This window comes from Aythya marila (assembly GCF_965140915.1).
Source record: "Aythya marila genome assembly, chromosome: 2".
NCBI lineage: Eukaryota > Metazoa > Chordata > Aves > Anseriformes > Anatidae > Aythya > Aythya marila.
Genome location: NC_139043.1, coordinates 6,093,708 through 6,382,065, shown reverse-complemented (window position 1 = coordinate 6,382,065; position 288,358 = coordinate 6,093,708). Strand labels below are relative to the sequence as shown.

Genomic DNA, 288,358 nt, shown 5'->3' with positions numbered 1-288,358 from the left:
TGCTACTGAAGTTGATTTCCTTGCTCTGGGGCAGGCTGTGCTTGCAGTGTTTTCAGAAGCCCTTGGATTCCCATGGGGGAGGCTGAACTCAACACATTTTCCAGCCAAGGAATGTTCGAGCCAAATAATTTGGACAAAACTGGAAGCAAGTACTGAGATAGAACTGAAATCCCTGATAATCAGCCTCGGCTGGGGGAAGCATTAAGTACTGAGGGACAAGTTCTACTCTTCTAACATGTGTTCAACATCATCTCGCTCTGCAAATAGCACCAGTAACATTCCTGCAGGGAAGGCATGCTGAAGACAGCTAAGATTTTAAGCAGTTAATTTACTTATGCAGAGAAACGAGAAGAAAAAAAGTTTCTCAGCCTAAACAGACCTTCTCAGGCTGATTTAATCCTAGAGGGAAACAAACAAACAAAAGAAAACAAAACAAAAACAAACAAACAAACAAACAAACAAACAAAAACAACAGTCAAACAAACAGAACCTACAGAATAAAATATCAAAAATGAAGATGTAAAAATTTCCAGTCTCACCCAGTTTATCAGTGTCTGTTCAGTGACATATAACTCATTTGCCTAGTTGCCAAGTTTACTGTATGTCACAAATAAGTTGATGTGTGGCTTGGTGCTCCAAGGACCATGGATGAGTGAGTGCAGAGCTTGGCTTTCCTTACAAATCCCTGTGATGGAAGTGAAGGACAAGGATGCCCAGCTCTGCTGAAACCTAAAATCCCATCAGAGAGGAGACAAAAAACTACAAATGAATAATAAAAAATGAAACACTTGCAGTCTCGGCAATGAGATCTTGGTTGTTGAGGGTCCTCATCGATGAGATTTGGAGGGGAAGGGATGGGGAGAATGGAGATGGAGATGGGGTGGGAACATCATCAGGGTGGGGAACATGCACAGGTGCTATGTGGAAGCACAAAGCATCCGGCAACTGTGGCTGCTTGGGTGTGCATTATCAGCCCTGCTACTCTCTACCTTTTAACCTTTTTTTTCCCATTTTTTCCCTTTCATTTTGTTTAATTGGCTCTTGCTGAGCCTTTGTAAGAGAAGGGAAATGCACGTGGGAGGAGCGAGGGGGAGGTTATGGCACTGCTGTTGTTCAAGACGGGGCTAATGGCCCAGAGATTTGATAAATAATTCTGTTTAATTTAAGCCTCGGGAGCTTCTAATCGAATTGCATCACCTGTGGTTCTGCTGCTTTCTTCCAAGTCGGAGAGAAGGAAGAAAAAAGCCCAGCAGATAACCCCGACCTTTGCTACCAGCAGCGGTGAATGGAGGCTTTCCAAGCCTGCGTGAGCCTTGGTGAAGTTGAAGGGAAGTGTTATGGCCCTAACAGTGCTTGCCCAGAGAGCCCAGGGGGTGGATGCTGCAGCCAAAATGTTGGAAGGATCCTGGGCAGCTGGCAAGGTTATCACAGTATCAAGCCAGCCAAATACACCAGTGGGTTCCTAGTTTGTAGATTTACTGGCAAACCTGCCAGCACACGGTACCCCAAAACTCAGCCCAAAGTCAAGCCCCAGCTACTGCATTTCCTTCCATCAGCTCAGGAACAAAATAAACCTGTGGGTGAAAGGGGGAGATATGCCATGATGCTGCTGACATTGATGTATTGTAACATGGATGGGGAAATAACAGCCCATCTTAAAGTGATAAGGGCTACACAACATCTGATTTTAAGAGTTACAGCTCTATTAAAAGGAAAAGAGGAGGTTTAAACCAAAACACTGACTTTTTGAAGGTTTGTTTCTTTACAGAGGTTGAAACTGGGATCTGTGTCAAAGAAGTTGCCTTGTTGAAACACTTGGAAGACACCTGGGGCCTCAGGCTGGCGAAGAAAATCTTGGAGAAGGCTGGTAATGACCTGGGGAGGATGGACATTTATCCCCACTGGACTTGCAGTAAATCTGACAAGGACAACCCCATCTTGATTTTTGTGTAAATTCTTCAAATGTCCAGCATCATGTCATGGGGTTAGACTACTGGACACACACCTTTTTTGCTCTCTATCATCCATGCACAGCTCTGCTCAGATGAGAGGGGGCAGGAGAGCCATGGAGTAGTCCCAGAAGAAGCTGCTGCTGCACAGCAGCCAAATCTGCTCATGCCACCCATCACGTCTCTTTCTCTGCTACCACTGAGATGTAGCCGGGAGCAAAGCAAGCTGCACACAGTATGAGCTGAGCCAGAAAAAGGCATCCTTATTTTGCATTAAAAAAAAATTTAAATAAATGGAAAGAAAAAGAAAGATAAGTCATCACAGCTCTCACATCTAGCCCCATCCCACCACAGTCACTTCCAGGGATGCTCTTCCCCTGTTCTGACCAAAGAATGGGGAAGCCCTTAAAAACACGCTGACCCCATGCAGCTCCGCAGATGGCTGTCTCCTGCGATCAGATCAGGACAGGAAAAGCCTGCATCCAAACTGCGATGCATGGGCTTTTTAAGATGCCATGTGAGAGCAGGCTTCTGCCTTCGGGAGCCAGTTGCAGGGTGAGGAGCAAGGTGACTTTTATTTTAGCAAGGACAGGGACAAGAAGAGACCACAGGAATCATCTGATCTGCCTTGCTGCACAGGGGAGGGAGGTCATGAGCGTCACCCAGCCATCCCTGCAGCTGTCCTGGGGTTTCTGGGCAAGGTGATGGCACCAGAGACATTTATATTTGCACCCCCCTCCCCAAGTCTTCATCTGCCCGTAGGCCAAGGAAGCAAGAGCTGAATGAAGGTTTCAGAAGAAGACCATCACAAGGAGTTGTACTTGTCTGCATGGCTGTGCCTGAGAGGTGTCCCAGATTGAGGGGGGATGATACTCATGCAATATTGACCCCTTCATTTTCCTGACATCTATTTTTAAAAAGAAACATTTGGTTAAAATCACATTTAGTCCAGCATAATACAGCTGCCTGTATTATACAGCTGCTAAAGAGAAGAAAGAAAAGTTTCACAGGTACCACAGGACTAACTCTAAGTTTGTGCTAAGAAATAAAGGCTCCTGGAAACCTGATTTACTTGGTTCAGCATTGCAATATTTGGCTTACTTATCTCTTTTCCACCTCACGGACCCCACAGCAGTGAGCCAAGAGGAAGGAAGCTCCCTGAGCTGCCTGGGAGGGAGCAAAAATAAAAGCATCATGCCCTAAATTTCACCCTTTGCTCACAGGTCTTTCAGAGGGTGTTCCTGTGCACTCTACAAGCTTTGTATACTAATTAAGGACAGCGATTTTAAGTAACCACATTTTCAGTGTAGCTGTCTGAAGTAGGAATCAGTGGTAATTCTTTTGTGGATTTACGCATTTGTAAGAATTTCATGCCCTTTTACATAAGGAAGCCCTGGGTCAGATTTTTCACGTGCTTAGAGCTGTGTTAGCTCTGACCATTTATTTTCGTGCCCCTGAAGAATTTAAAAGATGCTGGCCCGGTTATACCTGCTGAAGTTCCCCAAGAACAATCTGCTCATAAATATCCCCTGAGGTCAAGTATGCCAACGATATGTAGCCTTCAATTTGGAGCTAAATTTACTTTCCTTTCTTGTATGTCAGACTATTTGAATTACTGAAGCTATCATGGAGCTGGAAGATTAGTGCAGCATATGCATCCATGTTTTAGTTGCAGTTAGCTAGTTTCATAAAGCCAATCACTCTTTCTGAAGCAAAACAAACCCCAATTTATTTAATGAAGCCAAACATTCTATTTCCAAAAATAAAAATACAGAAAAAAAAACAATGAGACTCCAAATGCTATCATTACAATCCAATTCTAGAAGAACTAAGACAAAGATCAATCCAGGAATTCATTAAATATGTGTCAAGATGACCTTTAAGGTTTGCTAGTAATCTACATTTTCAAATTTTTAAGCCTTGTTTTTACAGAATGTCAGAGTGAACAAAGAAGCACTGATCATACTTGTTGCTTAGCAGATGGGGAGTTTTCTGACCACACAAGCCTGCATAATTTATTGCGCATGAAGTTAATGCTTATGGGATAGAGATTACAGGAGAAATAAGGTGCAGTGGGAATGCAAGTATTATGAGCTCTTCTTCTTGCATAAAGGAGTAAGAGTTATGTCAAACAAAGCATCAGGAATTGCCTCTGCCATCCAAACCCCTCCAAAAACTATGTACCACATCTCCTCCCTCTTCTACCCTGAGACAGAAAAAATTTTAAATGGAGAACCAACTTGCTCCAAATCTGGCATCATCCTTGGAGTTGCTCCTGGGTGGAGTTTGGCCTCATACCCCCCAAACTCTAACCCATTTTGAAAAATAGTTTGGTTTTAGTGAGGACGACTGCGCTCAAGTCTCTATGGCAGTTTAGTGGTTTCCAGGAGTAAAACTGAGTACTTCAGATGTTTAGATTCTGGGCTGAATATAGAAGCCCAAGTCAGGGTAGTGAACCAAGGACAGAATGGGCAGAAACAAGGCTGTTGCACAGGGAAATCAGAAGAGAGACCGTCACTGTGCCCCTGACTACTTTGCTCAGGTAAAGGCTCCAAAACCTGCTGATACCAGTTGCCAAAGTGCTGTCACACAGCATGGTTGCTCCTGTGATGTGGGAGACCCAGTCCGAAGGAGGAGCTGCAGCTGGGTCTCAGGCCTGCTTGGGAGGGTGGGCCAAACTCTGCTGCACAGCAACCCCAGTCCTCTGATGCAAATTTTTGGGTAGAAAAATAGATTTTGCCCACAATACTGGGAAGTCCGAAGGTAATCACAGAATCAGTAGGGTTGGAAAAGCCCTCCAAGATCATCTGGTCCAACCATCCCCATACCACCAATATCACCACTAAGCCATGTCCCCAAGCACCACGTCCAACCTCTCCTTGAACACCCCCAGGGACGGTGACGCCACCACCTCCCTGGGCAACCCGTCCCAACGCCTGACTGCTCTTGCTGAGCAGAAATGTCTCCTCATTTCCAGCCTGAACCTCCCCTGGCACAACTTGAGGCCATTCCCTCTGATCCTATCACCAGTTACCTGTGAGAAGAACCAACCCCCAGCTCCCCACCTCTTCCTTTCGGGAAGTTGCAGAGAGCAATGAGGTCTCCCCTGAGCCTCCTCTTCTCCAGCCCAAACACCCCCAGCTCCCTCAGCTGTTCCTCACAGGACTTGTGCTCCAGGCCCTTGACCAGCTTTGTAGCCCTTCTCTGGGCACACTCCAGGGCCTCAATGTCCTTCTTGTACTGAGGGGTCAAAAGCTGAACACAGGTGCGACCTCACCAGAGCAAAATACAATTGAGCATGACCTGATCCTCCCAGGGTCCCTGATAATCACCCCTACTAACAATTCCCATGAACAGTGATTGATAAGAAGAAATAATTACATTTGTTTATCAGAGGTGAATACTGGGAAGGATTTGACAACGATCGCCTAAAGAGGCCAGAAACCCACCCAACCTTCCCCTCCTACCCACTCCCATTTTTCTTTTTCCTGCGATGGAGACTTCTGGCACCAGAGGCAAAGCGCCTGACTGACAGCACCAAGGGGTGAGCTCTTGTGTCCCCCACAGAACAGGTACGGCCCTCTTATGAAAGGGCCACCTGCTAAGCCCTCCGACTCCCCGCTACGGCTATTAATAATCACTTCCCGTGATTTTCATAGCTTTCTGAAGCGGACACTTGACCTCCTGTCATTGTGTACAGATTCCCTGCTCGTGTTACACAGGATATCCAGCAGCCCCGGTGCTGGGGACAGCCTGAATGTCCCCTCCTTGCCGCTCATCCCTGCAGACCGTGCACTCTCCTGTTGTTCCCGTTTTCATCTAAGCAGGCAGGCGCACACTCATCCATGGCTGTGCTGACAGCTTTCTGTTTTTCTTATTTAAATTTAAGCACCGGGTTGCACCTGTTAGCTCAGCTCTTCGTCGGGAGGAACCGAAGCAGAAAGTGACCCCGTGTGTCCGGCGAGACAATCCCTCACTGCTGATGGCAAGGAGCCGGCTGTGCTAAAGCCTTCAGCGTGTGCCTCCAGGCTATTTGTATCGCTGGTGTTTCTGTCTTATTGACTGCCTCCTTGGAAAATAATTCTGTTGCTTAATTGATTGTAACATTTCCTTTTTTTTTTTTTTTTTTTTTTTTTTCCCCTGCCTGTCCATCAGGACTTTATTTCTCACTTGTGGTTGGTTGCTATTTTGCTGCAGTAGATGCTGTCAGGGTGGTAGGAGCACACACTTCTCCTTCCCAACCATGTGCCAGGGAGACTGACGTTGTCCCAGCACAGTGTCTTTCCTCGATGAAGAACAAGAGGTTTTCATGCAGCTCAGGCTTTCCAGGCCAGCTTCATTCACTGTTATTGTTATCTTCTGCTTTACACAAAGACTTGTGTTTTCCAAAGTCTTTCCCGATCTCCTGTGTATCTACAGGTAGTCCCCAGAATGAGGGGCTCCAGAATGGAAGGACATGAAAGAAATGTTGGCTGGGGACCTTCACTCATTCAACACAAACAACAAGAGTCCCTCAAAATGCCGCACTGACACAGCAAGCAGGTCCTCCTTAGTGAGAACAGCTCCAAAACTGCTGGAGAAAGCTGTGTCCTTTCACACACCCTTGCAGCAGCCCAGGACACGCTTTCAGGGGAAACACGGACAATGCATTTGCCTTTCCTTCTACCACTAAAAACCACTCTGTGAGCTCTGAAAGACGTATATTAAGTGAGCCCCTGGATCATCCTCTTGCAGCCCATATCTGGATGCCTTGCAACAGGCAATAAGGAGCTTTCAGAGGTCCCTCAAGCAAGCCTCTGCCTATCTCCCATCAGCCAGCACCTTCTCAGGGTGGCTCAGCTCAGATAAGAGATGCTCTTCTTTTCTTCGGGTTGGCAGTGTGACATATGTATTCCTCACAGTCCTGCTGAGGAGGGATGCTATCAAGTGTGTTAGGCAATGAGGAGAGTGGAGAGGGAGGGCAAAACAGCTTGCCAGCTGCTGCTCAAGTAGACCGTCAACAACTATCTGCTAGCGAAATTAAAATAAATCAAGGGAGAGTTCTGATTTACAACATTACCCCATTTTTTTCTGTCAGCTAGCAGGTAGGCTTTTGCATCCAGCAAAATAACAAGCGTTTACATGAGCTGTTTATTTGACATGGCATTGGAGGAAGGTGAATGATTAAGTCTTCAGGGTGTTAATGGGGTCATTTCATGCTGTGGTTATTGGTGGACTGATAGAGTGGATTATGTGCCTATAATTATCATTTTTTGCTGCTGGGTGGTCACCATTTCCCATTGTAAATCTGCTTGTCAGGGCACCAAGACATTTTTCTGTGGGTGTTTCTTATTGTTATTTAAAGGTAAGGAAATAATTTCAAAAGTGCAAATTAAGCTTGCTTGCCAACAGGAAGGAGATGAAGTTGGCTGGGGAGAAAAAAAAACATGAAGCAAGCCCCTGGGAATCTGACAGTCCTTCCCACGTGCAGGCACGCTCCTGCGGGACGGGAGGATGCGTGGGCTGCCGCCAACCCCCGTTTTCGACTCTGATGTGGAGAGCCGGGAATCAATCACTTTGATGTCTTGTCTTATCCCCGCAGATAGATAAGGGGAGCGTGTGTGGTGGCTGCTGCAGCACCACTTCAGCAGGCCCTTTTGAAGTGCTGGAGCAGCTCTTTAGCAGCTGTTGTGAGAGCGGAAGGGCTGACACCGATGCGGCTTTGGGACACGGCCACCAGGCGCGGTGGGTGAGTGATGGGTTTGTGCCGAGTGGCTTCCTTCCTCATCACCCATGGGTGTCACAGCTGTGATGGTGGGTGGGTTTGGGAGCACATCTCTGACCCACGTGTGCATCTGCTCCAGGTAAGTTTGTGGCTCTGGCCACATTTTACCCTAGCAGAGGGAGAAGTGCTTTTGGAGCATGAAGATGGCAGCAAAAACAGGGCGGTGTGCAAGTGCTTTCCTTCATTTCTTGGGACTTAGACATCTCACTGGTATGTTGGGCATCCAAGCTGAGCTGCTGTCTCACAACACAAAGGGATTGCAGCCTGGTGAGTCTGGCAGTCCTTCAGGGTCCCTCAGGCCCAGCTCCTGCCCCTGCAGGGCCACCCAGAGCAGGGTGCCCAGGCCCATGGCCAGGCGGCTTTTGGAGCTCTCCAAGAAGGAGACCCCACAGCCTCTGGGCTGCCTGGGGGGTCAGTGCTTCCTCATGGATTCCCCCAGACAAGTCTCTGTGGACAACATGAACTGGGTTCCTATCAATGCCCTCAGTGAGACTCATCTTCTACCCCCTAACCTCTCCCCATACAGATTATTTCTAGCTATTTATGATTTATTCTTCCTACCACCCACAAAAGCCAAAAACCCAAAGTTTGTTCCAAGTGTACATTACCCAAATCTGCAGCAACCTTTTCCCTAGCCCTGGCAAGCACAGTCTTACTGGCCACACATCTGTTCACAGCATTTCCCCTTTGCCCTGGCTGGCACACCTCTGTGGTTTTATCTTTCCACACTTTGCCTTATCTATTGGATCAGACACCGCAGCCTGATTTTGTTTTCAAGGCCTCCGTGTCTTGTCCCTTGTCATCGCTAATTCCCTCCTCAAACCTGCCCAACACCAACCTCTTCTTCTCACTGGTATGATCTTCAAACAAATACTGTCATGTTTTCTGGTGGATACCTAGAGACTGTCTGCAAAGTGCCCTCAGTGCCCTCCTTTTACTTTATTTTTTGCTGTAAGAGAGCCCTTGGTAGTGGTTAAGCTGCTGATAGACAAGTATCACTGCCATCACGCTGATGGACACCACTCCATCATTCCCCAGTAATCTATTACACCTATTATTAAACTCTTAGGATAACTTTTTACTCTGTGTTTTTACATTGCCAAGTACAAAGATATCCTGATCCACAGCTGGGACTCTCTCAAGCGCTGTAGGAACACAAGTGATGAATAGAAGGATAGTAATTTAGAGCTCACTGCTTCTATGTTGTGCATTGTTGAGGATAAATGTCAGCTTAGTTTCTTTCAAAAATCTGTGCTTCGTGCATCAGATGAATGAAATCCACAGACCCCATTCTTCATCAGTGCAGCTAGCTTGTTTGCAGTGCCTCTGTGAAAGCTTTTCCATTAATGAGTTGTTGTTGTTTTCTTTTGGCAAAGATATGAAACCCTGAATTTTTAACTGAAAACATTTCCCTGCCCACACCCCACAACATCTCTGTGGTGCTTCACAACTTTCTTTCTCCATGGCTTTTCATGCAGAATAAAATATAGATATACTGGAGCCAGTACGCTGAGATGTGACAGAGTCCATTTCACGAGGTATGAACTCCTGCTATTTGCCACCAAATTTTTTTTAAATGACATTTTCTTCCTTACTTTAAAAAATAGAGCCGTGAGACACATTCATCCAGATCCCAGTTTGGGTCTGGCAATAGTATTTGCTAGTGAATCATTGCTGAAAATGTTTTTTCTCAGTTATTTTACGTTGCAGGTAAAAATGACTTTGTGGCAGGATCCCTTTGGATGCCTAGCCAGGACTGATTTTTTTTTTTTTTTTTCCCCTTTCTAAATTACTGTTTAGAAATCCAAAGATGTTCCCTGCTATTTGCTGGCATGTGAAAAGGCATGCTAAATGACACATGGGGGTTAATTTTCATGACCCTGACTCTACCTCTCAACAAGATAGATTACATTTTCAATTCTATTCCTCAGTGTATAAGAGTGAATCATTTTGTAGAAAATGAGAATTGATCCAAATCTTCACCCTAAAGTCAAACTGCAGCTTTATTGACCAGAAAAGAGGAAAAAAAAAGAAAAAAAAGAAAAAAAAAAAAAAAAAAAAGGAAGGAAAAAAAAAAAAGCATTTCTTAAGAATACAACATTCCCCATGGTAACCCTTGTGCTAAACCAGCACGGAAAGGGAGCAGGGTTGCCACCTCAAATGGGAACCCCACATGTAAGAAAGGGCAGACCGTGCCTGGGAGACCCAGCTGGCTGCAACCTTCACCCCTTTTCTTCTCTTCCTGTGACTCCTTGGCTTACTGCCTTCCTTCCTTGCTTGCCTCTTTGAGCAGCGACCAGGGACTGTGTATGGCCTGGTGCAGGCAAAACAACAAGGGGATCTTCCAAGGTGTGAAAGGGAGATGGAAGTCCCATTAAAGTCCCTGGGAGCTGGTGGCTACACTGTCCTTCAAGGGACATGTCCTGCAGGGACAAACTGATGCCATCATATCTCCCCATTCACTGGAGAAATTCAATGCAGATAAAAAAAATAATAATAAATAATAATAATAATAAAAAGTTCCTAATTTTACATTCATGAAGAACTCTTGAAAACGTGAACCTACAAGGTGAAAAAAGCCCCCCAAAATCCCTTGCTTAAAGCACAGAAGCGAAGCCCTGACTTTTACTATAGCTAAAGATTTTTGCTCACCCCATGGCTCTGGATATTTGTGCTGGCACTGCCAATGCCAAACTGAGCATCCCAGTGTTTTGCTCTCAACACCTTGTGTGCCAGCAGGCACCAGCATGAGGCCAGGCTTGGAGAATGTTATTTTATCACCCTGCTGCATAGGAAAGGAAAAAAAAAACTGACCAAGAAATCCCAAAGCAGAGAACAAAGCCCTTCTCCAAGAGGCAGAGGGCAGTGTTTGCACACACATAGTAATTACAAGCGCAAGCAGGTCAGGTTTGTCCCTGCTGTTCTCCCCTTTGGGGTGACGGTGGTGGCCCACCAGGTTTTGGTAAGGTGAGTGATGGATTGGGTATGTTTAGTAAGCTTGGCTGTGTTTGGAGAGCCCCACAGGGGGCTGAGGTGTTCACCTCAACCAAAAAACTACCACGATACTTCTCAAAACATGGGGAGTAATGATCTTCCCTGGGGTCAGAGCTGTGGCAAGGACTTGTGGATGGTGGGTTTTTTGTCCTCCTGGGGAAACTGCCTGCATGAAAAGCATCTTCAGAGGCCAAGCCACAAACCTGGCAGAGGTTATGGGCTTCACAGTAGGCAGCTGCTCACAGGTTTAGCTTTTTGGTCCTGTGCCATGGGCACCAAGGATCTGGAGAGGGGAAAAAACAAGAAGCTGTGGATGCCCCATCCCTGGAAGTGTTCAAGGCCAGGTTGGATGGGGCTTTGGGCAGCCTGGGCTATTACTAGTCATGTAGGTCTATGCCTACAGAGACCATAATAATTTGTATGCATCTTTACAAGGAGCACATAATATTTTCCTTAGCTGCTCTTTTAAGTCATCTTTTAAGCACTTCCATGGCAAGCAGCATCTTCACCTCTAAGGTGCAGCTGCACTGGTCATGGTAGAGATGTTATAGGAGAGATGACAGGAGAGGTTCTTCTGCCACTCTACACTGACCTTCCTCTTCAATTCATCCTTACTTTAGCTTCATTGTTCCTCTGGAGCTGCATGAAGGATTAATTTATCCTGCATACTTTATGAAGTCCCCATGTGTTTGTGGCAGAAGAGAGACACCACAAATGCCAGCTGTACACCCAAAGAGCTATTTGAAAGTCCAGAGTAGTTCTACCCTTGTTCCGACCTGAGCAGGCTGTAGAAAGATATTGTTGAAGAAATGGTATTTAAAAGTGGTATTTAAAAAGATGTGTAACACAGCCATGTCTAACTAGTTGTTAAATTGTATGCTTGAGAAATGCCTCATTGGCCTGAGATAGCATTTCATATTCATCAGAGATGTGGCACTACTATCACCGAAGTGGAGGAATTAACATTCCTCATTTTTGAGATATCAGATACTGAAGGATCCCCAGGTCATTTCCACTGGGGACAGAAACTGGTGATAATTAGGTATTTATATAATGAAGTGGCTGTTGCATACATAAGTGTGCTGGTACCCTCTGTGCTGTAGGAATCAAAGAACATGGATATCCCCTACTCCGGGTTCTGTCCTCCAGCCAGCCAGCCAGCCTCAGCTTTTCTCTATTATCCATAACAACGAGTTTCTCTAAGTGCTTCACTATGAGGCCCTGGCACAGTGACACATTTGCCCAGAGGAGCTGTGGCTGCCCCATCCCTGGCAGTGCCCAAGGCCAGGCTGGATGGGGCTGGGGGCAGCCTGGGCTGCTGGGAGGGGGCCCTGCCCATGGCAGGGGTGGGACTGGGTGGTCCTCAAGGTTCCTGCCAACCCAAACCATTCTGTGATTCTGGGGTTTGTTCTGAAGGACCCTCTCCATGGGTATTATAGGTCTGCCCTGCAGAGAAGGTGTAGAGAAGAGGACAAAAGCTGATGGTGGTGGAAGAGGCTTGCCCATCTTGCCTTACACCCCTTTCCTGTCCCTTAGTACCCGCAGAGGACAGTCCAGGCAAGAGAACTGGAGCACTCATTTAAGACTCCTCCAACCTGCCCCAAACAATCAGCTTTCTTCCCTATGTCAGTGCTTGTTTAAAGCAGATCAGTATTTCTGGTCATCATGATTTCTGTTTTAAGTGGTCTTTAGAGCTCTAACAAAGCTTCAGACAGGGTACTTCTGGGGGACTAAAGCCCTAAGTTGTGTAAGACAACATTCTTGCATCATATTTGTGGGGCTCGTGCTGCTGTGGTTTCTTACAGCATCGCACTGTGTTCACCACAACTGGATATACATGCTGGGAGGGGACCAGGAATGCTCAAATCGCTGAAGGGAAGCACTTCATGAAGCACATCAATTTAGGGGGTAAGATATTCCATGCTCTTGTCTGTTGGTGAAAAATAAAGGAAAGATCTTCACTAGAATGACTTCACTTATTTACTATTCAGAGCTGGACAGAACCCAAGTGAATAATGGGTCCTGCTCCACCACCAGGGCTCCCTTGTAAGCTCCTCGTGGCTCCTTCCTGGGATGCAGAGGTCTTTGTGGCACAGCAATGCAGCACACAGACCGCGTTGAACATTGCTGATGTGACAGCATTTTGGAGCTGCAATCACCTGGTGGCAGCGCCCCAGGGTAGGACCAGTCTAAACCTCCTACACGGCAGGAGACACCTTTGCCTACGTGCTCTGGGACTCGGGCAACATGCTGCCTGCAGGCACCTAACAGCACACGCAACAAGCTAGGAGCTCAGATTTACACTGCATTTCTTTTCTCTCTTCAGAAGACTCTTTAATGTGAATTCAGAGTGTGCAGACAATGAAGATCTGACTCTTAGGAAAGGCTCCTGGTAGGAACCCTGGTTTGTTCTAAAAACTCACTTCTGAGCACTGTACCTCTGTGGGAAGTCAGATCTGGGCAGACCATCATTCCCTACCTATTTTTGCACATCTGTAACATCTGGCTCAGTGCTCATACCAGGACACTTTGAACCATTCTGTCTCCATAGATGGTGTCTGCACACCATGCTGTGCCTGACCTCTGTGTCTCCAGGGACACTCCATGCCAATCTGTGCATGGTGTATACTGGGACCTGCTTGATAAAGACAACAGACTTCATCCTTGGTGATTTTGTATAAATAAAGCAGATTTTAACATCTGGTCTTCTGTCTTTAAAACACAATGGCATTTCATAAATAATACAGTATTATGACTCCCAGAAGGCATTTACAAGTACTTTATTAGGTGTCACGTCGCTCCATTTTGCAGCCACTGCCCAGAACTAGACGTCCTATAATTCAGTTACACTGTAAGTAGCCACTAATGAGGCATATTATTATAAAGAGCCAGTGCTGCACAGCCACACTGCAGTAAATCTGGAGTAATTCCAGTGAAATCAGTGCTAAGGCACGGATTTTCCCCTATGAAATGAAAAGCAAAGTCAATCTGAAAAAAAAAAAAAAAAAAATAGTTTTGAAAAACGATTGTGAGCTTTGGAGAGGGGAGGTGTGTGAAACCCCCAAATTCTTCTTTTCAGCCCTTCCCTATTCTCTTCTCCATTCTGTTTTCATCCATCACTCACATATTGAGCATCCTGACAGCTCTGCCTGACGATTAATGCTCCTATTCTGTGGGTTTGCATAGTGCCTCCTGAGTACTTAACAGGTCTTAGAGAGTTCAGTTCACTAAGCTCTCAGATTGTCTGGTAGTCCCCAATGGCTTAATAATGTAAAATCATAAACTGGACTGCAACTGATTCCTCTTCCCTGTCTATCCTTTTATCAGGGACTGCAACGTGGGATCTGGAGGACAGAAAAATAATTAGATGTGTGCTGAGTGGGATTTCCCTTCAGCAAGCACAGGTCTGACCTCTAGCTCAAGATATAACCAGGGATTTTGGGGAGATGGATTTTTGGGAGATAATAATGCTTCCTTTACTATAGGATGAAGTTCATAAAGCAGCTTCTTTTGTACACAGGAAGATTTCTAGCCTCTTTCCTAAGATAATGCTTACTCAAATACATTCTTGTGGGAAAGCTGAAATTGCTGTACGCTCTTGCAGTATATAAATGGGGATGCAACATGTCTGCATGATGTAACCTAAAAATGACCTCACCCTCCTTAAAATCTGTACTATTCAACCAGTTTCCAGCTGATAGATTTATTCTTAGCCCAGAATGACATTATCTCCCATAGTAGACTAAGAGGCTTGTTTCTGATCTCTGCTGATTAATAGAAAGTGGGTTTCCAGAGACAAAGCCTGGTGTGCATGTGAGGATAGGTCACTCCCTGGGCACTTATATGTGTGCATGTGCTTGCTGACAGCATACCAATCCTTCTAGCAAGGCACAATCAAATTTGCTATTTCCTTTCGATCCGATCAACGTCATTACCTCCTGCTAATGTTGTTAGGAGGGAGCAGGGGATGCTCTGGGATGTTGGGTGCTGGTAGCAAAGCCAGAACCAGGGGCATTGAGGGTGAGTGTGTCTTGCAAGGCAGAGGGATGCTGTACCCTGGCCATGAAATTGGAACACTGTGGGAGTTGGATCACTGAAGCTAAAACATCCCACATGAAGATGATATTTAAGCCAGAAGGGCTACTGCTTTAAGCTGTGGTAGTCAGCAGCAGGACAACCATCCAAACCTACCTTTGCATTATGGCTTCTGCAATTTAAATCAAACCAACATTGATTCAACAAAACGTGTGAAACTTCAGCTGGGCTTCCCTGGGGCTGCTCATGGGCTTGTGATGGGCAGATGCTTCCACACAGCAGCAGCAACGGGAGTGGCTGGCACTGTGCAAGTCTTTCACTCTCTTAGTCTCTTTTACTCTGGAACATCAAATCAACAGCAAAGCTGGACCAAAGGAACAAGATGGAAGGTCTGTGTGCTCTGGAGACACTTGGAGGATAACACAAAGCAAAGTCTTTTCTTTAATATCAAGCAGTAAAATATTGAGTGGACTGAAAGCCAGCTATCCTCCCTCCCAGAAGAGCACCCTAGTCATGAAGCTATAGAGTCACATTTCTTTCTTCTTCCTAGCCCAGTCCAATCATCATTTAATTATTTCAAGATACCGGAACAGCAGCAACATCAGGGAATGAAGCACAAATCACTGCTTCAGTATCCCCTATGCTTTTGTGGCCACGGTGCCCAGAAAATGGGTTTAAATCTTTAGGGGAGGATGAGAAAACCATAGTAAAGTCTCACATAAATGAATCAGCTTCCTCAGCTGTGGCCCTAGAGGAACCATTGATTTTGGAGAGGACAAAGCCTTTCAAGTCTTGCAAGTGTGCTCTGAGCATGCTTGAAGCCCAAGCCTCACCAGGGAGCTCCTGCTTTGTGCACCATGAGAAGCCTGAAGATCCAGATGGGCACTGGGATATTTGGCCCTCCAAAGGCTGTGGAGTGCTATCGGCAGACCTTGAAGTACCTGGGAACATTAATTTAAAAAGACATTTCCAGCTCTGAACATCAGAGACCCCCTAAACCTTGCAGAACAAGAGTGTTTCACTTTGGAGCCCCCAAGCAGTGTTCAGGCAACCAGCAGCCTGGTGTGGAGGTAGGGCTGGGCATTTCCATCTGCAAAACAGATGTGAGGAGGTGAAAAATGCTATGAGAGTGAAGTCCTTGGCTATCGTGGCAGTAGGAGCAACCAAATAAAACAGACAAGAAGAAATATAGAAGAAAAAGCCTTTGTGCTGTGTTTTAGCAACAAAAAGAATAAGAAAGCAAATATCTGGGATCCCAATTCCCTACAAAGGATGCAAAATCAGACTTTGTTCCCTCTAATGCATGCATGTATACTCAATTTCCACCTTTCCTACAGAAGAGTTTGCCTCCCTCGCATTTTAAAAGCACCACCATGTTTTCACGCAGGCCTTTGTTTTGCAGCTGGTCTTTACTATTTGCATAAAAAATCTTCTTTTTCAGATACCTTGTGCAAAGTCTATTTGTTACCCATCTCCCTTTGCCTGGCATAGTGAATCACTGCTCACACAATGCTGAATGAAGCCACTAATTAAGTGTGTGATTTTTATTAGGCTCTAGGCAGGCTATACTTACCAGCCTGTGCAGCAAATGACTTGTTTGTACTACTCTTTAACATATCTCCTGCCCCTTTCCAACTGCTCTGAGTACAAACAAGTCTACGCTTGCAAGGCATGACGGCCAATTCTCTCTGGATTCGTGGTTTTGTACACAGATCCAAATCCTCGAGTAAAGAAGCCTGGAAAAGTAATTACTTGGCTGCTTGTGACTCATTTGGTTACCCTGAAGTAGCTTGGAGGTTTGAGAGGGCTCTCTGTGCTCCTGCTGAGCTGTTTGCTGACTTTGCAAGGAGTTCATTTAAGCCAACGATGCACACCTGCTCCTGTGGTCACATCTATCAGCAGAAAAAAAAGTTGGGGTTAGAGCACGGCTAAGAGCACTGCCTTCTGAAGATCCTCATCATACAGATGAGGTGCTCAGATCCCCTCGGCTCACTCAAACTTTTGTTTCCCTGTAAAACAGATTGGATATAATGAGATGTCATAGGGAGTTTTGCAGTGGGGGAAAAAAAGGTTGGGAATGGGAAAAGAAAAACATCACTTCATAGTCACTTGTGATTGAACAGGTTAAAGGTAAATATGCAAGAAGACATAGCATCACAAATCACAGCATATTATAAAAACAAACAAAAAAAAGCAAAAAGCAAAACAAACAAAAAAAAAAACACATGCACAATGCACACACACAAAAAAACCCCACCACCACCACCAAAAAAACACAAAGCCATAAAATGATGAGAGAGAAAGAGTTCTGGGGAAAAAAAAAAAACACCTCCCCACCTTCTGTTTCTCAGACAAATGCTCTTCTATAGTGCGGATGTGTGCTATTTTCTTATGGCTTTTAAATTGGTTCCTTGATTTGTTTCTTTATCTGCTCCCTGAGACTTTCCTGATTAGTTGAGATTTTTGCACTCACTAGTTGATTAAATAATGAATACATTTGTTTGATTTGCAGTTCCTTACTTAATTAAAATTTCTTTTCAGTGCCCCAATTTTCATTATGATTTCAATTTTGCATTTAATCACTGTGTTGTTCTTTGCTGCCACCTCTCTTAATAGAGGTCTAGTCTCCTGTCAGCCTTATTGCAAAACTTGGCTCCAGGCTGCACATGGGCACACGGCAGAAAGAAACCTCCATTTGTGCACTTGATTTATATAGGAACTAGCAACGTGGGGGGGAACCTGGGGAGAGGCTGACTTGGCAGGAATAATCAAAGAGTGTAGAAGTGTTTTAGGCTAGAAAATAAAGGCAAACCATTCCTAACATTGTCTGGTTCAGGAGCATCACATTAGCCTGTGGAGGGAGTCAAATTTCATATTTAGCAGCCTGCAGGCAAGTAAAAAGGCAGGTCTCTTCATCCCATAGTCCGGTCAGAAGGATCTCTAGTGTTGGTGGGCAGCTTGCGGTGCTGGCAGAGCACCCTTGGCAGAAGACATGTGCTGAGGTATGTGTTCAGTGCTTTACTGCTGCTTTATTTTAGGATGCTGAAAATTCTCTTCCTTCTCTTTCTTCTCATGTTTTTCCCTTCTTTGATCCCACTCTGTCCTGTTTGTTTATTTATTTATTATTATTTTTATATTGTCCTGTACTTCTTTCTCAGCCTGAGTCTTCTGCTCACCAGGGGGATCAGCCATGACACAGTCAATGTTGTCCTACCACCAGATTTTAATGCCAATCCCCCAATCAGATTAATAAGAGTGAGGGAAATCCCACTTCTGATCCTGGTGAAGGCTGCAGACTTGGGCACATGCCCCCGTGTTGGTTCACAGTCAGAGGGCACCCTGAGCCACAAGTTTAGTCTTGGCATTTCAAAAGGAAAAGGCATCTGTCATCCCATGTACAGCAAGCTTGGCGGATATTTTTTTTTAGTGTCAGGCAAGGCAGAAATGCCACGTGGTGAGTCCATTCCCAGGCACGTGACAACACTCTTGTAATGGGGTTCTTGGAGAATAAATTATTTGCCACGTATTTTGTCTTCTGCACAAGTGTTACAGTAACTGTCATCAAAATATCTAACTAGAAAAACTGATCACCACAGTCACAGCTGAAGAGGATGTAACACAGAGGGGTTCAAGGAGACAGGTTCTGAGGACAACAGATACTTTGGGAAGGAATGACCCTGGTTAGTGGCTTAAATCCTTATCCATCCAGGAAATCTCTTTAACTCCACTGAAGTGAATATATGTCAGCTTAGAAATCACAAGAACATCTGGTTTATGTATTAGAAGAAGTAAGTTTTTTTAAAGATTCAAATTTTACTGCCTGCAGTTCTTAATTCAGGAAGAAATACAAAAGCATCCTTTAAAGCTGTTCACAAATAACAATGACTCCTCCGGATTTACGAATTATTTGTGCTAACACCAAAAGCAGTAGGAACAGTTCTTGTAATCTTGACAACTGTGCACGATAAGTCTATGACAAATGTGCCTTTTCATAGGAATGAGAAATCAGCCTTTCATAAAAAAACAGAGCTGGAAAAAACTTGCAAACTTGTCTTCCCCAAATGTAGAGCTTCAGGGAGCCAGAGTGCAAGCAAAAGCCTTCCCCTAGGAGAACACTTCAGCCATTATGGCTGCACACTCCTTCCCCTCAATTCTGTCTTGTTTTTAGAGTAAGAGATATAGAATAAATGAGCAAAAGAAAACATCATCCATCACCTAGTCAAGAAGGGACTAAAGTGTACTGACTCTGAAGCAACGTCACGAGGATGTTTTCAGAAGGTACATACTGTAACGTGGACTTCTAAAACAAACATGTGACATCAGGTACATTAGTCTAGTGCAAACAGTCATGTTTCCTCATTCTGGATATTTCAATAGCTGTGAGAGCCAAAATCAAACAACAGCTCTATTGCTCAAGGAGTAGCAGCCCAAAGCTTTCCTGATCTGGTCTGTGATGTGGATCATCTGTATTGATGGACAAAGAAGTATACATAAAAGTCTTATCACTAGGAGAAAGATGTACATGTGCAGCACACAAGACAGGAGCAATGACCAGCCACACAAACTGAACAAGACATTATCTCTTGTCTCAGTCAGTCTTTCCTAGTGGGATTTCCTTTAATACTACTTCCAATAAAGTTAGACGCTAAAGGATCCATTTGCAGTGTATGGTAAGATTCAGGTGCCTCAGAAGGACAACTCATCCCCTCCTAAATTACTTATCTCAGATAAGTGGGATGAATCAGATGCTAGAGGAATTTATCTCTTTCCACTGCCTATTTATTAAGTGCAATTGATAAAGTAGTTCGAACGTTTAGCCTTTTCGGAGCAATAACAATGGCAGCAAACTTGCTATGCAAGAGCATTTTGCATGTAAGGCTTTGAGTTAAGATGCTGGTAGACACTTTGTTATAACTGCTTCCATAAATCTGAAAGCTAAAATATGAGGGAAGAAAATCAATTTGATTTATAATTTGATTGTCTTACAATTCTCTCACCATTCAGCAACATTCCCATTGCCACATGCAGCAGCACTCACTGGTTTAACTTCTGGAATAACTATCCCTAAATCATAAAGTCTTTTTCATCAAGAACAGACTTGTTCCCCTATAAAGGATATATGTCTGTGGAGTAGTTGAACATCTCTTGAAGCTACTGTCCCCAGGGAAGACTTTTTTGACTTTGTATTTATCACGATCAAAAGCACTGGCAGCCTTAACCTCTCAAATTTAATTACCTCTTCTTCACAGTTCATAATTCAGATGGTTTTGTTGTAAATCAACCACAACATAATAACCTAAGTCACTTTTAAGTACTGACTGGACAAGTGTATGTTCTGTACTTCAATAAGTATTGATAGCAGTTTCAAGTTATTGAACAAGATTCAATTACATCTAGGACTAGCAGGGCCTCAGGCATTCCTGATCAGTGCATTCGTTATGGAACAAGAAGTTCATAAATCAATTGTTTAAATGAAAGGGGATGCAGTCATCATCTAGTCTGAGCTCTGGAAACAAAATGAAAAACCATAATCCCCGTTGGAGATGTCTCATTTGGAAGGCAGCTGGAGATTTTGGTACAGCAGATCCCTCTTCCTTATGGCAGGAGCAATGTCCTAACCCCACTGAGTATCTGGATGCACAGCCCATCACTCACATGTTTGACTCAACCCAGAGCAGTGGAAATATTCGTGGAATAAGGTGATCTCTAACAAAAGCACGGTTGACGTAATTTAGGTCTTCTGTAATACTGACAGCCCCTGAAACTGCTTGGTTTGGGCTGGGTTGTCCTTTGCTGCATCACGGCACAGATTGCCTCAGAGAGGAAGCTTTTGGTGATGTTTTTTGAGGAGATGGACTGAAGAACTGAGGTATGACAGATGGACATGATGTTCCAGAGTCCCACAGGCCAAGAAGTGGTGAAATATGGAGGGAAAGCCCAAATGCTGTGAAGGAAAAGAAGAACAGCTTTTGGCGAGAGCAGATGTCTATAAAGTGCTTGAAAATCATGTGTGACTGAGCACTGCAATCCTCTAAATAGACATTTTGGCTTATGTTTACACATGATGGTTAACAATAAAGAAACAGAGACTAGCACTCTAATAAGCTTTTGTTCCCTGAGGCACATGCTGCCTTTTTTTCAGGTAACAGCACCCTTTCCAGTGCTAATGATTTTCTTCTGTATACCAAGGCAGATTTTTTTTCCCCCCGTTTTCCTCTACCTATGCATGACAGATGGTGTGATGTGCAGTTTTGGGAGCTAGTCCAGGGTGCATGAACTGATATGCATTAGGCTCACAAATTCAATTGTGTCTTACCTGTCTGCCTGAGGAATCCGTCTACTAGAAGAAGTGAAGAGCTGAGGAAAGGCAGCAGCTTGTTTGTTTATTGTGTTTTTCTTTGGGAAAAAAAAAAAAAAAAAAAAAAAGTTTTGCCTTTCTGCCAGAACTTTAAATCACTTTTCAACAGAATATGTCAAGGGCTTAAGGTCGTCCTCTTATGAAAACATAGACAGAGGGTCTGGGAAGCTTCAAGCTGAAATGAGGGTTTCTGGTCTAGATAAATTCAGGGAATGCAGCAAGATGCTTTGCTCTTATGGATTTAGGCCCAAAGCCTGAAGGCTCTGAAGTACTTAACTTTACTCAGTAGTGGTAAAGTAGATCAGCTGAAGCCTGTGCATTCATTTCTGAGAGACAGGCAAGACATATGTATAAATGAGCATAAATCAGGTAAAAATCAATGCTTTCCATCCTCTTCCAAGGGTTGTGCCTGCTCATTCAGTCACAGTAATGACAATTCCAGTTGGTGCCCATCTTCCCCTGATTTCACCTCTGATGGAGGATGTGTGGCTGAGGCTTGGGGCGCTCTGTGCTGACCCACACATAACCTGCACACCCTTGGCTTTCTGGGTCCAAAAATCATTTTTGCCCCAGAACATACAGGGCTGCATTGATGCAATCACATTATGTGCCCAGAGGAGGTGAATAGCCCTAGACAAACCTCTGTTTCTGGGGGGTTACTGCTGTCTTCTTGCGTAGTTAGAAGATGAGGGTAGAGGGGGTGTCAAGACATGGTGGGTCTCCAAAAAGCAGACCAATCTTGAACTAATCACACATACTTGGTACAGCGTGACCCAAACTATTTTGCCAAAGTCTGAAGCCAGACAACAACCCTCTGACCTCCTCTTGTGCCAGCACAATTTTGCACTATTGCACTGGGAGGAGCTGTATTATTGCAGTGTAGCCCTGCGATACTGCTGCAGGAGAACAGATTATAGGAGAACAGACCCAAAGCATCTGGTGACCAGCTCACAGTTTGCAGAACTAATTTCACCTGTAAGCAAAACTTTTAGAAACATCTCTGGTTGAAAAAGGCTCATAAATTGACATAGATATTGTAAAAATATAACATCACTGATGGTTTTCAATGAGCAATGAGACCTGGCAAGGGAAAATAGGTCAGCAGTGTTGTTTTATTTATTTGCCCATTTAGGCTATAATTCTCACTTCTTTTTTTGGCCATGCTCACCCCTTTCTAGCTGTCCAATCTTATGGTCCATGACAAGCGTTGAGACAGCTCTAACTCAGATACTTGCAAGCTGCCAACCAGCTGGATCCTTGTACAGAACATCTAGACCAGCACCAGCAGCTCCTGTTTTCTAAATGTTTAGCACCAGCAAATACTGCCTTGAAAGTATACAAGACAGAAGTTCACCTGCAGAAAGAAGTGTTAAATGGGAGTGTAATGGAAAGAATAAAAGTCAAAATTCCTGAACCAAGCTCTTGCGATCTTGAGTTGGACTATTTCTAAGGTCACTTTTCTGCTTTGACCCAGTGTGGAGGTAACAATCCAAGTCTGTGATATTCTTTGCTGCAATGTAAAATAAATAGCCAAAAAGTAAAATTGTTCCTCCTTCTGCCTCTCCCCTGTACCTCGCAACAGTTTCTGAACATTTCCTACCACAGACTCATTTCTCTGTGGGGTGCAGGGATGTACACAAAATGGGCAGTGACGGAAAAATCCTGGTAAGCATTTTAAAAGAAAAAATAACAAAAAAGATTAAAACATCATTGCTTTAGATGGAATTTGCAATGCAACTGCCTGGTTAACTTTCACTGACAGATAAACAAAAAACTAGATTTCTCCTTCTCCCAGTCTTCCCCATCCCCAGAGAGGCACAGAGCATTCCAAAGCCCCCACGGTTTTCCAGTTTTCGCATGCCATGTTTTCCAGCTTATTGTTAAAAAAGAGTTGTCAGGTAAATTAAAATTTTACTAGGGAGAGTTTTGGTTAAAAGCCAGATGGGAATTGCTAGTTCATCTATCCAAATGGCTCTGTGCTAAAGCAACTGTGGACTGAGCCCTGGTTTTTGAGGACATTGAACAGCCCTGAAGATGCAGAAGTGTGACCTCTTGTAAAGCAGGGTGCCACAGTGTTTGTTGTGCCGATGATTAACGGGATTCCTGGTGACGCAGACCCACAGTGAGGTCAAGTTCCACTCACGTCCAACTGAGCTATCATCAGGAATGTGATTCAAGTGCAGAGTTTAGCCCAGGATTTCCTGGGTATGGGTTGAGTATGAGGTTTAAGGCATTAGTCATTACAGTGTAAAGAACTGAAACAGTGTACAACAAAAATTTATCACAAGGTTGAAAAGCACAACAGAGATGTCAAAATGATATCTTTCTGGATAATCTGAGGGAGTTTCATGTCTTATCATAAATACCAGACCACTGTGTTAATTTTGTTTTGATCAACTCCCTCGTCCAGGGCATTCTGCATGCAGCATTTCTTAAATCTTCTCCATTCTGTTCCAAAAAGCATAGAAAGACTTGGTGTACCCTGACACTTTGAACAGGAGTGAATTTGAATTTGAATCATGCTAGCATAAGAGATAGTGCCCGCCCATCCCGATCCATGTGTCTAACCACAGTGAGGAAGGTGACACAACCAAAAGTTCACCAGAGGAAAAGCACTACTAAAATAATAAAGAGTCTGACCTTTTCCGCCTACCTGATCTGATGTGACAGCAGAGGTCTAAGGGAAAACCTTTTTCATCTTTCCTCATCCTTTGCTGCTTCAATGCTCCTGCTCTTCCCCATTTTTTTTTGCAAGCATGAAGCTTCTTACTTGCTCTCTGCCACCGGCATCCACAGAGAAGACACAATGGGTTTATCTGCTGAAATTTGGGCTGGGGAAGCAAAACCTTACCTTGGAGCTCCATAGGACAAGACAGCTGGGGTCAGGACTGGACATAGGCTGAGTACATTGCACTCACTTTACACCAAATGGTGCAGCAAGGCCGGGGAGACCCTTGCTCAAGGGAAGGGGGTAAGCATAAGGGAGCCAGGACCAATGCCAGTTTTGAGAAGCTGGCCTCTCCACAGCATCTACTTTGCCTTATTGCACATCTTAACCCATCTTCTTATCACATGGTCTTGTGGGAACAGGTCTGTAATTCAAGCCATATTTGTTTTAATTGCCTCTGGCTTTCATCGCCTTTTGGCATATGTACAAAAGGAGGATATAAGAGCTTTTATGGGAGTAAAATTCTATAATGAATCACTTCTATACAAAACAGATCACATACTAATGGGGGGGATGAGAAAGTAGCTTTGCCCATGGATTGTTCTGTGCCATTAACTTATTAGCAAGCATCCCAGAAATGAGGATGCTTCCCAAAGTCTATCCTTTACTGAGGTACAGCATTCTTACCTAGAGTTATTGAGCTGTAGTCAGTACAAAAGAGATCAGACAATGAATTTTCCATAAGTGAAATTTCATTGTTGTATTTGCATGACAGCAAACCTGACCATACCACTTTTTTGAATATTGAGGCCAGGTTTGAGTGGTGACTTCTTCTCCCAGCAATAACATAATCCAGAGCTGATTTCAGATCCAGGGTCAAACCTTTTGGCACTACCTATGTGCCACAAAAGACCATCATCTGACCCCAGCTGCCCATTTCCCAGGGAATATTCACGGGCAAGGAGTGGAGGGTGGCAAACCACAGGGAGAAGGGGCTCCCATGCCAAGTGCTGCAGCCATCTCGGGATGGGGAGGTTTTGGGGCTGGAGCCAACTCCTCGCAGGCACACGGTCCTTTCACCACTCCACAGTGAACAGATTGAGAAGCACAGCCCTTTCCCAGCCCCTTATATGGAACAGATTTCAGTATAAGAGATAATCCAGCCCGAAGGGGTTATACAGATAATACCCAACAGGCACCATGGAGGCATGCTCTGCTGAAATCCCCTTATATGGCGTAGCTGAATAGGCTCGGATCTCCCAAATATCTGATGTATAAGGCAACTCTGCGTGAGGTCACACAGCAGATGGAAAGCCCAGTGCAGTGACAGAGTGCATCCTCCAGCCATGCTCTGTGAAGACATACCCAAAGCACTGGGCTGAGACAGGCACATAATACAATGACCCAAGTTGGAAGGGACCTTGAAATAATGCCAGGTCCAGCCTTCAACTTCTAGGGCCCTGCTTCTGCCCTAGTTCAGGCATTGGGATGGTGCCAGGCCATGGACATCATAAAGTCCTTGCAAGACATTTGCTCTTGGTCAAAGAAATGAGTAGTTCACATGTGAAACCCAGCAGGTCTTTGTGTAATTTTTCCCACCCCCACTTAAAAAAATTACTCAAATGTGTATATGTTTAACAGTCTTCTTTCGTCTTTGAATAAATTGAGAAAAAGCACTTAGTGTAGGTACTATCAAAACAAAATGACAGGTTGTTAAGGCATTTACAGAACGTTTTTTATTTCTACAAAAAATATTTCTCTAAAGATTTTTTTTTTTTAGAAAATCAATACATCTTGTCGGAATAAATATGAGGCATTCCTTCCAAATCCAGAGATTGTAAATCTGTGTCAAAATTCTAATCCTGTAAGACTCAGCTCAAAATAGCCATTTTATATTTCAAATACAAATACATGTATATATGTATATATATATGGAAAAGAATGGTTGCTACATTTTCTGACACACATCCCTTTTTGAACTCTATTACAATCCCAGTGCAGCAGAACACTTCTAAATAAATCCAGCTTCGTAAACCCCATGGGGCTCCAGCCAGGGATGTCGTCCACATGCCAGTCCCAAAGGGCCCAGCACCAAGTCACCTCCCACAGGGAAATCCTCCTCCTCTCCAGAGAGCAGTGCACAGAGTCCCATGGTCCCCATTCCTTCATCAGTATAGCCTCTACTTCTTTTCTCATGCACTGACATAAAGTATTCCAGAGAATGGTATGGTATTTTAACAACTAGTAATTTTTGATTGGGATCATGTCTTGCATAGTCAGCCATGTTTGGGAAAAATAAATAAATAAATAAGAAATAAAGATATCAGAAATAATGTCAGTGAAGTATCAGAAATAAGCCTCCTCTAGCAATTCTTTGCAAAACTTATTCCAGTAGTAAGGATCTTGCAATTTATTCCATTTAATTGATAATTACCAATGTGGTGCATTTTGCGAGATGAAGGATCTGAGCTGTTCTGAAACTTCTAAAATTCCCAGGCTGAAATTTTCCTTCTGGAGAGTGCCACACAATAGATAAGGAGCTGCTCCTTGGGGGAGAGTGGGAGGGAACCGGTAGCAACGTGTCTCCATCTGAGATTTCCAAAAGGGAAAAACATGCTGAAACATTTTGGTACAGCATCACAACTGCCATATCTTATTGCTTGCTAATTGTATAATTTGCTGCTCAGAAACTCTGTGGTTTGCACACTCTTCAGGAGCAGGGTCTCCTCTGTAGCTCCCGTTGCTCAAGCTGTTTATTTGTTATTACATTAAGCAGCCAGTGGACAAAACCTGTAATAATCTGAGGAGCACAGCAGCCCATTTTGCACAGAAGGGGTGGACGGTTCTCCAGACAGCTCCCTTCTGGTGGTTCCAGTGCCTAAATCACATTTAGATGCTAAATCCTTTACTGGGACTAGTCCTAAATAATGTCCCAGGCTTGTCAGGGTGGTACTGCATTCCTTCGAGCACTACTCTGCATTAACTTTTAAAAGCTTAAGGATTACTTGTGCTTGCAGCTGAATAAATACACAAGGACACCAGAGATGCAGACAACATTTTCTTGTCCATGAAATGGGTGTATAGGTACCCTGTGTGAACAATTACATGTTTGAAGTGGATGTTATTGTCTATTTGCAGGGGTGCAACAGCATGAGTACTGAGCAGGTGCCTGACTTCAACATGTACCTGCTCAGTTTTGTTCTTTTTGTTTATATTTCCTTCAATAATTTCACCCACTAACCAACACATCAGAAATGCTCTATGAAGGCTGCCTAGCAACTCAGAGGGATGAACAAACTCAATTTCATTTCGGTGTTAAATAATCTGAAGTGCAGGGAATTTATCTTGCACAAACATCGGAGGGCTTAATAACAGCTGCAGCAAAACACAGCACCAGCGTAAGGTGGTGATGTCCTAATGTATAGGAACAAGCTGAAAATTGGTATTTTTAAAAAACTATAGTTTGAGAGGGTTCATGAAAGCAACTATCTACTAAAAGAAGGGAATTGTTTTATGAGTTTTTCCTTGGTGGAGATGTGCAGAGATAGCAGGGACCAGATCACTGCATACACTCACTGTGCCTGTCTGGGGCTTGTGATGTACATCTGCCCATGTATCTGCAAATTTTTAAGTTTGGTAGTTGCTGTTCACCAAATATTTGGCTTCATCTTGCTAAACAGTTGATTTCAGATAGTTATCTTTGCCTTGTTAGCAGAATAAAAAAAAAAGGGGGGGGGGGGGGGGAGGGAAGAGGGAGGAATGTAAAAACAAAACCAAAGAAAAAACAAAACAAAACCAAAATCAAAAACAAAAGCTTTTTTTTTTTTTTTTTTTTCTGCAAAAGAGGTGTTTGTGTGGCCATGTCCTACCTGGGATGGAGAAATGAAAGGCAGGAATATATGGAAAAAAGTATAGAGAAACTAAACTCTTGCTGTCTGTGAGCCTTTCATACGGCTCATGGATGGTTCAGCAGTATTTAATAAAATGAATAAAATGAGAGTTCAGAAAAAGACAGAGCAATAAAGGAGTCAGGACTGAAATTTCTCCAATATAAAAAGATATATGAAGAAGACAGCAGACTCACAGCTTGTGAGGCTTGTTTCTGCTCCCACTCAGAGAGCAGCAATTTGTGTGGAGGTCACTGCTGTGCCAGGCTGTGGGGAACGCAAACTTAGGTGGCTGCTATCTTGGGACATAATCAGCTCAGTTCAGCCTGAACTTAATGAAGTTGCTACAGCAACCTGGGGTGGCTAGTGCATGCTGCTGTGGTGGCCAAGTTTTGCAGAGAGGTGGAGAACCAGGTGTGCTGCCAGGGAAATGCCATCTCCAGGCACCAGCCACGCTCTTTGGATGTAAACTAGATGTAATGCATCAACATGACTCCCCCCAAAGCATCTCACAGTTACTAACACAGATGTTCACATCTCCAGTGAGCTTACTGTGAACTTACAGTGGTGGGAAAAGCAAAGAAAAAGAAAACAAGACAGAGTCTGGTTTTGAGTTAGGAAAAAAAAAAAAAAAAAAAAAAAAAAAAAAAAAAAGAAAAGAAAAGAAAAGAAAAGAAAAGAAAAGAAAAGTTAATTCTTATTAAATATTCCAATCCCACTTCTAAGTTTTCTCCTTTGTTAATAAAGAAGCAAAGTCAATTATTCACATGGATCTACTGGAAATCAACACTAGAGCCTAGCACTTCTGTATCATTTCATAATAACAGCACTTAAACTGCCCTTACAGAGGCAGCATCTATTTCAGACCGGAGGGACAGATCTCTGCTCAAAGTGGAAAGCAAAAAAAGTAAATATTCACCAAGTCGGCATGTGTGTGTGAGGCAGCTAGATTCTCAATAATAATTTTCAACTTAGCCAAATACATACAAAGAACAGGTCCTCCTAATTGTAGAACAGCTGCTCCATAGGTTGGGGTGACTCCATGCCAAACTGCTCGCTAATCCTCTTCCCCTGCAAATGTACTGGCAGACTGTACACGCCCATTGAGACCCACAATTACTATCTGCAAATCTATGATTATCTATACATACCTTCCCATCTCTTTCTACATCACTTTATAATTGCCTACCTATGTGTCTCTCTGCATCATATGCCATGGTGGGATCTGGTTTGGTTTGGGAGAAACTGCTGCTTTGGCTTTTTGCAAAGCCTCTACAACAGCTTCTATTACTTTCAAAGTGTGGCAAAACACCGTATCCTTTCAGTGAAGCTTTTGCTTTTCCAAAGGAAATTCAATTAGGTTCAATGTATTTCCAACCAAATGGAAGCCTGTGCCATGTAACCTGTATAGGTTTCCTCTGAGAATAATCCTCACCTTTCTTTTCTAGCTGCTACTGAAATGACAGCAAAAGAAGGGTGCTGCTGGCCAGACCTCCCCTTTTATCAGAGGAAAATTAACTTGTACCTCATGGGTTTTGGATTCCAGTCTAAATCTGGACACTGGTAGCTTTTCTGGTTGATTTTGACCTTTAATTGGTACATATAGGTGCTGCTGAGGACACCTGGTTGTAGGGTCTGACTAGCTGAAAGTGTTAACCAAGTCCAGCCCTTTTTACTTCCATTTATCTCACTTAACAGTTCCCTGATGCTTTCCTTTAGGTGATCTTTCTTCTGAAATCAAAGAATCTTCATTCTGATTTGTACCCTAACAAAAAACAGCTCAGAAAGAAAAAAAAAAAAAAACACATTACTTTTTTTGTTAGTTTTTCTGTGTTATACATGTAATTTATTTATTTATTTATTTATTTATTTATTTATTTATTTTATTTTTGAGGTGTATTCAGGGTAATGACAAGATGCCCACATTTTGATTTTGACTTCACCCCCTAACTTGGAATCCAGTCCTGAGTACAAACATTCAGTTGAACATTATGTGGGCTTCATTTAAGAGGTTTATTGCAGTGCACCTTGCCATCAGGCATGCAGGATAGGGGCTGCTACCCCATGTTTTCTAAAAAAACACCTTGTTCAGAAATGGGGAATTGGGCAGCAAAGACTGTGGAGGGTGCAAGTAAGACACAGGGCACGTTTCTGCATGCAGCCACAAGATCTGGTTAGCGATGCCCATGCTGTGTGAAGCTGCAACTCGATGCTCTCATCTCCTTTCTTTTACCCTCATTTTCCATGCTCTCCAACGGCCTGTAATTTATCGGAAAAAAAAAAAAAAAAGAAAAAAAAAAAGATGCTTTTGTCCTGGAGCCTTTTGTCTCCTCCTCCTCAAATTCCTGCTGCAGTTTGGGACTCCAACCATTTTCACAGTGAGAGCTGGTGATATCAGAGGCAGAGGACCGTGACCTTTAAGTGTGAACAAGTCAGAGGAGGAGATAAGTTATAAGAAAGTTCCCGCATGGAATAATTCAGTGACAAGGTGTTTTGAGGGACAAAATAGACACAAATGTATGGGCTGTAATTTCAAAGTTGAAAGGGAGCCCTAAATGATCTCCAAATAAGAAAGTGATTAACTAAAAAGTGACTTCAAAACCCAAGGATTTCTTTTGTTATCCAAGCACTGTGCTATTTCAGCATATATGGGGATATTATAGGGCTGAAGCATAGCAGATAAGAAGCAATACTGGCACTGCAGTGTTTGAAAGGCCTATGCTATGAAAGAGTGAAAATATAGTCAGTTAAGAAGAGAGAACAGAATTAATATAATCAAAATAAGAAGCACTAAACAGAATGAGTTTGTTTTGTCGCTGCACTTTGCCTACACTAAAAGCAGAACATCAGATTCCTCCAAATTTCTCTAACACTGAAGATACTTGAGCAGGGTCAGGTCTCTGTCTGGTGAATCAGAAGACCAAGACTGTTTGTGGATAGCTTTGGATTTGGATCTCTATCAGCTTTTTGTATTTTGGCTATATTCCTTGTTCCATACTTCGGAGCCAGTTTCTTCACTTTGGTGATCTGGAGCAAAGCCAGAGGTGATGTTTCCAATTTATTTAGATTTAACTGAGAGTGAGATCGGAGTCATCTTGCGACTACATTGCAGAAGTCCAGCAAAACTGAAACAACAACAACAACAACAAAAGTCCTTCCCGAGAGAAGGAAATGGCAGCAGATTTCCATTAAAGGGGCTGGTGACCTCAACTTTTTGAAATGATTTCAGAAGGAAAAGAGTCAGGCAGTAGATCCATAAGGGATTGTTATGCCATCATATCAAGGATTAAGGAAGAATGAGCCTTGACTTAAGCACAAAATGAAAGGCAGAATTTAGGTAATGAAACAAAGATGCAGAAAATCAGTGTTCAGCTACTGCCCTTTGCCCAGTCTCCATGGGTGCTCTTGAACAAAACACACAGGCTTTGCATTGTAAATGTATGTTAAGACTCGTTGGTTAAATAGCCCAGTCATCCACATAGTTTCCCCTTAAAAATGCCAAGCCTTACATTTACAGTCAACCATCAAGTCTATATGGAGAAAAACAGAATGACAGAATGCTTTGGGTTGGCAGGGGGCTCAAAGCCCACCCTGTGCCACCCCCTGCCATGGACAGGGCCCCCTCCCACCAGCCCAGGCTGCCCCCAGCCCCATCCAGCCTGGCCTTGGGCACTGCCAGGGATGAGGCAGCCACAGCTCCTCTGGGCAGCCTGGGACAGGGCCTCACCTCCGAGTGAGGATTTCCTCCTAATGTCTAATCTAAACTTACCCTGTTTTAGTTTAAAGCCATTACCCCATGTCCCACCCCTACACCCCTGCCCAAGAGTCCCTCCCCAGCTCTCCTGTAGCCCCCTTTAGGCCCTGGCAGGCCACTGTGAGGTCTCCCTGGAGCCTTCTCCTCTCCAGGCTGAACAACCCCAACTCCCTCAGCCTGGCTCCACAGCAGAGGTGCTCCAGCCTCTGAGCATCTTCGTGGCTTCCTCTGGACCCACTCCTACAGCTCCCTGTCCTTCTGGTCCTGGGGCCCAGAGCTGAGAGTAAGTTCCAGGTGGGGTCTCATGAGAGCAGAGCAGAGTGGGACAGTCCCCTCCCTCACCCTGCTGCCAACGGTTGGCTTTCTGGGCTGCAGGCACACATTGCTGGCTCATGTTGAGCTTCTCATCCTCCAACACCCCCAGGCCCTTCTCCTAGGGGCTGTGAAATCAGAGACAGAAACCTTAACATGTGCTGGCTCTGAACTCGGGTATCTCCCTGCAGTGGTCTTGTTTCAGCACTTGTGCCCAATAACACAGAGGGAACAGCATCTCCCAGAGCTGCAGAACCAAATCAATACCATCTGAAAAAAAATGCTTTAATATTTTGTAGATGAATCCCAAAGCATGAAGGGTACAAAATATCTCATTTTAGGTCTTTCTTTTCCACCCATCTCTTGCTTCTTTGTTTGACACCTCCCTAGTCCTTGGGTCAGAGCAGTCAAGAGTCTCCTTCCCTATTCATTTTTTCCAGGCTACTCATGAATTTATACAACTCTATCACATCCTCCTTCAGTTTATCTGCCCTGCAGACAGAAGATTCCCAGTCTATGCAATCTGGGAGCTGTTTCTTACCTTTGATCCTGCCTGTCACCCCTCTCCACATCAACTTGGCAGCATCCTTTGGGCAAGGGGAAGGCAGGAACCAGGTCTCGTTTTATGGAGGAACACAGTGACAGGCCCTAGACTCTCCCAATGTTGTCTAAGAGCTTTCATTTCCACCTGTAACCACCTTTCAAGCTGACGTTTTCTTAGAATACACATTTCAGTTCCAGGATTTCCTCCCTGAGGAGCTATTTGTCCAAAATACAGGCTTTTTGCCCACCTCTGTCTGAAATTGTGTGGCAGTGGCATGGGCCATATTCCCAGCTCAGCTGGAGGCATGGAGGCTTCAGCATCATTGCAGAACACATGGAACAACACTACATGCGTGTGGGGAAATTGATGTCTCTGTGTTTGCTCTGGATCCGAAAATCTCTGATTAAAACTGCTGCTACTAAAGGATGTCAAATACACAAGTGGAAAGAAAGCAGATAACTCCATGCAGACTCCAGAGCTGGGCCTGCAGAGGTGGGAACCAGATCTGATGGGGTCCTAGTTGCCACCTTGCTCACAAAGGACCTGGGGCATTTATTGCTATTTTTAGCCTGTTCGATGAGAGGGACTTCCAGAAATAGTGTCCAAGTCCAGATTCTCCACGCGGTTTCTCTAGTGCTACCAGTGTCTGGAATTCAAACTGCGGGGCTGCGCGGGCGGCTCTGGTGCCAAGCATGTTTCACCACCCTGCAGGACTGAAAAACACTGGTTTCTTGTAAAAAGTGCTGGTCCTTCCCGTAAGGCACGGGTTACCAGAAAATTCCAGGGCTGTTGGTGGATGGTAGCTGGAGCAGCAGGCAGTTTGATTTCTTCTTTGGGTTTTCCCAAGCTGTGTAGAGAAGTATCTTTCCTATAGGTTGCTTGATGTTAACTGGGTGGAAAAATATCATAAGTTTGTGCTTATACAGCATCTTTCACCCAAGGATATCAGAAGTGCTTTATTAACATTCACTAATTAAGCCATTAAACAGCACAACAGCTGGCTGAACTTATAAAGATTTATAGGGATGTATACAGTAAGAAGATTAAGTTTTATTCCTACTATTTTATTTTATTGTTGAAAAATGGAAAAATAAATCCACATATTATTTCCCTCCATAAATGGCTTAAATATCTAATAATCAGGATACTGGCAGCAAATCAGAGGTAGATGGGTGGTCTTGGGAGCACACCAGTGAGCATCCTGCAAGGAGGTCACTCAGTGGCACAGCTCAGTGTCAACCCCCCTGCTTTAAAATAATCACTACCCACCAAGACATGGAAATGCCCTCTCTTTGAAGAACACAGATGCCCACCACAAAGGCCTCTAGCATCTTTCCATGTCCTTCTCATTAAGCACATCTGTGCTGGAGCAATATGTATGCTCACAAGCTGCGTATATTCACGCCCAAGTTGCATCTGTCAGACTGGAAGAGAGGAGAAGGGAGGATGAGATTTTTGGCCAGGACCAGAAGCCTCCTCCTGACCACTGGCTGTGGGAGGATGAACTGTGCCCTGGGCCTCAGGAGGGGACAAATCCCACGCTTGTCACAGGATGCCACCAGGGCAGGGGTGGCAGGTTTCAGCAGCCACCACCGTGTCAGCAGACCCAACTCAACAGCTCGCAGGAAGCTTTCGGGTTCTCAGCCAATTTGGTATCGCCCCGAGGTACGAAAGCTGTTCGGTATCACGTCTGCCTGTCATCTGGTCTGAATCTGGGTGTCAGGGCTGATGGCCGGGAAACTTGGGAAAGTTTTTCAGCTGGCAGATAATCAGCAGCAAGCATTCTCAGGACGACACATTCTGGAGCCCCAATCTTATCAGGGCACTTAGGACGCAGTCTGTATACACGCTTCAGGCCAGACAGCCAGAAAACACACAGCAGCTATGAAGGCCATGTTGATGATCACAGCTTTTGCTTGCTTCTTTCTTTATTATTTTATTTTTGCCATCCTGATATAACAGGGAATGGTCCATGAGGCTGGCAGGAGAGTGATGATTAAAGCCAGCTTTTCAGAGATTGATGCACAACCTAATGGGGCTGAGTGTCTTTACAGCTAACCGGGCTGTCTTGTGGAGATGATGGTAGAGAAAACCATCCCGAGTTGTCTGTGCAGATGCAAGGAGGGAATGGGAGATAGTTTTGGGTGCTGCACAGAGCTAACAGGGAGTACTACCCAGCATCTGGGGACAGAAGCTCGCTGCATTGCTGGTGTGCCCTACATTGCCCAGCACAGGGCAACGTGCCCATACCAGCACAAATGTGTCCGTGGGGCTTCTTTTATTGTTTGGCTCAGCACTGGCAAAGCAAGCTCAAATCTGCCTGCAACATACATGTATATTGTGAACTCAGCCTCAGTCCCCTCTCAACAGGCAGAAGCAGTAGTTTGTATGATCTGTAAAAACCCATCTCACTGCTGTGACTCTGAGCTCAAAAGCACAAGAAGCAGAATCCAGCTTGTATTTTAAAAATATTTCAACAAGAACAAGTCTCTTTTCATGGCTTTTGTTTGGTTAAGGTCAGGAAGTTATAATTAAAATATGTGCACTGCAATTTGGGGCTGGAAAATCAATGTGTTTCACACCTACATGCACGGTGTTACCTAAAACACCTCCTCCTCCTTTCTGTCTCTGTCTGGAGACTTCCCCGCTGCTCAGTTCCTGCTAACATATCTCTGTGATCTTCCTCCAGCAAAATGAGCTCCCCCACTAAATTCATTACAGGCAGAGGGATGTGATGGATGTGCGCCCACACGGCAGCTCAGACCTCCTCCACGTTGAAGTCAGAGGTGGACTTCAGGTGAACTCCCACATACAGTGGGAGAGAGGGAAGATGGTGCCTGATCCCTGACTCCTCTTTTCTACCCTCTCCTCTGCAATTTGGGCAGGGCACTGACATGGCCAGACCTCTGTAACCATGCCCGCACCTCCTCTTCCCTGCTGTTTTAGGATGGAGATGTGGCCAAGGTGAGGCTGAGCAAGGAACATGATGGGCTCTGACAGCTCACGAGCAAGCAGCCTTAGACATTCAAAAGGGGAACAACGCAGTCAAAACCCACTTTTTTCTTGCAGGTGTTAAGGACAGATTGCAAGGCTAAAGGCTGCGTCATCCCATTGCTCCTCACACCTTATGCCTGCATTTTTCCCTCTAAAGGCAAATATAATTTTTACTGCATGTTTGTAACTTCTGTGGCAAAAGCTTCCCCTGATCCCGTTTCATTACTGTGGGTAATCAGTATTTGCCAAGTTCTTTTTGTGGCATCTGTGTGATGTGGGAATGGGCCAGCTGCTGGATGGAATCACAAGTCATCACAGCTAAAACATTGCATTTTAAGGTGATGTTTGTGCTATTCTATTTTGAATTGGCTGTAGTCATGATAGCACAGTCCCTCCAGCAGTGCTGCATTGTTTCTGGGTATTAAAATTGCTGCTGGGGATGCATCTTTGTAAATGGGAGACTGAGCATAAAACCCTACTGACTCTTATTGGCAGCTATTGATTTAGAGGTGATTTTCTTACATCTTTCCTCTATTAGATATATTAAGGCATTCTATTTTTTTTTCTGGATCCTTTTATCACAACCAAAGCAATCCCCTTTCCCTTCAGTCTTTTCAAGCTGAGAGACAGATTCTGCCAAAATCTGTCCCCCAGTGCATAACAGAAAGACAGATACAGGTAGGAAAGGACATGACATAACTTCTTCCTGCACTTGCCTGTTCTCTTCATGGCATACCCATATAAGCTGAGCCCGTAAGCCTGTATTTTCATCTTACATAAATCAATCTAATCCTGGTTTATTTTTTAACCCTTCCCTCTTTTGCTTTTTCATACTTCTCTCTCCATCACCTATGTTGTCTTCTTCCAACCCTATAAACTGTTTGCAAAAATCAATACAAGGCAAGATGTGTCCAATGTGACAAGGACTTGCTCTTGCTATGGCCAAGGCCACCTCTGGGGGTCTTGCAGTCTGCAGCCCCCTCTGCCCAACAGTAGGGGACTATGGGATGTTGTTTTATGGTCTTGGATGGTTTGAGGGTTCATTGTCCCCTGTCATTGTTATCAGAGGTTATACTTCAGTGGTGTGCCCTTCACAGTAATTTTATTGCTTAATTTTGATCTTTATCATACCAAGCACCTTGCACCAGGAGCAGAGGGCTGAGCGCTGACACTGAGGCTCTTTTATAAGGTCCCTTGACATCTTCATTCCAACTTTCCAACACTATCTGGTGTGAGAATGAGCTTAAGATAAACATTTGTCTGAGGCTTATCTAGGGGAAGATTACATTCAGAGAGAACAAGAGAAGAATACGGGGATTTAAAACTTTTCCTTCCCTTCAAAATTAGTTTAAACTTTACATAATCTGAAAAAAAAAATAATAAAAAATCAGCACAACAAACTTAATGCAACATTCAATGAAGTTGTTTAAGAATTTTCTTCCTGGGGAATGAGCTGACCTTTTCCTAAATAGCCAAATGCCAGTGGCTTCTGTCAGAGGCACTCTTGAAAATGGCAGTTAGGTGTTTTAATGCCATCTCTCCCCACAGCTCCTATAGGAACTGGTTTTCTCAAGGCCTGGCTGTATTCGTCCTTACAAAAACCCTGAAGGAAACAGAGATGCAATCATTCCTGCTTTATCAGCTGGGAACCGAGACTTAGAAGGACAAATCTTGATTTTTGAAGCTGTTCTGGAGCAGTTTAGCTGCTTTGGTGGGTAACAAACTGCAGGCATGAGTCCAGGCATGGAGTACCCAGGTGCAGACCCCCAAGTCTTTGGACTTGAACATAGGAATTTTTGAGCGCACGTATGTGTGGAAACATATGGACATATGTATGAACTTCTGCTGTGGAGCCAGGCTGAGGGAGTTGAGGTTGTTCAGCCTGGAGAGGAGAAGGCTCCGGGGAGACTTCACAGCGGCCTGCCAGGGCCTAAAGGGGGCTGCAGGAGAGCTGGGGAGGGACTCTTGGGCAGGGGATGTAGTGGTAGGACATGGGGTAATGGCTTTAAACTAAAACAGGGTAGGTTAGATTACACATTAGGAGGAAATTCTTCACTCAGAGGGCAGTGAGGTCCTGTCCCAGGCTGCCCAGAGGAGCTGTGGCTGCCCCCTCCCTGGCAGTGCCCAAGGCCAGGCTGGATGGGGCTGGGGGCAGCCTGGGCTGGTGGGAGGGGGCCCTGTCCATGGCAGGGGGTGGCACTGGGTGGTCCTTAAGGTCCCTTCCAGCCCAAACCATTCTGTCATTCTATGAACACATGGACATTCTGTCCAGAGGGTGGCCATTGTGAAATATCTCATGTCAAAGATGCAGTATGTATGTCTAGTCTGTCATGACTGTACCTGTGACTGCTCCAGGAGCATAAAAGCATGGACAGAGCCAGGATGAGACTCTTCAGCCAAGGGACCTCAGCTGAACTATCGCTCCAAGCTGTCTTTAAGATAATGGAGAGAAATAGTTGCTTCTACAGGGTCATTTGTCTTCTCCTGATATGGCTGTCATGAAGAATTGCTCTCTGAAATTGCCTGTTTCTATAGACTTTCATTGGAGTCAAGGGTTGCTATCCTGGACTGAGAAACACAGTTTATGTTGAGTCTCTCAGAGACAGGAACTGAACCTTAATCCACCCAATGCCCCCTAACCCCTGAAGCAACCTTCTAAAGGCTTTGTATTAGTCAGGGCACATTGTCCCTATGTCTCAAAGAAGCTGATAAACTTCTCTAGTTCTCTAAAAGTTCTCTAAAACCTCATCGCTATGGTTAAACTAAATTATACTCCACACCTGGCTTCCAGAGGATATTCTCTAACAATTAGACCACATCACCAGGCAAGGTGGCAGAGTTAGAAGGAAAACTGCCCCACATAAAATATTATGGAATTACATTTACAGTCTTCACAGTCATGGATAAATCATGGAAGGAGAACTGTCCACGTTGCAGTGACATAATCCATGGCCAGAATATAGGTGAGCATCCCCAAAGGGAATAGCACTTAGCTATTCAGCCTTAAACACAGCAGTAAAGAGAAACATGACCCATATCTGAACTCTTTAATTCTCTTAAAGTCTGGTTTCTCCATAATTTTGTTTGCCCTGTCATGAAAAGAGAGGTGAGTTTTCTGGAAGAGGCTGTGGTGAGGGGTCAAAAATTGCCAGATTACAAACACTGGTGCAAGCTTGCACTGTAGAATTAAATGAATTTTAAAAATAAATTATAAATAAGTAATAATAATAAAAAGTTCTAGACCTCATCTGCACATTTTGACACCCTGACCTGCTCCCAGGAGTCAGCACTACCCACTGCATTTTCTGCACCCTCCCTCCTCATTTGTTACTCTTGTCCGTGACAAATCCAGTCAAAGAAAGACATGGCCTCACTAAGCATGGTTTTTCTTGCATAATTGACAGATCCCTCAATAAATAACACCTGGTGTTATTTCTGGGGCAGACAGCTGTGTGCAGCCGTTGTGAGGAGCACCAGTGCTGTGCTGCACCATGGTGTGGTAGCAGTACATGGCAGGGACGTGTAGCCAAGGCTGGAGGGGAGGATTAAAATATCTGCCAGCCCATGCTGGGAAACCTGCAGTGCCAGGTAATGCTCCCTTGGCAGTCATTTTCTAGCAAGACTTCATCAGACAAAATGGCACCAAGAAGTGCTGTGCCTGCACCACCTTGGTAGCCAACAGGAGCTTGTAATGCTTGTTTGCATTAATTAAGCTCTAAACCACTATTCCCATAATCAAGGACTCTGCAGGAGGCAGGGTTCATCTCTTGTGAAACCTCCAAATTCAAATTTCATCTCCAAATTCTGGATGCCCTGTCTTATACAAAAACATTTAAACAATGCTCTAGAGACAGGAGATGGAGAGAGGGGCCCAAGAGGTTACTGCACGAACCTACTTTTCTATTATCAAACTGAAAAAGGCTGCTATAATATTCCCAGCCTGCATGAACACATATTACTGCTCCAGTAATCTTATTCTACAGTAATTCCTTCCTGCACTATCACCTCTGATCTCAGGAAAGTTTTTTAAATTTTTTTAGCAGGAAAATGCTCATACAATTCACATGAGCCTGCCAGAATGGCCTCTCTGGGATGATAGTCCAAATACTAGAAGAAGCATCCTTTTGCCCTGAGAGGTGTGATGTGAACGAGATGAGAAGTCCTTTGTCTTTTTTATATGGCATAGATGGTAAGTGTCTAGATGAAGAGAGACTGAATTCAGTCTTGCATGCATGCAAGAAAGTTTTACACACCGAGTGGCTAACAACTTCTTAGTGTCTGCTAGGCAGGATGCCTCTCCTAACCCCATGACCTTTAATTCTGCTAAATACAACGTATATGGGTCAACAGCTTTCGGAGAGGTAAGACTGCGGAGCAATCCTGCACTGACGCTGAAATAATTCTGGTGTATGAAAAGTCAGAGCAGCTGTGGCTGCTTCCACATCCACAAGCAATGCGGCTTGCTTGTTGCCAGTGATCCTTAATCCTCTTTGAACTCCTGACTTTACATATCGGATGGTTGCTCCATGGAGTAATTTCTGTGTATTATTGTCCATTCACTGTAAGTATTTTACAAGGTGATACAAAGTCAGGAAATGTATTCTCAGGAGACACAGGCACAAAGGTTACTGAATGCAAATCAGATATTTGTGTTAGCACTGATATCTGGCTTGTTTGTAAAACCAGGAGCATGGTATCAAGTGTTAAAATGGGAAAAATTCCCTCCACATACTGTGAAAATGCTGGCAACCCAAGGGTAGCAAGTGCCTGCGGGTCTGGTAATTCGGTATGGTCACTGCTTACTAAACACAGTAATCCTTGTAGCCGCCAAATAAAGGGATAAAACTACTTCAGCGGGCAAAATGGAGTCTCTCTTAATCTGGGGAGAAGAAATAGAAGCCTTGAGGTCTGTATCAGAGCATGGACGAGGGAGCTCAGTGCTTGCTCCCCAAGTTACCTATTCTGCAGTGGTCTGGACTTTCCTTAATGCCCTGGCTTCAGGAGCCTAGTGATTACAATTTTTAAGCAACTTTTAAAGAATATTTTAATTTAATTTTTTTTTTTTTTTTTTATGTTGTACAGTAGAGAAAATATTTTACACAATATATTATTGCAGTCTGAAAATATGATCATAGATGCTGGAAAGTTAGAAGCAAAATGAAAAAAAGAGGGAGGATGAACTTTTTCATGATTTTTTAAATGCTGTTTTATTTTTCTACCCTGCTGTTGGGGTCAGAAAGGGAGAAAACAAGGTAGGCAGCCACATTTGGGAGTATTTATGTTAGTGATTCTAGCAGCATGGGGATTGTGCTACCACAGAGGAGGATGCTCCCACAGACTGCAGTCACTCAGTGCTGGGTGAAAGGGCATTCCTGCATGTATACATTGCACCGGCTAGGAATTTCTTTCCATACTTGTTTATTTTCCCTTTAAAAAGATTTATTTTTTAATATAGACATTTGGTTTCCTTACAATATGGAGATTTGTTAATCATAAGCAAACACTTCTCACAACAGATGGCTTCACCACAGAGTTGATTTCTTGGTGAAAAGAGATTTTGAGAGGGGAACAACATTTGGCTCTCCTTTCCCCCAGTCCCAGGGGGTGGAACTGGTGCTAAAGCTCCGTGGTCAGAAATGCATCAGCCATGTGAATCACACCCCAGGGTGAACCTGTCTTGGAGGGGATGCTGGCCTTGTGTGCAAGCTGGTTTCAGTCCAGTGAAAGTAGGCATGGTAAAATTAATCCCTATGCTTTAGGATGCCAGTGCTGTGCTGTAGGGCAAGTCCTTGCCTTACAATGTCTCCATGCACCTTCCTTGCAGCCTGCTGCCTGCTTGCAGTGGTCTATGTCTTCAGTTGTGGGAGGTCATCAGCCAGCTGCTTTCTCATGTAGACTTTTGCCTTGTTTGCTTGCATTTGTGTTAGCCTGATGGGCAGTATTGAGGCTATCTTCCACAGAGAGACTGAGGGCTCCAATCCCCCTTCTGTCAAGCTTGTCCTAGGGAAAAGAGCAGAAAGAAAGGAGAAACTTTCTGGACTGAGCTCATATATGTGAGGCCTGGCTATGGATCACATCAAGGAGCAGTTCTGCACCCACATCCCACAGGAAGCATCTGCTTTAATAGGGCTGGTGCAGCATGTGGGGCCGTATCTGGGACTGAAATGGAGAAGGATCATGGAGTAAGAGACAGAATAAGCTCTGCCCTCTGTTGCATGTGTCAAAATCCAATGTCAGGACATTTCCCAGAGTCTCTACCCATGCATCTGGACCCTTTGTAGGAAAATGTGGTAGGGTCTTGGGAGAAACAACCTGAAGGACTTTGTCAAATTTTATTGAGGAAGGAGAAGTGAGGAAGATTTCACTAACTAGGTACCAAGTATATGCTAGAAGAACATACTGCCAGTACTTCAGCACAAATTTAGAAATACTGTTGTGTACTTCATACTTTTCTGTTTTTCCTTAATAACAGAAAAGTATGAAGTACACAAAAGAATATTTCCTGGAATACGTCTTCTTTTGCTCCTTCTTTTACTTAATGGAACAGATCCTGAAAAATGAAGACACTGGGAGTGCCAGGGCCAAGATAACTTGAGGCTGCCTTGTGTCGTGGCACAGCCTAGGGATACTCACATTTGCGAAACAGTCAGGATGGCTTCTACCCTCATAGGAGCAAGTGTCCGTCACAGGCTGCTGTCTTAACAGATAAACAACAAAAAAATGCTTTTACTGATAACATACATAAAGAAGGGAGAATGGACTCACTGGACTCGCTGGAAGCCATAGGCATGGGCTTCTTGACAGGGGACAAGTGAAAAAGATGCACTGTGAGCTGCTCTAGCTACGATTTACATCAGTGCCAGCATGTAAATCAACACTACACAGTGTCTTCCCTGAAACAGCTTTCCCCAAATTGTTAGATTTTTTCCAAATAGGAAAAACAGATATTTCAGTCCCTTTTTAAATTGCATACTGTCCATAAGCTTTGCCAACCCCCCTTACCTCCCCACTTTGGAGGACAGACCCCAAAGAGGTCTCACACATAGTGTGAGGCTCCCACTGGCCACCCCTCTCCTCCAGCAAGGGCTGTCCCTCTGGTATCAGCTCTAGAAACCCTTGCTTGAAGACATGGACTCCATCTATAGTCTTGTCCTCTTCTCCAGAACACCACCAAATGCACCAGTAGTGTACTGGGCACATGGTGCGGCCTAAAATGGTAGCCTAAATTGACATGGCTTTGTTATGGACTCAACCTCATGTATCATCGCCGTAGCCCACCATTCAGCAAGAGGGGTGTTTTGTCCAGTGGCTGGAAGCCAAAGGAAGGATCTGCAGATGCATTGCTTCAGCTGGTTGAATGCCATAACCTGCTCCTGCTGCAACTAATAGGCGTTGGCATAAAAGGACTAAAATCTGGCCTTGCTCATTCTGGAGTGGATTTCAACAAGGTCACACCAGGCAGCAGAAGGTTTTGTGAAACAAGAAACTTTATCTGATAACATGTCTCCCAGACCCCTTGTGCTCCTGCATGGGGAACAATCCCTCTTCCCCAGGATCCTCAGGGAGCACCGAATCACACCATGCTCTCAGGCCTTATCTCCAAGCTGCCATCAGGTCCCTCCTCCCCTCAGAGGTCCAAGGGTTGAATGGTGACAGATGTGCTCTCAAGGCACATCAAAGCTGTCTGTGATAACTTCACATGAACGTGAGGAAGAGCTGCAATGAAGGCCAAGCCCAGGTTCAGGAAGGGCCTAACCCAGGAACCCCCTCAAACCTCATTGCTTTCTGCTCAGGACAGGGCATGCATCTTCACCTTGCCTTTTCCATCACAACAAGAGTCCAACATTGTTTAGTATCCTCAGAAGACACTTGATAAAACCCGATGGTGGTGTTGCTGGGGCAGCGCTGTGTGGGTGAGAGCTACCATGCTGATAACAGCTAACGAGCTTAAAGAGCACCCGCAGTGTGATAGCAGCAGCTGCAGCCGATCCCAGGGACATTCCCCAGCCACCCAGTGAGTTGGCAAAATTGTTAATCCTGGGGCATTAGTGATCTGAGAAGGAAACGGTGGAAGAAGCAGGCTGCTGCTTGGTCAGAATTGCAGGGGGGTGTCTCCCATTCCCACCCTCAATGTGAAACTCAAATGCAGGAGCCACGGGAACTCAGTGTGTAGCAAGCTCAAGAGGAACATCTGCAAATGCTGCACTTGCTAATTTGTCTTGTTTTCTCAAGCTACCATCAGATTTAAGAGAGGGTTTTGCTAGGGCCTGCTCCAGGGAGGTGGGATGTCCAAGGAGCCAGAGAAGTGCCCAGAACCAAAGTCTAGGGTATTGATTATTGCTGGGGTCTCGGCCATAGGTCTTGTGGTACCTCCTGCTGTTCCCAGACATCCTCTGCAGTTTCAAAAGCAATGAAAATACCAACCTTGCAATTCCCAGCCTCTCCTCTAACACCCAGGGCTCCATTTCTGCGTGTTGGTGACTGCCTCAGATGCTATCATATGTCTTGAATTCTTCTTTTTAAACACATTTTCCCTTCAGGAAGATGAGACGCGTCGAAATGTCAGAACAGGCACTCCTTTCCCACAGGTCATGCTAATGAGCATCACTGAAACATTCTCATCCCTGAGCCACTACAGCAGGTGACTTACCCTGTTAACTAGTATCATGTTCCTCAGCAGCGACAGATAAGGACCAGGCCAGGACATATCAGTCCAGTTAATAGATCTGATCTTCAGCACACCCCTGGTAGTCCATGAAGCAATGATCTGTGATGTACATTTCAAAGATGCTATAGGCCCTGCTGTAATCCAAAATACTCTCTAGGGACCCCTTAGGTAAAGCTTACCACCTTAGGCGATGCCTGCATGGTGTGGCTCTAGCACAACTTACACCAGGTGTGACATATTTTCTGAAAAGACAATCATTTAAAATCCTTGGATGCTGCAGAAAATAACTAGCATTTTTTTTCCCTATGGATAATTAAACTTTGCTTTATTCAAAGCCTTTCAAAGAGCAGCTGGCAGAAAATAAACCCTCAAACTCCAAGAAATGAAGGAAGGGTTGCTTTTACAGAGATGGCTAAATTACACACACGCTTCAAAAAGAGAGCACTGGAAGTAGCAAAGAGGCGGCATTTAGATGCAGTCCCTTGTTCTGTGGTTGCCAACAAAGGCTTCATTGTCACTGGACAGTGCTGCAAACTCCTTTTTTAGTTCAATATAAACAGCCTTTTAAAATCCAAGGAAGTCTTTAAAAGGCTGACAAATTGGGGGAAGAGAAAAATTGTAGTTTTGTTACATTGGAAACTGCTCTGCAAGCAAGGGGAACGTCTCATATTTCTGGCTGTATTTGCTTCTGCCAGCCTTAGTCCTCATTTCTGGCTTACAGACAGACATGCTGAGATGCTGCCACACGCATCTGCTGAGAAGAAACAAATGGAAAGGGCTTCCCTCCCCTAAGGACACCTCATCATTTTACTGTGTGATGGGCAACATCACCATTTTTCACTAATTCCTGAATGTCTCAAAGTGTGGCAGTGTTCTTATTAGGTTGGGGGTGGAGGAGGTGGGTTGGACACAGCCTTTTTTTCTTCTGCAGAAAGGATCCTCCACCCTCACGAGCCTCTGATTTCCATAGTTATGTCCCACACCTGACTCATTACTGCAGGTGAGGAGCATGGAATTGTTGTTCAGGCACACAGCCCAGCTTGATTTAATTAGTAGCTTTTTTTTTTTTTTTAATTAAGTTTTACCTCTAAGTTGTAACAGGAACATGCTTATATAATAAATAAATAAATAAATAAATAAATAAATAAATAAATAAATAAATAAATAAATAAATAAATAAAAATTAATACAGATTTCATTGGCATCAAGAAGAAAGGTGTGATTCCAGCTTAATTACTTAAACCGACCGAGGTAGAACTCTGATGTATCTGAGAATGGGTTGCAAGCAGTGTTCATAATTCAACCACCACATTAACCCTGCAAACAAAGGCATTTACCATACGCCCTGAGGCTGTCCTGCAGTGTTTACTGACATGGTGGCTGTACAATTTGATGACAGCTGATGTACAGCTCTAGGAACATTTTTACTCTTTCCATTAAATAATTTATTAGACCCATAATTATGCTGTGATAATTGCTAGTCATGAAGAGAGACTTCTGGTGTAGGCTGCGGGTACTGGGATGTACCATAACACTAGGTTCCCCTAATTTTCTCAGCTCAAGAGCCCAATTTATGAGTTGTCCAAACATTGCTCACATGTTGCTAAGAAATCTGAGTCTCACGGACCCTATCATGACCAGGGCCCCTGTTGGAGGGCCCTGTTGCAGGAAAGGAGGAGTTGGTGACCTTCTGGTCCTCCTTTCAGAAAGGGGACACTTGTTTGGTCTGTGAGTCACTGCACACTTGGAAGAAATGTCTAGGTTGCCTCCTCATTGCCAGACATATCCCCAAGCTCATCATTTTCTACCAGGAGGCAGAGAGAACAGCCATTAAACCCAGCAGTGAAAGAAGAAAATCACATGCACAATTTGCTGCCTGTGCCTCTCCCCTGGGACTCCAGTTTAATGCAATTTGGTGTATCCCAGCCGGTGGTGCTTGGCTGCTTTTAATTAAAAAAAAATTAAAGGATTTATGTTGGGATTAAATGGGATAATTATTGATTGATCTCTGCCTTCTAAATTGAAAAGCATTTGGATTAATCAGCTTTTAAGTAGGAAATCACTCAGCTCTGGACAGGAAACCATCCTCAAGCTCTGCACTTTGCATCTAACAGGGCTTTATTTTGTCCTGTCCCCCAAAACCCAATGGGAAGGATTTTCCTTTCTTCTTGGTTCATCTTCAGAGCTCAGAAGAAAACATGCTTTCACTGAGACAGGCTTTAGGTCACAAGTGATATGATGAAATACCTCGCCACGTTAGCTTGCACTGCTCACAGAGAGCAAGATGTATTGAGCATCCCAATACATCTGGCCAGGAGGTCTAGCATCCTCCAGGATGCTAGGGACTGGGCAACCTGCCTCCCCAGTTGGTCAAGTGGTCAAGTCAGCACTGGAATACTCCATGGATGGAACAGGTTTGTATCAACAATGATGCTTGTAGATCTGCCTTGTATGTCAGATAAAAAGCTGGTGGCCAAATGGACAAGTCAATGATCAGAAGGTACTTGTAAATAAAATGGTGTAAAACTTGCACTTGTTCTAGTTCTGGGACTGCATACCACTCCATCCACGCAAGCAGTTGAAAATTGGGTTAAACAGGTAATGATGATGGTAGGACAGTATGCACTAAAAATAATAATGGCACACTCAAAATACTAATATCTATATCCCCAGCTGCACAAGTAGGCTGCTGACCTAAGCACTGTGTGCTGCAGTTTCTGTTTTTAGAGCAAAAATACCACAGCCGTGTGACCCCCAGCTCTGCTTGGATTATTCCACAAGTCATGTTAACCCCCAGAAAACCCCAAATCTGGAGGAAAAAAATTACAATTTCAGGAGAAATGTTATTTTTAAAAACAGGGAGTTCCAATGCGATTTTTCAGCTTCTGTATGAAATTCCCAGTTCCAGTGAGTTATATTTCCAATGCCAGGATTTAGAAGCAAGTTTTGGCTTTCCCATTTGTGAGTGAGGAAAGTAACATCCACTTCACAATCTTTGTCTTCTAATCTACCTCATGCTGGGAATATTTCTTATTTTATTTTAAAAAGCTCCTTCTTCCTCTAAAAATGAGTATCTTTAAGAAACTGTATTATTATTATTATCAATTTATCAATTTTGATTCTCCAGTAGAAGAAAGGAATGCTTCCGCAGGAGGATATACACCCAGGGAGACCTTTTTCTAGGAAGAAGCATTTCTGCTGAAGTCCTTTAATCCACTAAGCTGCCAATCCATTGTTGACTCACATGCAAACCTCCCCCACATCTAATCTACCGGAGGTAGGTGACCTGGCAGCGTAGTGGCAGATTACATCCCTCTGCAGATGTAAGGTAATTCATACTTGGAAAGATGATTTGAGTTCCCCACACAGTAGTCAGCTCTATATTAATCGCAACAAAGACTTTGCTTCACTGTGGGCAGCCTTCCTTCCATGGGCAGCTGAGCTTGGAGAGAAAGCTCCCACATTGTTTCGGTCACCCTCTGAGCATCCTGAAGTTATAATCACACCGCCCATAACCCTGAACAATCCCTTCTGTACTGCTTGATAGGAAGAGTGTGCTCAGAGCTGACCAGCCAGGCTCATGAGCATGTCGAGAGCAATGGATGAGACCAGGTAATGATGATATAAATGTGGGTGAACTGTTATTTGAACTCTGAAATTATTTGTCTCATCTCAGCCAGAGGGAATAGCTAGAGCATTTTTCTGAAGTGCCCACTCTTCAGATGGTGCATGTCTTGGGTACAGGGCTCCCATAAGATGCTTGCTAAGGGACATCAAGAAATGAATGAGCTCCAGCACACACTGCCAGCTCCCATGGGGCCGGTTAAGCCTCTCTAGGTGCACGTACAGGTCTGCATTTGGAGATGAGCACAAGGGAAAGCAGGCTTGTCAAGGCCAGGCTGGATGGGGCTTTGGGCAGCCTGGGCTGGTGGGAGGTGTCCCTGCTCATGGTGGGGAGTTGGGACTGGATGGTATTTCCAGAGCTGATTTGATCAAGTGCAGCACTTACATGCAAACTCTATACCAACAAGGCTTTTCTCCTTTGGGCCTGGTGCTGCAGAGCATGGGTCATGGGATGCAGACAGACCCAAGGGATCCTGCAGACATCAATACAGACTCAGGAGGGTTCACTGGGCCCTGTCATACTCCATCTCCTTCTGAGCAAAGTAGCTTGTTTTGATTTATCCCAGGCCTAAACAATAGTAGAAAAAGAAAAAAAGAGAGGTTTGGGTGTATTTTTTAAGAATAGACTTAAGTAAAACAGTGAGACACAAAAAAAGAATTGGTTAGAGAATATAACTGCATATACTTTTCTGTATTGGCCATTGCATTAAAAATACATAAGAGCCAGTTACATAAAAATTCATAGGCTAGACATGAATACAGGCAAGAACGTGTACAATTGGCAACTTTTCCCAAAGTAAGCAAGTCAATTTTGACATTAGGAGAGTGCAAAACCAACATGACAATGTGCTTGGGGGGAATAATTTTGCTCAGAATCTCTTTAAACTACTGCATTGTGCCATACACCATGGTGAAATTTAACCTGCTCTCAGATCTCAGAAGTAACTGCTGCTTATTTAACATCTGATAGCCTCTTGGCCTCCTGGTCTGGCCAGGGGGAAGCAGCACATCAAAGCCTTAGTTCTAGATCAGCTCCTGAACCTAAAAATAACTCCGTTTCTCCATTAGAGGAGATTAAAATCACCTGGGCCAGCAATACAGCTCCATCTCCCAGACCACAAATGGAAGGAGAAGCTGAAGTGTTCCATAAAAAACTCGGTTGGACCAGTCCTGAAACATAAAAGACTTGGACTGGACTTCACTTTTCCAGAAAATATGTAGCGGGGCATTCTCCCTAACAGTGTCTTAAGGTTTTGTTTTTTTTTTTTTTTTCATCCTTCAGCTAATGTGCTCACTGTGAGTCTGGTGTTGTCACCTCAAAAAGAAGAGGCACAGTTCTACCAGTCAATCAATGACCTTTTTGAGTTTCCTGCTTTCCGATCTCAGAAGCCATACATACCAGACATCAAGTGCCATTTAAAAGCCGACTCATGTGCCAGCTATCACTTTCCCTGGAAACAAGGGGGCAGACAACACACTGGAGGTCAAGGCTGCAATCCAGCCAGAGAAATGGGCAAACGGGAACTTCATGGAGTGCCCCCAGAACAAATGTGGAGTCCTACACCTTCCCAGTTCAAGAGAGATGTAACAAACTGGAGTTTTTCCAGCAGAGGGACAGACACCATGATGGCCAGGGTATTGGGGGATACAGAGTGAGAGAAGAGCAGGAGAAAGCTTGTTGTCCTCAGCCTGGAGAGCAAGAAAGACTGAGTGGGGACTACACTGCTGCTTTCACCTACTTGATATGGGATCATTGAGAAAATGGAGACATAATCTTTTTCTTAGAAGCATAAGGAAAAAAAAATAAATTGGTTTAGATAAAAAGGAAAAAAAAATCCCAGTGAGAGAGAAGCAGCCTGGAACAGGGGCCCAAGGAAGCTGTGCCACCTCTGTCCATGCAGATATTCAAAACCTCATTAGATGGAGGCCTTGGCAACCTTATTTGTCTTGGATGCTTGAAGCGAATCCTGCTTTGAGCAGGGTGTTGGACCTCCAGGGATGTCTTCCAAGCCAAATTATTCTACAATTATTCAGTAGATTACTGAAATTGACATTACAAAGCATGGATTTTAATCTGAGAGCTCCAGGCAATCTTTCGGATGCCTTCAGTCCATGCTTTTAAATGCTTGCAGGGTAGACACTAGAGCCTGTGAGCTGATCTGCCATTCCCTGGGCAGAGCTGGAAGCAGAGGAGAACTGATGTGTGTGCAGGAGCCCATTATTATGGGCAGGAAATGACAGAAAAGCTAAATTTTGGGGTGATGCTGTTGCAGGTGTTCGTGGTATAGGAGGACACCATGCCCAAGGATCAACTGAGTGAATACCCTGCAAGGTGCTGAGGTATCAATAAACCCTTACTACTTCCTTTCAGGCAGAAATAGGGGCATCTCTCTTGCTCACACCACCATAATCTGCTCAAGCTACTGGCCCTATGCATGGAGCCCTGGTACAGGATGACTGCACAGAGGTCACCTTCACCAATGCATCTCTTTCTTCTCCTCCATCGCTTATCTGAGACCTCAAACTCCCCCACTGGGGACTGTCAGACTTTTAAATGATTTATTCCTGTAATGGCAAAAGCCCTGCAGAGCCCAGCCCCGGCTCCTCAGCAGCTGCTGGCTGTCTGGGAGACCTCAGGTCACCAGAGGGTGCTGCTGGGGCCCTCGGAGAGCCAGCCTGGCAGACCGAAAGCAAAAATAAATAAAGGTGCTCTTCTGCATCCCCTCCATTCCCTTCTCTGTGCAGTGACCTGTGTATTTTTAAAGAGGATGGCTTGTTCTCCTCCTCATCCCCACTCCTGGGAAGGCAGATCGTGCAAAATGGGCTTTGGGGACAAACTCAGGGAGAGGCTGCAAGGCTGAGTGGTTTGCAGAGGTGTGCATGGACAGGGCCTTCTGCCTCTCTGCAGGGGAGATGTGTCTTATGTGTGCCCATGCGTGTGTGCACAAGCACACGTGTGCATGCATGCACGGATTCTGCCCGCACAAAATCTGTGCACACAAGCACACCCATGTGCTTGTGCAAACAGCCTCTTAAAGCAAGTAAAAAACACTGCATTAATGTCACGGGGGGTGGCACAGGCACCTGACTGCACCTCTTGGTTTCCAGTGCCTAAGGCTGCTGTAGTGGCAGATTATCCTAGCAGGTTTCTGTGGCACCCTCGATTTTAGATTTTAGCGTTGCATGTTTCTTCGCTGGTTTCAGCCAAGTTAATCCTGGCTGTCACTTGAGTGCAGTTAATGATGTTCTCCTCAGAGATTTGCAATTGTGCATAAGTGGGCTAAAGTCCTTCCCTGCTGTCTTTGCACTGCTTTCGGAGACCTTCTGCTGGGCACGCGGGAGTCACTGAGTATTTTGCAAAGGAGTGACTGAAAATGAATTCTGCGGTCCTAAATGAGCTGCTTTATAATCCTTCTATCTGCCTCAGACTATTTCAGATTAATACTACTTGCCAGTCACTCCCCCCCCCCCCCCCAAAGAGGGAACGTATTTTTAGCCTCTCAACAGATCTGACACAGTGGAGTTTCCTCTGCGTGTAATCCTACTGTCACCATTTCTAAGTATTAAAACAAACAAACAAACAAACAAACAAAAAATAATAGAAAACAACACCAAAAAAAGGAAAAAAAAAAAAAGGAAAAAAAAATAAGCTAAACAAAAAAGCAACCCCTCTTACTTCTCATTGTAGTCCAGGGCTTTGTATTTAAGATCGGTAGCTCGAACAGATAGTGCCTGTGCGTGGATGCTTGTTTTGAATATTTGCAAGAGACAGCCCCAGATTGAAAAAAAAAAAAAAAAAAAAAAAAAAGAGACAGAAGAAGGAGGAGGAGGATGAGAAGGATGAGGAGGAGAGGAGAGGAGAGGAGAGGAGAGGAGAGGAGAGGAGAGGAGAGGAGAGGAGAGGAGAGGAGAGGAGAGGAGAGGAGAGGAGAGGAGAGGAGAGGAGAGGAGAGGAGAGGAAATGGGAAGGGAAGGGAAGGGAAGGGAAGGGAAGGGAAGGGAAGGGAAGGGAAGGGAAGGGAAGGGAAGGGAAGGGAAGGGAAGGGAAGGGAAGGGAAGGGAAGGGAAGGGAAGGGAAGGGAAGGGAAGGGAAGGGAAGGGAAGGGAAGGGAAGGGAAGGGAAGGGAAGGGAAGGGAAGGGAAGGGAAGGGAAGGGAAGGGAGGTATAGTCACAGAAAGGCTCTTATTAAAGAACAGCTCCGCTCTGCCTCTCGTGCAGTGGAATCAATGGCTCTCTCCTGCCCAGGGTTTTAACGGGCTCTGTGCAGGCCAATTGTGGTTATATAATACCGGCTCTGAAGCAGATGCTGCCGTGTTCGGGCCGGGAGATTATAGCTGGAATGCACAACTAATGGAAGCTTTCTGACAAATGCAGCCTGCCCTGCCAGGCGGGGGATGGCAGCGGCTCAGCAGCCCCTGCCCTGCACCGCCGCATCCCGGGGCACCCGCACCCGGAGCTGGCTCGGGATCTTGGGACCGTTGCTCTTGGGCAGCCTTCACCCCTCCAAAAAAAATAAATAAAAAGCAGATGAAGAAAAATATCAGCAAAAAATACTCTCCTGGAGGTGTGCTGGAGGTTTATAACTGATGGACTGTAACAGTTGTCAGGCACGGGGCTGTTGTTCGGAGGAAGATGATATACTGCGTCTGGGCTGGTTAGTGTGTTCATGTGGTTGAATATCTGATCGAATATTTCTTCCTGCTCCTTTGTGATTCACCACATGTTTGGCGTATCAAGTGTCTCATTACCTTTTTCAGCGCCGTGACTTGGCCTTGTGGCATGTGCCGCACAGTGCCACCACGAAAATGGAACGGGCCTTTATCGCGGGGAGCTGGGTACAGCCCCGAGACAGGGTTTAGCACTTCAGTATCAAAAGGCTATCTTAACAATCCCAAATCTGCTTTGACTCTGCTTCAGGCAGTCTCACGTGTTGGTCCTGCCCAGGCATGGCATGGCAGCCTGGCTGCGGGGCTGTGCTGTGACACTTCGGTGGCACCAGCTTCTGCGAGGCAGGTAGGAGATGGGAGGAAAAGAGAAGCAAAATCCTGAGCTGCCACTCACTACAGTCTTGCTCCAGTCCCAATCCTTGACTTTCTATGTTGTTGATACCAATCCTCAATGTCCCCAGATGTCCTGTGGTTTGACAGACACAGCGCTGCAGCCAGCTGCCTCCCAGCACATCCTTCCAAAACCCTGGATGGCTGCTTTGTATTAAGTGATGGATGGAAAAGAGCTGCTTCCGCGGACTCAACCCACTCCTTGCTGGTGCTTAAAGGTTGTTTTGCATCTGGATCCCATTGCAAAACTTATCCGGCTTGGTTACCAAATAAAACTCATCCAACATTGTCTGTTTTGACATCTGTGACCACCTCTGGTGGCCTTTTACTACCTTTACAGAAGAAAAAGCCATACTGGAGATAGGATCCAGCTGGATCCTTTCCTTCCTGGAACCAAAAAATTATATGAAATAAAAAAATATATATAGTAAATAAATATATAATTTATATATAATTTACTATATATATATTTATGCAAACATAAACTATATCATTATATATATTATACATTATATATGATTGTATTATATTATTATATATCATATGTTATATATTATATATGATATATATAACATATATATCTATAAACTATATATAAACTATATATATATTTATATAATTATATATGTATATATATATAGTAAAGAAAAGAAATCAGCTGGACACCTTGTGCTCATCTTCATTTTGACATTTTCCAGCTTTACCTCTTCTGTTTTCTACTGTCTAGCAAAACATTTCTTTTTTGCTATGTCTGCCTGCATCTGAGGCTTACACCATGAAACATCCCGCCTGTCAATACAGAGCATTTGGGGAAACTCCCAACTCACTTCCTAAATCCCCACGGAAAAGGGATATTTCTGATGAAAAATAAACAACAAAGGGGGTTTGTGTGTGTCTGAAAATCTTGTGGGTGCCTTAACAGGTATTAGCTTCTAATTAAGCAACTTTAGTTAATTGTTTTCCTTCTGTTACGCCCCTCTGTGCACAAACCCTCCATCCATCCATTTGGCAGAAGGCAGGTAAAGCAGACAGGTACCTCAAGGGGTTAACCCACAACATAACCCTTTGGTTGCACTTCAGGATCTTCTCAGGCTACAGCCCAGTGATACCTGAGCTTGCTTTAAGCCTGCTGGCTGGCAGCAGTCTAGCTAAAACAGCACAGAGGTCAGCATAGGCTGCATCATTTACTCAAGAAAGATGATAAATCAGTTTATCGAGGGCTCTGTGCTCATGTCTGTGGTTACATTGCCACCAGCACCTGAGCTGTGCAAAGTCCATCCTGCCAAGGCATGTCTACATGATGCTGCGGCTCCCAGCGGTGGTGTTACCAGAAAAACATCCCGAGCTCCCACCACTGCCCAAACCACAAAGCCTCCCTTCCCTCAGTGAACAGCAGCTGCTTCTCTTCCCAGAAGTGACCACATTTCAGCGATGGCTGTTGCAATGGGAATGTTTTCTAGCCCATCAGAAACACATGGGCAGAGCGAGGGTTTATGTTTTTAAAGAAAGAGGGAGCCCTTTATCCCTGGGTTGGTTTGTTTACAGGGAGCACAAGACTGAAAAGTCATGGATTTACTGTTTCAGAGCAATGCTGGTAGCTGAATTCAGCTACAAAATGTTCAGTCGGTTACTTATGGAAGAAGTGTTGAACTGCAGGGGGAAGAGCAGATATCCTTTTCATGAACCTAACCGTAGCAGAATTGTACTTGGTCCTCCACGGGTTTGGGTACACATGGTGATGCTGGCACCAGGCACCCCACGGCAGCTCTCCTGCTTTGTTGAGAAAGCAACAAGTAAAGGGACAGCAAGTCCTTATCGCACAGGCTCTGACAGTCCCACAGCCACAACAATATGCAGAGAGGCAATATGTCACTGTATATTTGGAAGGAAACTGTGGAGGAGATTATAACTGTGGCCACTTCCACCTAAATCCTCTAGGACTGTGGTCATTTGCTTGGGCTACTCTGGGGAAAGCAAAGATGATAGAGAGGACAACAAATGTTGAGCAAAAAATGCTGAGCAAAGTAGACTCCAGATAACAAATTTACATTGATGCTTCTCAACAGGGTACTTCTTATCCCTTTTTTCATTTTTGCTTGTGTTTGGACATAGCTAAGTTGTTAACAGCACATAGAAATATTTTCAGTCATTTGAAGAGCTACTGAATGATCTTGATTCTTTACAGCATCAGCCACCTAGGGCAAAAAAAGGTTTTTTTGTTTTTTTTTTGTTTTTTTTTTTTTTCATGGCCAGGGCTGGGTTTGACGTACGGAGCCTAGCAGAGGAGTGGGCTGGCTCTGCACAGAGCTGGGGCAGCCACACAAGCACAGTGCAATGCTGCAGCAGCTCACAGCCACAGTCAGCCACGTAGGGATGCTCTCAGGTGCTACAAACACTCTGATGGGTAAGGGAGATTTCACCTCCAGGATATGGCACATCTTCAGGCTGGAGTGGTGCTAGAGAAAAATGAAATTTTTTGATCTGTAACACTGAGGGTGGGTCCAGGGGCATCTTACACCAACTGGATGTCCAAGTCTGACCAAGGATGGAGAGGCTCTTAGGCTGAAACTTAATGAAACAGAAAGCAGATAAGGAAACAGTGTATTCAGAGAGAAAACTGGCAGAGTTAATATTTAAGCATGATATTTCTGTGTGATGTTTGCAGCCAAACCTACCCCTAATAAATATACATATAGTTTTGATTCAGTCAAAATGTTTAATGTTATGTGGATCAAAATGTTTGAATTTGGGACTTTGCTTGGCTAGTGAAATAAAAACATCTTCTGGCTGCATTTCCCCCACTGAAAGTCAGGGAAAGTCCTGGCAGAGCTCACGACTAAGCAGCGATGAGCTGATTACCTCCTTGCAGAGACCTGGGGGAGGGAAAGAGGAGAGGAGCAGCAGCGTTTCCAGAGAGCACATCAGCATGGCTGCTAACATCCATGAGTGACATGGGACAGACTCCATCCACCCCGTGGCTAGGGGGCATCAGTTGTCTGCTCCTCAGAAGGCATCTGTCAAAGAAAGGGGGAATCCTTGACTTATTTTCCCCTCCCAGAGACCTGGGTCTTGCCGAGCGTGCAATCTGTACAAAGTCCAAGCGTCAGCAGAAAGCTAGCTCCTGGAGCTTGCCCACACTTTCTCACGGTGATTTGTGGCAAAAGATTACATTTGCTCTACATAAAAGCCTTTGCCTGTGCACGGCTGAATGATTACCCATTTTTAATGTGCTATGACAAGGACGGCTGGGTCTTGAACCTTTTGGCCCTGCTGCAAGATCACTTTTAGCCTGCAGTGTGGTTTGAGTTTTCCTGCTGAGTGTGGCAGGAGACATACCAAGATTTCTTAGATGCCTCTGTGCTCTGAAGAGAGGGACAGCTGCTGTTACGAGAGACGCCCAGAGCATCCTTTATGGATCAGCAGTAGTCATGCTGCGTGTGGGGGGAGGAGGAAAGCGAATTTACTGCTGAGTCAGATGCATTTGTCTCACTCCGGCCTTGGGTCCTGTGACAACATTGCCATCGCTGGTGAGATGAGTTGTCTCCACCACAGGGAGCCTCCTGTCTCCCTCTGTGACCCCCTGCAAACAAACAGGAAGAGATTTAGCAAGCAGGAAGCAAAGAAGACTGCAAACCACACTCATATCATAGACTGCCAGCTGCCTGGGGCAGTCTCCAGCCCAGCAGGTTGTCTCCCCAGGAGTGGGGACAGCAGTGCCCAGACCATGTTTTGCATTCCTTGTGGTCATCTTTTTGCGAGCCAGCAGACATTCGAACTCCACCAACATTAGATTTTGTGGCGAGCTTGTAATGTAAGTGTAACTGAGCCCTTTTGTGGTTTTGGCTTCATTAATGTTGCACTCATTTTCAGAGGATAAAATAGCCTTCCTTCTCCATCCTCTGAAAACGAAGAGCTTGCTTTGGTTCTGACAAATGTTTTCAGGAGCTCAGAATGGAGAAGTAGAGTCCTCTCTGGGTGAATCTCTCTCAGAAAATCCTTTTGCAGCTGTGTATTTCCACATACACATACTCAGACTTGCTTTTGGGTTTTTATTTTTTACAAGGTGATGAGATTGGTCAGCCTTGTGAAAAAAAAACATCAGACATCTATTCTTCAAAGCCCCCAGTTCCTAGGAGCTTGCAGGGAAAACTCTCAAACTAGAATATATCACACTTCTTGGTGACTCGGCAGATCAGAGAGGTGTTTCATCGGGACTGAACAGAGGAGCAGCCTGGCTGGGGATCTCCCTGGGTTACTCCCCTGGCAGGTAAGCCTTTTGTTGATGTGATTATTCCCATACCACTAAACAAGACATGGGCAGGCATAGACCTCAGTGGGGACACACCATCATCTGGACCCCAAAGCTGTCATTTTGCTCCTTGGGCACTTTTTGGTAGTGGAAGCAGCTCTGCTTGGGGGTTTCCCCAGATTATCCCTTGCCACTCACATTTAATCCCCCTATCTCCTCATATCTCTTCCCTTTTCTCATTGATTCTTTCCCATTATCAGCTGTTTGTCTTCTTTATTTTTCTCTTCCAGAAGCTGTTTTCCTTTTTGGGATGTCTTGAAGCTTTGCTAGAGGCTGGTCTAGCAGCCAGCCCTGAAGTTTGAACTGTGAAAGACCTCCAAGACACTTCTGATCTGGTAAATTAGCAACTCCCAAACATGTTATTCAGGACTCAGTCTGGCCAAGGACTGTTCCAGTTAAGCAGGTTGGAAGGTGAGACCCTGTTCAGAGGGATCAGAGTTTAGTCCTGCCATGCTATGTAGCCTCTAAGCTATAGAACCTCCTGAGGTCTAAGGTTAACACCACATTTTTATTGTGCTCACCTAATTTCTACACCCAAAGTAAAATATAATAATCAGAAATTAATGAGGTTTTTCAGGAGTAATTTATATCCCTACAAATGGGGAAATAAGCAGAAAACTGGCATTTGGAGACAGTGTAGAGAGTCTCAAGCATTTTGGAGGGGTAGGGGAGCAAAGCCTTTTTCATGCTGGGTGTGAGGCATTGCCTTGGGCAGAGTGCTTTAGCAAGTGCTGTAAGTGAAGGAACGTTGGAGTCATATTAAAGAGTCCACCTTCTCACAGCTCTTCTCAGTGACACAACACCCTTAAGAAAATCTGTGTCCTGCAGGCAGACCTGTCTGACCCCATTAGCTTGGGAGGGAGACGAGTGTTTGCAGTGGGAGCTCTCCTCCTCACTCTTTCAAAGACCAATACAATGGAGCAGCAAGGTGCAAACATCAGAGTGACTCACAGCAGGCTGAGCTGAAATAGAGATGATATTGAAGCATCAGTAACTGCATCTTTGCACCATGGCATTTAGAAAGTCAACTTTAATTATGGCAAAGCACAGCGGAAAGCAGACTTAGAGGATAAAGAAGCTGGTTGTGAGTGGACATCACTGGAAGTCTTCCTTCTTCGATAAAGGGAATTATTTGCTGAGTAGGCGATAACATCAAACTGACACCCCTGGAAAGAGAGCATCCCAATTTAGGATAACATCACGAGTATGTTTTGCTAGTCGCTATGAAGGTATTTACATGCATCTAATCCATGCAGTCAGCTGGTGTGAGAGTCAAAGCTCTCAAATTAGAGCTGGGTAAGGACCTTAAGCTTCAGGCTTCAGGGGTTTGGACACAACTCTGAGACCAGAACTGTCATACTTGCAACCATCAGCTACCTACACCAGGAAGGGAGAGGATTACAAAAACTCAGATCACTAATTATAAACATCACCAGATAAAAAGATTCCTACAAGATCAAGTTCTAATCTCTCTCTCTCTCTCTCTTTTTTTTTTTTTTTTTTTTTTTTTCCCTCTGGAGAGCCCTCACTAATTTTATTTGGAGTTTCCTCCAAGACAAAGCCCTAAGGAGGATGCACCCAGGTTGCTTTCAGGGAGGTGATAATATGGTTTTGCTGCAAGTACCCTTTTGCTGCAAATTCCCAATCTGCATTGTGACACTGAACTGACTTCAGAGGTGTAAACCAGAGTCATCCCCACACCCCGTGTCACATATAACTTTATAAAGCTCTACTACCCCTGTTAGATTTGGACAGGGGCCACATTTACTGCCTTCTGGAGACTGGGTAGCCCTTCACCTTCCCCTTGTCAATGCCCAGGAGTGTTTCTATGCCAAACACTCCAAGAATGTGAAGGCTGACTAATCTTCAGGCCGATCTTCCCACAGAGGCTGAGGTGTGAGGAGATCACAGCTGCTGGGTAGCAGGTTCATGCTCTGGCCCCTGAAGCTGTTAAGTCCTTGAGACCCTACCCAAAAATAAGCTCTGCAAGCGTTGTGGCTTATGGTTCCCAGCACATGCACACCACATGTGAAATTCAGGACCTCCTCCTGGTGGTGGGCAAGAACACGGGTGAACGGTGGGTGACAGATTGGGGCTTTATCCTTGATGGTCACACCTGACTCCTGAACACCCGTTTGGCTTCTTCTTGCACCATGTGTGCCTGTTTTTTCAAGGGACAATTTATCTTCAGATGTGCTAAGGCTCGCAACAGGGTCAGAAGCCCAGTTTCAACCTTCTGGTCAACCACTAAAAGCTTGCAGCAAAATGAAGAAGACCTTCCTCAAGTCTAGTAAGCCTCAGTCTGAGAGGAGTTAGGTGATTTCTCTGCTGGCCTTCGTTCACTTCTCAGTAGAGTTGAATCATTCATTTAGCCCTGCTCTGTTGCCAATACTATTGCAAGGAGCTGCATTTTTGGCAGGCACACACTCCTGGATAAAGAAATTTCACCATGGTTTCAACAGCAACAAATTTAAGCTTTAAAAAAAAATATAAAAATCACGTTTTTTCTTTCTTATCCTATACCAACATCCATCTTTTCATTGTGCCGTGTTCTTTGGAAAGGAGAGAAACCACGTGGCTTAAAATTGTGGATAAGGGCAGCAGCACTTTGGCTGAATATTACAGGGTTTCAGAGGGGTTTTCCTCTGATAATGAGCAGGAAGAGGAGTTGAATCCAAGTCCCAGACTCAACCTCGACTTTTAGAATTAAAATAATTAAAGTGGATCTTATCTTCTTTGCCCATATTTTCGTCTGCCTCACCTTTCTCTTTTGACCTACTGTATCTCAGGGCTGTGCTACGCTTTCTGGGAGGTGAATCCAACTGCAGGAGCACATCCAGACCACTACCCTCTGTGCCTCCCTGCTGCCTGGACACAGGGGTGCCAGGTGAAGACAGTCAGGGCAGCCTTCTGGGCAGTGAAGCCCTGGGGCTGGAGAGCCAGCCCAGCTAAAGCCTGCAACATTTCTTAGGGAATGAATGAATACGGGAGCACCAGTTGTGCAGATAAGCAGTTATCTGTGCTGCACACACAGGGAGGTGTTCATTGTGGCATTGTGCACAACCCTGAGCTACATCACTGCTGAGTATTGAGTTGAGCATCTCCTATTTGAAGGGATTTGTCCCAGTGTCATCACTGCTGGGATACCTCTTGGCTTACAGTCACCTATCCACTGCTCAATAGCTGCTCATACCAAAGCAAATCAAATCATCTGTGTACTCCCACCCTTAAACCTTTCTCATGCATTCTCAATTCCTCAAGTATTTGATGAGAAAATTCCCTTCACAGAAATCCAGCAAGGGAGAGAGGCACACAGGCTGATCTTATCCCTAAGATGCATCCTGCCATCTCCTCATCAAAATGTACAGTAGGTTCTGTCCTGAACATCTTCCCACTCCACAGTAAAGGCAATCTAAAAAAATTTTGAGGCACCAGAACTGACAATGTCTGATTTCCCATGCTTCTCACCATGGAGTTGATGGTTCCTGGTGGTTAAGCAAATGCAAATTAATTATTCCCCCTTCAGTTAAGGCAATTGTAAGATTTGTCATCTCTATTAAAATGTTTTGTCTTGCCTTGAGACCTGAACTCCTCACAACTTTCCCTAACCCCACAGTGGATATCTCCCCAGCTGCTTATTTTCACAAAACTTGCAGGAATTCACTTATCTTTGAGACTCCTCTCCTCCTCGGACATTGCCAAGACAAGCCATGCCCGCAGTTTCCTTCTAGTAGGACCTAGGCGGTCCTAAAATAAATAAATAAATACATAAAAATTCCTTTGGATACAATAAAGATGCAATCCACGATGTGACCAAGTCTACCAAGGGCTGGATTGCTCTACGTCACATTGGCATCCAAGACTCCAGGTTTATGTCCTCTGTGTGAATCCTCCTCACTTGCACAGCTTGTCCCTGAGCTAAAAATGAAAATTATTTGCTTTATGCTTGGTCTGCAGGTTTGAGGAGATAAAAAATTAAGACTAATGTGAACAACTGGGACAGTTTGTTTGAAAAAAAAAAAAAAAAAAAAAGGTTGGAAACCTGGCTGCCCTAAGGGCAAGTGCTAAATTCCCCTAGGCTTTAGGATGACCGGGATTTCACAGAAAACACAGACTTTTTAAAACACAGGTATGCACTTCAAGTCACCTTTTGGCAGGGGAAAGGATTTTAACTCTTTGCAGGGCCACATTGCATGATTTTATCATAATTTCCTCAGTCTTTGCTGCTTTTGTCTTAAAGCCTCTTTGTGTGGGTGTGGGTGTTTTTGTTTGTTTCTAATATAGTTATTAAAGAAAATAAAATCTTGAAAATATGAGCACAGAATCGCAGCCTGGTGAGACTGGCAGCACCTCAGGGTCCCTCAGGCCTAGCCCCTGCCCCAGCAGGGCCACCCAGAGCAGGGTGCCCAGGCCCATGGCCAGGCGGCTTTTGGAACTCTCCAAGGAGGAGACCCCACAGCCTCTGGGCTGCCTGGGGGTCAGGGGAAACCTCCTGGGCTCCAGGCTGGGCCCATGGACTCCTGTCCTGGCACTGGGCACCACTGAAAGGAGACGGGCTCTGGCCTTGTTACACCCTCCCTTCAGGTGTTTACAGATGTCAATAAAGCCTCACTGAGCCTCCTCCTCTCCAGGCTGCACTGTGCCAGCACTCAGTACAGCTAATTTCTAGGGCACAAAGCCCCCCTAAGGCCACAGGCTTGCACTGTCTGACAGCCCACCAACAAACAGGGTGACTGCAGGGATCTAACCCTGGAAGCTGTCTCCAAAACTTTGCCGTGGCACGAGCACACAGCCCAGGAGCCGCTCAGAGGCTTGTCAGCTTGCTAAAATAGCTTGTGTGGAGGTGCTGACAAAACCAGGCCCACGCTGCGGTCCAACACCTCCAGCCCTCACGGGGTTATCGGTGACGTTTGACTCTGAAGCATTTTTTTGCTTGCTGCCAATAGCTATTCCCCTTGGCCTATTTGCTTTCACATGCTTTCCCTTTGACACGGGTGCTATTTCTTTGCAATATGTAAACACTCAGAAGGATTTCCATGTTTGTTCTTCACCCAGTGAGGCCCATCTTTCACAGCTAGCTGGCAGAACTGACATGCAGAAGCAGCCTATTCATTTACAGTTTTGTGGGCATTTCTTCTTTTTCTTTCTTTCTTTCTTTCTTTCTTTCTTTCTTTCTTTCTTTCTTTCTTTCTTTCTTTCTTTCTTTCTTTCTTTCTTTCTTTCTTTCTTCTCTCTCTTTCTCCCTCTCTCTCTCTCTCTCTCTCTCTCTCTCTTTCTTTTCTTTGTTTCTCTCTTTTTCTTCCTCTTCACTTTTTTTTTTTTTTTTGACCATGCTGCTGTCTTTTTTTCTCTTGTGTTAAACCCAGTTCTGTTCTTGTCTCAGCACCCCAGCAAATAGGAGAAAGATTCATCTCTGTTGTCAGAAACAAACACTTGCTGTCATCCCACATGGGTGTCCTTTAATACCAGAACCCAGCTCAAGCTTCTCAGTGCACCACATTTCTTTTTACTTCTGCTCTTCATACAGCAGCTTTTGGTTACTACAAAAACTATGTTTAAACCTAAAGCAAGATGCTAATATGTGTGTGTATATATATTATATATATATATATATATAATTGCCTGAGTTTGCTTGCACTGCTCTTATTGTCTGTGCAAACATAGACTTATATCCAAAACGATCCTGGTACTTACGAGCTGATTTGCATCAGAAGTAGAAAGGAACTGAAACCACTGCAAAATCACAAGGTGAATCTGGGGATTGAAGGGCCTGACTCTAACCTCAGAGGCTGCAGACAGGTTTGATTGACTAGGTTTGAAGATTTGTAAATTCAACACAATTTGATTTCAAAAAGCAAGCAAGCAAACAAAAAATCTCTGTAAAAACTGGCATTAACTGAGGAGCCAGTCCTCTTGGTTCCCTGCTTGGGCTGGAGAAAAACAAATCCTTTTGAAAAAAATAGTCAATATTTTTATGAAATTTCATCCTGAAATGGGAAATATCTAAATCTTTTAGAAATTTCTTCAAGTTCTGCATGAAAAGGAGGAGAGGCCCATAACCCAAAACAGCCCCAGCACGGTGATGGTAACACACACATAGGAGTTAGGCAATTCTGGTAAAAATGTAGGCACTGAAATCTTCACAGTAGGGATTATGACTAAATTTCCTTCCCATGGGAATTTTGCTGACAAATTCTAACAAAGAACATCCTTATTTAACCTGACACATCTCTGTAGAGAATTTTTTATTTCAATAAATGGTTCTTTCAAATCAAAAATACATTGCTGAAAAATTTTCAGCCAGATTTATTCCGTATACACGATTACTCAGAAGTCATATGATTACATGACACATTTTAGTAAATGCTAATTAAATATTAAAAAAAAGTCAGACTGCCCCAGGTTAATGTAAAAGTGATAATAATAAACTGTTTTTTTTTTTTTTTTTTTTTTTTTTTTTTTTAACTAATTCAAAAGACTGATTGGAATTGTTCACTGTAGTTTAAACTGGCTCAGTTTTCTTCTGTTTTAATGTGATTAGAAACCTTTCCCTGTTTAAATAGAAATCAGAGCACTGAAAAAGAGTAACTAAATTGGTGGAAGCCTATGTGGAGATAAGGCTGATTCAATCAATGCCGAGAAGAGTTAAGGGAAGAGCTCCAAGTGTGGTCATCCGTCTCTTTCCAGGATTATGGCATGAATGATTGTTTAGTGAGAATTTTAGCATACAACTAAAAAAAATAATAAAAACCAAAAGGCAAATCTGTATAATTACACTGGAAAGAGTAAGAAAATATATTATTTTTTCAGTTCTCTTAGTGGGATCTCATATTTTCGGTAAAACTCCTACTCCTCCAACTACCAGGAAAGAGGGGTTGAAATAACAATGCAAGGCTCATCCTATAAATTACTCTCTTTGAAGAAAAGCTTTTGAGTCTGCTTCAAATCCAGCTGAAGTACCCAGAAATTCTCCATCAATTTCAACAAGCTTTGACTCAAGACTTTAATGCCCAGTAGTTAGCCTTACAATGCAAGATGAACTGGAGGGGATTTCATTGACTGGCCTTCTAACAAAAGTCACCAAAAAATGGTGCTGAACAAAGCCAGAGAAATCACATAAATGTTGGTAAAATAACAAAAAAAAAATAATTGGCACAGGAAATATTTGTTATCTTTATTTATTTAATAAAGAAACATAATAAACTTGATTTTTTTTTTCTAGGTACAAACAGCTTAATATGTCCTACGATATTGGCTGATATTTTCCTTGCTTTTTTTTTTTTTTTTTTTTTTTTTTTTTTGGTAGCTTGAATGATTCACATAGTAGACTTTATTGAACAAATCAACAATAAAAATGGTAGCACTCACCATGCTTATAGACAGTGTGGGCCAACTATTGAGTCAGTATCTTTAACTAAATCACTACTGCACTGGGAGGTCAAATCATTGCTGGATTTGGATCAGCATCTCCATTAATAAAGATCTGCAGCTGAGGATAGCTGAAGTTTTTGAGGGGAGTTCTGCATACCATACAAAGATACCATACTTTCTTTGGATGTTCAACAAAATTGAAAACCCGATGGAAAACCAACCTTCCAATTACAAAGCCTTTGAAAGTAATTTACAATTATTTTTTTAGATAGTTGCACTGTAAACATCTATAGTTAAGATCCTCTTTTAGATTTTTTTTTTGAAATAACACTTTTTTTAACAGGTTTTGGGTAGAAAACACAATCAGTTGTATTGCATTAGTACTACAGGATCTCACAGCAAGGACAATAAAATCTTTAATGCAAGGGTGAAATGACCACAGAAAGAGCTCTTCTCTAATATAATCATTGACCAGCTAATCTTCCCCTTACATCCTATTCATCATTGGCCTCACACTTATTAAGAATATCAGTTGAATATATTAAGAAGGCAAGTTCTAATGTAAGTGGCAAATAATTAAAATATTTGTAAAACAGAGTGATCAACACAGCACAGCTGTGTGAAGGTTGTTTTATATATATATATTTATTTTTGTTTTGTTTTGTTTTGAACACTTTATATTGTATGATAAAAATCAGATAAGAAATGCTCCTTTTTCTAAGTATTTTTCCTTTTTTTTTTTTTTTTTTTTTTTTTATTCCGAAGCTTTAAAAGGAAAATAATTTTACCAGTCATCAGCCAATAAATGCTTGTTCAGCAAGTAATTCACTATTTCCTAATTAAACAGTTTCATTATAGGCAGCAGCTCGTTTCTAATGGTCAATAAATCCCATTGAGAACAAAACATTTTAATCAGTAAGTTGTGTCCTCTGAGTGTCAGCCACTCTACAAACTCACAAGATACTTATATATGTATAGGTATAGGTATGTGTGTATATATATATATGCATATAAATATAAAAATCGCATACTCTTTCTGGGTGATATGTACAGTCAGAATAAGATTACAGCATAAATACACAGGGAATCTGTATAAAGTTTCTCTAATTTGAGAAGCCTTGAGCAATTTTCTTTTTTGGGAAATGGGGGTGGGGACTGGGGGGAGGGTAGTGAGGAGGGAGGAAAGAATAAAGAGTGTTTTCACTTTAAGGAACAAAGAGTAGTTCCCTTAAGTTAGAATCTAATTACATACAAGATTTAAAGGCAACAAAATCTCCAGAGGAACAGCCCTATGTTATACACCATAGACATGGGGTTAAAAGGGCAAGAGAGCATGATTATAATAATACTTATATAGTACATTTCACTCCCTTATAGCACTTTGCAACCAGAAAGTCTTACAACACCCCTGTGAGGTAGGTAAGTATTATTATCCCCATTTTACAGATGGGTAAACTGAGGCACAGATAGGTTCAATTATTTGCCTAAAAATCATGTAGTAAGAATCAGGAATAGACCCCAGGAATCCTGATGGCAAATCCTCTGAATTAACCAATAGACCACTCTCAAGTGAATGCCTGAGACACCTCTCAATGAATGGAGAGAATATATTAGCCCATATTTACACAGATACATAGTCATCCTTTTGACATGTTGTCTTTACATTTTTTTGACTTGTTTAGAGGACAGATAACAATGGCCATAGACAGACTTCACTGTAACATGTTGCTTTAATTCTTGTTGCCAACCAACCCCATGTGGATTTTGACACCTTTACAACCTGGGATGTAACTAAATGTCAATCACAATACACCTTAAATACATTCTTGGTATCTTTGCTTCTCCAAGGCGAAAAGCACAGTTACTCTTCCTTAAAGTGCAATGGCTCATTACAGAAATTTCAAGATTTTTCATGAAGTCCAACCAAACCCAAGTACAATCAGTCTGAAGGTGAAAAAGAAAGAACTCGTCTGCAATGACAGATTTCTCTCTACGTTCCATAAATACTTTCTCACATTCTATCAAGGCTGAAAGTTTAATAATAAATAATAATCTATGTACGCATGTAAAACCTCTAATACTTTCTACAGCCACACATCCACCTTCCACTCTGTTGTCATTTCTTTGGCCTGAAGCTGATTGATACATCAGCTGTAAATATTCCTTTGCGTGCAGGAATGAGGATATTTTTATTTTTTAGCAGATTGTTATTATTGGTTCTGCTATTTCTTGTCCTTCCCCAGTGCCCTAACTGTACTGTCTGATAAAATGAAGGATGGACACTGAGAAGACAGGTTTCTAAACATCAGAAGTTACATACAGATCCAGGGGCAATTCCCCTCCCACCTTCTTGATCACACCATTGCAGCTGTTCCTCATGACCCAATTGATGTTGTTATTATTAATAGTACTATTTTTTGGAGTAATATCGATGCTCAGAGTTTCCAATAAGGCTGCTTAGCTCAGTGTTCTTGGGAAAATGTAACCTATCCCATGCCCTTAACAGAAATTTTGCCGGCATAGATGGTGCCTTGGAGCACTACACACAATGTGATGCACTACTTCTATGGTGAGTTTGATTGCAGTATTCAAAGCAGATTCTTGAAACATACTAAAAAATTAGTGCTTTTATTAACAGTTTTACAAACAGAATCCATTACTGTCTAGTTTCCTGAAGGATAGAACAAGCCATTTCTCCTATTATTTTGACATCAATTCCTTCTCTGTTGTTGTTTTTGTTTGTTTGTTTTTGTTTGTTTTCTATTCTTGCTGATGAGCAGTTGCAAGTCCCAAAGGGAAGGGCTTAGTGTAATAAACAGTTAAAATGTCACTAATTTGATAGTTTTGCAACAACTTTCCTCTTCAAACGATGGGGATCCCACAAGTTCCTATTACCTTGACTCAGAGTTCATCATGAAGAGTGTAAGGATCATTAATCTCCATGGAAAAAGAGACTTTTTTTTTAAGTAAAAAAATATCAAATATAATAAATTTATGAAAGACCATTCACAACATATACAGTAAGTGTTACATTTTGCTACAGCAGCTGTGATATATTTTTTTTTTTATCTTTTTAGAATGCAAGGTCATACATTGCCATAAGTAAACACACTATTATGAGTAAGACCTTAAATGAATGTATACAGCCAGGCTTTATCTGTGGATAGATATACATTGTGTTTACTGTTTTACAGTTTAGCATATTTGTATTCACACCATTGATATAACAGCTATGACCCTGCCAAGATTCTTCCTGTGCATATATAAATATAAATATTGAGCCAAGTCAAAAAGAGCAGGGTCAAAGGTTATATGACTTATTAGACTCCTGTAGTTAAGGGTAAAAACTCCATTCTTTCTTTTGCAACTAATGTTTAATAAGAAGGCTGCTTCAATCGTGGTGTAGTTACAGCATTACATTCTGTAAACAATATTTTAAAGCATTCTAAACAAACATTTAAACAATTGATTCTTTATCCCTGTCCGGCGAGAGCAGACAATCTATAGCCTCGTCGCTTTTGCTCGAGTCTGTCAGCTTCAGCTGAAGATTATCACTTGTCCCTCTGGTGACGCTGTCGTAGGATGGAGGGAAGGACGTGGAGGACAGCGTTTCTGATTTGTCTATTGGCCTGCCGTAGTTTTCATTCATCATGAATGCAATGAGACCCTCCTTCTCAGGTGCATCGTCCTCAAGGATGCTGCCGTCAAAAGTTCTGTGCCGGTACAAGTAAGACGCCTGCTTCATGGAGCGCCGAAACAAATGTCTCCTGTAGGCCCGCTGGATGACAATGGCGGAGACCTCTTCTTGTTTCCGTCTGAGAGTTGTTGTTATTGGTTCGTAAGAGATCTTAGACGGATTCGCCGCCATGAACTTTTCTTCCATTTGTATTTTAAGGGCATCCATTTCTCCAGATTCTCCTAGCACCCTTTTTGTAAAAGCAAACAAAATATCCAAGCAATGGATCCTGTCTCCACTGACCATGGGCAGGTCCATTGCTATGAGTTTGATTTTGTTTGGTTTCGCTATGCGCAAAGGTTCTGACAGTGCATCTGCAAAGTCTGAAAGTGCAGAATACTCAATAAACTGAGTGGCTTCAGGGTCAAACTTCTCCCAGATTTCATAGAACATATCAAAATCATCCTCACTTAGAGGCTCTGTACTTTCCTCAGTGGCTACACTGAAGTTCTCTAAAATAATGGCTATATACATGTTTACAACAATGAGAAATGATATAATGATATAAGTAACAAAGAATAAAATCCCTACGGCAGGACTTCCGCAGTCTCCCTTTGAACCATTTGCATTTGGAAGGTTTGGGTCACAATATGGTGGTCCGGTGTTCAAAATAGGATTGAGAAGACCATCCCAACCAGCAGATGTTGTGATTTGGAAGAGACAGAGCATGCTGTTAGCAAAGGTTTGGAAGTTGAACATGTCATCAATCCCATATTCCTTCTTAACATAGGCAAAATTAGCCATGCCAAAAATGGCATAAATGAACATGACCAGAAACAGCAAGAGGCCAATGTTGAACAGAGCAGGTAAGGACATCATTAAGGCAAAAAGGAGAGTTCGAATTCCTTTGGCTCCCCGGATGAGTCTCAGGATCCGGCCAATCCGAGCCAAGCGAATGACTCTGAAGAGTGTAGGAGAGAAAAAATATTTCTGAATGATGTCAGAAAGTACGGTGCCTTAAAAAGAAAAGACAAACAGCGAGTTAGTACCTTGGAAATAATCCCTGATTCCCTTTAGAGAAATCAGTGAGGATTATGGACAAAATCAATGAAAAGTTCCACAAACGGGAAGACCCAAGATAAAGAGAATGGCATTGTCATTAGCATTTTAGTGCCCATTTAATCCATGCAAATTTTGTTGAGACTATGAGCAAAGGTGTTGATGGTAGGCACAGTTTATTAAGGGAAAACTCATTTATTGGGACTGAAAAACCAGGATCAGTTCAGACAGGACACAGATATATACAGCTTTTGATCATGACCCACCTGAGCCATTTGTCTGGAGTGCAGCTGGTCAGAATTTTTCTGATTTGAAAATATTTCTCTTTGTGAAGTGTTAGCAAGTCAGCATTGTGTGCTGAGTCTATTTTTATGAACTATCAACAAAATGGTGCAAGTTCCTACTGGAAATCAGCTTGGTTGCTTGCTTATTATTTTTTCCACTTTTCTAAATGACTGGTAAGCTTGCATCCCTGTGGCTAAACTCTCTTCCCTGCAGAAATAGAGCAGCTTTGTCCAGATTGTCCAATGCCAACAGTCTCCAGACACGGGGAGCCATGCCCAGCCCATGTCTCCTCACTTTCATGCTGGCAGGGGCTCTGTCGGATAGCCCAAGTCCCCTCTGTATCTGAAACCACATATTTGATTGTGGGACAGTGCTATGGCCAATCTGACAGCTCTGGTTAACTGGCTGCTATGGACAGGTCCACAGCATCAAGGCTCTGATGACAGCTGTATGCCCGTGATGTTCCCTGGTGACCCAAATCTCTGAAATCTGAGCGGGCTTCACTGATAAAATGCCCCCAAAATGCAGGCTGATCTCTGGGCACTGGGGATCTCTTACATTGAGACTTTGCAGGCTTCTTGGTCCACCAGAGGGTTTAGAGCAACAGGAGCATCAGTCAATGAGGAGATGGTTCTCTTTTCTTAACACGACACCCTACATTCACCTACACAGGGCTAACTGCCAGACTCACTGCACCTGCCCACAGCTGACCTGAAGAACTTTTTCATGCTGGTGTACTAAAAAGTAAATAACAAAAAAATAGCAATTCACATGTGCGCTTTTCATGTGGCTTTTTCACTTCTCTGTCTTAGGCTGTTATCCAGAACACAGGTTAAGTGTATGGAGCCAAACCATCTTTTATGGTCATGTACACTGGAATCAGTACTAGGGTGTGATAGGATATTTGTTATCATCATCACTACCGTCAGAGTTTTGGCACCCAACAGATTTGGTTGTCTAATACATCCCATCATTTCCACAATCACACAAATTTTACAGTGTTACATTGCATTATTTAAATATTAAAAATTGCTTTGGATCCAGTTCTCTGAATGCACTTTATTACACGAAGCCTTCCACTCTGTCTAATTAAGTTTATGTCGGTCTTTTTAACTTTGGAGTTTGGGTGAAAATGCTTCCCTGCCACCCAGAATCACCTACCTACAATAGACAGAATCACGACAACAAAGTCAAAGATGTTCCAGCCATTGGTGAAGTAGTAGTGCCGCAGAGCCAGCATTTTGATGATGCACTCCCCGGTGAAAATGGCAACAAAAAGCATGTTGATTTTGTGGAGGATGTTCACTTTTTCTTGACTTTGATCATCCGTTTCCACCATCATGGTAACCATGTTAAGGCAGATGAGAATCATGATGGAGACATCAAAGGCTTGTTTTGAGACGACATCAAAAATAAAACCTTGGTATTTGTTCTGGAGGAAAGGAGAGGATTGTTAGGAAATCCGAACTGTGTCAGAATGATGACATGATTGTCTCCTGATTCATCAGGAAGTAGAGGAAAATAAACTACATACTGTTTCTGATTAAAATTTCAGAAACAAGAAGATGATGATGGATAGTTGGATGATAGGGTTTTCAAACTCATTTACTCATTACAAACTACTGGAAAAAGACATTGGACTGGGGCCATGAATTCATTCATTGCAGACACATGGCCACTGGCATGGCTGCGTATGTAAATTGGACTGTTAATCAATATGGCAGAACAGTGGGAATTTTATACTACACCGTTCCCTGGCTTGCAAATACTGGCCAAAATCAAAATATGTAAATACAGAGTGGTTTTCGTCTGGGAACTATCACCTTTTCTGTGATGGGAAATTGAATTACATTTATTCTATTAAATAAATCTCCATCTATTACACATCGTTCAACTGAATTATGTCATTCTTACCAGTGGCCTTGGGATTGGCTTTTGAGGTTTCTTAGATCCCAGCTTTTTCATTGCGTTGTAATACTTTTTCTGTTCTTCTGTCATAAAGATGTCTTGGCCACCTAAGTATAGGGTGAAAACAAAGTTGTTACTTTTGATGAAAAGAACTGTCTCCACTCAAAGTCCAGGGCTCCTGGACTTCTCTTTTCTTATTTATCTTTTCATGCAGCTTTCATCAAATATCTAACAAGGGTCTGAGAAGACGTAGTGCTGGGAGCTGCTTATTGCATGGAAGTGAAGGGCAGGAGACAGAGCAGTGCAGACCATCAGGGGGAAGCAAGACTCAGTGTTAGATCCTGTTTGCACTGGAAATAAGTGTAGGGACAGAGGGAAAAATATAAGAACTTTATCCCTTTGTTTAAAGCCTACAAAGCAGTCAGAAACACAGCTCTTGGGCCAGCCTGCTGCACGCCTGAGCATGCAGTATTTGCACCAGACCTCCTAACTGCCTGGAGATGCTTCACTGCTTTCTGCAGGGAGCAGAATTCCTGTCAGTATTTTCAGAACACTCGTCCTATAAGGAGATTAAGGACTGCTACAACTGTGCTTTTGTAAAAGTCCTGCAGGGTGGTTGTGTTAATGTTAATCTCAAGGCTAAAGTGGCAAAGCTGCTGCTTGTAAATCTATCCCTTGCCCTGGTCTCTGCAGTGCCTGCAAGGTGATGTGCAGCATATGCAACTACTTATCTTTTTCTTCTGCTGGTTAAAATTGTCTATGATGACACCAATGAAGAGGTTCAGTGTGAAGAAAGACCCAAAGATGATGAAAATCACAAAGTACAGGTACATGTACAAATTACATTCCCATTCAGGCTGCTCCTCACACTGCAAAAGGAAAAGGGAAAACACAAAAATGACACGAGATCTGTACAGATCAAAATATTAATGCAGTTCAAAGAAAGCTGTCCATCAGCAGCAAAGATTATGAAAGAAGAAAAACAGTGTAACTGCCACTAGCAGAGTCAGCACTCCACGGTCTCTGCTGAAGTTTACTACTGGTATCTGAAATGCCACGATCAATTCAGCTACATTTCATAATACTGTCACAGCGATCACACTGCTTCAAAAAGTGCAACTTCAGCATAAATCCTATTAAACGTTCTCAGTCTGAACCCAGAAGGGGAAAAGAATCAGTCTTCTGCTTATCCCTAATTTTGTACAAAGTAATAGTACTTTGAAAAAAAATCACAAAAGTATGATCGCAGTATGATTAAATGTTACTGAAAAATCACTGCACTGAGAATAAAGGTATTTAGAAGTACAATCCTTCTTTTATGATGAGTAGAAATGACCCATCAGATGGCTGCTGTAGAATGGTTAGTGCCTTCTTAATAGAGACCTCAGTATGCAAAGCATTTTGATAGCAATATCCACATCAGAAAGAACTTTTCTAAGGAGGAAATGGTATCCAAAAAACCTATGGCACAAACCTGGAGTCACAAATCTCTGGAGTTCTGGGCTTTCAACAGCTTATCTAGCTCAGGTGGAACAGAGAAAGGAACAAACCAGCCTCTTTCAAAAAAGCCTGCTGGCACCAGGGGTGGTGCTGGCTTTCCAGATTCTCATCTGCTGCTTGTGTGGGTATATGCTTTTTTGGTGGGGGGTGCAAGAGCTGCAATGCCAGGGTTTGACTCTTACTGCTATCAGTTTTTGCTCCCTTAGTGTCAGTATCTTTGAAAACTTGCAGTAGGTAATGCCTTCAACCAGCAGCAAAGGTACCAGAGATCTTGCTGAAGGACCGAGTGATGTGTTCTGATAGCCTCAAACCACATGTAGTGCATTTATAGCAAAAATGCTTGGCGTTGCCCTACCAGCTTCAGGTATCTGACTGAAATATTTGTATTAGAAGCTCACTTTTCCCTAAGTGCCATATTTTCCCATGTGTAACCCTCATGTTTCATTCAGCAGCAAGGAGGATGCACATGTACATGTGGAAGAAGAATAAATCAACACCACAAGCTGTGCTATCACAGAATCATAGAATCACAGAGTGGTTTGGGTTGGAAGGGATCATAAAGGTCTTCTAGTTCCAGACCCCCTGCCATGGGCACCTCCCTCCAAACCAGGTACTTCTCTGTCTCACTGATGGCACGAGGATTTTCCACCATTTGTCCTTGCATTCAGGGCTCAACTCCCTGTTACTCAATTTAGCCTATCAAAATCTCATTCATACCCAGTAGCTACCTCAAAAATTAACAGTAAGAGTAATCTTGTGTCTTTAAAATTACTTAAAAAAAAAAGGAAAGAGACATCTCCTTCTATTCAAGAAAACCACAAACAAACAAACAAACAAACAAAAAAAACCAACAACACGCACACACACACACAAAACAAAAACTAAAACAAACTTTTAAATAAGTTCCAGTAATCAAAAATTAGATCCATGAAAAATATGGCTATCAGTGGTAAGAGCAGCAAAAACACAGAAGACAATTTAGGTTTTTGGTAGACTCAGTCTCACTCTGGAGGTGTCACTCTGTGCTGGGAGTTTTGCAGTACAAATAGATAAATTGGTTATATAGAATTGAGGGCTGCACTTGATTTAATCTCAGGGTCATGCACAAGCTGCAAAAAAATGAAGGTCTGTAATGGTCTCAAGCAAAGTAAGACAGGGACTGGCAACCTGCATGTATTTTTGTTGTTGTTGCTAAACATCATGAATGCTGCAACTGTCAATGGAAAAGGAAATAATTCCTTTCCTTGCAGTGACCTACCTCTCGTGAATCCACAGCTGCATACATAATATCCATCCAGCCTTTAAATGTGGCCTGAAAAGAAACCACAAAATACATAATTAAGCATATTAAATAAGCCTATCTTGAAATGATATCATCACTGTGATGACTTTCCAAAATACAGTGTAGAGCATGTTCTTCACAACTAATCAATTGTTTCTCCTTTAAAGCAACGTGTACCCATGGGTTTATGTTCATTTAGTCATTTAAAATCATTCCATAATGGTTTTATCCTGGAGACTTTCATGTTGTTTTCTGATTTTCTGCAATTGCAGGGATATAACAGAAGCTTTTAATAGAAATTGAAAACATGGCAATTAAATCTTGTGAAGTTTGAATAGGAACTTCTTTTGACCAGGGGAGATGGAGCCCATCTGTAATGCTCGCTCAGGCTGACAGCACTGAATATGCTTCAGGGTCCCATAGAAGCTTGGATCCTGACCTCCTCTAAAACAGGAGAAATCAAGGCAATGTCAAAGCTGGGGAGCTGCACAGATCGCAGCTGACTTGAAAGGAGCAAAGGCAGGCAGCACCTGCTGTGAGACTGGCCAAGGAAACTCAGCCTGCTTTACTATTCGGATTTGCCTCTTTATTTTTTTCTCTTTTATATCAGTGTTTCTAATTATTTTTTAAAGTGTTTTAAAAAAGGAGAGACTCCAAAGGAATTGGTGTCTATTACTAGAGCCTGCAGAGAAAATGAAGAAAGGACAGTGCTATCAGCTCCTAGAAGAAACACAAAGAAGTGATTTTTGCTGTTCTGTAGCAAAAGCCTGAAGCCTGACTCTGCTCTCACTATATGCCTCTCATTAGACATGGTCTGGTACCAAACATGCATGGCATTAGGTCCTGCTCTGGCCTAAGCCACATTACCTTCATAATAGTCTGCTGGGGATGTTTCTCATTTGACTTCTGACCCACTTAGTCTTACCCTGGATTTAAAATCAGTGAGTAGATAATGAGGCATTTTTAGATGCATTGATTTAATCGGATTTACACTAGCATGCATGAAAGACCCATGCCCAATATATTTTTTTAATCCTACTGACAACTAGGTTGAATTTTCTCTGTGTTGTGTAGGCATGCAAGTCCAGATAATGCTAATGGGAATTTGGCCAGGGATTCCCAGGAGAAAACCAGGCATTTATGTTGAGCTGGGTACATCCAGTGGTTTTAGAAATGCTCCATTATATACTTTCTGTTATTAAATTAGCCCTGAAGGTAATGCTGCCATTCGGTTTTCCTCTGAACACTACTAAGCCAAAGGAAAATGTTGTACCAGAGGTCAACCATATTTATTTCTCATGGATGTGTATACAAAATAATGTTTGAAAAAGTGTATTTTTTTTTTCCATCTACTGAGCAAAAGAAAGTAACCCACCATATCAGAACCCTTTGGAAAATCTATGCCATGGTATAGTGTATTAGAAAACAATTCAGACATAAAGTGTGTACAAGAATGATCAGTAGTTTTATCGAAACAACTAATTATTTAAACCGGTCACACCAAACCTCCTTAGCTCTTCTAATATTTTCCTTTTTTTGCTGTTCTCTTTCTAATCTGCTGAAAGATTTACTGGTGTCATCACAGCCACTTGCAGCTCCCAGCTCAAAGTGCTGTTCAGGAAGGTTGGACAGGATGAAACAAGAAACCCTTCTGCCTGTGTCACACAATGATATGATCTTAGCCTGTACTTTTCTCCCACTTGGGAGGAAATCTTTCCTCTGGAGTAGCTATTTTACCTCTCAATGTGTACCACAGAAGCAAGAGACTCTACTGCAAGACAGTGGTTTGTAGTGATAACAGATGATGAAGTGTTCTGATGAAAATAAATACTAAGAGAATGAAGAACTGTGATTTTCTGCTTTTCCCAGTTGTCCAGAAGGAGGGGAATTAAAAATCCACCAGGCTTCTGGAAAGCTTCCCTAGACACTTCATCTGCAGAGAGTAAGAGATACTGAGAATGAAAGAAATATAACACTGGGGAAAGAAATTATTTATCTGGAATTAGTAACCACTTACACTCTGGATAAGGAAGTGACAAAATCTTCATGGGAGTGTTTGTGATATTATCCTGCCTGGAAGCTATCCAGAGAAACACCATTTTCTACTGAAACTGTCATGTGACGAGATTATCTACTGATAAAATCCTGGGATGGGATTACGTCCTGTTATTTGACTGGTGGTTAGAGCTGCAGTGCAGCAAATTAGTGGGGAGGATCGGTGGGCCGGCACTAGATGTTCTCAAGCCATTTATTGTATAACCAAATGGTACCTTAAAATAAAACAAGCCTTTACATCTGCCCGAGGGAACTTTTTTTTTCTAGAAAAGGATTGCGATACTGACATAAAAATGACTGCTGTTGAAGACAGTAGCATTGGTCCCCACGTTTCTGAAATGCTTCTTCAAGCATTACTGCTGTTGACAGAAACTTCTGAAAGCTAAGACAGAGCTGCCAACAGTACAGCCAAATTACACATATTTAAGGTGTCTGTGCTAACACCACTCTGCTGGCTTTTCTGTTGATTTTTCCAGATTTTTCAGTTTCATTGTAGCAGCAATTTTTTATTTTATTGAATGATTATTTTGCTGGGCAGGGCACCACCAAGCACTGGGCATACCAGAGCACCCCAGGTGTCTGCATGGCCACTGGGCTAGACGGGCACCAAGGGCACTGCCTCCTGAACCACTGCTTGTTCCTGATCTTTGCACATACAGAAAAATAGGCTCTGGAATACCAAAATATGGTTTGTTCAGAAGCACACTGATTTTCTGCACATTTTGTATCCACAGCAAAAGTAAAATGCAGCATATTGTTTAGAGGAGTGCAAGAGATCATGTAACTCAGTAACTTTAGACACACGCCACTGTCTCATGACCATTTTGTAGCTGATTTATGAGCTCAGTCGTGACTTCGCATCTGGCCTGAGGGGCTGATTTAACTCTACAGCTCCTGGTTGCTGCACTGGTCTAGGAGGGTTCCTACTGTCTTTCCATTCCCTGTCTGGAGATCCATAGTGACAAAGAATTATAGGACCAAATTGCTGTAAGTCTTTTCCCTGCTAAGGAGCTCTTTTCCAAGCAAACCAGATGCTGGGTGAGAAACAACTTGTTCTCTTCGTATTCTTCAATAGATTGCTGAAATTACAAGCAAAAAAAAAAAAGTGGAGGTGTTCCTAATATGAAGGCAAAGATCCTGCAATGGAAATGAAGAATTCCTACTGGAAATTTAAGATATGTCTGTTGAGATCTGCAAAGCAATTCTGGGAATACAGAACAAGCATTACTGAAGCACTGCGTTGTAGTAATAATTTTTCCTAATAGATTAGGATGTAAAGGGATTAAATCCCCAGCAGAGTGAATCATCCTTCTTGTAAATTAGAAAGTCATGATAATAAAGAACTTCTCCTCTCCATGAATAAGGTATTTCCCTTGCTTGTAGAATGAGCAGAGTCTGCACCCTATTTTAGTAACCTGTTGTGAGACAGTCTCGTGAGCTCAAGAAGCTTAAATCTGGAATCACTACTTCACAGGAACATTTTCACAGACTCATTAATCCGAAGTGGTAGTAGTTAAGGCATCTCCAGAACAACATCACTGATCCTAAATGATTTAGAAAAAGAGCAAAGGCTATTTAGGAAAAGTTTCATGAGGTTTTCAGCTACGTTGTCAGAAAGTCTGCCTCTGGATAGCTGTAAGCCCTAAAGGTGCTGTAGTAGCAACTTTTCATTTCTTTCAAAGACGCTGTAGAAGTGAAGACAGAACATTAGGCAGACGGATTTGCTTTACACATTTCCATTTGGATTTTCAGATATATATCCCAGCATCTAAAGGTAATTCAGAGTCATTTAAAGAAGCTGAAAATGTCAACACTCAAAAGACAAGTCCCACTTAAAAGCTCATATTTTGCATCCCTGAGGGTTGTAACCAAAATGCTTATCTCATCACTGCTACATGCTGTCTCGGCATGCAAAAAGATGCAGCAACGTGTCTGTCCTCTTAGGAGAGCTGAGCTGTTAACTGATCCTCTGCAATTCCTAAAGCAGCTTGCTCATGAAATGCGAGCCCATATGGAGCATATTTGGCAAGAAGTACCTGTAACCGACACTCCTCGGCTGGAGTCTGGCAAAAGAGATCCAGATGTTTGGGCTCCTTTTCTGTGGGTGTCATCTTTACATTTTATTGCCTAAGCCTGTTGTTAGCAGCAGACAGAAGAGCTCCAGGTGCAGGATGAAAGTCGAAATCAATCCCCTAATGGCATCTGGCTCCTGCTCTTCCTCCTGGAGGAAGGAGCCGGCACCTGCCCTAGAAGCTGAGCAAGGTTTTAGGACTCCTTCATTTCCTGCCATAATCAGTTTGTTTGGCCCGCACAGACTCCATCTTTATGGCATTTCTTTTGCACTTCTGCAACTGGAAACTCTGCTTCCCTGCTGCTCAATACAGGATCATAGGTTTGAAAGAAACCAGCAGGGTCATCAAGTCCATTTTCTGCTGGAAAACTGGTTCCTTCAGTAGAGTGCCAAGATCCAACTTGTGACCAGTTATGTTTTTGCTGCCATCACTGATCCCAACATGGGGTCCCACATGCTGAATGCAACCAGTATCACAAGTGCCAAGTGCCCAGCAACTGGTACTGCAGAACAGCAAAAGAAACCACTTCAGGTTACTCCTTTGGAAGTGACAGTTTAGGGAAAGTTGCAGAATTTCTGAAAGCTGGAGTTTGGGTCTTGTAAAAGAAATGGTGATGGAATAACTCTACTCTTTCCATCAGTAGGACCCACAAACTCAGGCCTGTCTCCTTCCCTTTTAGGTGATAAACAGATCTCAGAAATGAAAACAACATAGGAATTCATGGCCATCTGGCAGAAGGCTGCTCAGGTCTGGGTTCATTATATTTACTTAACTCAGAGGCAGGTCTCCATAACTTGACTAGAAGAGAAATTCTGATGCCTCCCTAATTCCTGTGTTCTTTAGAAAGGCTTTGCTTGGTATACCCTCATGCATTTTTTGACCAAACAAATGAGCCATCTGGCATGCAGTCATGGAGGAGATAAGAAGCTTCAGGTGAGGAGCAGTACTTTAAACCTGGAAAATTTTGCTCAGCTAGATTGGATGTTTAAATAAAAGACAAAGAAAGCACTATATAGAATGGAAAATCTAATTAAAACTGTTCAAAGTGAGTTAATCTACCCTTCATGGGTGAGCTGAATATCATAATTACATGCAAAAGATGAAAGCTCCTACTCTCAGTTCAGCTTTTTGACATGAAAAGAACCAAAAGGGGTTTTGCACATTCCAACCCTTCTGCTTTCCAGAGGTCATGAAAGCAAAGACTCCATGGACAGTGTGAAAAAAAACCTCAAACACCAATGTATATGTACCAAGACCAGAGTATAGAAGGCTAAAGGAGAGCTACTTCACAAAGATAGTTCATATGTCTGTGAAAGATTAAAAATACATCTGGTGAAAAACAAATTTGCATCAGGGGAAGCAATAGGGGTAGAAGAGAGGATGGGGGACCTATGAAAGGCCCATGTCCTCTTGGAAGGACAGGAGGGGGCAAGAGGCACTACAAAGGGTACTGGATGCCTATGTATGACAACTGAACCAAGAACCCAGCATGCAAGATTTTATCTAAATGGTGGGTGCCATCACAGGCACTTCAAGACAGCAACCTCCTTGTCCAAGGATGTAGCAAAGGATTTGTTTCACTCTGTATACATAAAATCCAGCACAACAAACATTCCTAGCATGTGTCCATCCCTTGCCATCACTAGGCTTCAGAGAAAATTAGGAACAAAAGAAAGAAGTATAATTGCTACCATTTTACATGAGAGCCCTATGGAACTGAAACACAAAGGAATTTGCCTAAAACCACCCCGCAGGCCAATGGCAGAATCTGGACAGAGGATGGAGTCTCCTGTTACATATCCATTAGGTGTCTTCCAACACCTTCAATCTCTGTGTATACAATCCATTTATCTGTGTTTTACATTTCCTACTGAAAAAAGGTCATAAAAGTGTCTCACTTCTGTCTTTATAGATCAAACACAGCAAAGGACTGTAAATCAAGATTCCTTCACAACTCCAGCTTTATGCAATAACAGCTGAGCAGTTGAAGGTACTGTAACGTCATTTTTTTTTATTTTTTTTTTTTTTGTGGCAGGGAATAATGATGTCCCAGTTGATTCAGGCAGGCCAGTGTACTCTGCACAAAAAGTCCTCCCTCTGCACCAGGACTTTTTGTTTCTGGATCTGAACTTTGCTGCGGATTACAACATTGAAAAAATAGTCTTTAATTCACCTTAATAGTTCAATCATCTCCGAGAAGACTACATTAGTGATGCATCAGAAGCTCAGAATAAAACCAGAGGCTTCCATAAATATCTCTAGGCCAAATGAATATGCCGTATATGAGTCATTTTCACTTGAGGAAAGGCATTCCCCTAATGAGTATGGCTCAAAACAAAAGAAAACAAACCAGAAAACTATAGAGGTTAATCCGATCCTATGATTCAGATCCTTTTCAGTGGGAATAAGCAACACTTGCCCATTAGAGATTACTCTCAGGTGGTCACACTTACCACTTGTAGCAGAGCCAGGTACCCAGCACCAACATTATCAAAGTTAACTTTAACTTTTGTCCAGTAAAATGTGCCAGAAACATTATAGAGTATGCAGTCACTCATGTTGTTAATTATTTTAGAGTCCAAAGGCATATCTCCTTCTGTCTTATTAATGCACTTCCCAAACTTCCCAGCAAAGAGGTTCACTCCCATGATGCTAAAGATGAGCCAGAAGATGAGGCAGACAAGCAGAACGTTCATGATGGAAGGGATGGCTCCCACGAGGGCATTGACCACCACCTTAGGTGAAAAGGGAGAGAAAACAACAAAACAAAACAAAACAAAACAGAATTATTAATGTTTTTTCCAGAGGGAAGATTATTATATATTTTTTTTCCAGAGGAATCTTTTAATTCAGGAGTGATCTGCAAAGTCACCATGACCTCCCAGCTCCTACTGGATAATACACTTCAGTCAGACAATCTCAAACAATCATGCAATTAATTGGAAATTACTGGGGTGCACCACTATCTCAAAATAGGCCAGAAAAGGTTTCTGAAATCTTTTGCTGAACTCAAGCCTCCTTAGGATGTGAACTCTAGCTGTGATTAATTTGGTTTACTTAAATACTAACTTATTGAGATATACTATACTAAACCAAGTTCCCCTCCATGGTCAGTACACATGGTTAAATCAGTGAAACCATTCTAATTTAACAACAAAAAACAAACAAACAAATAACAACAATAACAAAAAACCTTTACATTTTCCCATGACATGCTGTGAAGTTCCACCACACCAACCCAGGCAGTGCTGTTAAAATCTGTGTAAAATCTGAAGCCATATGAAAGGTTTTAAGGTCAGAACGTCTACCGATGCTGTACAGCTGCCAGTTTTGAACACAGCTTTATAATACTAGGGGATCAACCATTCAACATGCACTTTATTTAATGTTTTAAGATGTTATGTGTGCCAGACATCATGCTAAAGAAGATTTCTGAGAGAAGAACCCTATCTCAAAATGTAGTTTTCCCCCTTCCTCTGACCATAGTTTATAAGTTTTCTCAATACTCATAGCTTTTGGAGATCCTGCTATTGCATGGTCCAGGCAAAGCTGCCTGAAAACACTGCTGAAGACACCAGCCCCTCTGCATGGATTTGTCTCCATCTCTGTCTCATGCTTTAGAGATTAAAATCTGGTAGGCAGACACTGAGCGCTTCCCCTTCTATGCTTCTGAAACTGAGACAAGGTGATATTGATCCATAAAAATTAAATTTTATTCGGTTGTGAATCTGATTATGGGAAATGTCAGCTCTTGTTTTCTCTTGTGTTACTGTCCAATTTTCTGACAAGCCAATAATATAAAATTTGTTTCCCTGTCATTTTTTTTTTCAGTGTTGAGGAAGAAGAAAAACCGGAAGAGTAAAATGTGCATGTATAGCGGCAGCTTCATCTACAATATACAATACAAAATTATGTAAATCTTTCCAAACCCAGATTTCTATTTTGTGCATTTATGAATGAAGATAATTTTCACATGAGAAAAGCTGCTTGACCTTTTTTTTTTGTTGTTGTTGTTGTTGTACAAGCTCATTCCTAATGACTTTTCATTTTTTCTCCCTAATTTTTTCTTTCAGTTTTGGATGTTTTTCAATTCCTAATTTCATTGTTTTAAGACCGTTTACTGTGATAATAAAAATGTGAAATAATCTCAAAATCAAGGGCTTTTTTGAAGACACTCTCAGCCCTTGTCAAAATAGCTTTAATTTGCTTCTATGTGTGACAATATTTTCGTTGGATTTTCATCTGTGCCAGCACAAAGCCACTGCACTTATGTCACATCTGCACCCACCTCCCATCTGTAACCCTGCCACAGGACACAGACATCCAGGTTTCAGCAGGGTGAGCCACGGCTGTGCCTGCATCCTGCTTTTTTCTGTCTGCCAAATTATGCTCAATAGCTCGTAGATAATGAAACATGACATGAAACTGGAGCAAATCCTGCAACACCTCTCCAAATGAATTATTAACAGAGGATTTGATTCTTCTCCCCCTGCTGCTGCTCTTACACCAGCTTGATGCCATCTGGCCTCCTGGAAGCGCTCCTGAATTGCACTGGGACATGAAAGAGGTCTTAAAGACCTGGATATGTGAGGGCAAGTTGTTATCATAAATTCACATTGAAAGTTTAGCTACTAAACTTGCCATGGAAAGGGCTGAATTTCTGCTGCATCTTGAAACAGCATCATATACAGGTACTTTTAAGAAAGGGTTTCGTACCTCTGGGTTTCCATCAGTGCTTTTATAGGTGGAACCACCTTCCCAGTGACTTCTTGAAGGATAGCCTAGAAACTGAGCCACCCCATGCCCTAATTTGCAGTGGTGCAAATCTCTATCTTGTATACTGATGGACTGTAACAGTCACCTCATTTGTCAGACCTGCCCAAAGGCCTGTGTCCTGCTGACCAGCAGTCCCAATCCCTAAGTCCCTCTTAGCTGCTGTTTTCCAAGAAATGTCCCCAGAGTGACCTACTTTCCTGCTCCTGTGATGTATGATGTGTGCAGTTTTATTAAAATGCATGTTGCACAACTGATCTGGTTTTTGCTGTGATCCAGATCAGTCAGTATAATTCCCTTATCTGTAATATCATTTTACTACCCAAATCACTTTGTGTCCTGTCAGCAAAGATTTTACATTTCCTTCCAGATGCTAAAGTCCAGATTAAGGAGAGCTCTTCCTGTGAAGAATCCCTCACCCTGGGACACTCATCACTGAATTTACAATGTCATCACTATTTACAATTACAATTTTGAGATCCACCATCCATTTTAAGTTAATTTAAAGTATGTTTACTTGGCTTGGCACAAAGCTCATGCTTTTTATCACAATGTCCCATGGTATCAGATTCCTCTCTGAAATCTAAGGATATTATATCAGCACAGTTACCATCATCAGCATAATTTGTAATCAAATCAAAGGACCATATCAGTTTCACAAGAACTATTCCCATGAAATCATGCTAACTAGCATTAATTATGCTATTTCTTTCCTGCATGTATCTTGTAGCAGCCTCACCATGACTTTGCCTAGGATCAGTTTCACATTAAACAGTCTATCATCCACCCATTTATCCTTTTGAAATACTGCAATAACCTTCCTTGCTGGGAAGAGCCTTGCGGAGAAGTGGAACCTCTGGAAATAATTCCCTGATGGGCAAGAGACGGGGAGACATGGAGACTGCATGACCTGGGGCAGGCAGAGCTAAGCTAATTTACCATGGGCATGGTTTGGAAAAAAAGTGGTGGCTGATGGGCAGTGGCGGCACAGGCACGACATGACTGGTCCTAAAGTATCTTTACTGAGTGTCTTCATTAAAGTGTTGTTTCTGGGGACAGAGGGGCAGGATGGCCTTCTGCCTTATTCTGCAGACCTCTCTGATGGGATGAGAGGTGCCAACACACACTTACTTCCAACACACAGGGCAGAGGCCATCCATCAAAGTGCTACTCTGTGCCTTAGCCTCAGAACCAGTTGTTTCCAAAATTTTGGTACAGCAAACTAAGTCTTTTACTGCAGTGAGAACTTTCTTGCTTCTGCTCTTGCCATGCAGAAATCCTTGAGTTATTCAAGAAAAAGACTTTATACTACAGCAAACTATTATCATTTCCTCACTGTCGGTGTTTGCTTCTCACATTATCATGATTTAATCCATCACTGCGCTGGCAATTTTCCTGTGCATTCTGGAGCATATGAACTCCTAATAATAAAAGGTCTAACTGTCCCTAGTTGTGTTAAGTGTGGTTAGACACACCAGAAATAAAGTGATTTGATTTTCCAATAGCACGTATTCTCAATTACACTTTATCATAGTTTACAAGCTAATTCACTACCTCTGGTAGCTCAGAAAGACTGAATACATTTCAGCTGCAGCAACGGTACAGGGAGGAAAAGTGATGTTAAGTCAGGCACCGGAGGGAGCGACAACTATGGATGTATTTTTAAGGAAACTTGCTGGGCTGATGCAGCACCATGTGTCTACGCCATGTAGGATCTCCACCAAGCCAACCTATCACTGTTCTCAGAATGCCTCTCAGAGCATTTTCACATTAGTTCTTTCCTATTTCAGTTTCTCGCTCTTCCAATGCTTTGCTCTAGTCTGCCCACTGCTTTTAAGTTTGAATCCAATTTAATTAAGCTGACACAAAGTCACGAGGGAGCATTCTTATGTCAGCTTAGAGTATCTTAAAGGGGTTTCACTTGAGCTTGCAAATCCACCAGTAGAAGCTAAGCCTTCATAAGCCAGATTTAAATTGATTTGAGAGAGTCCATGAGAGTCCAAATCACTCTGGTAGTTAAACTACTGCAGTTTTTGCAGAAACCAACTTTTGTTCAATCCGTGTATGTTTCATAAAGATGGAGTGAGGTCATCAGATGGCCTAAGACTGAGACCTTTATTAACGTCAGAGGTGCAACATCTCACTTTATACCAGCTGAGGATCTGAAGTTTGCTTTTGTTCTCTTTTATGAAAAACCTTTACAATATTCCCCGTGCTTGTTGGAAGGAGTGTGGTGAACAAACAATGCAGGTCTGAGTGCCCAGACGAATAGAGCCTTTTGAATCTTTTTGTTTTAATACTAACATAGATGAGAATGGTCTGCAGTTAGATTTTTCCCATCTTCATCCACACAAATTATGTGATTTAGAGAATCGCAAGTTCTGTGGAACAAAACCATAGATCCTTAATATTGGAGCATTGAATTGCAAGGACTGCATGCATGTACTACATGAACTACATCTAGTCACTTATGATTCAGACCAAAATTTTTGCCTATGCAAAATTTTACCCTGAATATACCTCAGTATAAAAGCTGAGGCTTCTTTGGCCTAGTAGTGAGATGTGGGCTCTCCAGAGAGAATGTGTGTTGTCTTATGTGGAATTTTGTCACAGATTGGCTTTATCTTGCTATGCTATCTGCATGTAGCAATTAGTAGTAACCCTCAGCTCGTACAGAATATAGTTCTCATCTTTTGCAGGTTATGCATGGTACAAAGAATTAAATAAACAAAGCACCCATTTAGACTGTGATTGATTAGTGCAGCAGGTAGGCTTACAAACAGAGAAGTATGCTAGGCTGATACAGCCATGCCAGCAAATGAGTGAGAAAGGGAGAGAGATGGATCCCTAAGACAGAAAAACAAACACAAGATACACGGTTTTAATGCTAGTCCTGATATCACACATTAAAACTCTTATCTGTTCAAATGAAAGACTTTGTGTATTTATTAATTTGCTTTCCATAACTTTGGCATTTCTAATTTTTGCTCTAATTATCAGTGAAAAAGTCCTTAAGAACTTTCCCAGTCAGTCTTATTTTTTACATGTCGAAAGCAGGGAGCAAACTTGTAGCTTGGTTATTCCCCTGGTATGCCTTATAATTGAGAGGTAATTGTTAGCCAGATGCTTCCTCAGCCAAAAAGCTGGTTTTTGAAGTGAAATATGACAAGTTAGGCAGCAGGATTAGTTTATCATGAAATCCACCAGAGGATAAAGCTGTAACGATACAATTGTAATCAAGACAAAGGAGGGATTTCTGATTTTGTTGTTTTGATGCAGCATTATCAGTCATTTCCTTTGGCAGACAAAACGAAGACAAAACCAAGTGCAACAGGGCCCTGTTACATGCTTGTTGTCATGCCTTTCAGCTTTGATCAGTGCTTCATATACTCTTACCCTCATCCCTTCAAATCGTGACAGTGCTCTTAGTGGTCTCAGAGCTCGGAGGGTCCTGAGGGATTTAATGGGGCCCATCTCGGAGTATCCAAGCGTGTTGGCTATGAGGCTTATTAAGGAAACCTGAATGGAGACACAAAGCAAAAATCAAATCTATTAGTACGCTTCTGCCATTTTCCTTTTCTTCTGCCTTTCCATCCTGAAAAGAAACAGATGGTTAGTGAACAGTGGAAAAAAACACCTTAAGTGGAAGCCATTAAATTAGACCAATATGCAAAAAAAGGATGTTTTTACATCCATGCATATGCAGAATTCTTACCAACCCATAAACCCTTTGTCTCCAGTTTAACACAAACTTTCTAGAAAGACATTTTCAAAGATGTCAGTCTTCTTTTAACTAAGCACACAGAAATCCTCTTAACATCAGCTTGCATGAAAGGGATGAGAAACGAGATCACCGTTACAAAACCAGCACTCTGTGACACGCACGCTGTAGTTTCCGGTATGCTTCCCAAGGTGTGTGTGCATCTCCCACTATTAAAGATATGATGAGTCATGTAAGTGCTATAATTTAGGGCTTTCCAGATGAAAGCACCTGTAAGATCTAACCATTTCCAGCAGTGATAAAAGATTTTAGCTTTACCATTCAATTATCCATCTTACACTTACTGATTAGAAAACAAGCCTGCTAGATTGCTGATAGATTTGATTTAATACCACGGGCTCTAAAAGAATTCTGTTCATGACTTTGATTCTGCACTTTTTCACTTTACTCTGGTTCCTGTGCAGCCTCTAAAGGAGAAGGAAACTCAACAGGTGCTCAGCATTAAGGTTCATTCCTCTCAAATGCTATTTCTTTGAAATAAACTTTGAAATATTTCCAAATCTGGAGGAAGCACAGAGGGGTTTCAATGTTTTTCAAGTTCTCAGAATGTTCTTTCATAGTGTCCAGCTGGTCAGAAATGTGGGTGGTATCAGGCAGGGGACTGGAGCCTGGGTGAACCAAACGGTAGTTGAGATTGTGGGTCAGATGAGCAGACACACGGAGGAGCTGGGGTTTGTGTGCTCAAATCAGTGTTCACTGCCTGAATCCTTACTGAGAAACAGCTTTCCAACACCATCAGTGTCTTGCCAAATTGTACATATTAGGAAAGGAACCAAAATGAATCCCCACATGTTATAGTAAGTTATTTTCTTAGAAGAACGAGACCTATGCACACTGCTCATCACAGTTCCCTTACTCCCATCTTATTTCAGCTATTTGCTCAACCCTATCATGGTATCTGAGTATCTCATGTTCACTAATGTGAGTGTGCAAACCTCACCTGGAAGAAATGTGTTTTATTGCCATTTTAAAGATAGAAGCTAAGTCTAAGTCTGGGATACTTCTACCCTATAGGAAAAATGATGCTTAATGTAACCAAAAACTCTAGGATCCTTCATGAAGATGGCCAGTACTGGTGGGAAATCATCCTGTCTCTTAGGATGGGGTGAATTTTTCTCTGAACCACATGAGGTTTGTGCTGAGGCAGGATATGATGAACCTGGTCCCCTACATCCCAAACTAGCATCCTGTATGGAGCAGCCTTTCTCCTTAATACATATCCATTTATGTACAAGTGCTGTCTGCATAGTTAAGCATTTCTGTAAAATTGCTCAATTTGTTATTTACCTATTGATGGCTTTATTGTGGCATGTGTGTGACAGCAAGCTTAAGGGCAGAAGGTCTCAGAGACATCACGCCTGGGCTGGGTGAAACACACTGGATATCTTTCATGACAAGACAGCCCAGAAATGCAGAGGACGAAGCGGCACAGAGTCTGACTGTCTCACTTCAGCATGTCACCCTTTAACAAGGTGCGACACAAACTCACCTCCCATGTACGGACCCAGCAGCTGATGCAGAAGGAAGGTTTTAATATAATATTTTTGCATTTTAGTGCTGTAACACCACAGAAAACAGGCAGGCTGGATTCAAGGTCTAATTTTATAGGACTCTAACACACTGGGGAGGTAAAAGTCACCAGTGATGCCTTTGCTACCCTGTCTCAGGAAGCAGACCTGAACCCATGATATGATGATGCCTAAGAAGTTATTTTACAGTAAGTTACACTACAGTTTTCACATATTCATTAATAACCCTTTAACTTCTCCTGAATCCTTCTCAGCCAACACTCACAGATAAATATGAAAACCTGATTTTGACTTCACAAACCATTTTAAACACACCAATGCTTCCAAACTGAGGCTGCACCCATTTTCTGTCTTCCCTATTTGTAACCAGCCTTGATTACAACCAATACTCCTAAGTTGCATTAATATACAGCCCAAAGCCTACTCCTTTTGTTTATTCTCCCCATTGAGTTTAATGAGAACATTGTCTAAATAAGGAGAAAGGGCTGAAGGATGTCTAATAGCAGTAAGCAAACGCACAACACACTCATAAACTAGAGCCGTTCAACTAAGGCCTCTTAAAATTGTAATATAATTGGCAGGATTGAGATATCATGCTAAGGGGGCAACTCAGTGACACATATTTCTGTCCTTGGTGGAGAGCTGAGTGCAGAAAATAGCTTTAACCCCACAAAACCCTGGAGCTGCCTATCCAGAAAGGCTAGAGGTGTAAGAAAAAAATGTTATGATCAGTGACAGAGCCAAGATCTGTACATTCATACATTACAAGGCGAGCTCATTCACTTTAAAATGAATGTACAGATATAAAATAAAATGAATCATTACAGAGCACTCAACACCCCCCTTCTTTGCTAGCTTTACCCAGTGATTGAAAGTAGATCTTTTCAAGGTTTTCAAACTGTCTTGGTGTGTGAATCTGCACGCCTCCTCCTTCCTCCCAGATTTATGTCCTGCAGCTCTCCTCTCTCTCAAGAGGAGTCCTGTTCAAATCCTGCAGGACCAGCCTTCAGGTCTGAGCAGGCTACCACTTTCTCTGGAGTGCCATAAATGTCACCCTGAAACACACACAGGTGCTGTAGCCCTCCTGACACAGATTTACACAGCATTAGATATCTGTTCAGAGGATTAGGCCATGAAGCTGTGTGATATTTGGCAAAGACTTACAAGGCTGGAGTCAGAACTGAGTTTGAGACAACTTGTTTAAATGCTCGTCTGTTTGTTTTGAAGGTATCCCTGTCAAATATTATTTATAGGAGAATCACTAGCACAGAGGCTTGGCCATTTGGACTTGATTAAAAGTGACCCAGAAGGCTATTTTTAGGGAAAAAAAATCAAGCAGTTTTCAAAATTGGTGCTGACTGTCCCACATAATCATAGCAAAAGGTGAAGTCAGCAGTTTCTGTAACTTTTTTTTTTTCCCTGCTACAGGGCTATGCAGCCCAGGGCTACTCTAAGTTTCTGCATTTGTCCTCTGCTCAGTATTAGAATGCTGCAGGCACCCAGAAAACACTAGTAGTGTCAACGTTACCTCCAGATTCATAATAATGCATGTATTTCTAACCCTTCCAATATCTGTTTGCAAATGGTTTTGTAGTTTTTTTTCAGGAAAAATTACCTCTGAAGACAGGTCAGCATGGTAACATTGTGGAACACAGCGGAATCCTAAGGAATAGTATTGCCTAGGAGTGTTTCCTATAAAATGCACAACCTTCTGTTGGGCTTGAGCCTTCATCTTGCATGGCACACATGTTAACAGGTAAGCTATGGAGTGTCTCACCCTCCTACGTACCTCTTCTGACCTGAGATGCTTTATTATTGTTCTTATTTGCATACGCTCTGCTTCTAATATCTCCCTGGAGGGTTTTTCCCAAACGTGCTAGATCTTGCTAAGAAGCTTCCACAGTTTCCTTCCTAAACCTTCCTTCCCTTAACTTAATAGAGTAATAACACCCTCCGCTTCAGCTCTAGGCTGTCCCATATCCCTTTATTTGCTGTTTATTTGGTTCCTCTGAAGTCCCAAAGATGATGCTTTCACTGGAATTTGCTACCCATCCACCGTGAGCCCCTGTGCACAGCCTGGCCAGCAATGAGGGTGTGTAAGGCAGGGGAGTGGCCCTCCCAAATCACTGTATGGGATCCTGCCTCTTCAGACATTAATGGCATGGGTCCCATCAGTTCCTTGGGCTGGGACTTCAATCCTATGGCAGCTCTTCTCTTTTGTTTTCCTCAGGTCATCTCAGCACAGCCCCAAAACAACTCAACCTCAGTGCTCTAAGCAAACTCCTAAAGGTCATTCCACCCTGAAAGAGGCAGTGTTTACCACCCAGCTCAATGGCACAGTTGAGTTTCCCAGCAAATCCCAGCCTCCAGGCAAAGCCAGGGTTGATGCCAACCACACACCTTGGTTTCTTCTTGCCATTGCAGAAGGTGGTGTTTGAGCTCTCTTCTATCCTGGCATGTAGTGAAATTTTTCAGCTCTGTTCCTCACTTTCTTTTCACATATATCATTTTAACTATATATGTATAAACACATCTATATGCCTATATTTCTATATGCAATTTGTTTAGATAGATCTCCTTTGCTGGAGAGAATGACAGACTTTGAAGGAGTTTGCGCAGCAGCCTCCTGGAGCTGAGTAAAGGGAGAAATGAATGAACACCACATCTTTCTTTTTTGCCATTTTCAGTGTTATGCTCAAGAAAAAAATGAGAGCTTTTAAATCTTGTGACTGCACTGAACACCAGAAATGACAGCCATGGGGATTACCAGGCCCATGCATGGTGTTTTGAAAGCAAACCTGCTGTCATCTCTGTGGCTTAGCAGCATGGGCCTGGAGTACCCATTGTATGACATTCACAGGTGTTTCCAGAGCAAAATCGAGAAGAATCAATGAATTTAGGCCACTAGAATACAAGCAATGATCTCTAGAGAGATCTCAAGAGACTAGCCTCACTGGTAACTCTTCAGAGTTATAGCCAACATGTTTCTAATGAGAATAATGTCTGAATTTCTTAGTCAGTTTGGTACAATGCACCACTAGATTATATTTGACCAAAAATTTTTTTGTCCAGGAATCAGGACATCTTGAAAGTGATGGTCATTCTTTTAGGTTTACCATTTTAAAGAAATATTGTCATTCTTGAGATGAGAAATAAGACCCATCTGTTTGCAGCCAGGTGTCGCACTTTTAGGCTCCCACTGTGCTCAGTGTTGTCCCCACAAACTGGCCAGGGTGTGCCTTGTGTCCATCTGGGAGAAGCAAAGTGGTGGGGACAGCAGTGAGCTCTTCTGAAAATGCATCAGCTTTTTCCCACGAGCTGGCTTTATGGTGTGCTTCTTTTAGCTATCAGATGTTTCAAGCTCCTTGATGCACTCTACAGGGAGCACATTGGTGCTGACATAATTCATGAGTTAACATATATGCAGCATATCTTGGACTATTGAAATTACAAACACAGATGTAAAGTTATAGAATAGCTATATATGTCTTCAGTATCTGACAGTGACTTCAGAATTGTAACTGATGCAAATCCCAGTAAAGCTGTCAAAAGAGAATTTTAAGGTTGCAGAAAAAAAAAAAATTGCAGAGTAGAAAGTGCCATAGTGCAGCCTCCTTCCAGAACACACAGGGGAAAGGGTCTTTAGTCAAAGAGACAGACTCTTTTTCCCAATGAGCTTTTGCATTTATAACAGTTGTGAGGTTACTTCCCATACATGTAGACCTTAATAGCACATTAGGAGAGTGCACACCCCACCCAGGCAATCTTGCTGGTGCCAGGGGGCACAATCTTTGGGAGCAGCATTTCACCTGAACCTGACAGTTTCCTATAGCAATGAGGTGGGTTTGAGCTGCAGTAGGACCTAGTCCTTTCTTTTTGGTGCTCCTTCTCACCAGCCTAAAAGCACATCCTTATGGATAACCAGTGAACATCCACTGCACCAAGCTGGAAAGGGGATTTAAGCAGCACAATACTGCCCAGCCATAGACTGCATTTTCGCGTTGAGTCACATCACCACCCAGATGAATTAATAGCAGAGACCAAGGAACAAGTTGTTCTGTCTGGGCAGCAGTAAAAATACTCCTTGGCTGGCAATTTAAAGCCTAAAACCTGTAACAACAAGAAGAACCCCCAATAATTACATGCCCTGTAAGGTGCTCTCTGGGAGAGGAGCACAGACCCCCATCCTGGTTAGGACCACAGCACTTGCCAGGGATTTCATAAAATTAATCTACCTGCTTAAATGAGATGGGATGAAACAAGAGGGAGAAGAAGAAAGAAGAAGGAGAAGAGGAAAAAAAAAAAAAAAAGGCTATCCAAAAGGGAGCACAGCAGCTGAGCTGAAAGCTCTGGCCACTTATTTAAATAAGCAGTTTCAGCTAATGCAGGCCCCCAGTGCTTTCAAATAGCTTTTTATGTGCCCCAGGAACACCTGTCTCTCTCTAATTGTGCTTGGAAAAGAGAAAAAAAAAGAAAAAAGATAGAAGAAAGAGAGCTTGGATTACTTCAGGTGCTTCTTTTTTCCTCTTTTCCACCCAGGCTAGCTTCTCATGCCTGTTGCTGCAAGTAATGCCTACAGAGCAGATCTTCAGATCCTCCCAGGCCAGGTAGCAGCTCAGTGTCTTTAAAGGCCAGGCCCATGGTCCTCAGCTGGCCCCATTTCTTTTGAAAAGGAACAAAGCTAGGTCTGTACACCAATGCATACTGAGAGAAAAAACTACAGGGAAAGGGGAATTTGCAAAAACAGGTGAAATATCTGGAGCTTCTGCTGCCTCTCTGAAATACCCTTGGGTAAAACAGCTTGTAATGAGGTTGGTGTTCCCTCTACCATGTATCATTTCTGAGCAGAGGTTTATTATCCCCTTAATCTTTTCTCATACCTGTTTACCCTTTTGCTTGGGCATTGCATTTTCTGCCTCACAGCTGCCTAACTGCATGAGTGCATCTACAGATCCAGGAACTGCATCAAAGGAATGAAGGGCAAAAAGGTAAAGGTCTTTAATTTAGGAGGCTAGAGAGACTAAGGTGCTCTGCACGAAATCTCCACCTCTACTGCCTGCTTCCTTGAACCAGAACCCTTGTGTTCAGGTGAGGACCATGGACTCCTGAGGGCAGCTCTGGAGCTGGTCCATGGCACGGAGACGAATGTGTCTGCAAAGGAATTAACAGAGGGCTGCCCTTACCAGCAGCAGGTTGGTTACTGCTCTGGAGTGCTCTCACGTACTGTAATATGATGGGATACATGAGTGCTTAGGTTAATTATAAACAAAAAATTATCTCCTGGAAAGCCAGACACTACTTCGTGTAACTCAGGTTAAAAGAGGTTTTCACATCATCCACTCAGCCTATTTTTTTTTTTTTCAAGGCATTTCCTCTTTTTTTAAAAAAAAAAAATTCTCCATCTAATGCTCAAACTAAGGCTGTGAAAGTCTATTAATATTCCATCTTCTCAGCTTGTTTCCTACTCCTTGTGTCCACGCTTTTTGAGGCAATGTTTCCGTTGCAGAGGGCAGCCTCGTTGCAAACAGCATGTGCCACACCTGTTGGCATGAATGCTTTTAAATAAATCATTCCTGCATCCTAATTGCTTCCTGGTGGTTTCCAGAAGAACCTCTTTACGTCTCGCTGTTCTCTTAATCTGTCACCTCCTTTACACCTGCTCAGGCTTTTCTAACAGCTCCCGTGAATTCCCAAGGCAGATGGCTGTGAATCAAGAATTAAACCTCAGCTAATTTCCAAGGGTGAGCCAAACAACCTGCTGCTGTGTTCTTGCATCCAGCGAGATAGCAAAGGGCTTGGCTGCTTGGCTGCTCTTTGGGATTCGCAGTTTTCCCACCCCAACCACTTGGAATGGGGTTTCAGGCTTTCACAGTCCACCTTTACATTGCACCTTTGCCAGATCCCTGGGTCATGTTTACCAGCACGGGTAGGGATGGCAGAAGAATTCCTGTGACTTTTGGGGACCATAGGATGCCCCTCGATCAGCTAGACCTTGTCCTAGAACTGAAGCCTTCCTCCTTTTTACTGCAGTGGTGGCTGCCTGGCTGCAGCTGCTTGGGAAAGGCTGGCATTTCTACTGGGGTTTGCAATAAAAGAATTTCTTCATTGTCAACTCCGTTCTGCTTCTCATCCAGGCACCGTGCAGAGACAGCCTTGATTTAGGGCAGCTGAGCAGGAATGATATTCTCCCCTTCAAAAGATCTGTGAAAACACCTCCCGATGCATCCCAGGGTACCCTCTTGATGCTGACTGCTGTTGTCAGGTTGTGGATGGCGATGCGCTTGATTATTGTTTGTTATTTGAAGACAGCATTGTAATGCCGGGGGTGTGCATGGTGATTGCTGAGAGAACATTTCCCTGGGGTTCAGCCCCATCGGATGTGCTCCACTGCCATCTCTGCCGGTGGGAGCTGAGGTGCTGAGCCGAAGGGATGCTTATTTCTGGGCAGGATTAGGCTCAACTTTACTCAAATATGTCACAATGCAAAAGGAAAAGAGAAAAATTTGTGTGGGTTGTTTTCACAAGGTGCAATTCTGGATTTCCTTGTTTCCCTAAAGCATTTATTTAATCAGATGGTCCAAATCAATAGGAAAAATACCAAAATCGATGTGGCAAATATGACTTGAAAAACATCCCTGCATAGTTGAATTCTTGAACCTGACTTGGTCCTGATTTTGTATTGAATAGGTTAGGATGGAGAGTGACCCTGACAAATTACAGGACCTCCAATTTCTGTGAATAAGGATATATTACAATGGTGCCATGGCATGTGTCAGAATCATCATCTTCATTTTCCTCAGCACAAAGCATCCCAAAGCCAGTTTCACAGCCATGCCAGGTTAGGAGGCCAACCCAAAATCTCTATACCACTGGTGTGCAACTTCTAAGTTTCCTCCAAATTCCTTTGATCCTCCTTTGACTGCCACGAATCTCTTAAGCAGCCTTTTCACTTCTAGCTTGGGTGAAGCCTCGATGGTGGTGAAGGTCAACAGCTGTTGAGGTTGTAAAGGTGCTGGGCACCAGGGAGGAGAACCATAGGACAGAGCTCCTCTTATATCTGATGACATAAGGTCCATGTTTCCCTCCCAGCACTGATCCTCCACCCAAGGGAGAACATCACTTTGTGAGGAATTTGGCTGCTATGCTCACAGCCATGGAAAGGGCTGGGCAGGCTGCATGCAAGGGTTGAAGGCTCAAATATCACTTATTTTATTTTTAAGGATGTTCTTCTAAAAAGGGCCACTGAAACGTGCTCCATCTTTAAATAACTTCAAGAAGTAAAAACAGTTGGTAAATCTAGTTCAGCACAATCTGAGCTGAGCTTGGCTTTTTACACCTCTTTCAAAAGCTGAAATTATCCCTTAATAACAAATTTTTCGTATTTTAACCATTATGCAGCATTTAGGCAGGCAGTAAGCTAGGTTTGCTGATGGACTTTTCTCCTCACCCTCATTGACCATCCCTTTTCCTTTGTCTGAAGCATTCTTTGCCTGAAATCCAGCTTGCACTTCCACTTGGCAAAGCCGGGCCGCTCTCCTTTTAGCATCTATGTGGTAACTAACATGAGGTGCAAACCAAGATAAGACAAGACATTTGGATGTTTTCACATGTGTTATGTTGAGATAAAGTGTGGGGAGGCAGAAAGGAGATTTACAGTGTCCGCTAACACACATTAAAACCGTTTATCTCATCTTCATGTGGAATTTTTTTTTTTTTCACTTACCCTGAATTAGGCAACATGTAGTAAAACAGCATTTTTTTCCCCCCTTTGAAACAAGGCTCCCTGGCTTCTGGAAAGGGATTCTCTTTTCTCTTTAGTTAGCTGGGAGGTTTATGTCATTGGCAGAAGCCCAGAAGAATGCACACTGAGACATCTTCAAAAATCCCACAAGAGCATTTGCTTTGAAGAACTGGAAGGAAACCAGTCAAAAACCTGCTCTGAGGTAATAATGATCTGCTGTAACCCGTGGATTTTCAATAGCTCATAGAGAGCACTAATAAATTCACTCATAAACTGCTTCTCCAAGTGACAGGCTATATTATTTTTACTCTACCTTGGCTGTATTTTTGTCATTCTGTTCCCGTGTGCTTTTCCAAACAGAAACTAGATGAAATCCACATGCTTTTAAGATACTTTCCAAAGAATACAAATTGGATTTCAGTGCTGTTTGGGAGCAATTCATTACAGCAGATTGTGTAATTACTGGTAAGGCAAACAGAAATCACCTTGCTAATCAACAGGGAATACAGATGGAAAAAACAATTAAAGTAATCATAAGCCATCAATATTTACTTCACACAGCAAGTTTTTAATTGTCACTTAAAGACAATCCAACACAAGGGCATAATTTAATTCAATTCAATTTTCAGCTAGGGATAGAAAGACTGCTAAAATTGTTCGTCTCAAACCCAAAGATTATTAGCTGTTTTTTAACTCATCTGGCAGTGAAGTATTCTAAGTAGAAATCTTAGAGCAAGTGCTTTCCAGGAAACTATCTTGGAAAACATAATGTCTGTATTTTTTAACCATTCACTGAAAATGATGATGTGTTTAATGACTGAACATCCATGAGCGGTTCTCAAGCACACAGACAGGAAATTTGACAGTAAACGGGAAATTTGGAAAGGGGCTCAATGGGGAACACAGCTCTCTAAGTACAAACTCAGCAGTGCACAGGCAAAGACCAGAAACCTGTTCTGTTATAACCATTCACCAAAAGGGGCAACAAACCCCTACATCTTATTTTACTATCATAAAAGTGTCGACAAATTCTTTCCTCCTGAGTTTGCTGTATAACTCACTTGAGATGCTTGGCCTCAAAAGATACTGTTGAGCCTTTCTTGAACTATTTTGCAGACAGAAATGCTGCTTACAGCTGCTGTGAGCCCCAGCCTCCAAGGCAGTGGAGCAGTTCCTTGGGGAAAAGGGCTGAAAGGAGCAATCTCTCTCCGTGGTGGCTCAGCTGGAGAAAGAACTTGGTGGGGCATCAGGACAGAGATTGGGACCTAGAGAGCATCTTCCCCTCCCTACTACAGGATGGAGCTTTAGGGACCATCGCTGAAGAGGACTGAAAGGGGAGGAGGCTTTAAAAATCAGTAGGAAATAACCTTTCCCTATATCAAATCTTGCAAGGTATTATGATCTTAGAAAGAACTTGTGGAGAAACTCTCGCCTCCCCTCATTTCTGAAACCAGTAAAGAATAATCGTTTTGTGTTTTTTTTTTAAGCCTCGATTGGAACTAACTTTTGGTCAATTAAATGGAATGCAAAAGCTGCAATGGAGACGATGGATTTGCGATAATGGACTTTTGTAGAGAAATGACATTGGTGCCCGCTTAAGAGGATTTTTCTGTGTATGCCACAGGCCATGAAACCTGTCTTTGAGTTTTTTCCAAGCAGTGTTACTAATGAGTTAGGGCGGTTACATCCCCTTCCCGAGAGCTTTCCCATGACTGCTGCAGGGTAGTGGTCTCTCCCCTTCGCCTCCAGTGCATGATCACCAAGCAAAGAAGCTGCTGACTGCAACACCTCCACCCTTTGAATGGTGCTGAGCTCCAGACCAGTGCCTTCCCTGAACTGACCACTGCAAAGGAATAATCTGCCTGCTGTCGGCAGAGGCCGGGGCATTGCTCAGAATTAATTGGCTGAAGCTCAAACTAGATAAGCTCGAGATAATATTTATAGGTCAGAGGAAACAATTGAAAGCAACATCAAACGTGATACCAGCAGGCACGACCGGAGGAGTTTATCTGCTCCCTGTTTTAAAACCCAACTGTCTCTGCCTGTCGCGGGACGCGCCTGGTTGAGAACAGTTTTCATAAACATTTGTTCTGAATGCCATGCGCCTTCGTCTCTGGCCAAGTTTGTACTTCTTGTTTAATCTGCTGAGTACAAACAGGTTTTGATTGCACGAATGCTTGGGAAATATCAATTCTTTGTGAAAATATTTGCCTATGCAGCCTAGCAAAGAGGCTTCTGCATAAACACCATTCCTGATGGTGACGGTGATGCTGATGTCTGTCTACACTCTGGTTATGCTACAGACTCTGCTTTTTTCTCATTTGGAAATGAGCTGTGACTTGCAGTCCCCATCACACAGTTTGTGTGCACAGCAAAACTACATTTACAGTGTAGAAATGGGTTAATTTTAAGAATATACATGTTATTTGCAGGGAGGTAATCTATAGATTAATGCATTGATGCTTTTTGTTCAGTATATCCAAAACTACTGCAGAAATTTAAGGCATCTCTCCCAAGTGCTCTAAGTTGAAATGAGCCTCTGTTTTGTGGTTTGCTTACTCCTTTCTCTCTTCCTCCCAAAGAAATCTGTTGCAAAACTTTACTGTATTGCAATGTATTTAAAAGCACTCTCTTTTTGTTTTGCTACACTTGCACGCTTCTTAGAGATGTGGAGGCCCATTATCAGAGATCATCCTTTAGGGATTCTACATCCAGCAAAAATAGCCCTCAGTTTGTGGATTACTGTGTTTTGATGTTCAGGCTGTGCAAGACAGAATTTTTGTTAGTAATCCACAATCACGAGACAGAGCCTTTGCTGCTCCACAGGCCCAAATCAGTGTCAAAGGTCTTTCACTGAGCAGAGTAAGTATGGGGAAAAATAATAATTCTTCAGCAATGTGCTTATAACCCCTCTGGGTTCACTTCCCATTTAGAAACAGTGAATACTTGCAAATTTTAAGATGGTTTTATGAATAATTCACAGCAGAGAAAGACTTCTGAGTTGCATTTGTACAATGAGAAAACACAGATGATAGATAGTTTCCCATGTCCAATGAAAAATCAACCATCGCAGCTTGAATTTTGAATACCAATACCAAATTGCTAATGAATAATTTGCAGATCAGGAATTTTTAAGTGAATAATTTTAAACAAATAAATTTGAGAAAATCAGACAAGTGGTTCATCTGCTTCTTTTCGAGCAGCTAATTCACTCATTCACTCCCTTCTGCAGCTCAGTTGCAGTGATTTGGTTCTCAAAGGACCAAAAGAAAATGTAAATTGAAGTAAAAAGTGTGCTGGAAAAACGACAGCATGTTACTCTGCCAATTCAGAGTGGCAGGGTGTGCGAGCAATAGGCTAGGAGAAGAGCATCTGTTAAACCTGCTAAAAATATAGTACCGGTTCTCATAATCCATGTTGGCAAATGACTGAAGAAAATAATGGGGCATGGGGAAAAGCTTTATTAATTGAGAATGCAAAAGGACAAACTTCCTAGAGTCAATTAAGTAACCAAAACAACTCAAGGGTGGGACATCTTTTTGGCTAGCTTGGGGATCCTGCAAAAACAACATTTTCACGTGGGTTCAGAAAATAAAGAAGACTAGGCCAGTGGCTTTGCTGGGGACAGGGCAGTCCAGGGGTGCTGTGGTCTGCCTGCCCCCATAGCACTGGTTAATGACCTGACTGCTCTGGAAGTGGCAAGGATGTGCAGCCTCTTTCCCCAACCCACCCATGGCTTTCTCTGCAATCTGACATTACATTCACAAATCTCATCATGAAAAGGCAAACATTAACCTTAAATTTTTGGGCTACATACTGACTTTGCATTCTTGCACAGCTCTTATTTCAAGTGAGCTTTTTGCATGGAGGACAGAATTTCATTGCTTTTCTGGTTTACTCTCTTTGGCATTAATTAAATGCCATGCTCTATGTGTACTTCTATTAAGGAAGGAACTCATTGCAGACTATTGGTAATACAGCAGAGCACCAAACTGCCTCGGTGAATTCACCATACAAACTCTCATCCCCATCAGGAAGACCCCTACTTATAGTAGTGACAATATTCAGCTCTCATCTAGCTCTTCTAGTCTCCAGAAGGTCATTATGAACATTAGCTCCAACAACAAATTCCTGGAAACCCATACAACACTTTATATGAATCCTACTAGTCCCATTTTACAGATGGAGGAACAAAGGAAGAGAAGGTATGCCACTTGACCTAAACCACAGTAAGCACATTTTTCGGGTTTGGGCTGTAATTTAGGAGCTGGTGGTTTCCAATTTTGTGGTTAGATAATTAAACCAGGCCTTCCTTTTCTATTGAAACTAATCTGTGAAAAATAAGTGCCTTCCCTTTAAGAGGTTTCCAAGCATGTATGTGAAGAGGAATTTATGACCTACAATTTATGTAAAGAACTTCCTTTTCATAAATCAATTTATTAAAGCTCTGGAGAAGCTTCCAAAGGCTCTGATCCAGCAGGGCACTTAGATATGTCCATAACTTCAAACAAGTAAATCGCCCCATTGAAGTGCTTTTCTGGGCTGGGGCCAAAGAAAGTACAGCTCTCCCCCGAGTCAAGGTTCAGACGTAAAATGGGGGAAAAAAATAATTCATCAGAAGTTTAATAAGTTACAGTCATGGCAAAGCTTTGCTAGCCTGCCACATTAATACCCCGAGCTAATAAGAAATGGCCTTGGGGAGATAATTGCCTCCTTATTGATATGCTGTGATGAAATGTTAAACCTCATCTGGAGGATGCAGCATTTCTGGCCTTTCTGGAATTCATCAGATCCCACACTCAGCCATTGTTAAACTTCAGGTTTTATGTGCTAATACCTGCTGACCTTCTGCATGGGGGTCCAGGCACAACTTTGGAGAGGGCATGGCTGGTTCTAGCAACACTCTTAGGGGATTAATTCCCTTTTATTCAACTATTTATTGGTTTTAAAGATTATTCTCTCAGGAGAGCCATGCGCAGAGACATTTCATGGATTTAGAGTATTTTGTATGGTTTTGTAGTAGTGAAATCACTTTAGGTAGGGCTATTCACACCTTCTTCTGGACTCCTCCACTTGTGAATACTTGGGAGATTGAGCATCCTGCGAGGTGCTGCTGGCAGCCTCACAGGGAAGCTCTGCCAAGGACAGCTCCTCTAATCTGCTGAGACTTGTGTGTCGAGGTCATGTGCGGAGCATTCGGAGGTAACCGGACCTTGTGCTAGGCGGGAGTGTGGGATGAGATGTTAAATGCTAAGAGAAAGAGTGAGCTCCTGGGGACTAGAGGGGAACGTGACTCACATTAGCAGGGTAACACCTCTGCACAGACACATGGAGCCGTTTTCTCCACCCTGGCACGCTGTGTGCTGGGGATGCACAGTCGCAAAACGGCGTCTGGCGACCTCCTTCGAGGTTCACCAAAGGTTGTTACTCGGAGTCAGAGCGACAGCTGTCATTTTGCAGACGCAAAGCTGCCAGACTTAACAGCCTCTATTCCTTATGCACACCATAAAATCACAACATGAGCAGCATCGTAGCTCCCAAACGGTACTTACATCTACAATGAGGAAGTCAAGCCAGCACCAGGCGTTGGTGAAATACTTCTTGAAGCCATAAGCCACCCATTTCAAAAGCATTTCCAAGACAAAGATGTAAGTGAATATTTTGTCAGCGTATTCCAGCATGGTTTTTATGTTTTTTCGATCTTCGAGATAAATATCTTCAAAAGCCTGGAAGTGCAAAATATTGATTAAGAGCTTCTGCTGAGCGATGTTGGAAAGCATCAGTGCTGCACATAGTCTCATTTGATGGGACTTCATGTACTGGCAGTGATTTCTGGTATATTTTAATGTTACCATCAGAACGAGTGCACAGTCATAGATAGTACTGATCCTAACCTAATAGACAGAATCCGACCCTTACATTTAGTCAGACACGTCTTACTGCTAATGATGACAAATTGGGTTATTAACATGCTTACGCCCGTGTTACAGAGCACAGAGTTCCCTGGCTTCTGTTCAGCCATCACATTTCAGGTAGCTACAACTATCTGCCTCAAGAAATGCTCATTATTATTCACTTAACAGAGCAATTATGTTTTAAAGGTCAAGGTATCTATCTACCCATCTCATCTGTCTCCCTAACTAAGCTTGTGCAGGGCACCATCAAAAGACATTCAGCATCTGCATCAAGTACAAGCAACTTAATAACCCTTTTAAAATATTTACGATATAAAACAATGTGCCTACTAAAATAAAACAAGTAAAGTTGTCCCATAATTTAGCTTTCACTTTATAATGCATGTCAAATAAAAATGCAGGATCCCGGTGTCAGGGCAGCAGATACATGGCTCGGCTGGGAGCTGCTAAGTCGAGCAGTGGCTTTAGCCTGCTTCCCAGCTGATCATTATCCAGACTGCCTCCCTCTGTGTCCCTCTCACTTGGAGGACCCAGGCTTTGATATATTCCTCTTGTCCCAGTGTGTGACACTCAGCAGCAAGAAAGCACGACATTATTCAAGAGGGTCTGTGCTAATCGTCTTCATTATCTACATTTACATATTTCGAGATCTCTCGCTACTTTCTGAGGAACTTGCAAAAGTTAGCGAGCACCCAGTGCCTGTAGATACCAGAAGCGTGCTGCCTGTCACTCAGGCAGTCACACTGGTCTTTTGTCTGCCAGGAAACAGTAATTAAACTGACAAGACAGCTCTGGCAGCCCAAGCCAAAGCTTGTCCATTTGTCCCCACACTTCGGGGTGACGTTTTCGCTGCGACCCAGTCTCCTATCTTGCCTTCAAAAATGATATTTCAAGGGTGTGAAAGAGCTGTTGGAGAAAGCCACAGAAAACAATACACAGACAGACTGGAGTTTATTGCTTCTGGTAGGGGCTCGCTCATTTTGTCAGATGACTTGCTGTACTTTGCAATTACTGCAAAAATAACAGCAAACTATTTAAAGTGGTTTCCTCCTCTCCCTCCTGCCTCTGCTCCCCTTGTTTGCTACTAACTTGTCAGAAAGCACATTGTGTTTGCTCTACCAAGAGCAGACCGTGAGCCAGAATAACAAAGGAAAAAATAAAATGTCTGTGTACCCTCCCACATGTTCAATCCCAGTCCTGGAGAGCAGAGCTGATATGCTGAAGCACAGTGCAGGTATGTGAGAAAGTGCAGCGAAATTTGCCCTTATACAGAACTGTACCGAGTAAACTGAAAATAAATTTTTTAAAAGGCAAATGAACATTTTCAATGAAAATTAAATGAGATTTATATCACAGTCTTCAGTATCTAAGGCACTTTTAATTACACATGTAAAGAACTGCATTTGTCTGAAGTGTATTATAGCAAATGACATGCCCCCTTTAAAATGTGTTAAAAAATTAACATGCTGATCCCCAAGCTGGTGCAAAAAACTGTCAGAATCCATTGATTTCAGCAAAGCTATGACAATTTTCAGCAGCCTGCTATCTGTACAAGTTTTTCAGCCTTTTTCTTCTCATAATAAAAGAAAATCCCCTGGGCAAAATTCCAGTCCATCCCTAGTGGACCTGGAGAATTGTCCATTCTGTTCATTTTGTAACAACATTTATGTACTTCCATCTTCTTGCCTTCCTGCAGAGACTTTCTTTAAACTGCACAAGCCTAGTACTTCTGTGTTTGCCTCTTATTTTTTAGGCCACTGACAATTTGCGTTGCCCTCTTCTGGAGTTTCTTCAATTAGCCCACGTCCTTCCCAAAGTGCAGTGCCCAGAGCTGAAGCCTTGTGCTCCAGCTGAGGCCTCCTTGATGCCAACTGGAGTGGAAGAACATGCTTATTTATACAGCCTAGTGGGGTGTTCGGCTTTTCTACAGTGCTGTGATGTAGTTTATTCTATTCTGTTTGCTGCCTGTTCTCTCTCCAGCTCTCTTTAGTAAATCTGCTACCTCACCAGTCAGCCTGCATTTTGTCTTTCTGCCCTTGATTATCCCTGGTGAAGTGAAGCAGGAACCTTTCTAAGGTGACTTTCATTTAAATACTGAAGGCAGATTCATCCGCTAGGCAAAGTTAATCCTGAACTTCAGAAAAACACTGGTAACCTGTCCAAAGATGATACTGCCTGTGAATTTAGTAGGTATGTTTCTTAACCCCATCACTGAGGAGAAAATCAGTGACCACCAGACCAAAGTCCAGAAAACTTCCTATATATCCCTTTGCTCTATAACAAACTAAAACCCTGGGAGAAATCAGCATCAATTTCAGGGACATTCTTAACCATGTAAATGACCCATGCAAATATAGGTGGGAGCTTCAAGCAACAGCCTTAAGCAGAGGTGCTAATTTTTCTATCTAAGTGACCCTGGAGGGGACAGGAGGAGGGATGGAAAAGGCAAGATTGAACAGCTAGAGCAGCAATCTTTGCTAAAAGCAGGCTGGATTCAGAGTGGAGAGAACAAGCCAGATTGTCTACCAAACTCCTAGAAACTGCATGCTGGTTGCCACTGCCACAAAGAGCCCAGGGCTGATAGTACAGAGTGGATAATCCCAGCACACCTCCTCTCAGGAGGAGAATATCCCTTATCAGAGTCATGGGCAATGACCAACTGGTTTTCTTGTGCGTGCATTCACTCGGCTCCAAGCAGGAGGTATCTGAGCACAGAAAGGTATGTTGGGTTAAGCTAAAGTGCATCCAGAACATGATACACATCCACCAGCTCCACTGGTAGCTCTTTGATTCACTGGTTGCTGCGCTTTGCTTTGAGAAATGAGCAATGAGGTTTCATAAGATCTTGGATGCACCTAACCTGAGGCCACCTTCTCTTAGATCCATGTCTACTTTCAATCAATGAAGAAACCTTGATACACTTACCAGGGCTCCACTGCTGAGCAGGATCATGAATATGATGAAAGTTTCAAACCAGTTGTGTTCGACAATTCTGTAGCACGTTTTCCGGAGCCTCCACCAAATTTTGCCTGGAAATTTTGAGATGTCCACTGAACAGCATGGGAAGAATCGCACGCAAACTGAAAAGGAGCAAAACAAAAACCAAACAACCGTTAAAAAAACAAGGCCTGATTATTTCTTAAATCTGCAAAAAGTGCCTGCTAAACAAGATTCCAGCAATAAACTACAAGATTCCAGCAATAAACTACTACATGGAGTATTTCCTACCTTTTCTCCCTCTAACGACCCTTAGAAACTTCTCATCATACTCTTCTGCTTTGCCTTCTATTTCCCCTTCTCACTCCCCTATTCAAAAATACTCAAAATCACTTTAAACCTGCCCTAGTGGTCTCTCCCAGTGATTTTTGTGGTTACAGAATATTTTGGTCATGAGTCACCTGTGCCCCAGGTTGATCACACTGTATGAACTAAGCTCAGGCAGCCCTGCTGATCTGGTCTACTGACTCCAGCAGGGTATTACCAATAGTTTCCACGTCCTTCTGAATGTATGAAGGATATTTTCTTGGTATTACTGTACCGTTAGAATTACTGATTAAAAGTGGCAACCTGATAAAAGGGAGATGAAGGGAGGTGGTGCAGCAATGCAGATGGGACCAATGTGCTGAAGAGACTCAGACAGGAAAAGCAGATTTTGATCTCTTGGTCTCTCATGAGCTTAAACAAGGCATCAGGTCAACTTTGAAAGGGTACTTAGGTGGCTAAATCCTCTCTGACTTCAGCAGAAATTTAGATATCCAGCCCCTGTCCACAGCAAGTTCCCTACTGGCACTTAGAGCACTTTCAGACCTTAGCGAGGTGTTGCAATGACAAATACAATAGCTAAATGCCATGGTGGCAATGGGGACCACAGAAGGATCTCTGCTGGCAAAACCTTGGCCATGTTTTTAGTCTTCTTAGCAACATTAAACTGCTATAGTGAAAGAGTATTGTTGTTAGTAACAGATAGATTGGTCTTTCCCATTTAAAAAGCACCACTTCCATTATCTTGTGTTGAGTAGGAACTTAAAACTGGGATGAGAGGACAGCCTGGTAGCCAGAATTTGTCCTTTCCCAGGCTGGCCATTGAGACTAACGTCAGATAATTCAAATCAAGTGTCACAACATTTGCTGATGAGAATAACCCTTAGAAACTACTTTATTTCCAAAACACAAGCTTTTTACCCTGCATTTAATCCATGTGTTGCATAGAAATAGACATTGCTGCTGAGTTTTATAGTCCTATCATAAGATGATAAATCACAGGCCAGCTGCTTCCCTAGCTGAAAGGTGGCTGAGGTCACGGACACATCTTGAAGCACACAGCAACTGCTCAGAAGTGACAAGGGAGGAGATCTCACTCTGGTGATGTAATGCAACGCTATTGCAAGTAGAAATAATATTTAGGCAAGGAATGTGGGGAAGGAAAGAGGGTGAGTGCCAAGGTTACGCAGACAGCAGATGCTGTTAATTCAAGGTGGCATAACTGAGGCTCTTGAGCTACATATGATTTGCAAGGAGATCAAGTGCAAGTCCCAGGATGCCGGGATTCCCATGTAGCTGGAAGTGGGGATGTGCTGGCAGCTGGCTCTGCCAGGAGGGAGCAAGCTGCTAAGTCTGCTGTGCTCTTCCTGGCATTTTCTGTAAGTTTATACTATCCCACATCCCTGCTATGGAGCAGCAGAGCTGTAGGGTGTCACTGCCATCATTCATGCATGAACCATTCCCAGAGCTGCTTTTTCTCCCCCATCTCTGAGATGTTTGGAAGCTGTAGGTTCTTGGCTGTATGAGGTTTTGGCATGGGACTAGCAGGATAGGAAACCCTTAATGAAAATGTAATGTGACAGTGATGCAAGTAACTATCTATCCTCTGAATACTTTCATCACACAGACCTGTATTCCCACTGTATTCTGGAATTCAGAGAAATTCTGGGCTGAGTTGAAATACATTAAATAATTAAATTGCTTGAGAATAGCATAGTGCTAGAAGAAGATGCAAGTGTAAGGACTGTCTCTCTGCCCCTTTGTGCGTCAGGTACCACTCCAGCAAAGGAAAGTTTTATCACTCTAAGCACTTCAATCCAAACCAACAGAGAATTGTGGCAAGGGATGAAAAGATATCATGTTAGACAGAACTTTTTCCTAAAACAAACACAGAGATAGTAATGTGTGTGAGTTGGGTATTTTTTAGGAAGTAGCTCCATGGAATAGAGTTTGAGTACCAGATCTATGGTATCAGATCCCTGAGCCCAACATTCTCCCCTGGCAGCTCTGCTTGGAAATGCCCATGCAATATATTCCCACCAGCAGGACAGGACACTGGGGGCTCTCAGTTGCTTCTCTTAGCAGTGCTGCCAGAAACTTCTTACACCATTTCTCACCCCACTGCCAGCTTGCAGATGTCTGGTCCACACTCCACGCTGTTATGCAGGTATGCAGCTTACCTCATACTCAGCTCAACTTGGCATCAGGTAGAGCTGAGACATGGGCTCAGATCCCTCATTTATCAAGGGAACAGCCTAATGAACAGGGTGTTCACAACTTAGGTGTGGGTTTCTCATGTTAAGCACAAATCCCCCTTTGTATTAGAGGTAACTGCTGCTTCTAGCAGAAGAAACTTTCCACAAGACTATCTTGTTCTCATACATACTTTAGAATATTTTGAAAAAAATTAAGTATTTTGAAAAATCTGAATTTTTATGACTTAAGACTTTTGTCTAAAAACTCTTCGCTATTTTCTCCTAAGTTAATACCTAGATTTATACTTGGAGTTTTAGACACTTAGGTAAAGGCCTCCGCTCAGCTAGTCATAGACTCCATAAGCAGCACTGGAATAGGTTAATGTCTTCCAGCAAGTGGTTCTCCCCACCTTAAGATAGTTGGATAAAACATTCCTGGGAGAAGTCTGCTTCTTTTCTTCAAGTACACAGTGAGCTAACATGATTACCTGAACCCAGGCATAGCTAAAATCAGGGAGTCATCTTCAAATGAAATACTAATGAGCAGGGCAGCATAAGACCTTAAGTTATTCATTTGTGATGGAAAAGAGTTTAAAAACAGTAAAAACAGGCTATTGCTGATATAGTCAGCTTCCATCTGATAATCTACAGGTACAGAGAGGTATATTTAAAGACAGAAAGGCAGCTAGGACCACTAATCTTTTTTTTTTTTTTTTTTTTTTTTTTTAAATGCTTTTTGATGGCAATTTCATGCAATTCTGCTCTGAAAAAAAAAAGAAAAAAAAGGTCCTAGTTACTGACAGTAATACCTTGAAAAATCCAAAATAGCCTCTCAGATGAGTCAGCCCAAAATCACAGCGCTATTAAATCCCATGCTTTTGATTGGGCCCAATTCAGAAATGTTTAGACCAGATTCTGATACAATTACTAATGTCAAGTAGCACTTCCGTGAATAATCATGCTGGTGCAATTCAGATGAAATGCTATTTTTAACTACTCATAAATCAAACAGAAGAAAAGAAATTTGAAAGAAAAAGAAAACTGACCATAAATAGGTTTTTAATGAACGAAGTTCTATTTCCATTTTGAATTTTCTCATTGCCCTCAGTGACTGCTCTTTAATACCTGTGCTTTCCTGGACTCTCTAGTAATGCCGGTAGCCTCCTGTTTGGTGACCTTGACCCAAGCTTAAATGATGAATTGGAAGCTTTACATAGCACAACAAAAAAGTTTACTTGGCCTTAGTCAATGTTCAAAGAGTTGTTGGTGGTGGATTTTTGTTTGTTTGTTTGTTTTCCCATTTCTATGAAATCAAAATATTAGAAACATTCCAGTGTGTTCTAAGCATGATCTGGTGAGGGTCATAGCTCCCTAATAACTCCAGCTGACTTGTACAAGGCAGGTGGTCAACAGATTCCAGCTCCAGGTCTTGAAAGCTATTTACTTGATCCATACGAAGAAGACTATTCATTAACACTTTTTAACACAGCAAGTGTCAAGACATGAGTAAACCCTTTGGCATTTCTTATAACAGCATTACTTATGCTGTTTAGTCTAATAGATCTGTGCTATCCCCTGACATCAATGCTATTAGGGAACTATATAGGGTTGCGCAGAAGAAGCTGAATACCTCGTGATTTAGTCAGGACTTAGTTTTGCCACCCTAATTCATGGTGGGCTACATGTTTCTGGAGAGCAAAATGACTCATTTCCATTACAGTATTTTGCATAGTATATGTCTGCTCAAGAGAAACACAGAACAGCAGAGAAAGTCCCCCTCAAAAGGTCAAGCTATTTGCTGGCAAATCAGTGAAGCTGTACTGAGCTCCGTTAGTGGTCATCTTGCCCAAGAACAATGGTTGTTTTCAATTCTCGTTTCAACATTATGTACCATTTCTCATGAAAGAGACCCATTTACCAAGAAACCTTTCTAAATGCATTGGTTACCATGATATTATTTATTTTTTGTTTGCTTTTCAAAACAAGGGAACTGTTCCCTTCCATGAGTAGGGTGTCCTATGGCATAACCACAAACTGAAGATTAAAATGGGGCCTATCCTGCAGTTTCCACTGCAGGTGTGACAGAGAAAGCTCTTACTTAAGTATCTGCCACAACAATAACAAACTAAAAACAAAACAAAACAAAAAAGAGGAATTTAATTTATGATGCATTCTGTGTAAATATTCCTTTAGCTCTGCACTCACATTTTCTAGCCTGCTGCATTATAATCATGGAGCTGTTAGACCTGATTGCATTACCTTGGTGCATTAGGAGAAAAATCTCCCTGTAAATGTGGGAGCTATGCTGCAATAACTTTCTCCTGCATGCACAATAGCCAGACTATTTATTTCAAGCTTATGAGCAAAGCCTTTACAAATCCACTGCCAATATATACATTTAAATTTGCATAAAATTGTTAGATATGTTTTGGCTGGATTAGGCTGCTGATTCTCTTCAATAAACCTGGAAGACCAATTAATTTCTTGCATACTGTGGAGCAGTAAGTCTGTTACCTTGTGCTACAATAATTTTATAGCTACTGTTTCAAAGAAGATCCCAATTACTGGGGCATTCATTTTTAGAACAAAACAATATTTTGCTTAGCTTTGAATGCTGGTTATAATATTGCTTGGTTTTACACAAAGAAAATACAGCTTCCTTAGCACAAATTCAAGCAGGCAGGTACTCATAACTCAGTTTTAAGACACATATCTGTCAAACTGGGTTTCTAATGACCAGCCTGGCTAGTTGTGCATGCTCAAGGAAGAAGGTAAGTCTGGCTTGGAGGGCACACATCTCTGCTGGCCCTCTTATCTGCCCCCTTTCTCACCCTCTGGCCCCACTAATCCACTGGTATGCATGACTGGGTTTTATGCTGTGCAGCTCTAGGGCTAACACAGAATATATTTGCTTTCACTGTCTCCAGCATTTGGGTGCCTGCGACATGTAGAGATTTAAGTTTTTCCTTGTGTACTACAACTGGGAGCTGCAAAGACATGGCTTCTGACAAAGCCACAGTCTGCCAGGTGTTTTCACTATTCCAAAGTCTTTACAAGGATGTAATTCTTGTTTATTCACTGCTACTCTCCTCAAAACATATCCTCTTGGAGGTCACTGCAACTAACAGTGTGATGCATTGAAGCAAAAGCAGTGGGCAGCCTGGCCCACCAGTGCTGGGAGCCGTGCTCTGAGCAGGAGGTTGGATGAGTTGAAAGATGGAGGTCCTGTCTGACCTGACTTAATCTGGTTAAGTGATGGGACAGTAAGTGTTTTCTGAAGCCTGAGAACACTTTACAACAAAATACTACCATGCTCTTCCTGACTGAAAAAGCCCTGTATCTCAGGTATTATGGCTAGAGAAGAGAGACTTTCAAACTTAGGTTTGTTCCATATATATATATTTTATATATATATATATTTCTAGGATGACACTTAAAGCATTTTTCTGGGCTTTGTTTGGTTTTACTCTGCCTTCAAACGTCATCTGGTTGCCGAGCCCACAGCTCAGTCTAGATGTGTTCACTTTAGCGGTCTGTTGGAGCTCCTCTTGGCTTTTCCATTTCTGTACGGCCGCTAAGAGCCGCTGGGGAGGGCATGACACAGACCCCACCATTAACGAGAATAACTTCAGTGCTTTCCAGCTGCGATAAATGCTCCTACACGGTCACATGAAAACCTGGTTGTGGGTGTACTGGGCGTCACGAGTTGCGATCAACCGCGTGTTGATCAAGGTAGCTCATTCTCGCGCAACCATCTGACCATATTCCTTTGCCAGCGGGCCGTGCCCGGGGAATTACGCTTGAGGACTTGGCGAAAACTTTCTCCTATTAGGGTCTGGGAAAGAGGAGTATGCTGGGGCCAGGGGCTCTCTTTGGATGACCTTCTGCGGGACACAGAAGATAATGTCCAAACAGACAACAATTTTTGGTGCGGAATGCATACCAATAGAGGTAACAGCACTGGAGTGTTGCAAGGCATCTGGAGGGAAAAATACCCAAATAGCTGGCATTGCCTAGATGTTGCTTTCCCATCAACTGGCAACAAGAATGATCTCTCCATTTCTATCAGGTTTTTCCCAGCAATACTCGACCTTGAGCTGTGACCCTACCTTGACTCCACATTTCCTGACCCAACAATATTCCCAGTTCAGCCTAATCAAAGCTATTTTGAGATGATAACAAATTAACAAGTCTCCCCAAGAAAAACGACCTATGGCTAATCTGGGTCACCCAACTCCGGGAAAACTCTGACCTCAGCAAACTTTCAGCAACTATTTCCAGAACATGTATTATCTTTGTGCCTTTGTTATCTGAAAAAGGGGGCTGAATCTGGAACATATTTGTCCAGGACACAACCTATGCTGAATGTGTTTAGAAATGTCATAGTTTGCATTTAGATAGCTGGTGAGCTAACAAGGTAAGAACTTAACACTCTCTCTCACCTCTCTTCATCTCACCTAATATTCTTTCACAAATATTAGCTGGCCATTCTTCCAAATATTCCAAATATTGTATCTCTTTATTAAAAGATGACAAAGGCAACACTAGATAAAATAGCCCAGTGCTTGCCCTTCAATAATTCCATTTTAGTACTTTATAACCTTGTCATATCTTAGCTAAGTAGATGGGTTTTGTTTTGCTTTGCTTCATTTTGTTTTTAACCAGACTGAAGTGATAGCTGCAAGAGGCTTAATTGTAATGCTAACTTTGAGAGAAAATATTGGATGGCATTTAATAAACAAAGATTATGGGAGAATACTGTGGTTTTCTCCATAAATACAAACAAGTTCTAACGTCATTGCAATAAAAGTAATTTGGACTTTCAGTTTATGGCTCTCTGACTTGAAGTTCAATGAGGGAACACTTACGTGCCAAGTTTACGCATTTTTGCCAAATCCATGAGCAATACAATTCCATTTAGCCTACACAGTAGCCTCTGAAAAATCCACATGGACGCGTTTTGCCTGGAAAGCAGAGCAGATGTACTGGGGATGCCATTGCCTGCAACAGCTTCCCCATTGCCCCCAGCCACCATGCACAGGATCAAGGGCTGGGAGCAGCTTCTGCTTCAATTCCCATTTAGTGCTCAAGGCTCAGCTGGCCATAGCCTGGGAAAAGAGGAGGGCACCCTGATTTCAGCAGGGGCTGGTGAGGAATTAGAAGAGGAGAGGAATAAAAGGCAGCAGCAGTGATGTTGTGCTCATGGGGAAGGGATCAGGAGCCAGAAGGATGGATGTGATCAAGGGTAAGCCTGGGATTCATCCCAAGGCTCCATTTCTACATTTATCTGTGGTCAGGATGACAGGTGGGCTTCAAAATTAGGTTAATGCTTCCAATGATCCACCTCTTGCCACTGCTACCCCATGTCCCATTGACATTGGCTTCCAAAAAAACGTCCGGGTATTGGTGTGGGTCTGCATGATGGGGATTCAGGCAGTTCTGGTCATTTGAAGAAAGAGAAAATTACAGAATGCAGCTGTGCTGGGAATGACCCAGGGCTGTATACTGAATGAAGTGATGGGCTGAATGATCCAAGCCTTTTTTGTTTTAAAAAATGGAAGGTGATCCTGTCCAGCCACGGTTTCATCATTTGTAAACTGTCTGGCATTTGACTGGCACTGGTCTTATAATACAGGCTTGTTTGTGCAATTATATAGTATAATTTCTCACTTTGCAGTGCACAACATAGATTGCTCCTCACTGGTCTCATTAAGATATATATTATGAAAGAATGAAAACACCAGATCTAGTTTATAAATATTATTGTCTCGGCCAGAACAGTTACAGCACTGTACCATGCTTTCTTCAGTCAACTGCATTAATTTTTGGCTACTGCTTTTAAGCAAAGCTGCCAAAAAAATGTTTAGATCCTAGGGACATTTGTAAGCCCTGCAGGGCTCCCTTACCTCATTCAATCATCTTTCTCACACATATAGAGCTGCACATTTTTGCTGACTTCAGGGGCATTCATATACCCAGTAAATCATTTCTGTCTGATCCCATCTGAGCAGCTCTGTTTTTATTTATAATAATCCTTGAATTTTCAAGGGAATATGCTAACATTCAGCTAACCCTATTTTTCCTAACCCAGATTTAAAGGAAAATGAGGAATCTTACTGAGATAATATTTTGAATAGAGCTCACTCAGAAGAAAAAACTTAGAATGTTATTTTCCTTTCAAATATAGCTAAGATAGATCTTTTTGTACAGCTGGGTTTCAAATCCATTTTGGGGTAGCATGGTGTCAAAATTGAATAAAGAACTGGCTTATTGGGTTATTAAAATAGTTATCTAAATATGAGTTGTTATCTGAAATAATTAAGTAAAATGCCCCATGCATAGCACATCTCGGGTCAAATTAATGTTACTGGACATGCTTATCTTCATGCCTTTTAAAATAAATGGAATAGAGTCCCTGGGACTTGTGAGCACTGCAGACAGTTTATATTAATTGCCTATATACACCTAAGCTATAGAAACATCCTGAACTCATTAGTTCTCTACCAAGTCTGATTATGCATATATTTTGGAAGACAAAAATCGTCATTGGCCAAATCAGATATATCAACCTTATTATTATTATTTTTTAAAATAACTGTATAGCACAAATTGTGGTTAAAATAAACCCATTATGTTAGAAGCTACACAAGAATTTTGAGCATGCATCTGGCTTATCTTGCCTTGGAAATCCAGAGACTAATGTTAACAAGTGATTCTAGAGCATTACTGTATCTAAGAAATGAAGTGCATCCAGTGAAATACTATTGCAAGCAGCCAGAGCAACTTGGTGTGAATGTGGAGGCATGTTTGATAAGAGGACAGGAGGTTTCTCTCCTCAGCATTGCAGTGAAATATGCAGGCCCTTACCTTCGGGGAAGCAATCTTCAGGCTCCATCAGCTCCTCAGCAAACTCAGGGATCTGCTCCAGCAGTTCTGCGGGATTTGTCAAATCCACTGTGCTGCCTTCAGAAAGACTGATTTCATCAAGCTTGTTGTCAACAAGAGCAAAGATGAGGAAAACAAATTGATCAATCGCCCCGAAGGAAGTAGCTGAGTTTTTATTCCACTAACCAATATCCCAGCCAAAGCAGACACGACAGCAAGATTGCCATGCACTTCACACGGTGCCCACTCCTCGAGTGACAGCTCTACCTATGCCGTGGTGAACTAATGGTTGACCCACCACCAACCAAAAAAATAATAAAAAAATCTTAAAAAAAATAAATAAATAAAAAGGAACAACCTAAGAAACATAGGGAACAGCCACTGAATATTAGTGGTAGGTGGAAGCTTGGAACAACTGAATCACTCAGGATTTTAAGGTTTGTATGTCCTTCCCTCATATTTGATGAATTCATATGGGAAAACCATAAGTAGAATCTAGCTCCTGAAATGCTGAAGGATGAATTGAAAGGCTTCTGTTGGGTTCTTGTCTCTGAAACCTCATTCCTGAGGCTCCTCACCCACAGCTGGTGCATAAAAACTGCACCTTGGTGGTTAGGACCATGTCCTGTTCCCTGCTGCACCAGTTTCTTTGAGATGAGCAGAAGTCCTTCTCTCACCATTACATAAGCCGCCCAAATATGAAATAGAAATTTCATTTCAGGTCTAGGCTTTCTTTTGACATAAAACATTTTCTTTAAAAGATTTGCCTTCAAAATTTTATATCAGTATTCAAAATAAAACATATTTATTTTGTGTGAATCCAAAACTATATTTTTCTTGATTCTTTAGTTTGGCCATTATAGTGGGAGGTATAATATTTATGCAGCCCTACATTTGTTTCTGACTGTGTAGGAGAGATATCTGGCACAACCAGGCATCATCAAAGCTGGGATCTCCTACGGATCATGTCAATACAAAATGGCCAGAAACAAGAGTCAGGACAGGTAGCTTATCTGCAAACTCTCTTATTCTCATTCCTGAGCACCTACTGAAACTTTTTTGTGCTTTATCTTGCAATACTATTCTCTCCATTTAGAAAATGAGGACAATAATACTTACCCATGCTTTTAAACAACCTGTGAGATAGTTATATGAAAGATGGCATGTACACATAAATTATTATTTTCATGAAGATGGAGTTAGAGAATAGGTACAGCTTCATATATTTATTATTAATGTGAAAATGGACCCTCTGTTTTCCAGCATACACAGGCAATGCAAAATTTATAGCTGAATTCAGAGAAATGCTGAACCTGGGGTAAAACAGGCAAGACTGAACATTCCAGCAACGCTTGTAAGAGGGGATGGAAGCTACTTCTTTGCAATTAGCTGCAGCATCCCAAAGGTCATAGTCTTGGCTAGGGTTTTTAATGCTCTACTCAGAAGGACTGCAAACAATTGAGAAGAGACCATTTAAAAAGAGAGTCAGAACAGAAAGAGCAGGCCAACGGCATGGATAAAGCTTCTAAAAAATCCATATTCAGAATGCAGCTGTCATACAGAGAATAGCCTATTTTCTACAGCCTACAAACAGTATATGATGGTGGAAAAGATGTTGTACCAAGTTTTTTGCACAATCAGAACTTTCTAATACTGTTCATTAGGGAATGCATTTAGTCATTATTTGTTCTGTTATGAAGACGTCAAAACACGCATCACTGAAATAATCCTAAATCATATACAGCTGCAGGATGTAGAAAATAGGAGGTCCAATGAGAAAAGAAGCCTCGTTGGATATAATTCTTACCAACAGAGAGAAATCAAAGAAAACTGTGAGAACAACGTCAGCTTGATAGCATTGTCAATGAGAGTGCTGTATTTAGCAGAGACAGGTTACGAAATTCAGAGAACACAATTGCAGAACACAGTGCAATTATATTAGACCACAGGGAAAACATCTTAAAGAATCAAGAATGCTCAAGAGTTATTTATCAGGAGGAGTTTTCAGAAAATATTAGAATCCATCAGTGTCAAAGGGAGATAGGGAACATGCAAGGCAAAACAGACAGGATTTCTTTTGAAAAGCCTTCAAGGAAGAAGAAGAGGGAGCGAACATGGATACAGAAAACACTAGACAAAGCTCTGAGGGTCTGAATACGGACTAGAAAAAGAATGAACCATACATACAACAGAGGAGGGAAAGATTAGGAAAGCTTGTAGGAAAAGAAGCAAAGGTTACTCTTTGCCATAAAGGTTAAAAGGATTAATGTTTTCATGAACTCGGTAATGGAAAGAAAAGAGCAAGAGACATAATAGCAATTGATGAGGGAGATGTGACTAATCAAAATTCAGTTGCCTCAGAAAATAAACCCTTTTTAAAAGAATCCAACAAGGCGATCAATAAAAAGGGAGTGAGAGCTTGTTAGAACTAGTGGAAATGTAAGCAGAGAAATATCTAGAAAACCTGAAACAAATGCAAATCAGCAGATCCAGCCAACGCACATTGTAGGGCATACAGGGATCTGAAACACTAAGGTAACATGCCATTAGCAATCAATAATGCTCATGGAAAACTGGAAAGAGCCCAGGAGAGCAGCAATAAGTAAACACAATACTGAGTATAGAGAAGAGGAAAAGGGAATAATCATGGGAACCACAGATCACTAAACTCTTGCTGTAGCTCATGATTAAAGCTAATTAAACAAACAGTGGAGAAAAGGAGAGTACTTTCTTGGAGGCCAGCTGAGCGAAAAGTCATGGAGACATAAAGACATTGAGGCAGCTCTCCTGTCTGCCACGGGTGCTGTGCACAAACAGGGAATAAGGAGGCCAAAAGACGAAGAGGACGAATACAGAATGTCCTCTTTCTTTCTTGGAATAAGTGAGTGGAGGAGATATGCCAGGCAGAGACAACATCAGGAGCCTCTTTGGAAGACCTCCCACTTGAGAGTAAATTCATGCTGCAGAGGATAGTTTTTAATGCGTTTCTGAGTGGTCTGCTCTGTCTTAAGTAGCTGGACAGGGCTTGTGTCTCTTGTGTCAGACACCACTTGTGTCTCTAATAGTGCTAAATTGATCTGAATGCTGCTTTTTTTTTATTATTTTTTTTAAGAAGCCTGCAGCAGTGAGAAGCTGAAATCTCATTGAAAGTTGATGTTTGCTGAAGGTTTAACTCTCTTATCTTTCTCCCTCTCTCCCTTCCCTTTGAAGATCACAGCCTTAATCCAGCAAACTGACAGATGATACATAAATCTTAATAAAATACCTATATTTCTATTATAGAAAAGCCTACTTTTGAAATATTGTGTAATTGGCTCTGATTCACCCATTGCTGTATGGAGAAAAGCCATCCTAAGGACCCAAACGTAACAAAAACTTTGTCTTCAGAGGAAGATACATGTAGGGCTTAGAGTCAGCATTATCTTCACTAAAGATACAGAAGATATACTGACCAATATAATTCTTATATTGGCAGATAACATTAAATTGAAGAGAGTATTGAAACCAAGGAGAAATGAAGTGAGAAGTGAAACATGGAGAGAATATAGCAAAATGAGAATTGACTCAAAACACTACAAAGGAAATAGTTCAGGAAAAAATTCAATGGGAATCATGAAAATTTGTAACCACAAGTCACCTGGGGTAATATTTAAAAAATTAGACATGATTTTGTAGTGGAATATAAAGATGCAGAAATCCTATATGAAAGTATTGTGTCTATATACTGAGATACTACTTCTCTTTATAGTTCTGTGGATATTTCATTTGGAGTACTGTGTTTAGTTCTTGGTAAAACAACTCCAAAGAGGAAAAAATGAGGGAGTTGAAAAAAAAAAAAGAAAAAAGAAAAAGGTAAAAGGAGGAACAATGGCATGTGACTTTAGGGAGTAAACAAAATGCAAAAGGAAGCTAATAACAGTCTATTAAATTAAGTGATATTAATTCATAAAAAGAGAATGCCAGATAAAAGAGAGTAATAAAAATCTATTTCAAAAGGAAAAAAAAAATAGGATGATTATCAAGGCAATACACCCAAGCATGAGAATTTTTTTTCTAGCTGAGTAAACTGTTTCTTTGATAAATGAAGAAGTCTAAGTTGCCTGATATGTTTAAAGGTAGATTCCACAAGGCTGTACAAAATATTTTACGGGGCGATGTTTTGGCAAAGAAATTAACGGGTATGTTCTCTGAGGTCTTATCCACCTGTGACATCAACGATTTTATTTCTATGGTGTCTTCCTGTTGATTTATATGGGATGAATTTTTAATCATATAATGTATCCTTTACTGCCATCAACAGTGTTTTATTCAGAACACATTCAGTGCTTCCTGTGAGCGACTGAATAACTCAAAGCCCTGTCTCTTGGGCGTACCAAATCCGTTAAGTTACTTCCTTGCAGTTGCTGGCTTTATTTGGCTAGTCCCGGGTTCTTGGGCATTCATCAAAAAGATTATCATGCCCTTTTGTGTCGGCAGAAAGATTACTTCTGAACAGAAGGACTGTAAGTATGTGATGTCCACACAAGATTTACCCTTCAAAAATAGCATCCTTTGGGCTTTGCTCTTTCATGTTGGTATTCATAGCCTCATGTGAACTTCCGTTTGATTTCAAGTCATCCCTGGATTATTGCCATATTCCTCCACCTCTCTTTAAGAAGCCACAAATAGAATCAATTATAGTCTACTATAGAAAGGTGACATTTGTGTTCCAGGACCTTTTGAAAGTCGAGGGAGGAAATGGGGATTATTTCTTTATCATGATGTTGCTGAATATATCAGAGCTAGAATGTTCCTGTCTTATCATGACATTTCATTATAACACTAAGAAAGGACATAGTTCTCAGGCCTTCATGCTAATATAACAGGGTTTTTATATCTTACAAATGTGGTTAAACATGAAGGATACCAAATCCCCTGTGAGAAAAAACTCCTGAGATGGTCTTCTGATTCCTACTTGTTGTAATTCAGCTCATTAGTTTAAAATCTAATGTTTCTTTTGGGTAAATATTTATTTATTTATTTATTTTTTCCCTGAGATTGGAATATGAGATGCTTGAAGTTTCCTTCCTCTAAAGTACTGGACCTTTTCTTTCTGAAGATGAAAGCTCAGTATGCCAAGAACTATTCTGGTGAGGATTGCCCCTGACAGAACTGCTTCACGGCTAGAGAATTTTGGGTGGTTATCAGTGGAGTTTAGCTCACCTAAGTGTAGATCGCCACAGCTCCGCTAGTTACCCTGGGCTCCCTTTATAGTCACTGGAGAGAAACAGGTGCTTTAAAATATGATTCATCTGACCTAATTTAAACGTTGATTTCAGGAGAAGATGAAACACTTTTACCTAACTATATTTGCTCCCGATCTTTGTTGACTACAGAAGGGGTCTCAGATGACAAGTCTAGATGCAGATGTCCACATTTAGTTCAGTAAATTCCACCCCATGTGACACTAAGAATCAGCAGGCCTGGATAAGGTGAGCTCTGGCTCTGCAGCAGCCTTGTTTCCATTGACCTGTCAAAATTTCTGCATGGGATTGCTCCTGCTGGGCACAAGTTCATTGGCAGTTTTATAGAAGAACTAGGAAAGGAGTGATGTTGATATTAAGTCATTCTTTCCCTTTCATTAATTCAAACTCCCCAGACTACCACTGGTTCCAGTCTCAAGCTACTATGGAGTTCCCCAAATTCCCAGGACATGGCTCAAAACCTCCAGTTTCTGATTTCAAAGATCACTCTTCAATAATAAATGCAATGTTCTATCAATAAATACTAAATCTGAATGGAGACAAAAATCTCAACAAGTCATCAAGTGGGATATTAATGTTTATAAAGACAACATAATCCTAGAAATTGAAAATAAACGTCAATGTAGTCTTCACATTGAGAAAAAAAAAAGAGCTATCCACAGTTTGGCCAATAATAACTGAATGATTTCGAGGCTTACTGTATAATTAGTAATTTCATGTCAGCTACTTAAATTCTTGAACCTCTCTTGGGTCTATAGTGCTAACAGGAAAAGAAATGGTAATCTGCTACACAGAACAGGTGCCCTCCAGTGAACTCCAGGTACAGATCTGCCAAGTCAGCAGATGCCATTCTTGGAGCTAGTTTTCAAGGGCTAAACACACACGCATTTTCTCCTAAAATAAGACAGTAACATTACCGATTTTTTTTTCCAAAGCCTCAGAAAATCCCATCTTAATTTGTAATGCACATTTTCCAAGCTTTTCAATGATTTTTATAACAACACAATCCTTTAGTAAGACTGTAATACCTACTGTGCTTCTGCTTCCCTGACAATTGACAAATATATATTTTCCAAGCCCCAACCCCCCACAAAAATTGGTGGCATGCACTATGGAGCTTGTGTGATGAATTGCATGCAGTATCAGGTAGGAAAGTGGTTTCTGTTACCTCTTTTTGCCCTACTGGAGGTGGTGGCTCAGCCTTCAACTGCTTATCCATGTGCAACTCACTTAACTCTTCACAAATCTCAGAGTTCTGACTCCGGGCGCCTGGGCTTTGACATCGCTGCCCCCTCAGCTGCAGCTGCTTTTCCTGCTGGAAATAATCCTAGATGGGTTTATTTTCTTTTTCTTTGATAGCATGCTTATTTCTTATGGAGAACTCCCCAGCTAGAAGAGAAAATAGCCTGAACTATACTTGTCAGGGGATGACATCTTAAGGAAAAATGGCAAGCAACAAGATTACACAAGCTTATGCTGTAATTTTTCAGGTTTAGCAACTATATGTGTCAAGATATCTGTCTGTAAAATCGGAAATTACAGATAGACGAGCTTATTATTTTTGAGCTGTTGTTGTGGGAGGAAATTTCCTTGTGTTCTCCACTTTCCATCCAGTTTGGTGACATAGGTTCTTCCAAGGACCAGAGGCACAGAGGAGGGCTTGTAGTTCAAACAAGGGGTTGTGCTTTGTTTTTTTTTTTTTTTGTTGTTTGTTTGTTTTTTTGCAACTTGAGGGGTGTACTCTGAAGCCAGGTGACTGAGCGATATTCAGCATCACAGATGGAGAAAGGCACCAGTGCAACACCCAGAGCCCTGCCACGGGGCTGCTTGAAACGATGTGAAAAAAACTCACCCTGAGAAGACAAGCTACACATGGAAGGGAAGGAAAACGCCAAGTTCACAGGAAGAGATAAAAGGTATCTAAAAGTAGATGTAAAAAAAACTGCAGGTAAACACAGGAATGTGTGCGGCGCCTGTTCAGCAAAGCACTGCAGACTACTTTGCACCCACTGATATCAGCGGGACTTAACCGCAGGTTGAAAGGAGAGCACATCCTTAAGTACTGCACTAAAAGAGGATGCGCTGCGGAATCAGACCAGCATTTTTTCCTGCAAACACATCTGACTGGCCCCAGTGCCTGCCGGTACAAGTGGTGCCGTTAAATCCAGCCACGCCATCCTGGGGCGATGCTTATTGCCTCTGAGCTCTCCAGAAGTGCTGCCAGGACTAATGGCAGAGGAGAGCATGCTTGCACGGTTGGCCCCTGCATCTGGAGCCCAGGTTCACTGCTGGTGTAAATCAGTTCAGTTTTATTGATTCACCTGCAAGAGGGGTTGCTCTGAAAACTCCACAGCTCATCACAGCACTACCATCGTTCATGCCATTACTAATGCTGCTACTAAAATATTAATAAAACTCAAGCTGATTTCAAAGGGTTATGCTGAATTGCTTACAGAAGGACTTCCATGCTGAGAAAAAAATTACAAGCATAACAGGATTTCAACAGTAATTATTTAAACCTATTTATCTTTCACTTGTCCACCTTTTTTTTTCCTTCGGCTTGAGTGACATTCGACGTTATTCAAGTATTAAAGTGAGTTTCCCTTCCCCAGGGAGCCGCAGCCTACCTGCCTCAGTTCTAAAGCCACATCACCACAGGAAGTCCCTCAAGAGGTACCAGCAGCAGAAAAACACTTTATTCCAAATATAACTATCTGAGAGAACAGATGACACAAAGGAAGCAGTTGGTTAAGCAAATTGCTCTCTCTGTATAAATACTTTTGGACTGTCAGGTTTGTACCAATCCTTTCAAATGTTGTTCTGCGTTTCTAGCAAATTAATTCAAAATCAAATTACTTGTTTCCTGCTTCAGAGGGCATGTGGTCTAAAATATAATCTAGCTTTAATAAATTAAAGTATGCATGTGCAAGCCTGTACCCTCTGCATGAGAATGTATTGCATGCGATTTCTAGGCACAGTTTAGCACCGATCTTCACAAGCCGGAGAGTGTTCCATAATCACTGAGCCCCTGCCAAAAAGTAGCACTTTTTAAAGAGCATCTTTGGAAATATTGTAATATTCAGGAGAGATGCTAGCATGGAAAGCAGAGAATACTCAATAAGGCGCTCAGCCATAAAAAAGTTGTGTGTTTTTTTTTCCTTTATGCAATGTGCATACAACTTAGTACCACGTAATCTTAATGGCAGGGTATCAGTTATAGCACTAAAACAACAGGAACAATCGTGTCATGTTAAAAGTGCAAGGCAATCCCGGGTGACATCTCGAGTTCACTTATGCAGAAGGGTTGTGCACTCAGATTCATTAGAAACAAAGCCGTGTACGAGAACAGACTGTGTAACTCAGTTGATCTGACGAATATTCAAGTTGTTAAGCAAATTATTGCACTGAATAATTAAGCTAGCGTCAGATGCAAAGCTTACACCGTTTCTCTACTGGCTAAACCTTCTCCGTGGCACCAAGATTTTAGGAACAATTTCCTAGAGACTAAACTCCAGGAAACATGGCCCCAGCTACTTCCCAGAAATCACACTTGTAGCAAGCATCTGACAAGTTAATATTAATTAGTACTGATGGAGTATATCCTGGCAAATTATCCACTAGGGTTAGGGAATTAACTGGGTTTTTGCAAATGACTGATGCCAGCCCTGGTGAGCTGCTGCCATGGGATGGAAGGGTCTCAGTTCAAGCACACAGAGCCCAAGGGTCAGCAGGAATCTGCCTGGGGCAGGGTGCATTCGCTGGGGTTTTGTTTAACTTTGGGCTGTTTGCTTCTGCTCTGCTTCCAGATGATTTGCTCTTCTGGCAGCAATGGCAGCAGGTTTATCTCCTGTAAAGCTCCCCACCGTGGGTGGTTTATATAATTTGTTTTTAATTTTTGTATCAAGTGCCATGTTGCCAAGGCAATACACATTATGGTAATATTTATTGATTCGCTTGTTTTCACTATTTATAAAGTAAAACCGTTCAGCAGTACGAAAACTTTGTGCCTATAAATGGCCGGCTGGGAGCCTGGGACAGGCGTTAGCTCTTTTAGAGGATAAACCATAAGTTTGCTCACCCCTGCTCGGCTCTGGGCCCTAAAAAGAGGTGCTCTGCCAGCACCGTAGGAGGGTTTATCCTGTGTAGGAGGCTGGACCAAGCGCTGTCCCCTCGCACGCTGCAGGTCAGCTGCGGCACCACAAAAACAGCAACCGGATTGAAAACAGAGCACGATCTGGGTGACATCCCAAGTGTGCGTGTGCACGGACCCACATACTTGTTGGCTGGCACAAGTAAATACACAGGCTCCACACCACGTCCTGCCTCTGAAAAGCACGGATCAGCTAATTGTTTCAGGCTCAGATGGGGATTAGTGCAAATGCCGTTCCTCTGGAAAGAAGACTTGCTGCTGGCAAACCAGGACAAATACCTGTCATCGACGTGGATTCGCTTTATTCCTTCCCCATGGAAATATCATTTTTTTCCATCCTGTGCAAACAAATTTAGAAAGATGATCCCCAGGCCTGTCTCTCACATGGGGATCTGCTCGGATGGGCTCTCCTGACACTTCACTCACTACCTAGATCATGACCCCAGCTCGGAGCATTTGTTCCCTGATTCCCCAGGCACGGCTGTCATGGGAAAGAAGACGTGCAAAGCCTTTGATAGCAGGAAGCTTCCTCTCCCTGCAAGCGGGGGAGGTAAGGACTGGGGACTGGGCTAGAGCACTCCCCACTTGCAAATGTCACTGCTGATCCAGCGGGCACAGATGAAGGAGGTGCAGGATGAAGTTAATTCAACTTATTTTATGAGGTGGTCAGGGTATCGCCTAACGCTGCTGGGACAGTGCAAATACGAACTGCCCTTTACTCAGTCCATGGTGCAATGGGAAACAACAATCTTATGTGTCTTCTCCACTCCCCACCAGGCTCATGCATCCCTCTGGCACCCTGAAGATGAGTTTTGGACATTGCTCATTGCAGGAAGAACCACTCGCAGTCAAGGATGCTGGCAGCAGAGGCATCTCTGCTTTAGCCATTTGGAGATGACCAACACTATGACACAGCCTGCTCAAGAAATGCCATTCAGCACAGCTACAATTAGTCCTCAAATAGTCAAGAACATATTTTAATCTGCAAACCTTCCCATGGCCAGTTCAGGGATATGAAATACAATAATAGGAGCCTGAGGAGTTTTTCATGTAGAGCAAACCCAGCTCAGTGGAGAAACACATGTAGTTACGAGAGGGTTGTTTACTCTGGGAAGTAACTGTTGGTGTTTATGTTCCTCCTTGCAGACAGCTATGGATTTCACAAAATTGCTGTGCCTGGTAGCTATTGGCATCCTTTCTGGGCAACAGTTTGCATCGAGTAACTGGCACCCTTCCTGTGCAGAGAAGCCAAGGAGTAAACGAGTGTGAAAAACGAACTGTTTGCATCCTACCTCTGCACAAGGGGAGAGGCGAGCAGATTGCAGTGCTGCTGAAAAGCAGCGAGCTTGCCTTACTGGCAGGGCAGCACCTGTTTCGTGTGTAGAGTCAACAGGAGGCTACAGTCAGCAGAGCTGTCAAGCTGACAGCTCTCAGATATGCTGAATTCACTCTGTCTGAAAAGACTTCAACAGTCGGGGCTAAAATGGGAGAGAAATAAATAGCCTCGATCCAGGGAAACAAATGGTGGGGTTTGCTACCATCATTTATGATCCTGGTTCCCCTCTCATGAATAAATATAAATCCTTGTAGCACCAATAAAATCGGTGGATTTATCTTTCTGCATGTTCAGCATGCAAAGAAAAAACACCAAATACATCAGGAAAATCCCCTTGCTTCCTTAATATGAGATGGGGAAGATTAATAAAACTTACTCTGCTAGGAAGAAAGGAGGGCTGCCACACAGCTGTCAATTTTAAGCGCGCATGTTCAGGAATCTCTCTGCCCCCATTTGAGGAATTACTTCTGCAAAGCAGGGTGGCTACTGCTCAGTTTAATGAGAAATCACAGGAAAACCAGAAGCAATATCAGAGCACAGCACTAGGGACAGGACTCATGTGGCACTTTAAAAGCATGTTTCATTATCAGTCACCAGCATTTGTGATGCTGATGTGAAGTGCCTGAAGTCCTACCTTGAGTTTGCAGCACAGGAAGACTGTACAGAATTTAGGGGCTGCAAATTCATCAGCAAGGGTGGATAGGTATGAAAGCAGGAAAGAGAAACATCTAAACCTGGTGATATGAGGGGGCATCCCCACTCTCCATCTTACACCACCAGCTCTATCTCTCCAACAACAACTTCACATCAGACTAACTTAGCCTCTGATTTTTGCCCAGCTTTTCAGTCCTTATCTCCCCCTCCCAGCCCTTCCTCTCACCATTCACCTGTGCAAAAGCCAGTCACAATCTGATGCAAACTCAGTCATAAAACATCATCAGAATGAGAAAGTCCTGCTCATATTTCCCATGTAATTCCATCTGTGTTGTTTTTTTTTCTTTTCTTTTTCTTGATGACACAGCCTTTACAGGAACCTCATTTATTAAAACCAAAACCACTAGCAGAGGCGTGCAGAGAGCAACACAGACAAAACAGGTTAGATACAGCAGTCTGAGAGATCAGATATAATGCAAGCCTGTTGCCCAGCTCCTGGTGACTGTACCGGTAGATGAAATTCTGTCCTTAATTTGGATGTTCACAGCTCCCAAGGGAATTTTCAATTGTGTTGTCATCAGTCAGAGTGAACACCACTGTAGTTTGAACTTACACCTGTGTAGCTAAATACAGGACTTGTCCTCCTGGTGGACCTATAAAACAGCTTTATTCCCTGAAATCTGTAGGCTATTTGGAAGCAAAGATGAGAACTTGTTTAAAAAAAAAAAAAAAAAAAAGTATTTGTGAATATGCAGCTGGATAAAAATACCAGAATCTGGGCCTTAAAATTCAGAGTGGCTAAGGCTGGCCAGAAACCACAGCTGCTGAGCAGAGAGTGTTAACAGCAAAAACTCCTCTGGTACCAACCCATCTTGGCATGTGTGTATATATATACGCATATATATATATGTACACACACACTCCAATATAATGTGTTTATATATATAATGTATGCATATATGTATATACATATATGTATATACACACATTGCCAGCCCCTCCTGGATTTATTTATTTTTTTTATTTTGAATAAATGTGAACTTTTTCCCCTGACAAACATCGTGCAGCCACCAACTGCTGCTCTCTGCACCAACCCTGGGTGCTTTGCCAAATGCCTTCCCCTGAAGAAGAAAAGGGCACTTTCACAGTGGTCTTTCTCGAATTGATCCAGAACATTTTACGTGTTTGAACTCTGGCCCTGGAGGAGCAGTGCACATTATTTCTAATGGTGTGGTCCTGGCTGGCCTGAGATCTTTTCCCACACTGGGCAACACACTGCCCATAATAAAGCATTGATTCATTATTCCAAGGGTTCAGTCTTAAAATTGGTTTAAGTGGGAGAACTTGGCAAAAAGATGGACTGCCAAAGTTAATTTAGCTTGTTATCAATTCAATAGGCTTAAATAGGCAGTGAAAGTGTTTCATAAGTGTTCATTGTTCAGAGTTCAAGCTAATACCTTCTGCTAAATTGCATTTTGAAGTTTAATCACACTCTACTTTATGTTTCTTTTGGTAATTGGGATCTCTCCACAGTATAATACGAAGAACTCAAACTAATGGGCTCCTCTGATTGAAGCTTAAATTTTGGAAGTTTGCCTCAAAGTGCAGCATGCTTTGAGAGAGTGTCTGACATACTACGGGTCCTTTCACCCAAACAAGGCGGTAATGTTTTGATCCTTAAGGAAGACTTATTTTAATACAGGCAATAGCAACAGAATAACTGTCAGACTTTCAGATGCCATTATTTTAAATGTTGTTATTTTGGACCATTATTGAGGGGAGTAATGTCAAGCCCTCATGCCCCTTGAACACACACACCCTCTGTCTCCCCTTGGCACAGGAGCTGTTCGAGAACTGGCTGCTGTTCATTTTGTCCGAAATGTTAAACGTTGGCATTTTCCTTACCAAAGGCAGAAACAGCAAGAAATGCTCATTTCTGGGCAGCATTGTGCTCCGGGGAGGGACATGGATCCTGGGAAATGGCACCCAGTAGGCTGTGACTGACGCATGGTCCCCGGTCTGGGCTCTTGTCCAAATGCATGTTGACAAGTCCGCTACGCCTGATATCGGCTCGCTCAATGCCAGGCTTTTCTTTTCTTTTTATTTTTTTTTCCTCTTTCTTTCTCCTATCAGCTCCCTGTGTTTCCTGGACCTTAGGCACTATGCTGTAGACAAACATATTTCCTGGGCACCGTGTCTACTGGATAAGCACCCTAAAACCTTTATACGTGGTGTGACTGCTGCGATCACGTCAGCAGAGAGATCTGACACTGAGTCTTGTTCTGCCCTATTGTACTGAAATGAAATAAATATAAATGCCATTCTACATGTAAAAGCAAAGACAAAATAGAGGTGCTTTAAATCTGCTGCTGTGATTTACAGTCCTTTTTTTTTTTTTCTCTTTTCTTTTTAATGGCCTTGCTGCTATTCTTCCCAAGGTGATAAATACAGAAACATTCTATTTAATTGCTAAAAATATGAAAAAAGAAAATAAATGAGTTCTACACACTTTTCAGGAAATGCAAACCAAACCATACACTTTCAAAGAGAGAGAAAATCAGGCAAACTGGATCTAATAACAACAACAACAACCAACGCTTGCTGCCTTACTTAATGGTCAGAAAAATATTGTCCCAAATAAAGCTGACATGCAGACTGCTGCAAGATTTACTGCACACTGTGCATGTGTACACGTGTGTTCATTCTCCTCCCAGTATAAACTGGGGAGTCATCAACTGACTTCGAAGGTATTTTATCCAGTTGTACTAAAAGAAAATTTGTCCCTAGGACTGTATCGGAAAACAGCAGGGATATAAATATTGCTTGAAAAGGCATTTCCTGACAATAAACGATATTTCCTGCAGTAAAAGGCTGAAATTAATGTGCCTTGTCAAATAAACATATGACTTCATGGTATCTCTGATTTATCGATGTTCGAATTATCAGGAGAGTAAGGTATCGTCACAAACAATTTATACCAAAATCTTTATGCAATGGCATTTTTAGGGCAATTATCAGTAATTTCAGCTCCACTAATGTCAACCTGGAATAATTCTACTGACTTTTACAGAATTCATATCACTTTAGGAACAGGTCTGTACTGTACAGAAATTGTACAGTTAAGTATCCAATGATTGCAAAGGAACAGATGTGGGTCCAGATGTTCATGGTGAAGTCTCTGTTACCTGAGACATTTAATTCCCTCCTCTATCTCACAAATGATGTATCACAGTGAAAATAAACTTACAGGCTCTGAGTAGAAATTATTGCTTGAAGTCCTTGACTCTGTGCTATGAGAAAACTAAAACTTGATGATCCCAACGGTCCTCTCTGCCCTCAAAACTATTAATCTCTTACTGGTAGAAACATGAAAAAAAAAGCCATCCAAAACAGTTTCACCTTGTCAAGTGAAATCAAATTAAGTCAGTAATACTGAAAAAATGGGGAAAAAGAGAATAAAAGCTTGGGGATTTGATCCAGTTCAGAGCAATATAGGAGCTGTACCACCAAATAGAGACTGTGGTCATGGCCAACTCTGTCATTGGCACGTATGGAGGTAGGAACTTATCTAAAGCCTGGAAAACTGATTTTCCTGGGAGATGCATTTGACAGAGCCCAAGCTGAGAAAGTGATTTTTGTGGAGTTACAAATATTTGTCGGGTGTGCAAAATCCAGGCAATGTGTATCCCTCACTGAGAAAAATCCTGTGAGAAACCAGGAAACCCTGAGGGGTGACAGAAAAAACCTTCCCCTTCCCACAGGCAACATTCCCTGCCAGGTCATGAAGGCGAACCCCAGCAGGCAATAACTCCCTGCCATTTAAGGATTTCCACATCCAGGGGAAAGCCTCGGGCAGTGGGAAGGGGCAGCTCTCGAGCATCTTTGCAGATTCAGATGGCACAAATCAGCCACAGTGGGAGCTGGGACCTGGCCGCTGTGAACCTAAACATGTGTGCCTGGTGTCGAGGAACGGGGAAGGAGCTGCAAAGCGCTTCTTCATCCCAGCAGCAGGCAGTGAGCACTTTCCATATGACCCAATTAGCCACTCCATCGGAACAAATCAATAATGGCATTTTCTGGAGACAAGCAGGCAAGTGCTGCTGGCTTGGCACTGCACCGCACGGGGAAATGCAGAGGTGTTATCTCTGCAGAAAGCAGCGTCCATGCCTGGTTCTGTCACGGCAGAGGGGGCAAATGTGGCCACGAGCCACTAGCTACTGCGGCATCATAGATTTTCTTCTCAGTAGCATGCCATAGATAGATTGAGGGCAGTAGTCAGAGTAAGGCAACACATGCTGCAGTTAAATTTAAGAAAGGGGAGAAGGCAATAACAGCCTTACCAGGCTGACTCAAACAACAAGCAAAGTTTAGAGCCATTTTCTGACATTGTGCTAATGACATTTGCTGACTGGAGGACCTCGCCAACGCAGACAATGATCCAAATACGTTGAAGAAAGACACGCATGTCCTTGAGGCTTGGGGTAATAGAAACAAGATGGAGTTCCATGGTGTAAGTTCAGGACACTGTGCTTTGGGGACTGATTCAGGATGTCAGCCTGGCATTACTCATCTAGAACCTCCTTTTAGTCTGTCATGGTGTGTTTTTTTTTTTTTTTCTGAACCAAAAAGTGATGTTGCTGTGGCAAAGGCACACACTGTTCTGGGCTATAGCTGTGGGCACCTTGCAGGATAAGCAGTAACAAAGAAGGAAGTTTGAAGACTTTATTTATCTAATGTAAATGGCACAAACTCCTCTGATGTCTGGAACTTTCAATGCAGTAAAACTGCAGGTGAGTTCCAGTAGGATCCCCATGTCAGGTGGATTGCACACTGAATTGTCCTATCACCTTACTGTCCCACAAAGCATTCCTTACTCCTGTAAGAGCCTGAAGTTTGATGCTGCCTATGAAAAGATGGTCTTTTTAAGCAATCATAGGAATGCTACGGAAGCTGAAGACGACAATTTGACAATTTCCAAATTTTAATTACTTAGGAAGCCAAAGTGAGAACCCAAAAGAACCTTGAGAAGATGCAAACTGTTGCTGTGGTTGCTGCTGAGATTTTAGGAGTTGTTTCCCTGCTAGGACAACCCATATTTAAAATTATACATCTCAAAAAAGTCGAAAAATGAAAGGCAGTTTCCTTTCTCAGTCTCACTCTCTTCCGCCTCTTCTCACACCTGCGCTGACTTTTATTGCTCACCTTTTCTTCCTGATCCTTTCACCATATGTGTGAGCTATAAGCATGTGTCTCTTGGCTCTCAGAGCTGGCAGAGCATCTCACTTACATCTCAGGAATCAAAGCCATCAGGTGGGCTCTCTCCTCCGGAACCCTCTAGATGACAGTGCCAAAAATGGGTAGCTTTGGGAAATATGGCTGCTGCCAGTAAGATTTTATGATAGAAATGGAAGCTGAAATTTAAATGTAGACATTTCTACGTGTTTCTCGTCACCCGAAATTTCAAACTGCTTCATCTAACACTGTGGGGGTCATTTGTCTTAGCTAAGATGGCTTATGATGCCCAGAGAGACAAGCACTGGTACAGGAGCTGTAAACTGAACTGATCCTCACCCTAAAATATCTCATTGGGATCAAAAGTTTTGTGGTTCTTCTGGAGACTGACCTCCCTTCCTTTTTAGCTTCAGAATATGGCCCTGGATGTTCAGCTGACACAGCAAATGGGAAGGACATGTAAGGATTGTGTAGGTTCACCCAGCCACACACTTGAGAAGCATGCAATGAATATATTCCCTTTCCATACATTTCTTTTTTGCCTCTTTACCCATGCAGTTGCACCAAAATCTGCATGCATGAGGAGGAAGGCAGGTTCTGGCAATATTGCCAAAGGACTGCCAAATTCCAGGTCAGCCCACAACTTTAAAGTGAAGCAGGGTACATTTTCTTCTCCCCAGCAGTAAATCTACATGCACATCCTCTTTGTACATGCTAAAATATTTAAATATGTAAAAATATGGATTATAATTAGGGGAAAGTTAGAATAGATTTGAATGTTTAACGTACCCTTGGTAGTTCTTGTTTAATTTCTGTATGATGCCCTCTACACAAAAAGATACCTCACCGCAGTTGTGCCCTTTCAGTGCAATCATGTAAATTTTGCTTTTGTTCACATTGTTTTTCCTTTGAGAGCTCTCTCTCTATGGTTATCGTGACCATTCTGAAGGAAGGAGGTAAGAACCACTGCAGAGATGGGCTCACAGGATAAAGGCTTCTGATAAAAAGCAGGGAGTTTTAACCCTCTGTGCCCTTGATACAAAAGCTTGCACATTGTAATAGCCACAATAATGCATTCAAGGAGCTGGGATTTAATATTGACCTCTAGCTGCAATAGATGCTTCTGCAGTAACCTATGTGTTGATAAAGGGATTTTATTTATTTATTTGTGAGTGCAGAGATCGTACGTATGTCTTTGGAACGGGCACCACTGAAAATGGCAGGTCTTTCAGAGTATGTTTTCCCACGGCTCTTCTCCTTTTTGAGACATTTACAGCTGTGCAAATTTATTAGGGTCTTGCAGGAAAACAAACACAAAGATTGTCCTGCAATTATGTGTTCTGCTGTCGAGCTTCTTCCTATTTTTATTTATTATGCCAATACAATTTGAGTCTTTGAACCGGAGCCCTCTCACGTGCACATATTTTCCTCACTAGACATTTGACAAAAGCAAGTGCTGGACATGTGAACTTGCTTCTTGTTGGGACCCTTCCAGGAGTAGTCCCCTAAGCTCTGCAGACAAAGGTTGAACACCACTGATCGGGGCTACGCACCAGGGAACACCAGTGACCTGCAGCAGCTGCTCATCAAAGCCTGTAAAACACTGGTGACAAAGCTAATGAATATATTTCTCGACCCCTTTCCTTCTACGTCATGCACATGCTAGCAGTGACTACATTGTTTCACTAAAATCCAAATATTTCATGGCAATGCAACAATGCTAACCTAATATTTATTGAACATTTCACAAAACGATGCAGTGTGCAAACTTAGTACTTCGGTTTGTTTCTCCTATTTGGTTTGTTTCTTCCCATTTTGTTTCACTTGGAATCCTCAATGTTTATGTTATATATGATAACACTTCCACATAATTGGAACCATTTGAAAAAGTTTTCTTAATATTTTCAGATCCATTATTATTTATTATGTTCTATTTCATGAAAATGACTGTTTTCCTATATCAATTTGTTCCTTCATGACTGTAATAGATCTCCCTAAACCTGCAATTCCACATTTACTTTCTATACAGCATAAAATGGACTTCCATCTGTCCCATGCCTACACACCCACATGGATACATTGTGCAGTTAAACAGAAGTCCACATTTCTATATTTTTAATGTACTATAAGCTGTAAATTTCCCAAATCCTCCATGCTCCATGCTACAGTTTAGCTTCCAATTGTGACCACTTATTTACCTTGAGCAAGGTGGGGTGCAGTGACACACCATACACGTGTGTGCAGATGCACACGCTCATGCTTCCAGCCCTCACGGACACTTGCGTGCAAAGTTGCAACAAACTTTTCTCTGCCTTGTAATTAAAAGGGTGAGAATTTTTACAATTGTGACCCTCTGCCAGATGTAGTAGATATGTGTGTATAAAAAAAAGGTCAAACAAAAAAAATCCTGAATTAAACACACTTACATGCTATGATACATATTTATACTAGTCAGTATTGGCAGATTAGCTAATTCTACTGTATATTTCACTTTTCAAGTGTTCTCCTCTTGTAGGTTTAACTAACACAAGCCTGGGAATAGGAAAAGGCTTCAAAGAAAAAACATATATTATCCCTAGAATTAATCCAACTCATGCCCCAAATGGTTTTAGGAAGTCCTGCTTTATGTTCGGTGAGAAGAGGGAAGCAATGGACAGGACCTCACTGGAGCCTTGTCACTCACTGAGCATACAGCTAACCCACAAAAAGCCCTGAAAACGTAGTCAGCTTTGTGGGTTATCATGTGCCACCAACACTGATCCACAGATCATTTCCATAAATGTATTCCTTTTTTTTTTTTTTTTTTTTAAAAAAAAAAAAGAGATACAAAATAGTCCCTAAAATTGTTTGCCAAAAATTTCATACTTTTTTTTTTTTTCTCCCTAGAAGTCTGTTCAGACAGTGGGGCTTGCTGATAGAGTTTTCCGACCCCTTGCCCTCACGCTCCCCAAGGATTGCTCAATGCCTAAGACCTGCTGGTGAGCAGATGCACCAGCACCAAAGAGATTTCCTCAGTGAAGTAGCAGAAATTAACATTTAACAGCCTGTTTGTGCCTGCCTCCCTGGCAGAGAGTCCTTCCTCAGGGCTTTCTTTTTTAGGACATCCCTTCTCTAAGGACTCCTGTACTTCAGATCTTTCTTCCCTTCGACCAGGAGATGGGGGATCCCTCCTGACAACTCAATCTGAAACAAGAGCTTTGATCCAGAGCCTGCTGAATGTCACACATCTCCGCTGACACCACAGGAGTGAGGGATCCACATTAACTATATATGTTAAGGGGGGAGGACAGAAGGAAAACCATTCCCATAAAGATTTTTCTCCTCCATTTTACACCAACATTTCAAACCACACACAAGTTTTCAGCCATTACTACTGAGAGCTCTTAGGAACAATAAAATGTGAAAACACCAAAGAACAAGTAAATAACTTTTTTTTTTCCTGTCTGGATACATATGACTCCATATCTTCTCACTTCTTCTGGCACAATGTCTTATCAGACTCTGCCTAGATTTATTTAACAGAAATATCTGGCCCTGGATTCCTGTTACCCAAATCGAACCAAGCCATTCCCCAGTACTGTACACCAAGAAAATGCCCTGTCAGAGTCAGAGGAACTTAAGGTTTGTTCTGTACTATTCCCATGATTCAGCTGAAAGAAAAACAGGCTCCTGTGTGAGAAAGGGTTTAATTGCTCTTGTTAGAAGAATTAATATCAACAAGCACAAATAATGCAAAGGAAGGGAATGCCTCTTGTTGGAGACTGAATTTTGCTCTTGGATATGCAGGTGTAACTTCCTCTAAAGTTAACAACATATCAAAGGCAGGATTAGGCCATAGCACATTTGCATTATGAGCCATGGATCCAGAGCAAGGGTGGGAAAAAAGGCCATCTTAATCAGATGCAGCTAACAAACATTTTCATTGCCTACCTGCTCCATTTCTGTAAACGTGCTCTGCTCCTCATCTTCCTCCTCAATATCAGACTCTCCCACAGCAATAGGAACACAAATGGACAGGTCAGGATTGGTCATGAAATCATCATTATCTGTAATTCCCAGGTGTTTATCCCCATTTTTATTCATCCCATCCTCAGTGTGGTTCTCTTTGTGATTCTCCATGTCTTTGCCAAACTCAGCAGTTGTGTGACTGTTCACGCAGTTGTTCAGGGCACCTGTATTCTGGGCAGCAAGCTTCATCATTGCCTTCTTTTCAGCTGTGGTCTTGGGATGCCGGAGGACATTGCAGCAAAAATCCCACGTCGTGCGTTTCACGTACTGAAGACCCCTGTTGATCCGAGCAAAAGCAAGCTGCAGGTTGTTCATCTCTCCATCCTCATCTGGTGCCGAAAGGTTGTCAGCGCTGAAAGAGCTCAGCAGCAAGGCAAGGAACAGGTTGAGCACCTGAAACAAATAAAGTTAAAAGGAAATTAGTGACTCTTGAATGTGGAGGGCAAATTTTGGTCTTGGAAGTGTGAGGATCCGAGTCTTGTCTCATCTGTGCTGCACAAACATCATCAGCATTTGTGGGATTGCCTCTAATTATGGGTGGTTTCACTGGGAATGGAGGCCTGCAGACTTTTCCAAAAACATTAATTTCAGGTACAGAAGTTTAGTATGGACAAGTACCCACACTGATATTCCCTTTCTCCCTCCAGCATCCCAAAACACACACACACACAAAAAAAAAAAAAAAAGGAAAAGCTGAGAAACAGAATATGGGATTAAATTTTCATTGGAAGCTCTGTAGTGTAAATATTCTTATAAGCTGATATGAATGAATAATGAATTTCCTGTCATTGCTAGTATTTCATCTTGGTGAAAATCACTAATTGCAACAATTACTGACATCCAGAAGTGTACTGCTTACATGTGCAAAAAATATATATACATATATATATAATATATATAGGAAGATTTTGCTCAGTGTGAATATTGTTACTTACATTTCATAGTACATTATGATATATGTATGCATGGCATTTCACCCTAATAGTATATTTGGAAACTTTTCTAAATATTTGTATGTATTTTCATGGGTACTCTAGATTTAAATAGCCTCTTGGCCAAAGAAATCTTACTGTGACAGTGAATAAATACCTAAGAGAACATAGAGTTTCAAAACATTTGCCCTGCAGGAAAAAGGAGCCATCACACCCTGGATTAATGCGGCTAAAACTGAACAGGGCTAACCCCGCAAGCAGGCCTGGTCCCGGAAATGCTGCTACCAATCAGGAGAAAAATATTTGAAGATATTCACAGGTGTATGTAAGATTCAGACTGAACCAGAGACTGCAAGTTGGTTTCCTCTTACTTCTGCAACTTCACAACTATCTACCTGGGCTTGCAGAGAACTTCAAGATTATATACAACTACAGATTTCAGTAATGTATTTGACTTTTTAAGCTACTTTTTTTTTTTTCCCCATCTAGTGTGTTGATTTTTCTTCCCACTAAATTTAATTATATCCAAGAAATAAAACCAATTTCTTCTTTGAAGGCCATTCCCCATGATACATCTTGCAGGTGATTACCAGCTGCTGCATGTGACGTTGTACCTGTTTGTGGTCTAAGAAGGACTGAAGCATGGCTTGCATGCCAGACTGACATGGACAAGAAGCTCACACCAGAGGGAGATGCTTGGGATGATGGGAATGGTGCAGAGGTGACTCAAACCAATATCAGCTAAAACATACCCACCCAAAATAACCTAGGACCAAACTGCCTGCTATCAACTCAGCCGCTGCCTGAACAAGGCTAATGGATGCCAGCAATGCAAGGGAGAGTTCAGTGTTGCAGCACTTCTGCCCTTGTAGCAATAAAAGAGATTTTGTGAAGATATTGTCTCTGTTATCTCTTAATGCTACAAGAAGTACTTGCAAGTCCCCTGGCTTCTGCTTTTCTCATTATATTTTAAATTGATAAAGTCTGCTAGCCTACAATAAACAGTATAAAAAGTATTTATATTTAACAGAGCCTTACCAAACAGCCAGAAGCTTTTGCTGTGTCTTGTCGTCCCCCTTCTCCCCCCTGCTCACCAGCTCTTTCCTTCAAATATTCAGAACACATGAGCTGGAATTTTGTGAACTACCCTGGTCTTAATCACTCTGGTGACATTTTATTTCAAGTGTCCTGTCAGTCCTGTTTCATAACGTACTCATTGCAATCACCGTGATTATAAACGAAAGCAGTCAGCAGTGCTGCAGATGCCCGTGTCCATTACGAACTACTGAATACAGCAGTGCTTTACTGAGCACAGCCCTGCTCAGAAATAAAGTGAGATTAAAGCTAATTGTTTCTTAGCTGGTCCATCATATCGGAGTGTCACTGAGAGCTTGCATGGGTCTCCTCTTGTCGTTGTGGTTGTCTCGTGAAATCAGTCGTTCATCTCACATCCCATTTGGAGGTACTCAAGCGATGTTCTCCAGTAGGTGGTTCACAACCCGGGCACTGGATATATTGCCAAGCAGGTGGGAGACCATCAACAAATAAGTGTGTTGATGGTCTCAACAAAAGTTTCTGGCAGAATCACTTTAGCCATTTGCAAGCAAATTTGATAGAGGGATGAGGTCTGAGAGATAACCAGATTGATACAAGCATCCTGAAAATAAGCACCTGTGCAGAATGAGACACTGCCCAGGCCATCAGTGTAGGCAGAGGTTGGAATGTGTCTCCTTCCCAGCCTAGGGACACATGGAGGAGCAGGAGGATGGAAAGAGACAGAGAAATGCAGAACAGAAGTCTTCTGGACAGTATAGTTTTAATTCAGTTACTTTAGAGGTGTTTGTTGATGTTTGAGGCTGCGACATCAGCACCATACCTACAGGAGATATGTGTACCCCTATATCTGTAGCTAACATCCAAGCAGGGCATGACAGGGCACCACAGCAGGCACCAGACTGATGGTGTTTAGGGAACTGACACATGCTTCAAGGACAGCAGCTCCCTCCAGCCACAACCACCAAAACTTGCACTCGAATGGGCATCTAAGCCCCGTCTCAATCAGAAGAGTTTCACAGGATAATCAACAAGTCCAGAACAAATACAGGTGACCCCATTAGGGGCTGTGTGCAGCTGCCAGTAGGCAGCCATCTAGTGCCAGCTGACCCCGGCATGCCCAAATCATCCAGAGGTAAGTTAGGCAGAAGGTAACTTGGGCTGATGCTACACACTATTACTGGGAGAACTGCATCTAGTTGAAGGCCAGGATGGACACCCTACAGCATCCCCAGTGGCACTAGACAAAACTGAGCCAAGTCTGAGATCTCCAGACCACAGTTGTAGCTTGCACTCCCTCCCTGTACATAAACACCTCCATGTAGGCATATAAATTTTGCTATTTGAAGCTGAATTTCCTCCTATACTTAGTTCTGCTGTGAGAAAAATTATTTGTTTGAAATGCCTTGTTTTACTTTTTAATATTTATTTCAGATGTCAAACTACAGTTACAGAAGTCTATCCAGATACACTTACAGGTGTGTATAATAGGTGGTAACATACTTACTGTTGTTATTTACCACAGCTTATCAAGGCAATGTTGTTTGCTTCTCAGAAACGCAGCTGACATTTTGTACAAAGAGCTATTTGCACTTCATGCTTTTAGCCAAAAATAAGTCTCAAATATCATTCCCCCTTTCCTTTATGAGCGGGTAACCTCAGAGGTGTATGCTGGGTGTTCAAATAGAGTGAACTGCTGTATAAGCACTTTATGTTTACTTATTCCCCCCATTTCACTGTGCACTGCATTTTCTAGAAAAAAAAAATAAAATATATCCTCAACCCATGACACACCATGTTTCCTGTAAAAGGTTACTAATAATATCCAGTCCTCCTGGTTGCCAACGCGATGCTTTCAGTTTAAGTAAAAGCAAACTAAAGACTAATTCAGTCTTCAAAAGCGATGGCAGATTTGCATGTCCATCCGGATCCCCTTGAAAAGGGATCTGCTTTCCAGTGACAGCGACCATCCCGTCTCTGGAAGCAGGTCGCTTTTTCAGTCTTTGAGGTTAGGAATCAAATGACAGATGCACTCAAAGAAACCCCAAATCCTTTAGCATAATGATGTTAAGCACTTACCCTAATGCCAGTACATCATGCTTTCACAGGCTTTCTCACTTTTAATGCCTTCCCAAAGCCACCAACTCTGGTTATGCCATTATAAGGCACCAAGGATCAGATTCATCCAGCCTTATGTCAGGTGCCTCCCTGAGGTGCTTAAGCTGGAGTTTCCTAGGATGTCTGTAGAGGGTAGAGCCAGTCTGGCAGCCCAGGAGATGCTGAAGAGCTGAACCATCTTTGGAGATACTTAATGAAGTCTAGGCTAGCTTGACCACTTAATTAGACTGAAGCTAGGGCATTAATGGGTGCAGACCAAATAACCAATACAACTTGCCAAACCCAGACATCACAGGACATAACCAGACAGCTAAATTTTACATGACACCTTTTGCTCAAACCTCCTTGAAGAATAGCTGTCTTCAAACTCTGATGCTGATGTTACAATACTTTAGGAGCAAAAGCCTGTGACTACCACCTCATTTCCCTTCCATTCCTGTATTTACCTTGATTTGGCAAAAATGGAATGTTATAAATCTTTATGTATTTAGCCTTCCATGTCTCATTCAGTTAAACAACGTGCAGCCCTTGCAATCCTCTGCTGTTCCTGTACATAGATCCAGCAATGTGTTCTCTACCCTGCACTCTTATTAGGATCACTGAAGTGGAGGGCATTTGGCACCTTGCTCAGCACTGCACTGAGTATAGGCTGAAATCTCTTCATTGACTATAAGGGCACTTCCCAGCAGATTTGAAACAATTCTGCAGATTTGAATAATTCTGTTCAGCTAGGATCAAGAACAGTGTTGCACCTGCACCAATTCAGTGGCAGGGTTAAACCATCTCCAAGGCAAGGTTTTCAGTTTTGTCTGATCAGTATTGTCTGATTGCAGAGAATCTGATATGAGCTCACTTCTGTGGCTTCTCCTCTTGCAGGATCTGTCCTGACAGCACACTGCCAACAAAACAAGACAGCTTGATTTCCAAACACCCAGTCTTTCACACTGAGCAGCAACTAAGGCCAGATGTTCCCATCTGCACCACACTGGATAAAACCTAGCAGGCAGAGTCAGAAGGGACCTTTTGGGGGTGAGAGAGAGTGGTATTCACAAAATACAGCAGTCTGGGTACTGCTGTCAAGAGCACTTCTTTTGCCCGCAGGACCCTTCAAACAACTGAAAATATTCAGGCTGAAGATGTGTATTGTCATCTCCACTGCAAGAGATGGAGGACAGGAAGCACAGCTGAGGGCAGCTATGAGGATCTACATCACCTGAGGGTGTTTTCCCATGAAAGAGGGCTCTCCTAGGAGCCAGTTAAGCATTTTTTTTTCTATGACAACAGGGTCCAGAGCAGAAAACATGCTGAATCAATGAATTCTGTCATGAGAAAGAAAAAATAAAAATATATAGATAAAAAAACCACATCACATTTAAAATAAATGGTATCCCTGTGGCAGCACATTGTCACTGCTGTCACTCAGCTGCATGCTAAAGTCAGGGCAGAACAGCACAGTAGTGTACCTGATGGGATCGTGACTACTCATCTGGTACTTATTTTTTTGTTTGTGTGTGGATAAAACAGAACCTGTAAACTTCAACCTATTCAATACCACGTCTCCAGCAGTATCCGTTAACACACACCAGCATGAAGATCCCTGACCAATATAAAAACCTTATTTTCTTCCTCCCTGCTTGTTTTCTGATGGCAGTGGACATCTGCACTGACCTTTGACCATCACAGGTGGGAAAGATGCAGTTTTCTCTTAAGTGAGACCTTCTAGCAAGCCTAATACAATACATACCAATTATTTAATTTTTGTTTGCTGTAGCAAAATCCAAGAAGCTACAAAGAACAGCTGCTCATACAGGGGCTTTCCCTGCACCAAGGCAGTATGAGTTGTAAGCTTCAGCCAGAGACCTGCAGTAACAGGCCATCTAGTCCATCTCTCTGCAGCTGGAGGATTATTTATTTCCTTCGAAGTACATTTTCCAATCTTTTGTACTTTTTCATCCTAGGGCAAAGTTTACTGAGAGAGTACTTCTGCAAAAAGCAATTTACATGAACAGTTATTTTCTATATTCCCCTTTCTATTATTTCAGCTATTTGTGCTGGATAAGAGGCTTATATCCTCCCAGCCCAATTTCTCTTTATCCTGCATTCAATTCATAATCCCAGGCTTGTGATATCTTGGTTTCTTGCTGTCAAAATGATCATGATACCACAAGAACAGCACGAGGTTCTTCTGGCTGGGTGCAGGCAGGAGACAAGGACAAATCTTCTGTTCCTTGCCCAAGATCAGCAAAGAAAACATGTGGAAATGAGAATATAGATTTCCTTCCCTGCAGCCATGCAGCTTCCTTAGTGGACTGTGTTTGGTCCTACAGGACAGACTAGCAGTTGTAGATGAGATGTTTGTAGGGCACTACAATACCAGTTTGTTGCAATAGGATGTTTTTCTTATCAACTCCATGTTAACCTGTTTGGTGAATAACAGGTTTATCTGTTTAAATGCAAGAAAATCAAAGTTTAATGAAAACAATGCAAGAAAATCAGCTTCTTTCTCATGTACGATCACTAAACTACTTCATGATGGTAATGTAAGAAGATGTTCTGCATGGGAGAGAAAAATGGAAGCAGTATGATAGCAGAATTCACCCACAATTCAAAGTGGCTATAACTTCGATCATATCAGGTGAATTATTTCAATTTTCCCTCAGGAAGAAGAGAAGGCCTACATTTTCCCCCAACCTCACAGCTACCCGCGTACCTTTTTCCTGCCTGCACAAAATAATTGTCACAGGCAGCACACTTGAAAAGTGCAGTCCTGGGGTACACCTGGTGGTCACACATATCTGTCAAAGGCACCTGGGGTTCCCCTTATAGGCAGACTACTCCCAGCCCAAATAATTAGATAAGCCTGGGCCCAAGGTGTCTCATCCTAAAACTGATAGCTGCACAGGTGAGATGAAACAGGAGTAAAAGTGCTTTTGTTCTCCAGCTACCAGTAAGAATAGGAAGGGTGGCTGATACAAGTGTAGCCATCTGCGTGGTTGACTTCAGAAACCAGGTGAGATGAATGGCTTCCCCCAGCCCATCAACATTTTTGTGCTATTTACCGTAAAGCTAAGAGTTTTGCTGAGTGTCTGCCATTTCAGCTATTGACAAGGCATTTCCCTGCAGTTTCAGTGGGCTCTCATGTGTCCGATTGCCTTTGCATGGTACAAGGCAGGGCAGTGGTGCTAGGTGTCAGCTGGGCTCACCCATGTCCAATGGTGCTTGAACGGCCACTTGATTCCTCTCAGGGTTTGGAGGGGTATCTATAATTAATGGGCCAGACTCCTCGGTGCTGTTCTCAACATTTTACACAGGGAATAAATCTGCTTGAGTAATGGAAGGGTAGATTAGGCCCATTAATTACACTCCACAGCACCTTTGTGTCACAGAGGGGTTTTCTGAGGTCACTTTAAGCTGCCATTCATCTCTGCCTGATTTCAGCAGAGATATAAAGTCGGGCAAGTACAAGGATCTGCCAGGCCTGCCATGGGTACATCCTTCTGAGAGCAGGCAGCAGGCAAAGGCCACCACATAAAATTGCTCCTGCTGCCAGCCTGAGATGCTGACCCTCATGGTGGAAATGTTTTTTTTGGAGGGGGAGAATGAGCAGGGAGGTGAGGCTGGTGCTTCCCCAGCTCCCATCCCACAGGGACAAGCCCCTAATCTCTGCCTCTCCTCATCTCCAGACTCTGCAATAACTTGTCTCCATCCTCTTCATGCTGGCACACAGATTTGGAGCAACCCATGGCACTGCCTGCCCAACCTGGAGGATCTCTGGTGTTGTTACATATTTTTGATCTGTTTTCCACCTGAGTGGGTATAAACCTGCATGGAAACTGCACTACTACAAGTTCTGGTCAAGATTACTGAAATAAATTTAATTTTTTTATTTGCTGATGGATTTCCAGGGTTTTTTGAAGGTAAGCCCCTTAGAAAATCCAAAAGACAAGCCTGCGGAAACCAAGTGCTTTCTGATCTGAAAATCTTAGTCTCCAAGTCTGAATTTGGAGAGGAGGGTGGGATGGTGAGCAGAGACAGATAACTTCTTCCCACTGCTCAAGTCAAGTCACAGCATAAAACTAAACATGTTCCCACAGGTTTTTCATTAGATATCACAACAACGTTAATTTGCCAGCATAGCAAGAACTCCACCAGGGCTGCTGAGGACTTCTCAAACCAGCCTAGACAAACAGAAGTGCTATCAGACAAGCCCAGTTGCAAACCTCTCCCAGAAAGACAACCGTGTCCAAGATGTCAAAGGCTCGACAGACCCCAATGGCCTTATGGAAGTTACAGAAAGTTTCTTGATTACAAACCAAGAGACTACAATTACTTTGTGCTAAATGAAGAGAATTGTTTGCCTGCCATGGTGATGAGGATGTGAAGACAACTGGAAAGGAAGACTGACTGCACAGGCTTGGGCTGACTGTACATTTGTAAGAGCTTTTGCTATTGCTGCTCCCAGCAAGGAGTGATTATGGGCGAGGAACACCCATATTATCCTTGGAATATTTTCCCTGCTCATATGCAAATTCCACCTCACCGGCTGTTGTGCCAGCTACCACACAATGTCTAAGCATATGAAAGAAGCTCATTGTAGAGAGGCAGAGACTACACAGTCCCAACCCTGCAAAGCTGGGCACTTGCAGAGGACATTGCATGGTCACGGCAGAGTGGGATCCAGCCCGTGCAGCCCTGACCACAGCAGCAGCTCTGGATGCTCAAACAGAGAAGTGCAGGGGCACACGCTATCAGCACTCCAGATCTTTGCCCCATCTCTCCTTCCTGGTGCCTTCCCTTTAAAACAGAAATCCTACACCCGGGGACACCCAGCCTTGACCAAAGACTGCATTAAGTTTTCCATTCAGTTTTCTACAGGTCCTTATGTCCCTTGGGCAGTCAGGACTGGAGATCAACAGAAAGAGGTGATTCCCATTGACACATGGCATAAAACATCTGGGAAAAGGTAAGCTGCAGAGAACCAAAAGGAGAAAACGAAAAAACGGCAGCAGAATAACAGAGAGAGGAACCCAGTGATAATGGCTATGGTAACAAATGACTTCCCTGAAGCCAATATATTGCAGCAAAGAAAAATCAATATGAGTGTAGGCCCAGACACTAGAAAATTAAATCAGAGACCCAAGAAATAATTAATATTAGCATTTTAAATTATTAACAGGGAGGGGAACACTTTCAAAAATTACTTTCTAGGCTGTTTCCCAGGCTTGATGTTATAATTGTGAAATCACACTTTCCCATTAAATGAAGTGTGAAAAGAATTCACAACTAGTGAATTTGTGGGTCTAAAGAGGTTCAGATTTTGCATTTTGCGTATGTAGATTCCTGAAAGGGAAAAACTGAGCAAAAAAGGCAGAAGGATCTGTCTCAGGAAAGCTACAAAACAGATTTCTACTAATATTTTGCACAGTCTGGAATCTCCTGCCTTCAAAACACGCAGTTAGGCTTGGAGATTTGACATACCTGGACTGGAGAAGACAGATGGCCCAAATGTGGGACAAAATCACATCTTGCATTAAAGATACAGGACCAGAGAGTTTGGTGGTCCTGGTTACATCCCAAAAATGAGAGCCACCCTATATTTGCCAACAGAAGGGACGGCAGAGAGGTGCTGATGGGCATGCCTTGCTGCTGTCCTAAAACGTGACCCAGTTCCTTTGCCATCTTCTTACAGTGGTGGCCCCACTAGATGGCTACTTCTAGGAAGGGCAGGGAATGTATGTCCTTTCTTCCCGTGGTGGATCTCTGCAGGATAAAGCTGGCTTTAAGCTGTGCTTTGCAGAGAAGCATTCCCTGAAAATGCAAGAAAAGCACTTTGTGGAGGACTGGCTATCAGCAGCCTTCAAATCTAGTCTGTATTCTACCACATGATTAAAGCAAACTGCTCTTTCCAGACATGATGACCTCATCTTCGACAGCCTTCTTATGTCAGGAAATACAAAAGGTGCTTTGCTGATGCGGAAATTTGAAAGCGATTTTATTTATTAATTGTATTTTGTGTGCCTGGATGAAATCCCAGCAACTGGGGCCACTCAAAATCTTTTTTTTTTTTTTTTTTTTTTTTTCTCAAGATGGATGTAAAATCAGGGAAGCAAAGGAGAAAGTCAGTGGTGTGAGCTATCCATAAGAGCATTTTTATGAGTTTGTGCTCACTGCCAGTCTGCTGGAGAGAAGAAAGGAATGGAGAGCCAGACAGCTAGTCGGTTGGGTGAGCTAAAAATTACAGCTGCGGTAGTAAATAAAGGCAAGCCAAGGCCTGTTCCCCTGCCCTAAGGGTAGGCAGCTGACCTCCCGGCCCCACTCTGCCCCCAGGCAGAACTGCTCCCTGGCTGCTGCCCACCCTGGGCTGTCCCCTGAATGCCCAGGCACCCGCTGGGACAGGGTGGTCAAGGAATGTGCCAACCAAGACGGAGGAGGAACACTCGTAACGTTGGAGTTCATGCCCTGGCCAATTTATAGATGTAGCCACCTGCCTGTGTTTTCAAAGGCAAGGCATTTTGCACTGGCTGAAGCTCCCAAAAATGGGATGGCATCACAGCTAAATGTGGGACAGGAGGTTACAGGAGAGGAGAAGGGACATGGATGTCCTTCTGGAAGAAACAACCGTATGAAGAAGTTGGTAGCACAAGGAGCACGATGATGACTTTAGTTGATCAGATACAACAAACGATCATAGCTCCATACCTAAAGACAAATATAAATGCATTTTTCACCTCCACAAAAATTCAGCATGGAAAATACCAATATTTTTAACAATATCCTTCAGTCCAGAACCTAAAATCAATTAGCATATACTCATTTCCTGAGAAAATACGACAGTGATCCACTTGCCTTACAAGTGCTAGGTGGAGAAACGCAGATAGGAACATGTTCTGTACATGGAAAAGATCAATTCCAGTGTCTTTTAAATACCACACACTTCCTACGAAGGTTAAGCCTGTCATGACTACCTGATCATTTCACATATCACTTTTAACAAGCTATTTCTAGAGGCAACTGTTAGAATGAACCACTCACTGGTGCAGTTTTGGTGGAGAGAAATAATTAATATTTTTAACTGACTGTTTTAAATACAAGCATAAGATGTTATGAGTAATTAATAATGTGCTAAATTTGTACCACCTGGCCTATTTTAACATTAAAACCTTGTCCTTGCCCCAGTGCATGCAAGGTCGAACTCTGTTTTCTTTACCCTTTCAATGACATCCAGACAACTTGCACAGTGACACTAATACGAAGAGACACATTGAGTTGTACCTACGTTTGCACACTCTTGTCCAACTAAATTTCACTCAGTGTCTTCTAGATTTTTAATAACTACCCTGCTATTAGCAAGAACTTAACCACTGACAAATATCCTACTTATACAATTAACCAAGCACAGAGATAATACAAAAATAGGCAGTGTTTTACCATACTGATGCCTACTATACTAACAAGGTGACGATTCTTATTTTTGTTTTTTTATTATTTGGAAACTCAGCTCCACTTCAGTCTCTGGACTAACCCAAATCTCAACAGACAATTCACTCATATCAGCCTCACAAATTATATACATATATAGTGGATCCTATTAAAAATATTGTTTTCTCAGTGTTTCATATAAGGGAGTCAATATATTTGATTTAAAAATACAAATAGTACAAAGAGCATAAAGATGTTTTCCAAGGGGTGGGTTTATTGAACTAACATATTAACAGTTTTCTTCCTCCGCATTTCTAATGTCTCCCATCCATGAAGGTGAACGGGAGATAGTTTCATATTCCCTTATGTACATACCTACAAAAGAGGATAGCATTAAGGGACTTTATTCCTCTGTGATACGTCCTAGACCATTTATAGATCAAGAAGAGATACCTCAAAATTCTGTTGATAAAAATCTGTACCAAAGGCCAATCAATACCTGTCACAGGAAACCAATGAATCTGGTTTGGATTGCTGCTCTGGGAAATTTCTTATTTTGTAGATAAAAAAAAGAGCCCTAGTCCAGTTTTTTGTTTTCAGCCTCCTTTGAGTTTAATCAGAAGTAAAATCTGACTCTTCTTCTGTACAAACACTTTTGTTAGGATTTTAGCCACTTATACTTTAAAATATATACCTTCCTGTGAATGGATGTTTCGAGGAAAAAGTTAGCAGATTTTATATATATATTCAACTTGGACATTAAATAGTACCTTGAAAATAGGAACTGACCACACTTGTCCCCTAGTACAAGATGCTTGCTCAGATTTAGTCACCAAGTGCCAAGATTTAACTCTTCAGAAAAAAAAACAACTGAGCCTGTGGCAGGATGCACTAACTCATAAATCTGCAGTGACATTAGGAAAGAGATTACTTTTTAGGAGAACATTTGGAAAGTAGTTTCTCCTCCCATCCGTTCCCAGGTGTATTTCCCTTATCTCTCTTGGGAAAGCAGTCTTACGCTTCCCAGCCTGGAATGGTCTCTACTTATTCTGCCATACAATTATATTTTTGAAACCCAGCAGTTTTTGATGGTTTATCAAAAATATCCTGAGCTTAATTTCCCCAGACTTTTCAGCACCATCCTTTAGTGTTCAATATGAGTGTGGGATACATCTGCCTGACAACATAAACAATAATTGTTTATGTGGGCACTGAATTTTCAAAGTCTGGAGTCTTAGGCAAAAGGCTTTTCTTTTGCAGGGTTTCCATCTCTGCTAAGAGTCATCAGACACAACTGGACTGATTGATGGCTGGTGTCAGGATTTATCTTTTTGATTCATCACATGATGCCATCTGTTTCTGGTGGGCCTTTCATTCCTCTTATGGGTGTTTAATACTTGAGTAGATGTGGCCAGATATTTGCTCAGAAGCATCAACTACCTCAGCGCTCTGCTTCCTGGACAGTGTTCAAGCAAGGATGGATAATGGGACATAAAACCAGAAAAAATTGTTCTGGGACACAAGGACTGTGGTGGTAGCTGGCAGGAAAAATACGAAGAGAGAAGCTGGGGAAAGTGTTGTGGTTTGGCTACGTTCCTCTGAGGTTTGGATTCTCTGGTATCACTAAATGTACCTGCTGCCAGCCATAAGGATACATCAGTGGAAGCAAAGAGGATGGTAATATGCTGACACTTGTTTCAACTCTGTTTCACTTGTGTCCTGAAATGTGCTTATTCATGTGTTCTGGGTTGCTCCTCTGCAAAGCTGCATGTTTCTCGAGGAGGAAAAATTGCCTCACTTAAATAGGTGTCGAAGTTGATGAGACAGACTTAAACGACACTTTTACTCCTTGTTCCTGTTTCCTTGGGCTCCCTGGCTCCTTTTGGACCCTCTCTAGTTCTCCATCCCCTATGTCCTGTATTCCCCCAGCTCTATCAAGCCTCCTGCAGCTTTCTGTTAAGTTCCCCTCTGCTGTGGTGTCCTGCACGCACCCCACTCGCTGCTTTGCAGATTTTGCCTGTCCTGATGCTGACTGTTCCTGACATGCCTATTCTCGCTTGTTTATCTAGTGGCCTTCTCAGCTGATGTCACCAAAACATAAATGCACATTTCCAGAATGTTGTGAGCTGCTGAAAGAGCAGATAAGGTAGCAACAGCATCCAGGACACAAACACAGGGGATTGTAGGGGCCAGCAGAGCTCCTTCAAGACTTGAGAAAAGCTGAACTTCTTGTTGGATGCACATCTCCTTGCAAAGCACTGTTCTTCCCCTCTTACTTTGGTTTTGTAGGAAGAGGAATCGATGGGCTAAATGTTGCCTAAATGAGAGCACCTGCTTGGTGGTTAAAGCTTACAAAGCTTCAGAGTGCTATGAAGAGCACTTAAGATTCAGAGACCCCTATGATGGTCTCTGAGAAAAAAAAAAAAAAGAGACTAAAATGTTGTAACTTGGACTTGTAACATGTCTTCCCCAAACTTGTTTTAATTTCCAGCAAGCAGCTGTAACCTAGTATTTGCAATTAGAAGGCACACAATATTTTAACATTCCAGTTCATTTATATTAATCATCAGCTGTACAACTGCAATATAAAAACTACATTTCCCTCTAAGGAGATTAACCTTTATTCACAGAGCAGAAGTCTTCAGTGGTCCCGATGAATAAGAGCATGTTTGTCATTAAATACAAAAATAATTACTTGATTCAGGACAGCAAGAGTGTTTGCAACTTTTGAGTTTTACATTTCTCTAGGGATAGACAATAAAAATCATTGAAAATGGGGCTTCAGTAATTTTAGATTTGTGTATAATTTGAAAAGAAGTTAAGTAGACAGCTGGAAATGCGCTATCATAAGTCATCAGTGTTCCGTTTTCATTCATTTATTGGCACAGAAAATATTAATGAATGAGGTCTTATTCCTTTGGGGCAAAGCAATCTTTAATCACCCTATAAAAAGCTTCATGGTCTTGTAACACCCTTGGGTAATGCTTCATGTCTCCTAAAAAGGCCAGAGTCTTGATGTAGATTCCCTAGGTGATGGTCCCTTCATTTCAGGCAGAAATACAAGTCTCATCTGAAGGTCTTCTTTTACCATCCTAATACACTTCTTCTGTCTGAGCTCTTGAAATGTAAAAAATCAATCCACTTTTACCTAGACCTGATAGATGCCTAGCTATTTTGCTATTACTTGTGATTTTACTGCAAGAGACAGTGATAGTCCCCTGTATCCATTTAATTTAAAGAGAAAACCTGACACATTACCATAAACCTCTTTCAAGCTCAGCTGTGATCTGCTGAGAAATCTGCAGTGATGGAAGTGTATCAGTATTGGGTGAGACAGGACTTTATGGCTACTCCCACACTAATAAATTAAATGTGCCCAGAAACAATTTCTTATGCTGAGGACAATTGAAGACGATCATCTTGCTCCATATTATTAAACTTCTTCATAGCCTGTGCTGACCACAACATCCCAGGTGGGGCAATCCCTTGCCTGTGAACCTCCTGGTACATCTGCATGGCTGGCTAGCCAAAGGATTCCTGCAGGGCAGGCTTCTACCCCGTAAGAGCATTCCTCAGTTAGAGATCATAATGCAAAAGTGATAATACTCCACAACTGGCTCTAGGAAACAGTTTTAAATAGAAACAAAGCCCCCATACTGAAGACTACACAATCCAACCAGCAGCCCTGTCTTACACATTTATACTCTCTACATCACAGCTACCTCTTTTTTTTTTCAGGTTTTTCTTCTGTTTGCTTGACTGCATACACCAAACTAAAGGCAACAATGCTAACAAAGCAAAGATGCAGCAAAGAAAGCTAATCAGAATTAAATATTTATCACACGCCTTTGCTTCATTCTTAATATTTCAAAAATATACAGGAATGAAAACAATTAATGGGACAGATGTAATCTTGCAAGCACATACAAAGTCATTTTACCTAACTGTGGGATTAGAGCCATAACTAATTGTTGGATAGCTACATGGCACCCAATGACTCCTTGTGGTACTTAGGGTCTGTCACTTAGGAGGGTGATTTGGGGCAGGAAATTACCATGAAATTCCCCTCACAGACTAAGCATCACATGTACTTGTACTTGCTCCTCTTCCTAACTCAAACCATCCCCATCTCAAACCTCTCTCTTGCACATCTGTCAGGCCAGGATGCATGCTAACTGGCCTTTCATCCATCTCACTCTTTTCCTTCTCAGATATTTGTTCACATCCAGGTTGCATTGGTGGTGCTCAGGACAATCTCTCAGTAGTAGGAAGGGAGACTGTTGTGGAAAGACATGCTGAAGTGGAAATTGTAAGCAATTACAATTTGCTCATGTTCCCCGTAGCTAGATTTCTTTCTCTCTTGCCTTGTTGCAAAGACCTGACTGTCAGAATTGCTTTGGTGATATGCCATTTTACCAGCAGACTTTGGTTGTTAAAAGCTTGAAATGGTGGTAAAAGAGACCTACTCAGGTTTTTTGGCATCTTCTCGGTTTGGGATTCCACAGATTTTAACCTGATGGAGGTTTAGCGGCACTTTCTCAGAACATCTCTTCAGGGAACAATCCTACACTGACTTGTAGTAAAAGAACGCAGGGAAGGAAAAACTGCTTTTTTCCAGGAACGTGACATTTCCAAGTTTCAATGTATCACAGTCATGGGCCATGTTAAAACAGAAGAAATATCCATTAAGGCTTCCAAAGATGTGGAAGTGGTATAAAAGGACAGGCTCCAGGGCATCCAAATTTTTTAGAGACAAGCTTCTATCGGGTTTAAGTAAAGCAGGCCACTTCAAATCTCATCCAAATCATGCTGAGCAGCTCCGCTGGCAGGCACTCGAATTCTCATGGGAAAACAGGACTGGAAGGTCTTCTTGGGTCATCAAGTCAACTCCCCTGCTGACAGGCTACGTGTGTTGTTTCCTTCAGAAACAAGCTCCATCTTGCAGGCTGCTGGGAAGTCCTACTAGACAATATCATCTGCTTTTCCACAGGCACCTATTAGTGATTTATCCTCCTCTGTTTTGGGATGAGCTCCGTCCTGTATCTTAAATCACTCTCAGCCCTGCCTAGTTCTGCAGTCCCCTCATCAACTTAATATTCCTGTGCTTTTCCCAGTTTGACTTAATCTGTCTTGAGCATCAGTCATTAAGGGAATACATTGTATGCCCAGTGCTGCAGAGCACTGCAAAACAGAACTGATACTCTCCTTTTTCCTCTGTAATTACCTTTCCTGACACATATTAGAATCGCATTTACCTCTCTAACAGGTGCACGATGTTGTTGGCTCAGTCAAGCAGAGTGGTAAGTATATGTGGGTGTCTACAGCTGAGTTAGCTTCCCAGGATTTCAGGGACAGAAATAGGTACCTTTAGGATCTATTTAATCTGACATATTTTAGGTGTCTTTTTGGTTAAGATAATTTATGACTTCACGGACTCCATTGACCAGGTCCGGCTACAAAGGTAGTCCACCAAGTTATCTCAGATACGTATGTTTTTATTATCCCCTCAAACATCTCCTGTTGATAAGCTACTTGATCATAACATAAATTCTTAAATAGGGCTGAGTGCATGACCTTCCACTTTGTTTTTCATAATTTCATGCATCATACATTAATTCAATGCTAGCAGTTATGTAATCCTTCCTGTAGGATAGCTGGGTATGCTAGAAACTGGTGATGCTTTCTAACTGTGTGTTCTAAGAAAATGTCATCAATATTTTTCTGGGTGAATAGCATCATTATTGGACAACAACAAAAAAAAAAGCCTAGGGCTGATCCTAAAAGGGCACTTTAAGTCTTCTGTTTCAACTTTAATTCTAGTAAAACCCTGAAGATCTTCCCTTGTTACAGACTGTACATTCTGGCATGCTTATGACCCTAGGCAGATGGGCACAGATTTAAGTGGTGGCATGTGGGTAGGAGCTGGCTTCATCCAAGCAGGAGGGAGAAGAATGAAAGAGTGGCTTGGCCAATGTACGTCAGGAGCACGCAGAGAGGTTGGAAGGTTGTTCCTTCTGTGATTGGAGTGTCAGTTTTATTTATGCACGTCATTAGTGCAGTAGTAGTCCCCAGCCATTGCACGCAGGTGTCCCCTGAGAAGTGGCTGGTGTCACATCAGCTGACCCCACAGAGCAAGGGCTGCCTCACTACCCAAACTCCCCTACATCTTCTTAATAATTCTTGTCTCAGTTATTTTCCTTATTAACCTCAGTAACATAAAAGTACACAGGAAATATGTTTAGTTTTTATAAAACTTAACAGTAATCATAATTATTCAGTTAGCAATTTCAAAAGCTCTTATACATGAGAGAGAGACTATTTTATCATTCCCCTGGTTTGGTTTTACCTTCCAAAGCCACTTCAGTGACTTTAAAAATGCCTTCTGATGATAGCAGCAGTATTACTGCGCTAGCTAATTACACAGCATGTAATTTTCCAACTATTCTGTAAAGTTAAATTCTTTAAGGATGATTCAAATATCAGCTTACCATCAGCGTACATTGTTGCATGTAGCGCTACCATGGTCCAAGACATTTTGGGGATATATGAATTCCAGCCAAAGACTTAATACTTAATAAAATTCCTTTCAGCAGTTTAACTGCATTATAACATGAAGTTGCCCAGGGCACTTACTAGTTTCCCATGCTTTTCTTCCACCATTCCTTTGAATTTCTGTTAGTGAGGCTCAATAAGATCTGCAGACCAAATCACTGAGCTTATCACAGAATCACAATGCTCGTAACTCTTCCCATCCCAGTTTGCAGGAAAGGATTAATTAATTAATTAATTAAATAAATAAAATAAATAAATAAATAAGGAGCTTAGAGACGTTAAAGAGCAGGTCTGAAATGCATAGATTTGCACTGGACAGAGCATCCACAGACACTACCAGAAGTAAGGGCATATGCTACAAATAAAAGTATTCAATTGATATGAGTGTGGAACACAGGAAAATGCTGTAGGATTTCCTCCATGCCTGCAGAGACTAAGAAAGAGTTAGAGGTCCAAATGAGATGCAACCTAATAGTGTTCATCTCAGAACTGACTCTTCAAACTCAGAGGAAGAACAAGGAACTCAGCAAGTTAAAAGAGAAAGTGTAGCACAGAACACACCAGAGTTATATGTAAAAATTTAGAGCTGAAGTCTTCTTATTTTAAAGAGTTAGTAGTGCTTTTTGACTACCTGAACTTTTGTCTGATGCTCTTCAGCAAATACGTGAGTTTGTGAATTCAATCCACTCTCACTGAGGAAACCAAGACTTGACGGTGTCAGGGGAGACCTTCTTTCTACCTGCTAATTAACATCATGAAATCTCCATGTAATGTGGTTGGCACTGGATCAGTCTCATGATTCAGATTCTGTTGTTCTTTTCCTATTTGCTTGGTCCTATCAGAGCTATGGATCTTTTTATTTTGTTTTGTTTTCCACCCTGAGAGCTTTACTCCTATTCCTATAATAACTCCTATCCACCAGTCTTTGCTGCATGCTTACAGAACTGCTGGCTGAAAAGTATAAAGCTAGCATTTTTGCTTTCAGCTGACCAGTAACTTCAGATTATCCATGCTGACAGAGTTTTTCAGTATCTAGTTTTACATCTGTCTTTTTTGAGCATGGGAATTTAAATATATGCAGATAATGTTATTGCAATCTCCTCTGAATCTGATTTCATATTTAACAATCCCTACACAATCCCATGAATTTTAATATCTAAGTGAATCAGATGTTGCAAGTTCACCGAGTAATCCACTAATATTTCAAATGATAACGTTTTCTCCAGAATTATTTTCAGGTTTCATCATCATATGCAGAATCCATTGACTAATTGTAAGGGGAGATCAAATATCTGAATTTAGGCTAAACTCCACTAAAAATGCAGAAAGTCATAATTGGCCACAAATCCTCTAATTACACATGAAAAACATGCAGAAAGTTGAAGTCAGTGAAAAAAAAAATATTCTGCCACTTTGAGTAATCATAACTTAATCTTTTGACTTATATAAAATAAAATAAAAGCTAGAAACTGTAGTTTCCCTTTGCAAATAATATTTTCAGTGAAAATCTAATTATTAAAATTTCATATAAACACAAAAATTATGCTCTTTGTTTTTTAAATAAGCCCCTTCAGGAACTTTTCTATCCCAGGAGCTGAGAACAAAAACACTGGGTACTTAAAAGCAAAACAACCACTAAAAGCAATCGGTAGCAAAACCCAACATTTTTATAGCTGCATCTACTATTAAACAACTCACTACATAAACAGTAAGCCCATTAGAGCCACAATGTCAAAGATGCTCTGTAAGCTGAACGGGCGAAACATTTCCACAATGACTGCAAGCCAGCAAAGCGCTCCATAAGATGTCAACAGGGAAATACAATTCAGCCTTAATAGGTTCAGAGCTTATGTAAGCCATGCTTATGGGATACTCTATTAAAAAAGCAAGCGAGCAAGTGACTTTACTGTAAACATAACCTGCAGCTTCCTAGAACATGCAGGCTAAACACATTTGAAACTCCACTCAGACACCATGCTAGCTGTAAGGTTCATCTGTTCTGGACCAAAACTGAATAGAAATAAAAATATCTTCATGACAATTAAGGTGATATTCACTCCTGAAAAGAGATCTGGAATCTCTTAAGTCCCATGAATGCCTTAAGGAATTAAATCATTATAACAAGCCTATGTGCCTTTTTTCTACTAACACATTACCTGTTCTTCTGCAACATAAGCCTCCATTCTTAATTAGCAATGCAACGCTCCCAATTTTGTACTTAGGATGTAAGCAGGTGTCTCTGGGTGAGACCTTGATTCAGCAAATTAAAGCCTCAGAACAACATGAGGTTTGCATTTTCTGGATAAAAAGGTGTCCATTTGCACACACCCAGCAGAAAAGGGAGAAGAAACCATCTGGACAACTCACCACGAGGTTTCCTATCACCATGACCAACAAGAAGACAAGAAGGCACAGGGGCTGCCCAGCCACTTCCATGCAGTCCCACATGGTCTCGATCCACTCCCCGCACAGGATTCGGAAGATAATGAGGAACGAATGGAAGAAATCATTCATGTGCCACCGTGGCAAATTGCCGGTAGTGCTTATCTTCTTAACATTGTCCATGTAACTTTTCCCAAAAAGCTGCATTCCTACCACAGCAAAAATAAAGACGATGATTGCCAGCACAAGGGTGAGGTTCCCAAGGGCACCCACTGAATTCCCGATGATTTTAATGAGCGTATTTAAGGTCGGCCAGGACTTTGCCAATTTGAAGACTCGCAGCTGTGAACAAAACATAAACAACAGTGTCAGTTCACAGAAGCAACAGACACTTCAGCTGCTGAATTATTAAAGTGGTTAAAACATGTGAAACACGTTAAATGCCACAGTACAAGGGGATTTTAGCCACACTTCCCGTTAGCCTCACTGTGTCTATCAATAAAATATCAGTTGTGCTTCTTGGATGAGAATTAAGCATTCAAGGGCTGTACTCTTGCCTTGTTAGGCAGACATGCTTTTAGAGGCTCAGCTCCCTGATATCACGGTGCGGAGGGGATGGAAGGAGGAAGTCTCAGGTATCAATATTTTGTTTTATGTTGCTTTTCCACCTCAAATTAAACAGCCTGACAGACGTCTCGGGGGAAGGGGACTAGGGTTTGATCCTGCAAAGGGAGAAGCAATTCCTCTGTATTTCAGAGCAAGCCTCAACCTAATGCTGTTAGCTGTTAGCTCCCAGGGTGAAAATCACCTCTGTGCCGAGGATCCCGCAGTCTGGGCACAACCCACATCCCACTTAAGACCTATTTTAAGGATGTAAATGGTTCCTAGTCCTTGCACTGTGTTTTCAACTAAAGGTTTAATTTCAACACCATTGAAGAGGCATTGCTCATAAATTGACAGGAGACTCTCAGGACCCAGCAGCAGCAGCAGCAAAAAAAATTTGCATTTTTGAGCAGTGCACAGAATTTTGGAAAGGAACAAGAAAAGTCTTCCGCTAAATGTAGCCATAAGGGCTTATTTTCCTGGTCTTTCAAGTTATGAAGCCATATCATGGCCAGAATGATTAGCATGGACATCCTGGTACATGAAGTGCAACACAAATGTCAGGCTGGCAAGGAAACTGCTTTTCTGTTCCAATATGCCGACAGTCTCTCATTAATCGAATGCCACTATCCCATGCATAACAAAGGAGCTGACAGCTAAGGAGTTCCGTGAAAGACAGATGCTGTGTTATGCTGATCAGTTCTACAAAAAAAAAAATCACTCCGTGAATAATTCAAAGACATTTTCTTTTGACAACATTTAAAAGAATGGTGGCATGTTTATAACATAATTTTGGAATAACAACTTCCAAAACGACATGTTACTAGCTCTTGCATTTTGTGGGCTATCAATTATCTGCTGATTGTGCTAACAGGTGTACAGGTATAAAATGGCAGATTTTTATTACAAATTGGATCTCAAACATTTTAAGTGTGCTACAAGTACCTGGCACAGCTAGAAGGAATCAAATTATGTTCTCATTTACCCTGATGTAAATCTGGAACAATTCCATTTATCCCGCAGTCTATAATTAGTGTCACATACCGTTCACCGGTTTGCAGCAATTAAAGTCTTTATCGGTGGATGCATTTTTAAGAAAATATGTTGTGTTCATGTCAGAGTTTACACTTAATGCAAGGAGAGGGGTAAAAACAGAATAAGACCGTACCAGTCGAAAGGAGCGTAAAACAGACAGGTTTCCCATGCTGGATAAACCAAGTTCCATCAGGCTCAGTATAACAATTATGCTGTCAAAAATGTTCCAGCCCTGCTGAAAATAGTAGTAAGGGTCAAGGGCAATTACTTTGAAGATCATTTCTGCTGTAAAAATCCCAGTGAAGACCTGCAGAAAGAAAATACAAAGTGAAAACAGCCTTCTAAGCATCCCTCCTTTCTTACAGACTCTCCACAGATAGAGGTGAACACAGCAGAAAGCCAAAAACATTTTACAAGCAAATACTTCATTTTTCACAGATGATTTTTTATCACTGTTACAGCACTGGCTTTGTCTGGTCTTTTCACCATGATGTTTTATAGCGCTGTAAGCACACAACGACGTCTGGGTTCAAGCTCTTGATAAGGATGGACATTTCCATCGCCTTCTGTCGTCTGCAGAGTCTCAGTGGTAAAAAAGAAAGCGTAAAGGTGCCTTTTATAAAGGTTAAATCTATTTATTTCAGTGGAGAAACCTGAATGAATGGAGTGGGAGTGTTAAAGGGGTATTTGGGCTGCCATGTACTGGCTGTATTATCCCTTTTTATATTGTTATTATTAATACCAGGACAGCAAGAGCATCCAGCCATTCTGAGGTTATTGCTGGCAGCGAAGGCGATTAGAAACCCTAATTTGAGCCCTCGTATTTTTTATTTATTTTTTTACAAATAGTCACAGCAGTATTCTTTTCACAGCATCTTGAGAAGACATTGCTTATTTATGACCCGGTTCAAATGTCATATGGTAGAGCTTTTAATTGGAACATTTTTCTTTAAAACAACATATAAATATTACCTATGAGGCAGAGGGAGTGGAGAAGGGGAGGCTGCTGACAGTAAATTAAGTTTTAACAGATTTCTGCAAAGCATCCAAGAGAATCAGATCTTGTCCTCTCATATGCCCTCCTTAAGCACCCATTTAAACACCTGACAGTCAGCTTAAAATGAGAAAATGTGGGCAGCAAGTTGTACATATACTGTTTTATTTCCATTCCCACAGAGCTTTACATTCTGAAAAGCGCTCAGTTCCACTTATATATCAAAGCATATGGTTTTCCATAAAACAGCCAATATCAATGCATTGTGTAGGTCAGAAAAAGGGGGGACCCCAGAGCTGACGTATCAGTAACCTACACTCAAGGAGGAATGTTTTTCACCCTATAAGCTGAGTGTCTGAAGAGCTATCCCAACACAAGTGATCAGCTCTACGCAACAAGACTAAGAAACTCCATGCGGTGTGGAAGGGAAAAGTTAAGGATATATAATTAAGGTATTAGGGAATAAAAATAAAGGATCATTTGAAGGTGTGACTTTTACTCTGCAATGCTTCAGGACTGAATTGATGAGTTCTTCCAAGCAGCTATTTCACACAACTCCTTAAGCAAAATACCTTCTCCTTATCAGGAAAATAATACCTTGGACTGTCATCCTATTGATGCCTCATACCAAGAACCCAATGAAACAGCCTGTCTCTGATTTCTAACTAACCAACAATTTCTGAGTCACAGTGGCTAGAGATACCAGAGATTCCCACCAGAACACCCCAGTTTCCCTGAGGACAGCAAACAAGCCCAAACTGGACAGCTATGAAATTGTATCCAGGGGACTGCCTCGAAACCCACAACACCATGCTGCCTACATTATGCAACCATCTTGCTGGGAAATGACTCAGGAGGATCGCTTTCTTTGCCTGAATCATTTTAATCAATAGCCTTCTGAGAGGGAAATGTCACAGTAAGATAGGAAAATGTCTGAGCCTTCCTGAAGGCATCAAGAGTCGCATACGTGCACCAGCAACGAATTTCCAACGGTGGTCATCAAATTGCCAGCACCTGGTAACAAGCTATTGTGCTCATACAAGAGGCTGGATGCTGAGTGCAATAAAGGCTGTAAAGAAAAAGAGCAACTCAACATTCCCCTGGTTATGGTTATAAATATGCCACTGCTGATTTGGAGGACGTTATCTTTAAGAAAGCAACCTCTTTTAACTATCATTTCAGCCACTCAGGTTCTAATATTGGATAATAGCATCTCAGTTTCTAAAGAAAAACAAAAATTGGGAAAACCTTGCTCTGTCTACCTATTTCTTCAGTGGTGGCACTGCACAGGAAGATGAGAAGTGAAGACGTCCGTGTGCTTGTGAGGCCTTGTGATGGGATTTTAAAATGTTGGTTCCTGTCAGTGATGAGCTAAAGGAGCTTGAAGGCAGCAGGTGCCACACAACTGCACGATGGAGATGGTGCCATCAAAGCAGGTCTCCAGCTCCTGGCAGCCAGACGAAGAATTACTCTCGGAGACAGCAAATTCATATTCCACTCTAATTTCTTTCAGAAGCACTTATTTCGAGGAAAAAATGCCAAAGATCTGCCCTTTTCAGTATCTTCGTCCACCTAATGCTCATGTAATTGCTCAGCGAGGGGTGGATGGGATGGCAGGAGCACAGCCGCTTGGCGCTGGGGCAAGGGAGGCTCTGGCAGTCAGTGGCTTAGGGGAAGCAGGCACCTGGCAGCCTGCCCTGGAGCTGGGGCTGCCCTCCCTTTCATGGGGAATTGCAAAAAAATCACTCAATTCTCATTACAAATGACTTTGTGAAATCCTCTGCAAAATGGAATTACCTTCCTCTGACCTGCTCTACTCAAAACCATTCCTGTTATGTAGGGGTTTAGTAAAATCTGCCAAGGGAGAGCCTCTCCCTGACCCCATCCTGGCATCTCAGCCTGGGGCCAGCTGCCTACTACAAAAAAAAATTAAAAAAAATCAGGCTGTTTTGCTTATTTTACACCCTAACGCAAATAATCAAAATTAGCTCTAAGCAGTGCTAAGAAACTCAGGGGGAGATGCATGTTTGGGGGGCAACACTTTACAAAATTTCCTTTGCAATTTTGCCCTGTCCTCTGCTCATTGTCTCCATTTCCACCAGTCTCATTGGCAGCTGGCGCAGACCCGCTCAGGTCTGCAGGAGCCATGCGGGCAGGAGGGCTGCCAGGGGCTGGGGTTTCACTGCCTGTGGTCTGGCAAAGAGAGCAACTCATCTGCTAAAAGCAGAGCAAGACACATTGACAAGCCAGAGGGAGATATGGCAGCATTGCCACCTGCTCTGAGGGATGATGCTGGATCCAAAGGTGCTTTTTTTGTCATCTGAGAAGTCATCTGAAAAGACCACAAATTGTTGAGCAACATCCCCACACAAGGACTTGCTGCAAAGTGAAGCTGGGTGCAGTCCTGAGGGGTGATTTTCCAAGCTACCCTTATTCACTGCTTACCACTGAGGGGACGAATGCAGGTTTGGAGCAAGGAGAGAAGATCCATGTTTTTGCCTAGCATAACGACAGAGGGAGATCTACCAGGACACAGCAACTGAAAAACTAGAGACAGGTCCCACAGCCTAGGAGAACCTCAACCTGCTTGAGGAGGTCTAGAGCTAAGAATAATGACTAGTGGGAAAAAAACAAACAAACAAACAAACAAAAAACACCACAGAAGAAACCCACCACTAACAGGTTCTGTAACACATATTCTAGAGCAGGTACAAAAAGTCTGATTATTGCTACTACCCACCTAAACCTGCCAGTGTAGGATGTATCTCAGTGCAGACATGACATCTGCAGTGTCTCTGCATACTCCCACTATAGTCAATGGCCACTGCAGTCGGTGGCCTTCAGGGCACAGTTCACCTTATCCAAAAGCAAATGTCTTAAAAACATCAGATTAATTGTGCCTTAAAATTGTCCATTTCCCTCCATTGACTTTAAAGGCAACCAGCTCAGACAGAGACTCCTACGCTCTAAATATCTCAAGTTGGGCAAAGTGAATCCCACCTTGAGGGAGCAAAGCCTTTTTTTTTTTTTTTTTTTAAATAGAAATAAAGGGTTTTTCTTATCTCTGCTGTGAGCTTCTTGAATACATATTTAGCAGGGTCCACCTTCCCAGGTACTCCAGACTTTCTTCTGGTCCTAGTGTAAATCTCTGCTTCTACCATTAGACTTTAGGCGCAATTCAACCAAATCATAGCTAAATAGCCTATGCCTTTTCCAATACTAATTTTTCTAAAATTAAAAGGATTTTTAAACACTAAGTTTTAAAGCTGTAAAGCATGGTAGCTTTTAAGCTCAAACTCAGAGGAAGATAATTAAAGAAAAAGCTCTGCTTTTGTAGTGATTGCAGCATTTCAGTGCCCCCCCTGGGTTAACAACTTGTACCACATCGCCTCTGGAAAGGCTTTTCTGCTGTCCCTGCAGCTTGGCTGGGGATCTGTCACTCTGCTTTTCCTTGGAGAAGAGCAGTCTCTGCTTACCTTGCAGCTCTCCCCAGCTGCTTCAGCCTGCACATTAGGAGTTTCCCCTCGGAGCACTGCTCAGAGAGCTTTGCTGTGTGTCCCCTCTGCCCTGGGTTTTGCACAGCTCCTATCACACACAGATGCACAAGGCAGGGGTACACAGCAGATGTACCTTAGGCACCTTCCTACATACATACCTACCCAAACTACTTTTCCTTCTATGATCTTGCCTTGTTTTTCCATAGCATTTTTAACTTAAAAGTGACTATTAGTCACCAAGAGCTGCTTCCCTAGCATTGCTTTTACAGAAATCACAAATAAACCTCATTAACCTTTTTCTCATCTCATATCCTTAAACTGATACAAATGAGAAACCTGTAAACAGACCAGAAACATGGCTTTTGTGGTTACCAATAACATTACAACAACATTATCACATTCTGTGATAGTTTAATGAAAATAGGTTCTAGTCCTTCCTTTGATTCTCCTCACCCCCAGAAGACACGACTGTGTGCCCTTGACATGACATAGGCAAAGCAATGCTGACAGCATGTTAAAAGTGGGTCTTCCCAAGGCCTAAGCCAAAACTTTAAAAAGCAGCAAACACTCTCCTCAGACAGTATTTCACCTTTGCATTCACTTACCAAATTGCCTATGTAAAGCATGTGGTCAAACTCCTTCGTCATCTTATAGTGCTCCAAGGCCATGAAGAGTGTGTTCAGCACAATGCAGAGGGTGATGGTGAGGTCAGTAAATGGGTCCATTACCACAAACTTGACAAATTTCTTGATTAAAAGCCAAAGCGGGCAGCAATCCCAAATGAGAAATTTAACGGCAAAGTGGTTCCAGCACGGAGGACATTTCTGGTGTGATTCCTCAAGCTCTAAGTCACAAGCAGTAAAATAACAGTCAGTGCATGCTGAGTTATATGACAAGGAAACACTTAAAATGACTCACAACTTAGAGGAAGGCCCTTGAATTACCCCAAACTTCTTTCTTTTTATTTTAGGATAAAAATATTTCTATCCTAACAGGCTGGCAGATTACACAATTTGTGTTTTTTGTTGTTTTTTTTGCCAGTTGATAGCACTTAGCAGACAGCGGCCTATTCTGAAAGTAGGAACCTTTCAAAAGTGTCCCAAGAGAAAAGGAAGACTCACTCCAGACATGTAAGACCTAGTATTACACATAGAATCAGACTTGTACTCTGTGTTCCAGGTTGGAAAGTTCAAGTGGTTAAGAAGACTTCATTTCCAGTTCTCATTTTACAAGTACCTTAAGTAATATCTTTTAAAGAGTTTAAGAGATAAAAGAGATTCAATCCGATATTTAGAGCTGATTTAAGGTCTTAAGAGCTGGTGTATCATTGGTTATCAATAGGATTTCTGTTCTTAATGTCTAATCCAAAAAGGCGTTAAGCATCTGAGTTCTTCTAAAATCAGGGGACTGCATAACTCAGTTTGAAAATGGTACTATAGCTCCAATGTGCTTTTTAAAGGTGCTTTTAAAGTATTAGTTAAAATAGAACATTTATATGTTCATTTTATTTGAGCACAAAAGAAGAGAAATGGCTTTGTAAGTATAATTTGTGTTAAACAGTGAAAAAGAAAAGCCAAACAAGACAGTTAATGTCTGAATGATCATGATTAGTAGAATTGCCTAATGCATTCCTTTTCTGATTCCTTTATGGGCATGGAATGCTGTATAATGGTTTTAGTCTATATAATTAGAACCTGAGCTAATAACAGGAAAACTTCAGCCAACCCTATTATTTCAATCAGTTTATAAGCAGCCTCCTCTCTTAAGCCAGAATGCGTTCTCTCTGCATTTTCACCCGTTGGACAACAGAGCTGCAGGGTTAGGTGCCTTCTAGCAAACTTTCAAAATAATGGTTGATACCCTACATGCACACCTGCACTGCTGTGAGATCTCTGGGAGGCAGAATTGTTCCCAAGAGATAGATCTCTCTTTCCAGCCTCCAAACACAGGGTATATTTAGATTAGACATTAGGAAGAAATTCTTCACTCAGAGGGAGATGAGGCCCTGCCCCAGGCTGCCCAGAGGAGCTATGGCTGCCCCATCCCTGGCAGTGCCCAAGGCCAGGCTGGATATGGCTGGGGGCAGCCTGGGCTGGTGGGAGGGGGCCCTGCCCATGGCAGGGGGTGGCACTGGGTGGGCTTTGGTGTCCCTGCCAACCCAAACCACTCTGTGATAAATGTATACACAGTCTCGTGCTCCACTACCCATCAGCCTTCTGTACATCAAAGTCCATAGGGGAACAAAAAGCTCCCAGACCCAACTTTGATTGTACTGCCAGCACTTTGTCAGGATTTTTACAAGTCTATAGGTAAGACATATTGCCTTCTGTTTAGGAATGACCTGTATTATAAGGGTCATAATAACTCTGTAATACTGTCTTGCAAAACAAAAAGAGCGCAAAAGAAAAACATTAGTGTTTTTCATGCTACTTCCTGCCAATCAATGTTGACTTGGCTTTCAGCTGGGAAACTGAAGGCACATCTTACCTTCCAGGGCACTAGTGATAATGCTGACTGCGCTCACTGCCCTCTGCCTCTGAAAGGGTTCATCTGAGTGGTCCACCGATGGGCGGTGGGGCATTAAAAGCTGCTTCTTGCTTGCCTCGTCTGAGGGAGAGGTCTGTTGAAATGAACACATTGGGTCAGCTGAGTGATAACAGGGGAAGAATGCAAGGCAAATATGGGGTAGCATTTTTTGAAATTGTCTAAGCTTTTTTTTTTTTTTTCTAAGAAGTCCAAAGCTTACCAATTTCCCAATTAGACATGTGCTGCTGGAGTACTGCTTTTGAAAATGGTACATAGAGCAATTTTAAAAACTTTGCCCTGTTCTTCACCTTTGTGTAAACATGTGAAAGACGCAGGTAAAAATAAAAGGGCACTTCTGACACCAGAGAAACAGCAGTGCTGCTTTACCACACCCTTTGCTAATGAACGAAGCCCTGCTTAATTACATTAATTATACCATTATTTCTGAAATGTGTTAACTGTTAAATCATACTGCTAGAAAAGGAAAAAGGAGCATTGGTAACAGCTCCATTACAGGCCTCTGATATCATACCAAGCCAAATTACTCCCCAACACGTGTTTTTTTCATGCTCTGAAACACTGCCAAATCTGAGGAACATATTGGCATTCTGGTGATCTTTGGTGTCACGGATTCTGAAGCTCCATAATTACAGGAGAATCTCAGTTTCCTTTTTCTCTTTTGGAAGGGAAAGAGAAAAAAATACAAACAAGCAAACAAAAATAAACTCTATTGGTCTCCTGTTTTCAAGGAAAAGCTAAAAAAAAAAAGAAAGAACAACTCAAATACCAGAAGAGAAATAGAACTCCCGAGCTTCCTTTATTTAACATTTCATTTTACATTAGCTGGATGCTTTTTGAAGACTTGGGTTTCTGAAGTCAACCAGAAGCACAGCATAACTGCAGACACACTGTATTTAATACTTTATATCGTCAGCTCACAGCAGCAAGATGTTAAGACTTTTATTATTACGATCCCCCACATCATACAGAGACAAATCCTGCTTGCTTTACTCCTCCAGCTCTCCCAGAGGAAGAAGGAAAGATGGTGTTTGTACTGTAAGGATCTGGGAAAGCCATGTTCAACTCTGTTCCTCCACACACACATCCAAGTAAGGATAGTTCTCAAAATAAATGTTTTAACAGCCTTGTCCTGCTCCTCCAAGGATCTGTGAGACACTGTGTAGGCAAAAGAGATGCGCTGTAGATAGAAAGGTCCCAATGGCTCCCAAAATATAGCTCAGGGAAATGTGAAGGGAGAAATCCCTAAGAGGATGAAAACCCCTGGTTTATACAGACGTCAGAGGAACTGCTTTTGCCCCTCTGTAGCCAAATGAGCTACAGGAATTTGATTCAATCTTCTGGATCTTCTCAGATCCCTTGGATCATAAATGGCCCCAACTGCCTTGAGCAGTGCCCAGGATGCCAACCAAGACAGCTCTGCTGCCTGTCGCTGGGACACACACCCAGAAGGTTTCAGGATCCATCTTCTGGGCCACTCCTCTATCAAAAGTGTTCTTCAAGACAGGCAATTTTGTGACAATGGGGATGAAGGAGCACTGAAGCTCTACAAGCTGTCTTTCTGGAGTGTGACTTCTTCAGGGCAGGGGAGATCCCTTTGTCAGGTGGCTGCAAAGGACAAGGCTACTTGGCCACTGGTTGATGCTAAAAATAATTGTCAGGACACTGGTCCCAGGTCACTTTGAAGTACTGAAGATAAAAATAACAATGACTGCAAGACCAGAGAAGAGTAAGGACTTAAAGCAATCACTTAAAACATTAGCTAAGTCAGAAAATCACTAATGCTTCAAAACTGCTTTTTTTTTTTTTTTTTTTTTTCTCTCCTCAAAATATTCTCTTTTGTTAAAACAATTGGATCATTGTCCACTGAATTACTGATGCAGTTGTATCGAAAGGAGATGGGCAATCAGAGCCTATTCAAAAAGACTTTCACTTGTGCAGTGCAGAACAAGAAATCACCCTATGCTTGGCTTAGGAGCTGGGGAAACCAGAAACGATGTTTCAGATGCATTAGTTCACTTGATTCCCTTCACCTCAAAAATGTCCAATAACAAACAAAGAAGCAACAAATATTTTATTAATGAAGACAGCATTTACCAAATTGCATAACCTTTCACACCCGCTTACAGTACAAAGCAAATACATAGGAGTGAAATGAAATACCAAGAAAAGGAAAAATTTCCAAGGGAAACATATTTTTAAGTAGAGTAATAATAATAATAATAATAATAATAATAATAATAATAATAATAATAATAATAATAATAATAATAATAATAGTCAAAACTAAGAAAAGCAACAAAAAAGCCCGGTGAAAAAGCAACCCTTCTGCCATTTCCCTCTGTCTGTAGAAGGAAGCACAAGAAATTCTCAAATTCTTCTGGATGATCTAACTCGTTTTAAGCTGTATCATCATCCCATCCCATAGTTTCTCACATATCAATAGAATTTCTTTATACAACCTCGTCCCCAGAAGTGCTGGTTTTCTGTCCGTCAAAAATGATATTATTTTCCTAGTGATGCATGCAGAAGTGCTTTTAATGAAGCTATAGGCTGGTGGCCTTTACCTGAAAGCCACCTGTTATTCACAAATGCAACGCAAAGAAGATTCACTCTGAAAGCAAGAAGTTTTACGGAAAACATTCAAATTCATTCTCCCTATTGCAGGATTCAGCTAAAACAGTTTAAGTGAAGAGCCTAGGTTGAACCTCATCCAGCTGCAGAGCCCATTGCTCCCTGCTCGCAGGACACAGTGCCTGGGCAGGTGATGCAGGGGTGCAGGAATGCTCCCAGGGTCTTCCAGAAGGACGTGGTCTCTTTCATAATATAGCTGTTAATCTTTTGCGTGGGTGGCTTTTGATTTAGCATAAAGTATTTTTTCCAGAGAATAAAGTTTCCAGATAAATTCCTTAAAATTACTGAAGTACCTTGGGGAAGTTTACGAGCTTGTGTTCTTTGTAATGAATAGATCCATGAGGGGCTTTTATTATTTCTTTTAGAACAGAGATAGATAATAGTTGCACAAGGAACTGGCAGTTTTTGCAGTCTGAGATAGAAAGCAGTTCCAGGAACTGGACAAGCACTGCAGCATAAAAGCTATCATCATCACACAGAGACTATACTGAAGCACAATAGTTCATTGTACTTATATGTGTATAAAAATTAAGCAAAAATAACAACAGTCTCTAGAGTTATGCAGGGAGCCTCCACAGCATCCAGATGAGAAACCACAATGGAGTTAAATACAGGCACCTCTAGCAAGATGAGATTATTTGTGTTGCTCCTTGATTGACTGGAAATGTTTCTCCCTTGGATTAGCTCAATTCTATAGGGACAAATATACTATTCAGTAATTTACATGTAAATGAGGATGCATAACACTGCAGAATTATTTTATTCTGAGTGCCCACTGTACTGAGCTGTGTCAAAACTGCTGTGCGAAGATGGGCTTATATGTGGCAGCATTTTAAAGACTACATTTGGGAACTGGGACAGCTTTAATTTTCCTTGTACAGTAAAAATCTTTTCAAGCATAAAAAGAGGTGGACAGGGCACACCATGAACAATGGACCCAGAAAGGCACTAGCAGAAATATTTAATGAGATTGAAGGTGACCATAATAGCGCTCAGCCTTAAAAAGAAGGCATTTAATTTTGCGGATACTCGATTATTTAAAGAGATGCACTGTAAAATGGAGCAGCTTGCAGTATCTGTGTCAAATCTGAATGATTTACTGCAGGTATGGCCTCGTTTGGGATGTGCTAAAGCAAAATTTGAAGTGAACAGAAACTTGAGCCACGATGACAGCTCTCTGTGCGGCCACAGCAGAGGGCTAGCTTGCTTCCACCCATATAACTTCTTGGTGGCAATGTTTGCATGACTTATTATGTCGACATTGTCTGAACACAAAACTGCTAACACTTTGCCTTTTCACCAGTCCTTTGGCAAAGCAAGAAGAGGAAAAAAGAAATTTTACCTTGGGGCAGCTGTAAGGTCAAACAAAAAACCTTAAAACAATGTGGTCAGCAAACCGGTTTTCTGCTTAGAGAGAACAAAAAACAAGGCCTCTTCTTTTTATATGAAAAAAACACAAAACAAAACAAAACAAAAAAAAAAACACAAAACAACAACAAAAATATTTCTAAAGAGAACAGATTCTGTCTCCTAAACCCTTAGTTTGGCACCTCATTAAACAGCTTTCCCTTTCTAAGGGCTCACACCCCAGTAGTTTCTCCTGTCATGCAAGAAATACCTGATATTTCTATTTTCCTAAAGGAGAAGAAAAAGTGTGACTGATTCAGGAAAGGCTGGGAGATCCCAGGTAGCCCCAACCTTCCCCTTGCTGCCCATCCCAGAGCCACATCACGGATGGCCCTGCTCTGCTCCTGGGCTGAGGGGTGAGGATGTGACCCAGAGGGAAAGAAGCACTGGGGACCACTGCTGACAGCCAGCTGTCCTCTTCCAGCTGCCTCTTCTAGTCCTGTGTCCATTTCTCTGCCCCTTTGAATCTCCAAATGATTTGGAAAGTTGGGCTAAACTAAAAACCATGTGATTTCCCTGCAAACCTACTGGAATGGCTCCACTTGGCTTTAGGAGGCAAGAGAGGATGGTGTCATGCGTATTTTTTAACCTTCAAAAAAACCTTGAGAACCACAGGTGCTTTACTCATCCCCATCAGATCCCATGGATAAACTGAGCTCTAGATGACAGCTCATTAACTTAATCCAATTCTGTTCAAAAGGATCAGTATCTTGTGAAGGAAGATGTTATTCTAATCTATTAAATAGCTGAGAAACACCAAGACACAACAGAGCAATACATAACTGCAAATAAATACTATGTGGACAAATGGGAACTTTAGCTTGTGCCCTGAAGTTGCTTACATAATGGATGGATTTTGTCTAAGAATGAGGAAAAGTCTAAACCCCCAGCCCAGCAATCATTATGAGTAGTAAAGAAGGAATCATTTTCAAACCTATCAGTCTCAGAGCAAGCAAAAAAAAAAGGGGGGGGGGGGGGACGACGACTCTAAATGGAGTCACCACATCCAGCTTGCAGCCTATTTACACTGGGTTAAGTCTGCTGAGATCAGCAGCTGCACTGTTTGAAGAAAGCTGGTGGGAAAACAGAAGCAGACCTGACTCAGTTCTCTGAGGGACAGGGATGCATGGAGATCTCCAGGAGGGTGACTTGGACTTGGTGTGGGTTTCCTGGGACCCTGCATACCTCTGAATTGAGTACCTGTTGTTCTTCATAACCATGCAAAGATTGCCTGGCCCAGAGCTCTTTGGGGGGTGTCTGAAGATCACACTTTGATATCACACTCCTTTGCTCTTCGTATTACCTCAGCAGGCTTTCTAGCTTGAAAATTGCAGTGTAACCCTTGGTGCCAGCAAGACGCTCCCCAAAAACTCTGTTGCTCCTTCTTTAGCCTCACAGGTGCTCATATGTGTCATGGAAATATCACCAGCTGTAGCACAGTGTGCAGACACAAATGGGTTCCCTGCAGAAAAAAACACAATATCTGTCCCTCCTCCTGAGGGACATTTCTTGTGCATTGAAGTCCCTGGTGACTTGGTGCAGCTTTGGTGCAGAAGGTGGCCTGGATGGATGCCATTCTGTACAGACCATGTCCGACACAAGCAGCAAATTGCTCACCACTCAGACTACCTCTAGCCAACATGACTGATGGACCAAACGCTGAGATTACTTGAATCTTCTCCTGTTTCACTAGCTGTATTTAGGGACTACAGAGAGGAGATGCCTTTTCAGGGAAAGGACTGGTTCTTTGTGTTTTGTTCAGAGAAGACAGAGCAGATACAGCACAGGTCAGTCCTTTTCACCATGGGCTTACACTTGCATAAAACAAGTAACAGAGGCTGATGGGGTTAATAAGGTAACTTCAACTTCACCCTGTAACATTTTTCTTCTGCCTCCCCCAAGAGAATATAAAAAGAAGCCAAAACTGCTAAGAAAGAACAAAATTAACTTCAAGAGTTTAACAAGAAAATGGCAAAATAATCCAACACAGAGCCCCAGACAGTGTTAATTTATCTCTGAACATGCTGAGGCTTTGGATTTGCTCTTTCCTTCTGCCTGCGCCCCACAGACAGAGCTGCACGTTTGTGCGCAGCGCTTACGGCTCCTGTAGCAAATGCATCTGTACAGCAATGGGCTTCTTGCCAATTAGCTTTTAAGTCCAGCTCACATTTTCTGGCTAGATTAGATACCAGACCTGTTTTTCAGGAGACACAACATCCTTCACATTGCATCACTGAGGGAGCATCTGTTACTATAGTGCCTGGGTGCTATTTCCTAGACGACCAGGGAACTGCCAAGTGAGCTCACCCACCCAGACCATTTCATTTTCAACATCAATTTTCAAAAGGCAGTAAACTGGCAAAGGACCTTGAGGTCTCTTCCAACCTAGAAATTCTGTGATTCTGTGATTCTGTGAAAAGAAACGCCAGCAGAGCTCAAAGCCTCCCTGTCACCTCGGGGCCCGATCCTGTAAAATACCAATATTTGCCGTAAAAGGTTGAGTCATGGTTTGTTAAGCTGTCTGACAGCCAGGAGAGCCTCAGCAGCCCACAGAACTGCTTGCCTTACAGAGGGGAAACCCACTGCTCATCTACGGAAGCCTTTCTACCTTTTTTTTTTTTTTTTTAGTAGATACACAGACTCCTCCTTCTATGGTTTCTTTAACCTGCAGCTTATTACGTGCCTAGCTATGTTCAGCCAAAATCCACCATCTGTATCTGCTGCTCTGCAGTCTAGAGACTGGCCTTCCTTGTCTGTGGAGAGTGCAAATGGGAATACCAAAGTCCTTAAATGAGTGAAAGTGTGAACTTCTGAAAAAGCAGGGACAGCCTCAAAATCACCAACAAAGCAGGTAATTCTCACCCCACCCAGCTTCCTATGCTGGACTCTCCTCCCATTTACAGGGTGAGAGCCTATTTGCAGGGCCACAGGGAGTGCCTGGATAGGTGAGGAAAAAAAATAAAAATCAGACCAGTGCTTGAAAGGGAAGAAGCTGCCTGGCTCTAGAGAAAAAAGCTACTTCTCAATTTACTGATAATCTGACACCATGGCTGCGATCCATCTCAATTGCCTTTCTTTTCAGGAAATACCTTGCCTAATACATGTTAGAATATCATCTGCTTTCCACCCTCTCAATTTAACCCATTTTTTGGCACGTGGTTACTCTGGATGTATTTCATTTCACCTAACTTAAGACCTATGTAATACAGAGTTTTTGTTGGGGAAAAAAAAAAAAAAAAAAAAAAGCACTTTCAGGGACAAAGATTATTCTGATACATTTTAGATCTCTGAGATGAAACAAATCTTGTCTACATCGATGCTAGTGACTAGATTTGCATTGCTTTAAAACTATTGAGTGATGAACTCCAATCTAGGTATCCACATTAAATGAAATAAATTCCCACCACATCAGTCATATTTCAACCTGTCCACTTCGACCTGCCTGTGAAGTAGCTATTTCCAAAATAGCATCCCATGTTTTTCCATGTGCTTAGGAATTTGTGCTTAGGTCTTAATGCTATCAGTCTTAATAGTTTTAATTCCAGCCTTATGAAGTGTAACAGTGGTGCTTCTCAACAAAGATCCTGGAAATCTGCAAAAGGCTTGAAATCTGCTGATGATCTGCTTGTCTGTCCTCTGCATTACTGGAACTCAATGCTTAGTCAGCCCTTCTGGGAACTACCCCTGGACTGTAAGAACACCCCTCCACAAGCAGCTATACAAAAGACCACAGGTTAGATGCAAACAGAAAGAAATCAGATATTCAATTGGCAAAAGGAATGAACTTAAAAAATGTCCCTACAAGAAAAGAAAATTCATATTAAACCCAAGATATAGGTATTTGCCTCCAGCCGGTTCTGAAGAACAAGTCTCACCAGAAGCTGTAAACTTATGCTGTGGTGAATGGACATCGGTATGGGAGCTAGCCCGTTGCCTTCCCACCCTGCCTAAGATGGTGTGTTTGGGTTTCTCACTGCAGACTGCATACGGTGTAAATAAATTACAGCAAACTCCAACAGCATTCAGAAGGAAACAAGAGCGTGAATCACATACAAAAGTCATAAAGTACTCACCAGATCGCCTGTCCCAGGTTTTTCCATAATAACTGGGGGAAGCAGTAACCCTGCAGGAGAAGTAGGGTCTGGGTTGAGTGCCCCGGTGCCTCCTCCTATCAGGGAAACCACACCATTGCAATCCACTGAGCTGTTCCTTTTGCCCGTCTGGGTGTAGTTGGGAGTAGTAGGGTGAGAACTATGGCTCACTTGACTTTGCACGCTCGGACGCCTCCCAGATCTTGGAATTAAGAGAGAGCCCCGGTGGCTTTCATTTTCCCCAGCAGTGCTGATCTCATCATCGGCAAAATCTGTTTCGGAGCCAGTGTCTCTGCCACGGAGTCGGAAACTGAATATGCTTCCGTGGCTGGTTCTGCGCTTCACCAAGTTTGCATTGGGACCATAACTAATGCCAAGGAGAGTCTAGAAACCCCCGGAAAGGAAAAAGGGGAAAGAGAAATAACATTTTGCAACATGTTTTCAGGAGTGAGGAAGGTCTGCGGAGAGCACTAAGTTCCATTTAAAATCAAGTCCTTCAGAGAAAGATTTAATTACATGTATTCAACCTTAGCAAAGTTAAGAGGCTGAATAATCATTCCTAGCCGTTAGGTATTTGTCTAATACTTGACAGTTAAAGATGTACTGAAATAGGAAGGGTCAAGGTGGCATTCGCCCGGTAGCATGATACTTCCTTTGCTTCTACTCCCTCCCCATCTGATAAGTGCCAAAGGACCTGGGAAGGCAGCACAAGGAGTGGAAGACAGGAGCAGGGAAGGGGATCCAGCTCCAGTTTACTGCATTATCACACATCTTCGTAACAGCTGGGGAAGGAACGTTGCGGAGGGAGAACAAGAGATAAAGAAATAGGGCAGGAAATGAACTGCGGGGAGAAATGAGAAGAGGGAAGAAGAAGAAGCAGAATACGACGGAAGAAGGTGATAAAGGAAAAATAAAAATAATAAAAAAAAAACAAACAGAAGAGCAAGAAGAGGGATATGGTTTATTAGTTTGTAGAATGATTATTCCAATGCACATAACTGCTTTGAGGGGTAGGTAACCTAGAGTACAGAAGGTTCCTTAACACCTAAATATCACCCTTGATGATCCACTTTGACGTCTGCTAGTGAGATTGCAGCTCTGGCAGAGCATCAGCAAGACGTAGGCAAGCACTAAACACACCTAAACCCTCACAAAGTGAAAAGGATGTTCAGAAAATGCATAAGGAATTCAAGTCTATCCCCTTCCCTCATATCTGTGAGGAGGAAATTAATGGAATAAGAGCATTTAGGCAGGACATACTTTTGATTTTATGACCTGCATAGAATTTTCAGCTTCTTCAGAACTTTTTCATGAACCAAGTATGTATGAAGAGAGGTCAGGTTTCCACACTATCCACTAGCCAGCCAACCCAAATGAGCCTGATTTCATTTTGCACTGTAGCTCACATCACTGAATTATGTAATGATGCTATTTTCTGACATTGGTACAAGTACGCATACAAAAACCAGGCCCCTTCTAACTAAAAACAACCCATTTGGATTGCTACCAAACTTTAACTGGTAAAAAAAAAATAATAAAAAAAATCCATGCCTGGGTTTCCATGACACAGTCATTGAGACTGATTTCTGATGGCAACACACTTCCAGCTGCTCAGATTGCATCTGAATGATGACTCAGCCGTACTCCCTCTAACCATGCCAGACACTGCCTTGCAGAGAAGATTTACTATAAGCTTTGAAATGTGTCTCCCATGTTTCTCATGCATATGACATCCAGGGGCGAAAAGTGAAAACAAGAAATATTAATTTAAGGAACACACTGGCAATACACAGCTCCAGACCATGATCATTTTAGGATGTGGTGTCTTGAAACCCATCCAGAATGAAGCTAGAGAGCAATTCTAGCTTGAACAAAGGTATAATTTCTGACACGACCCACTCAACCAATGAGATGAAAACAAAAACTATAAGATAAAAAAGAGGCATGTTGTTTACAGAAATCCAGCTCTGTGTAAATTTTGTGAGCTAGGGTGTCATTAAATGGTCACATTTACTTAAATCACTTACATGTTTTCTATCAGCATTTTATGGTTGCCAAGTATGCCTAAATTCACTAACACCAAAATATAAAAAGACTTAGCCTATTACATGGCTATTAAAAAACAACAACAACAACAACAAAAACCTGATTTTAACTGTGCCCATAGTCAAGCACAGACAAATTATCTGAAGCTATTTACCATCATTTGGTACATACAGCATGTGCAGATTCATATTCATGCATGTCAGTAACATTTATATAAAACCCTATTTAACAACTGTCTCACTACTTTTGTTACTGCAACATACAATAGAAACAAGTGCCACAAAGTTTTGACTTGAAGGCAACTAGCAAAGGAATACAAAAGTGTTAATATTGTCTTTATATATCATTAAAAATACCCTCAGAGACAAGTTTCCTCCTTTTCTCCTCCTCTCTTTTCTTTTTAAGATTTGCAGGTTTCTTCTAAGAATATTTTAGTTCTAGTAGGTATAGGATAGATATAATCAGATGAATGAAGTTAGAGTAAAAAAAATAAATCAGACTGTGGGTAATCTTGAAGCAAAAATAAAACAAAAAATAAATTAAAAAAAAATTGAAACAAAATAGGTTCATAAGAATGCTTAATGAGCATTTTTAATTCATTTTGAAAATAAAGCACTAATATGTTTCCTTCCACAGTTCTAACACAGACTATCTGCAGGTCAGTCATGACATTAAATATTGATTCTTCTTTCTGGCTGGAAGTTTCAGTTTTAAATGCATATTCAGAGCTTGACCTATCCAATGAAGTGCAGTGAGAAATAAGTGATGTTCCAGAGCATGGCTTACCATTCTCCTCTGACCATCATCATATTCACACTTGGGATTCCTCTGGTCTTCCCCATATTCTTCCCCTGAAGATTTCTTTTTCTTTCGCCTATTTCTTCTTTCCTTGGCATTTTTGGATGCTAAAGGTGACATTTCCAATGAGCTAAGTGACATTGAGTCAATCCCTTTAGCAGCTAGTGCCTAAAAGAGAAGATGGTAGAAAGTACAAAGTCCATTATTTGAGTTCAGGATCCCAGTGAGAACTAATAATTACCCTGGTCAGCAGTTATTTTTCATTGTAAGTTTTCAGTTCTAGAGGAGATACATTAAAAATTCCAAGTGATCATTAATCATAAAACTATCTCCCATGGCTGGAACTGGTCTTAATCCAACATCCCTACTCAGCCATGAGAAAAATAAACATGTGACTCAGGATGCTAGTACAAATGCACACATGCAGGTTTTCCATCCAGATCCTGTGACGAAGCATTAGGAATGGCTGCATAAAGTAATCTGATTTATGAAGACCTCATGAGCAACCTTTCACAAGAGAACCAGGTCGTGGGCACATGCCTGCAGATGAGTACTGCGCACACTCCCTCTGGAGTAATACTTCTGGTGGTGGTCAGAAAGATCTCAGGTTGGGGCACCACAAGAACAGCCTCTCCTGGGACTTCAGCCCCTCAAACCAGGAGGGCTGAGCAGGGGAGGGAGCCAAGCTGGCTGCTGGGTTTTCCTCTCCAGTCGCAGGGGGATGCTAGGAGCAGCAGGCAATTCAGTTGATATGTCTTTGTAAACACTTATGCCAAGCAGCAGCACAGGCAGCTATGATCAGAGATCCAAAGAGAAAGCCATGGGCTTAACTGGAGATAAGGTGGACTTTGCTACGCTGTGCGCTTCAGTGTTGTGCTGGCTATCTGGTGGGATCACTGCAGGAGCTGAGTGATAACAGACCAACAGCTAGAAACCCAGCAAAAGCCAAATGCAAAAGCCTGAGCACACAAAGCAAGAGCCTTGAAAGCAAATGAGCAGCAGGAGGAAGAATCAATATATTCAGAGAGGAAGCTGCAGCCCACGCCAGCATACTGGGTCCCCATCCCCAGTGCGGGCGGGAGGAGCGAGGGGGCTCCTCTGCTCTGAGCACAAAGCACGAGGTCAGGTTTGGAGATGCTGATGTCCCAGCAGGAGCCACATCAATGACCCGGAGACAGGCCCATTTGCAAAGCCCCCAGCTGGAGTACATAAAATGAATGAATTACGAAAAAAAATCCTCTCCAGGTTCCCAAGAACAGGAGGAATGGATGAATCCTCAGTGCTATTGTCTGCAAGCCACTAGAATCAAACAGGCAATCAGCTCTCCGCAGCAAAATACTCCCTTCCTCCCACAGGCATCAGTCCAAGGAAAGTGAAGGCACTTAACAGTCGTGTAAAGAATCAATCATGTATTTCAAGGAGTAGCGGCAGCTCTATCAAGCTGAGAGCACAACAAAACTTAATTCCTATGGGAAATATCTTTCATGAGCAGGCTGCTTATAGCAGAAAGAAGGAGGGCTCAGACACCAGTCTAAGCTGTTTTTCTTTTTTTTTTTTTTCCTTTCTTCTTTTTTTTTTTTTTTGAGTCAATTAATTTAATTGCTATGCTGAAGTGCTTTCCCTTCATAACGATTCAGCAAGTCTTTTGGTGTTAAGTTCAGGTTTAGGAATGTGTTAGACCAATTGCGTAAATTGACTGATGGTCCCCAAGCAGGTCTATCAATTATATTTGTGTTCTCTTTGTACTGCACAATGTCAAAGCTGGTCTAAGGAGTTTTCGTTTTCCTTTCTCATTGCCATCATATTCCAGTGATCTAGAAAATATATAAAATGTAGGTTATGTTGTTAGGCTTGCTGTACTCTTACTGGAAATAAGCTAATTTTCAGTTTCCTAGCATTTTCTTACCTATTGCTTGGGTTGCAATGTTTCTGCTCTACAAACCTTCATTAGTTTTTGAAAAAGGATTTGGATAAAACTGTTTCTCAGGGATTGGAGGATATGACCACAACCTGACAACCTACTCTTTCTGGTCGGTTTCCTGTGGCTGAGCTGGAGAGTGTCCTGTCCCCTCAGCACTGCAAATCACAGTTAACTCCCAAGGCAGGGAAGGAGACTGGGACCAGGCACGTCTGGCAAGGGTGTGTGGTGGTTGAAGAACACGAGTAAAGCTTAGCTCACATGCACCATAAAAAGGGGGTTATGCACCAGATGGGATGTAAGGCAAGAACTTAGTGGTATGGTGAGAATGTCAAAACCAAGAACTCAAAGACTTGAAGAGTGAGATTAAAACTAAGTAGCTCTGTCTGGGGCAAAGGACATCTGAAAACTACATGGTATAGCAAACCACTCAGATCACTTTCCTGAGAATCTTCCTCAGGATGTCTAATTTGAGATTTTGGGGATTGATATGCAGAAGGACTAAACTTCACATGAAGTCATGGACAAATTCATCTTGCAGTTACGAAGTGGTGGGTCCTGGGCATTTAGGCAACCTAAGCTAGTGAACACATTGCATCCCAACCTCTGTATTCCTAAACTCCATCTCCATAAAAATGGGATAATTCTCCAGGAGTACTGAAAATACAAATGAGTAGTTTTGAAGCATACAGAGTGTGAGCAGTGACAGGGAGTACTGAAAAATCTCCGAGGACATTAGTCATTTTGTTTTTGAAGCGGGCTTTGAATGCTCGAATCTGGAAGACTGAGCCTGCCTAAGGCTACAGAGCGAATGAGGAGAAAGTGAAGAGTTGCTCTTGAGTCCTGCACTGTCCACCCTTTGTACTGAACAGGGCACAGGAAAAATGAGATGCGGTTGGCTACAGAAAAGACCATGTTATAAAGCGTACAGACAAAGGAGAACAATTTAAGTTTGCACAAGCAACCTTCATTTTGACACATATTGACTTTCGGGACTTACTGTTCCTTTTTTGTATGCATATATGCATATGGGTTTAACTGAAATCAAAGTCTTCAAAAGGAAATTCCTAAATATCTTTAATTATAGCTGGGGTTACCAAAGTTGACTGTTATTAGGAAGAGCTCAGCTGGAGTCAAAACACATGAAAATTTGTATAAAATAGGTACAAGTTGGAGTTCAGCTTGCTCCCTATGGTTATGGCAGAAAGTTACTCTGTTCACATATGGAATAAATTGCATTTACCTATTACTTAAACCATTGAAGTAGATCTTTAAAAGGACATAAACAATGCATAAGCCTCTGCTAGTACTTTGTCAAGAATGAATTGCATTTTCTATTTTCTTTCCAAGGATTTAAATGGGCTTTGGATTAGGCCCTGAAGCCATATGTATCCTCACGAAAATTATGTATATTAGTTTATATTGTGTATCAAGGATTTATTTCTCTGAACTACAGTGCTGTGTGTTATTTCATACTAATTTTCTTATTGTCTTCCTGCTCACAGCACTGAAAACGTTTTCTTCAGCTGTTTAATAAATGCTTTCTACCCCATACAAATCACAGTCAAATTAATCAGTGCTATTAAGGCCACATTGGCTATTAAGGCTTTCACACCTAGGCCTCCATGTTTTGCTCAAACTACAACATAACATTAAACACATATCCTTTATACAATATGCAAAGCTTAACCTCAAGATCTGCCTGTTCACTTGTTCAGGTACAAAGTCATGTGTGCTTGGATATTCATGGCAGTACGGATGAGACAGTGTAGAAATGAACGTGAGCTAAAGAAGGAGTGGTTCAGCTGGGGCTATGGCTGAACGACCAAAATGGATGTTCTGTGTTTGAATGCAGATGTAGTAATGTCATCATGAAAATGTCTTATATGTCAACTAATATAAATTCCTCTGCTGGCATATGCTGGTATAGTTAAACCAATACAGCTCTGGATGTGTCAACCCTAAATGGCCCTAGTCCTAGCAGAAAGAGCCATCATTTTTCTTTTAGAAAGGACTGTAATAACTCTACCCAGGACAATAAACATTAAGCTGCTTTCAAGCAGAACCTTATTTCCGTTATCATATAAATATGAAATAGAGAGAATGTGAATCTCAAGGGACCATCTTAAAGTAACCCAAGGCTAATCACATCATGCAGTTTACTCACCTCCTGCTCTTTCTTTAACATCTCCATGGCTTCCCGAAACTTTCTTTCCTTCTCTTCTGTTTCAGCAATAGTGGCTTGGTTCTGCTCTTCATATGCCATGGCCACCACAGCCAGAATCAAGTTGACCAGATAAAATGAGCCCAGAAAGATGACCAGCATGAAAAAGAGCATGTAGATCTTCCCAGCAGATCTGAGAGTCTGTAAATACAAAAGTAAATTCACTAGCAAAAAGGTTGCTGCTTTTTCTTTTTTTTTTTTAAACAGAATCCCTTTCATGACAAATGCTGATGTCATTCATGGAAAAAACGTTCTCCACAATAAACTTTTTTAGCTTAGTCAAAAACTGTGTGCCTTGCACTACAATTCATTTTTAAAATAAGAATGTTTTCCTCTTTTACCAAATACTTCTGCTTGTTTTCTTTGACTACAGATAACCTTACAATCAGCTGCAGTGAGAGGTTTCTTCACATAGCTCAATCTATTTTTGTGCAGTACATAGAGACTTCCCATGCAGGATTCATTGTTTCCCTTTAGCTGTCTTCAGTATAGGTCCCATTACAGTCCATGGGGAGAAAAAGGTACTTTTAGGGTGTAATTCATCCAAGGATTATTTAGACGTCTGCCTCAGAATAAGAAAAACTAAACCCTAGGTGCTGTTGACTGTACTGCCTGATTCTTTACAGGCATAACTAGAGTTTAGGTTGAACTTACGTTATAGGTAAGGATTCAGTCAAGGATTTGACTCTAGTGATAGAAAACACAGTGTGCTATTATAGGGTCAAATAATGAGAGGAGTGATGTTCACCCTTATTTGCCCCGACAGTTTCAGCCTTCCAGAACTGTACATGTAGCTCTGTGCCAAATAACTGAATGCAGTTGTTCAAATAATTTTTGATTGCCTTGTATTACATTTTCCTGACATGAAATTGTATAATTGTCTACATGTGAAGCTGAAATCCCTCGTACCTTCAAAGATGTTTACCTCAGTACCTTCAGAGAAGCATCTTTCTGCACTAACTCTCTTGATTTCCTTGGTTATGCTCTAGTTTTGGCAATTTTGAGATGCAGAACTAAATGTTCAATGGTTTCATGGACAGAGCGTGTAATTTAGTACCAAACTATCATATGCGGTTCTTCAGAGTGTGCATACTTTTGGGAAAATGTACACTAAAATGAGCATTTACTAGCAGACCATTTTGCATGCATGACTACTCCATTTGTAGTTAACTCCATTTGTAGTTCTGTCTCTTAGGTCTTGGTGATGAGAAGTTTACAGTACGGAGAGCTGGGAGGTGCCAGGTAGTCTTGCTGTCCAGTGAATTTGTGTTCATTGACATTCTTTGCAAAAACAGATACACCAAATACATAGGAGGTTTTCTGTTTGTTGGTTGGTTGGTTGGTGGTGGTTTTTTGTAATTTTTTTGTTGTTGTTTTGAGATGGGCTCAAAAGATTAGTTTATGTTACATCAGTCACTAAACAATCATTAAGCAGCCTGGATGACCCTCATTAAGTGGCAAACTTTATTCAGATTCATGTAAATTCACAGAATCCTTCCATTAATACCAATTTTACTCCCTCCCCCAAATACCCAGTCTTATGCTTCTGGTGTGATCAATACCTCTAATAAAATAAAATTGTAACAACTGATGGTCCTTGTTCAGAACACACAAAGAGCAATGTAACTAATACCTAGGAATTCCTTCTTGTCTTTAATTATCGGATATTTAATAAGATGATGTGTTTACTTCCTATTTCAAGTAAGAAAACACTCTTATACCTGTTGATAGAGACGTTCCCAATAATCTTGAGTCATAAGACGGAACAAAGAGAGAAAGGCCCAGCCAAAAGTATCAAAGCTTGTGTAACCATGGTCCGGATTTTCCCCAGCCTTCAAACATATGTATCCCTCAGGGCATGTCCTGCAAAACATGAGACAATACATGAAATATGTCATGGATGGCCTCAGTGTGGAAAAAGAGATTTCAAAAGGACCATATTGAATACTCTTGGTTAAAAGCACGGATGCTCCAAGGTAAATTGAGCATTGAGTGAAAACATAGACATACATGCTAACTTCATAATACCAAAGATCTTTGCGATCTTGTTTTTCCTTTGAAAGGATAAGCTGGGAAATGGTAATCATTTACTATTACAGTTCTGGGTAATACTCTAATGGTGAACCTGCTCTCATTAAACTTTGAGACTCTTTACAAGTAATTTTCTAGACCCATATGCCAGAAGAGAAAAAGAATGCTCTCTGCTGTAGAGACAACAGTGGTACTAAGTACCAAATCATATCATCAAATGAAATAACACCAGGTGGCAGAGGTCCCAGGTCAGTAAGCCTCCTACTTTCCCAGCAATGGTGCAATGAACAATTAGCCAAAAGACCCTATACACCTGCACACTACAAGCTACTTTCCAAGCATAAGAAATGACCTATCAGAAATTGAAGACATTGAGCAAAGTGCAAAGATTTTGCTGCTGGATATATCAGGGAAAGAGAATACAAGATCAAGGAAATTTCCAGTGTCCTAAGGCCCTACAGTATTTGGGAATTTGTTAGGTGAGAACAATCTAAGTATCTGGAGAAGCAGATCTCAGCAGAAATTTGCAGGAATGTATATAACTTTTACTTTTGTTTGTTTGTTTTTTCGACATCAGCTATTTCAGCCACTATTTTTCACCAAAGCAGAATATTGCTGCACATCAAAATGCAAAGCAGTAAAATAAATAATGAAAAATAATTTTTAAATGAAAAAAAAAAAAAAAGAACAAAGTGGACTCCTGAGAAAACAGACTGTGCATCAGCATGAAAAACAAGGATTTTACCTATATATGTATATATATAGTACTGCTGTTGAGATGAGACTACATTACTATAAGTTTTGAAGGTATACAAATCTAGGGTGTCAGCCACCAACATTACATATTTAACAATATTTTAAGAAGCTTAATTTAATATTGTTAGTCGAGCACAAATTTTTAAATAAGTCTGCTTTGAACACTGAAAAAAAGAGTGCTGAAGCATTGCAAAATGTTTGCATAACCATATTTGCAGTGGTCTTCAGAAAAAGCAATAAAAATGAAAAAGAACAGTTGATGTTTAGTGAATTAAATGTAATACAGAAGTGAATATTATAAGTGATTCCACCTTATTAGGTAGAGACAAGATAGTTTATATCAGTTGAGAATTTAGACGATGTATTGCGTTTATGTGGCAAGGCTTTGGTAGCAGGGTGGCTGCAGGGGTGGCTCTGTGAGAAGAATCCAGCAGCTGCCCCATGTTAGATAAGGGCCAATTTCAGCTGGCTCCAAACGGACCCACCACTGGCCAGAGCCAAGCCAATAAGTGATGTTGTTTGTGCCTCTGGGAGAGCAGACTTAAGGAAGGGGGAAAACAACTACTTCACAACAGCAGCTGGGAGAGTGAGGAGTAAGACCCAGCCATGCAGCCACCAGGGAGAGTGCAGCAGGAGGGCAGGAGGTGCTCCAGACATGCAGCACAAGTTCTCCTGCAGCTTGTGGAGAGGCCCCTGGTGGATCAGGCTGTCCCCCTGCACCCATGGGTCCCACATGGAGCAGATCTCCACGCTGCAGCCCATGGAGGAGCCCCGGGTGCAGCAGGTGGATGTGGCCTGGAGGAGGCTGCGGCCCATGGAGAGCCCCCGCAGGAGCATGGGGTCTGGGGGGAGCTGCAGCCCGTGGAAAGGAGCCCATGCAGGAGCAGGGAGTCTGGGGGAAGCTGCCGCCCATAGGGGACCCTTGCTGGAGCAGTTTGCTCCTGGGGGATGGACCCTGGGGGACGGAGCCGTGTGGGAGATGTTCTTGAGGAGCTGCTGCCTGTGGGCAGCCCCCGCAGGTTCAATTTGGGCAGGATGGCACAGAGGGACCATGAGGGAGCAGCAGAGGCGAAGCCTCAGGGACTGACCGCAGCCCCCCAGCAGTCCCTGTTCCCCTGTGCTGCTTGAGGGGAAGGTGTAGAAGAGAGTGGATGGGGACAAGGTGTTTTTAGTTTGCTTTTTCTGTTCTCACGTCTCTAGCCTGTTAGTAATAGGTAATAAATTTGATTAATCTCCCTACACTGAATCTGTTTTGCCCATGATGATAATTGTGGAATGATCTTCCTGTCCTTATCTCAACCCTTGCGCCCTTTGCATCATACTTTCTCCCCCTTTCTCTTTGAGGAAGAGGAGTGAGAGAGCTGTTATGGTGGAGTTCAGCTGCCCAGCAAGGTAAAACCACCACAGAGAGTAATAACTATGTCTGACAAAGAAAGAATAAAGGAGACGTGTATAATTTTTTCCCCTGCCTAGAAATGCGTCCTTCTAGAGCTTTCTTACTTTTAATTTCCTATTGTTTCCTGATCAGAGACACATTTGAATAAAAAGTAAAGTAACATTACTGAGTTACAAAAGAAGAAAATGCTGATTTTTTTTTCTTTTTTTTTTTTTTCCTTGAAATATGCATAGGCATACTGAATATCTCTTGTATAACCATGTCCTTTATTGAGGCAACATTTTCACTGTATCTCCTCTGTCCTAGAGGCAGCATCTGCTGTCACTCTCTGCCATAGAGACATCAGATTTCTGCCTCAGATCTGCTATTGCAGACAACCTACAGTGCCCGTGACATGCTGCTGATACCATTCAAGAGAAATGGACCCTCTGGGTTCTTTAGAAGGAAACCCTTTCTGTGCACTTATGTTAGGACATCATGCCCAGGAAGGACATAATACCCAGGCAGGACATGAAAATTCTTGTTAAGGCTCTTTCCTTTTGCCATGAAAATGACTGCATTAAGAATGTATTGGGGTGGAAACTGAGCTATTATTTACAGAGACAGACAAACTTTCTTACTCCTTCATGAAAGACAGATCCCAAGAAGCTCTACTGAGCTGGTGTAACTGCTTATATTTTAACGTTATTACGAATAGCTAAAACATCTGAGCACAGCTGTGAGAAACTCAATAGTGATAGCTTTACTGGTGGACTTAAACCTAGGTTGGAAATAAATTTTCACCTAGAATAAGCTGGCCACATCTTAGACAAAACAGAAATGCTGCCATTCATTTCACGAGAGACTTTCATCTTAATTTCTTTGGAGTTTCCTCAGCCATAATTTCAAGTATGAGAGAGCTGTGCCGTAAAGAAAGGCAATATTGGGAGTATTCAACTTGGATGTATTTTCATGCATCACCACGATATCAGAGGTTTCAAAGTCACTCTTAGGTTCACTGCCAGTGTTTCTGACTGGGGAAACTCCATTTTGAAGCAAAAAGGTAAAGCAGTTTGCTGCAATTGCTTGGAAAGCCCTAGGAAATGGAGATGCAACTCCTCTGACTTTGAAAGTGAACAATGGTTCCTCAGACTAATATTTTCTGTTTATAATACAGTTGCTATTTTTTTCATGATTTGTTCTGCCTTTGTGTGTCTCTAAAACCTTTTCCACTTAGCAATAGATTGCTGCAGTGAAAAGATCTGTCTGGCTCCATAGTGAGTGTACACGGTACTCTAATATTATGTGCAGGTGTATGAGCATTCAAATGAGGTGTCTAGAGCACAAAAAAACATGAACTCTGGCTCAAAGAATGCTATTAACATTAGCTCACATCCCTCTTAATGGAGACTAGATGCTTGAGACAAAAATCTCTTATTTTTTAGCTTCTTATACTTCCTCACCCTCTTTTGTAGCCTACAGAGGCGATAACCCACGGGTTGTGGGTATGCTGAAAAACACTGAGAGGAAAAGGCAGAGCTTCTTCCCAGAAAAATACTCTACAGAAATTTAGGAGGAAGGCTCTCACATGAGAATATTATTCTGCAACTGACACCATTTCCTCTAAGGATTTTTTCAAGGAGTGTCAAGATTTTGCTGAAGTGTCTTCCCCCTCAGATTTTTTATTTTTTTTTTTCCCCAAATCTTTCGCTTCTGTTACCTTGGGGAAGCATTACAGAGGATTGCACTCTCCTCTGATGCACAGGGATGGGCAACAACAACAAACGACATAAATATAACATCCTGCACAGGAGCCTCACAGGATGCTGTTCAATTAATCACAATAAAATTAGTGTCATTGATTGGGAAAAGTTAAAAGCATCAGTCTACCTACCTATCCATCAGGCTGTAATCACCACTGTAAGCTGGCACTGGTACAGGAAATTAAAGAACATAAGAAACGGCTTTGTTTTAAATAACACAGATTGGGAATGCCAGAAAGTTGGAGCTGAGGGGCATAATTACAAAATGCTCTGGCTCAAGAGTTTAATCTCAGCAAGCCAAGGAACCTGCTGATCCAGACTGCAGTGGCCAATAAGGCTGTGCAATAAAAGAAGATTTGTAAAACAGACGTGCTAGGTTGTAACATTCAAATCCCGTACACACAGGGAGCGTTATCCATGTGCTACCAGAAGTTAGCAACAAACCGCTGCTCAAGTCAGGTATGACAGCTGTAAAGTCAGGTCTATGCCTTTATCTGGTGTAGGCTGGAAAAGCTCACTACGGCCTGCCACTCCAAATTGCTTATAAAAGAAGCAACAATGGGAGATAAAGTGCATCCCACTGACACACACCAAAAATAATTAAATAAAACCTTAAAATCAAACAACAAACATATCATGGTAAGGGCTCCTAGGTATCCCTGTTTTTGTCACATTTTAAGCCTAAGAATGCAGAAAACAAGCAGAAATGTTTACAGTTGATGCTTTTGATATGTTGCTAATTCCAGAGGATTGGCTGGTGAGCATGATGGGGTTTCAAAGCCTCACAGTAAGAGCTGGAAGGAGAAATGGTGCCTGTGGCCTCCCAGGCTTGGTGATGCACATGGCAAAGAATTCCTCAACCTGCCTTTTCATGTTGAAGTCCTCAGGCCACAAAGCAAAGGCCTGGATCTCCTTTAGATCACACACACAATTGCTTTTTCTCTGCACTTCTCATGTTTTCTCACTTCTCCTGGCTTTCAGGGAAGAGACCAGCAGCCAAACAAGGAGTGCCTACCAAGCAATGATTACAGGGGAACAAATAAAGATCCTTAACCTAACATTTGCTCCAGCCTGAGAAGATAAAACTAACCATCTGAAACAGGGCAATATGTTTTCTTGTATTTACAAAATGAACATTGTACGGGTGATTGGGCATGTAGGAGAAGGAGACTGAAAGTCAGCAGCATCCTAGCCAAGGTGAGGGGTTGCTAACAGTGAAAGCTTGGTCTGCCTGAAAGTCACAGGCTGCTCTCCTTCTCTTGCTCTCTCTTTTTTTTTTTTTTTTTTTTTTTTTTGTGATATTAAAGACTAACCATGGTTAGAGAGTCTGACTTATAATTCCCCATTACTCACTATCTAAGAGCCAACATCTCACTCACAGAGGCACGCTTCATAGGTCTGACTGAAAGCAAGGGGTACCAACAGTCTAAAAGGAAGTGCAAGCAGATCCAACCAAACACCACAGGAAAAAAAAATTATGAAAGGAGATCAGAATAAAGAGCAACACTGACCAAGTGCTGAAACTGGAGAAGCAAAGGAGGCACAAGTGAGCAGGCTTGCTCACAGGCTCAGAGCACCCACTGGCCTCTCTGTATGCCACTGACTTGCACCCACAGACTGTTTCACCCTCTCCACTGGCTACTTGTTCAGACAGATGGAAAACCACTGGTTTCAGGCTATGTCAGACCCTTCATGCAGGCACGCAAGCAAGAGGAAGAACTCCCTGTGCTCCAGGATGACTTTTTTATACTTCATGTTCCAACAAGGAAGGCAAACTATCTTTCTCAATCAATCTAGTGGCCAGGCACTGGGTCTTCTGCCTGACCCATCAATCAAAATGCAAAGCAATTTATCATCATAAACACAATGACAGATTACTGTTTAATGAAGACAGTAGCCCACAGTCAGTCTGCTTCTCTCATGTGGTTGATGAGCTTATTACAACTTTGACTAAGAGATAATATTACCCATCCTTAAGAACTGAGTGGATTTAGATTTAATCCTACTGCTGCTGTTTAACCGCAGACATGACCTTCCAAATACACAACTGATCCCCAGGAGTGAAGACTTCCACTGCTGACCTGAAGGCTGTATAGTACATAAAGTTATCCCCGATGGCCTCTGCAGCATCCTTCAAGTGATATACCTGTCTTGTGGTGTTTCTTATACTCAAGTGAGAGGCTTTCTCACCAGGAGCAAGCCACCCTCATTCTGATGTCACTGTAACCAACAAGGAGTAAATGGAAAAGTCTATGTGATTTACATCAGAATCTAGTTAAATTCATGCAAGGCACGCTGTACAGCCTGAAGGTTTGTAATAAGGTCATTGATATTGCTTACTAAACCGGGGTGTAATTAGGTTATCAGCTTTGGCAGCCTAAACAATAGACTTTATTCTTTACGAAATATTATCACTTCTGAAAGGAGTCGTGTTTGGGAACTGTATCCCCTTCCTCACTCCACCAGCTTTTCCAGCCTTTCCCACCTGTCATCCAGCTACACCCCATCAGACTGAACGTGGTGAGCATTATGAGGACACCGGTCCCACAGACACACTCTAAAGCTGGCCAGGAGCCCATTTGCTGTGATGGGTCCATTCACATAACAAGTTAAACACAGGCTGCCAGACTGCACCTGCCTGGCAAAGCTGGTTATCCAGAGATCACCTTGACTAGCTGTTCCTTATGACATTCCCCTTTCTTGTCTCTCCCCAGGAGAACATACATGCAGAGAAGGCACCTGAGCTCTATCTTCACCCCAACCTGTTCAAGTTGGTGCCTCTTAAACACAAACCCTTCAGGAGAAGGGGGCTCTTCTTACTGTATCTGTCCAGTAGCCAACAAAACAATGCCTGAATCTGGGGCCTTCAGATCTTAAGACAGCAAGTAATTATAATAATAGCAATAATAATAACACAGGCTTACTTAAATTCATGCAACTCAGAGCTGCAGCGGACCTAATTGCCAGCGGCAGAATAAAAGAACCAAGTGGGTACATTATTCTCTGCTGCACTTCCTCAATTTTCAGCGCAGCTGGGCTTGTGTTACTGGCCACGTCTACTTGTACTTCGGGGACTGAGAGCTGTGGGAGACCACACTGTTGGAGATACTATTCTGGTGGACATATACATGTGGTTCCAGGCGCTCTGCCTGCCAAGGGCTGAGCAAAAGCTGCAGCACTGGGTTGTGCAAGACAAGATAGAGCTGGTGGAAGCATGGGAAGTATCTGTAGTTGCAGCGCTCCTTGGTATGGTGCATGTTTCTTCTCCACCCTTAAGGGTTGTGATAAGCCCTTGCAAGGGACTTTAAATCACCCCACGGAGGATGCATAAAGGCAAAGGAATGTTATTACAGCTCAGAGATCAAAGCGCTACATCACTGTACATGCTATAATGAGTATGCTGACAGCATGTTGGCTTGGAGAACCTACCATAGAAGCGTTGCTTTCGGTATTCATGGAAACTGTAAAAACAGGCATCTGATGCAATTTTATGTGTTGGTATTAATTTCCTTAGTAAAATGACATAACACAACAGGAAACAGTTTTACTTTGATGATACTTTAGAAACTGTTAGGACTTGTTAAAAAACTTTGAGGAGCATTACATTGCATGGTCCTTCCTACATCCCGTAGAAGCAATCAGCTCGGTGACAGCTGAATTTACCAAACCATGTAGAATCTTGACCCACTCTGTACATTATTTTAATGTAAGCTGTTAAGAAAAATCAAGGTCATAGCGAGGATAAAGGTAGGTAAAGTTTCTATAGCAACAGTTACTAGGATGCAGTTGCCAAAGGTGCTTTTTTGTTACATCCTGAAGTAGCTTTACTGGCTGCTTTTCCTTCCTGTTCACTAGTCTTTTTGGTAATATCCGTACAGACACGATGCAAATGTACTTTCATTGTCTGTATGATCTCGTAGACTGTTCCTGCCCACAAGCCGAGTATATAGGACAAGTCATGTGAAAGAACAAAGAAATAAAAATAAAAATAAAAACACAGTCTGGCCTTGAGACCCAGAGGGGACACAATTGACTTAAAACATACGCGTTTGTCTGAAAAACCATCTCCCTATAGTAGTTGTAAGTGAAAAAGTGAAAAGAACAAAGATAAGTTTCTCTTTTTCTGCTTGTTTACTTCGTACATTGATAGCATCTTGTCCATTTCTCTTTTCCCTAATGGACAAATTTCTTTGCTGTTTCTATTGCTCTTCCAAACCTTCAGGCAGAGAAGGAAGACAAAACAGCAGTCTAAGATAGAAAAATGTCCCTGTGAAATTACAACAGCATAAAAGTGGAACTGCTTTGGAGCTGAAATGTATCTTCCCTTTTCATGGACTGATAATCCCAAGCTGCGGCAGCCCCCATAAATCTTTGCCCCATGGGAAACAGGGCTCCGTGGTATTGGGCATCTCATTAAAATGAATGGTTAATAATCATTGAGAAGGAACACGCTGTAATTGCATGGATGGCACAAGGCAGGATGGTGCTGCATGACATATAATGCTTCCCACAGCTCATTCACTGGGCGATTTGGTCTGGTGATCACAGTATGACGATGCCTGGTAGAAGTGCTGCTGATGTGCTCAGGCAGGATGCCATGCTGGAGCTGAATGTGGGATCACGACTCCACAAAACAACCATTTTGCCCCGTGTTGGCCATGTACCATCACCTGGGGGCAGGCACAAAATGTGCCACGTACTGTGGGTTCCTCAGCACTTTGGCCCACCAATGGGTTTAGCCATTGGTGCTATCACTGTACGCATATGTGGCAGATTTGACCTCAGGGGCCACTTTTACAATGTGAGGTAGATGCCTCCAAAAGGCCCACGATGCCTGTGCTGGCAGTGTATGGTGCTGTTTGCTGCCCCATAAGGCAGCTCAGTCACATGTTCTGCAGACCTTACAAACCATAGTCCCCTTGATGCTAAAGCTGGATTTCATGAAGGCTGGAGCAGCTTTCACATTCTGATCCTAGCCAAGATCTTCCAGCTATTTCATCCTTGTACAAGATCTTTACTGGATCTTCCTCAGGGCTTAAAATAAGGTGTTCAAAATTGGATGAGATGCTAGTCTGGGAATTAAATTGAAAGCAGGTTTATAGAAGAATTTGTAATCCTCTTGAAAATAAAAGTAGTTGAGCTTTCTCCATTTATTTTAACCAAATCAAATATAAGGAGCTGAAATTGCAAGGAGAACCAACCAACTTGGACAAATCCCAGTGTAGCCATATCTAAAAGTACCGAATTAACCCCGAAACGCATCTAAAAACATAAATAATTCTGCAAATACAAAAAAAAATTTTTTTTTTTTTTTAATTAAAAGAGCCTTACTGCTATAGCACCACTTCCAGTGGCTGACCAATCTGTGACACATCTCAGAGCAGAGGATTTTTCCATTAATGTCGTGCTCTGAATGTGCTTGTTGTGAAACACCAAGCACGCGTCACAAATGTTCACTCTGACCCAAAGAACATCTTTGATCACAATCATTTGATTTTCTTTCTACTCCAAACATTACTTTTTGTTTCCATTGGACTCTTTATTCCTCTTAAATACAAATAAAAGTCTAGCAGCACATCATGGAGAAAAATGCAGTTGGATAAAAAATACAAACACAACACAATTTCAATCTGATTAAGTGAATAAAAATAAAATTTCAGACATCCTGGGTAAAGTTTCTAAGGCATCACATGGGAAACCCCACAGACAGGTTAGTCCTTGTCCAACCAAGAAACATGCCTTCTCCCCAACATTCCTGCTACATCTATGCAAAGTGATTTTTAACATAACTCCTCAAGGTTGCTTGAACGTACCTTAAAACATAAACCAAGATTTTTTCTTCCATCTGCCAGGTATTGTACTGGAGACATGTTTGCTGCATCTGAGTGACATCCATTTATTCAAATCCCTTCTGAACCAGAATCAATATTAGCTAGATCCATTACCTCCTGCTTTATTGGCAGTTTGGGTGCTTGTTCAGAAAACAGTCCCTCCTAGTAATGTAATAAAGCCCCCACCTTAGAGATAATTAGGTTGTCTGTGATATAGCATCCACTGATGATCATTTCCCTGCTGATTTTGGCCTGCTGCTCCAGCTCAGGTTGCAGTCTCCATCACTAAACTCTCTTACATCAGACCATCTGAGTCTCATCACCTAATAATTGCCATAGTAGATTTATTTAGATTTTTTTTTTTATTCTTCTATAATAACAGCAACCAGCCAAACCTCAGAGTGTCATTAACATGCTTTTAAAATGCACTAAAATGGTTTTGTCAATTACCTTGAGATTTAATATCCCAGCCACAGCACAGATATCCCTCACTGTAACAACAAATCCCTCCAGGAGCGCACACATGACACCACCCTTCCCTGCATTTCCTCTGGGTCCTCAGCATACCCCAGAGGCTAATAAATTCAAGCTATTTCAGAGTAAGGGCAGAAACAAACTCCAAAAATGCTATGAACATTCAGACACAGTCTTGCCAACTGTTTTCTCCTATTCTCTCTCTTGCCAGGTTCCCGACTTAGGCCCTTGTCATTAATTTCATTGCTGATAGAGAGGAGGACCACGATATTATGCATCCACTCATTTTTCACTCCCTTCCCTGATTCTGTGGCGCAAACTATCCCAAAATGTCTTGCCTATTCAGATCAGCTCTTTTACTATTGAACCTACTTACTCTTGGCTTTGATTATTGAAGGATTAAGGAAAAGGAGTCCTGCTTGGTTGGGTATGTTGGACTGTGAATGATGGTCTTTGTCCTAACAGGTGGGAATACAAAACTTTGCAGGTCCCTTGAGGCCTTAGGATCATGCCTAATTATCTCCATGTATTTAAATAACAGTAGTGGATGACAGACAGGAACTCTGTGCAAGGTATAGCAAAGACACAATATTGCTATTGTGCAGAACATTTCTTGCTCAATATTATTGTCTATTGCTTACAAAAGGCTGAAGTACACCAGTGTAGATAGACTGCCAAATCCTGGGATCCCCAGGAAATATCCCAATAGTCTTGGAGTCCAGCCTGAGCTTGGATAAATGCAATGTATTACAATCAACAAAGCATTTAATTAATGAATGCTGACATTGTACCTTCCTTGGAACAAACAAAGAGGAAAGCATGGCCCTGTGCCCAAGGAGTTTACAGTCTAAATTAGACTGGCAATACGGATCAGACACAAGACACGCAGAGGGAAGGCTGACACTTCAGCTTTCCCTTTGTTTTATGCAAATGCAGATACAGATAGTGGCAGCAGAAAGTAAAGCATCTCTTTCCAGGACCCCATGGCTTTTCTCACTGTCCTGTACACAAGCAAGATTAGATTATATCTTCCTTCTCTTTTCACAATAAGCTCTTCCTAGTTTAACACCCCCTCCTTTTTTTTTTTTTTTTTTAAGTCTTCCACAATTAGTTCTACCAGCTCAGAACATCCTTCTCCTCCAAAAGTACATCCTCTCCTCACTTGACCTAGGTCATCCACCTCCTTGGTTCAACTATTCCCTCATATTTAGATCAAAAGCTAATCCATCCCACCACACTAAGGTCTCTATTCTTCTTTGTCATACAACTTCAAACACCCTACAGTCTCTGCATACTTTTTAATCTCCTCTGCCCACACAAGATCCATCTCTCACCATCCCAGACCAACTCTTCCATTTCCATTAAGATCACAAGAACCTATCAAATAAAATCATACACCCAGACAATGCACTTAGACCCTGAGGACTGGATGTAGAAGGAATCATTAGCTTCTATGGGTGGTAGGGCTATGAACGAAGTCCTTTGTGCAGACCAGTAAACTATTATAACACAGGAATTATTTGTGATTTCCTTGCTGTCTGCATTGTAAGAAAATGAAATATTTGCAGTCTCTAAGCATTACTCTCTCCTATTACTACTGAAACAAGGAATTTGAAATATCTACTTCATAAAGGTGAAAAGTGGAAAAAACTGAAGGAAATGTAACAACAACAAGAACACAAACAGAAGGGAAGCCATTTAAATTACTTACCCAGCATCAGTGCTATTGCCACAAAGTAATACATCTTCTGTACCATTTTTTATGAAGTAGTTAACTGCAACAGAATTAGAGAAACAGCTTTTTAACAAGTACATTCTGGGAGTGATAACATTCACAAATATTATTCACCAACTAACATATTCAACTGGCACAGTAATTGAGAAAGAACGGCATATTTTGCTTTGTTTTGATAATTTTAATTTTTATGAATTGTAAAAACAAAGATATTTTTCAAAGCTCTTCAAACATTTGGTGCTTATAATCTAAACCTGACCAGTGCAATAGGGTGGCAGTAAGGCTGTGAGCAAAGTTTGAAGGAAACATCATCTAGCCATGTGGCTGCTGTAAATACAAACAATGTTAATGGATTCAGTATAGCAATGCCTACTGAAACTAATCCATGAGTTTGCCCATTAGGACTCTGTGTTGATGATATACATATTAATTAAAGTTTGTGATAACAAATCGTGACTCATAGGTTAAAAATGCAACTTTGATACGAGTCAAAATGTAATAACACCGACACAGTGTTATTCCCCCAGCCTGGTCAGGATAGAAAATACACACTATAAATCAAAAGAAATGGAAAAATGTGCACCGTTAAAGATCAGACAAACATGGAAGTATTCATAAAGACAAATATTTATCAATGCAGTCATCTGTAATGCCAATGGAGAGAGACAGACACTTCTCGAGGGAGACTCAGAGGAGCACACTAAATTTAAGTGCTCTGCATCATTCCCTTGTTGACTATCAATGAGACTTAAGGAAATTAGCATCCCCAGGCTAATAAGAGCCTTTCTGTACACACTCCCTCTCCTATCCCCAGCCAACAAATGGTCTAAAATTCAGAGAAACGTAACAGGAGGCCAACATCTCAAAAGGATAAGCAAAATCAGTTTTCAAGAGAGAGCCTGAAAAAAAGAGATGTTCTAAGGAGAATCTCTATAATCTGAATGGCAGCATAGAAGAAAGGATAAAAGCATTGATCTAGAATCATCATAAATGCAAAACAGAGGCCAGCAGCTGACAGGGAGGGTGGGTACACTGGTGTGTTTTGTTGCAGCAGCAAGGATGGATTCCCTGTTGACACAAGACATGATGGTGGCAGCCTTACACAACATCTGTTTGCGAGCAAAGGGGCCTCTGCAGATGATGCTCTGAAGAGGTTCTTCATTATAGGTTAACCTAACCCCCTGTTGTGAAATGCTTTAAAAATCAAGAGTGACAGCTTATTGAGTCAGGCTATGCAAAGAATGCTCAATGGCTCAAGCCACTGAACAGATGTGCTGTGGCTTTCTCAGTAAGCTGCGAGCAGGGGAAAAGCCCTGCCCTGCTGCATGCCAAGAAGGAATTACTGTCCATGAGCTTTGTGGTTATGAGGGCATGTGATGGTGTTCACAAGTTATCAGCGCATATATCCTGCTCAGACTGTATGCTTTTCGGCTTTGCCGTACATTTGGGCTTTTGACAGAAATATCTTGACTGATAGCAACACCTCAGTGATCAATATGGTTAAGGAGCTGTGAAAAATCACCAGAAAAGCAGGAGGGATGCAGACTTTTATATCTCTTTTCACTCTGCACTTTTGCTGGTGAAACACTTCTACTGTTCTCAGGATAGATGGTATCTTATTTGGGATATACACAGTTAGTGACACAAACCCTCTGTGATATGGAGGAAACAGAGCACTTCCATGAAATAAGAGACAGACAAACAACCACAGATGTTCTGCACCTTGCTGATAAGTGGTATGGCTACACAGGATACCTTGAACTTTGCAAACATGCACAGCTCCCTAGGAATTGCAACGTTTCATACCACAAATGCTAGGACCAGAAGGACCACAGATCTGTCACTGTACATTGACCAATTTCTTCAAGGTATGACTGAAGCCCTGAAGACCAAAGCAACACCTCCTGCTCAGCTGGACCAGAAAATGAGAACAGAGTCAGAGCATGGAAGTGAGGATCAAAGCAAAAGCGTGTGTGCAAACAAGACATTTAAAACCTCAAGAAGACACAAAATTATGTTGTGACTTAAACATTTACATTTCTAAAACAAGCAATACAGTTGGTGCTGAAGAGCGATATGAAATGCATGCTGAGGAATCAGTGTGTAGATGCGGCTAGGATTGGTATCTTCACCACGGGATCTGCAACTGTGCAATGGAGCATCACCACTACTGTGCCAAACTTCCTGAAGAAAAGCTGAATTACTGATTCCCTACTGATAAATGAAGGGGGGATTAGAGTATTATGCCTGAGGGGACAAATTGCTCTATTATCAAACACGCACACAACAATCAATTTGTCATTCAAAGCAAGTTGGTTTGGATTTCGATCAAACATGCCATGCAATCAGAGGTCTTTAAGAAGCAAGCAGTCATCTCTCTTGCTCTTAAGAACAAACCACCTTAGTATCATATTAGCCCGTGGCCACAGCTTTCTATCACTTAACTTTAACGTGAACAAAAAACCAAAAAACTCCTTTTTCATTTGCAGTGGACGTTTATCTCTGAAAGGCAGACTGCTTGAACTGATAAATGCCTTATGAAAACATGACTTTTTCATTGTCTTGGAAGATTCAAACTAATCTTTGTTTTGTTTTGTTAGCTTTATCATAAAAAGTTTCTGCATGTCAATGGGGAACACAATAGGAAAATAAAACTGACAACCTCCATAGTATAGATACATATATTTTATATATTTTTTTTTTCAGTTTGAAGTAAAATCAAGCCAAAACAATAACATTTTCACACTTGCTTGTGTTGGATAAAGTATATCCAACATGTCATTTTCTCCAAAGGAAAACCGTCTTGTTTTTTTTTTTTTTCCCTTCCAGCTATACTAAAATATTGATTTTAGAGTTATAGTCAGTATTATAATTTTTAGGAAGTTTCTTACAGGAATTTCCAGCACTACTTGGTTATATTAAAATAATAAAATAAATTATCAGAATAACACTCGCTTAGTATCTGTTTCTTCTTGGCCGCACATTATTTACTCCATTGGTGCCAGATAAACATCTATTTTTAAATAATACAGAACATTTCCTGTCAGCACTTAGCAGTCAAAAATTCAATAGAAACATGTTTTCCAACAACCAGATGCTATCTTCTCCAAAACATATGCACATTTGTATCAACTCTGAGTCTTATAAAAACATACTAAGACCCCGTAATTCCCATTGCTCCTAACATAGTATTACTACATTGGTTCTGCTGCCAATATATAGGTGCACTATGAACCCCTGTGTTGGTGTTGTCTTCCTTGGCTTGTATTTTAGAGGTGCTGAGTTCAACAAATCAAGCCTGTAAAAGTGAGTGCTCACAAGCAACTTATTACCTTCTTACAGAGTTTTGTCTGCCTACAAAGGAAAACGTGAAACTGGCAACTGCTTCAGCCAAGGTGGCTCAAGCAACATTAATTGCTGTGTACTGGGGTGATGAAGCTCATGCTGCCATAACCTCATTGCAACTGGTACTAAAAACAGTTAGGGAGAGTAGAGGTTTACCTCCATCTACTATGGATAGCATCTCTTGGCATAGGCTTTATCAAGCATTAACATAAATGTTGTACCAAGAAGTTCCTCTAGTCTATTCCCCTAACTGTTTTGAGGAAAGGGTTGATAACAAATATTACACAGCTGCTATATGTTACATTATTATTTGGTAGATGGTTGTCTTTAGATCTGACACTGAGCCCACAGAACAGAGCATCATGACTATAGAGTGGGGTAATTTGCGCCCTTCTCCACCACCAGCAAAGGTGATGACCCTAGTTTTAGATTACAGCTATATGCAGACAGTGAGCAAATACAAAAAATCCTCTAGATTTTTGCATTGCCTTCCTTCTAAAATAAATTCTTCTAACTGCTCATCTTTTCTGCTGTTTTATTCTACGCTTTCTCCAATTTACCAATCTTTCAGGTTTCCACATTGCTCTCTTCCACACCAGGCAGTTCTAATACAGCAAATAATTCACAATGGCTCCACCTGTCAGGCAAACAAAAGAAAAAGAAAAAAAAAAAAAAAGCCAAACTTCCCATAAAATTCCTCAACAAGACAATTAATTCTAATTAAAATTATACTCCATCTTATACCTTCCATACCTATGTCACACCACTTAGCAGAAAGTTGCAGTGTAGAAAGCCCTCTGCAATTCTGTGTAGAAGGATGGTAAAAGTTTCCAGTTGGAAAAAAATTAATAAGGTTAGAATCAGCTTAGAAAACATGCTTCCAAAGCCCACCTTCTGTTCCTTATCTGAAGATCCAGCTAAAATGATATTTTGATTTCTTTTACCGCAAAGTCATAGGGGTTTGAAAAAAATATATATGTTATCGCACTTGCGTAAAGAGCAGCATTCAAATATCATTAGTCACTGCCCAGAGTAGAGTCCTCTGGCTGACTTTCTAACAAAAACTTGAGAGAGGTGTCTGTTATCTTGGACTATTTATTGCAGCCACACGGGTACACGCTGGTTGGAGACTTTCTCCCTTCGCTACGGCTGGCATGGAGCACTGACAGCCAACAAATGTCCAGATCCAAATTTAAAATGCAATTCAGAAAGCCCCATCACCTTACAGTTGTGATACGTGACACAGAAACAAAATAGATAACACCCCCTCCTCGCCCTTTCGCCCACCGGCACAAACACACTGTACCTCCTGGTAATACATAATAATTAAAATGAATCCTTGCTGCACTTGCTGTGTGCACACTGTGTCACACATGGTGAAGTCTCTAATAAATGAAATTGAGTTTGAAGATGAAAAACATGCCTCTCACAAAAGCGATGGAACAAGCCGTATTAAGGGTATTATTAGGGAAGAATGCTTGGGAATAAATGGCACTGCCAGACAGTTCTTCCCTGCTAAAAGGGGTTGCAAATAATTATAATAATGAGGTACTCTCCTGTTGCTCACCCCATGACAGGGGATCTGATTGTCTTCCTCTCTCCCCTGGCATTTGCTGCTGTTGGTCCTTCTGTTAGGCTTTGCAAGCTCTCAGGTGCTCTCCTCTCCTTTCTTGCTTCCCACCCTTCCCATCCTCTTGCCTTTTGCACCTGCTTCTGGTCCGGCTCTCTCCTGCCATTTCACCCCATCACCATCTTTAAGAATGTTTTCAAAATTTCAGTTAAAAAAGGAAAAGGAGGAGATAATTGTGAAGATGTTAGAGGGGGCAGAGTCCAAGCAGCCAACTTTTTTTGAGGGTCTTATATACAGCACTGGTTTATATATGGCTTTAGGGTATCTAGAGCCCTGGAACAGCTCTGACTCCAGGGGCTTTTCTGGGTATGAGCCATCCTGCAGGAGATATGGAGGAGCTGGGATGAGGTCGTGGAAAACCATAAAACAAGGTGCTGGGAGGAAAGTGGTCTCCTTAAGCTCGAGAGTCACTGGTAAGCTCCTGTCATCAGTGCTTCCCTCCAGTGCTTGACACAAGCCAAAAAAGCAATTTCCCAGCCAGGGCTCCACCGTCTCCATAAGGTAAAAAAATAATTCATCCAATTTTGATAGAGAAGCTTTTACTCTCTTTGAGAAAAAGCCACTAAAGATATCAATCAAGCCCTCTGCTAAATGGCTCCTGTGCACTACTAAGAGGCTCTGAAAACCTCAAAGATCCACGGCGGTGCACGGTCCAAGGGAAGGAAAAGCAAATCAGGAGCATTTGGAGCTGCAGGCCAGAAGGAAGCAGAGAATTTACGCATTCCACCAACGCTGTCAAATTTGCTTGGGGACCATGCCAAGCCCATGAGCATTTTGAGCAAGGTGAGACAGGAGAAAATGACCAGCAATAAATATGTGTGCAGTCTTTTAATGATCTTCAGACCACCCCTTCCATGCCTCTGTGTTTGGTCAGCCACGCAGCCCCCCGCTTGGAGCTGTATGCTGCACAGTACACAACTAAAAGCATATTTAATGCCACTTGTTTAAACAAGCGCTTCACATGAACAGGCAGCAAAACGCTGAAGTGTGGTGTCTGGAAGTTTTGTAGACGGTTGTTTTGTTGTTTTTTATATATACATATATATATATTTCGCACAAAGGAATTCAAATCAAAAGCTGCTACAAGGGCTGAATGCATTTGTGATACAGACAGATGCAAAAACAAAACAAAACAAAACTCCTGCTTGTATTGTGATAAAGAAAACATGAATTGGCTCAAGAACTAAGAGATGGGAAACAAAGGTTAGAGATGAAATGCCAAGGTGCAGAATCTCTGAAGGCTAATAGGCAGAACTGTGTCTGCACTGGTTTAATACATTTGTAAGTACAGTGAAAAGAGAGGTTGAGCAGAGCTGAGGAAATCTACTGACAGCACAGTACTTTCAGGTAACTCAAGTCCAAGCCAGGACTGAATGAGGAACGCTAAAGAGGTCTGTCCTGGTAGGAAAATGAGTAGAAAAAGGCAAAGTCAGATATTGTGTTGTCAGAATGTGATGTAAAGCAAAGAACATCTCACCCATTCATAACATTGCCAAGTTTTAAATTCCCTAATTCCCTGTGTCAGCTCAGGTAAGAGAAACGGATTTTTTTTTTTAATTTTTTTTTTTTGAAACCCTTACCCAACATTTTTACATAATTTGAAGCTAGGATCAAAGAAAATTGTGGTACTAATATGCAGGAGGAAAAGGATACAGTGCCATACAGGAAAAAAATATGCCAATTTATTAACCGGTGGCTTATGTCATCCAGAAGTCAGAGCACAGCATTGCTCTCAGTAGGGCAACTGCTGAACTGTAGGGTATTGAGAAGTGGGTGAAAGTAACAAGAATGACTAGAAAAACTTTAATAAGATGAGCTATTGAAAAAATTGAGATCTTTTATCTTAGAAAGGGGGTGACAATTAGAGTCAAAAATAGCACACATTCTACAAAATGAGAATAGGGGTCTTTGTGTGCTCCTGGACACAGAATGTGATAATTTTATTTTATTTTTTTATTTTATTTTTCCCTAAGAAAATGGGGGAAGAATCAAAAACAAAGATAAAGGAAATATAGTTTTTTTTCACTGCACTTGTCATTTCAGCTGCCACAAGCTGTCCCTGTAGCCAAAACATTCAAAGACAGGTTGGTTGCTTACATAGATAAGGATATCCAGAATTATAATAGTTAATACAAAATTAGAAAAATGTCTATACTCAGGGCTGTACTAATTTCTTCTGGAACATGTGGGGCTGCTCTGTGCCACAGACTGGTGCTGCACCAGGTAAACCAAAGTCAGATTGAGCCTGGCAATTCCCTTATTTATTTTCTACCTCACTTGGCTGAATTCAGTGTTGATGTACAGGAGAAAATATTTCCTAATGCTTAAAACCAGTGTGATAAGGGAAAGCAGTACTGCAAGCTGTTCTCTGGTGGTGAGTTCATGCTGTACCTGGACTTACTGCTCAGAGTTAAATGCAAGAGCTACCTCTTGCCCTTGCAAGGCTCGTTACTGCTGAACCTGCAGCAAGCAGAAGTCCACGGAGAGGCTCCGTAGGGCAGGACACAGATGAGGTCCATTTGAACAGTGCTCTGTGAGTCAAGTGTATATCACTTTGGTAGTTTATGAACAATCTGAAGGTGCAGGAAAACTCTCAAAATATTTAGGTTTAATCTTCTGTGGCAGATCTTTCCCCTAGCAGATCTGTCTGTGAGAGGTAATAATGCAGTGATGAGAGCAAAAGAAATGTATTTGAGGGGCAAATCCTTATGTTTAAAAATTGTTTTGAGACCAAGAACTTGCTCTTTCACCACAAGATCAAAAAATAATGCTACTGAATTGTCAGGAAGAGGCTGTATCGGGTACAACAGTACCAACTCCTATATTTCTCTGATCCTGTATTTCTTCCACTGGGCCTTTCTTTTTCAATGTAGCTTAAAACATTAAAGTGCACAGGTACAATACCCATGTTAATAACATATCACTGCATTAATGTTTGAGCATTTAAGAAGCTATTTATCAAAAGATCTGAAGCACCTGAACAAAGCCACAATATTTACAGTTAACGGCAGAGTAACACAAGTAGCTTCCACACTGACAAGCACAGCCTGAAAGCCCAGAGAGGTTCTTTGTCTTAATCATTGGTTCACACACAATCATACATAATAAAACACCTCTTCCAGTCTCAACCTGATTTATTGCTTCCCTCTTTTCTCCCACCTCCATAATTACTCATCCAACACTCACTGTCTTCTATTACCACCTCAGATAACACCTCAAACACTTCAGCTCTCCCCAAACTTGCTACATCTATTATCTGGCTTGGACATCATTATTTTCTGTACTCTTCACACAGTTTCAGAATATCTTTTCATTCAGCTCCATTTCAGACATTCTGAAACCAAAAATGAAGCAACTCATCAGGCAGAGCTAATAACTAAACACAGAAGTTGGACAAAACATGTATGTAGACATGCATCTATATACACATATCTATATATTTTTAAAATTCAAATGTATACTCCTAAATGTCCATGCCCATTTATTTAATAGTGCATTAACAGTGCACCTCACACAGATTACTTAGTTGGATGCAATTGGGAGATGCAAAGACAAAGACCTAAACTTAATATATTTATATGTCTTTCTAAATACAGAACCCAAAGCAACCATGACTTATCCAGGTCTAACTAGAGGTGACATTACAGATATTGTATTAAACTTTATCTGTATTATTATTATTACTTTTTTTTTTTTTCCCCCTCAAACTTTCATTAACTACACACTTTGACTTCAGAAGAAGAGAAAAAACACTGCCGTGAAATGAATGTGAGAAAGTGGTCTGGAAGAAAAAAACAGCAGCCTTAAAAAGTTGGTTTTTAACCTATAAAAATGGCAGTTGACTCCTCCCACCAGAAGGTTAATACATTTTATCAAACTTTTTAAAATATATTATTATTATTATTATTATTATTATTATTATTATTATTATTATTATTATTATTATTATTATTATTATTATTATTACAATATCTTGGACAATTACCTAAAAGAAATAAGTGTTTTTTTATTAATTTTATTTTACCTAACAAGATACTGATTTTGAGAGAAAACATATATGGCACATTTTGAAAACAAGATCCTTTCAAAGCCTCTTAATTGGGGTACTTAGTTTAAAGTAAAAGAACACACTGAATTTTGTGACCAGCACCTCAAGAGTGATTTAATAACCTTTTTTGCTACATTTTAAGGTTTTATTTCTTAAGTGTTTTTTTCTTGTATTCAGTACTCAAACTGAGCCCTACTCTACAAAAGAACACCCGATTTAAACTCAGACTTCAAGTTACTACTCACTGATTAGTCAATAATCCATTTTACTAATGGAATACATAAATTACATTAAAGATCCTACGCTCATCAGCAATGTGAATCAACTACATTCAGTCTATTGGTTCATCTTTTACTATGCCTAAGCCAGTGACACATCTGACTTCATATAACTTTCAATGCAGTCATGGATTCATAAAGCTTCACTTCATAAAATACATGTTTAATTTTAATACCACAACCTACGGCTTTCGAGCATGCTATTTGCAGCTACTTTCCTAGAAATCTTTACAAGCATTGGAATTAATATGGCAGGTTTTCAGTCACCTGCTATTTCTAAACCGTTACCTCTCCTACAGATAACTGACAGCACAATAATTTTGGTATTGATACGCTGATCACATATTTTCATATTGCCGTGGATGTAAACTATCTCTATTTTGTACTTTTTTATCTATGTAATTTTTATACATGACCACTGTTGCATCTATAACTTCAGATTCTCATGTTTATTATTATTAATGTCTACAAATAATCCTATTTGGGCTTATTGATTGCTGTCCCTTACCAAATCTTGAAACGCAAATATGAAAAATAAAATTACATACTAGTAGCCGGTGTTCTCCTAGATACTCTAGCTGTCTCCATTTTAATTTTGAGCAGAATTTATCTTTGTCACTTGACATCAAGATTTTTTAGCCTAATTCTGTCTGTGCTCAACTGTCCCTTATCCCATACTGCTCTCATACAAAACAAAACAAAACAAACAAACAAACAAACAAACAAAAAAAAGAAAATAAAAACCACACACAAAAAACCACCACCAACAACAAAAAAAAAACAGTCCTACGGAGGAGGCCAGGAGTCCTGATGAATTTGATGAATTACTTTAGTCTTATTCTTCCTTTTTCTTTCTAGCTTTGGAAGAATTAGCATCACTCTGTAGGCAAAACCAGACTAGAATAACTTCTCTGATAAGAAAGGTCAGAACAAGTCTTCTTCTGAGAGGTTGGTGCTTAAATTGTGAAGACATAGAGTCATTTTAGTTAGTAGAAAGAATGGGAAAATCCTCCTTTTTATCATGAAATAGACATACCTATTGAAAAGCAGATTTTGAACCTGCATTTTCACTGTGAGGAAAGGAGAGACTAAGCAGTTATCTCACCCTACTATGACCACTGTGCCAAGTAGCTAAGCTGAGAAACCATCTGCACCTGCAGTAATTTAGGTGGTTTCCCTCATAGAATTAAGCTTATAATGACAATGACCAAGAAAGTTTCCTTCTTGATAGTCAGACCAGAAATAGTCAGTTGTATCCTACAACTTGTAATTGGTGAACACTGAACCTTAGAATTGGTGAAAGAAAACTCCCTGTGAACTTTCCCAGATAATCCCAATGCATAAGGGCTCTGTCACTTGCTTTCCTAAGTTGCCTGGCTTCTCCTTCAGTTGCAGTAGCCATTGAAATGATGGAATTAACAAGCAAAGTGTTGGATGGAAAGGCAGAAAATCCTTAATCCTTATGGGATTTAGTTTATAAGATCCTTTCATGGCAGATGCACAGTAACAGGAAAGAGCCCAGCACTCTCAGTGATGTTAACAACCTCGCACATGAAAGAAGAGCAGGGCTCAGCCATCCCTGGGTTGCAGCCAAGGATGGAGAAAACAAGCAGTGTAGGATCAACAAGCTCATCCAAGAAAGGTTAAGTAACAGGAAAAGGGCCAAAAGGGGAGGTGGAGGAGACTGACTTGTTATGGCTCTATTAAGCACAAAAACACACCAATTTATTTATTTAATTTTTGGTTCAAATTTAGGAAAAAAAATAAAATAATAAAACCACATTTTTCTTCTGTCAACACAGTTTCTGCCACCACCACTACTGGTGCTCGTTTGCTGTCTTTACTGGTGGTGGAGGCAGAAACAGGGGTACCAGAAGTGTAGAGCAGCAGAGCAGCACCTGTACCATCAGCCAAGATGGTCATGGTGACCACAGCCACATAGCAGGATAGAACACAGTCTTGAGTATATAGCTCAGGGCTGGAGTCCCTGTATCATGGGGAAAAGTGGATATATCACACAAGGATCAAACAAAAATTAGGCATTACCACGTAATTGTGGTTAAGCCAATGATGATCCATACAAAGTTATTTTTATAAATTATTTCCCCATTTATTAAAAAAAAAAAAAAAAAAAAATGTTGCAAAGACAGATGACTGAATATTCCCGGCCTGGGGGTTGAGAGCAGCTAAGGGTAGAGGATACAATTCAGTCCACATACAAAATCTGTTTGGAATAAAAAGGGCAGAGCTAAATCTACTCCAGGCCTTCCACAAAACCAAAATGTCTTCTGCACCAAGCGATCCCTTTCAAAATGTCTTCTGCACCAAGATCCCTTTCAAAGGGATCTACTCACTTTGTTTTTCCATTCATGCAAAAAAGGTTCATAAGACACAAGAAGAGGCTGATGCTATTTCAGAGGTTTCCTATTGTCCTCTGAAACATTAAAAACTCTCAAAGAATCCAGTGCAAACTTTTGCTCTCCAAGAGCAGAGCTCTCATACCATCCCTTTTGATTCATTATTTTGGTGTCCTGATGAACGAATTAACAATTCATTTTTCCATTTATGAGTGTTTTTCACTGCTGCATTTGTTTACATACTGCGTTTTTTGTTTGTTTGTTTGTTTTACATATTATCATGAATCTCTTCAGGATTCTGCTTTCTTCTGCTTTCTGTGTTTCTAGATTACTATTCCTGATTCAAACTAAGTGACTCAGCTGCATTCATTTTAAAGTCTCCAGTGAGCTTTTGTAATTGTTTTTGCTCCCTTTGAATGAACTTTACTATCTCAACATGTTGGCCAATTTTCTTCTCTAATTCTTCCCCAAAATAAACACTGACACTACTCTGTTTCTTAATGTATTCTTCTTTTTATTTAATTTGGTCTGCCTACACTCTAATTTAACCATATGTATTGCTTAATTCCATAAAGTACTTGAAATTTGGACTGTTATTAAATTGTGGTCAGTACTACTCTGTTAAATAGTCACTTCATTTCACCATAATACTTACGCAAAATGGAATATAAAGCAATATTCCTTCTAGTTACAAAATGAGCCAGTCCTTCAATTTTTGAATTGCTTTGGCATAATTATCAACATTAAATGAAAATCCTACTTAATATTGTTCTGCTTAGTCTTATTGCTGAGCCACCTTCTCCAGCTTCTCGAGGAATTTTTATTCTGAAGTTAGTACGTTCTTCCTATACATCTACTTTTCTTCCAGTTCTTCAGTGGCCCTTGGCAGTGACTTAACATTTCAACTATTTAAATATGTCTTGTCCATCCATCTTCAGTGACAGTTGTTTGCCATAGTTCACTGTCTTTATTTTCCAATATTATGAAAACATTAAAACAGTCCTTTATATTTTTATTGCTTACTATTAATACTGCATGGTCAAACTTTATTTCACTTTAATCCTTTATCTCACCAAGTTGATTAACCTTGTAATAGGTCAATCTACTTTAGCGATAATAAGTATAGTTTCCTGACCATATTACCCATTGCTGGATTTACCAAATGGATTTACATGAGTGTCTCTCCCCTTCCCCATATCAGACCCACACAAATAAACTTGCCCATGGCATGCTGCAGCAGCTGTGCAATTCCTTCCATTTAAAGCAATGCTGCAGCTGGCCTTGACAGTAACTATATTTTTTTTTTTATAGAGACCACCAGTGGTGCATTTACCCTACTTCCATTCCCAAAGAACCACAGTATCTTCACAGCTCCAATGTCATCCCTTCACCTTTATTATAGGGTTTTAAAATTCTCTTTCCCCTTTCAGCTGGTGGAAGGGACATTGAGGCAAATAACCTGACAATCAAGGTCAGCCCTGAAGATGGCCCTCATTTAGCCAGAGCTTTGCGTATGCCCTTCCTTAATGTTTTATTAAGCACATTATTCATTAACAATACCAATACTGAGCTTCTTATTCTTTGAATTAAAGCTTACTAACACTACTCCTTCCAAGGCTGCTTAGAATGCAGGGAAAGGAACCAAGCAGAAAGCCAGAAGTCGCCCATGTGGAATGACAGGACTGCCCGTGGCTCAGTCCCTGAACCACATAATGTAGTTGAAGAGCCATACAATTCTGAGACGCAGAATTGGGTTGGAGACAACTTTGTGCCACTTCAACAGAGCCCTGGATCAAGCCAAACAACTGCCCTGAACCTGGCTTAGGGGTCAGGAATGATGACTGTAGGGCCGTACAGTCAGAGCAGAGGGACCCCATGACAGTGCTACTTCCCGCCAACCACATTTCTAGTTAGCAAGTTGACTATGCGTTTCAGTCTTCTCAAAATAAATCAAATACCAAAGGTCACTGATTACAAGCTCCTTGCAAGGCATATTTGTCTGTTTGCTTCCTTCTCTCAAAAGCATCACTGATTTTTTTCAGATGCAAGCCAATGTCCATTGCAGTCACTGGGGACCCTCTGGTGTCTCTGAGGTTTATCGTGCAGACCCAGCTAATAGCTGGGCTCCTTGTTTACATTCTGAAGTTTATTTACATGAAATGCCTTTTTTAAATGTTAATAAATGAGTTCAGTGAACCTATTTCATTGTAATTTGAAGTCTGGCAGACTGTAGAGTATTAAAAATTGCTTTGGCCTAGAAAACAGGCCTTTTGATAATAAACATCAGAGCACCAGATACTGCAGGATGGCCCAAACCATATAATGAGTTCAGGCCCTAATAGCATGAGATTTCCTTAAAATAAGACTCCTGGGGTTTTTCAGTGTAATAAATACTGAATTGCTCTGCGTTGCTTTTTGATTTTTAAGACTTTTAGTTTGAATTTTCAAGTTTTGCCAGAAAATGTTAGTGCTATAAATTGTCTTAAAGGAAAAAACAGCATGAAAAATAGACCCCCCCACACACAGCTGAAATTTCCACTTGATCACCTGATTTCAGGAAAGGAAGCTTTAAGAAAAAAGTCACGAGACACCCTAAAACTGTGAAAATCACCAGTGATGTGACCAGGCACTTAGTCTGCATCAGGAAAGCACTAAAAAACTTTCAGCGTGAATTGCGAATGTACAACAGAAAATTCTACCTAGATCTTTCCAAACCACATCAACTTTGTGAAGAGGCAGTAGACACATGACACTGCATTTGCAGTATGAATTCACATATGAATTTTGATAAATATGATAATAAATAAATAAAACAGATAACAGAGTAAAGAAAAGTATTTACCTGGATCGTTAAGAAATTCCTCTGAGCTGTTCCACGTCCTACCATCCAAGTAAAACGTGCCATTGGTGGAGTTAAACATGGTGTAGTCCCTGACACACTTGTGTCGCAAGTTGCCCATAAAGAGCTGGAGGCCTATGAGGGCAAAGACACTCAAGCAGAAAACGGTCAGGATCATCACATCAGCAAGTTTCTTAACAGACTGGATAAGTGCACCTACAATGGTCTTCAGTCCTAGGGAGATAAAAGCCAAGAGTTTATAGGTTGAGAGGCTGAAACACATGTACAGATAGCAACTTTTTTATGATGAAAATCTGAATGGAAAGGAAAACTGGAAGGGTTTCTACTACATGTTTGTAATTTGACGGCAGAAACAGGAGACAAGTGATCACTATGAACATTTAGTTTGGCCTACTTTTATCTCGACAAAAGTCTTGGTGTTAATGTTACAAAAACACTCATTTAAAAATAGAAGGAAATACTGGATGAAGGAACAGTGAGAAACAAAAACAAAAACTAGTAATGGATAAAAGAAAATACAGGAAGTCTTTTCTATTTTCATGGAGCTGCAGTAAAGGCTGTAAAGCCTAAATCCCATTGGCTTTTGAGAATGTGAATTAATTTTAAATCACTTAGGTGATTGATAACTTTATCCCTCAAATAAACAGATGAAGAGCTATGAAAATGTTATTTATTGCCTGATTATTTTACATTTTCAGTGCCAAATTCTGTTCACTGTCCTCATATGAATAATTCCTCTGCCTTCAATTCATATGCTTAAAACAAGCGGAATTTGAGATTAGAAGTAAACCAAATAATATGGGCAATCACATACACCCAGTGGAAACTATTTGAGTAAAACAACCCAAGGCTCCAACAATACCTGGTCAAAGTTAATCATTTTATAATATACTGCCAATGTAGATAAATCATCTTATAATAAAGGCCTAGGTAATGCAAACTGGCTCTTATTATTTATTTCACCCCATAACACTAGATTCAGATTATTATTATTTAAGTATATAGATATAAATAATTAAACTGTTTTCCCAAAAGATGTTGCTTGCTTTTGAAGTGTTCCTGAAGTGTTCAGCAATATTTGAGCTGGTTGAACATTACATGAATATGACAAAACCCACTCTTTTATAAATAGACTGTTCTTCTAAATCTTGTATCCTTTAGTTGGACATTAATATCAACTGCACAATGGTAGCAATTTTGTTGCTTCTTCACTTTTTATATGTAATACTCAGTAAGTACTAATCAGTGCTTCTGATAATCAGTGTTGCCAGTATGGCAACAGTAAGAGAAATTGAGTTAAATGGAAAAATAGAAAATGCAAAAAGGAAACAGGAGGAATTCTCCTGGGAAATACTCAGAAACATGCTGATTTGCTCACTGAATATGAACGTACACATTAAATCTCAGCTCCCTGGAATTCCATCCCAAGAGTTTGACAGCAATGAAGGTTGAGATAGTGCTTTATAATTTAAAATAATGTAAAAAATGTACTTGAGGATGCGTAGGAAGGCAAAATAGCACTTTTGGTCTTGCTTAAAATTCTGTAGATAAAGTAAGGGGGAAATCATAGCTCCTTAAAGGAGGATGAGCTGCTAGAAAAGCATCCAGGTCCTACCAGACTAAAACTTTCAGTGCTGTATAGCAGTACTGCCATTAGGTTAACCCGTGAATTATATTAATTACTGTAAAATGGCCTTCCAAACAAATGATACTGAACCCTCAAGTGAAATTGCCCTCTTTCTTCATTAAATATTCTGTTTACCTCTTCAAAGCTATTTTTTGGCACATTAAAAATGGAGAGGCTATAAATTTCCCTCTTATACACAAGAATAAGCCAAAAAATATTTGTAGTACAAACATGAGGCAAAAGCTGGATAGTCTTGGGATCTGCATTCCTCATCAGAAACAGATTTTGAAAATGAGGTGAGTTCTATTCAGGTATCTAGATAAAGCTTAGCTTTGAACTTCTTCGGTTTGCTAACAGATTTGATTACCAATTTTGATGCCTAAATGAAAAGCATAGCTTTTCTGATAATCTAGCCTTGGGTAAACTTTATACCTGAAGTGAAATTGGTTTTAGTTGTAGCCCTATTCTGAAGGACTTCCTCAGGTCCCGTAAAGCCTTGTCTTAAAAAAAGTAATGGGGTAGGGAAAGAGGAATGTGATTTATAAATACAATAGTTGTTGTTGTTTTTTCTTCTTATACTTCATTTAATATTCTGATTTTTTCTCAGTCATATTTATCATAGGCTGCCCTTTGAATGCACAGATGTTTCTTCCCTGAAGCCAGGGAAACTTGGGAAATCCAAATGCAAACCGAATTTTAAGAAAGGGAAAACAGCCAAACCACAAATTATTTTATTTCAGTACCCCCTGTGAAATCACTGCAGCACATTCATTTGTTTGTTTGACACAAATACAAGCTTGGAGACTGCATTTGTATTGCTTACATACACTAATTAATCTTACTCACATGAGCAAGGACAATGGGATTCCTAATGTAAACAGCGATAACGTTAGGAAGTATGACCTACAAAATCCTAGTCACCAGAAAAGACTACCTGTTTTCAAATTCAGGCCCTAGTACTGTTAATTCCAAGGTCATTTCATGAAACATGTTTTTCTCAGTTTACCTACTGGAGTTTTAAATAGAAGAGTAACTCTATGCTGTTAGATTTATAAGTTTGTTCCTGGCAAGTATCAAATAATTTCTTTATGAGAGGGCTTTCTGCTTTACTTTTTTTTTTTTTTTTTTTAATAGCATATAGGCTTCTGAACAATCTAAGAAAATAATGCTTTATTAATACAATTGCTGTAATTAAAGACCACTTAAAAATAACTTGTACTCTGCCTTCTGGAACTTTGTTGCAACTTTCCAGGAAAATCATTTCGGGAGTTGTATACTTACAGTCTAACTATGTTATTTTCTCACCCTTTAAAAAGAAAATTTGCCCAGAAAGTTAAGTAGCATCCATCGAGTGGCTTGGCACAATTCACTGCTAAGCAAAGTGTTTAAATCACCATTCATTTAAACTTTCTCTGCCTGATAAATGGAAGGGCTAAGGGGAAATAAGGACACCCAGAACCTCTTGCAGGTGCTCTGCATTTGTCTGAATCAATTCCTGTGTTTTGTAAAAGCAATGGTAGATGTATTCAAATTTAGAGCACTGTTAAATCTTCTAGATAAATAATCCTTCTTTGAAATAGTGCCAATGAGAGCATTGCAATATAGCATAATAGAAGATTCTATTTATGGGGCATTAAAGGCATTTACTTAATTCTTGCAAGTCAAACACCAACAGGCAGCATGCAGCAAAAACTGAGGAGCTGATCCAAAGCTGAGTAACGTCTACACCTGTTAATGAGTATGGCGCTGTGGATTACTCTTTATGGAATAATCGGTACAGTGGTCTCCTGAATCACTGAATTCTTTCCACACTTCTGGGCCAAATCCTGCTTGCGTGACATGAGTAACACCAGAGCATCCAAAATCAGTGGAATGAGGGCTGTACAGGCAGCCTGACATCTGCAGAAAGCAAGAAGGATTTGGCCCAAACATTCCTGTTAATACTGGTAGAAATTAACACATTCAGAGGTTAATCAAATAATCAGTTTTCAAATGCAAATCAGAAACCATAGAAAATGCAAGCAACACCAAACAATGAGAAATGGCAAGATCCCACAGCACCATCCATTCCTCCTTTGAGATGTGAGAGTATTAGCATAATTCAGTATGACATCCATACCAGATGTTGGCAATCACCTACAGAACATCAGACACTTACATGCACAGTTTGGAAACCAGTGGGGAAAAAAAGGCAAAAACGGAACCAGAGAGTGTGACTTGCACCAAGAGATGTGCATGTGCCTTGTCTGCGTGAATCATTTGCATGTAGGGAGAGATTTCGCTCTCTATGAACAAATTTTGTCACTACTCATGATGAACATATTTTGTCATCAGTCATGAACAGCAGCTAAGAATTTAATACCCCGTTGGCAAACTTGAATGGTTGTCAGCATTTCTGTAGACCATCCTTGTACGAAGATGTGACTGTCAGGCCAGTCTGCAAGGAAGGTGCAAATGTTTCACCTCTGAGATATCTACTTCTTGAGTGAAGTGATTTACCCATCATAAGGATGAAATTTGTCCTTCTGTAGGGGGACTTCTGTGAGATTCAAGCAGTGAACAACAGTCAGTCTCCTCCACACAGCCTTAATTCTTGCACTCCAAGCTTTGTTCTGGCTATCAGTAAAGTACTGGATAACATTCACGGCACTATTTATAGCCTTTAGACTCACACTAACTTAAATGGGAGCTGGATCAGGCCCCGAAGTGCCTTGGCCCAATTTTCTATGAGGTCACCTTTCGCCTGTATCCTGTCATTTGATGTGAAATGTTCGTGATGTGCACGCTTGTTCTAGAAAGAGCAGCAGAGCTTCTCTGGATATGGGTACTTCATAAAATCCTGATGATGACCATGGCCTGCATTTTTCAGGCTCTCAATGCTGGGGCATAGAAGGGTGTACCCGAGGGCTTTAAATTACCTCAGTTCTTAGTTATCACAAAAACATTGGTGATTTCCTTGCAGATAAATTATAATTAGAGTCCTCTTTAGTCACAGGAAAGGTTCCTGTTGAGTACTCTGGGATTTGGGTACACCGGTGACGGGAGACAAATGAGTAACATCAGTGGGTTGTCCTACAAGCTGATCATGGTTCCTATCTAGGATGAAAACGAATGAATCTAGTTGCCATGGCAATGTGCAAGATGCTAATTAATAAATAAAATCACTGAGAGTTAAAGGTTTTATGCTCCCATGCAGAGAACGTTCACTATTTCTAAGAACCTGAACATAAGGGATGTATGAAGAAATTAAAAACATTTTCTTTAATGAGTCTAGATAAACAGATACCCAGCTACTGCAGAAAGCTTGTTTTCCCCGATATCTTGGAAAACTGGAAAACAGAAAGAAATGTGTGTGCTTAATACAGGAAAGGGGAAATTGAGGGGATCCATGAAGGTCTTTGGGCATGTTAATGGCTGCCACAGAGTGTAAGGCACTGACCTGATGTCTTATACAGTGGCTGTAGGGTTAAAAATGATGAGCTGATAATGCACCAAGAGAGGATGAGGGTGGTTGTGGGTCTGGATTCAGAGACAGGACCCACAGGAGATGCCAGCGTGACAGCAAGCCCCAGAGATGTAGCCCCAGGACTCCACTGAGCAGGAAGCACACAGCTTTACTGCTAGACGCTAACATTTGGGTTGCTGAATCTGGATCTGAAACCCTCCTCCTAGAGCAAACGTAAAGGTAATGAGGTGCTAGAACAGACTTTTTAGGAAGATCATGAGTTGCATAAACACAGGCTAGGGCCGAGGAATGGACTCCAAGAGTTCAGGAGATCTTTTTGAATCCTATGAGTCCACGTCCCCTAAACGTCCCTGTGCCTGCTCGCGCACTTAGAGCAAGGCATTAGAGGTAGGTGAGATTTTTAAAAGCACTAATTGTTAGTTTTACTGACTCCCTCTGGAGTCAATAGTGAAACTCATTGATTTCAAGTGAAGCGGAATGCCTTTGAAAACCAGCCTCTAAGTGCTTTGCTGGACAGAAGCCTTACACCGTGGAGGACTTGGCCTGTTACTTTCAGTAAGCAATTTCACCGAGCATGCTGAGCCCAAGTACGTTTGTACAAACATAACTACTTGATAGAGAAGCGTGATCAATTTTATTGAGGAAAGGCTTAGATATTTGCAAAGGAGAGCACATTACAGTGTTCTTTTCCTAAGATATAAAAGACAGAAAAAAATAACCTTTTTTTTCTGTTCTCTCTAGAGGTTGAACTCAAAAATCTCATGGAAAATATTAGTGTTCATCATCTCTTCCTTGTTAAGCCTATTGTAGAACAATATTTTATCCCAGCATGAGCTTATGTTATCATTAAAAACTCAGATTGATCTCCAAGTAAACACAGTGCCATAGAATGGTTTGGGTTGGATGGGACCTTAAGGACCAACTGGCTCCACACCCCTGCCATGGGCAGGGACCCCTCCCACTAAATCAGGTTGTTCAAAGCCCCATCCAGCTTGACCTTAAACACTTCTAGGGATGGAGCATCTACAACTTCTCTGGGCAACCTGTGCCAGTGTTTCACCATCCTCAAAGGAAAGAATTTCCTCCTTGTATCTAACCTAAACCTACCATCTTTTAAAGCCATTTCCCCTTGTCCTATCACTTCACCTCTGCCCAAGAGTCCCTCCCCAGCTCTCCTGCAGCCCCCTTTAGGCCCTGCCAGGCCACTGGGAGGTCTCCCTGGAGTCTTATCCTCTCCAGGCTGAACAACCCCAACTCCCTCAGCCTGGCTCCCCAGCAGAGGTGCTCCAGCCTCTGAGCATCCTCATAGCCTGCTCTGGACTCACTCCAACAGGTCCCTGTCCTGGGCTCCAGACCCTCCATCTATCATGGAGGCTCATATCATGCCCAATGTTTCTTTTTAAATGCATGCCTAATGGAAATAAATGAACTGATTCCTCTGAAATTATCTATTAACTTAAAAAAAAAATGAACAAAAAATACAGCTGCATTTTACAGGTAGCTAAGTCATCCTTAGCAATTTGTAGCTCCCTGCATCTGGAATTAAAACATTCTCAGGGCACAGGTAATCTTGACAATAAAATTTAAGGGCCAGATATTTTATTTGCATATCTTAATGCAGTTATGTCAGCAAATAATTCAGTTACTAGTATCTAAAAATGCAGTTATCAAAAGACTAATCAAATAGGCAGAAAGAAAAACTAAAAGGAAATGTGAGTTACCATGTATCACTCTAATAAATAATACTCCTCATCTTTTTTTATTTCTTTTTCTTTAACCAACAAATGGAACAACTTAGCACTCAGTATGACTGAAGTGCTTGGTGAATTTCAAAATAAACTTTTTTGAATCTCTATACTCCTTTTTTTAACTGAAAAACACACAATTTATCATTCTATGTAAAACAAAATACAGAACAACAGAAAATTGCTATATATATAACTGAGCAAAATTGACAGGCCCTGCTCTGAAAAAGCACAAGATCGAGACATGATGAAAAGTGAAAAGTGTCCCCTGGAGATGTCTGTCCCTCCAAGTTAGCCTTCAAATCACTAGCAAAGGAAGCTAAGAAACTCTGCTTTTCTTTTTGATTAGCCACTACCATTCCACATGATCTGTAAAACTGCTCAACTTGCTGTTCAGCTAAAGCTTTCCCAAGCAAAAACACTTTCACAATGGAAATCCAGTTAAAGAAACTTTACAAAACCTCTCTGCTAATTTTTTTCCTTTTAAAATTACAGACAAGAATTAAGACAAGAATCAATTTTAGGAAATAGTAGACCTAATAATTAAGTATGTAAGACCTAATATATTTATTCTTTAAAGCTATATTTTGACTTCCATGCCTTTTCAATGAAAAGTAGCTTGATTTTTCAATAATTTCACTGATTTCAAAACTTAAATGTTGGAATGATGGAGTAAGCCCTGGACTCTTATATATGTTTCCTTAATCTCTTAATTCAAGAATTTCCATTTTTAGTTTATACCTCCTGTGAGTGTTTGTAATTAGTTGTAATACAAGCCCCTAAAAGTTTATGCTGTGGCATTTGTTTACATTTATGTTTTAATGCAGGTGTGTATACCATGGTGGATGGCAAAACCATTCTAACTTTAAAGAGCTGTGCGTGAGAATCTGAGCAATTTTCTCAACATTATGAATATTTTTGACACGTAATTGCCAACATCTGTTCAGGATTATCACCAAGAGGATCTACCATGCACGGTTTTTGCTACCTTCTCTACCTTGCCATGCAGGTTGGAGATGTTAAACACTGAGGCTGAATGAGACCTGTCCATAGATAATGCTTGGCAAGAATTTATTGTCATACAGTTAGTCCTAAGTGGACTCATACCTGCATAAATTACTAAACAAACAAACAAAAAAACTTATTATTTTAAGAAACAGAAATAAAATAGATCACAAGCCATGAAAAAAAGCTTCTTTCACTACCTGGCCTGTACAAAAACACTGTTATTTTTCTTCAGCAAGGACTGGGGGGTTGGAATCATAGTCTTTAAAATGTAAGAAGATGTGATTTGGTGAAAAGCTGAATCTGACAAAATCAATGATGGATTTTTTCTGATCAATTCAGGGTCAGAAATTTAAACACTGTTTCTATCACATGCAAATAGATAAACACCAGAACAAATTAGGCTATCTGTGCTTGCAGTCTTGAAACCTCAGCTCATAGCACAGATTTAGATTCCTCTATCGATGTGCTCTTAAACACAAATACGCATCTTGAGGTCATTAACCTTCCATTTTTAAAATCAATATCTGAAGACTTTAAAAGAGTTTCATTGCCATTCTCATACAGTTCATGAATGAGCACTTTGTGTCTGTGATTCACGAGCCACTGTATACGGCATTTCTTATAGCAGCACTCGTTTTAGTGAGGTCTGTACTTTTGGAAGCACTCTAATTCCTCCTGCCCACAAAAATGGTATTGGGAAATATATCAGACAAAGGTATTCTATTGACAGGTCACATTCCCTACATTCCTCCATTTCCTGATCAGTATCTATGGTTAAGTCACTCTTATTTACTGCGTTTACTACTGGAAATGGCATGTAGGCTTTAACTGCAGCCGGAGTGTTTAACCTGGTTTTCACCTGAAATGACTGAGATTGTTTTCAGCGCCCGCAGTACTCTGAACGTTCGCAAGGCTGAGACATTGCCCAGGTCCACAAATTCAGTTATGTATCTGTAACAAGGGAAAGTCACACACAGACAATGACAAAACACCAGCAGAAAACAACAGTCAAGGGGACAAAGAGAGACAGAGAAAGAATCACTTGTAGCTGAGAGCCAAAATGTAAGGATCAGGGCTTCTTACCTGGGATTACTGAAATAGTTTTTAAAGCTCTCAATACCCTGAAAGTCCGAAGAGGTGAAACACTGCCTACATTCACAAATTCTCCTACATACCTGTAGAATTAAGTCACAGTTATTTGGAATTATACAATAGAGTATGAGACTTGTCTGAATGAAGAATGCATTCATACATAGCAGGAGCGAACGCATCCGAATGAGAGGTGCATCCACTTTTCAGGCTGCTCTTTGATGCCATACATCCTGGGTTTTTCATAGTACACATTATTGCAAATATTTCTTGAACTATTAAGCTTATCTAATAGGCATCAGTTCTTTAAAACTACCGGATGAACTTTGTTATCTTGCTGTTCAGCAACAAATAATACAAAGATTTTTCCATCATGTATTTTAACAAACATTCTTTACATTATAGAAAACATTAAGAATTGTTTTGCTGCTCTTAAAAATAAAAATAAAAGCTTCAAATACCCAAGTAATTTCATATAATAGCATCTGCAAGCTACATATAGGACAACATGGGAAAGTATCAGTGCAAATATTTCCACTGGGTCATTTATTGTACAATGTACTGCATGGTAAAGCAGATGTTGGTTTCAAGAGACGCTTAAAACTTTATTTTGTTTTACACATCAAATCCATGCCCTTTGGCTGCTGGAAGATGGCTTTTGAATGAATATAATTGCAATCCTACTAAAATCTATTTATGATTAAAATACCAATCCCAGCTATTCACTGACGTGTCTATTTTGGTCATCACAGAGACCCGTGGAACAGCCAAGCAAAATGCTCCCAGGAGGGCCAGTTACAGCATGAGCTCGGGTTTATCATTGTTTTGCAAAATTATTTCCCCAGTATGCAATACAATCAAAATCACCATTGTATCTTCTCAACCAAACAGCTCTTGGACCCTTTTGTATTGATATTTACATTTACATATTCTACTTTTTGGAGGCTTTTGTTTTCACATGTTAAGGATAAAACTCACCTGACTATTTTACAAAGCCTGCTAAAATGGACTTTGTGCAAAAGCCTCTGGGAGAGGACAAAGCATCCTCTTCATATCTGCTAACCCAGGTTATGGCCTGGAAGAGAAATATTGCTTCTCCTCTGCATAGTCTTACAGGGAAGTCTGGCATTTACCTGTCCAGTAATTCCTCACCAGGTTTACCCAGTGCTTCTCTCCCAAACTCTTCTGCAGCATGCAAGGGTGGAAAAAATAATTTGGGGAGAAGCAACAGGATGGGAATATGATTTTTCTCACCAAAGATTTGTACAAACAAAATAATACTATATGCACAAACATATTAAACAAATACTACTGCTGCTTGTTCACAACAGTCAATTAATATTTATTTTGACCATTTCTTGGATGGAATTGCAGCAGTTCAGTTCCTCTGTAATGGGAAGTGAGAAGCAACTGGAGTTCCCACTCCAAGTTTTCTGTTTAGCAAGGAAATTGATTATTGTCTTTAAAATTTTGGCAGGACATTTTCCAACACAGTTAGAGCAGCTTCTCCCTCCTCATTCTGGAAAGCACTCACTTGTTTAGGAAACAGTGATCTAAACAGGGCAGTTTCATAAATTCCCCTGAAGCCATCCATGGTCCCACAGAGGGTCAGAAGCCATGGCTCTCTGCTAGCACAGGGTGGGAGAAAAGCCCTGGAGACCTGTGGCGTCACTTAATCTCTAGCGTGCTATTAAAAGCTACTCCCTGTGACCCAATCTGTGCAATTTCTGCCCCAAAGAGGAGGTAGGAAGTAATTCTGCAATAGCTCTGCAGTAACTGATGGTCATTCCACTGTAACATCCACCAGTGAAACAATCACATTTTCAGTTAGCTCAAAACCCTTGGCCCATCTAAATCTCATGGCCCCTTATCAGGCTCTCCATCCCATGCTGTTTTTGTTTCCAGATACAGAAATACCACTAGCTGCAAGCAAAAACAACACCACAGTTACCTGTATAATCAATCTCACTTTAAATTGCTTGCAAATTGAATTTATATGAAGGATAAATCGTATCAGAATAGAGTCCATTATCCAATGCTTTGTGCTAGCTGCTGGTTGCATACTTGGGAAGCAGGTTTCATTGTACATATGACGATCATATTGCAGTCACTTTTAACTCTTTCCCTGCTCCTTATGGGCTGAAGAAAACGCTTGCATCTAGCTATAAGTATAAATTCCTTCTTTTCTGTTCCAGAATTTCAAATCTTTCCTTTCTATTCCAAAATTGTTAATGTTACTGCCTTAAAGTAAGAAGCAACAGGATCAACTGCCACTTCTGAAGCGAGCAATCATTGCAATAATTTGATGTTGAGCTTAGTTTTTCTCAGGCAACCCTGTTATGGGGACCTTCCAACTAAGAGATGGAATATCATTTAGATAGAAAATTTAAATGTAACTTGGAAACAAAAAACTGAGGTCAAATAAGTCTCAGGGAAAATTTTACAATTCCTAGGGCCAGAGAACTCGCTGGCCATTCAAGTTGAGAAGAATCAGAAAAGAAAAAAAGAAGTGTAATCTCTTAATAAATTGGGCAATAGTCCACCTTAAGGTTTGTGCATATTTTAATTCAACTGTATAAATGCCAACCCTCTAAAGGTGATCAGGCCATAATTTAAGGGATATCCAGACCTTGTCTGCATTGACTGCTTAGACTCTGATTTTGGTGACAGTCACTGAGATGCTCCCAGAGGAGTTCTGCAGAGCTGGGGGATGACACCCAACCTCCACCCGAGCTGAGAAGACAAGGAAGAGCACTGTCATGACAGTGTCATGCACTGTCAAGGCTGCAAGTTGCTTCTTTTTTATCCTTTTTTCTCTGCTCATTTCTACCTTACTGTCAAAAGCTTCCTTCCTTCTAGAATACTGGGAACCCATGCACTGAAGCTCTCCAAGTCATGAAGAATTCAGAACCCTAAAGTTCAACTCCCTGCATCAATTACAGTATCCAATGGACAGGACAGTGTGCTGGCGACACTGGTTGCTCTGTCCTGTCTGTAAATGTTGCAAAAGAATCACACTGCTTGAGGAAAGATTTAGCTGAGAAAAATACCTAGTGTGTGCTGACTGCCAAAAGCTCCTCCCCACCTGCCTTGCATTTTTTGAAATGCTTATCACAATGGCCAGATGCCAGTTCAGCCAAAACCACAGGAAGGTAGTAACAGATACCAGAATCTGGCCCTGGGCTGACCTACTAAAATAAATGGGAATCTTCCCAATTAAGTCCACGTAGGTTTCACATGTCTTTGTGTTGTTCTTCTGCTAAATATTACTAAGAATATTAGTCCTGATCCCTGAACCCCACCACTGAGTTCAGTGGCCCTTACTGCTGTTTGAACTAAGTTTGGGTTGAGTATTTTTTCCCAATTTTGTTTCCATTCAAATAGCATGGGCCCAGGAGTTCAGATCAAATGTAAATAATTTCTCTAAAACAGTCTAGTGAATTGACAGAACAAAACAGAGGATTCCTCCGACTTCTTGCTCTGAAACCACTCAGGAAAACAAAGTCCATCCTAATATAGTGAGAATTTTCTCATTTTTTAGTACAATTAAGTGGAAAAATAAAAAAGAGGACAGCTAGATAATTTTTTAAAAAATAACTATTGCACACTACTGTCTCAAAAAATATAAGGGAGTGCTACTTACGCCATAACAATAACACTGAAATCCAGCCAGTTCCATGGATCTCGAAGGAAGGTGAATTCTGTCATGCAAAATCCTCTTGCCAATATTTTTATCAATGACTCAAAAGTGTAAATGCCAGTGAAAGTGTACCTGGGGAATAAAGTGTCCAAGATAAGCAAGAGCATTAGCAAGCAGTTGAGGGAGAGAATGGCAGAGGCACACTCAGCCCAGTCCTACTCACATGAGACCCTCCTGCCCACCTTTTTGGGCTTGCTCATGTGGGTCATGGCTGTGGCACTGGGGCTGGGTGTAAGCAACGTCATGAGTGGACCAGGGGACGTGTAAGAAATGGGAAAGCACTCATGACAGCCACAGGATGAAGATAAGTTTCACCACAGGGCGTACCCTGATGAATTCTTGCTCGTTATGTCAAGCATGAACGCTACGCTGCTAAGCTGTGCTTTTGAAGCTCTGCCTACAGTCGCCAATGAAAGAGGAATGGATTATGCAGCATTCCTTGTTGTTTCTCATATTCGAAGGACAATGGTTGGTCCATTCACACCTCTCATCTCTTCCTGCCCAGGCCATTTTGAAGGACAGAAGTTAAAAAATAATGCCACTTAGTTTTCTTAGCTAAAAGGGCATTCCCCCTTCAAATTCCCCCCTTTCACTATCTGTGATGAATCACTCAACCCTCAGAATCAAACAACAGCAGAATGTCCTCACTAAAAAAGAGCAAATCAAGCCCTGCCCCAATACTAAACGCAGCAATTTTGACCTGCTTGACAGTAAGAGACACGAGGGTCTTTTTTCCCATACTACTGTACATTGTTTATTACCAACAGTCTCTTCACTGTAATGATACTGGATAGAACATACATCTTACCTTTCACAATAAAGATAATACTTGTAATAATATTTAGCAAATTCTCTGTGGAGGGCAGCAACGTATCTGATTTATAACACTCAGATTGGTATCCATCTGGGGCTCTAACTACCAACAGAGACATACTTCAGGGCATACAACACCTCCTTTTTAATATGTTTCTACCTGAGACATCTAGCCCAATGGGACTTGGTATTCTAGGTCCTATCTTAATAAAAATAATAAATGCTTAATATCCACCACTAGTATTCCCTACACTTTTTTCCCCAGATGAAGATACAGATGAAACTAAAGCAGAGTTCTCATTCTCATGAGTCTGACATATATATAAATATATACATATATATAGGGATATGGTTTAGTGGGGACTGCTAGCGTTAGGTCAGAGGTTGGACTCGATGATCTTGAGGTCTCTTCCAACCTAGAAATTCTGTGATTCTGTGATTCTGTGATAACATAAATTTCATAAACCATAATGTTAGGGCTTGCACTGGAAACACTGGCTTGAGTTTTCTGTTCAGTTCCTAAACATCAGTAACTGCAACGATGTCATCAAAAAACAAAACAACCCTAGAAGAGTTGGCATTCCTGTTTAGTGGAGGGGGAAAACAAACAAACAAACAAAAAACCAAAAACTGTAAGCAATTAAAGGTGGTAATATATGGAAGAACTGCATTATTCATAAAAGGAAATGAGGAAATATTTTCTCTTAGTTGTATTTCCCTGATCTGCAACTGTGCACATTTACAAGCGGAGGCAAATCTCATGCCCTCCTGTCATCCTGTCACACAGTAGAGTTAGTTACACATACTATAAATCCCCGGTGTGCTTCAGCTTAAAATGGAGATAAGCAGGGCTGTTTTTGTGCAGCAGTGCATGTAAAATGTTTCTAACATCTCCTTTTTGACCACACACCTAAGCATTATCCTGTATCCAACTCTTCATGGCTCGTATTTAGTTTTGTTCTGATATTACAAATATAGGTCACCCATGTGAATCTCTTTAAAGCATGTGTATTCAGTAATACATGCAGAAAACACAGGGAAAGAACCAAAAAAAATAGTTAACAGTACATAAGCTCATTAAAATGATAAAGCACTTGTATTTATTCAGCATGTCAGATGGTTTAATTGATTGTATAATCATCATCAAATTCTAAATGCATTGGGCAAAGTCCTCCAGCAACCGAACAGCTTCTTTAACAATAGAAGTCAGCATTTTTCAAAGTTTTTAGTGGTGGTAAATGGAATTGATTTTTTTTTTCTTTTTTTTTTTTTTTTTTTTTTTTCCAAAATAGTAAGTATTTATTCTGTTTTAAAGGAGGATACTAAGACAAATATTTGCACAATGTTGCTCTTGTGCTCGTGCATCCCTTGTGAACAGCAGAAAAAATGAATTAAATGTATCTGTTCCAAATCCAATATTAATTAATTTGAATTAAAGTTCATTGGATTATTTTGTTCCACAAAACTATTTGGTTTTGATTTCATTCTCTTAATTTGAGGAGAAAAAGCTGAGAGGTATGAGGGGACACAGTAGAGGGGGAAACATGGAAGGGAAAGGTTTTACTCCATGCTGCATGATTCCATTTGCAATTATGCCCTACGCTTCTTGCATGCCCTGCTCAATGTACTGATAACATCATCCACATTTTGCTGCCTAAGGAAGACCCAACAAACACTTTGATATTTTCCTTCAGAATGTTCAAATTCCAAGCCGTAGACCCACTGACCAAATTTTGACTCACGTGGATGAGATGTCCATGTTTCAGCTGCATACACCATGGGCATGGTACTGTGTGACAGTTTTCAACGAGGAAAGGACAACATCAGGGGAAAAGGAAAGTCACAGACATACTTGAGGGTAGTACAGTGCACAGAAATACATGAAACATCCTGGGATTAGGATGTTACTGTGATCAGATGAAATATTTGGTTCAGTGCTGCCTATAATTAGTAATTTATGGCCTAGAAGATGTGCCCTGCATGATTTTATGAAACCTAAAATAAGGGCATTTACTGCCTTTCCTCACAGCCCTGAGTAAACCAACCACCAGGCTATGGAACAGCAGATGGTTGTGTTTATCATATGTCAGTCAAAAATAAAAAGTGTGTTCTGATTGGTTCAATGAGCCAAAATAATTGTTTAATGCACTGTAGGTTGATTAGCTTGTGCATCTGGTATCTCTTTCTAAAAGGAGTATTTTAAAGCAACTTAAAGAAATGAAATGGGCTTTCTGAAGCCCGTTAGCCCCTTTTAAAATTCATTCTAGAAAAAAATAAAAAGGACTTCAAGTGACACTTTTGCTATTTTTTTTTTTTTCTGAGGACTTGGCAAGCTAAAAAGACAGGAATGCTGATAAAAGTGTTCCGAAATAATTTTATGCTTGCTCGTAAGATAAGTCCACCAATGATTACTGGGAAATACTTCTCATGATGCAATCGGTCTGAAGGAAACTTGTGTTTCCAATTCCAGTTTAAGGACAGAACTAACTACATCGTGGGAGTATTTTCTGAAATAATTTAACATAAAATCCATCAGCCTATCTTAACATGTCCAGCAATTGAATCTCTTGCATGGAACTGTGGAAGGCCGGCCAGTTTTGAATGGAGTTCTCATCATAAGTGATCTCATTCCGATGTAGCATAGCAGGTGCATTTAGCAGTAAGTATGAGCTTGGAAGACTGAAAATTGTTAGCTTACTTACTAAGGGAGTTTTCACGGGCAACAAACACCTGGCAAAACATTTTGTCAGGACAGATACTATGGTCAGTATTACTGGAAAGAAATTAGACAACAGCAAACAAGATGAAAAGGATGTAACAAATGGAAGAGGAAGGACAAGATAAGGATGGGGAAGTTGTAAAGCAGCCAGGATACTTACTCAACGTATTTATTCCATGGTGGAGTCTCTGATTGTGCCATGAACACACAATTAGTTAAAATAGTGCACATAATAAACATACTGAACAATGTAAATAGCTGAATTAAGGAAAACAATGCATACGTTATAAATTTTTATCATTTCATACAAAATGTGACAGCTCACTTATAATTTCCAAGATGTTTAAAAAACACTGTAGACATTTGTTTGCAATTACATAAGGGAAAATGTAATTATAGAAACACAGAAAAAACAGGGGACTCTCTCCTGTTTTTTTCCATTGCTTACATTTTTTATGCATACTTCATACAGTAAACAAACACTGACTCTGCAGTCTTCTGAAAATACAATACCCCAAATTTACAGCTGTGCTGGTCAGATGACAATGTGCATAGGTGCACAACTTTGCATGAAAAGAGGGATTAGTCTCATGTAAGTACATACTGAAAAACCTGTCTCTGCAAATTCTGATTTTATTTTGCATCCTGAAACTTTTCTCAGGCAGTAGGGAAAGTTGTATATCCAATCTCTCTAATCTCTCTAATGAGCTTGAGGTCTTGCATTCAGTACACAGTTTCACCAAAAGCTATCACGAGTTTCAGAGCATTAATTTCAAGTCTTAGTCTGCAAACCAGGGTGGAAAATACACTGTCTTGGGCTGCAAAGCTGACTGCCTCTGATGATGCACCAGCTTCCCTAACAGGAGGCTAAAATGAATCTCTCAAGTGTATAGTCTTAGCACTTAGCTGCTACGCCGAGGCCATAAAATAAATAAATAATAAATAAAAAGAATAAATTAAAAAAAAATCAAATCAAATTCCTGAAATTCAAAACATAGTTCACTGAGCTGCTCTCCTAAAAGCACATGCTACTTTTTGTTAAAAAAAAAAAAAAAAGACAAAGCATGATGGGAATTTCTTGCATAAATAATGTATCCCATGCTCCTGGAGAAATTGAGAAAATTTAAAGAATGACTTAAAATGAACAGAAGTAAAACAGCCTACAATTCAGTCAATGGGTTGGGACCCTTCTCAGAGACGGTAGCATCCATATGTAACTTTCTACTGCCTTCTTTTGGAAAAAAAAAAATAAAGTTTTCTGGTTTTATCTCTTTACCAGTCCCATGGGTGGTAATATACAAGAATAGTGATCAAAGGATATCATTTAAAAAGGTATGTCCTGAAATGTTTGCATAAAAGCCGTCTTTTCACAGATCCAAAATCTCTGCTGAGTACAGAGTGGAATGTTTTCTGATGGGCCCCATAAGCCACTGCAAGGTTAAATTGGTAGTAACCAACTCACATATTCCCCTGTGCCATTGCAGAGAGCTGTAATTGAACTCAGAGGGACTGCTCATCTCACAAACATTTTCCACTTACGGGGCCGACACCTCCTGCTGAAGTACAGGGAAGAATATCTGATTTCTAGACTCATTTTCTCAAGTCAGCCTGAGATACGTCCCTGAAAGTAGTGTCTATCTGGTTAACAAAATTTAGGTTGTAAACTGCAGCTAGTGTAGGAAACATTGGATTACTTTTTCAACAGCAGTGAAATGTTGTGAAAGTAATAATAATATATCAGAGTGGTATCTTCAGGTCATGCCAAACAACAGCTATCCATCAGTACAATTACAAGCAGGGAAATTCCTCTATAAAAAACATTTTTGGCTCACCAATCAGATATATACGTCCCTGTTTCCTAGTGGTGTAAGCTGAATCTAACAGCTTTCCCAAAGCTCACTTATTGGCAGGTGTCATCACCTTCTTATTTGGACACCAAAGAGAATGTACAGGATGACACAGGTTGAAAATGTAAGGGGTCAGCTTCAGGTCATCAAATGCACTATCAATTCAAACTGAGTTTCATGACCATGCTCAAAACTTCAAAGAACAGAAAAGAAAGAATCATTCTAGTTGGTTGTGCACCGAAGTCAGAGGTCTGTGTAAAAAGCAAGAGAAAACAGAAATTCCTACAGAATGAAAATTAGTATTCCTATCTGAAATCTAAGGCAATTGTTCACATTAGAAAAAGTCAGTGATCATTATCTATTCAGAAAAGACAGAGTAAGTAAAGGAGATGAAATAGATACAATCTGCATTACCACCATTGTCTGTTCCTATCTTAGAACTGTTATTAATTCCAGTTTTTTGAAAGAACTGCTATTAATTCCAGTTTTTGAAAGCCTACTGATCCATGAGTTGACGTGAATCACACACATGGCTAACGCACTCCAAAAGGGAGAATGGGTTACACACTCTGTTATGAACCACAAATCCAATATACTAGGCTACTCATCAGGATCCCTTCTGCAATAAATTGAACCTGACATTTATTTCCAATATGAAGTTATAGAATGATATTATGCAGCCTGTATAAAGAATTCCTAAAAGTTATAAAATTTATCTTGTAGCACAAAGATAGTGAGTCAAACACAGCATATTTCTATTCTAGACTTCATTATGACAGATAATGGTTAATTAGCAGAACGAATACTAGTGGCTCTTTAAGTGATCATTGCCAAATTACATATAATATGGGCAAGCAAAGGTTAGGTCCAATCAATAGTACATATAATTGGTACTTCACAAGGCCTCATTTTCCTTTACCAAGGAAAGTGTGTAAAATCAGATGGGAGAGAAGTTGCAAGCAGAAAATATGAACACAAATTGTGAATTCTTATGGATTTTTTTTTTCTTTTTAGATGGGACAGAATTCATAATTCTCACATCAAAGAAGATAATTTTGGCCAAAAACCTATTCTGGATTAGTAGCAAATTGAGAGCACTTATCTATACCTATACATACAAAAAAAGAAGAAAAAAAAAAAAAAGAAAAAAAAAGGAAAAAAAAAAGGAACTAGCAATTGCCATGGATTTTATACAAGACAGCAAACTGCTTGGAGAAACCAGGGATAGCACAGAACAGTTTTTAGCTTGCAGGCGAGAAGAACTAAGAAGAGCCTATTAAGCATACAGAATAAATGAAATGCTAACAGTGGTTTAATCTTATTAATAGGATGAGATAGTAAATAAAGATGTTAATGGCCAGTAATGATGAAGAAGGCAAAAGTGCTCATCTATTCCTTCTGTTCTGCATTCGATATAGACCAAAGGGATGCAGACCTACAGTCCTGTGACAGAAATGGGCCAGGGCCTGGTTCTGGCAGCCTCCTGGACTGTGGTCCTTTCATGAGGCCTCCTAGACTCTGAAGAGGAAGAAAGATACCTAGAACAGGCTTAGGGGTATGTTGTTAATTGAAATAATTCACATTACTAGGAGGCTGTCAGCCTGTGGATAACTTCCTTTGGAAGGGTGTATTTCTGAATGACTAGGCTAACCATGCTTGGTTGGATGAGCTGTGAGCATACAGGATCTATCTTGCCTGAAGTCTCAGAAGAAGAACTCCATACAAAGCTACTTAACCAAGAAATGTCACCCCCCACAGCTTCTATATAGGATGATTTTACTCTGTTCTACTGTTGGCCTTCGAGGTACATTTGGTGCCTAGAAATGGAAATATGGCATCTGCAAAAGATGTTGCTTCAGACACTTACGTGACAGGGTACCATTTGTTAATGCTCTTTTTTGACTTTTGCCCCAAGGGAAAATAAAGCTTGCTTGATTACCCTCACGCAAGACAACAGATCCGGTTCCCAGATTCATGTCTGTGATATTATCTGCTTGAGTACTTGCAGATTCAGGCTCCTTTCTGCCTGGGATATTGACTTCCTGCTCAGCCAATTGCCCTTTGTGTTTCAGGATGATGCAAAAGGCCTTTATTGACAGAAAACAACACCGTGCCTAATGCAGGGACTTCACTGCTGTTTCACCAGGACGGGAGCTGTGGCCTCCTGCCTGCGCTGGCCAAAGGCTGAGCTGTTGGATTGTCTGACATTATCAACAAAAGGTGATAACTTGGCTCCTTCTGGAACTAAAATACTGTTAGCATTGCAGCCTTCCGCTCCTGAAACTTTACACTCCTTATCTGACTATATTTCTGCTCCTGTCATGTCTTTGAAATTCACTCCTCTGTGCTCTTTATCCTTGGGAGTAATGTGATAAGGATTTCTTGCATAGTTATCTTTTAGTTGACTGCGTGTAGTTCCTGTGCATTACACATATCTGGGACCTCTTGGCTCCCCAGCCTGCGTGAAAGAAAGTGAGAAGACAGAACAGGCCTCCAAAACTGGAGCCAATATTTACACATGCACACTTTTTCTAAGAAGTTCAATTTCGAAATTCTTCTCTTAGCCATAGCTGTGCAAATCCACTGACCTCAATTAACCTCAGCAAGGCTGTGCTGATGTAACTGTACCTAATAAACACTGTTGGGCTCTGGGTATACAGCAGCATGTGCTGCACTGCTTGCAGGTATAACCTGATCCATCAGCAAATGCCTCTGAAAAATCCTATGCATTTTCTTCATAACATCTTGGCTGATATCACATACTCATTTTTTTTTTTCCTTATAATTTTTGTACTAGAAGCTTTACCTATTTTTCTTCCTGCTAGAACATCTATACTCTCACATCTTTCTTTTTTATTTCCTTTTTTTTCTCACTGCATGGTTCACTGGGAATCTGGTTTATTTCCCTATTTTTGCCCCTGAAATTTGATAATAAACCAATGATTCTAAGATGCTATCTGCTTAGTATTGTTTCTTTCTGATGTGCAGGGGCATTGAAGCAGAGGGATTCCCATTAATAAAACGCCAAACAATTATCAGAACAGTATGTGAAGTATTTGAATTAGCACTGCTGGATCCCCCATGCGCACCGTAGAAAAAGAAGGCAACTCATGGAAAAGGGTGTGTTTTTAGTAATGTTCACACAAAGCTGAGCATTCAGCTCAGTCTGGTCTTCCAGAGAGATGAGACTATATGAGAATATAATGTTTCCGTAGCTGTGTTAAAATAAAATAAAATAAAATAAAATAAAATAAAATAAAATAAAATAAAATAAAATAAAATAAAATAAAATAAAATAAAATAAAATAAAATAAAATAAAATAAAATAAAATAAAATAAAATAAAATAAAATAAAATAAAATAAAATAAAATAAAATAAAATAAAATAAAATAAAATAAAATAAAATAACCAAATGTGCAGTCATCTTGCATGACCCCAGATCTAGAGCTAAGGGAAATTAGCCATCACCCTTCTACTGAGAGCTCCAGCAGGCCAGCCTCTGCTTTCATTACTAGCTGGGTAAGAAGTTGAAATAACCAAACTGGCAAAACAACAAAACAAGTTTTAAAACGTTGTCTTTCAGGACAGAAAAAATAGTAATAATTCTGAGGCAGTTCAAAATTAAATTGTCTGTATATGGTCTCACGGAGTCTCATGGGAGAGGCTGCTTAAGTGCTCAGTGGCAAAACTCTCCTTCAGCATACATTTTCCTGGGCAAGCTCCAGCTTCCTTGTTCCTTTCCTTTCCAAGGTACTGCAGCCAGTTTCTTTCACTGACTCCTTCATAGTCATTGGAAGGCCTTTCATGCCTTTTGAACCCGAGTAATTTCATCAAAGTATCCAGTACAGTTCACATTATCTGCCAGTAGCATAATATAATCATAATCATAGCTCACATAACAATATAAAATAAAACAGACCAAAAATCCAAGTGCGGTTCTGCTTGTGCAAGCAAATCCAAACACAAGTTTTAAAACAGCTTAATGAAATCAAACATTTTCTGGGTTCCACACATCTGTGTTTTAAAATAATATTGCAAAATACACTAGGAGGGAAATCAACAGAAAGGATATGAATGTACCAAAATTTTAATTGCTGCTCTTCTGATTGGATGGAAAGGACTAAGTATATACAAGGCAGGAGTGGCACTAAATCGAAAGATTGTCTTCCCTTTGTTCAGTACTACAAATGTCTGGAAAACAAAATAGAGAATAAGAACATTCAGCACTTGCATCTATGCCCAGATTGTCCCAGCTCACATCCCATCAGGAAATTCCTGCCAATATCCCAGATTCCTTCCTCACTACCTCCCAAGATCCCAGATTCCTTTTCACTCAGTGAAGCTTCTTCCAAGTCCCTCCAAGCAGAACCCTTGCCTGTCTTCTTGCAATACCCCAACTGTTTTTATCCTTTCATTGCTTATAGGACCCTGTGCCATCACTCCATCTTGGGGCTACAAAGAGACATTTAAAAATGCAAGATGACCTGGAGACTAAAATGCAGTGGAGAGGCTTTTATGCCAGTCTTCTTCTGCTGTGTTTTTAATCCATCTTCCCTACCTTGCACACCTTGTTGCCCTCAGACTATGTTTCTTGTCTCATCTTTCAAGTGAGAAGCTACATGAGGCACAGCTCCACAGCACGATCTCAGCCAGGCAATGAGGCACTGTCACTCTATTCACATTAATATAGGTGGAGGAAACCAGGCATATGAGTTATCATGAATCCAAAACAAAGGTGAATTGGATGCTGGCCCAATTCAGAGCTCTGAAGATGCCCAACCATGTACAGAGGGACTAATACTCACTCAGAGACAGGATCAGGCCATTCGGTAGATGAACTCTTAAGCAAGACACCCACCTTGAGTCTAATACCTTCATGATCCTTTCACTGCAAATCTATATCCTGCTGCTTGTGCCTGGTGGTAGCAGGAACAACACAGCCATAAAAACCTTTAAGTTAATTCTGCCTCATCCAGGTAAATAATCTATTTCTCTTTGTCTATTTAACTTTTATTCTGTAGTTGTTTCCATATCACTTTAACAGAAGTAGAATTGTGGTCATATTAATCCACTGTTTACAGGAAATAGCATAGCCCCAAAGCAAGAACATCAATGCCTGAAAGACCTGGAAGCTGCCTAAAAATACACTGTGCTTCCAAGCCTTATTTTGTCCTCCGTATTGCAAAATGTTTGGAAAGGGGAACGAACTGTAGAAAGCAGCCAGCCCAGCTCTGCTGTTAACAGCCTTTTGACAGATGCTGTTTGCACTATTGTGGCTTTGGTCCAGCCTACATGTGATTCTTCATCAGGTGATGCTCCCTTTGCGATGAAGCATACTGTTCTGCAAAGTGCCAGCACTACCTACACATCCCTTCAGCTGTTTTGGTTATCTTAAGTGGGATTGACCCATCCCTCAGCAGAAAAGGAACCACTGCGCTCCAGAACAGCCTGCCCGTCTTTGAAGAGTGCTAGCACAAGGCTTAAGTCACCCAGAAACCCTTAACCTAAGGGCCTAAGTGGTAAACAAAACCATGAAGAGTCAAGTCTCATGAAGATGGCAAGATGTGGTAGATAAAAACCTCTGGGTTCATTTAACTCAGCTACTTTTCTACTTCTGTTAGTCTCTGTAGATTCATATCCAGTGTCATCTGAAAACTTCTATAATTATGTTTTGTGTCGTTCTTTGTGCTGCTGCTTAGACGTTTTCTGGGAGTCCTACTCAACAAAACTTTGACCCTTAAATCTGGAAAAAAATATTTTTACTGACTGTAGAAAAATGAAAACCAGAGCCCTCAAAACAAAGTTTTTATGGTTCAGCAAAAGCTAAGAAGCAGAACATTTTGCTGATGCTTACCTTACGATCATTGTAGAAGGGGTCAAGATCCTCCAATGGCTCCCCAATGAGCTCCGGAGGAACAGTCCCATAGATATCGGGAAGCTTCTTGCAAGCTTGCAAATCAAACTGAGGCTGAGGTTTCTCTTCTTCACCCAGCTGCTCTCTGTACTCCTGCTTCGCATTCCTTGCAAGCTTCTCCGCAATTCGTTTCTCAATAGCAGCCAAGGATTCAGGTGTGAACCGGTGGAAGCTGTTAGTACCCGGTGGTAACAAGAAGTCAGCCATCTTTTCATCCTGCTTTGTCTATACTGGTCTTTACTCCTAGTAGTGGAAAGAGCTGAAATGAGAAGGACCAAAGATTACTGACAGCAGCAAAGCAAGAAGAACAAAGCCATCAGCACGAAAAGCAAACACACAAACCAACCAATAACTTGTAGGATATTGATTACCAGGAAACTCTTCATCTGTTTTTATGTGGTCAGTAGAACATCAAGGAAACCAGAAACGATGAAACTGTTATTGCAATTAGCAATCTGTGATCAGAGCTAAAAAAGACTTTGTAGATATACTGTGGCCTATTCATAAGTTTTTAAGTCGCTTGGGAGCCTCAGTCACATCTAAGGAGTAATTTAGATTCATACAAGCTTAAGTTCCACTGAAAGTCACAGGGATTGGATTCCTAACTCATTTCTGAAAATGCAGCTCTGGGAGTGGATGAACAATGTGCCTAAGATGACTGCAGGGCAGATTTAAATCCACCGATCTCAGGCCACATGATGCAAACTCTAAAAATGCCCCAGCTGTTCTATTCCAAATTTAAAAAGAGAAGGGTCAAGTTCAGATTCTTAAATCACACCAAAATTCTTCATAATCTCCGTCTTAGGCTTCTGCAATGTAATTTTTCAGCATTTATTTTCCTTTGGGTATAGAAAATACCATCTTCGAGATATATGGCAGGACTTCTGAGTATTTTCTGCCACTCCACACCCTACAATCCAAAGGATGCCGGAAGCCCAAATGTGCCTGGCAGAGCCCTGTAACCTTCGTGAGAGCACTCCAAACTTCTGAGATGCTGAAAACCCCCTTTCATCACATCTGAAAATCATGCTGCTTGTATCCAACACCAGTTTGAACATCTAACCCAGAACCGTGAGGCTCAACCATCTTGGGTTAAGGGGGCTTCACTGTTAACACTTCTAATCCACAGCAGACTAAAAATGAGTGAGAAGTGTCACAACTCTTCAGTTTACATGAAAAAAGTGCAAGTGTGAAAATCACAGCAGAACAAAAAGTCCTCTTGTATCTGCACTAAACAACATGGATAGCTGTGAAAATTAATGTAAAACTACTGTTTGAAAGGGGATGAAGCTTATCCCCTTTCTAGTAGCCTGCACAAATCCGTTCAAGCTCACTGAATCTGTATTTTGCAATTTAATAGTGACTTCAGTGGCATTTTCTCTAGAAAGAGAAACCCCTACTATGTAACAATTAGAACACTGTTCATAGAAGAAACATGACTTTTTTTTTTTTTTTTCGAATACCAAGAGAGCATTCATACTACATCAGAATCATCAGAATATAAGCAACCGACAAACAAAATTGTAGATTTTGAGGTGGGCTACCCTACTGCATTCATCAGTGTGTGCAGGCTACACTTCTTTGTTCAGCTGCCATTGTTGTCTTCTGCTTTCAGACAGTATTTGTCTATTTATAGTGGATAGTTCCAGATAGTTTGCTTCTATTAGGTTCTGTGATGACAGCACTTTTGTTAGCAAACAAGACTTTAACTGGACTCTGCATGACAAATAGCATATTTATTGACTCAATTTATTTGAGTAAAGTACTCTTTCAAACAACTACTGTTTTTCCTATTCTGACTTCATTTTAAAATGAATTCATTAAATTGTCATTGATCACAGACTATCATACAGGAATGATTTACTGGAGATTGTACATTATACTCTGCATTATGACTTCTTTCAACAAGTGTAAAATAAATTAGCCTTTCCTGTATTTTGGGTATTCTGACATTCTTCTTTATTTAGCTATTCTCTTTGCTCCTTTCCCCACTACCCCCACATCATTTTTTTATTCCCTTCTTCCTGAAAAACAGGAAATTAGAAGCTTTCCCACAAATTGGGTTTTCTTATGCGCACGGCTTTGTGACTCAGCACCAGTGCAAACAAATAGAATTTCACTTTCTATAAATGACATCAGTACAGGTGGCCAGAGGACTCTCAGGTATTTTGTCGTTTTGATTTTTATTTCTTGGCAGCAAAACCTGTCTCAGTGCTGAAGGGGACAACAAAAATCAGTGGCTGATCGGTATTTCTGGGAAGGAACAGACCAGGCCTCTAAACCAGAAATAAGACTACTGAGGGCTGCCATGCAAGTCCAGATCATCATTGCAGCTGTGAAGATGGTGAGTACCGAATGACTGTTCACTTTTTCTCATAAAACAAGAATGGAGAAATTTTGAATGAATTCACAGAGCAGCAGGTTTGAAGCAAAAAAGGGAGACACTTTCCACATGGCACAGAGTTAGCCTGTAAAACTTGTTTACACCAGCTGATGTAAATGCCAGAGACAGAACAAAACAAAAACAAAAACGAAACAAAACAAACAAACAAACAAACAAAAACACCAAGAATTCACAGAGCCATGAGACAGACAAATCCATGAGCAAAAGTTCCTATCATGGTTTTAAATACAAAGACACTGCCTCTTACTGAGAAAAACCCTTAGCTGCAGAACCTGGCTGCATAAGAAAGACTACATACGCTTTCCCTATTTTTACTCTATCCCTAGGCTACTGCCCTGGAGGAACCCGTGGTCTGATCTTGTGCACGTCTGTCCTTATGTAGCATTCATGTCAATACAAGATAGCCTACGCTGCCCTGGGCATGGGCTGGGCTCATCCTGCTCCTTGACATTGTGGCTGGCCTGAGCTTGTACAGCCTTGTAACCACACGGCAAACCAAAGCTAGTACCCCCATTCACTGGCAGGTGCTTGACCATCTACCTGTTTCTAGTGCTTTGGATCATGGGCCAGACAACATCCTCCAGCATTTAGATATACAATGGTTACTGGAAAGCTAGTGGTAGCTTTATACATAATCTTCTTTAATAGAAATTATCAGACCAGGAGGTTATTAAGTCACTAGAGAATATCTTGAGTATTTGTACGGAGGTGTTACTAGTCTAAGACTGGTGGAAGTAGAGAATTAGCCCTAACAGTCCCCTTCTGACAAGGAGCTGTGCTATGCTGCAGGAGAGGGATGAAGATCACACAAGTGGTGAACTTGCGCATGGCCCTGCTCATGCTTCATGAGCTGTGTCATTCTGGGGTGTTTCTGCTAGCCTGCCTCAGCCCAGCCTCTTCTGCAGCCCCTTCTCCATACAGCAGAGCTAGAGGCATGACCATATAGCATGAGGAACACTGAGTACTTGTTGAGATAATAAGAGAATGTGTGGAACGTCTCTGATAAGTGCCACAGTTTTCACGGGTGTTGCTTAATCACAAAAAACGAATATTCACCAGAATACTCAGCATCCTACCCAGCAGTCCCTAAAGACTTCCTACAATAAACTATTCTGGCAATAGAACTTGTCATAAAAAATTTTAAACTAAAAAAACTAATAGGATAGGGGATTGAGAGTGAGATAAAATTGCCCAAAACCATATCAAAAACAGAAGTTTTAATTACTGTTTTTTAAAAAAGAATTCTTTCTGTTCAGAGCTCTCTCATTAAAATATAAAATTAAAAAAAAAAATCACCTTAAAACTAATTGAAACAAGATCTTTTGAATATTAAATACAAATTCCAGAAAGTTAGCTTGCTGGGAAAAAAAGTAGAAAATGCTCCACAAACTTTGTGAAAGCTTTTGCTACACTCATGTTTATTTTTACTATAAAGAAAATAAGTTACATTTTTTAGCATCCTTACAACTGAAAAACTGACATATTTGTCTTCATATTGTACGTAAGTTAAGGCATCTGCATTTTAATATATATGTTTAGTATAATTATTTTTTCAATTTCATATGCTTTCAGGAAATGGACAAGATGATTTCGTAAGTCCTTTCTATGTCTAATTTATTTGAATCTATGAATTGTGAACACAAATAGCCAGGGTTAGTGCAGATGTTTCTTAAAAGGGTAAGAAAGCACCACTACTTAAAAAAGAAATCATTAATGACTGAATCAAAGAGCTGGAATGCCACTTCTTAAGAGATAATAGTGGTTGTGACTCACATTTTTACAATATGAGCCTGGATTTTTCCATTCCTCTCAGGCATATTTTTGAAGTACAAGGCTTCAAAACACATTGTTTTTGTGATATCACCATGCACAGAATGAACATTTCCTTCTTGCTTTGTCTTTGTTAAATTCAGTTAACATCGGTTCGTGCTGATAAAAATGTACTGCTTATGTAAACAAAATGTGCATAAGAAAATAAAGCCCCAAGATGCTTATTTTCTATGACATGGCAAGAAGTGGGAACTGTACAAAGATATTGCTAGCATCTGTATTTATTCAGTAAGATAAATGCCAGTTTCCACCATATAATTAGCCTTACTCATGTAAGCTTCAGTCATCCCAGCTCAGAAGACCTTCCAGGTTCTCCAAACAAGACATGCATGCCCTACAAATTTTTCCTTGACTCCCCACGGATGGCTGACCAGCACCCAAAAAGCCACTTGGGCAATGAGATACAACCAATGAAAGCTGTCCTGTTCACCTCCAGCTGCCTGCCCTCCTGCTCTCACGTGGGGTCTGCAGATTCAGACCACCACCCGAGTGTCTGACAATCACTTCCCATGGCCTGAGACACTGACACAAGCTGGTAGCAAGGTCCTTCATGCACTGGGGGAAGCAGAGACTGAGGTCCTTGCTGTCCACTACACCTGGAGGAATACTGCCTTCAAAGACCTGTCTTGCTTTCACCTCCAATGTGCATGATGGCACTGGATTTCTTCCCTGGCACACAGAGTATAAATGATGTACACACATGCATTTCACATGCTTGGGAGCTATAATAATAAAGGAGCCAAACTTGAAAGTCAACAGAGTGAAAGTGATGATCATAGAATGAAGACTGGATACCATCAGACACGCTCCTCTCAAGTAGGCTTTTATTCATACAACCCTTCTGATTTCAGTGATGCTATTCAAGAAGCAACTACTGACCATGGGCTGGGGAGATGCATGGTAGCACATGGAAGCAAATATGTCTCCACCGTGATTCTGCTAGACATAAATCTTACACAGTAACAAACAAGAATTCAAAATTCGCCTTTGTTTACAAAATGTTTGTGACTAAATGTAGACTTTGTGTTGCCAACTGCTGTGGTAACAAAAACAATTATGAGGATGGTTTCCCTTGTTTGAGTCTGCATACAGTGCTGACATCTTTTTTTTTTTTCTTAACCTCTTCTCCATATAATCTCTTTGGCATTTTCCTTTGACCTACAGAGCACTACAAAACATGAGAATAATAGGCTAGGGAAATAAGGAATGATGCAATGACACATCTAATTTAATGTCACTGGCCTAGATTCACAGATTCTTATGCATAAATTTACACGCATGCACACACAAACATTACTGTATCTAAAAAGACTGCAAGGTGATGTGGAACCACATGAAAATTTTATTCCAACCATGAAGCATGTAATGGCTTCATGGAGAATTCTTGTTTCTAATTAAGACCAAATAAAGAACTTCTACATAAAGATCGAGTGCCTACAGGAGTCTAGGTGACTTCATAATTTTACTGACCATCCACAGACAACCTCAGGAAACTTTATTCACTTATATTTATACCTCACTTGATGCACCTCAGCTAGCAGGTGTCACAGGAAATTCTTTTTACTGAAATTTTTACTGAAACATTTCAGTTGCTGCTCATACACGTTCTGAAGGTCTGTGTGCTCTCACCGAAACAAGGGGGAACTGAGTAAGACAGCTCTTGAAATTTTGCACAGTGCACTCATTACTTCTGCTTAAACTGGTATTTGATTTATTTCTTTTTTCCAACAGGCATGATTTTGTCAAGACCACACAGAATGGTTTCTTGTGGTACATGTTCCTAACATATATAATCAACCTCATCTCCAGCTGGTGTAAATGAGCACAGCTTGACCCATCCCAGGGAAGTCACAGCAGCTGGGGAAGTGATCTGTTAGGACCAAGAATATTCGGATAGATACGCTGTCTTTAAAGAGAACACTGCTCAGAAACACCCTGTTGGGTGAGCTTGGAGTCAAAGGAAGAAAGGGGATACTGCCAAACGTAGCAGAGACTCTGAGGACACCAACACCTGCTGAAGACCAGGCAGGCTCCCATGGCTGGACTGCAACAGAAAGATTTGGCATTCCACAAAAATCTGACGGAAACGGCTGCTGTGTTCTTAGCACTGGAAGGAGATCTCCCAGGAAAAGCCGAGCACTGAGACGAGCCCCAGACTGACGCAGAAGGAGCTGTGAGACAGAGTTCCTCCTGCTGCCCGCGTCACGAAGCAAGCTTGCAGGTTGATATGACATCGCATAACGCACACGTTTCCTAAAAGGAGCCTTATTTGTTCACCAAGCATGCAGACCGAGGGCAGAAATAAACACAAAATGTCCAAAGTGAAATCTCAGAGTTACTGACCCACACGCCGTTTGTCACAACCAGCTCTGCCTGTGCTGTATCTACTTTTAAATCCAGTTTAATGAGTTTTGCTGGCATCTCACTCATCAGAATCATGACATTCTGACATTACCAATGACTTATTGATAAGATAAAGTCTTCAGCAAGCTAACATGTGCTAAAAGGAAATTAATTCAAAAGATTTCATCCCGATGTTGTATTTGGGGATGACAAATGTTATGCCAAGATTAAGTGCTGGCACTAAGTCTTCTCTTATGATAAAATACATATTTTTAGTGAGCTAAAAATATTCTGCTTTCTTTGCAGGTGTTTTTGTTTTAAATTATGCTGCGACTGAATGACAGAAATAAGCAAGAGGGAAACAGCATATAGTTACCAGTGCACATCTCTATATTTTGCAGAAAATTGTAATTCGCTGCACCCAACAGGTTTTCATATCTATTTTAATTAACTAGAGATTGTCCTCAGAGTTATTTTACTAGAAACTAGTCAGTCTTCAGATCCAGGGGAAGATTTCTCTTTTGCTATTCTGAACCAATAGAGCTTGCAAAAGAGCTACCAAGCAAGCCAAATGCTTTCAGCTAAGGATACAGTCAGTAGCTTTTGAACAAGAAATAAGAAATCTACAGGAGAGCTCCATGTTATACCAAATATATTATATACTACTCACACCATTAGGTGCTTTGAATGCTGCCATGAATAAAATATATCAAATCAGGTCCATTTTACTCACAGAGTGTTTTGTAAAGATGTTCTAACGGATATAGGAAGTTGTAAAACAGCTATTAAAATATATTCTGAAGCCATTATGTGGTAGTTATACTGCTTAAAGAAGGCAGGCTTTAGGCTGGCCACCAAAAGCTTTGCTGTATGCTTTCAGAAGATGGGGAGCCACAGCTGAAGAGCTGGGCTATCTGACGTATTAACACAAGGTCACAAGTAAGGCATCACTATCACCCCCTTCTAAGTTACGGAGAGACACTCACCAGCAGGAAAAAACAACAGACTTACAGAAACCATCACTAGAATTGGCATGTCTACATTAAAAGAGATGGATGAAACTGTAAGTAAAGCCAGGGCCTCTTGCAGTTTTAACGCTGAACTGAGACAAACATGGTACAACAACTGAACTTAAAACCCATTATTAAGAGTAAATGGTGCAATATACTTTTTTCTTCTTTCAGGTGAGGAACAAAAAGAGGATGAGATGAAGTGTCAAGAAAATACTAGATACAAAAGGCTGGTAGAGACAGACCCAAATCACACAAAGTTAAGCTACAGGAGGTGGCAAGTCCCTTTCTCATATCCAGCAGAGGAGGTCGGACAGCAGGTCTTGCCAATCATTCCTCTATCTGCAACATCAACAGCACTTTGCTCCATGATCACTAACCTTCACCAAACTCCATCCACCCACATACCTACGGTACACCCAGCTTGCCATCTTTCTCCACCTCATTCCTTTTTTTATTTGTTAGCCAAGAAAACGAACTCACCCTCCCACCTATTTTATCCCAAGCCAACATGACCCTTCCACAAACCTCTCCCTGTCCACAGCACTGAGCAATAACCCTCAGGTGACATTTGCACCAATCCTGAGTGACTTTGGCACAGCTATCTTATTCTCTTTAATCTCCTGCAATGCATTTCTGTCTATTCTAGTAGGTTCCCTCAGACAAGGGTGCAGGGTACCTATGTCCCTATGCATTTGTATGGTGTTGGGTGCTAATGGTGCCCCGACTACAGGCAGGCCTTTTCAGTGTGTTTTGCAATAAGACACAGAGGAGAAAAAACTAAAGGCACAGATGTAGAAGTGCACTGGCAATATTATTTTTTTTGAAAATGGAAATAGAGACCCATGAAATTGAACAGGGACACCATCATGGAGAGGCTATTTGCTGCTTGCTGGGGTATATTGAAGATTTGATTCATTATTTAGTACCCTGTGAATTTAACAGTAGTGCTTGGATAAAGCCAGTGGATCTTCAAATGTGATGGAAGGGAAGAGATTTCCCCCACCAAGAGACAGAAAGAGAATTATTGCTGTATAAAGAGGAGCGATATTCTGCCTGTTTGCCATTGAAAACTGCCTGTGTTTGGTTGCCAAGTTTAGGAATCAGAGTAAAGAGCTTACCCTGGTGCTGAGGGTGCAATCCTTGCCTCACGTCAACCAAGGGGAATATTTTGTTTGACTGCAATAGGTGGTGGGTCAGATCCCTGGCGTCTGGGAGACAGAATTATTTCATTTCTGTCATTCCTTTCAGATACGGTTACTTCAGTGACTCAGTGCAGCTTCGTGGAAAAGATGCAATGGAAGCTGGTGCCTACTGACAGCTATTTGATTTGAATTACATAATGCTCTAAACCATTATGTAAATGAGGTGGACAAAGCAAGAATGCCGAGAAGCCAGGGATTTTTCATTGTTCCCGTTTTAATATCTTGTAGCCTTTAACACTAGCACCAAGATTGCCGCCTTCTAGCTACTATATTTTCCTGGCAGGTTAGCTGAATTAAACTTTATTTCTCCTGACACTAACCAAAACCTAAAGTGCATCTGAGCAAATGAAAGAGAGCATCTAATGAGTGGCAAATACAGATGATTTTAGAGGTATATGAGTGAGTCACATTACCAGGAGTGATTTTGGTTATGTCCCACTGATGTCAATGAGACTCACACTACTGAGAACCCCATGACTCTCCTGAATATCCCACTTTCCCCTTCTCCTCTGTATAATTTCCTCATCTTTTTTACATAGAATAATTTTACAGAGTAAATAACACATTGCACAAACAATTATTTTCCAAAAGTCATGACATTTTCTGTTAATTAGCAATAATATAATCATCCAAATAAAACTGCTGGGGACATTGCATTTACTAACAAGCTACATCCAAATATGCATTTATGTGTCAACGATGCATGCTTCAATGGTTGGTAATACTCAATTGGGCCTGAGGCACAATGCACTGGAAGCATACAATAGTGGCCTAGTATTGCAACCCCCTGTTGTGGCTCCTTGCTTAATTTAGCTTATGAGACCAAACAGTCAATGAGTAAAACAGAAAATAATACATCAAGTGGCCTGTGAAAGAGCAACATCAGATGACGGTATGGCAGGATATTTTCTAAGTAGAAAATGCACTAGCTCCATAATTTGGTAACTTGTTTGCACTTTCTAAAAGAAAAAGAAAACAACACTATTTTAAAAAATAACATTAATATTCATAACATCAGTTATAAATGCACCAAGAGATCAGCCAATATCTTGATTCTAATCCCCTCCTATGTGCAGGACAGCTTCCGTGCCAGAGCCCTACCTTACTGTATGAATGCTGGCAATGTAGGAGCCCTCAAGGGACATTATTGCTATTAGGTATAATAGCACCTGCTCTGATGGGATCCTGCAGTGATACAGAAGTGACTACATGGCTGGAACATTCAGATTTATTTATTTTTCCTTTCTTGAGATGATGTTTCCTAAAAATAAAAATTTGACAAGAAAATTCCGGCTCTTAATTTTTATTTGGCCATGTAAGAGCCTAGTAATTTAAGTACAGCCTACTCCTTTATACATTCATCTCTATCGTCATCCATCCCGCAGCATAGTTTCACAGCTCATACAGGACAAATATGTATTATAAAGGTTTTGGCTGCAAATATATGCACTGGACATGCAACTCATATGAAATAGCCTCATACATAGAACAGAATGAATCTATCTTTGATGCAATGAAACTGACTGCCCAAACCAAAGAAATGCAGGATGTCAGACATTCAGGGAGAAGTAGACACTGTCAGGAACATGAGTCATCTCTCCTGTTTTACATGTCTACTTTAGTGAGATAAACCAGACTAGACCGCAGCAAAGGTACCGATGATTCAATTTGTTGATTAGGACACCTAAATTTAGGTATTGACATATAGATAGGTACCTGTGAACTCAGTGTCTATGCCGGCATGTGTGCTTTTCTCTGACAGAGCAGGGGCATCTAAACTGAAAACCATCTCCTCAAAATTCTGACCAAGTTGTGTGTTGTGTGTTAGCTTTTCTTCTGCTTGACTCTTCTTGGAAAAAAAAAAGGACCAGCTACCTCTAATTGCACGGTGGAAAAGGAGCAGAGCGTGGGGATGTTCCACTCCTGAAGATGGCAAACTCCAACACTTCTACCTCAGCTTTCACTTCTACAACAGCTTTCCAGTGCTCACTACTATTTTACTGCATTCAGTATAGATGCTCAGCTTCAACAAAATGCCTACATTTAATTAACCAGTGAAACCATGCTTCTTCCTAGAAACGTGGTCACTCAGCTTAGCCCAGTTCTCCCAGACACACCATTTGACTTGGGCATCTGGAAAAGATTGTCCACCTTGTATTTTACTTCTGCAGACTAAAGGGTTGGTGGAGACCTGGACTGTGCATCTCTGTGGACAAAAGTTGTTTTGAGCTAATATTTCTTAAAGTAGAATGGCATACCTGCTAGTGGCATCCAGGACTCCTAGGGGCCATGAAGAAACAACCCAAAATAGTTGAAAGTGAACCTCCATTTCCAGACAATTTCATGTGCCAGTCTTGGGTTTGTCTTATGGATTATGCCAAGGAATATAGTGGTTTTAATAGCAGAACAAGCATTATAGCACCGATCCTCTCTTCCCACACAACTGTGTTTAGTCTGGCTCCAAAATATGCTTGCCTGACTCTACTTCCATTCCAAAAATATTGACTAAACTTCTAGTGCTAACTACTGAAAAGCTGTCTTGGAGTGTTGTTCTTCTCTCCACCCCATCTCTACTGCTGGCCAGAGAAGAGAGAAATGTAAGTGGGGAAATAAAAGATTTTTTGGGGCCCCTGCCTAGGGGCCCCAAACTAATAACCATCATTTATGGAAATAGTTCTTCTCGCTTGATCTCCAAATCAATAAGTTGCAAAGCAGATAAGGAAGACATCCTGGAAAAAATGGTCCCAGCAGACCAGACTGCAGCTCTGAGCTGCAGCTTGGGCTACCACATGACTTATACTATGTCCCTTTTCCATCCCAAAGCGATGGAGCTGGCTAAGAGAGCCTCAAAAAAATGCTGTCACAAAACACAAGAAAGCCTCTAGGCTAACCCTTACATCAAAGCAAGAACATTTAGCTTGAAAAATCAGACCATTAAAAGCATTACTGATCCTCTCAATTCTTATAATTTATAATATTCCCAGGTGAATCTAAATTCAATTGAAGATTCACTTTAAGAAAGTAATGGGAAATCCCATTTCACATACTTAACATTTACTCTTACAGTGGCTAACAAGAATTAGATAGTCCAGGACAGAGTTCTGCTGCTTACCTTAACTTCTTTCTCATTACAGATGTGAGGCAGAAACATGTCTCCATGTGGTCAACACAGCTGATCTACAGGTTATTTAGGTATGGTCTGATAGCACAAACCTAGAGCTCCTAACACCGCCTCCATTTGACCCAATACACACTGTAATAAACCCAAAAACTGACGGCCTAAGTTTGCTTTGTGCTGGCTGGTACAGGCTGATAGCAGAGACACATGCTCAGGTGTTCCAGTCTTTATGATATAGCCATGATTCCAGCAGCTCCGGCCATCTCGCGGCTCTCTAACTGCCTCCTCCCTGCCTTGGCAAATGCAATTTGTGACCATCTCCTTCCTAAAATTGCCTCCAAGCCCAGGGCCAGGACTGCTTGATACATCAACCCTTGCTGCTCCTGCACATTCTTACATCTACCTCCTCAATTGGAGGCTCCAAGTAAAACTAACATTACTATAAACCAAATGGAAACGGTTTACTGCGCATGTCTAAAAATAGAATTGCAATCATCTATGCTTCCGTTGCTTTAAAACTAAATTTATCAAGAGATTATTCTTCCATGAGGCTTAGCACATGAGAAGTCTTACGTTTTAAAGTTCAATCATTTCACAGTTATTTATGAGCAGAAAATCTTGTGGATTAATTTTATAAAGAAGCACAATCAGCTTGGGGATCAGGCCTTCTTGCAGTGTAAATGGTCAGAATAAGTCCATCAAGAGAGTTTTTGGCTTTTCTGGTTTTTTAATATTGTTTGGTATGTTCACAGATAATGTGTAGCTGAGCACCAATTAGACAAAGTATAAGGGTTACAATTCTGTTTCAGAAAAATCTTCCAAGTTACAGCTAAGACTTATATAACCAAATAAGGGGAGAGAATAGACATATATTTCTCTGTTGTTTTTTAATTAGTTTAGTTTCTACATTATACAGTTCTTTGAGAGCAATTGATTTTATAGTTTCCTCTGTAGTTTCTAATAAATCATCATCCCTCTTTGAGAGGATGTTTAATACAAAAACAGGAGTCAGGAAAACATTTTAAAATAGGAAAATGTGCTTATAAAACCACAACACTGGCATGGCTATGCAGAAGTGCAGGTTCTGTACGAAACCACCCTTTTGAGAGGAAGGGGGAGCAGTGTTGCCTGCTGTATGTAACAGCTGACTGCAAATTTCCTATTGAAGTTCTATTTCTATAGAAAAAAGTCTTTCCAATAAGAGTGGCATTTTAGTAAAGAGCATCTACTTTGAGATACAAATTTCTTTGTATAACAAAGAAGCCTCCAAAATGAAAAGGGAGCAGATTTCTCATAGAAAATCACATTTTTCCGTGAGGAAATAAAAAACACTTTCTCTCCAAGAATGATGGAAACAGGCCAGAAATCAGCCTAATCACATCCCATTGCTGGTTCACCCACTGACTTGACATTGCTCTGATTGTGTTTGTAAAGTATATATATTTAAAAAAAAAAAAATACAGGAACATAACTTAGTCGTTTTGATCCTAATACAAAAATGTATTTTAAAATTACTTGGTTTTGACCTTACAAGAGACTTTTCTTTAAATCACAAAGCAGCAAATGGGACAATATCTACTCAAACCCAGGAAAACATGCCTTTCTTTTAGAAGTCACCTTTAGGCTACCATCCAAGCATAAAACTTTTAAGTGAGGACAAGGATCTTTTGGAGGTTTGAATAAGGAACAATAGGAGTATTACAAAAATAAATAAAAGATGAGCAAGCTGCCACTTAAGCTATGGATTTCCCACTGCAACAACTTCAAAACTTTCTTGAAACACAACAAATTTAAAGAAAAAAAAAAAAAAAGGAAGCAGACGATAAGGCTCTAACTGATCACATGAAAACATCAAGCACTTTGATTCAGATTAATAAATAATGATGGCGTGTTATCCAGGAAACAGTGCAATGCCAAGTCTTTTTGATCTCAGACCAACTGTTGGGTAAAAGTATTCTGAAACGCTCTCTTGGGCAAACAAGCCAGTTGCATCTCATCGCCGGGACTTTGATTATTTAAATGGGGCTTTTATTAAAAGAAGGAATTTCATCCTAGAAGAAATTTGATATCGTATGACCATCCTAAAGGCAAACCCCAGCCCTGCTTGGATCATTCAGGGTGACGGGGTCATAGGAGTGGGGAAGCTTGGAGCACCCTCTGTTATTTCCCTCGTACCTCCTAAACTTAGATGGAAGGAACAGGAAAGGAAGAAAAGAGGGAGCCCAACCCTTTGCATGCACGGGCTGTCCCAGGAAAGCCAGGAAAATCATTTTCTCTGCAGCTCCCATGGCCCATACCAAGAGCTGAGAACCATTGGGAGCATCCCTTTTGCCTCGGCTGGTCACAGCAAGAAGCGTTACCCTCATTTTATGGCTGGGAGCACATGCCTGCTTAGGTGCCCAGAGATGCTGAACTGTGCCACCATGCCACAGCACAGACAGCAAGGCTGGTGGTGGAGGTACATAACACAGCACCCCGAAGCCTTCTGCTAAGGTCCTCATGGATGAGACAGCATGTGCTTTGCCCAGTTAGAAGCTCTGCCCTGGCTCTAGGTGCTGTGTAATGTCCTGCATTGCAAGATGTGGCTCTAAGCCTCAGTCCAGCCCCTAAATGACATCCCAAGGCTGACAGCTGAGTTCACTGCAGTCCACTTTCAGTAGGCAGAAAGTGCTGCCTGCCACAAGGTCAGCCTGCCACAACCTTCCTCCCCTCCAAGGGAGAGTCCATTATCTTGCAGGTGCCACTTCTATTTCACACCAAACTCTGGAGAGAGAGGTCCTCTCTAGCGTTTTCAAAATTCCTTTAAAAATCTAAATTCTCAAAGTTCCTTTAAAAATCTAAATTTACAAACATGCATTGTCCAGGAAGGTGCTCTCCCTTTTTTTCCCACATAGTCATTCCTCCACAAAACATTCCACCGGACACATGGCTCTTTCCCTACCAAAGAGGGCTTCAGCAGCCTGAGAGCTCAGTTGAAAAAAAAAAACACCCAAGCACTAATGCAGGAAGCGTAAAGAGATCTGATAAATGCTCCAAAGCTTCAGCTTCCTATAAACATATGAACTATAGTAACTGCCAAGAATTATGACTGCATGACATTACATCCAGCTCCTTGCTCTTACTAAAAAGTAAGTACGGGTATCCGATGTGCAGATGGGCAGAACCACACAATCTGCTCTGCTCCACAATCTGTGCTTTAATGGATGCTCATAGGTTGTCACGGAGCAAAAGTTTTCATCTCAAGGAAATACCTGGACTGTGCAAACAGCTGCTTTTATGTTTCATTGATAGTAAATGGACAGAAGTGAGTGATTCCAGACTTTTGGTTAGTTTTTTGCATGCTCTGAAACAAGATGTCCTCCAATCTGTTTCCTCCTACAAAATATAATACACTCTGTGAGTTTTAAATGAAGGAAGGTAATTTGCACATTTTGTTTAAGTGAAAGTTAGTATTTTTGGAAAATGCTCGATTGGTGAGCCTCCCTTTGCCTGCAGACAGTGAGTAGTGACAAGGTGAGAACCTTGGAAAAGTGACAAGATCTCTGACATACTCCACACTGGTCTGAGAGATCAGTCCTAGCAAGATGAGGATTGTTGTACATTCCCAAACCTTGATCTTACAAAGTATTAATTTACTGTATTGGCTACAGGGATATTGAGATCTTCGTGTGATCACACTAGTCTCAGCCTCACGCTCAGAGGTAATAACACAGAGATGATGTTTGGGACACTGTGAACATTAAAATTATTTTGGTCCATCACAAACTTCTGGCATTATTATCCTGAGATGTAAGAAAAACATTCAGTGCCTTTTTGCATTAGTCCTAATCTATTTATCCTCAAATTCTCGAAACTATACCTGATCCAAGGTAGGATAAATGACCAAAGAGGTCTGCAGAAGGAGATGTAAGCAAGGAAATTTGGGATCCTCCAAAAACAACACCATCCTCAGTGTACTGTGGGGTCCACAACACAGAACCACTGCCAGCCTCAAATTTGCATTCCTCAAATTTCACTTCTGGAAATGCACTCCAGTTGTGTTCACTCTTGCTCTGGGTAGCAGCAGTACGATTCATTGTTGAGACTGCTCATATTTTCCCCTTGCTTTTATAGATGTTGTTCCTTGGTGTACTTCTTAACAGAAATAGGGCAGCATAATTTATTGGAAGTGATGGTATTTTGATCTGTGACCATCAATAAGTCTATGGCCTTCAGACCAAACACTATTATCAAGACATCCATTGAACTGGAAACAGCATTAGAGAAGAGACAGCTAACTCAGCGTTAATCAAGACTTTCTTGTTCCTTCAGTATCTGAATATTGCCATCAGGCTTTCTGATAATACCAAACCTCTGGCAATTCCGGGTGGTCACACACTGATTTATTAAGGTGGTCACATAGACAGGTGACTTGTGATACTGCACTGCAAGGATAATGTACCAGATTGACAGTTAACATAATCATTTCTAGGGCCATGCACAGGGGCTTATGTTCACATCAGATTTTTCATGTCAAGACTCAAGAAACTGAAAATCTGTAAAACCATCTAGGCACAAATTTGTCTCACCCTACCAGTAACAGAAATTAGACAAGGTACAGGATACAATTAGAGACCAGATCAGTCTCCTGACTAAGCCCTAACTAAGTCCAGTGAAAATCACCGGTATAACCAGCATATTTGCTTCTCTGCCTCGCTGGCACAAGATGCACAGCTCCAGTCCCAGCTAAAACTTGCACCTAACTTGCATCTATAGACTTTTTAGTCTGGAGCCCAGACTGTAGTTGTGTTGGTCAGCTCTAAAAGTAGCATCTCCACCTCTGTTCTGCACACAGAAATTGCAAGTCTGCCTCTTTCCACCTTTCTTAATATTTATGCATCCGGTCTGTCAGCATCCATCATTGGGGGGAGCCTTAGCAGTAGGTGCCTCAGCGGGATGAAATAATGGCAATTGCAAACGAGACGCAAGACAAACGGGAATGGGGAGGGTGGGAGGGAGCTGCTATTGGGAGTCTTCCAGAGCTAGGCTATACCTCTTGCAGCACAGAAAATAAAAATAAAAATAAAAAATGATAATAAAAAATAAAATAAAAAAAGCACCACCACAAATTAGCAAGAAAAGAAACCAAAGAGCCTGGGTTGGTTTCAGCAGGTGGCTGGGCGGGGAAAGCATTTGGTAGAAACAGATACAGAGAATATAAACTGCTTAGAGATCAAGGCCTGGGTAGAGGCATAAAAAAAGCATCCTGCAGCCTTTAGACCCAAGCTGTGACCCACTCCTGGGCAGCACAGTGTGCACCCACGTACCCCATAAACCTACCCCAACTAACGCAGGGGCAGAAGCCATCTACTCTCAACCTGTTCCAGAGAGCAAATTGCTAAAAGGCAGCAGCTCCGCAGATCCCAGGAGGAAAGGAGAGGGCAGACTTCAGCAGGAAAACTGCTTTCTGACAGCGAGCCATTTTTCGAGATTTCCTCTGGCTGCTGCAGGGGTTTCCTCCCAGCTGCACACCTGATGCCATCAGGGTAAATGCTGCTCAGTCCTTTCCGTGCGGCAGGCTGGCAGCGCGCAGATAATGACCCTTCTGAGCACAGTGCTTCATTACACACACCAGATTAATGACCTCCTCCCAGACTTCTCCAAGAAGGGAACTTGGCTGACTTTTTGCTGCATAGCCAGGGGCTTTAGATTAACACACACAACAAAGCAAATTACTAATCCTGAGGACTAGGCATGGTACCAAGTGTTCCCTCATAATGTTAAATATCCAGCTGAGAAGGAAGGGCAGGGAGGGATTTTCAAGTGCGTACAAACTTTTTTGAGCTTTTGAACTGAAGCCCAGCCCCAGAAATTCCTGTTGCTATTTTTTATTCTTTGACAGCAGCACCCAGAGGCAACAAATGCAATTACTTTGCTGCTTACCATTGGACAAACACAGCGTGAACTGAAAGAAGGGCAGAATGGTCTGAAGTTATTTGCCTCTTCTACCAGCAGGAAGAGGGGATCCCAGCTCTCCCAGGCTTTGCCCAGATGCCCATTCTCTGCCTCCCCATGCAAGAAGTGCAAGTAGGCGGCTTACAGCATGAGCTGCGTCAAGACACACTCAGAAGGTCTGAAAGCCCAAGCAAGCACCAGACAGAATCTTTTCATTGTCAGGTATGAGTTTCATCTGATGTCCATCACCTCTGACAACAATGTTGTCTACCAGCTCATCCAAAAGAGTTCAAAGCACTGATTTTGAGCCATAAAACCTCTTTTTCCTGATGATGTTCAGGAGCTACCAGAATCCCAGCACTACAGCTTCTGAAAGCCAAGGCAGTCTATCCAGACCGATTTCAGGAGTTCATTCCCAACCCTGCTCTGGAAATCTGCCTCATGGATTTCAGCAATGTCTCACTCATGTCATGATGGCTGAGCCAACAGGGATGTCAGGGAAGCAGGAAGGGAGGGAGGAGTGCTGGCACCCAGCTGGCTCACTGGCTATGTATGTGGGCGGCAGGTTCATGACCAGCTATTCCTTTTATTTCTGGATTTGTGTGTCTGCTTGAAAATTTACCGGCTTTGTGATATAAACAGGAATGCAGAAACTGGGCTGGAAACACCAAGAAAAGGCAGAAACCCAAACCTTATCCATGTACCATTCCTTTACTTTTAAAAATTCACCTCCCAGAATATGCCTTTACATAGCCTGAAATAAAATTCCAAGTCTTAATACCTTCACAGACTTTAACTATTTTTCTTCTTGCAGCTGTGGCTGTCTTTCCTTCCAGCATCCTTCTCTCTGATGAAAGGCTCCATTAAACCCAGCCCCTTTCCCTCACTCCTCCTGGATGGTGGGCTCATGACTAGCAGCGCTTGCTCTGAAATGTACTTGGGGATCAAAGCTCCATCGACCTTGCTGTACAGGCAAAGTGGCAGCTGCTTATCTAGAGACCAAACACAATACCTCATGGACTTCCCCACCTCCCAGTCTGCAAACCTTGATTTATGAACTGTCAACTTCTAGACAGCAAAATGATGCTGACTATGAAAGATGATAGTCAAGTGTATATTTTAGGCTGAGCTGGGCACAGCCTCACATCCCTCCTCAATTAAAACATGTCCATGTTCACACCTAAACCAAGAAGAAGTCCTCATCAGTTGCTCTGGGATACAGAATGACCATCCTGGTGGCGTGTCTTACAGTCCTTCAATGAATAGGGACAGGGACACGAGGCTTGTCTCCTGGCCACTAAATTCTGTTTGGGCACAGGGGTGTCCAGATGCGGTTAACCTGAAGCCACTCCTTATGCATGCACAACAGATTTTGGCTCCCAAGACAGAGGATTGATACCGTATCAGTGGGATAACCACATGCCGTGTTCTAGGTGCAATGTAAACAGAGCAAAGGAGAGCAGCACTTCAATATGTGCTGCATCACTCGTTTGTAAATACTCAGAGCTTGCAGAATTAACTACAGTGGATGCTGAAAAAAAACAGGATGTACAGAGGACATCACAGGAGTCCTTGCACTAGATTTTTTTTTTCCCTTTTTAGCCTAGTTTTCCGAGGAAACAGGCTTATCTGATCATGCTGTCTGTCTTTTAATCCCCTCTAATAACTTTTGAATCCGTTGGCCAATTTCAACCATACTTGAGACGGAAGTAGATGTTTTAGATCCACTAAATGCCCACTCATCCTATTGAAATGAAGAGCTATATAAAATAAATCAACCTTAGTACCCCCATGGCAGCATAGCTCCCACCCCTACCCTGTTCTGAGAGATGGCAGCCAGTATATCAGTCAGTTTAGGGATGTAAATAAATCCTCAATAGGACATACAGCCCTAAGCCATTGCACATATTGCCACTTAGTCCCACAAGTGATCAGGAAGAGCCTATGGGCTTGGGAGGGCAAGTTAAAGTCACAAGAGCTAGGAAACAAAGCTGAATTAGTTTTGTTAGTCACAAAGCAACATGAGTTTTATTTACATTATTTTAGGGTAATAACCTTAGAAAAGCAGAATATCTTTTGCTGTTCAGAGATTCATATTTTGGCTCCTCTCTTATTCTCTTCACATTTCAATGGCAAAGTCTAAAACTTAGTTCCCAAAGCAAGAGGAAACCAAGTCTGATGTGAATTGATCCCTTAAAGCAGCACCATACAGAATACTGAAGCCACGAAAATCATTTAGCCCTCCCTGGTGGTATTCAGTCCTCATTTGAGTTCAGCAGTAGCAACTTCACATAAAGCCTCTGACTAGGGCAGCAGAGAGGCAGTGCGAGTCTCCCACAGGAGCCTGATTGCTGGGCTGAAATCCTACGCTCCCCGAGAGCAGCATATGGTACACGAGAGCTGAAAGAGCAGGCTCTGAATTTACACACACTTTTAGCTTTATTTCCCTGGCTGCATGCACCACGTTGTATATCTGCACATAGAAACAGGATGTTGGGACCTTCTCAAGAGTTCTGGTGCGTGCATGCACAATGTGCTGAAAGCACATTTTAAGCCGTGAGCAGGAATATGCTCCCAAACTTGTGTGTCCTTGCTACAAATAAGCATTGGACTAACAGGACATTTTCCTACATGGCAAGTTCAACAGGTTTCAAAGCTTCCACACCAAAAAACAAACAAACAAAAAAAAAATCAACTTAGTTCAGCTGCTAAATATCACGAGAAATGGCTGATGCGCACTGGCAGACTGCCTGGCTACCAGCTGTGATCCGCCTTCTATCCCTGCTAAAATCTGAGGTCTGCCAGCGAGTGGACACAGTGCCACAAAAACTGCAGAAGACAAAACTCTGTCAAACCCCTACCATGGCCGATGAGACACATGAAACTTTGTTGGCAACAATTTAGGCTGCTGGGTTCCCTTCGCTGGGGCTACTACCAAAAACAGTGTCCTGAAAGCCAACAGGAGAACTCAACCCCAGCTTCTGCCTGGAGGGCAAGAAGTTCAAAGGACTCCAGACTGGCCTGTGGCCAGACAGAGAGGAGTGTTTAACCGGGTGCCTGTAAGAGGCATTTCAGATATTCCCATAAAAATGCCATTTCCATGTAAGTCCTACACAGGCAGGCTTGCTCCGCTCCTCTCCCAGTCAAGGAATGCAGCGATTATGCCCACAACAGGAGGTTGTCTTCCTGCTCAGCAGCCACAATGCTTCCCCATCAGCAGAACTCTGCTCCTGGGGGCAGCTCTCACCTCAAAACCAGCACCCGACAGACAAAGAAGCGCTTCTGGCTTTGAAAACCTAGAAATAGAAGATGCAATGTAGGTGGCCAAACTGGAGCTTGTGGAATTGCTTTTTGAGGGTTGATCAGTGCAGGTCTGAAAGATCAGTGTCCATAGCCTGTCTAGGTACCCTGCGCTCTGTCCCTCTGTCGTGCTCATGTGAGCAATTCCAAGGCAGCCTGTAGACACTCTTGTGATATATTAGTCCGCAATTATTAACAAGCCTGTGGTTTTCAAGCCCACATCTGCTCTATCTCTGGGATTCATGTTCTTATCTTGAAGGCAGCTGCAAGGCTGCCATCAGAAGGCAAGGCAGTACCATCTCTTTCCACAGGTTATCCTGTCCAGCTGCTCCTTCTCCATGACCCTCGCCTCTGCATTCCTTTATCTTGTGAACAGCTCTGTTGAGGTAAAGATGCTGAGAGAAGTCTGGGCTGCAAAGACATTTACACCTTGCTTATATAGTTCCACCATGAAAGCCAAGGACAACATTGCAAGACTTTTCTACAAGGTGCAGCTCACTTGTTTCTCTGGTCATCCAGCCCCTGGAACAGACAGGAACCTTGATGAAAGCCAGGTGATTTTACCTCAAATAAGATTGAGCTGTGACGTCCAGCGGGGAACTACCTTCAAATACTTATAACAAGAATAATGTGGGCTTTCTTCTTCCTCACCTCTCTGCAATGTATCCTCTGGGTCATTTGCAACCTCTTCATTTGTTTGTTTTTCTGGCTGCATTATGTAAGGCTGCCTATGCTAAGCTACAAACCATCCCTCTACTCGTTCACAGCTGAATACAGGATTCTCCTTAGTGGAATCTCTCAGCTGCCATTTGGGATCTGAAGTCAGCTGCTGCTGTGCCCTGCCAGGTCCTAGAATAAAGATTGGTCCTATCATAACCAAAGTGCAGTGAGCCTCAGCTGTAGGGTGATAGGTGTCTTTTGAGTACTCCTAGAAAAACAGTAGATAATGCTGTCACTTGGGGCTTGACTTAACACTTGGGCTTGATCAACACACAGTTCAGAGGAGGTGGGAAACAAAGTGTGTCCTTGATGCCATTTCACGTCTTCACCAGTTCTCCTCCTTGCTAAACAGTAGTATATCTGTGCCAGCGGTAACTGGTGCCTAGCTTATGTGCCAACATGAGCTGCAGCTCCCTATGTTCGCTGGTTTATTGCTAATGCAACAAATAGCCTTGGGTGTGCAGTATTTGTTGTGACAAGCTGGAAGAAGTCCACGCATCAGACGATGAAGTTGTTCTTGCTACAAGCAGGTACAATTGTCTTTTCCACTGAACTAGCAGTGCACTTTCTCCTTCTTCTGCTCTTAATTTTTTCGCCTTTTGATTACTTTAAAAAATATTTACAGGCATTTTGCTCTGATGGCTAAGCTCTACAATATATTTTCAGCGGTTTCATCGAGTCTGCATTTTTAGAGGCTATGTGAGGCTAGGGTCAGGGTTAGAGCCACTCATGCTGAAATACTTTGAATGCTCTGTTATTCCTAACAGCACAACTTCAATATGCATGACAAAGTCCATGCAGAGCAAAAGCTAGGCAGGTCCCCAGCAGAGGTCCATTTTGAGGACTGGAGGGCAGCATAGACCTGGGCTGAACAACTCAACCTCCCTGAAGACAACAGCTTTTTTGTGTTTGATCACCAAAGCACCACATCATCTTACATAGCAAACCACATGGTGAGAATGCAGCTTCTCTAGGTGGATATGTCATCCATGCAGAGACAGAGGCACCTCAAAGCAATGTCTCAGCTCACACAAGAGCAAAATTCCCCTTCTCTCTATCCCTGATTAACTGTGTAAGGCATGCATATGCTCCTCTCCTTTTAGCTAAAAGCCTTAATCCAGTGCTGTTTCTTTAGGTGGGAAGTGCTCCTGCTTGGAAGGAAGCAAAAGCAAGGTTTTGGAGGCGGAAAAAATGGCAGTGAGGACAGAAACTCTTGAGAGCTGTGGGCAGAAAGACTGTTCATCAGGCCCCTGGGACTTGGGTAGAGTAGAGTAGAGTAGAGTAGAGTAGTTCAGTTGGAAGGGACCTAAAAAATCACTGAGTCCAACTACCTGACCACTTCAGGGAGAACCAAAAATTAGCTTAAAGCTAAACATGTGCACCCACGCTCCCAGTGCTCATAGCAAAATCCCATTGTCATATAAAGCTTTTATGTCCATAACACAAAAATTTGCCGCTTTCAGTATGAAATTGCTACTTCTGGTAACAAGGAAGACCTCTTTAGACTTGCAAAACACCGACAAGGCCCCTATGGACTATTCAGGCATAAAAGTGACCATTTGCCAAAAGAAGTTTATTTATTTTTTAAATCTGTGTTTAGGCATCTCAAGACAGCAATTGGCCTCACAAACAAGATGGTACTGCTTGGATCAGCATTTTAAGCATGGAAAAAAATGTAGAAAAATGCTGTTTATTATCAAGAAACCACGAAAAGCTCAATAAACAGAAAACATTCACTTTAGCTATTTGAGGCTGTAAAATGGGATAGAAAGTCAAAACTAGTAACACCAAAACATAGTAAATGCTTAAAGGACTACAGATAATGCTGAGATCCATTATTTTGGCCATGGGAACACTGGTAAGGCAAAGCTGGTCCTGGTGATGGGTCAGGATGAACAAGGCCTCTTTGCCTAACCAGGACTCACTGAATTTTCCTCCACCCTCCTCTGCCTCATCCCTCCTCTCCCCCATGGGTTTTCAACCTGTCTGAGGGAGAAGAGGGCATGGAGCAGAGCAGCCGTGGCTGTGCAACTCCTGGGCTCAGTGGTGCGGGGGAAGGTGAGTCTAAGAAACCATCCCTTGTCCATTTCTAATCTGGGCTCTGTCGAGTTTTCTATTAGCAGCAGAGGGGGATGACTCATTGCACACCAGTGCTTGGACTGAAGCGCTCAGCACACGCACACTGAGTCCACAACAGAGCAAAAAGAAACCTACGGCCTTGTGCAGTGATGGGGAGCACGGAGACATCCCTTACTCCCACCCTGTAGTCCTCCAGTACCCTGCAGGATCCAGAGCACAGCATCTGCAAAGGTAAGGTGTGCTGCCAGCCTAATTCCCCAAGCCTCCCAGTTGCAGTGCAAAAAAAAAAACAACACATCTTTCCCAGTGCATGGGAGGAGTGTTACATTGGGCATACCTGGGTCATGCTGTGCAAAGCTCCGTTAGAGATCCCTGGACCAGTTCCAAATGAATAAAAGCATCCACAGCACATAACAATAATAGGTCAGGTCCTAGAAGCAATAAAACCACATTAGCAGCCTGTAAAACTATGCTAAGTAGGCTCTCTGGTTGTGTCCTGAAAAAAACTGCCTCCTCTGGTAGCTCTTTACTGCAACCACTTACACGGGTACCTGCATTTTTTAGGTGCAGAGCAAAAGCTCTTGGGGCAGGGAGTGGCCCTAGAGTGGGATGGTGAGGGGTGATGCGGGATCTTGAAGCAAAGCTTCCTCCCATGTGGGGTTTGACCCCCTGTAAGGTGCCTAGCACTGGGTGCTTTGGGGTGCCAGATGGTTTGATGCCTCTTTTGGATTAGGGGCACTTCTTTGGCCAAGAGTATGGGAACCTGACTGCTGAACTGAAGAAGCAGAAACTTGAATCCAACAGTAAGATTTTGCCAAAAACATTCAGAGATTCTCAAGACTAAAAATACTCTGTTCCCCCAGTGAGGTAAAGCTTTCTGACCAACATAAATTAATCATTATCATTAATATTTATAATTATTCTCAGAGTACATAAGAAAGGTGGGTGGTCCCTGCTCCAAGGTCCCTACAAGGAGTCCTAAATGCTTTACACGGGAGTCATCTTTCGTCCAAGGACCACCTGTAGCTGATGTTAGGATGATTGGGGAACCCAGCAGAGATTGACACTGTGTTAGACATTTTTCCAGATAATAACTGATTAAAGTTTGCATTCCAAGTACAGTTATGCTCTAGGCTTATGAAAATCTTCTCATTTGAAAGTCATTTTCCTCTGCTGCATCTGGGACAATCAGCAGCATGAAACAGAAAATAATAATAAATATGCATCAGCCCAGAGTTCATGTTCAGTCAGAGCCAGGAAGCCTTGGGCCTCTTGCTAAGGGACCCCAGTATCAGGAGGCTTGAAAGACTGAATTCTGGTACTTTAATGTAAATGAAAAAATCACTGGCTTGTAGAGATTCAATCATAATTTGTGAAGCTGCCTTTCCTCCTTACAATCCTTACCACTCAGCTCATTCACCCAGTGTTTGTAGCTCACCTCCCAGCCTGGGCTTTCCCACAGAGCAGAGGGCTTCTCCCAAAATCCTGGGTGTTTCAGCCCAGCAAGAGAGTGCTGAGACCAGTGAGCATCCCAAGGATGCTGTTTTGGTGCAGTCTCCAGTTTAGGATGCAGAGATGTGACTTACTGTTTGGCTGCAAAAAGGAAGTGGCTGTGGGATGTCTACTGTTTCTGGCCCTGGTTTCATTTTCTTAAGTCCCAATTACACGTTAGCAGAAACACAGAAGAAGGTGGTGTGACAATGCAAACAGATTTTATGGGAGAAAAAGAGATTATTTGCAGCTGCCCTCATGTGTGATATGGTAATGGTGGGGGAGTGCAGCCTCTTTAGCCTGTCCTGCATTAAAAGAGATGCATCAAGGTTTGGTGATGTGAAGCAGATCTGTTTTGTTGAGGCTATTAACTTGGAAAGAATTCCACCCTTCATAAGATGTTGGGGACTTGAACTTCCATCATTTCCCAGCTCTCTCCAAATACCTGCTGCGTCGTCCTGCAAATCCCGTGTTGGCCAGGCAATGCAAAGAGAGAGAAAGGTCCAGTCACAGCATGACGAGGCAGTCAGCTCCCCGGGCACTGAAGGGCTTGGAAGAGTTTCTGCCTCCTCTCCTGTGTCAACCAAAATATCTTACGTGGTGCAAAGAAATGCTGCACACATGTCACTGCGCAAAGCTTATTAAAATAAAATAAAATAAAATAAAATAAAATAAAATAAAATAAAATAAAATAAAATAAAATAAAATAAAATAAAATAAAATAATAAAATAAAAATGAAGGAAAGAATGGTAAAAGTGACTTAGGTGACAACAGTAAAGTAAAAAGACACAGTGAGAAATCTGTGGCTAGAGACATCACTGGCCTTTTTGAAGACAAGAATGAACTTTTCAAACACAAAGACCAAAATGTATTGTGGAAGTACTGTCAGGTGCAACGCCACAGAAAAGGCAAAAATGTTCAACACAGATTTCTGTTCTGTATTCAGGGGAAAAAAAAATACAACAGAGGAATAACACTCTGAGAATGACATTTTTTCCATTTTACAAATAACAAAGAGGTACTACATACAGAAACTTCTACAGCTTGACTTTTTAAATCAACAAGTCAGGATAACTGTACCCAAGGGTTACTAGAGGCTTGGCCAGAATTCACTCTGAGTATCAATGTTGCTTTCCTAGGTCTTGGAACACTGCTGTAAAGCACTTGTGGCAGGATTTTATATGGATAAACAGAAAGATCTGAGTGAACGTCACCTCTGCTTTCTGGCCAGACAAGCAGAATAGCTGATGCAGGGCTTGGTTAATCAGCGCTGAGAGGGCACAAATATAATTTGATGGGAATGTTGCCCCCGTACAGTGCTCAGTTTTGATGTCGCCAACTCAAGGGTTATGGGGATGAATTAGAAAGGCTGAGGGAAGCATCACCAAGGACATTTACAGGCTAGAAACCAGACTTATGGTAAATGATGCAAAGAGCTTCATCATACGAAAGAGAAAGGCAAAAGATGAATTCACTTCTGTACCAGTACCCTTGGACAAACACAGCCACGACAATACTGCTACTCTGCATATTACAGAGGGCTTTGCAGCCTGTCAGACAAACATAGAAGAAATCCAGTGGCCAGGAACTGGAACAAAAGATATATAAATAAGGCACAACGTGCACACTTTTAACAAAATAATTTGACTGTGATTTTCCAAAGACTGCCAATTTACCAAAGACTGAAGGATGGAAAATCCACCTCCCTGAATTAATGTTTTCTAGGTAATATATGCTCTAGCTCCAACACTAATGAATTATGGGGACTCCTCTGCTATTATTGAAATGGAGGAGGTGATCACAGTTTCACTTTACAGTTTAATAATCTCTGATGGATGCAGTTGAGCTTAAATTCTATAACCTGTATTTATTTATTTTTTTTATCCCACTACCAAATCAAGTGAAAGGCACAAACAGAATTCCTGCACTTGGGCTTGAAAACACTGCACAGCACAGCATTTATGTAGTTCTGTTATAAAATGCGAGGGGAGGGATGAGAAAGCTATCCAGTTGGAAATAAACAGATGCAAAGGTGAAAACTTACTGCTGATCTAGACAGGCACTGGGACCCTCCCAGCCTGCAGGAAGGTGGCTCAAATCTCCGCTCCTTTCCTGCTCCAGGGGCTGTGTTGCAGACACGCGAGCATCGCCCTGCGACACCACCTCATTGGCACCCAGCATGCCAGGGAGTGGGAGATAGTCAGCCTAAAAATAGGCTGTCCTCTGCTTTGGCTCTCCCCTCCCTCCGTCCCTGCGGCACAGGGCTGGCGGTCCAGTGAAAAACAACCAGAAAAGCAGCGGAGGGAGCAGGGTGGTATTTTTGGAGATGGAGGAGAGGGACGCAGTGCATGGGTCCCCACCTGACCTCGTGCTTCTTGGAAAGAGCGTTTTCCACAATGTTTAGCACTGGAGCTGCAACCCGAGTCCACCGTGAGCCCTGTGCGGGGACAGCACGGAGCCGTGCAGCCCGTCCTGGCTGTCCTCGGGGCGTCTGTCCCTATCTGACCCACAGCCAAAGCGGCTGTGGAGCAGCTGAGGCTGGCTTTCATTGCGTGAAGAGCACAGATCCCACCACGGATAACCCCATCAGAGGCTCTCCATGTTAACCACCACCCTGTCGCCAAGCCTTTGCTTACACAGCCCATGGATCACTGTGATTTCTGGCTCAAGGAGCCAGCCTTTACAGGCAGCAAAGCCTCACAGGACAGTTTTAACAGGAATTTCATTGACACTGAAGTTTCTTGCTGGACTTTGAAGAACACTTGAACTTTAGTCTGACATTTAAGTACGAAAAATTCTGTATGAAGCCCAAATTAAGAGATCATTCTTTTTGCTATTGATGCTTTTCCGTGTATGCAGCTCTACAAAGTCTCTGAACATCAGTAACATTCCAGAAAGCATCAGTTCTGCTTTTAACTGGGCACGACAAGTCAAAATCAATTAGAGATTGATCTCAATTATGGCTTTTTTTAATTTATTTTTAGCACGCAGTTCAGTAACCAAAGTGAAGAAATGCAATCGATGAAGCTAACTTGCTTTTTAGCAAAGCTATTGCCTAGATTATAACACGTTTTTGCAAAGTTTCTCAAGCTCATAAAGGCAACTGTGTAAATAATGTCACTTATCGAATTCTGCAGAGTGCTCTAACAGCAAGACTGATGGGTTGCCTAATACATTGTGTAGTTGCTATAAGCAATAATCTCCTGTGCTAATCACAACTTTCACATTCATTAACATTATAGAAATCTACCTAAAGAAATAATGTACCAGGGAGCCATTCAAACATGCACAAAACTAGCTATGAATATAAAACTAGCTTTCAGACTAGCATTAGGAGGAAAATTAGAACCAACATAGGGATATTTCAAATAAATGTGCAAGGTCCAGCATTTTGAGCCCTAGAATCCTAGAATCACAGAACATCCTGATTTGGAGGGGACTCACAAGCATTATTGAGTCCTGGCTCCATACAGGAGCACCCCAAAAACAGACCCTGTGTCTGAAAGCATTGACCAAATGCTCCTTGAACTCCTGCAGCTCGGTGCTGTGACCATGTCCCTAGGCAGCCTGTTCCAGTGCCCGACCACCTTTGGGTGCAGAATCTTTCCCTCACACCCAGCCTGACCCTCCCATGTCCCAGCTCCATGCCGTCCCCTTGGGTCCTGTCGCTGTCCCCAGAGAGCAGAGCTCAGCGCCTGCCCCTCCGCTCCCCTTATGAGGGAGCTGCAGGCTTCCATGAGGCCTGGTTTGGGCCTTGCGGTGCTGCAAAGCACTTCGCTTGTTCAGCTGTCGCAATTTTCAGTGAGCATGAAATGATGGTGCTCTGCATTCAAGATGGGATCCTGGGCCACTGAAGTGAGAGAAGAAAATGTCATTGCAAGCACATTCTTCCAGGTTTCGTTCAGGATCTGAGGAACCTGAAGTTACTGGCATGATGAACACCACATGATTTAGCAAACATGGAGCATGCTGGCACACCTGCCCTCTTGCACTTCCTAGCACAGTTTCTTCATCAAATGAGCATCCGAATCTCTAAGTTGTGCTTGAACTGAGACACCAGACTTCACAGGAGCCACATGTTGCTGCTCAGCATGTTTTCTAGCTGAATAGGGTTGACACTGGGGATGGATAACTTGACAGACTCACAGAAGATAAGCATTACTTAAAGACTATAAGCATTACTAAAGGCTATATCCCAACTATTAGCTCAGAAAGCCCACCTGGCAATTAGCATCCTATGCAATACATAGGGGAAAAAAAAGCATTTTGGTCTGTAAGCAATGGCAGAAAGTGGGTTTTACTGTTCAGGGAAGGCAAAGCCTGTAGCAGAGCAGGGTGAGGAGGAGGAGCAGAAGGGGGCCACCTCTGTTCTCCTTTGAACCCAGGCCAGTCCCTGCTGTGGCTGTGTAAATCGCTGCTGGCCACGTGTGCCTCCTGGCAGGAACGGTGTCAGCTGGGGATTACTTCTCCATTTTCCCCTCCTCGTACCATCTCGCAGTGATGGCCAGGGGAGAAGCAGCTGCAGCCTTGCTGCAAGGGTGCACATGCACGGGGGGGAGGTCCTCAGTATATCCCCACTAAATGCCAGCTCCATTTGCACCACCGTCATGCAATAGGCAGGCACACATCCCCCATCTGACACCACAGATGACAGATCCCAGCAAAATGGGGAGTGTGCAACTGGTGGAGCTAGAAATTGCATTCCAGCTGGTGCAGCTGAAAATTGCATTTTCAATAGCTCTGCTTTATTCCTGATTTTTATAGATTTGTATGTATATACATGGTTAGTAATTCATACTTGATGTGGTGCCAGTACAGACGAACATCTCCCAGGCATGCATATGGTCTTAGCCATGTGTGGGGCAGGATTAGAGCAGAGGGAGGGCCATGGTCCTCTGGGACAACATATATATCCCTCTTTCATCTCTTCTGGTCTTTATCAGGACCACAAACTCTCACAGCTGCGCGCACACATTTTTATGTTGGAGTCTTTTCAGATGTGATTTTGAAAAGGGACGAAATCCCAGAGCTTTGTTCCCTAAATCTCCTTTAAAACTGTACAATTAGCTCTACATAGTCTACACCTGGCATTATGTGACCTCATGAACCTGGTTAATGTAGGTTAAGTGGACACCAGCCTGGCAGTGGGATACTAAAAATACAATACAATACAATACACTAAAAATTCTTTGAACAATTCACTTTACTTAAAATAATCTGCTCCCCTATAGGTCTCTGAGGGATTGGCTGTCATGAAGTTATGTGGCTGAGTCACCCTACAGTCACCTTCTTTACAATGATAGAATCATCTAGGTTGGAAAAGACTTTTCTCTCAGTCTCTCCACTCTCTATCTGGGATCACCCTCTCCTTTGACAAAACTCGCACAACCCAAATATCTTCTAGTCCTAAATCTCTGAGCCAAATAATCCAGGAGGTTCAAAAGCTACAGGACAGGACAGACGCACAGTAAGAGTAATGGTAAAACCAATTTTCTTTGGGAAAACAGGCAACAAAAGATAGTTTTCTACATCTTGTCCAATGAATGAGTACACTGAAAATTAGAATGTGCTGTGCAACAGAATTATTATGCTATTTCCTTCTTATATTTAACCAATCCAGGAGCTAAAGGAATACAAAAGACATTACATCTGGCCTAATAGGTAATCAAAAACCACCTGAAAGACACCTTTAGAAAATTCTAGGAGCAGGAATGGTGTTTCAGAAATATAATGCTTGATCCCAAGAAATCAAAAGGAGCTTTACCTTTGGCTGCACTGGGGTCTGGATCAGGCCCTTAAAATAATGCTGGAAATGTTCCAGAAAACTTATTTCAGCTACATTTAAAGCCTGTGCTTTGCAGCTATTCAGTAATTTTCACTGTTAGTATTAAACTGTCCAGGGGATTTTTATGCTCGTAAACAAATCCCCCATCTCCCTTATGTTGCACTTATGTTGACGCTGCATCACTGACTTCAATAAACAGTCTCCTGATTCACCGTACAAGGAGACAGCCAGCAGAATTAGGCACCAGAGATGTGCCTAAAAGCCTTGGTTTCAGATTCTGAATATCACTTTAGCTAATTAATAAAAGAAAACCACAGCCCAGAATCTTTCAGTGTTTTCAGACCGTAACCTCATATTCAGCCACTTCCTCTGTTCCCAGGAGTCTGGAGTCACCATGAGTATTTTATTATTATTATATTTTTAAGTTTGGGGATCTTTTTTTTTCGCCACCTCCATACCCCAAAAAAGGTCATGTGTGACCCAGTGCAGTGTTTCTGGGGTATTGACAGCTACAGGACAAAGCAGGTTGCCCAAGCCACCCTGGGCACCCAGGTGGACGTCCGTACACCTTGCAGCTGCTTGTTGGGACACTGTGAGAAAACTCTGGGGAACTGTCAAGTTTAGGCAACTTCACAGGAAAGAAAACCCAATGCAACTCAAACAAGACTTTCACTAAAGGTAAAGGAACCCAAGAATTCATAGACTTTCCTAGGAAGGTTTCTACTCCACTTTTATCCTCCTGTAAAGAATTCAGAGCCTTGATTCAAAACTCCCTGCACACAGACAGAACAGGAGTGCAATGGAAATTTGTTGCAGATCTTAAGCATTATGTTCAGGAACAAAATTACTTCTTCAGCTAAAGTTCAGAAGTGCCAAGAAAGGACATGACGGGAGCAAAAGGCACAGGAAGTGAGAGATGACTTTTTCTGTCTTTTTCCTCTGATATTCATATGATGATTCTTTTTTTTTTTTTTTTTCCTTCAGCTATGACATGTTGTTTCATAACAACTATTCACTTCTCTCTCTTTATCTAACAGCTGTCTGCTGAGAAAGACTGGTAAAAAAAAATCTAAGCATGTTAAAAATGAGAGAAACTATTCATATGCAATGTATAATTGCATGCTATATTTAAATTCTTGTACATTATCTTTCAAATTATATTTAGTTTCAACAGTAAGAGAAAAAAAAAATCCTGTACTTTCTAACATTAGCAACAGAATTTGTATATTGTTTTCAAATACAACAGCTCTTTCTGAGAAACTTTTGCCAAGGAATAACTAATGATTCAAGACAGGGAATCTGGCTAGATCAGATGTATTCTGACACTGGCACACTAACTGTCACCCAGAGCGAAACCGGGCAGTCCTCGGGGAAGCTACTGCACAAATCTGGATTAGCTCCACCGAAGTCAGATGAGTCGATCTGGATTTATGGAGCTGAGAGCAGAACCCAGCCCTCTGCTTGACAAATGAACGGAAGGAAAAAGCGACAAGGACTTCAGCAAGCTACGGGTAACTTTGCCACGCACCACAGCTCTGACGGGGTTATTTCCTGAGCATGCCGGCAGCAGCCTCTGTTCTCACATGAATGGGAATTACATGCATGTGTTGAGGGAGATTAGACTTTTCAACATGAAACACTGTTTAAAGATAAAGACCAAAAAAAAATCCTTAAGATACTTGCAGTGCTTCCCAACCCCTCTTATTGCCTCCAGCCCCTTCAGCAGCATGGAAGCCACACATCACTCCATGTCAGGGCCTCAAACTCCAGCCAGGGAGGCAATAGAGATGATGTGCTTGGCCCCAGGGAGGGCAAGGAAGTGGCTGCGTCATGCTGCCGTGCTTGCTGTGCTAAATCTGGGGATCAGGGATGGGTAGAAACCCTCGTCCAGACGCACAGGACAACCTCTGTAACATAAGAGCAGGCATGGGCAGGTGAACCAGGATGAGGACACGAGCACCGGGGAGCTTTAGAGGGAAGAGGTCTTCTCCTGACCAAGGGAATGGCACTGTTAGCTCCACCTGGTAAAGTATTTCAAGCTGCCAGGGAGGGGAATATGCGCTGGTGCAGGGGGTACCTTACCTGCAGCACCCAGTCCCATTAAAAGCAGCGCAATTGCCCAGTTGTAATCAGGCAGGTATTTTAAAGAGTCTTTGGCGTGATTTTATAATTGTGCATTATGTAACAGCTACTAACGTGTCAGACCTGGGACGATGCTAAATGCCTGTCTACAGGTCAGGCTGTAATGCTTTGATGATGCGTTTCCAAGCTGTGCAAGCTGGGCTGAAGCTCTCTCATCATTTCATGCTCCCCTTCCACCACCCATGCTGTCCCACAGCTTGTGCTGCATCTCCAGCAGCACAGGCACCTGCAGAGTTTCCCACCACCGTGCAAAGCCTCCCCCTAACACCTCTACCCCTTTTAGGTGGCTATATCATGGAGGAAAAAATTAAATTTTCATCACAGACTTGCTCAATTTTATGAGCTTTACACAACAGTGAGGATTTATTGGTTTATTTAATTGTCACCGGTATGATTTTTTGAAAAGTTTGTGCTTCTTTGGGATTTCCCCAGGGCAATGGCTGCCCTCATACAGCCCATTCCGAGAAATGCTCCTCGGAAGACTGAAGTGGGCTGGCAGTGGAGCACAAAACCTGAGCTGGCTCTGACTGGGGTGAATTTTGCTCACTGAAAATCGCCAGAAATGTGCTGCCCTCTGTGCTGCCCTGTTCTGATTAACCTGGGCCAAGTGGGCATCTGGCTCCTGTGACTTTTAAACCCCTTGTCAGTGTTCTGTAAGCCGGCCAGGGGGAATGGTGGCATATTGAGCCACTGAGACACAAACAACACTGCCTGTTTGTTTGCATAAAGTGAATATTTCATTACAATAAGAAAAAGAATCTTTGAAAAATCACTTTATGAATAATAGAGTCTTTGAGAATGGATTTTGGCCTCAAAACTTAGTATCTAATTTATCTTCAGCTAATGGGTCTTGAAAGAATTTGTCCACAAGCAAGTTTTCCTATACCTTCCTATTGCACAGATTCCTCGATTTTCTCTAAAGCATTAGAGAAATATTAAATCATAAACAGAAAAAAAAAAAGAAAGAGAGAGAGAGAGAAAAAAAAAAAAAAAAAAAATACTAATTAAAAAAATCAACCAACCACACTAAACAAACAACAACTGCACCCCACCAAGACAAAACCCCTCCAAAACTCTAAAACCTGGCTTATTGGTGAAAATCAGCCTACAAACTCCATGACTACTGAGAGACACTCCTTACTTCCAACATAGACACCTTACTCATGCCCACAGTCTGCTTTCAGTGTTATACACTCAAATATTGACCATCAGTATGACATTTTAAATGTCCCATACTAATCCTGGAGTTAGACTAAAGTTAGTAAAGTATGATAACTTTCAAATGATGCACAGCAGTTTTAGCTTCTTAGGAATCCAGCAAGGTTAAAAAGCAACCTGTAACCTGTTGGCAGGGCTTTAGCACTGCAGCAAAAAGCCTCTTTAGTGGATGCTTAGTGAGCCAGGGAAGTTCAATTCAAGCTGAAAGTTGAAATAAACAATCTGATAAGGAACAGACTTATTTTCTATAGGGTAAATAAGAAATGTTCTCACTTTAAAATCAATTAAATTCAAATTAAATTCAATTAAAAAAAAAAAAAAAGGAAAAGGAAAACTCAATGCTGAACAGAATTTTAAAGTTTTCAGCCTGTTTTGGTACAACTTTATTATTTGATGTGTGGTATCTCTGTATTTAAAAAAGCTCTTGCACTATTATGATAAAAAAATCAAGCCATTTTTGTCATGCAGAATTGTGATTAAAATGGCTTTGTTGGTTTCAAAGAGCAGGGAGGCATGTTTTTGCCATGAAAGATAAGGGGTCTTTCAACATGAATGAAAATTTTGCACACAAAGGGTTTGCAAACCTCCTTGCAGGAGGCTGAGCCCCACCTCAAAGGTGGACATATTAAAGGAAAGGGAATTTTTGTCGTTCAGTTGCCAGCTTTCCTGGGAGTATGCTGCAGTGAACTGTGACTGATAAGTAGCCTGTGAAGAAGGGATACAAACCATAACCACAATAGCTGGCACTACACGTATTTAACAAAACCACTGTGTCTCTTATTCTTATCTTGTCCCCCTCCTCTGTCCCCAGCCTGCTCAGGGACCAGGATGGGAACAGCTCTTTGTCAGTGTCTCCTCATTCTTCTCCCAAGCTGAAACCTGAGCAGCTCCACTGTGGGAGCTCACCCACTGGGACTGGGACTGGGACGCCCACAGATGGCCCAGTAACACCATACTGGAACGACTAGGGAATAAAGAAGGAAACTGTTAATATAAGGAAAGGAAGGCATCTTTGTAATAGTGACCACATCACCTGCAGCTTAACTTGAAGGAGGTCACAGTCTGAATGGTGGAGCAAAAGGATCCTCCACAACAAACTTTCTGCACTACCGGGATCTCTTCTGTGACACAAAAACAGCAGGAAGGAGAGAGGGGTTAGGGACATACCAGTTCTGGAAAAGTTTTCTTTTCCTCATTATTAGTAACTCTAATTACTTTGAAAGAAGAGCAGTGATATAAATCCTGCAGAGCCAGAAATGTGACCTGATTTCCTTCCTGATTTAGAAACTGTCACTTTGCAAGAGAAACCCAAAGAGACAGAGCCAGGTCAAAGTGGGCCCATCAGTTTGGTTTGCAAAATAAATAATAAAACAAGATCAATAGAAATATAGCAAGGGTTTTGTGTTGGTCAGTGTTCATAAGGACGATGGTTATTTTAATGATAAACAAACAGATGCTTATCTGATCTGTTTGCAGAGATATATGATACCATGGAATAGATATCCACTGTAAGCATATAGGGATATACCCGAGTGATTTCGTGTCTTTTCCTCCAGGTTAGAATCAAAGAATGGCTCGGGTTGGAAGGGACCTTAAGGACCATCCAGTTCCATATCCCTGCCATAGGCAGGGACACCTCCCATCAGCACAGACTGCCCAAAGCCCCATACAGCCTGGCCTTGGACACTTTCAGGCATCAACAACAACAGACACTGTAGACAAAACGGAGAAGCAGAGAGAATTTAAAATATAAATTCATACTTTGATTAAGGCTCTACCACAAGATAGCATGTAACACAAGCAGAAGTCAAGTATATACTTCAGAGAGACACTGCCTTTGTAAAACATGATTTTTATTTAACAGAAGTGAGAAATTACTTGTTGCCACCTTTTAACTATCAGACCTATAATTTTCCAAAATAATTCTTGAAGACGATTGGAGACAACTTACACAGTAGTAATTTTAAAGAAAAACTGAGCAACCACCCTATGAAAACAACAGGTCTCTTCTGTGTTTTTCAAATTGAGATTTAAAAAACAAAGACATCTGAGGGGGTGATAGATGATAAGCTGTTCCTTCCAAAAAGCATGACCAGGATTTCCAAATAACCACTCAACACACTTTAACAGGCAACCCAAAATGTTCCTTCCTCACATACATGTGCAGAAGATTCCTTTCAGATACTAAATTGGAAATAGTAAAGAAGGGATAAATAACTGTCTAATACCAAAAATAAGGACTTTTAAAGAAGTTAAAACCAGCTATATTTCATAAATCTTCTATGCCTTTCAGAATGTCATTTTCTATCAATACAAACTTTAAATATGACTATGCATTTAAATCAAGAACACAGTCACTACTCAGCCGTTTTCTGTACCTGTAGAAGTCTTAGGAGGTGTTAACTGGTCCCATGGGGGTTAGTCCATCATACCATGAACAGAGGCTAGTTTCTGATTCAAGCCAAGAATACAATGCTTTCCTCTGTGTTGCAGTTTTAAACTCTATACCCATAAGCTGTCATTCAGAAGCAGGAAGCCTCATGATCTACATACACCCTTCATGGTCAAGATATTTGGGCTACATACCCAATGATGCAACTGAGTTCCTCTGTGATCTCTAACAAGTGACTGAGGCTATGAAACAATATCAGTTCTCAACCATACTGTACAGAGTTTTTGCATGCTTTAAATCTACAGCACTCCTCACAGCATAAACTACTCCTCCATGCAGACACAGGTATCAAAATCTCATCCTTTGTGTTTCTAAAGCCCTTTGAGAGTCCTAGACAAAAAGTACAAATCTGCATGATAAAAGGATTCAGAATTAATTTCAAGAACTGAGAAAAAACACATTACAACATGAAACTCCAAACACATACAAGTTAAGTAGCATATTCCTCTATGCTTATTTCTGGCAATACTGCGATCTGTCTCATACCAAAGATTACATAAACCCCACTACTTAAAGCTGAGACCTTTTGGCACATTAATCTAAAAATATCACAACTTGCAGCACAGGCTTCCATTGCTTAATTGTTGAGACACTTTTCCCCCAAAAGACACACTTTTTTTCTTAAGCACCCTCTATTTCTGAAGGTCTCCATCAGCTGTGTTTGCCATTTGAAAAGGCTACACCAGAAAAACAAAAATATTACCGAAATCATTGGGCATCACTCCAATCCCATTTGCATCATTCCTATCGCATCCCAACACAGGGTTCCCCGCAACTTTTTTGGAACCAGACAACATCTCATCGGAGGCAAGGCACCCAAACCAATAAGCAGCAGTACTCTCAAAAACACCACTTTCTTAGTCCATTAGAATAAGGGGGTTTCACTCCTCGCTGCCTTACAGCTCTGACCTTTCCAGTTCTCTGCCACCAAAAGCTTATAGGATCTGCTGGATCCATCTGCGACTCCACCTGGCCTGCTTTCCCACGCCAAAAGGACGGATCAAATATACGTGTCTGAAAACACATCCCTGCGTCCTCGTCATGCCACCCAGGGGGGACCCTCCAACTCAACCTCCACTGCCTTAACCCGAGAGGAAGCCTCCAAAAACCACTTCTGCAAAGCCCAGAAATCCTGGAAAATAGCAGCAAAATGAACTTCAGCACCCTGGACAGGACACGCACAAGCAAAATTGTGAAATCGGCACATCCGCCCTGAAAATGTTATGACTGGACATGACCCTTTAGGACACATCTGCGGGCCTGTTTATTTTTAGTATTGACAAATCCTCTTTGAATCGCCGCGGTTATTCCACCATACGCCCTGTATTTCGGGAATAGCTGCTTGTTGCCCCAGCTGTGGGAGAAATCGGGGCCACCAGCTCCAGATCCGCCGCCCGTCTGCAGGATCAGCAGCTGCCCCAGTTGCAACTGGAAAGGCTCAGCTCAAGCACCCACAAAGCTCAGCTCATCCTTTCCAAGCAAAACGAAACCTGTTGCCGTAGGTGCACGCGGCTCGTGTATTTCTCCACTTTTTAGAAGCTCATCTCCACCTCCTCACCCGAATCTCCAGGAAAAAATATAATTAAAAAGTCTGATATATTTCCATTGCAGCCACACTTTGGTTGCATAAGTTTTGCTTTAATTTAGCTTTCATTCTCTCTCGCGGTGCTCCCAGTATGTCACCGTTCCCCCCGGGGCTGCCTTGATAAAATCATGATCACCTTGCCGGAGTGCAGCACAGCTCTCCCTGTTTTCCTTTCACTTGCACAAGCCAAGTGGAGTTTTTAATGTATGCCGTTAAAAACTCCAAGTGTTTTAAGCCCGGGTGTTCTACAAATGGCTTTGAGGTGAGTGGTGTTATTAAGATATATACTTAATATATTATGACAGTTCTTATAAGTAATATCTGTAGTACTCTCATGATACAGGAGAATGATTAATTTTCCCTGCCACCGCAGAAATATCCATTCTAGCTCATCTCTTCCCTTCAAAACGTGCCACTAAATTTCCATTCAAAGACATCCGACACCACATGACATTACCGAACAATTTGCAGAGTATTTTCTGTGTTGTTATCTCTTTCCGGCACTTCTGGACGCGGAAGCGAGACGGAAACTAGACAAATTCCCAGCCAGAGTTCCCCTTCAGCAGCAAACCCTACATCTCTACCTCCTCCACTTTTACACCCCGGAGCAAGCTCTGCTGAGCCAACTTCTCTCTCCTCCAGCCCGGCAGCCTCACTGCCACCCTCCCCGGACGGGACAGCGCTCCCACCTCGAGGGGAAAACTTTAGGGGAAGGCAAAATCCCAACACGCCAAATTCCTCCAACATTTTCACGACCAGACATCTTTGGCTCTCCTTTTTTTTTTCTTTCTTTTTTTCTTTTTTTTTTTATTTATTATTACCGAGCAACAACACCACCAACACCAACAACAAAAATAAGAGAGAAACTTACATCGGTTTATTTAATTTTTCCTGCTACCCCAAGAGTCCCAGAGCCACTTCATTGTATCCACAGAGTTTTTAGTCCCCCAGAGGAACGTCCCGAGGGAAGAGCCCGGCTGCGGGGCGCGCTGCCCGGCCACCGCCGAGGGTTCATGGCTCGGAGCCGCCGCGCCGTGTGCGGCAACCGTGGGAGCGCAGCCCCGGCCGGGCGGCGGGGGCGGGAGGGAGGGAGGGGGGGAAGGAGGGATGGAGGGAGGAGAGAGGGAGGGAGGGAGGCACATCCCGCCCTTCCCCGCCCCGTCGAGCCGGGCCGGGGCCGGGGCCGGCCCGCAGCGCCCTCTGGTGCGGTTGGGGAGAAGGGGGAGGAAAAAATTTGGGGGGGTGGGGGGGTAGGGGTGGGGCGGTGGGTGGTGGGAAGGGGGAGGAGGGTGGGAAAGGGGGGGGGGAAGTGGAGGAGAGGGGGAAATGGATGGGGAGGGGGGAAAAGGATGGGGAGGGGGGAAAAGGATGTGCAGGAAGGAAGGGGATGGGGAGGAAGGAAGGATGGGGAGGGGGAAAGAGAATGGGGAGGAAGGAGAGATGGGGTGGAGGAAGAAGATGGGGATGAAGGAGAGGAGGGAGGAAGGAGAGATGGGGATGGGGGAAGAGGATGGGGAGGAAGGAAAAGAATGGGGAGGAAGGAGGGAAGGAAGAAGATAGGGGAAAGAAAGGCAAGGGGGAAAGGTGGGGATGGTGAACAGATGGGAAACAGGGGTAGGAGGAAGGATGGGATGAGGAGGGCTGGGGAAGAATGATGGGAAACGAGAGGAAAAGGGAAAGAATAGAGAGGGAAAAAATGGAGAGGAAGGTAGGATGGAGGAAGGATAGTCAGGGGTCAGAGGTGGGGGGAGAAGGAAGGATGGATGGAGAGAGAAGGAAGAATGGAGAGAAGGAAGGGTGGAGAGAGAATAGAGAGGGAGGAAGATGGAGAGGAAGGTAGGATGGGGATGATAGGGAAGGATAGGGAGGGATAGGCAAGGATGAAGGATATAAGTTGGGAAAGGAAGAAGGATACAGAGGAAGAAAGGGAGAGAAGGGAGCAATGGAGCAAGGTGGGATGAGGAGGACTGGGGAGGAAGGCGGGGTGGGGAAGCAGGTGGGATGGAGCTGCAGCAAAATAAATTGGGGGAGAACAAGGGAGAAAAGAGGTGCTGGGGAGTGGGACATGGCAGGGGAACCCCAGCACCAGGGGAAGGTGGCAGGCATGAGAAGTGCCAAAGCTGCCTTCTCTCCACCCCATGTAAAACAAAACTCAACCTTACCCAAGAGCTCCTTCAGTTTTGTATCCCAAGTGCTTCAAGCCCTAAGGAACAGATGAGGCCAAGTCATGCTTAAAGGGTGGCATGGAAGTGAGCAGAAACAGTAGTTTTAACCAAAAATAAGCTGCCTGGCAGTAAGTGAGAAGGTCATGGATGGATGCTCGTAGGTAAAGAGAAGAGTGACCATTTGCTGGCAGTATTGAAGTATTCAGGATGGTGAAAGAAACTTCTGAAGAACTGCAAAAAGTCCTTACAACACTGAGCAAGGTAAAATAGTGTATACAGGGGACATGGGCATGGCTTTACTTGCCTGTGATGGGCTCTGAGTGGCTGTTACTGCTCTGGAAAGAGTCTGGAGCTCCAATAAAAACTCCTGTGAAAGCAGCTCCAGTCTGGGTATTGATTCAAAAATACAAATGCTGGGAAAGGAGCAAATGAGGCAGGAAAGAATTGAGGAGGCTACAAAATGTTAAAAAAAAAAAAAAAAATGTGGCCCCAGAAATGTGTGATGAACAGGTCTCAGTTCAAAAGAAAGCTCACATCCAAAGAAATTATCAAGTGAGGGATTCAAAATATGCATAGACGCAAGCTGGAAAAGCAGGGAATGAAGAAGTGTGTCATGGGGAAGAGTAGGAGGAGAGAGAGAGATGAGAAGAAGAGGTAGAGATCAGAAAAGCACTGGGACTAGAAAATGAAGAACAGAAATGAACAGAGATGGAGGGGATTGAAGGCTACAAAAAGCAGAGGAGGATGGATGTGAGCAAGGAGGAAGATCCCTGATGGGAAAACAGCCCCTGAAAGCCTAGAGCAGTGCAGGAAGGTGTAGGAGGTAAGAGATAGAGGGAGACAAATCCTCAGGGAACAGCTTAACTTTTTAATCACTCGATAAGAAGTTGAATAGTTGGTGTGCATAGGGAAGGACATTCTCATGAGGACCTAAAGTAGACAGAGGATGGGCATGTCTTCAACACCACAAAGTCAAACACGAAACTGATGAATTTGAGCTAAAGCTCCAGCAATGTCTGTATAACATCAATCCGCAGAAGCAAATTCTGTTCTGCTAAAGCACAGGCAGGGATATAAGAAAACAAAAATGCCCTCAGATGCATATACATGTAAATCTTTGCTCCAAAAGCCTTGGCTGCTCAGCCCCTCCAGTCACACCCTGCTGCTATGCCAGCACATTTCTACGCCAGAAGAGAAACAGCTCATTTTCTGCGGAGCTTATAGTAGTTTTTACCCCATATTAAATTAACTGGAGAAAGGACCTCACACCAGAAAGGTCCAAAACCAGAGTTTGCTGGTGTCTCGAGCCCAGCCTCAATGGAAACCCTTGCAGAGGGATGGTCGCAGCGTAGTCTGCTGTGGAGGTGCCCTCAGCACCCAGAAACACCCCCAGCTCTGGGACAGTGGGACCAGCATCACTGTCAGGGACTGAGGTGGGAGTCTCTAACCCCAGAGCCATGCCCTAAGTTGCTTCTCAAAATAGTGTTTATTCCCTAAAATCGCTAAAATATACTCTCAGGGTGTTCATGGGGGGGCTGGCTTTGCACATAGAGAGGGCAAGTGAACTTATTTCTTCTTTCCATGGAGAAGTTGATTAATAGACAGCTTTGGCTGTGATGTACTGCTGTCTGCACTGATGACAGCTGAAGATTTATGTTTTGGAACAAAGATTTACACATGTATATATTAGAGGGCATTTTTGGTTTCTTATATCCCTACCTGTGCTTTAGCAGAACAGGTAGTATTGGATTCCAGACACTGCTGGAGCTTTCACTCAGATTCAGGAATCTCATGTAGAAGGGGATTGACTGCTGGAAATTAAAATAATTTAGTCTTTCTCATCCAATTCTTGCTCCACTCACAATTCCCCCATGAAGAATCTTATCTCTGCCCTTTCTCCTTCTTTAATAATCTCAGCAGTGACTGTGTCAGGGTTGATCCCAGAAATTAAATGAGGTGGGCAGGGGGGAGCCACCAGCATCTCAGTGTCACAGGTTTAGTGTCACAGCCAGGGAAAAGAGGGATAAGCCCCTGAGCTTTCACTAAATGTCCATCCACCAGTCTAACCACCTCGTCTCTCTTTTGCAGTCAGTAATAAGTAAAGATCCTCCAAGTTTTCAACTCTACCGCTATTTTATGGAGGGAGAAAATGTACTGTATAATCTCGATTAAGCACCAGGAAAACCCATCTTCTTTTCATCTGTCTTTAGAAATTGAGAAATTATTCCTAACATTTGCAAATCCTAGTTCCTCAGCTCAGTCTGAGCCCAGTTTATATGAAACACAGAGCAGTATTTACAGAGGAAACAATGAGGATGAAGACAAGGAAGGATGGAAAAGGGAGAAGGATAGGAAAGGAAAACCACCTGTCAAATTTATTCCACACCAGAAGCAGGAATGAGAGCATCCCCCATATTCTATCTCCTCGCTCAGCTCAGCCCAGAAAACCATTACTCGCCCCCAAGTTTTTAGATCAAATATGTATGTGTTATTTAGGTTCTCATATCTAAATTGCATCCCGCTAAGCATCGCTTCAGGAGATATGGAAACGCTACCAAGGAGCATATGCTGAAGGGCAGCACTTTGGGGGTGGGATCTAGATCTGTGCAGCATCAAACTCATGCAGCAAGCATCCTTGGGACACGAGCAACTCATAATGGAAAAACTAATCATAAAGCGACCACGTTAACTGGAACCCTACAGGCAGATCGATCAGAGAGATAAAATTGATTAAATGTGCTGCCTTGCCAAAATTTTCCCTTCTGCAGGAAACTCTCAGGTAATGTTGACTTACTGAGCGTCTGTGAAGAAGTTCAGATGAGTCAGCTGAAACCAAATAAATGTGTATGTCAGATGGAAGTAGGTACCAGCAGCAAAGTAAATACTATGTGAGAGATCAGCTGATGTCATCTTTCTATTCACTTCTCTCCAAAAAATGTACCTTTTTCTTATGAAGCAATCATTGCTTTCTTAAAGAGATTACAGGCAGCAGTGCTGGTTGCAAAGAGCCATTTATTTTTCTGAGGTATTTATAAAACCTTTCTTTCATCCGAATCGCCACACATTTATTGCCATCTGCTTTAAGGAAACAAAGAAATTGAAGAACATGCAGTTATGGAAACTGAGAGAGTTTGGAGAAGAGTTTTAGTCTAAAACACAAACACTGTTCCTTGTCTTAAAAGAAAAAAAAAAAAATACACTTCCTTAGAATCCCGCAAAACTTCACTTGCCAAAATATATATATTTTTTTTTCTTCCAAACTTGAAAGGTTTCACTTTGCCCTCCCGCCTTCGGTGTGAGTGCCTTTGATTGCCACAGACCACGGCTTGCTATAAAGCCTTTTACGAGCAGGGATAAGTGGTGAGAGAAGCTCCTTTAGCACCAGGTGCTCTTTTTTTTTTTTTTTTTTTTTTTTTTTTAAAAAAAAATACGTAATGCTCATTTTAGCCAATACTTCCCTCTACCGGGCAAGAAAAATATTGCTATTTGCAATACTCTGCTATAGAGGGAGACACCAGGACAAGAAAGGCTTTCCTGCCTAAAAACAATGGAGGATTCAAGGTGCATGCGATGAAGAAAAGGCGTTCGATTCAGCACATCACCGACACGTTGCTCATTTATTAACTGGGTAAAAGGGCTTTGGACATCCCATATCGACCCCTGCTACTGCCTGGACAATGATGACAGCCCCACAAGGTCCCTTCCCAGCTGCTTCCCAGCCCCCAACTAGGAGCAAATGAAGCAAACCTGAAGGGCTGGATCCCTCCACATCCACGCCTCCTCTGTGCTATGGAAAGCATCAGGTCAGACCTCTATTTGCACCAGGTTTTGCTGGGTCACATCAGGGATGGTGATCAGGCATGACACAGTCTGAGAGCTGGGCTTGTTCCTCCCTTGGCACTATGAGCCCTGACTTCTTCTCATTCCCTGCTTTGATTTTGATAAGCAAAGAGACCCTGACATAAACCCAGCTGCTGTGTCAGGGTACATCTGGATCAGTCTTCAGCTTCCATCTTTTAATTAAGTGTATCATCCTCATGGAGCATCTCTCATCAAGCATCCATGGGGAAATCCTGTAACGCCTGGCTAAATTGCTACATTTGTTCAATCAGACTCAAAGATATAATCCTGAAGTGAGTTAATCTAATTTAAGGGAAAAAAAAAAATTACAGGCAGTCAGTGAATGTGTCCAAGTGTGAAGACAGCATTCAGTGCCCTGAGAGATGCGTAACAGTTCACATCATTAAAATAAAAGTAATTTATTTCCTTTTCCCAGCACCTCCCTGAAATGGCAACCCCCCCGCACAATTAGGCCACTTGTGTCACACCAGAATATAGCTGAATTTTAATGTGGAAGGGTATGAAGGTTATGCTGTGCTGAATTATGCCCCATTATGCACTCTTGCTGCCTGCGGACAGCACAAACACTCGGTGATTAGGTGGTTTAGAGAGCGGAGGAGAGGCACATGCATTTACATCAGCTCTAGTGATTAGCAGTGTCAGGAAGACACTTGGTTTTCCAGCAAAGCTTTCTTTCTATTTCTCCTGTGTCACCTGCATTGTAACGAAGGCCTTTTCCTCAGGCAGGATGAATTTCTGACATTCAGAAGGTTGAAAAAACTTCTCCTCATATGAACTCTCCTATGCCAACTCCCTCCGAGAGGTGATTCAAACCCCTCCTTTCCCATGGTCAGTGAGCATTCCTGCACATTGAGCCTTCACAAAGCAGCCAAAAATATAAACATATTCCTTTTTTTTTTTTTTTTTCTTTTGGAGGGGGGAGTGTCAAAAAGACAAACTCAAACTACTGAAGTGGCCTTATCCCTGCAATCTCTCTACTTACTCTACTTTCTCTCTACTTTGGGTGCCCCAAGAAGATGTTTAGGGGGATGAAATCTAAACTTTGCCAAGCTCCGTGGGAATTTTGGCTATGATTCCCATAAGAGTGGACTTTAAGGCAGACAAAACATAGGTTATCAGTTCCTAGGAAAAAAAAAAAAAAAAAAAAAAAAATCAAGAATCCAAAGCATCTCGAAATATTGCTATTTTATACATGGTGAAAAGTTGACCGTACATGATGTAAAATCTTATTTGCCACACCTTCAAACTTTCTATGCACTTTCCTTGCCTTCCACAGGCAGTCTGAGCAAATCTTTGCCTTCCTTGTGCTTCCAGAGCCACCACTCGTGCACAGTCCAGAGGATCAAACACTACTGACAGGCCTGCATTAGACACATGGCTTCGGGTACATCACGGAGGCACAGCTAATGAGCAGCCCCTCCAAGGACTGGAGGCAAGATTCAAGTGATAAAGCCATTTTCTGCATTTAGCACCCTTATACCTCCTCTTTTTTTTTTTTTTTTTTAATCCAGCATGCCCTCCTTTTCTCCATTTAACACTAATTAAAGTCAAGCTTCCTTCCAGTACACTTAGTATTTTATGTGAATCATCAGCCATTTCCTTTTTTTTTTTTTTAATTTTATTTGAATCTTCTAATTAATTGTAATGCCTATTATCTTGTATTCAGAAGCTACCACTTCAGTTTCTGGGAAGTGCTTGGAGTAGCTAAGCATTAAAACCACAATGTCTTTCAGAATGAAAATAATCCTGTCAACTTCTTTAGGACTGCTCTAGCCCTATTGCTACTCGCAATAGCATTTATTTACTTTTTGGACTTTTTTTTTTAAGCTTTTTAAGCTGGGCAGTTTAAGGATGCCCAGAGGGATATGGGGCCTGCCTTGAAGCTCTTTCAAACTATATTTTTTATACCGATATAGCATGGGCAACTTGTTTGAGCCCTGTTGCCCTCAGGGAGGGCTAACATGAGTACTGGTACTCATCCTATTGGCAGGATAAATGCTTACTTCCATTTCCAACTTGAAACTTTCAACAGGTCCCATCACAGTGTTGCCCCTCATCTTCCTTTTCCCAGCAAACAATTTTTAGACCAAAGCAGTTTCAAGACAAAGTTAGAGCCTCTGCAAAATGACTCTCCAGCATAAATTTCCTGTAACCCTAATATAATAAACCAGCCTGCTCCTCACAATGACAAGAAAGAGCAGGGGGAGGACAGCATTCAACCAGGATCTGGCTGCTAATGCAACAGGCACAATTACCTGCTGGGATAAACTGCAGTAAAGTCACTGAGTCCTCCAAGCATCTGAAAATTTCCTCTGTTAAAAATCAAGGAATCCTTTGAGTCCCCCTGGTTTGCCTCTTTGGAGAAGACTTTAAACAAAACTATAATTGCTCACGGCTCTCAGCTTTTCATACTTCATCCTTAATGCAATATCCTACCTCTGACAAATGGAGCCTTTAAAAACCGTACTGCTCTTGACTGGAAATCTAGCATTAAAGCACATCAATGCGCGCACTGAACAACCACATTTGCTTTCCAAGCTGACCCCCTCTGAGTGCAAGGTCAGACCCTTGCTGGATATCGAATGCTCTCCTCAGCATCAAGCAAAGTCCAACTTTTTTTTTTTTTTTTTTCCTGCAGAGTTTGAGTGCTCTCTTGAAGAGATTTTTATTATTATTATTATTATTATTTATTCTTTCATCCATTTTCAAGCATTGATTTGGGGGTGACTTTAAGTGGGAGAGGACTGGGGCTTCTGCCAGATATTTGGAAGGGAATTGCTATCCTCAACACAAACACAGCTACCCACAGACAATAACACAAAACCCTAACAACTGACTTTGGTGCCCAGAAGAGTCAGATGGGGTCAAGAGTAGCCTATCTTTGTGGGCACTCAAGTGTCCGATAGAAAGGATGGATGCTGGAGAAGCACTTCCCACTGCCTGGCACTTTTCATATTTTGCTTTTTGTAATGGATTTGCACTTCTGCCTTTTCTTTTTCTTTTCTTTTTTTTTTCTTTTTTTTTTTTCTTTTTCTTTCCCCCCCCCCCCCCCCCCTTTTTCCCTATAGTAATGTTGATATCAAAAGAGAAGAAAAAAAAAAGAAAAAAAAAGAAAACTCTAAAGGAGATATCTTGAGCTGAGCTGGTTTAAATGGATGGTCTGTAGTAAAGGAAAAGTGGAAGATAAGTATATGGAAGAGGCAAGTACCCACTTCTGATTTGAGTGAAAGTTTACCCCATTTCTTTTACTAATGCAGCTACCATTGTACTATTTCTGTGCGTTAAACCAGTAGCTCACTCATATCAGTCCCTCCCAAAGGACATTCCACTGCTCTGCAGTCTCACTTCATGCCCCAAGTGTAGCATATGATGCAAAGACAAGCTCAGCTGTAAAACCCGGCAGGTACAATGGACAAACACCATCGTTTATAAGCAAAAAAAGGAATAATTTCTTCAACAATAAACAAAGAAACATCAAAGCCAGATGAGTTCTCCAAGTCCACACACTCTGAACACCTAGCTCGAAAAATATCCCCAGCAAGCACTTCTCTGAGAAATACAGCACAAATATATCTCAGCTCCGTTACTTCATTAGATAGAAAGGCCATGACAGTTTTAGGGCTATAACTTAGAACAAGAAACTTTCTCCTAAAATTGAGACAGTACTGTAGCCCTGTTAAAGGTGCTTTACAACTGTGAGGTTTGCATGGTTCTTCCCAACTTGTGAGAGTTGTAGTGGGAGTCATCTGCCCATATCTAGGTATCTAAAAGGTAGGCAAGTCCAAACCTGAACAATCCATATCATGTCTCCCCTCCAAAAAGCCACTGGAGAGATATGTGATTCCCCAACCCTACATGGACAAGATCAATCAACCTCTGGAGATGTAAAAGCACCTAGTCCCAGTCCTTCCACTTGCTTTCTGTACCCGAAAGAAAAGAAGTCAGCCAGAACTGTCAGTAATGTTTTAATTGAAATGGGTTTCATTTTAGATAAATGTATATATATTTACTTCAACAAATTCTTTCACCAGCAATCTCTTCAACAGGGGTGCTAACCAGTTCTTTAGTTGGTAAATTCTTGCCATAAACACAAGCAGAAATCCCTCCTTATGAAATAACCACTACCTGAACAGTGCCTACTTCCCACAGATCTTTCTGGCATTTTGCTGTTTGTAAGAGCCATCATACTTAAGATTTTTCTTAGCTTTAGAGAAAGATGGTGACCGTGTCCTCCTGAGGAAAGAGCAGTGCCCGAAGGTGCACTCTAGAAACAGATCACAGGCGCAGAGACGGTGCCCTATAAATCACACCAGTAATCAGTTTATTTGTCTGAAGAGATGTTGTTTGCAAGAGATGTTGAGGCTGATGTCAGCTAATGGGCTGCTAAGGCTTGTGCAAATAAATGAAAAATGGATTTTTAAGGAAGTTTGCAGAATTTAAGTTATAGGGATATGATAGGGTTTGCTAAAAGGCTTGGTAATGGACCGGAGACTGACTCAGAACAAGGTTTAATCTAAATGGGAAAAATAAATTCTGGATTTTTTCTAATGTATAAATTTAATATGAGCTTGTCTCATGATTTACCAAACAAATAAAAGCCCCCAAAACCTCAGTTCAGTTCACAATAGTTTTAGCAGACAAGGCCCTCAGTCAGTATAAATGGGCTCAACACCATCAGCCAAGTGATAGCATCTGAGGGCGTAGCTCAGGAACTGCATGAAGAAATAAAATGTGGGTAAAAGTTTCCCAGAACAATTAAAAATGAGTTAACAGCTGGAACTGCTGGGTGGTGGTGGCTATCACTTTCTTTTCATTGCTATTATGCCAGAGCCTCAATGGAAGAGGGAATCTGCTAATAAAATGTGAACTAATCATCAAACGAACCTGAAAACTCACCAGCTGCCTTTTCCTTGAAAAAGGTCAGTTGGAAAGAAGCCACCAAATACACAAATACAGCAGAGAAGAGCAGAAATATCTATCTATTTATATATATATATAAAATAATTCTGTGAATGAAGTATTCAAATTAAGATCTTTGTCTCTGGATAAGTGAGGCAGAATGAATTTAAATTACATTTTACTCTTTCTACACGTAATGCAGACAAGGATGGGCATCCAGGAGGGATATTTGTAGCATCCCTCCATCCCACCTGCACCCCCCAAAGCAGCTTACTTCTCTAGGACTGCTTTACATCAAGCACCCTGCATAAACAATATGACAGATGTTCTTGCAGGGGATTTGCCTGTATGGAAAGCCAAGTCACACAGCACAGCCAAAGCTGGTGGGAAGAGCAGAGTGAAAGAAACAGGCACATCCTCACCCCCTGCAAGCCTCCCCAGACTGTTCATCATCACTGCTTGGGATACACTTTGCAGCAGGGTCCAAAATAGCTCTTCTGGTGATTTCTGCAGTTTTAGCCACCTTTCTAGTCTGTAGCAGGGCCACATCCTGTCCTGCACAGTACTTTTACATGGGATGCTTACCTGTGTAAGCATCTTTAGCTCAGAAGTGGGACACACATTTTTCAAGGATGTAATAGCTGTCACTCTTGCCCATGGTTGTCAAACGCTGATGCGTGAAAAGGAGAGTTTCAGCATCCTCCACTTAAACATCTTGATCCTGCAATCTATGCCAACAAATACAGTGTGAAATATATCCTACCTGATCCGGTGAAACACCAAAAACTGTCAGTGGCTGATAACATACGTAGGGGATAACTGTCCCCCAAGATTTTGTGGTATGCCTTGTTCATGCCATGGCAATAGCACAGCTGGGGCTGAACAAGCTAACACTGATGAGGCTGGCCTACAGCTGGGTAAAAATGGCAAAGCCATCTCTGCACTACACAGGTCTTCACACCGTTTCCAAAATCCGACCACCTGAGAGGTCACTTGTCTAGCATGTCTTTAGAGTTATCTATGGACAGGATGGTTCCCGTGTTGCACCCCATGATACAGTATCACATCAGACACTCAGTTCTCATTTCATAATAAAGCTGTGATTCATGCTGCTAAAAGAATCTTGAAAATATGACTTGAATGTCACTGAGGTAAGAGACCTGCCAAAAACATGAGCCTAAAAAGTAAACAGCATTGTACAAGTTAGTGAAAGACAAACTCCAGGCCTTGCTGCCCCAGGGACTCTCACAGCCAGCAAATGGTTTTAGCAATTGAGAAGTGCCAAAACAGGAAAATGGAAGGAATATTTTTGATAACTTCCCTATTTTGGGGTGGGGGGAAATTAAATAAAATATCTTCTCATAAAACTCCTTTAAGATCACCAAGCAGAATGTTCTAAAACTTCACTAAAATAGCGCTCCTTGTGTCAGGAATCAGAATCATTAAGGTTGAAAGAGACCTTCAAGATCACCTGGTCCACCCTACTACCAATATCACTCGCTAAACCATATCCATTTCCTTACAAGATTAAATGGTAATTTGAGGGGAGAAAACAGGAAATGAGCGAAACATTTCAGGTTACTAATCTTATAAATGGATATGATGACCCTGACTGAATTTTCTCCTTTCGCACATGTGAAAACATACATCATTTCAATTCCCCTCAGGTTAAATAAGCATAGCCTAAAGCCACCAGTGGAGCAGCAAGCAAGCTCAGGCTCATCCTGCCCCTTTCATGGCGCTGGGTTCTCTTCTCCCACCAGGGAAGCTGAACACTGAGGCAGATGACACCAAGGTACTTTATAGCTTGCCAAGACAGATGGGTCACCTCCTTGGGATGCTCCCAGCCACAGAAGCTCACACATTTTCCAAAATCATCCAGTCCTGTTGAACCCATCCAGCCTCCAGCTGCTAGCCCTCAATCACTTCTTCTCCCTCCAAAACAGCACCCAGCTCTCCCAAACCTTGTTTTCTTTCTTTCTTTTTTTTTTTTCCTCCTGATCTTTTCTGATCTTTTATACGTTGCAGCTGACTGCTAATAGCTGAATGGGTTAACCCTTTCCCTGCCACATCCAGTAAAGCTCCTCACAGTCAGTCCTAACTCTTCTGTTCTCAGGGGAGGGAAAACTGCCTGTATACTAACAGAGCTATAATGATCACGATAGGCAATGATTATGAGATTAGTGGGTTACATGTAGGAGAATCACACATATATCATCTGTCTGCAGCTTTAAAAAGGACATTGGAGAACTGAGGAAGACTCTGAAAAGAGCCAAAAGACTATTTGATTGCTGGGAAAAATGCCTGTATGAAATACTTTAAGAAGTCATTCCACTCACATTAAAATAATAAATAGAGTGCTGATAGTGAATAAGTGCCTTCATTGAATGAAACTAGCAAGTACTAAAGAACCTTTTAATGCAGCATTAAAGGTGTATCAAGAACCAGTGGCTTGAAGCTGAAGTCAAGTTCATTTAAATGAGAAGGTAGGCTTGTGATTTTAAGTGTAAGGCTAATTAACTGTGAAACAAATTACCAGGGGGCAAAAATTTTCTTTCATGTCTTCAGGTGAAGAACTGTAACCCCAGCAGGACAACAGAAGGGAGAATGAACTCACCACCAAAGCATTTGGCAGACTTTAAACCTGTGTTTCTTGTTTCTTTCAGTCGAGAAATGACTTATTTATATCACAGGGACCTGCACTAATGACCCAGGCCCCTTTCAGTTGGTTTGTGCTCATAATATCCCAAATGAGACCATCAACTACATATCAGCTGATGCAAACTTTAGTTCAGTACCTGTGTAACAAGCTTTTGCATGTTTGCCTGCAAATATATTAATGCTTGTGTTGCACATGACTTGTGAGCATGCAGGTCTGCTCTGCTACACCTATAACCTCCTACTAGAGTTACTTTGCACTTGTTGCAGAAAGTCTCTTTCTAACTTCTGGTGTTGCTGCAGTAACACATCAGACGTCACAGGAACCATCTTCATTGACTGGATGGAATATGGCAAACGCATTTTGGATGACTGGATCTAGCTGTTCTGGAGCAGCTTGTTCTACTTGATCAAGGCGGTACAGATGACAATTTTTCTAGGTGCTTTTTTCAGCTTTCTTCTGAGCCAAAACCTTGGCCCATAGCCATGGGATCATGGCAAGATTCTTCTGCATGGAAACCTCACCATGGGGAACCTGAAACTCACTTATAGACTTGGAAAGAAGGGTGGCTGATGCAGGTTCTATTAAAAATAAGCATTTCTGAATGCTCTAGTTTAACCCTCACTTACGTTTATTCCCCCATCAGAAACAGTCACAGCTCTCCCCTTTAGTTTCATTTTGTGGGATTAAGCATACTAGGCTTCCAGGCTTCTTTCTAAGCCTTTCTAATCCCCTATCATAGAAGCCCTTTAATTCTTGTTTGTTTCGTATGAATCTTTCCTGAGCATCATTTACTAATGCATGCATGGGTGCAGATGAGACCTCATCCATGCTTTCCCATTGCATTAACACTTCCTGGGCTCCACTGTTCAGGTTATGGATAAAATATTGTTAAAACCAATTGATCTGTGCAAGAGATCTTTCATAAGGTGAACAAAAGCAGTTTTCCCTTTGCAAATAGCACAGCTCCCATGTAAATGCAAATTGCCTCCATGTTACCTACAGGTCCCCATCAGACACAGCTTTATCAGAATACCAGTGAACAAGATCTGCCACTTTCTTCTTTCTCAGTAAAAAGATTTTAAAACTATTTTATTTGTTTTTCCACTTATTTTTAAGTGTTCCAGCACCCTGGAACACACTCAGTTCAGATTAACAAGTCTCTGATTGCTTGAGTTGCTTTTTTTACCTCCTTTACAAATATAAGTATTATATTTGGGTTTAGTTTTGTTTATTTATTCCCCCTGCTGTCTTTTCTGATTTGACACATTCCCACAAAATCCTTGCTGAGAGATCTACAGTCCCACGTGCCAGCTTTCAGCAGTATCTCTGAACAGAGATTACTGGCCCCCTACTCGATTGCTTTAATTCTCTCCTCTGTTCATCCACGGATATACTCACATTTCCATTCAAACATTTCCTATTAGACAAGGAAAAGTAATCCCATGCTGAATATCGTCTTCATTAAAAAGTGAGAGAAAATATTTACCTAGTCTTTAACATAGAGAGAAAGATTATCTTTAACTAATGCTGTCCTACTTGTTTTTCTAGGTGCTTTTTTCAGCTTTCTTCTGAGCCAAAACTACTTGTCCTACTCATCCATGCCCCACTCCAAAACAATCCCACATCTTCTTAATTTTTTGGTCATCTTCCTCATCATAGCTGATGAGTTATTTATTATTGCCTCAGATTTCTATTCACAGTTTAATTCTCCTTTACACTGGAAATTCGTACCCATTTCATTTTCCATCCACCAAGGTGCAGCTTTCTCTTTGGACAACTCTTTCTCCCACACCCTCTAAACTCTCTGTTTGTTGCTAACATTCTTTTTAAGACTTTTATTTTTTTAGGTCTCAGTCTCTATATTTGGGATAGAACCCCCAACGTCTTTTGCACTTCGAATATGTCGTTTTGATCTAAAACCACTAGGAGGAAGCATTCAACAAGTTTCACTGGTGTGGTGCAGATCCCAGCCTTAACTGGTAATTTAATGAAATTCTGATTGTTTTGAGCAGGAATCCAGGGGCCTGCTGTGTCACACTTCTCTTGAAAATGTCATGGCACATAGTCCCTTAAAGAAATTTGCAACTATTCACCTTTCAGTCAGACTTGCTCCACTGCTTCTGATGCATCACTGTTTCACAACTTCATCCTCTGAAGAACACAAGACACCTAATTTCCAGGATCATTTTCTTCCAGGCTACCTTATTTGTATTTTAAATGCCTTTCTCCCTCGCATGTATTTTCCCACCTGCTTTATGTACTGAGAGTTCTGGTGTGTCCTCTCAGTTGTTTTTCTAAGCCGAATGAACCAAATTTGGATCTCTTTTCATAACACAGGTTGCAATTCATTATTGCATTTTCTGAACTTAATCTAGTTTTAATTCACGGTTATTGAATTATGAAAGTTTCTGGAAAAACAGAGAAAAAACTTCTCTTTGCTTTAAAGTGCAATTTAGCTCTATGGATTTCCCCAAGGAGCCGAGGGACACTGAAGTAGATGGTCAGTGTGGTGCCATAAATAATGATAAGTGGTAAAGTCACTGTAGCTTAAACTACAGATGCTGATTTTTACTATTTTTACTGAAGAACACAGTCTTTTTTTTTTTTTTTTTTCCTCTAGCTCTTCTGACTGGGGTGCAAGTATTTAATTACATTCCAAGCCTTTCCATTACTTTTATTTCCTGTTAAAAATGTGTGTTCTATAGGTAGTGAAATCAAGCCCACTACAGAGAGCTGCGGTTGTTCTGCATTTAATTGTATTAATCACTTTTACTTGTTTGTTTTAATTTTAAGTGTGAAGGAATAGAGTTCCCTTGGATTTAATTGCACAGAGCTGTTGACTTTTCTAGCATCAAGGAGATTCACAGTGCACCTATCTTAGAATTTGAGTGACTATTAGTCAAAACTTTTAAAAGGTGTTACAATGTCAGGAGTGGCTAGGAAAAGCTAAAAGAATACCACCGAGAAAATGAAAATTAAAAGGTGTTATAAATATTTATTTGCAAGCAGTTTTCAAACAGTCTTAACTGAAAACAGAATCTCATTATTAAGTATTATAGTAAAAGAGAATTTGTGTCCAAAGACCTCACAATCTGAAGAGGTGAAAAAGGTAGAAAAGGAAGGCGACACAGCACAGAACAAAATGTAACCATTTAGAGAAGTGGTGTTGAAGAGAGTGAGCAACTTGCTGCAGGTCATAAGTGGAGTGTACAACAGGTCCTATTCAGTTGCAAAACCCAGTTTCTTCTCTGGCTGGAGAAAAGCTCACCTGAACCTCACCAGAACCTGACAAACCCAACAGTGACTGCATGACTACAACCGTGTGACAAAGAGAAACAAAAAAACCTCTTCTACTGACTTGCATGCAACGTGTCTGAAATTTAAATAAGAAATTAAAATGTCAAGGGTAATTTATGACTGTGCCTAGTGCATGACAAAGGATAACATGACAATCATGAGACAGCAAAGTGCATCGGCTAAAAGTATCTACAAAGTACATGTGCAAGGGACAAAAGACCATGTATTGTTTGGACGTGTGCTTCTCTGAGAAACCCAGGCTAGTAAGGAAATGAAGAAGGACAAAGACCTCTGTAAGGAAAATGTGGTGAAGATCATGAGAGACCATGAGCACACAGTTTCACAAGAAACATTTATGTTCTAAATCCATAGTCTCATGTTAACCCCAGACTCAAATGCTCCAACCTAAATTTCCTAAATGTCCACGTTATTTGTATTCTGGTTTCTTCTAACCTGTGCAGGGGTAAGGAAACTGTCCCTTCCATCAGAGAAGCAATAGCAGAAGGGGGAGAGGCTCCTACCACCAACACGACACATCTTCCTCAGGTGAAGGCTTCACACCATGGCCTTGGATGATGCTCACCACCATGACAAAGAGCAGCCCATGTGGTGCCCACATGGCACTCCCCATCTGCATCTCTACCTAAGGGATTGGTTGAGGTGATGCTGTCAATTTCCCTTCAGTGGAAATGCTTATTTGTGCTTCTCTTCTCTACCTCATTGGCAAGAATGAACTACAGCGTGATATTTAACCATCCTGTCAGGTTTGAGGAAAGCATGTCACAAACACAATTTGTTAGGGAGTGACTGATAGGAAGACACACAGTATGGCTGCCTTTGCCTTGCTGCCAGAAGAAGATAAGATAAGATAAGATAAGATAAGATAAGATAAGATAAGATAAGATAAGATAAGATAATAAAATAATAAAATAAAAAGTCCTCCTGGATAAAATGTAAAAGAAGGTTTAACTCAGTTCAGTACAACTTCTGGAATATTAAGAATTGTATTTATTATTTCATTAAGCTGCAGTGACACAACTACAATAACATACATGTACATGCCATGACATTCTATAGACTGATCACATTGGAAGACGTCCACTACACTGTAGCATATCTGTGGATCATGCAGTGGCTGTGTTCATGGTATATCAGTCCCCAAACATTAAAAAAATCAACATCTATTTACTTATCAGATCTGTAATGAAAGTATCAAATAGGGGGGTAGATTAAAGATAAGTTTTAGCTCTTCTTCCTTATGTAATTTACATGAACAATGATACTCTTTTCCTGTTCTCTGATAGATCTGTTGTTGCTTGACCATCTCTCTAACCCTTGGGACAGGTCCCTAAAAGACAGCAGGTGAGAT

At 41.8% G+C, this 288,358-nt stretch overlaps 1 protein-coding gene across 5 annotated transcripts; it reads right to left on the bottom strand.

Moving 5' to 3' along the window:
* Positions 1-64,179: 64,179 nt before the first annotated feature.
* Positions 64,180-271,141, bottom strand: LOC309874737 (sodium channel protein type 5 subunit alpha-like). 5 transcript variants are annotated; one of them, XM_082753223.1, is made up of 28 exons: positions 270,977-271,141; positions 255,769-255,862; positions 231,429-231,747; positions 229,648-229,765; positions 223,887-223,977; positions 220,138-220,266; positions 216,265-216,356; positions 207,542-207,772; positions 193,018-193,081; positions 180,798-180,939; positions 179,020-179,217; positions 174,923-175,102; positions 163,902-164,034; positions 162,020-162,258; positions 157,057-157,230; positions 155,271-155,627; positions 134,752-135,222; positions 120,618-120,764; positions 114,189-114,309; positions 104,791-104,945; positions 101,503-101,676; positions 86,296-86,418; positions 80,580-80,861; positions 73,976-74,029; positions 71,945-72,086; positions 71,224-71,324; positions 70,471-70,741; positions 64,180-68,981 (listed from the first exon to the last, which is right to left on the bottom strand). In XM_082753223.1, the coding sequence occupies exons 3-28, from the start codon at positions 231,693-231,695 to the stop codon at positions 67,747-67,749; spliced, it is 5,691 nt and encodes a 1,896-aa protein (XP_082609349.1). In that variant the 5' UTR covers positions 231,696-231,747; positions 255,769-255,862; positions 270,977-271,141; the 3' UTR covers positions 64,180-67,746. The 5 variants fall into 5 exon arrangements, with proteins under 5 accessions (XP_082609349.1, XP_082609352.1, XP_082609348.1 ...); XM_082753226.1 differs by lacking the exon at positions 255,769-255,862 and adding an exon at positions 172,073-172,474 and having other exon boundaries at positions 120,618-120,761; XM_082753222.1 differs by lacking the exon at positions 255,769-255,862.
* Positions 271,142-288,358: the final 17,217 nt, after the last annotated feature.

What these genes read in the sequence shown, in the direction of transcription:
- LOC309874737 (XM_082753226.1), bottom strand. Translation starts at nt 231,695, where the DNA reads ATGGCTGACTTCTTGTTACCACCGGGTACTAACAGCTTCCACCGGTTC. An exon ending in CCATGGAATAAATACGTTGA is followed by an intron (nt 220,267 to 223,886) that starts GTAAGTATCCTG and finishes TTTATTCCCCAG; the next exon opens with GTACACTTTCACTGGCATTT. An exon ending in ATGATGGTCAGAGGAGAATG is followed by an intron (nt 172,475 to 174,922) that starts GTAAGCCATGCT and finishes GGGGGTTTCTAG; the next exon opens with ACTCTCCTTGGCATTAGTTA.